General features: G+C 39.6%; 1 protein-coding gene across 2 annotated transcripts; it reads left to right on the top strand.

Annotated features, from left to right (window-relative positions):
* The first annotated feature begins 90,520 nt into the window (after nt 1-90,520).
* OLFM3 (olfactomedin 3) lies at nt 90,521-211,762 on the top strand. 2 transcript variants are annotated; one of them, XM_034779991.1, is made up of 6 exons: nt 90,521-90,848; nt 187,028-187,174; nt 194,166-194,321; nt 198,166-198,385; nt 209,020-209,126; nt 210,430-211,762. In XM_034779991.1, the coding sequence occupies exons 1-6, from the start codon at nt 90,780-90,782 to the stop codon at nt 211,105-211,107; spliced, it is 1,377 nt and encodes a 458-aa protein (XP_034635882.1). In that variant the 5' UTR covers nt 90,521-90,779; the 3' UTR covers nt 211,108-211,762. The 2 variants fall into 2 exon arrangements, with proteins under 2 accessions (XP_034635882.1, XP_034635881.1); XM_034779990.1 differs by lacking the exon at nt 90,521-90,848 and adding an exon at nt 180,853-181,009.
* Nucleotides 211,763-288,358: the final 76,596 nt, after the last annotated feature.

Raw genomic sequence — 288,358 nt, forward strand, 5'->3', positions numbered from 1 at the left:
CACCAGCTTCTTCTCACTGTTAGGCTATGTCTACACTACCAGCTGGGGTAGTGTTCTTCTGATCATGTACTGTGACAAAGTTCCTCCTCTACCTTGGTGGGTCCTGCGCTTATTGGCAGATTTGCTCACTTCGCAGATTCACCCTGTAGGTCAGGAAACAGCCCAGAGACCTTCCCCTCTGGTAGAAACTATAGTCCAGGTCAATTCCTCCTGTGTTTGATCAGGAGTTGGGAGGTATGGGGGGAACTCAGGCCCGCCCTCTACTCCAGGTTCCAGCCCAGGGCCCTGTGGACTGCAGCTGTTTAGAGTGCCTCCTGGTACAGTTGCACGACAACTACAACTCCCTGGGCTACTTCCCCATGGCCTCCTTCTCAGTCCTCCAGCAGTACACCTACTCACTCTCAGCTTCTTGCACTCCTCTTGCTCCCAGTTCCTCACACACACTTCCTCTCCTCTGGCTCCCTGGCTCGACTGGAGTGAGCCCTTTTATAGCATCAGAGGGGCCTTAATTAGAGTCAGGTGCTTAACTGCCTCACCTGACTCTTAGCAGGTTAATTGGAGTCAGGTGGTCTATTAGCCTGGAGCAGCCCCTGCTCTGGTCACTCAGGGAACAGAAAACTACTTATCCAGTGGCCAGGATATCTCCCTTCTGCTACTCTGCTGTTCCCAACTGGTCTGGGTCTATCACAGTACACATATTTGCACTAGCTCTCATTAGAAGGTAGCATGGATAGCAACAGTGAAGGTATGGCTGAATATACATTCATTGGTTTCATTTGCGTCTCCACTGTTGCTACTCCAGCTACAGTGCTATTTATACAGTGCTGTTTCCAGGTACACTAGCAGGAGAATCACATCCCTACCTCGTAGTGCAGATGTAGTCTTAGTATTCCTCACAATCGCCCTCAGTATAGTCCTTGACCCATTACACTACATCTCTCATTCCAGTACTAACCTGCTGGCCCAAACCCAGTGTTCCCATTCTCTTTTCCTTCCAATCCTTTTTTAAAATGTTCTTTACCACCCCTTGTAATTTAGCCAACAAAGGCATATCTTCCACTCCTCTATCATTGCTGATATTTGATTAAATGGATTGGAAAATATAAAGCTGCAGTACCTGCTGGTCTTCAGCCAGTAGCTTTCATCAAATCTTATCTCATCCAGGACTTTCCCAGGTGCAGTGTGCCAACTGTGTAACGAGCATTTCTGGGGAAGCTCAAATGAGATTATGAGCCTGTAGCTACGTCAGTTGAGACTGCCAGATCTGCTACAACCACCACTGGTTTTATCAGGAAAAAAGGGAGCTTTGATTGGCACAATGAATCTTGGGCAGTGGTAGTAGGATGCTTATGTAAATCTTCAGAAAGTCTCAAACTCCAGCCCCCAAACTGAACCAAAACTATCTTCTGAAGCAGTTTATCCATCCCTAATAAATATTAGCTTACTAATCAGGTATAAGGAGTGGAATTCTGCAGAAGAGGGGGAAAGGGAAAATAAGTGTTACTACTTCACTAAAAGATATAAAATATACACATCAAGTTTAGAAGAGGACCAAATCTTGTACCATAAGGAAAAGTTTGGGATGCCCTGCATTAGACCCGCAATGATGTCAAATCACTTTGTGAAGGCCGTACAATATTATTTCCTCTGTATACATTATCTAAATAGAATTAGGGCTTTAAAGCAATTTTAAAAAATGAATCATAATAATCACACAATTAAAAAATTAATCATGATTAATCGTTCTGTTAAATAATAGAATACCATTTAAATAAATATTTTGGATGTTTTCTAAATTTTCAAATATATTGATTTCAATTACAACACAGAATACAAAGTGTACAATGTTCCCTTTATAGTTATTTTTATTACAAATATTTGCACTGTAAAAAAAACATTTTCAATTCACCTCATACAAGTACCATAGAGCACTCTCTTTATCGTGAAAGCGTAACTTACAAATGTAGATTTTTTTTTGTTACATAAATGCACTCAAAAACAAAACAGTGTAAAACTTTAGATCCTACATGCCCACTCAGTCCTATTTCTCATTCAGCCAATCACTAAGACAAACAAGTTTGTTTACATTTACGGGAGATAATGCTGCCCTCTTCTTATTTACGGTGTCACCAGAAAGTGAGAACAGGCATTTGCATGGCACTTTTGTAGCCAGCATTGCAAGGTATTTATGTGCCAGACATGCAAAACATTCAAATGCCCATTCACGAATGCCCAACATTCATACTTTCTTTGGCCACCATTCCAGAGTACATGCTTCCATGCTGATGACACATTAAAAAAATAATGCATTAATTAAATTTGTGACTGAACTCCTTGGGGGAGAATTGTATGTCCCCTGCTCTGTTTTACCTGCCATATATTTCATGTTATAGCAGTCTCTGATGATGACCCAGCCCATGTTATTCATGTTAAGAACACTTTCACTGCAGATTTGACAAAACGCAAAGAAGGTACCAATGTGAGATTTCTAAAGATAGCTATAGTACTTGACCCAAGGTTTAAGAATCTGAAGTGCCTTCCAAAATCTGAGAGGGATGAGGTGTGGAGAAGATTTGCAGATGTCCTGAAAGAGCAACACTCTGATGCGGAAACTACAGAACCCAAACCACCAAAAAGGAAAATCAATCTTCTGCTGGTGGCATCTGACTCAGATGATGAAAATGAAAATGTGTCGGTCCACTCTGCTTTGGATCGTTATTGAGCAGAACATCATCAGCATGGACGCATGTCTTCTGGAATGGTGGTTGAAGCATGAATCTTTAGCACATCTGGCATGTAAATATCATCAGCATGGAAGAATGTCCATGTAAATATCTTTTGACACTGGCTACAACAATACCATACAAACACCTGTTTTCACTTCCAGATGACATTGTAAACAAAAAGCGGGCAGCATTATCTCCTGCAAATGTAAACAATCTTATTTGTCTGAGCAGTTATCTGAACAAGAAGTAAGACTGAGTGGTCTTGTAGGTTTTAACATTTTACATTGTTTTATTTTTGAATGCAGTTATTTTTTGTACATAATTCAACATTTGTAAGTTCAACTTTCACGATAAAGAGATTGCACTACAGTACTTGTATTAGGTGAATTGAAAAATACTATTTCTTTTGTTTGTCATTTTTACAGTGCAAATATTTGTAATCAACATAATAATATAAAGTGAGCACTGTAAACTTTGTATTCTGTGTTGTAATTGAAATCCATATATTTGAAAATATAGAAAAAACATCAAAATATTTAATAAATTTCAATTGGTATTCTATTATTTAACAGTGCAATTAAAACTGATTAATTATGAGTATTTTTTTAATAATGATTAAATTTGTGAGTTAATCATGTGAGTTAACTGCGATTAATCGACAGCCCTAATTAGAATAGATACACCCTTTAATGGCATCAGCACTAACACATCTATATACCATATAGGTAAATACATAACAAACAAAACAGAAAACATAAAATTACTCTGATAAAGAAAGAATCAAGAGGAACTATAATCTCTCAGAAGACTACAAGAGCACTACTCAATACCTATGGAGAGTTGCTAAAAAGAAAAGAGAAAGAAATCTCATGTAATTTCCCTAGTCTGACTAGAGTTCAAAAAGAAAAAAACTTTGAATGGACACAGAAGAATTGAATAAAAAAATTATGAGTACTTGTGTCTAAGCCACATAAGGTGCAGCAAAAAGAAGCCCCGTCTATTTGAACACATGGCATTTCTTCATCTTCATGTAGAGAATACTCACGGATATTGTACCAGTGAATTACATTCAAGACATTACTTTTCCATGTAAAGAAAATAGCAGCTATAAAGATTCACAGAAGACATTTTGCGATGCTTGTCCAACATAATGGGACAGCAAGGTTAAAATGTTCAAAATCACCAAAGTGATTAAGGAGCCTATATCCTATTTTTAAATTGACTTAGACTCTTATAAGCCTAAGTGTCACTGAAAGGCAATGGGTGTTTAATGTTAAGTGCTTTTAAAATGTTTACCCTTAATGATTTAGTGCCAAAACCACAAGTAGTGTAAACTGGCATGGCTCCATTGACTTCCATAGACTTATGCAGATTTACACCAGCTAAGGAAGTGTCCCCAGGGCCCTCCTTACCCATACGTAAACTACTCAGCTGCATAGGGCACCAGAAAATTTGGGGCACCAAATTGCCTCAAATTTCCTGGTGCCCTACGCAGCTGCGTGCTGCTCCAGCCTCCAGCAGCCAGCCCAATCTCCCGGCCAGCTGAGCCGGCAGGAAAGCTGCCCCAGCCCCTGCTCTGCCCCACCTCTTCCCCTCCCCACCCCACCCCTTCTCCTGAGCTACATCCCGGTGGACTGCAGCATAGGTCAGGCCGGGCGGCAGGAAGTGGATCAACCCAGCCCCAACCCACTCCGCTCCGCCGGCTCATGCTGGGGGGCGGTTTGCCCCTTGCCCCCCCAAGCCTGCTCTTGCCCCTCACAGACCTTGGGTGCAGCCTCCCCCTCTCCCTGCAGAGGACTGGGGACGACATGCCCCCCCCCATTGGGGGAGGGGGACTGCGTAGGGCACCACAATGTCTAGGGATGGCCCTGAGCGTCCCTGAAATTTTTAAGCAAAGTTGTTACTGTAAGACCAAACACCCATTGCCTTCAATAGGCTTAGGTTCCAAACTGACACCTGGTTATAGCTAAAGTTCTTTAAAACATTTGCAATTAAACCCAAAAATTTGTTATGAAGTCTAAGCACAGATCAGGTTCACTTAAAGATCTTGTAGAACCTTTAATATGAGTGGGAGCCAATTTCTGAGTCACTCTTGGGCCATTTCCAAGGAAACCTAGTATAATTTATGGTTTCAGCTGTAAATCATAAAAAAAGTCACATTTTTACATTGATTTGCCATCACACCAGGTAAAATTCAGTGGTTTGGAATGAACTAACCTTTCCTTTGAGGTTCCAAATTTCATTCTAAACAAAAATTCAAAGCAGAACTCTGCAGATGTGTGAATCCATATGAAGTAGAAAGGAAGGTAAAGTTCGCATGAACCCCAGTGGAGTCAAACCAAACCACTACGTATGACATGGTTGTAGCAGTAAACTGTTTTCCAGAAGGGCTTTACGTTGGGGTTTTGCACCAATAAAAGCAAAGTACCTCTGCTGCTGTGACATTTGCAGCCTATAACCGATGCAGAGAGACTCCTTTGTGCAGCTATGTTGGAATGTAACACATTTAAAGTATAATACATCAGTTTCACTATTCTCGTAAATAAATAGGACTATGGTGCCTGAGGAACTACTTAGATTTGGGTTTTTATATGAGTCTTTGCCATTAAATGGTATTCAATGCAACCCCATTCCAGTTCAATCAGATCCCTCAGCCTCTCAACCCTTTTCTCTATATTACTGTATTTTAATTATTGGATATGCCCCATGGTAGGAGGTTCTTAACAAAAAGAGAACTATTCATCATTATCACTATTCTTTGTTATAAATCAACTGTTTGATTGGGATGAGTTTCTGCTCTGAGAGGGAAGATCACAAGTTGTAGAGCATTTTTCAGACTTTTAACAGGAAAATACAGGATGTCTGTTTCCAATTTGATAATACTTCAGAGCAATCTGGAAGTGGGAATTTCTCATACCAGAGTTGTTGAAGCAAGCATGAGGAACTGCTAAGACTTTAATTAAGTTATAACACTGTGACATCTTATAGAAGGTGAGAAGTGGAAAAAACAACACCAATTCCACCAAATGGGCAAATTCAGAAAGCAAAGAAACAAAAACTTACTGGCACCTAATGAAGGATTGTTCTGACTCAAATCCCATTATCAGAGCTACCACTGACATACTTTATTAAGTAAATTAATGAACTCTGTGGAACTTAGTCAGCATGAGATCTCACTATAACAAATCACCTCTGAATAGTCTATAGGATGGAAGATCACCTATTATTCTTAGCCCACCTAGTAAAGAATCATATCTTAATTTAAACAGTGATTAGTTTTAGTCCTGACCCTAAATGTCCCATATTTAATAGATGTGCAGAAAGCTCTGGGTGCGGTAGGTATTACCGTGATCCAAACTAAAATCATGAATAAAGTGTGTGGGTTTAAAACATGCTTTTAGAATGATTTTAGATTAATTGTACATGTATCCATAATTTTAAAGGTGACTGTTTAAAAAAGAAAAAAGTGTCAGGACTGTAATAGATCATCTCCTTGAAGACTTTACAATGTGCATAATCAATAAAGCCACAAATCTAGCAGCTATTCAAAGAGCTGCTTTTTGACTTTTGGAGGCATTATCATTCATGATGTCAAAGAATATATAGGGGATAAGAGGCCAGTGCCTGTCCCAGCTGGAGTTAATGGCATTTTTGCAGATACTATGTTTTTGGGCTAAAAATTCTGAGAAATATTTTGTTTAAACTACTAGTCACCTGTGAAGTTTTGGGAAGTGCACATCAAAGAATCATAAGGCAAAAAATTACAGCAATGGCATTTACCAGTGGATGCTTTTTAAAGACTTGGTAACAGCTAATTTCAATGTTTAATTTTTTCTTCATATTTAATAAAATGCAACAAAATAGGGCTTGGGGTCTTTTCCCCCAAAGAAGTTGCTGCTTTGTTGATAGTCCATTTCTTAAATTATAGCACACCTTTTTTAGTGCATTCATTTTGATCCTGAAACTGGCATTTCCCCTACAAGCTCTCTAAAAGTGAAACTGTTCTCAGTTATTACTTCTTACAGGTCCTATTTATGATTTTCTTCCCAGTAAGAGAGCCTACAACTGTCCAATCTATTGTTACCTGTTTGAATGTTTTCTTAAATTAAATTTCTCTTCCTCCTCTACACTTCCTCTGCTTCTTCCACATTTTTCCTCCCTTCCCTACTTGTCATTTCAAAATTGGTTCCTTTTTCTACATCATGAGTATTATTTACTCCTCTTACCCATGTACATTTTCATTTGATGCATTTAATACTTTGCTTGAATTAACTATTCTCGATATTTGATGCTATTCCATTTTGCAGAGAACAATGATCTTCCAGGTATGGCATTTGCTGCTCCCATGGCCCTTTGTGAATAAAAAGATAATTTTTCAAGTCCGATGTGTATAAACAAAATAGAATTTGTGATAAAGATATAAAAATATTAAACTAAACCTCCAAATAAGAATCAACCTTTAATTTTTGCTTTTGTTTTTCTTTCTAATTATTTGAATTGCAATAAATTATCCATGTTGGAATAAAATTTCAGTCAATAGTCATGTTGACTATCCTGACCATATTGTTTAGGATGCTGTGAGCCAGTTTCATGGGCATGATATAGCCACTTTGCCCAAAGCAACCTTAAACCCAGTCATCCAGGATTTCCCAGCCTGAGAAAACCTTATGGTGCATCACTCTACATTTCAGCACCTGGTATAGGGGGATATGGCCACCCTCTAAGGAGTTTGGCTAGGTTACAGCTGTGCCAGCTCCTCCCCAGCTAGTGGAATAGCAGCTGGAAACTGTTGGTAGCTGGCCTGAGACAAACCAATATTTGTGGAGATCAATTTACAGTGTGTAATGTTCAGCCTCTCTTGCTTTTGTTTCCCAGTTAAACCACACACATATGCTTAAGATTATTCTGTTCTGTGATTAATATGTTTCTATTTTCTATATGGGTTTTCAGTAGTAATGAAAAAATACTTATATCTTGAAGTTGATTTTCATTCTATTTCATTTCAAACTATTTTCATCAAACTTTTTTTATAAATATCCTAGCATGAAATAATTTATATCAAATGTATTTTAAATTAAATATGAATATATTGCATTATTTATTTTCCCCTTTTCTTATTCCCCGTAGCCCTTATAAATATGTTGTTCATTATAAAAGTTGCTGCCATTTAAAAATCTTTACATGTGTCTTTGGAAGTAATTAGCATTCTGTGGTATGTATGCTATATATCCTGCCCTAAGTACAAAGTATATTATATTAGAGACTTTCAAAGGCAAAACTGTTTAAAAAAATGCTGGGATTATCAAATGCCCTAAGGGTAGTAGGCTCCCAGCTCCCACTGCCTTTCCAAGCCTTTAATGGCAGTCATGGTATATATGCAATGTACATAAGGGCAGTTTTATCAATCCTTACTCAGGAAGAACCAAATTAATGAAGCTAATGGATGTTTTCATTCTTTAAAAACTGAACACAGTTTGCAAAATTTGTCCCATACAGTATATTCTGTGTTACATGAATGTGATATTGTGGTATAGAATTCTAGAAATGTAGTACTTATGAATGTGAGCTAAGGATATACAATATACAATGGCTACAACTATCTTAAGCACAGGACATACAGGAACACACAATGCATGTGTATCTGCTAATGTACAGTAATCTTCACCTGCATGTCAACTGCTGTTGTAATTCTGGAACTTTGAAGGCAAAACACCAATCATATCAGACAAGTTGACAAAATTGAGACTTCCAAAGGAATTTTACTATAGATCTGAACTCAGCTCTTCTGAGGTTAAATTGCTAATGGTACTACGATATTTCTTTTTATGCAAGGTTTGGAAGTCTTATTTTTATTTTGCATTCACAGCTCACCTCTTTTTTTATTCCATTGTCCTATTGTAACAGGTATCTCTTCGTGTCAGTTTAGTTGGGAAAAATATACATTTTTATTTATCAATAAAATGTTAAACGTAAGAAGAGGGCATATACGATTCCTATTCGATTATTTTTTCCTCCAGCCTGATGCAGATGCTAAAAACATATTTGGTTTGGAGCATTCTTGAGTCAATCTAATCAGCTGGCACGGTTTAGAAACATATATCAAGCAGTTCATATATCTGTCATTTAACACATCCAGGTTAGAGAATGTACAAATATATAATGCATATAAAATTTTGTTTTTGTTTTAAATCTAGTCCTCCACATATGAAAGAAAATTAAAAATTCTCAATCATGAATGGTGCCAAGGGACTGGATTCTGGCTGTAACTGACCAGCTGAGAGTTGCACTCTGCAGGGGGAGCTCTCAGTAGGCATAAAGCCAGTAGAATTGGTTCCTGCCACAGCTGGAACAGGATGCATGCTGGGGCGGAGCCAAGCTCTGCTTTGTTCCACTGATCCTCAATTGGTATATGGTCTGTAAGGGACCATATACTACTTGCATCTTTGTACAGCTCCTAGACCAGTCTAACTTATGCAGAGGCCAAAGATGATGCAGTTCAATCAGGGCATCATAATCAGCTTCTTAATGTTGCCCTTCCCCACAATTCTCCTGTGCCAAGTGAAGCACAGAAGCAAGAGTGAATCAAGTCTGACTTCTTTTCTTCCAAAATATTTGAGGAAATATTTGTCCACAGCAATTTGTTGTGACATGTCCTGTTGCTATTATTTAAAATTCAATGTGCTGTATCACCAAATGATTCATCAGTACTGAAAAGTATGGTATCCTGAAAGAGTGTGCAGAAGAATATCGCTAAGTATGTGAACAATTTCTTAGATTTGTAATGTAATGTAATGTAATTGTGCAAATCAACATGGATTTATGGAAAATAGATCCTGTCAAACTAACAATATATTTTTTGTTGAGATTGCAAGTTTGGTTGACAAATATAATAGGGTTGATGTAATATACACTTGGACTTCTCTGTAAGGCATTTGACTTAGTACCACACATTTTGATTAAAAAACTAGAAAGATGTAAAATTAACATGGCACACATTAAATTGATTAAAAATTGGCTAACTGATGGGTCTCAAAATGTAACTAAATGGGGATCATCATTGAGCAGGGTCTGTTTCCAGTGGGGTCCCTATGCTATTTAAAATCTTCACCAATAAGCTGCAAGAAAACAATCAGAACTGATAAAGCTTGCAGATGACTCAAAAATTAGGGGAGTGGTAAATAATGCAGGGGGTAGTTTACTGATTCAGAGCAATCTGGATCACTTGGTAAATTGGGCACAAGCAAAAAAATATGCATTTTAATACATAACTAGGGCCAAAGAACCCAGGCCATACTTACAGGATAGGGGACTCCATTCTGGGAAGCAGTGATTTTGAAAAAGATTTCAGGGTCATGGTGGATAATCAACTAAACATGAGCTCCCAATGTGATGCTGTGGCCAAAAGAGCTAATGTGATCCTGTGGTGCATAAACAAGGGACTCTCAAGTAGGAGTAAAGTTATTTTACCTCTGTATTTGGCACTTGTGTGACTGCTGCTAGAATACCATGTCCAGTTTTGTTGTCCACAATCCAAGAAAGATATTGATAAATTGAATTGCATTCAGCGAAGATCCACAACAATGCTTAAAGGATTAGAAAACGTGCCTTATAGACTCCAGGAACTCAATCCAAATTTAGTTTAACAAAGAGAAAGTTAAGGGGTGATTTGATTAGTCTACAAGTCCCTATATAGAGAACAAATATTTAATAATGGGCTCCTCAGTCTAACAGAGAAAGTTATAACATGATCCAATTGCTGGAAGTTGAAGCTAGATAAACTCAGAAAGGAAATAACTATTGGAACAATTTACCAAGGGCCATGATGGTCTCCATCATTGACCAATTTAAATCAAGATTGGATGTTTTTCTATAAGAGAAGTTCTAAGAATTATTTTAGGGAAGATCTATGTCCTGTGCTATACAGAAGGTTAGACTAGATGATCACAATGGTCCCGTCTGGCTTAGAATCAATGACGTGATGCTGGTAGGCAGTAAGGCCCTGACCTAGCAAAGCACCTAAGCATGTGCTTAATTTTAAGCTTGTTAGTTGTTCCATTCAATTCATTGGGACTATTCATATGCTTAAAACTAATTACAAACTTAAGTGCTTTTTCCTAAAAAGCAAATATATTTGGGGGCATTTGCAGGGAGAAATAACACAGGTTTTCATTTATTCCTTTTTGGCTAAATGCCAAGTAATGGGTTTTTTTCACTAGGATAGCCTCTATGGGCTAAATTGTGCCCTCATTCATGTGTTTGCTACACCACTGACTTCATTGGAGAAAGAAGGTAAATGAGGGGAGAATTTTGTTCCTGTCTATCTACCTCTTTATAAATCTACATAAATAAGGGGTTTGCTACTTGAAATGATCATTACTACAAGTTTGGCTAAGGGCCAAAATAAATTACATTTTTAAAATGTCTTTTCTTCCTTAGGTACCATAGATATTTCCACCATATGTCCACTATAATAAAATTATCAGAATCAAGTACTGACTGTAATGTTCCATCAGAGCATTAGGAATGCTGTACTGTAGGAAGTGTCTTCCTTTAGAATAAGCTATAGAACCAGTGTCCTTTCTGTAGTTATTAAAGTGAGGCAGTATGGTCTAGTAGGTTATGCAATGCAGCTCTAGGTAATCCCAGTTCTAACTCCAACTCTGCAACAGTCTTTTTCTGAGGCATTGGACAAGTCACTTGACTTATGATGTATTAACCTTTACTAAGGATCACATGACTCCCACAAGAGTTGGGGTGACTTCATTTCCTAAAAATTTCCAACTCAGGGAGTTGCATTCAGCCTACTGGTACCTATATATCCTGTGTGGTTTCAGCTGATTACATTATTCTTTAGTTCTCCTGGAGAGGGATGGCAGAGGGGAAGATTCTTGTTATACTGGAAATTCAGAAAGATGGCCATGTTCCTACCACAGGCTCCCATTGGCCTGGAGCAGCGAACCGTGGCCACTGGGAGCCACGATCGGCTGAACCTGGGGATGCGACAGGTACCCAAACCAACCCGGCCCACCAAGGGCTTTCCCTGCAGAAGCGGCAGAACAAGTTTGGGAACAGCTGCTTTAGATGCAACATGACCATTGTAGAAATAATCTGGGATTCTGATAAGACTGAATATTTCTGGGAAGAGAAAATTGAAAGAATGCACTTAGTGTAAGAATGTAATCCTCCACATGATCCAGATCTATTTATTCTAGGGAATCGCTCTACAGTGAAATTATCTGAGCTGGGGGGATGAAAGATGGCTGCTGAGAGGGGTAACTATAGCCAAGATGTTAATTTTACAAAGATGGAATTCTTCTTGCATATGTAAGATACTGAGTGACTTGGCAGCTATGGAAATATCTGTTCAGCTAAATGATAAGCTGAAGACATAATACTATATGGTCTCCATTCATAGGCATCCCTCATTGCTAAGTTTAAGTGTATATTCATTCACCTTCATTCATATAAAAATACCTTTAAAAATCTTAAATCATATGATATAGTCCCAACGTAATTACGTTCATTCTAGCTTAATTTAACAGTATTTCTCATTTAGTGTATATTTTCATAGCATCAGAGAAATTAGAAATACAACAGAATTCTTAAGTCAAGGGGTCAAATTGGGAAAAAAGTAGTGGAATCCTTCCAAGCTCCACCCACAAAATAAGCTCCACCCACCAAGACACCACTTTCAGCAGATTGCATAGCTGTTCAAAGTCTGATCATGCCTACACTCTGGAGACTCTTACAGTCTGGTTTCCCCTCAGGGGAGACAAAACTGCCTCACTAGGCTCCTTGATCATTTAATTAGGTCATTTCTCCATCTCCTTGCCATTGCAATGTTGTGCCTGTAATGCATTCTCTACTACTCACAGTAAATAAGACACTACACACAGAGATTCGGTTAGAGTGAAGACTCCAACTCTTATTAGTTATGGCTTAACAGAACTAAGGATAGAACTCCCAGAGGGCTTCTCCCCATACAAGTTAAATCCAGTGCAGTTCACACACAAATGGCTGTAAAGGCAGAGCAATTCTTAAGGAGACTACTGCTATCTGCCTCCAGTGAAATCAACCCAGGGATCAGGACCACAAAGGCCCCATTTCCCGCTTTCCTTTTCCTGTGTGAGAGATGAGGGTTGACACAACAGGTGCCTCTTTCTATTCCAGATCCTGAAGCCTTCCACTCTCCACACAATGCAATGCAAGGGTCCAGCCAGACGCTACCCAGCTGATGCCTGAAAATGAAGTAGCAACTCTGGCTCCATGGCTACCTCAATTAACCCGCACTGGATACCTGCCACTCAGTTGTGTCCACAGTACAATGTTACCTCCCTCCACCCCAAAAAAGCCAAATCTCCACTGTGTTCTGAGACAGGTGAATATCCCACACCTGCCAATCTGTGATGTGAGAAAAGTTTTTCTTAACCCCTTAAAAGGCAAGTACAGTGGTAGTCTTGGCCCAGGAAGAGCAATATAAGCTGGCCCCAAATGTAGGGGTGCCCTTAGGAAAATAAGGTGCCCACATGACCCCCCAGATGTGACCAATCTGGCTGGGGGGGGTTAGAAACTACGACACTGCTCAAAAGCCCTCCTCATACACAAGATTGCCAAGGGGTCAGGAAAGCACATCACTGTTCCCTCCCATCCCAGCCACCCTGTCCATGGGTGTCTTTCTCTGGCCAATTCAGTTAAAAATCACCCCCACTAATGGAGGGGGCAGTACTGTCCACTGTAATTTTAACTTATCAGGCAACAAAACCACTCCTCTTGGCAGACTATTAAACAGTCTAATAGAATTTCACTTTTTCTCAGTACTTGGATCCCATTTTATTTTGCTTCATTTCATCACGAAACCATGGATTACCCTAAACAAGTGTTCTTTCCCTTTGGTGTTTACACCTTAAAATGTTGTTTAGCAATTCTATTACCCCATAGTAAGTCATAGTTTGGGCAAGACATATGTATTAAGTTCTCACAAACTTTCCTCAAGAACCAGCTTCTTTGCCATATTTTGTTGTTTCTCTGTGAATTCTCCCCAACATTTTCTTTCTGGTTCTAAGTTGCCCAAAAACAAAGTATTCTTTCAGGTAGAGTCTTACTAGTGTTGTACAGAGAGGGATTGTTACCTCGCTGATCCAGGAGTTTCCTGTCTTATTTATGTACATGAAAAAAAAAATCTAACATGATTTATTGGAACACACTTAAAAATTGCCAGTGGTGGCACTGCTCCACACATGATTGATTGATTAGGTGGCAAACCATCAGTCACTGACTCCCTCCTTTTCTGACACTGGAATGGTGAGAACATCACAAAAGGTTTATACTTGGTCTCATGCCAGTATCGTGCTCATTTACTAACTGCAGAGGAAGGCTTCTGTACTTGAGCTATATGTCAAAATCTGATTTATGAGCAAATTGCACTTTTGCAGGTGGGTCACTTTGTTGCCACAACAACAAAATTGTCAGAGTTGATATTCAGTCCATAATATCCCATGGAATAACAGCAGTTGTAGTAAAAGTGTACTGAGAGCCAAACAACAATATTTAGGTAAATGGGATCCCACCCCTCCTTCTAAATGGAAAAGCACCAGGTTAAAGATGGATTCCAGTCCAGGTGACATGACCACATGTCACTGTAAGACTTCATTACCAGCACACAGGTATACGGGAAGACCCATCAAGATTCCAAGCCACCATTAATGGCCCACACTTTGCATAATTACAATAGGACCTCAGAGTTATATTTCATATTTCTAGTTTCAGATACAAGAATGATACATTTATACAAATTGGATGACCACACTCAGTAGATTATAAGCTTTGTAATGATACCTTACAAGAGACCTTTTGCATAAAGCATATTCCAGTTACATTATATTCACACTCATCAGCATATTTTCATAAAATCATATAGAGTGCAACATCACACATCATACCAAATGAATGAAAGTTCATGGAATATTAGAAAAGTTCATAAGGAGTGTTGACCTTTTAAACAAGCTCCTAGCATCAGCATAAGTAGTAATGAAAGAAGCCATAAGTTCTGCTATCTCTCATAAATGAATTGTTCTTATGGCTAGTCATTTTTTCCCATACCAAGAGGAAATGTTATGATATATGAAAATAATATGAACTGAACTATCTCAAATAGTTCTAAATCCTCACTGTATATTCATGAATTAACACCTTAATTTTTTGACAACCACTCTAATTAGCATCTTTTTGTACAGGTTAACTCTAGTCCTCTACATCAAAAGCACAGTTACCAATACAACATGGGAATGTACTGTAATGTTACTACATGAGACAGTACATACAGCACATTTACACTGAGACCCCCAGGGCTTTCTTAACCACTTCATTCCTAAATTCTTAATTACCAAATGCAAAATGTATAACTGAAATAAGGATTATATTAGTCTCTTCGGGTTTCCATCTACACTATGTATACTATCGATTCTATTTCAGATTCTTCATACCCCTCCAGCTGCAGAAGTGTCCCTTCCCATGGAGCTGTTTCTATAAAGTTGTATCAACAATTATTGATGTTACCCTAATTTAAAAAAATTCTGTTGTTAATTTACCATGTTAGTGCTGGAAATAACTTGCTTGAAGTATATGTTGAGTCAGCTTTTGACTCAGGACTAAATATAAATTACATGTGAGATTCGCTGGAAAGAAAGATTAAATAAAAGACTAATTAAAAAATATTTATTTTCTCAGATATAAGGTACCCCTTTAATGAATACTAGAGACACACAAAGCATACTTCAAGTGGTTAAACAAGTACATGTATTCAACGCATTAACCAGGAGCCAAATTCATCCACGCTGCAGTTCTACTGACTTCACCAGTGATTACATTTGGCCCAGAATTTCTAAGTACTTGAAAATAAAGCAAATACTTTCTTCATGAATCAGGCATTTAATTATTAAGAGCCCTAGGTGACTTTTCTATGCACGGTTGGCAGTCTGCATTAGGTAATTCCTTGTGTCAGTATTACTACTCTGTTTCCTTAGAGAATAAAACTCCTGTACCAACTGTCAGCTCACTTTTAATGCAATGAGATTAATTATAGACTGACATTGATCTGTGGATCTTTGGCTGCAGCAAATCACTGACCAGTTTCATGGCCTTGGCTGCCTCCTGTACAAACAGACCACAATTCACAATATGTTTCTTCTCAATATTTTCCAGTGTTGCTTGCTGGTTGGAATGGCATGACTTATTTGAGTGGTAGTCACTGCCAGTTCTTTAAGGGACAATCCATTCCTATTGCCTAAGGTTTGTTTATTGTTAATTTATATAGTGCATGTCACTATAAAATAGCCTTCTCTATAGTATATTTAGTATGAAATGGTCATAAATCAAGACTTTTCAAAAGTTGTCTTTTCCCTCTTTCTGCTGCATGGAGAGCTGAGAATCACAACATTTTCTATTTATTATATGTTCACTACACTGAGTGTCACTGACTAAGGGCTGATTTGGAAGCTGTGCAGTGTCCACCACTCCCAGAGATTTATGAGTTGAAGGCATGAGGCAGTAGGACCTTGCAAGATAGGACCCTAAGAGCCTACAACGTAATTCATCCACCTCGCTGCCAAGCTAAAAATCATTCACTTCATGATCCATTATGGGAAATATCTATTGGCTGTTTCATCACATAATTTGCAATATCAGGCATTTCCAATGAATTCTTCTGTAGATATAAGTAGTACATTGCCTGATATTAAATAAGAAGATTCTTGTTTTAGATTAACACTTTTACCACATGAATACGGCTACCTATAAAGCTCTGCAACAAAATCCCTTTTGTTACCCCCAGTCTCAACACACAAGGTGTATGTCTAACACCGCAATTAAACACCCACAGCTGGCCATGGCAGCTGACTGAAGCTCCACGGGCTCAGGCTGTAAGGCTGTAAAATTGTGGTGTAGACGTTCAGGCTCAGGCTGGAGGCTGGGTTCTGGGATCCTGCCTGAGCTTGAACAGCTACACTGCAATTTTACAGCGCAGCAGCCTGAGCCCCCAGAGCTCGAGTCAACTGACACAGGCCAGCTGTGGATATTTAACTGCAGTGTAGAAAGACCCACAGAGACAATACATGGAGGAGTTGATATGTATCCATTAGGCTATATGGTTTTGATCTTATAGCTATGTAAATCAGTGGCTAAACTCTCGTCACTGCCAGTTCTTTAATCAAAGAAGTGGGATTGTGCTTTAAGAGTCTATATGCATCCCTTGGTAACTTGCTTTCCCTCTACATATCTATCTGAAAGAAAACCTCTTTTAGGAATTATGAAAATTCCTCCATTGTGTGTGCCTAACTGTGTATGCAAAATCTACTTCTGAATATATAAATTAGGTAAATTCACATCCAACTGCCAATATCTATTTGCATGTGAACAAGTAGAAAACCATTTGAAAATCTGGCCTTTAATGCTTTCAAGAGTTCCTCAAAGTTTTGTTAAAAGTTATAGAAAATCCTTCAATCAATGTTGAAGTTTTAAAATTGGATGTCGCTTCACATTTTATTTTCAGTTGACATATTTCACGCACTGTGGTGAACATGGTCTAGAAGCCCAGGGCTGGGATTTTAAAGGATCTTTGAGAGTTAGGGCTGGTCCACACTGGGGCGGGGGATCGATCTAGGAAACGCAACTTCAGCTATGAGAATCGCGTAGCTGAAGTCGACGTTTCCTAGATCGAACTAAGTTTACTTACTGCCGGTCCACGCGGCGCAGGCAAGCTCCCCCATCGACAGCGCTTCCTCCTCTCGGTGAGCAGGAGTTCCGCAGTTGACGGGGGAGCGTTTCTGGGATCGATTTACCGCGTCCAGATGAGACGCGATAAATCGATCCCAGAAGATCGATCTCTACCCGCCAAATTGGGCGGGTAGTGTGGATCTAGACTTAGACACTCAAATCACACTGAAATTCAATAGTAGTGGGGCACCTTTAGATCTGTTGTGATAACTGTGCCTACAAAGTTACCCTAATAGTGAGCTCAACTGTAAAAAGTCTGAACATTCATAAGATATCACAATAATCTAGAACAACAAATGTTGATGGGAAAAGGTAACAAAGGTAGACAGAAAGACTGAATTAGTCCAAACAAGAAGGCTTACTGGTATAACTGAACGACTGTGCTGAGAGCATGTTTGGTAAATAAGAAAAGTGTTGAACCAGAAATAATAAACCAAAGTTGGTGTATCAGAAACTAGGTCTAATTGGTGGCCAAAATAATAAAGAGAAAAGCTATTCCACCCACCACTCCCCTTGGGGTCTTTAAAGAAAGTGTAAGGACCCAGGAACTAGAACCCAGGTTCGCAGAGTCCGGGCTGGCTGATATTCCCACTGTGCCACCAGGAGGCCATGCAGGGGCACAGCCAGGGAGCACTGTGGAGACTGGGTGCTACTTCCTGTGGTGCCTAAGCAACCCAGAGTGACAGTATCCTGAAGACCTCTGATTAGCCAAGTGTCCCTACTTAATCCCAGGGGTTGCCTCAGGAACTTGTCTGGGCAACTATACAGACTTCATCCTACTGCAATGCCTCATCATCTGATCTCTGGTCTCTGATTCCAGCCTGACTCTGACCCCAATTCCTGACTCTGACTCTAGCCTGGTACTATCTCTGATCTCCGCTCTTCGATCCCGGCCTGACTCTGACTCTTGTTTATGGGACCTGGCCTTGCGATTTGTCCAACTTATGCCCGGTGACTCCTGTCCCTGGTGAGAAGACCTCAGCCCAGCTGAGGCCTCTAACCCAGACTGCCTACATCCCACTCCTTATTGGAGTGAGCTTCAGCATCTGCCTATCACCCCCACCATGTCCTGGGATCCCAGACCGTCTTTATCCTGATCCTAAGAGATATCCTGAGCAGACCAAGCCAAAGAAAGAGGGAGCCAGACATCGTCACCATATCTACCAGCTCCAGCTGAATCTCAAACACTAGGATGAAACATGATTGGAATTCAACAAAAACCATAGCTCCAGTCCATCTCAACTAATTTCTCCTTTCTCCAAAAGGACAGTTATTACCATCTTTGATACTATCTAAGAGACTGTCTACCCCCAAGCCCTTTCCTTCTTAAAATGCTCACGAGCACAAGGGAAAGGGAACAAGGAATGCTTTTAAAATGAAAGACTTACTTAATATTTTACATTTCAAATGCTTCACTGTTTCTCCTTCCTTTCTTTATCATTAATAAAAGATTAAAAGGATTTTAAGGGTGTGTTTTCCATGGCCCTAAGCAGGGTGAGGTCTCTATACCAAACCCTGAACCTTGTTTAACACTGCTTGATGTTGGACAGTGATTGGGTTATGTAAACACCTTTGGACCATATATTCCACCGTAATTAATATAGACCCCTGTCATAACTATAAAGGGAAGGGTAACAGCCCTCCTGTGTACAATACTATAAAATCCCTCCTGGCCAGAGACTCCAAAATCCTTTTACCTGTAAAGGGTTAAGAAGCTCAGGTAACCTGGCTGACACCTGACCCAAAGGACCAATAAGGGGACAAGATACTTTCAAATCTTGGTGGGGGGGAGGCTTTTGTTTGTGCTCTTTGTTTTGGTGGTTGTTCGCTCTTGGGACTAAGAGGGATCAGACATCAATTCAGGCTCTCCAAATCTTTCTGAACAAGTCTCTCATGTTTCAAACTTGTAAGTAAACAGCCAGGCAAGGCGTGTTAGTTTTTATCTTTGTTTTCTCAACTTGTAAATGTACCTTTTACTAGGGTGTTTACCTCTGTTTGCTGTAACTTTGAACCTAAGGCTAGAGGGGGATTCCTCTGGGCTCTTTAAGTTTGATTACCCTGTAAAGTTATTTTCCATCCTGATTTTACAGAGATGATTTTTACGTTTTTCTTTAATTAAAAGCCTTCTTTTTAAGAACCTGATTGATTTTTCCTTGTTTTAGATCCAAGGGGGTTGGCTCCTGATCCACCAGGAGTTGGTGGGAGAAAGGAGGGGGGATGGTTAATTTCTCCTTGTTTTAAGATCCAAGGGGTTTGGATCTGTATTCACCAGGGAATTGGTGAAGAGTCTTTCAAGGCTACCCAGGGAAGGGAATTAGCACTTTGGGAGTGGTGGCAGCAGACCAGATCTAAGCTGGTAGTTAAGTTTAGAAGTTTTCATGCAGGCCCCCACACCTGTACCCTAAAGTTCAGAGTGGGGAAGCAGCCTTGACAACCCCTTTCAAAATCTTAGAGAAAAAACTGGAGATTTACTATGAAATTTTCAAGCAGCAAAAATCTTGTTTCCCATAAAATATAATCTTTACTCATGTTGTTTATTCTAAGAAGGAAAAACATGACATATGTATGATACAATGGATCTGAATCACTGCAGTCAATTTGAATCAGTACTATCATTTTGACTCAAGAATTCTAATGGATTTTAAGTTGCATGGGGAACAACCATTTTTAAAAATGTTAATAGCTAAAATTATTTCAAACGGGTACCACTCTAAATAATGACTGATTGCCTGCCAAATTCCAGTAGCAGTATTTCAAATCTCAGTAGAATCTGTTTTTACAAGAGAATTAAATAAATAAGTCTACCCTTTAAAAAAATCCCCTAAACAAACTAGTCAAAATGGTTTCCTTCAATTTTTCAAAGAAAAATTAGCTTTAACACTGATAATCTGCTATGTAAACTCTTTGAATATACTTTAATAAATATGTTAGCATACAGCAGACCCTTAACTATAGCATCTCAGACACAATGATGTACTACCACAATCCACACTATTATTCTGATGCTCTGAACCACAAGTGAACTCTGTAACAAGTGATCTCAGATTCTGTCTCCCATGCCGAAAGCTCCATTTATTCACTGAGTGCTCCTCTCAAGCACATAACTCCAATGAAGGCTAATAATTTCTAGACATGCTCTAGAGTGAATGTTGAACATCCATTGGATCTGAATTTCTGCTGGAAGCAATTCCTGTTTAGCTGATAAGCTTTAAAAATACAGTCAAGACAAAAAACAACAACAAGCACAATGCAGAATTATTCCATCAAAAAAACCACTGTGGACTAGGGACTCCTAGGTTAATAAACATACGAGTTCAATTGAAGCCAAAAGATATTAAGCTTTCTGTAGACATAGTAGAAGGCACAATATATTCTGAAAATCAAAAATACATTGCAGTGAGATTTGATTGACACCTGTCTTTATTTTGATGATTACTGAAGCCCCTAGGAGCCCATGTTATGGAGCAGTATCCTATTATTAGGACACAAAGGTACTTACAAAGTATAAGACAAGAGACCACAGATGGCTTCAGGTAGATGGGGAAGTACAAGGAAACAATGAGACAATACTGGTCAGCATGAGGGGCAGTGGTCTCATCACACCAGCAGCCCGTTGACAGTTTTTTTGTAGCTATCACAGGGTCACTGGCCCCTTTAAGTGAAACAGGCCCAGAATCCCTGTGCTTTAGCCAATTAAGAGGACGGGGCAGCACGTGGGACCATGAAGAGCCAGGCTGCCAGAAAGGAAGGGGGAGCAAGAGCAGCAGGAAGTTCCCTGGGGAAGGCTGCCAGAGTCCCCTAGTAGAGGAGATAGTGGGAACCTTCTCAAGAAAAAGGGGGAAAGCCCTAGGGGCAGTGCTCAGTTAAAAGAGTACAGCCAAATCCTGCAAATAGGCCCTGAAGAAGAGGGACTGAGAAAGACAGAGGAGACAAATCTCCTGAGAGTTGTAACCCCAGGGCAAACCTAGTATCTATCTTTAAAAAGGGTGGAGGGAGAACCATAGGGAACGATAGATCAGCCAGTCTAAGTTCAATACCAGGAAAGATACAGGAACAAATTATTATACAATCCATTTGTAAACACTTAGAGAGTAATAGGGTTGTAAGGAATAGCTAGTATGAATTTGTGAAGAACCAAGCCTGCCAGACCAACCTAATTTCCTTCTTTGACAGGGTTATTGACCTAGTGGATAGACAGGAAATAACAGATGCGCTATAACTTGATTTTACTAAAACTTTTGTCACAGTCATAAGCAAACTAGAGAAAAGTACTATAAGATGGGTCACCAGAGGCTGAAAGCCAGTACTCAAAAGAGTACTTATCTATGATTATCTGGAAAACTCTGAAGGCATACCTAGTGGGGTTCCACAAAAGTCAGTCCTGGGTCTGGTACTATTCAATATTTTCATTAATGATTTGGATAATAGAGTGGCAAGTATGCTTATAAAATTTGCAGATGACACCACACTGGGAGGGATTGCAAGAACTTTGGAGAACAGGATTAGAATTCAAAACAACCTCGATAAATTGGAGAAGAAATGGTCTGAAGTCAACAAGACTAAATTCAACAAAGACAAGTGCAAAGTACTTCACTGAGGAAGAAAAAAAATCAAATGTAAAATTACAAAATGGGAAACATCTATCTAGGCAGCAGTACTGCAGGAAAGGCATGAAAGTCTCCCTAATTAGGGAAGGCTCTGTCATGCCATGTCTTCTTGTCAATCCTAGAAGGCCCATTTCTAAAAGGAAACACTTCCAGGGGTGACATCATAGCTTCAGATAATCACCTGCACCTGCCATTGGAATATCATTCAGCTGTTGTGAGAATACTGTCAATGGAGATAGTCAAAGATCCCAATTTTTAAGTATTTAAAACTAGGATTAAATCAACAAATTGATCACTAGAGCACTGATCATCCCTGTATACCAAGACAGAGACCCAGATCTGAAGCTGGTATAAATTGGCATAACACAACAGAAGTCAGTGGAGGTTTATTCAGTCCTGCTGAGGATCTAGCCTTATAGTGTATATGTTTTAGTGAGCCACTTTAGGTAATGTATAATTGTTATTGAAGTTGGCATTATTTTTGTTATTATTGAGTAGCCATAATAAAGAATTAACAGACTTCCTGTATGAATCATATATGTATCTGGTTTGCACATCTAATATCTCATTCTTATGCTTCCCTTTGAAAGCTGAGAAACTCTTCCTAAGAAATTTGGTGCTTTTGCAAGGTCATTAATGCAAAGTCAGAATTCCCAATCGGAGAATAATGATCACTGAGGAAATTCCTTTAAAAACTCAAGGCCTATTGATATGTCATTAATTTTATCAGTGTTACTACTGATGAAAAAAATGCTGGCTTTTTGGATTCAGACAAACGTGAAGTCACACACCAAATTTATATTGGGAGAGTTGAGAATTATAGCATGCAAAGTCAATTCTACAAAATGGTTTATGCATCAGTAACAACACTTTGCACTTCTACAGCACCTTTCATCCCAGGATTTCAAAGACAATTACAATCACTAATTAATTCAGCCGCACAAGAATCGTGGGAGCTAGGTAGATGACCCCTGTCAAACTCTCCTACAGAGTGGTGAAAGTGGGAGAGGAGCAGAACACTCAAAGAGGTTCCCTTGTGACATGTTCTATATATTGTCCCCTAAAGGGGGAAAGGAGTGACACAGTGCATAGGCTTTTAAAACACCTTTCAGGAGCCATGTCATAATTGACAAGGTCCCTATGTGCCTCCTTAGCAGCAGCCTCAGAATGGAACTAGGAATAACTAATTCAGTGTTAAACTGCATTCCCAAAACTCAATAAGGATGTGGAAGCACTTAAGGGTATTCCTCACCATTTTGGTACTAGCAGTGGGTAGGGGAAGAGTGAACTCTAGAAACCCTTCCCCCTGACCAGCAGCATCAAAAGTGGACAGAGGAATATGGACTCTCTGAACTACTGTAAAATGACTCCTATATGTGGAAGACACCATTCTGTATATGACACCTGCCAGCAGAGGACACAGCCATGCAAGCCTGTGGCATAAAGAACCCCTGCATATTATTATCCCCATTTTCTAGACAGATAGATTGGTGCAGAGGGAAGTTATGTGACTTTGCCAAGGCTACACAGCAAATCAATAGCAAAGACAGGAATAGGGTACTGCAGACTTCTCTTGAAATATCAGCTAACTCAGATTCACATTGATTTCTAATAAGCTTCTGATGCATTTGCATGTCTACTATACTCTGTGCAATTAAACTGAAAATTCAGATACCTCTTATTTTTGTGGAAACTGTAGCCAGCCTTTTAAAATGCTTCCTGAAATAAGGAATTTGGGTATTAATGCGTTAGCAAGGAGCAAAACTTTTGGAATTATGAAAAAGACATTCAAAATCTAGTACATTTTCAAAAATGTCTCACTCCCATTTCACTTCCATGTACCTATTCATTAAGTCCTGTTTGATCAGTGATCCATATCAAAATATTCCTTTCTGCATGTAACACAGGCCTCCCCTTTTACCAGGGCCACTCCATGGTTTTTGCCGCCCCAAGCAGCTGGGAGGAGTGGGGGGGAAAGCTGCGATCACGATCGGCGGCAGCTTCACCGCGCCACTTCATTCTTCGGCAGCAGGTCCTTCCCTCTGAGACGGACTGAGGGACTCGCTGCCGAATTGCCGCCGAAGAGCTGGACGTGCCGCCCCTCCCCGTTGGCTGCCCCAAGCACCTGTTTGCTGCACTGGTGCCTGGAGCCAGACCTGCCTTTTACCCCCCTTTATCAGTGTGCACCACATATCTGACAAATCCAGTGAAGTTACATCATGGGCTACAGCACTGTGACTGCAAAATATGGGAAAAGAGGAGAAAGCCGATTATAAAGAGTGATTACATTCACACAGTCATCTAGATCAGCAATGATGGACAAAGAAGTGCTCAAAAATAAGCAGTTGGGACATGACAGTTTAATGGGGTTTTGGTGAAATATGATATTCTAACTAGTTTACCTGATTTATATCAAGGTCTCCTTAAGTTCAGCCATTTCAATGAACCATACATTCTTACAGACTTCTCAGTTCACAACTCATCACCCCAACACATGAAAGTGGCCCCACTGGGGCTATTATAGACTAGTGGTGTTCATGTGTGAGAGCAATGAGTCTGAGTGCTAAAAATATCTATGAAATTTTCAATGAAAATAACATGCTGCTGAGACAGAGAAGCTCCTTTTTAAAAAAAAAATGAAATTGTAAAAAAGTTTCCTTTTTATTTCAAAATGTGAGTGTTTATAGTCAAGATAGATATAATCCCTGAAAATAGAGGATAATGATGAAAATGCTAACAGACCACATTAACTGCACTGGTATTAATTGCACTTCTGTTCCACTGCTGATTTTTTTGCAGTTACTCTCTGGTTTTCCCCCAGTTACCCTAAGTCCTCTACTTTTTAAATGTAGCTCACTTCTTTAGTTTGTTGATAGCATTAATTATGAATTATGGTGTAAATTTGGATTCTAAACACAGGTTTTGGCTTGGAGACCAAAACAATCAAATAGGCATAATTGTTTTTTTTCATTAACTTAATGGAGGCCTGCCAGATAGCGAAGGCATAGGATTAGAAATCTAGGCTCCTGGGACCAAATACATCCCTCACCCTTAGGCTGTGATCCTGCAATTGATTCTGCGTGGATAGACCACTATGCCTATATGGACCCCCACCCACCAGTCAATGAAGTGGTGGTGATTACATCAGTTCCTTCGAAGGAGCACTGTACGCTCAGGTTTGCAATCTGGGTTCATGTCAAATGCGCAACGGCTCCAGGATGTTCAAGTATTAGCCGTGACCAAAAGTGCTCTTCTCATTTGCATTTAGCAAGAGAAGGTTGCAAGCTCTTCTTTTTGAGCATGGACCTTGCTACACTTGACTGGGCCTTTGTCAACTCAAGTTTGTTTTACCACGATGAGCTGTACTGATACATGGGGCTCCCCTGAATGCCACTCACTCTCCAGCTAATGAAGAACTATGGATTCAGACTTACGAAAATGTATTTCACATAGGGAATGAATTACAAACAATATCCTTAGCCTGCACTGCCTTCCAATTGGCCTACATGTAAAGTTAGTGGTGGTTTTGATTTATAAAGTGCTAAATAGTATTGGTCTTTATTACTTCAGAGATTGCCTCTTATCTCATATGACACTGCAACATTACACTTGAGCTCACAGCTTTCCAGGAGTAAATGGGAAGGGACTGAGAGCAAGATTTGTAGGGGCAGAGAAGCTTTTTGTGGATCGTGAGGTAGCAGCACCTGGAGATTAGTAACTGAAGTAGATTAGAGAGATTTTATGGATATTGATTTATTGGAGCTTTGGTATGGGTTTTAATCAAAATATGTATAAACATTTAGAGATATGAGTTTTAGTGCATTGAAATAAAAAACAACAATATAAAATGCACTATAGATGAGCCTGCACCAAACATCTAGTCCAAAACAGCACAAAATTTGAGGGAGTTCAGATCCAGATTAAAACTTTTTGGTTCAGATTTATCTCTAAGCCTGTAAATACATTGTACAGTCATTGGATGCTTAAGGTTAAATACATTTGCTCCATAATTACTTCAGTTTGCAATGTTAAAAACAACACTTAAAAAAAAGCTGAATCTTTTTTATCTTTCCTTATCTACTTTCGTTTTGTAAAATATTCATATTATCACTACATACACGAGTGACAACCTGTGTAGGAACTAAATTTATTACAGCAAAACTAGACATTTATAAAAGTTTATACCTGTAGGTTAAAGCTCATTGCAATGAAATCCCTCATGAATACTATTTTTCATCTCTGGATATAATAATGTGTTGCATAATGGGGAATGAGGATACAGTACAGGATTCATTGAGGTCATGATAGCACAAGTGGAATTTAGTGAATAATAGCTGCAAGGTCTAGGGTGATATTTAATATATGCTCCATTATTTTTCTACTTTATGCAGCTTTTCTTGGTCTGAAAATGGGGGCCTTATTACTGCTCAATGACTTTTTGCCCTTTTTATCATGTGAAAGCTACATTGCTCAGGTCTGCATCCTATTGGACCATACTCAGTGGAGTTAGGTGTCCCATTACATAATGGAAGTCCTTTTAGGCAATAAAGGACGTTGGAGAGAAGAGATCACTCAGTACAGATTACATAGTACATGGTTTGAGTATCAGCTACCTTAAGACTGCCTTTCTCCAAATAAGAGGTGAGTTGGGGTGTTCAGGTTAACAGCCCTACTGAAATTGAGAATGGACTTGTGACAAGGTCTTTTTTGAAGAATGGGCTACAACTCTAGAACTTGCTTTGTCACTTAGTTCAACAAAGCGAGGCTCTTTGTTGTCTTCCAGGGCAACCGGCAAAGTTTATCTATTTTCCTAGGCTTCTGCAGAGGATTGGTTGAAATGGTGAGTTATTAATCCTACTGTGCTATGAGGAGCTCAATATTGATAATTCAATCTGAGGGCCAGATTATGATATCCCTGTACTGAACAGTAAACTCCTCAAGAAAGTATATACGGTTTAATGGGATTATTATGGAATTGGATACTAAATGTGAGAAAGCAAAAATTCAAGGCCAGATTGTGGTAGCCTATGGATTTTTATGAAATTGTTCATAAATGCACTTTGAGCACAGATGCATTATATTGAAAGAAAGAAAGAACCTCATACAGCATGGAAAAAGGCCCTTTATGACAGTTATAGTTCACTGATAACAAATGAGAAAAAAGTAGCTGTGACGTATCCTACTTCTTATACAACTAGGACCTGATTTTCAAAAGTACTAGGCATCTATAATTGTGAGTGCTCCCCACCTCTGGAATTCAGACCCCTTTAGATGTATGAGAAGGTGGTGGACTATCCTCTAGAAAATTAAATAAAAAACCTGTTGTTAGTAGTCTAAGCTCCTTTGTGCTGTGTCATATTATGTTTGGTGGGGGTGATAGGATCTTTTTCTGTAATTATTCGTAGTAAACACTTGCGTTGTTCATTGTACCTAGTGGTCCAAATCCCAAATAAGGTCACATTGTGTTCAGCGTAGTACAAAAACAGCTGAGAGGCAGTCACTAATATTCATTTTGATGGAAGATGTGTTGCTAAATCTTCTACACTGCTTTTGGAAAGCTTATCTCAAATCCCCACAGGGCTTTTTAGCAACAAAAGCCCAGACCTTTATGATGTGAGTTAAAAGGATAACTCTGTTAGCCTATAGCAGTAACAGACTCCTGCCCTCGTTGGCCTCATCTGTGTAGAAGAAAGGACACACTTAGCCAGTGATTTTCACTCACCCACAAGTTAGCAAGTTCCCTAATATTCAAAGATTCCAAAGTGATCAGATACAGCAAAAACATATTAAAGATTCACAAATCCCATTATTCCATGAAGCTTTATTTGTTTACTTTCAATTTAGACTGGATTATATCATGGATATTCTATTCAGTACCTTTGCTGCCATGCTATCAGTTTGTAGCTGGTAATGGTACCAATTTTTGTTTATATTAAACCAGAACCACAAGTTACACATACTCCTAGAAATAGAAATCTTAAGTGGCAAGAGCGTGCAATGGTTCTGTTGAAATGCCCAAGCTGCAGGGGACACATGGGCTTGCCCTTTGTAGTATGGCTAACACAGCTATTTTCTTCCATTCCAACCACAGTGGTTTGCAGGTGGCTAGGCTGCTTGATACATTTACTTGGGAAGTTAAATTGAGATGGAGCTTAAAAGCTCCAAATTCAGTTTCTTAACTAGAAGTCTGAAGAGGCTTAGCAGGGCACAAGAGAAAACATTACTCTTGGAACAGCAATGGGAGCTGAGGGTGTGGGGGAAGAGACACATGCACACACACACAAATAGAGGAGTCAGAGGAAAGACAGTCCATTTTTCTGTGTTGATTTAACCCCAAGAAAACCCACTGACTTCAAGGGGATTGCACAGTGTGAAAATCAGTATCCAATCTTTTTCTTCTAGGAAAAAGAAGAAAGCAATATGACAATGGTATTAAAGATATTACAAAAATAATGACAACTATAACAAACAGAAGGCTAAAGTCCTTCATTACCTTTTCCTATTTCTACTGCAAACAAAAATGTTGATTACTTTTTCCCCCATCACCATATATCCTCTTGCTCTTTCTATTTTCTATAGCAGCAAAAGTTGATTTTTTTTAAAAGAGTTAGCATTTAAATACAGAAGGACATATTTAAAAAAAAAAAACTGTAGATGCTCTGGGGCACTTTTAAGCAATCCATTAATACTCAGGCAAATGCCCAATCAGAGTTGTAAAGTGGAAAAAATGCCCATGAGTGTTTCAGTGTTATACTCAAACAGAAATACCTAAAGTATTAGGGAAATGATTATAGAAAATTACTAACTGTAAAGTCTGACCTTTAAAAAAATAAAAAAATAAAAAAAACATACAGGCCCAGTTATACCCTCCTTTATACTGGTGCAACCCACCTTACTTCAGTGGGCTTGCACCACTGGAAATAAAAGTAGAGCTTGGTCTTTGATATAGGTCCCTGTCTTGTGATATAAATTGCTAAGTTGTTTTCTTTAGCAGAAAAGCACCTCTCAGTTAACAACAAAAATAAACATTCCCTTGGTGTTGTATCTGGTATTCTAACATGCTTCAGTTGTTTGTGAGTACAATAATACTTACGTTTACCTATGGCCCTTCAGCCCTTGGGATCCCTTTAGTGCTTTAGAAAGTTCACAGATATATACATCAGAAGCACCAGATTTGTCAGAAATGGCCACATTGGAAACTTCCTAGAAGGTGGTTTGTTTATATTCTTTTTGTGTGTCACACTTGGACATTTATGTCCCCTAACAGTATTTCATACATTCCTTTTCTTTGATAGATATAAAAAGCGTGGTGTTTGAGTTTATCACCAATAAAACAATAGTTGGAATACAGCTCATACTTTCAGAGAGCCAGAAAGCTATTGTGTAACAATAGTTAGCTAGATTGTTTCTCTTTCATTGCTTCAGAATAGTGCATATTTTCCTCATCCCCAACATATTAAGTCATTAATGCTGTCAATCAAAGTCACAACCACTCAGGTGAATTGGGTGTCAATCAAAATCAACATGTCTCCCCCACACACATACACACACACTAATACAAAAGGAACCATTTTCCAGGTCTTGTGGCTCAAAATGATACTCATTCAAATATATTTTCAGTGAACCTTTGCCTTTGAGATGCTATGTGCTAGATACTAGGTTAGACAATGTAGTATCAATTGTCTACATTCTTTAGTTAGACACCAATTCAACTTGGTTAAGATGGTCTGCAATGGTTATTAATCTTTTCCAATAGATGGCTGTTTTCCATTACAAATATAACAAACACTTACCATAATAAAAGAAAGCCTTGTTTATATGAAGATGTTAGGCACCTGTGTAGCTATGTTGAGGTAACTGTAACGGGGAAAATCTGCACTGTTGATATGACACATAGGTACAAGCTGAAGCTGAAAATGGTTTGGTTTTACCGGTAAACCACACAGTTCTACCTATCCTTCACCACACGTGATCATGCCACTACTCCCAAGATATCCTGGTGCTTGATGATATCAGTTTATTTATGAAGCAGAGCTGGTTGAAGCTGCACCCAAGCAAGACAGAGGTGATGCTTGTAGTCAGAGGAAAGCATTCTGAAGAGTTTGCAGTCTTCTTTGATTGAAGGCATTCACCCACAATTGATCAATTCAGTCCACAGTTTAGGAACAATGCTGGATTCCTTGCTGAGACTAAGGTCTCATGCATCTGCAAGTAACACTTTCTACTATCTCCTGTTGGTTAGGAGACTCTGTCTGATGACCTGGCCTTGGTTACATACATCTTTGTCACCTCCTATCTGGACTACACCAATACAAAATACTTGGATATGAAGCCACACACACCTTAGGAATGTCCACCTAGTACAGAATGCTGCAGCACAATGATATGGCAAGTGTGAGCATATCTGAACTGTCTTCCACTCTCTATGCTGGCTTCCCCCAGACTTGCAAGTCAAGTTCAAGCTCTTGGTCCTTATGATCAGGGTGTTCAATAATCTGGGCCCAGGTATCTAAACAATCATCTAATACTCCTAGATAAAAGACAGTGGTAGACAGCACCACTCTGCAATGGCTCTCTCTACCCTAAGAGTAAAGCTTATCTGTGCAGGAGACAGTTTTCTCAGGAGCTGGTCTGAGATAGTGGAATGAACTCCTACAGGAGGTAAATGGCCATCCCAAACATCCACACCTTCCAGTCCAAGTGAAAGGAGTATTTCCACCTGCCTTCTCTAAAGGGCTTTCTATATTAAGAGGCAGTGCATGACAAGCTGGGATACAAGTTTATAGCACTCTGGCTCTGGCCTGCCATTCACTAAAAATTCCACAGACATTTCAGTGCATACTACAGCAGGATCCACATGGCTAAGTAGTGTGTGGAAGGCTAAAGCACTGTAGATTTACACTCCAGCTTGCTCCACACTAACTCTCTATATAGATATGGAGTGATATAAATACACAGCAGCATGCAGATTAAAAAACAAAATTTAAAAACCCCAAATTTAAAACCCAACCAAAACAAAACCACTTCACCCTCCACAGAAATAGCAGTCTTTAAATTGCCCAGAATACCTTTTCCAAGGATTTACTAAACTTTTTGCTTCATGGTTCCTTAATGGTGGAAATCTAAATGTCAAGATCTTTGGTAATCAAACATGATTATTATCCCAATAACTTTATAAAACAATAATAAAGAGTAGTGTGTAAGAAAACAAACCATAATATTGAATTTCCAGTGGGGTTTTAGCTCCCTAAATTTTCTCATAGGAGGAATGACTGGGACATTTAAACAGTTTTAAAATAATGTTTTTAAAGTATTTTATGACATTTTAAAGTATTGTAACGGACTTGGGAGATGAGGGTTTCTGGCTGCCCGGAGGACCTTAAGAGATTAAATAAAATGGAGAACAAAGTAAAAATAAAACTTTCAAAGTAATTTATTTGTTTTATTTTTGGCCTCTCTTCTAGGCTTGGACTGCTTTCCTGACCGAGCTGAATATTGTGTGTTAGAGAACATAACTCAGTACAGCAGTGATTGCATAGCACTATCTCTATTTTTTGTGCACTGGCCAGGAGCTTTGCATTTCATACATTATTCACAACTAGCTGCAGTCATTCAGCAAGGTCAGAAAAGGAAAAAATGATGCTTTACAGTGAATAAAGCAGTAGTACAGTTTGGGCTGCCCCATTTTGCATGAGTTCAGAGCCCTCTGGTGTTGCTTCAGAATGGATACCCACTCACGGGCCATAAGTGACATATGTCTGTAGACAATGGACATGACTGATGAGGATTTACTATTTGCATTTCCTGCTAGCATTGGGGAGTTAATACAGAAACGAGCGCTGCTTGAATATGATCTAGCTCTAAGTACAGATCTACTTACATATCAGGCTATAACTTTAGGCCATGTTGGATGTTTATTTAATAGCTCAATTCATCTTTATTTGATTCTCTTTCTGCCTTCCCCCTTCCTTCCCACGTGTTCATCTAAAGCTCAAGCACTACTTTCTCATTCTCTTCTTCCTTTTCCTATCAAATTATATTTAAGGATATTCTTATCTGAATTCATTATAACCTTTATGTTCCTATCATTTCCTGAGTTTAAGGAAGCTTGCCCTTACGTCAAACTCCTTCCGAAACCCCCTTTTTACATGGCCACATGTGCAGATAGACTTGTGTGAAATGGCTCATCACTGAAAACCTAAACAGTATTTAGCTCTTGATGGACTATCTTAGATACTGAAGCCCTCTTCCCACAGAACAGATACACCATGGCCAACAGCAGTGCAAGTTTCTTTAAATTCGTCTGTCATCATGTTTTAGTCCTGACTTGGAAGGGAAATCTTTAGGGTGAGAAGATGACTCCATCTCAGTGGTATATTCAGACTTTGCCCTCTGCCAAGGGAACTATTACGGGTCAGGCATAACTGCTGCCTGACATCCAGGATAAACATAAATAAACCATTGTAATCAGGTGACAAACAGCTAAGCAGCCTCTGCCCCAAACATAGGCCCATGCCTCTGGCTAAAACGAAAGCACATCTAAATCCACTCAGGAATTTGGGAAGGAGTGAGTCTGGGCATCATTTGAGTAAGGGTTGAGTGGGCTGGTGTGGAGGTGTGGGAGAAGCAGGAGAGAGAAAAAAGCCAAACAGACTAACAGAAGTGCTGGTAATATGGCCCTGAGAGAAAGCTTCTGTGCTAGCTGGAAAGGCAGTTCATTTGCTTCCTGTTCCAAAACTATCTTCTGATATTTGATTCCTACTCTGTTAGGAAAACGGGACTTATATGAATAATCTTTGTAAATAAACAAGATTGCATCAAAGGAAACACTTCCACCATCAATTTCCCCTCCTAACTGGAACAACCCACAATACCCCAAATTTGGCTAGCTGCTCAGGTCAAAAGGGGTAACAAGAACCAGTTTGTGTCATTTTTCTCCCAGACCCTCATTGTGATGTGAAGTCACATGAAGAAAGCTATAATAGATAACTGGTTACTTATAACATGGATGGAGCAAGAAATAAATCCACCTCCATAAACCCTAATTACAATTTCAGATATACAATATGAAATTATTGAACATTGAAGAGGATGAAACAATTTTATGAGTTAACTAAAGCCAGTAAAATGGGTAAATAATTGTTATGACATCCACCCCTTCAGCGTACTTCAGCTTTCAAAGTAGCACTGAGCTAGGACTTGCGTGGTAAATAGGCTTTGTGCTGACTCTCTGCACAAGGATGAATTTTACCAAAGGGTAACTGGTATAACCATATTAGCAATAGTTTTCAATTGGCAGACAGCCTTTTAGAATAAACCAGAGGATGAGTTTGCTAAACAGTTAACATGACAATAGAGAAATACAAGAAAAATAAAAAGAAGAACAGGAGTACTTGTGGCATCTTAGAGACAATTTGTTAGTCTCTAAGGTGCCACAAGTACTCCTGTTCTTCTTTTTGCGGATACAGACTAACACGGCTGTTACTCTGAAAGAAAAATAAAGCAGATCATCAGCACAAGCTGATGATGATGATGATGATGATTTTTCCCCCCAAGATGAACTTCTGATAAACATAATTTTACAGAACATTTTACTGTATGAATTCCTCCAGGATTACTTCAGTCGGTATATTAATGTTTCACAATTTGTAATAATTGTGCAAAAGAACCGAGACATTTTACACTTTGGGGAATTATTAAATAGTTTTCTTGTGTGACCTAACATTGCCTGGTATTTTTGAACTAACTTTTAGCGTGCTATATGCTAGTACTATTTATATATTATACAAAATTACCTTTTAATAATAATAATAATTAATAGAGATATCCCATCTCCTAGAACTGGAAGGGACCTTGAAAGGTCATTGAGTCCAGCCCCCTGTCTTCACTAGCAGGACCAAGTACTGATTTTGCCCCAGATTCCTAAGTGGCCCTCTCAAGGATTGAGCTCACAACCCTGGGTTTAGCAGGCCAATGCTCAAACCACTGAGCTATCCCTCCCCCCTCCCCCATGATTGCAAGATTACTATCATCTGAAAGTTTTTCTTTATCTTACTTTCTAATTTCTACACCACTGTTCAGGAATGTCTACACAGCAGAAGCCATGCGGGGGCTAGCCTACCTAAGCTAGTTTGAATCCAACTAGCATAGACAGTAACAACAGCAAAGACATCACAACACGGGCTTCATTGCGAGTGGTACAAGCCCAGCATGGACTCAGCTCAGCTCACTAATCTGCTCTGAAGACCACGCTGCACTTTTTCCACTGCTATTGTTACCTGCACTAGCTGGATTAAAGATAGCTCAGATAAGCTTGCCCATGCACAACTTTTGCTAGGTAGACTTACCCTCAATTTAATTCTCCATTGATTTTAGTTCTCATGTTTATTTCTATTATAGAAGACAGTTCCCATAACAACTTATATAATATAGTGCACGTCTTTAAAGACATTCCTTGCTTAAGTTTAATTTACTGTTCTCATATAAACTTTTGTATTTCCTTTACACAAGCTCTGTAGGACCAGTCCTGAAGGCATTCAATAAGTAAATTTCCCACAGGGCCACACAGAGCTCTCAAATACATTAGAATAACTTTATTGCTTGTAATGACCCACACTAGATTTACACTGGTGTAAATGGGAGCAGAATTTGACCCTCTGTTTCAGAGAAAGTTTTGCCTATAAAAACAATGCAGGATGGAGACCTATAAATCTTACCTCTGCTTAATGAAGCCTTTATTCTCTCTATATTCTGTACAATATTTACCCACCAATAGTCATTTTAAAAGGTCTGGTAGATATTCTAGTTAATTAATGTTTCCACTTTCATCTCTAGAAAGGAATAAAATACATACTAATCAGCTGTTTGCAAAATTATATTAAATGATTGTGTGAGAATAGTTGATACTACATACACCACAATATTTATTCTTCCTATTTTTTCCCCATCTCTTCTCAGCATATGAAATTCATCCTTGTGCAGAAAGCCCATGCATCGCCTATGCGTTATTTATGTCATATTCACAATTAGATCCACCGTCATAAAACATAACTGCAAAGGGAAAAAAATCCAGCCAGGTCCAAACAACTACGTTTTTTTAAAAACTTTAAAAAAAGTTTCTTCAGGTTGTAAAAATAAAAGCAGAGGAAACAATTGTCTGCATATGTTTAATTAGCAGCACAAGATTTAGCCAACAAAGGCCTGTTGACATCAGTGCAACCCTTTGAAAATATATTCTCAAAGATTTACATTGAGGGCAACTCATTATGGGATTATTTTTGCTCTCACTTTTTTTGGTGGTTGTTATTATGAAAGACTCAGATAGCCTTTGCTATCAGTGCAGCTAATGATAGTGGTAGGGAATTGACTAAACAACAAAAGGACTATTATTAATGCCACTTTCGTTATTATGGTGGTGTGGTTGCTCCAGGCTAGTTAAGATATAACTTACTGTTTAACAGCTGTTTTTCTAAGTGCTCTAAAGTCCTCATGCTTATTTGCATTGTCTTGAAAATTGGTGTGTACCTTATCTAATTTCAGAGCCTGAAATATAGGTGTATTTGAAAGGGTACCAGACACTGCTTAACTGTGCCTTAATGATGTTTTGGGGCTGTTAATAGTTTATGCTTTTTTTCCATTTTTAATTATGTCTGTATGTCCAACTTGTTTATTATATGGTAGGGAATACGCAAAGAATGACCCTTCATCCCAGTGTTGATGCTAGCATTGGCACAAGGTGAGAGTGCCCCTCCCTTATTCACAGACTGCTAGAACCAGTTCAGTCTCAGAATTCAGTCAGCCCCTGCTGCAATGGCCTGTCTCTAACTGCCCCAGCTCCGGGGCCTGCCGTAGTGAGGGGACAGAGAGGGTCCTGTTTTGGGGGTATACACAGGGGTCCCTACTCAATGCAAAGTGGCTACAGCATAGTGGTTAATTCCCCTGGTAGGGCTTGATTCAATTACATTAATACTCTAGAGGGGTGGGTTTTATTTTGGGGTGGTTGTTTTTTGGGCCAGCATACCTCCACTGAAATTAAATGAAAACAGAATTTGCACACTACTGAATTTCTGTTCAGATGTTAAAAGATGATGCAAAAAAGACACACAAAGGAAGCCATTTTTTAGGACAATATGCTTTATTGGTCCTTCAAAACCCAGGAACTGTTTGACATATTCTTGAGCACTATCTACTGATAGTTTCCTTATCTATTAACTATTTACATAGATGTAGACAGAGAACACTCTCAACACCCATTTATTAGCTAAATGCATAGCAGGTGCGTGGTAAATCACCCGATTCTAACTGCTTCTATTGATTCCACAAGATTACTAGGCTAAAGAAAAAGAAGAGGATATCAGCAGTAATGGATTATATTGCACCCAAATAAATTGTTGCTTAAAACATATAAAGGGTAAGCAAGCAAAGAATCACCAGTAATAGGTCAGAGATAGTCTGCTCTAAGAATGATAGAGCCCAGAATCTTAATAATGACCAGTTGATCACATACATGAAGACTCCATCATAATGCATGCATACATACAAGGGAAACTTTGGCATTCACTAACTTTTGACTCCTGAACATTGCAATCTTAGTACTATTTTTAATGTACTATCCCTGTTTTTTTTTTAATTTGTTTTTATAAAAAACAGAAATTCCATCATGTGGTATCATATTGACACCCATGAGAATCATCAGCAGGTTTGGAGCCTTTAGATTCTCCACACAGACCTCCGTCCCTTAAGCTAATGAAGAGAGCAATAACAGGTTGTTATTTTTTATGTGGACACGCATTGGAAGGAGATGTCCTGGATGACTGGAAAAGGCAAATATAGTGCCCATATTTTAAAAAGGGAAGAAAGAGAACTCGTGGAACTACAGACTGGTCAGCCTCACTTCAGTCCCCAGCAAAATCATGGAGCAAGTCCTCAAGGAATCCATTTTGAAGCACTTGGAGGAGAGGAAGGTGATCAGGAACAGTCAACATGGATTCACCAAGGGCAAGTCATGTCTGACCAACCTGATTGCCTTCTATGATGAGATAACTGGCTCTGTGGATATGGGGAAAGCGGTGGACGTGATATACCTTGACTTTAGCCAACCTTTTGATACGGTCTCCCACAGTATTCTTGCCAGCAAGTTAAAAAAAGTATGGATTGGATGAATAGACTATAAGGTGGATAGAAATATGACTAGATTGTTGGGTAGTGAGCAACAGCTTGATGTCTAGTTGGCAGTTGGTATCAAGCGGAGTGCCCCAGGGGTCAGTCCTGGGGCCGGTTTTGTTCAACATCTTTATCAATGATCTGGATGATGTGATTGATTGCACTCTCAGCAAGTTCGCAGATGATACTAAATGGGGGAGGGGGGGGAAGAGAGGTAGATATGCTGGAGGGTAGGGATAGGATCCAGAGTGACCTAGACAAATTGGAGAATTGGGCCAAAAGAAATCTGATGAGGTTCAACAAGGAAAAGTGCAGAGTCTTGCACTTAGGAAGGAAGAATCCCATGCACTGCTACAGGCTAGGGACCGACTGGCTAAGCAGCAGTTCTGCAGAAAAGGACCTGGGGATTACAGTGGACGAGAAGCTGGATATGAGTCAGCAGTGTGCCCCATTGCCAAGAAAGCCAATGGCATATTGGGCTGTATTAGTAGGAGCATTGCCAGCAGATCGAGGGAAGTGATTATTCCCCTCTATTCGGCACTGGTGAGGGCTCATCTGGAGTATTGTGTCCAGTTTTGGTCCCCCCACTACAGAAAGGATGTGGACAAATTAGAGAGAGTCCAGCAGAGGGCGATGAAAATGATTAGGGAGCTGGGGCACATGACTTACGCGGAGAGGCTGAGGGAACTGGAGTTATTTAGTCTGCAGAAGAGAAGAGTGAGGGGGGATTTGATAGAAGCCTTCAACTACCTGAAGGGGGGTTCCAAAGAGGATGGAGATTGTCTGTTCTCAGTGGTAGCAGATGGTACAGAACAAGGAGCAATGGTCTCAAGTTGCAGCGAGAAAGGTTTAGGTTGGATATTAGGCAACACTATTTCATTAGGAGAGTAGTGGAGCACTGGAATGAGTTACCTAGGGAGGTGGTGGTGGAATCTCAATCTAGAGGTTTTTAAGGCCTGGCTTGACAAAGCCTTGGCTGGGATGATTTAGTTGGTGTTGGTCCTGCTTTGAGCAGGGGATTGGACTAGATGACCTCCTGAGGTATCTGCCAACCCTAATATTCTATGAGATGGGACACTGTTATTGTGTTTCACAGATATTTCCTGATAGCATAGGAATAGAGAGACGCAGGAATCTTGGGTTCCATTCTAGGGTCTGGGGGGGAAGAGTACTCTAGTGGGTACAGATTCTTCTGCCTTTTCACCCCAAGTTTGACTCCTTCTGCCCCTTCCACTCTGGACTGTCTGTCTTAAATAAATAAATAAATGGAGATATCCCATCTCCTAGAACTGGAAGGGACCTTGAAAGGTCATTGAGTCCAGACCCCTGCCTTCACTAGCAGGACCAAGTACTGATTTTACCCCAGATTCCTAAGTGGTCCCCTCAAGGATTGAACTCACAACCCTGGGTTTAGCAGGCCAATGCTCAAACCACTGAGCTATCCCTCCCTGTCTTGTCTCTTCCTCACCCCTAGCTCTTCATTCCAGTCCCATTTTCTTTACCTAGCCAGTCCTAGTCTCCACTCTTAAGGTTTTTCTTCCACTCCCAGTCTCCTTGCCCAGCAAATCCCCATTTTACACTCTCCAGCGTCCTTGTCCCAGTCTCCCTCAGCTTCTAGTCCCAACCTCTATACTCATCAGTCCCACTCCTTGTTTTATCTGTGTCTGTCCCTACCACCTCCCATATTTCCTGTCCTCACTGACTCCCAGTCCCAGTATCCCTCCCCTGACTCCTTAGCCAATTCAAATGTCCTATCCCTCTTCCCCCAATCAATCCTAATTATCCTCCACACTCTGGCTCCTAGTGAAATCATTCTCCCCGCTACATCATCTCCTTGCTAGTCCCAGTCTTCCCCTGCTGGCTCCCATGCACCTTTCCCAGCCATTCCCAGTCTCCACCCATTGGCTTCTTGTCCACCCAGTCCTGGTGTCCTGCTTCACTCCAAGTCTCAGTTTTCCTTCACCCAGGCTTCTTGCCCCCAATATACTTCAGCTGACCCCCAAGATCTTGTCCCCTTTGCATTCAACTCAGGCAGCTTCCTCTTCCATATGACCTGGGCCCAGCAGAGGATTATTGAAGCACAGGGCAGACATGTTTCCTGCTCTCAGTTCCAGTGCTCAGCCCTGACCCAACCTACAAAAGCCCAGAGCTGCAATTTCAGGGAAAGTCCTGCTTGGTCCCACACTAGAGTATGCTCAATATGGATGAAAGTTGCAGGGAATTTAGCTGTGAAGCTCTAATAAGTCTCAACTGAACATGTGAACTGTTATTTGTCACAGCTTTAATATATGGCTAAATTGGGGCAGATTTATACAGGAAGGGCAAAAGGCTTATCCCTGACGTAGGCAACCTCCCTGCCAAATTTCAGAGCCGTACTCTAAAGTAACAGACCATTAGAACTTCTCAAATAAAAGGTCACAAGAATTTTTTAACAGAAGAAAAATGTATTTTTCTCTAGCCTCATTCTCAGAAATGATTCAGCTGAAATTTTATATATATATATATATATATATAAATAAAAAATCAGGCTGAGGAAGACCCCCACTGTGAAACATTTCAGCTCAAAACAGGTAACGTTTGGCAAAAAGTTATAAGCAGCTGAAAACTGGGTCTCATAATGGGAAGTGTCTGACAACCTGAATTACAGGGGGCACTTCCAGCCCCGCCTATAATTAACTACAATTTCCTGCAGTTATGGAGTGGAAATTATATTGTACTTTGTGTGGTGTGATTAAATTTTTTTTACAATGCTTATCTTACTGTGCGGTAACATAAAAACAAAAACAAGTTTTTAAATGGAGATTTACTATACTATTGTATGTTAAAGAAACAGATTGGGGGATATGTTTTCAGTGTTGTGTATGGCAAGCCACATATAGTATTTCTAAAAGAAGTTATCCCTATATCTTACCATAACAGAAATGGTAATTTGCTTTATGAAAAAAGTTCCTCGCTCATCTGCTTTGGCCTCCTGAAAAGAGCATTAGAAGAGTCACTTACAAAGAGAAACAGGGAGAGGGAAAAAAAATGAGTAAACAGATTTTGTTGTATTGGTTATTGTCCTGCAATAACTTTAAAATAGGAAAACCAGGGAGCTTTTAGCATTAAAAATAAAAATCAATATTTGTCTCTTGCCTTTCTTTTCTACCTGTTCCTTTTACCTTAGTTTATGCACTGTATGAAGACATTGAAATGTGCAACTATAATATTATTCGTAGTATAATAGTCAAAGTATCAGCACATACACTCCCAATGGATCAGGTGACTTTCACATCAGTTATTTTACAATGGCTTTCTGCAAAAGCTTTAAGGCTTCCTAAGGATGTGTTTCAGAAGTTTTTAAAACACTCAAGGTCACTATAATTGAACAGAATTTGTCCTATGAATATGCATAGTAATACAAGAGGACACGTATTTTATTCTACATAATTTAGTAACTAATGTCAAAAGAATAGTAAGTTGCCACAAGATAATGGTCTCCAGCTATAAATGAAGAGGCAGAGGAGAGAGGTTTATCTTCAAAGAGGGGGACATTGATCCTGTGACAACATTCTAGTCTAATGATTTTATTTCTATGATATAAAATGACAGATGTAGATCTTCTCATTGTTTTATCGAACAGATGTTAGGGCAGTAAAGTGACAGTTGCTCATTGTGCCATTTCTGTAAGCCATTCAGTGAACAAAGACACAGACCTGGTGTGTAATTCAGCCTTTTGTATGCCATCTTATCCAAAAATAGTTAGTTGCTAGAAGTGTATTGTGCTTTTTTGACTATACTTCTCTATCTGGCTGAAGTTTTATTACTTTAACTCTTTTCACAAAATATGAATCAGCTATCCAGCCGTTTGAGTGGCCTGGAAACTTTTTGGTATACTAGGGAACATTATTCCATCAATAGTCCCATGATATTTTATTGTATAATGAGAGGAGTGAGGAAATTAAAATGACATGGTGTTCAAAATGCTAGTGTTTGCAGGAGCCATCTCTACACTAGTCCTCTCACCACTGCTGCTAGCAATGATGGGATTCTGGAGGCGGGAGGAGAATTCTCCCATAGATAAGGCCCACAAGTGAAAGTGCAGGCCACTGTAGCTGCTCCAGGTTTTTGCCTTTTCAGGTGCCCATTCCATTTATTAAGAACATTCCAAATGGCTAAGTGTAACTCACAATTTATGACATCAGACTTTATTCACCAACTTGTTAGGATGGCAAGACATCACATGCACCAATGGGACAACTAACCTATAGACAATGGCTTGAAAGATCCCTGGGAGCTGTGTGCAGCCTGGTTGAGCAGGGTAAAAAGTGGGAGTGAATTAGAGAGAATGGGGCCACATGTAGTATGGCTGTGTGGAAGAAGATGGAGGGAGAGAAAGTAGGCAAGTGAGCCTGGGCTATAGCTGTAGCATGGCCAAGTGTCAGAAGGAGGAAGAGGACTTATGAATGCTGTATTGTCAGACAGATACTGAGGTGAAAGGAGTTGTGGAGAGCGGTTGTGCTTAAAGGGGTTTGCACAAAAAAATTCAGTGGAATCAATAGTATTCACCAGCCACTTCTGTCACCCAAAAGATGGGGTGGGATTGATCAAAGCAGCCATCTTAAGAAGGATGTGCCCTTGGCTTGCAAGTCCTGCAGAACCACACAGAGGAAGGGGCTACTCTTCAGGCCCTGCCCTGGCATTGATTTCCACGGCTGTTGCCACTTGGTGTGCTAATCATCATCATCATGGCACACAGTATCCATTTCCAGACACTAATGCCTTATTCTCCAAAATATCCATTAAACTCTTCAGAACATTTCTATTCCAATAATAAAATTAGCTTCTCTCTTCTGGGATCTCAGCTTCAATCCAACTTGTAGTCTAAACAAGCTCATCACTTACATAAAATAAAATGCCTCATAAAATGTAACACAATCCAGCATAGTTTACTATAACTGGCCCTCCTTGCTTCCTCGCAATTAAAGAGGCTCATTTACAAGAAGCATTTTAAAATGCATCACTGGTTACAGTAACACAACATACATACAACCAGCTATATTGTACAGCCAGATAACAAGAGATTAGTGAATATTCTTGTTAAAACATCACATTACGATGTCTCACATTAAGCATCATCTTAGTTGTTCACCAAAAGCCATTTGTTATTTAGACGCTTTTAATACCTCAGATGCACAGCTGACAAACATCCGACAAAACTTTTTTCTGTCAAGAAATGCCATTTTATTGAAACTGGAGTGTAACATGGAAGTGTATTGGTTTTGATAAAAAGCATCAAAAATGTTTCTCAGGGTAAGGGTGGAATTCCTGGTCAAAACCAGAAAAGATGGGGGAAGATTTACATTTTATAGGCTTGGCATTAGGGCACTTGCTAAACTGTGGGGGAGACAGGTTCAAGTCTCTGCTGTGAATCAGAGGTCATCTCCCATGTCAGCTGAGTGCCATAACCACCATGCTATTGTTTATTCTGGAATGGTTCTCCCTCTCATGGTTCCCCCCCCCCCATGGAAAATTTCAAGCGGTCCTTTTTGTTACAAACAAACATATTGAAATCTTGACCCCGTTTTTGCAAAATGGAATGGTTTTCTAACCAGCCTTAGGCACATGTAGAGCTGGGCAAAGAGCTGATGTTTTTTTTTTTTTTAAATTTGCTGGCAGTTCTGACACATCTGTGGAAAAATTTCACCAAGCAGAAGGGAAAATTGAAGATTCCCCACCGTCCAAGAAAGTGCCCTAACCACTTGGCCAAGTATTACAAAGCAGGCATGACCTCTTCTAGCTATTTTGTGAATAGTGTGTGTGAAGTCCACTTCTGAATTCAACCCAAATGTGTTTTTTTCTTTTTAAAAAAGGGGAGCTAAAACTATTTAGTGAATGCATATGAAATTCCTAATATTTTTGGATGAACTAAAATTACTTTTTTGGCAAATGAACTCTTGGTCTGAAAAATTTTGCTCTCTGCTCTACTCACATGCCTCTGACATTTGCCCCAGCCCCATCATTCTGATGTCATCCTCTATGGATTAAGGCCCACAATGCTGCAGTCTCTTCCATGTGAGCAGACAATTGTACTAGTAGGTTTAAAGTAGTGTTGTTGACAACACTAGAAAAACTTAAGTGCTTTGATGCATGTCGCTTTTGCATCTCTTATGATCTGTCCCCATAGCAATGGGTAGAAACCAGCAGAGCCAATGCTGCTCAGTGAGGATGTGGTGGGTTTTTGTTTGGTGGTTGTTTTTTTTTTGGGGGGGGGGGGGGGGGGGAGAGAGAAAAGGCGGGCAGAAGGAATCCTTAAGAGATTTTCTTAAAGTGAATAAATTCAGCTGCTTAGCATTCTACTCTGTGAAACTACTGCTGTAGTCTTCATCTTATTTATTTGGCTTTAGCAAATCTGATCCACTATTTTATATAATGAAGTTTGCAGAGCGGTTCTGTTGTTCAAGTGAAGACTACAGGAGTTGCATTGTATGTAAGAGAGCAGTATGACTGCTCAGAGCTCCGGTATGAAACTGCAGAAAAACCTGAGTCTCTCTGGATTAAGTTTAGAAGTGTGAACAACAAGGGTGATGTCATGGTGGGAGTCTGCTATAGACTACCAGACCAGGGGGATGAGGTGGACGAAGCTTTCTTCCGGCAACTAGCAGAAGTTAGTAGATCAGAGGCCCTGGTTCTCATGGGAGACTTTAAATCACCCTGATATCTGCTGGGAGAGCAATACAGCGGTGCACAGACAATCCAGTAAGTTTTTGGAAAGCGTAGGGGACACCTTCCTGGTGCAATTGCTGGAGGAACCAACTAGGGGCAGTGCTCTTCTAGACCTGCTGCTGCTCACAAACTGGGAAGAATTAGTAGGGGAAGCAAAAGTGGATGGGAACCTGGGAGGCAGTGACCATGAGATGGTCGAGTTTAGGATCCTGACACAAAGAAGAAAGGAGAGCAGCAGAATACAGACCCTGGACTTCAGAAAAGCAGACTGACTCCCTCAGGGAACTGATGGGCAGGATTCCCTGCGAGAATAACATTAAGGGCAAAGGGGTCCAGGAGAGCTGGCTGTATTTTAAAGAATCCTTATTGAGGTTGCAGGAACAAACCATCCCAATGTGTAGAAAGAATAGTAAATATGGCACGTGACCAGTTTGGCTTAACAGTAAAATCCTTTCTGATCTTAAATGCAAAAAAGAAGCTTACAAGAAGTGGAAGATTAGACAAATGACCAGGGAGGAGTATAAAAATATTGCTCAGGCATGCAGGAGTGAAATCAGGAAGGCCAAATCACACTTGGAGCTGCAGCTAGCAAGAGATGTTAAGAGTAACAAGAAGGATTTCTTCAGGTATGTTAGCAACAAGAAGAAAGTCAAGGAAAGAGTGGGCCCCTTACTGAATGAGGGAGGCAACCTAGTGACCGAGGATGTGGAAAAAGCTAATGTACTCAATGATTTTTTTGCCTCTGTCTTCACAAACAAGGTCAGCTCCCAGACTGCTGCACTGGGCAGCACAATATGGGGGAGAAGGTGACCAGCCCTCTGTGGAGAAAGAAGTGGTTCGGGACTATTTAGAAAAACTGGATGAGTACAACTCCATGGGGCCAGATGCGCTGCATCTGAGAGTACTAAAGGAGTTGGCAGATGTGACTGCAGAACCATTGGCCATTATCTTTGAAAACTCATGGCGATTGTGGGAGGTCCCGGATGACTGGAAAAAGGCTAATGTAGTGCCCATCTTTAAAAAAGGGAAGGAGGAAGATCCGGAGAACCACAGGCCAGTCAGCCTCACTTCAGTCCCTGGAAAAAATCATGGAGCAGGTCCTCAAGGAATCAATTCTGAAGCACTTAGAGGAGAGGAAAGTGGTCAGGAACAGTCAGCATGGATTCACCAAGGGCAAGTCATGCCTGACTAACCTAATTGCCTTCTATGAGGAGATAACTGAGTCAGTGGATGAGGGGAAAGCAGTGCATGCATTGTTCCTTGACTTTAGCAAAACTTTTGATAGTCTCCCACAGTATTCTTGCAAGCAAGTTAAAGAAGTATGAATGGACTATAATGTGGATAGAAAGCTGGCTAGAACATCGGGCTCAACGGGTAGTGATCAACGGTGCCATGTCTAGTTGGCAGCCGGTTTCAAGCAGAGTACCCCAAGGTTTGGTCCTGGGGCCAGTTTTGTTCAATATCTTCATTAATGATCTGGAGGATGGCATGGACTACACTCTCAGCAAGTTTGCAGATGACACTAAACTGGGAGGAATGGTAGATACGCTGGAGGGTAGGGATAGGATACAGAGGGACCTAGACAAATGAGAGGATTGGGCCAAAAAAAAAAAAAAAAAAAAAAAAAACACACACCTGATGAGGTTCAACAAGGACAAGTGCAGAGTCCTACACTTAGGATGGAAGAATTACATGCACTGTTACAGACTAGGGACCGAATGGCTAGGAAGCCGTTCTGCAGAAAAGGACCTAGGGGTTACAGTGGACAAGAAGCTATGAGTCAGTGTGCCCTTGTTGCCAAGAAGGCTAATGGCATTTTGGGCTGTATATGTAGGGTCATTGCCAGCAGATTAAGGGACGTGATCATTCCCTCCTATTCGACATTGGTGAGCCCTCATCTGGAGTACTGTGTCCAGTTTTGGGCCCCACACTACAAGAAGGACGTGAAAAAATTGGAAAGATTCCAGCGGAGGGCAACAAAAATGATTAGGAGGCTGGAGCACATGACTTGTGAGGAGAGGCTGAGGGAACTGGGATTGTTTAGTCTGCAGAAGAGAAGAATGAGGAGGGATTTGATAGCTGTTTTCAATTACCTGAAAGAGGGTTCCAAAGAGGATGAATCTAGACTGTTCTCAGTGATACCTGATGACAGAACAAGGAGTAATGGTCTCAAGTTGCAATGCGAGAGGTTTAGGTTGGATATTAGGGAAAATATCTTCATTAGGAGGGTGGTGAAGCACTGGAATGGGTTACCTAGGGAGGTGGTGGAATCTCCCTCCTTAGAGGTTTTTAAGGTCAGGCTTGACAAAGCCCTGGCTGGGATGATTTATTTGGGAATTGGTCCTGCTTTGAGCAAGGGATTGGACTAGATGACCTCCTGAGGTCCCTTCCAATCCTGATATTCTATGATAAACTCTTAGAACAACAGTATGATGACAAAATATACACATGTAGTAGGAAAGGAGGATTTTCCAGACCTCAGTGTCTGCTCAGAAGAGCTGTAGACTACAGCAGAAAACAATCTGCAGTTTCAGTAGTGTTGGATGTATGTAAAAACTGGATAACATTTAATTATTCAGTGCTAGCACTCCTTGCTTTAGTGTGAAGAACACAGAAGTTAGGGAAGACTGAGGAAGAGAACGACAAATCAGCAGATTAAAAAAAATGTCCAGAGTTCAAATTATAGTTGCTGATGTTAATGGTATCCAGCAGTTCTGAAGATCTGGGTCTAATCCTTGCCCTGGTACTCACCAGGGCAGCCTCTTTTCTCATAGCGGTTGGCTCCATCCTTCAGGAGCACAGCTTTTCTCCTCCCCACCTCAGTCAGGTGGGGTCCTGATGTCCCCAGAGTCTTTGAAGAGGTGTCAACTCACGGAGGGGATGAGCGAAGATGAGGTAGTATTTGACTACTTCTGAGGTACCCAGATGTTTATGCGAAACACAGATACTTTGGAAGATTCACTACTTTGTGAATCTACCCCAGTAGAAGAGTCCAGAGAATTTTTGCTCTGACAAGGTTTACTCTTTTTGATGCCGGCAAGTAGTTACAAATCTAGAATGCAGAGGGTAGAACAGATAAAATTAAGCAAGAGACTTCCATGGTTGCAGACTCAATTAAAGCAAGAAACTACTTGCATTTCTCAAAATTCAACATTTATTCTATTCAGAAAAGGGGGAGTGAAGTTTTGCACCAGTAACTTTTAAATAAACATGCCTGACATAGTTATTTGTGGGTCTCTTGTCTGCAAAGGTCTCATTCTTGTTTAAACAGAGGTTCCAGTAACTGTGAATGGAGGATTTGTATTAAGTTAGCTATGTAGGTCCATGGATTTTTTTTAAATGGGAAAAGAGTTATTATTGTCTAGATAATAGTGCTAATTAATCTTAAAAGGTTAAGCCTGTAGGGTGATCTCTACTATCCTACAATAATTTACTTGGCTATTGAATTGCTAATAAAATATTTATAATTGAAAAAGCGTATGTGTGACTCTGTCAGATATGGAAGTTTCCTTAGAGTATATTGAGGGGTAGATACCTGACTGCAGTGTGGCTACTCTGCACAAAACCACCATGATTGCAAAGCCTGTGGAATGATTGATGGGTGATCCTGCCATGGGGTACAGCCAATGTAGTGGTTTGTACACAATACACTCAACTTGTTGCCAGAGTAGCAGGAAAATGGGGCTAACTTGGTTCCCCTACATTAATCTGATCCTGGGCTACATTTCTGGCTGCTTGTGGCTAAAATAGGCTGGTATTCATGAGAGCAGCCCTCAGGCTGCTCCAACACTGTGCAGGGAGGAAGAAGGGCACAAAGTAGCATCATAATAAGGAGATTACAAATAAAAGGTCTAAGCCAGCTTTGCACAATAGCCCCTGATCTGCTCTCTGTACATTTTGGTTTTGATCCTGATGCTGTTAGTCATCCTAGATTGTGGTGGAGATAAAGATGGCAATATTAAGGGGAATAAGAAGCATTTACAAATAAAAGCCAGGTACAAGTAAAACATGCTATAGAAAAAGTAGAGGTGAAGTTAACTAAAAGAATATAAGCAAAAGTTCCCTTATTTATATGGAGATCTACTAGATCTTAGGACAGTCTTCCAAAGGCAGTGGTAGATGCCACATTACTTGATTCATTTAAAAATGGACTCCATAATGAAGATGACTAAAGTTATAGGAAACAATTCTGCATTGGAAGTAGAATGGACAAGCTGACCTTCACCTCTAGCTTCCTTTGCTCTGATATGTACATTTCTTAAATAATTTTGGGCAGTCTCCCTAACTGTAAAGGACCATGTAAAATGTCAATACAATGCTATGCTTTTTTTAGAAGGTCTGCCTACAAAGGGCAATAATAAAATGGATGTTTTAATATCTTGTGTAAACTTATATTTTCCCTAATTAGCAAATCTTCAAGGAATATAATTTGTTAGTCACAAGGATGCATTATTGTAGTCTTTGGGAGGTAAATTTATTAATGTTAAGCAAGAGCAATGAGAGAAACAAAAGTCAAACTTGGACAGTCATGTGGAAGTGTGGTTCCAGTTACAATTATACCAATATGGCAGACAAGAGTGAGATAGCACAGACAGCTCAAGAATATAGGATGTCAAATTATACATGATTAGTTAATTTTCCATGGCATGTCACTGAAATATGTTACTTTCTTAAATACATGCAAAGGACTGGCAGCCTTTTATGGTAGGTGTATTCAGTGGGAGATTGGTGCTTTTAACTGCCCTTTGTGCCTTTAGAAATCTCCTCAAATATAAAATGTGTTTCTCTGCCACAGCTTAACTAATGGCACTTGAATCATCAATTTGCATCGTCAATAACAATCACATAAGGGAGTAATCTTTTTATCAGAAGAAATTAAATCAGGTCCTTTTTGTATTTTAATATTAATCTACATAGGGCTGGATCCAAAGCCCAGTGAAGTCGGTGGGAGCTTTTCCATTTGATTTCAAAGACTTTAGGTTAGTTCAGTGATCTTGCTCTATGATTTGTTTAAGATGAGGCTTGAACACTGAATACGATAAACGTGAGTTGGAAAATATCTAGTGTTCTTTTTAAACTAGGTTGTGGCATAAAGAATTGTTTCCCGGGTGTACATGTAAATGTTCACATTACAGAAGTGTCTAAAGTGCCCTAAATAGGATTGGTACATTATTTTCTATATTGATTAAAGGTATGCAGTCACCTAAGCTTAAATTGCAGGCCAAACAATATGGGAAAATCCAGTAAATGTATCTCCTCCTTGGGCTACTGTAGTATGTTGTATGAAACATGATTTATACCTGTTTTGACCTGGGGACACCCAGTGTCTCTCTAGGGTATGGGGCAGAGACAGAGTACTCCAGGCAGGGCAAGGTGTACTTTAATTCCCTCCTTCCACTAACAAAATAATTTTAATTAATTTTTTTAAAGATGGCATAAAAAATTCTGAATAGGTATTTCAGTTTCCTGGTCTACAAAATGGGGATAATAATGCTGTAAAGGATTTTGGGTACTATGATGAAAAGTCCTATAACAATGCAAAGTATTGATAATTACATAACTTCCCATTAAGTACCTGCATTTAAATCCTATATTCATCTCTATCATTTATTGGGACTTCGAGGGATAGTTGTTGCCAGCACACAGTACCTTTTGAATTGTGTTTCAAAGTAATGTCAGTTTTTAAAAAGGCAATAGTGGATAGCTTTACATCTACATACCTGTGTGCTAATCTAAGTTATAGAGAGATAAACAAATGTACCAAACTGATGACTGCAGAGTCTACCAAAAAACTTTATTTTCTAGTCAAAAATGCAAGGAGGGGTTCCTATTTGACTACACTTTATATCTATGCATTCCATCTTTATGTCATTCATTCCATGGCCACACAGCAATGGACAGTGTACCATACTCTTTGGAAAGTTATATAAACAAAGACATTTCTGTTTTGCATAAATTGTTTGTCTTTAGGCACTGAGTATCTTGATAAGATCATGAGAATTCCGAGCTGGATAATGGATTTTTAAATGGTGGCATAGAATATAAGTGGGATTAGTTACATAGTTATGGTGTTTCATGAAGTGATACCCAGAGTTAAAGTTAATCTGCAGGTTTGGGGTTGGGAAGGAATTAGCCTGCAGAGTATTTTGGTAGGTGTAGTACCAAAGTGTGCAGGACAATTTCATACTAGCACACCAGGCTGTGTGACATCCTATGTAAATTATAATATAGCAGCACTTAGAGTACATTACTGTTTTGTGCCTTTCCATTATAAACACCATGTTTTAACTAGAGTGCTTAGAAACTGGGTACTTTTTAAAAAGTAAGTGTACAAGATATTTGTCATCAGCTGTTGGCTGTGTGTGTTTTTTCTGTGTGCTATACAGGCTCTGTGAAGATAGCTGGCCCAGCAAACCTCAATCGAGCTGCCCAAGAAAACTACAGACTCAGTTCAGTGGCAAAGGCACTCAGCCAGGTTTACTGCCAATGAAGCACAGTAATATCATCCCATATACTCTACTGGGATACTAAGACATGTAGCCTGTTACAATGGACCGGCTCAGTGACACCCTCTCTTTTATATACTTTAGTTCAGGCCTTACAACAAGCCCCTTATTCTAGGCCTCATGTCTCGGGCTCTCTTTTTCTACTACATTATTCAAACAGATTTTATTCCTGATCACGTTTCTTAGTTAACTATAACCAGCTCAGTGACAGGTCCATTGGAATCAAAGTTTTTGTCTTGAGCCACCATTGCTAAAAATAATTCACAATTAAATTAATTTCACAAAGTAAAGTTTTGCAGGCACTTTGTGGTAATGGGAATTATATTTCTCCCCACCATCAAGGACAAAAACAGCCTCTTTATTAACTTAGAATAAAACTGTGACTTTTGCCATGAATTTAAACACGTCAAGTCATTTACTTTTGGAAAGTGGTGCCTGCAGAGTATCTATATTATAGGATTATTTGTAATGTGCTGCAAAAGGTGTAAACGACATGCTTAACTGAAATGACACCCAGCTTCAGGTGGCTCTTGATATGCCCATAGTAATAAAAAGGAATCATTCACTACTAATCCATTAGGCACGCCACAAATGGTGTCTTACTGACTACACCTCATGCAGTCCACAACTATGGGGAACGAAGTCACTGCCAGGAAAAAAAATCATTAACTTAGTATAAAGAAATATGTAGTGCTGACTTTGCTAGTGGGTGTTGATGCTGACTTATATTAATGTTTTGCTACCTTTGACTTCTGATGAGCAAAAGTAACACTGAGTCACTTAATTTCATTATGGTGGAGACTTTAATTAGCTCCAACGAGGTGACATTTGGGCAGGTGGGGAAGGAGGTGGAGGAAGAAACAACCAAAATAAAAATAATGCAAGTAAATTCAAAGTAGCTTTAAGAGATATGCTGAATACTCATCAAGCAGTCTTTATTCATTCTAACAGTACACTTTTCAACAAGATTCTTTTCAGATAGCTGATGCGATCTTGTGTTATGGAGTGTGTAATGTTCCATGGGCTTTCGTTAAAATCTTTACCACTTTTGCCTTTGCAAGTAAATATTGCAGCATTGCCTAATATAAAGAATTCTGAGGCAAGTGTGAATTCTTTGCAGGGCTGCCCAGAGGATTCAGGGGGTCTGGGGCAAAGCAATTGCAGGGCCCCTTCCATAAAAAAAGTTCCAATACTATATTCTCGTGGGGGGCCCTGTAGGGCCCGGGACAAATTGCCCTATTTGCCCCGCTCCTGGGCGGCCCCGATTCTTTGCAAAGGCAATAGTATAAACAAAGTATAGATTTTAATGATCACACTGCATGTAAGTTATTAATGTCCTTATTAAGTGCAAGTTGTAGAATTTGAGGAGCTTTGCATTAATTTAACCAATTTATCCCCAAAGAATTAGCTGATCGCATATAACATACCCACGTGCAGAACCCTGGCAAATGAGAAAAGTTGTAGAAAGCTATCTTTGAATGGATTCTATGGCTCTGGATGCGTGTAAGCAAAATGGGGAATATTTGGGGAGAGCCCTCTGTTCATGTTGACTTCCTTACCCTCCACACTATTCTAAAACCATAGAAATGCTGTACCTAGCTTCCCCCGCCCCCCACCTGAAATAAGCCCTGCATATGAAATTCTAAGGGGGAGGTGGGAGGGATGATTAAATTACTCTTATAGAGCATGGTGGTCTATTACCACAATAAGTACTATTTCTTTCAAATAGTCTCTCTAGGACCTTGTCTGCACTATGTCCCCCATCAAAAAAAGTTTACCATAGCAGCTGTACTTTCTCCATTTCTGCCAGAAGAGAATCTGACAAATGGTGGGAAATGCCGGGGGGTGGGGGAGAAGAGGGCAGAGGAAGATGGCCTCTGCTAGACCTCTCCACTGTGCATACGACTATTGGACATTCCTTTTAGATGGAGCGTAATTCTTCTCTACAGGTAACAAATGTGACCAAAACAATTAGTTACTCATTTCCTCTCAATATTCTGGCAAAGTACAGAGCCCAGTCCAATATCATTAGTTTCCAGGAGTACTTTATATGGAGTAAGATGAGACAAGGCAAGTGGCTGAAACAATTGGTTTCAATACAACTTTAAACTTACTGTTCTTCCTCCCATGCTCAACCAATTGCTTTATTCCTTCAGTTTTTTTAAAGGCTCTGATGAAAGTCTTGGATGTAGCTCTATGTAGCGGGGCAGTTACCTGAAAGAAAAGAACTAGGCTGATTGGGGAAGCAGCCACAGCTGGGGCCATGCCTGGCCCTGTTATAAGGGCTCAGGGAGGAGATGGGTCAGTCTCTCTCTAGCTGTGGAGAGAGAGAAAGACCTAGCTGCTGGGGAGAAAAGGGTATCTGAAGCAGAGCAGGGGTGGGGAAAAGGCAGAGGAGCTGGGAGTTCCAGCCTGGCAACTCCCCAGGCTGAGGCCTTGGTAAAGGCCTATGCAGCTACTGGGGCTGGGAGGTGCAGCACAGAGACAGGCAGCTGGTCCAACCTCCTTGCCAATGATGTGTGGCCATGACAGACGACAGTTTGCCCCAGTGAGCGGGGCTAGATGACAACTGGCGGTAGCCACTGAGGCAAGGTGGGTGAGAGGGTTGAGGGTTCCCCTGGGAGGGGAGACCCAGAGCATAGGGGTACTGCGGGGGCAGAGCCCTCAGGTAAAGGGCACTGGGAAGTACATGGAGGCCAGAGGCAGGTGAGTCACCAGGAGGCGCTCTGAGTACTGGAGAGATAATTCCCAAGACAACCAGCAAGAGGTGCTGTGCCAGTGAGGCTTCACTTTGCTACATTCTAATATGCTGTTGATTCAGTGTTCAAGAGAGGAGACCTCTGGTCCTGAAACCACATTATTTGAGAAATGCTATTTTCTTTCCAATAAGAAGGTAATTTCCAAGATCTGAATAATCTGATTGACATCCTGTAAGTAGTTCCTCTTTGAGGAAAAGCCTGCAGTAATATCACATGTATAAATGAAACAGTTCCTTTCCTTCAGCTCAAACACATTCCCCAAACTATTCAAATATGTCAGTCACATTCTTAAGTGCAAAGTGTATCACCTTAAGTTAAGATTCCTCCAAAGTTGAACTAATAAAAAGCAGTTCTTCAGCTGCCTGTATCCCAGTTTTAGATTCCAAATACTAAAATAAAAATCACATATTCCGCTTAAAAAATATAAAAGTAAAAACCCCAGAGCAGTGGTGGCCCTAGACTAGCTACCAGCAACTGGCACCCTAGACGAACCAGGCAATTGGCACCCCCCCCCCCCCCGCCCCCACCTCAAGGGCAGATCTAGGCTGAGGTTTTTCTTAAACTGGGAAACATTTTGCCCCTTTTTCCCTTTTAATGTTTAAGCTTTTTTTTTTTTTTAAAAACAGAGGCTTAATTATGCAGTTTGTCCGTCCAGCCAACCAATGTTTGAGATCAGATAAAATAAAAACCATGAAATTCAGAATAGATTTGTACACAGCTAGAGGATATTTCAGTCCGATCTCAAATAAAAATGCATTAAAAATGTTATTACAAATCCAAAATCATCCATTATGCTATCCTGCTTTAACTACCATTACAACTATATCCAATATAGAAAGAAATCAGAAAACTCTTCAATGAACTTTAACTTGTATTTACAAAATGCTCCAAAAAAAAAAAAAAAAAAAAAAAAAAAAACCACACACCCCACACTGTGCTCTTAAAACATGACTTTTCTTGCTTTAAGTTTTGAAAATTCAGTCACTAGTTCTTTTAGATCCAGTTTTCCAGCTATTTCATGCTTTATTGACATTGTGGCAAGTCCAACAAGTCTCTCTTGCACCACTATTGATAAAAACATATGTATTCAACTTAATTTTGAGAAGCTACGTTCCCCATTAGCTACGGAAAGTGGCAAAGTTAAAAGAATGTGTAGAGCTGTAAAACTGAGTTTATTTTCCATAAACAAACTTCAGTACTTCTTCAGGAGTGGAATGTTTCTTAAGTCATCTTGAAAAAGCCTGAAGCTCACTACACAAATCTGTAGCATCAATGTCTCTTGAATTTTCATGAGTCAATGCCAACTCCAGTTTTATACAAAATTCTCTTATCTGTTTTGCTGTTTCTTTTGCAAGCTGTGGATATCCTATAGAAAGCCAAATACTGGACTCTAGCTGCTGCATCTGTTGATATCTTTCAACCAAGTGAATAGCAGTATCAAGGACTGCGAAATAGAAGTTCACTTTGAACCTTTGTTTTGGGTTCTGAATGGGTGTGTCTTGTCCTTCATACGAAAACTGCTGTTTCTTTTGCCAATATGAACTGGCTCTGGTTCAAGTTGTCAGAAAGTCAATTTCTTCAGCAAGCTCAAGAGAATCTACCAGTGTTCTTTCAAACCCTTCATCGCGTCTGAATTCCTCTAGAATATTTTTAGTTTGCTGCAGTTTTTGAATAGCAGAATGTATGTTCAAGTTCTTTTCCAGAAGCTGCTTACTAGTGAGGTTAATCTTGAAAAGGATAAATATACCACAAAATGAGTGAAGTCACAAATTTGAACTTGGAAAGGCCATCTGCAAGAGCTTCTGCATCTGAATGTGCTGTATTGCCAGGTGATCCAGTAAAGGTAGTATCATCAGAAATTTCATTTAGGGCATCATAAATGTTTCCAAGTTCATAGCAAAGAGGCTATAAAAGCATCAATGCAACTCTCCTCTGTGAAACCACTTAATCAGACACGACTGAATTCACATGGCGAGTCAGAATCTCCCAACGGTGTGTTGAGCCTGAGAAACACAAACAGGTCAAAGAAACTGCTTGCCTCCACACAGCATCACTGACAGCCAAATTCAGAGAATGCACGCTGCAAGGAACAAAAGGCCCTAGGATTGATTTCCATCATTCTCCTTTGCTCGCCATTGTCTTTACCCTTTATATTAGTCCCATTATCATAGCCTTGGCCACATAAGTTTTCAACAGATAAATGACATTGTTTCAAGCTCTTGTAGAATAGTTTGTCATAAATGCTCCAGTCTTTCAGTGGTACGAAACCAAAAATGTTCCTTTATGAGCACTTCAACATTATCTTCATCTGCAGACTTTTCCATATCCACAAAATGAATTATCGTCATTTATTCAACATGACTCACATCTGGTGTACAGTCCAGTATTATTGAAAAATATTTTGCAGAATGGGCAGCTTCTACAATTTTCTTTTTAATGGCATTTGGTAGTATTTGAATCAGTTATTTTACTTAGATGCTCCTCCATGACAGGATCAAACGAAGCTAGGTATTCAACACATTTTAAAAAAGGTTCCATTACCTGGAGTGTATAATTTTCATTTCTACCATGGCCACTGAATGCTAAATTGTACCCACTGAGAACTCACTAAACCAATCAGACACTCCAATATTTGTTGCCAATATTCTTCTTTCCTCATCAATAGTTTTTCCTTTTTTCAATTGTAATTCAAGTACTTTCCAATTTTGAAAACATTCCAAATGTTCTGTACTTCTTTCATGTGAAGAGAGAATTGAAGATCTGTTTTTCCTGTCATTCAAACATTTTCAGTAAGTGATGTATCAATTGTTTGATTTCTGAATAACTTGCAGCAAAAGCAAAACTTGGAGTCCTTCGACACTGACTACTGTAACCAGTTTCAATGAATTTCTTCCCCATTTTCCTTTATTTCCATCCTTAGGGAAGGGAAATTCATGAACTAGTTTGGGTCCATGTTCCACAAGAATTTGTTGCACACTCATCACATCTGGGCCATGAAGCTGGGTCCCCATAGAGTAATTTGTTTGTTTGTAACTTCCTCATCCTTTCTTCCTTCTACTTCAATTTTTGCATGTCTCTCTGAAGGTGAATAAATTTTCTCCACTTCCAGATTAGTCAGATGCTGTGAGCTGCCTTCATCTAGAAGTTTCCATCATTGAGTTTCCAAACTGCTTTTTTCTGGATGTGAGCTACTCTCATCTCAAAGTAATATAACTTCATCTTGATATTCCAAACTGCTTCCAGGCAGATGTAAGCTAACCTCCTCTCCAAGTAAAATTCCTTCATCTGGATGTTGTGAACTGCATCCATCTTTATTTGGATTAAAGAGAAGATATTTCAGGAAGGATCCCTGCTGCTTTGCTTGGTCCTTTTCCTTCTCAGCCTTTTGTTTATGATACTCAGTTCCTGAGAGTTTTCTTTTTCTTCTTTCTGCTATGGGGCATTTGAATATTATGTACTGTGCTCCGACTGCAAGCATTATAGCATTAAGGATGGCTGATGCACCACATGGTTAGTGATTTAAGTCACGTTGCAGCCATTCCAACATGTCTTTTCACTGCTTAAAGGTTCAATATTAGTAACATACACTCAATTACCTATTAAAACAGTTAATTACAGCATTTATATGGAAACAAAATGATGTTTTGACTTTATAACCCGACACCGGTTGTCGGGACAGTAATCCCCTTCCTCATAGTTACCTGCTTGGACTGTAACGTCATCTCTTTCGTAGTCTAAGCATTAATGCTGTTATTTTTCTTTTATAGACATTAATTACTTGTGAACCAGTTACAACAAAGAAAAGTTAATAATTATACAGCCCGATAATAATGTTAAGGTTTAATAACGCTTAAAGATACTCACATTTTGGATTTATAATGTTGAAAGACATTCTTTAGTCTTTGGCACCAAGAAACACAATTTTCCACAGTATTCGCTCAATTCTTAACCCTCTACCTGCGATGTATGTTAAAATGACTGTTTGACATGTATCAACTCGCAATATCTCCGCTCTACATGAATTTCCAGCTATGTGACCTTAATGTATATTCAAGTTAGGTGTCACTAGCATTGCAGCTCTTGCCGCTGGTGGATATGTTTCATTGTGGATGAGTTATTGCTTATCAAAATTGGGTCATCTTAACCCTATGTCACAAATTGAAAAAAAAATTGCTAAAATTTATTTTTGCAGCATAAAAGATTTGACATATTAATAAATTCTCAGAAATGTAGAGAAATGAACTATAATTCCTGCACATGGGAATTGAAATAATGACATCTTTATTCCCCCCCCCCTTTCATTTTTTTATTTCATTTTTTCCCCTCAAATTTGGTGCCTCATTTAACTTGGCACCCTAAGCAACCACCTAGTTCACCTATATGGATGGGCCGCCCCTCACTCAGAGTCACACCAGTTACATACATATATTATATAAAAAAAAAATAATAAACCAAACACACACTATGGGTGAAATATCCTGGCCCTATTGAAGCCAATGGAATTTGCCATCAACTTGAGTTGGGCCAGGATTTCATATTTAGATCATGAAAGCCTATACACAAATCAAGTGGCTACCTCCTTCTCTGACATGTGCTGCCAATGGGAAGATCAAATATAATGAAGAATTCACTGTTCAGAATAGTCTCAATATTTTTAAGTAGCTAAAACTATTTCAGTTAGTTCACCGTAAAAAGTTACTCCCCCTTATCAAATTTAGTACCTCAAGTGGGTAAATCTGATGAAGATGCTTGTTGAAGGTGTTACTTCACTCAAAATCTTATTAATATATTCTAGGATTGTCCCAGGCTACAGAAGTTTGGGGGTGAAATTTCAGATGCCTTAAATAAAATTATGGCTATGAGGGAAATATTCTGAGCCCTTCTATGATACTTCTAGAGCTCATCTCCAGAGCTATCAGATGACATTTGGACTTGATAAAGATTCCATTAGCATGTGCACACAAATGGAGACCACAAAAAAGGCTTCCTTTGAAGGAACTGAGATTTTCTGCTTTATTGAAATCTGGTTGTAGTAGCAAGTGGCTGAGGACCCATATCTCCCACTGAAGTGAATGGAATCTGCATGATATTTAGCAATCCTCAAATAAAATAATCAGACCAAAAGCTTATTTCAGTCAATTTTAGATGCTTATTATCATAAGAATTTGCAGGCCTGTTGGACTGGAAGCGTCTCAGTACCAAGAGAGAGTTTTGATTTCAAGTGTAGCATAGGACAGATACAGTAGTACATGTCTAAATGACATAATACATAGAAATGTAATTTGGGGAAAAACAAGGAATAAAGAGGTTTAACTGCACCATGAAATTATTTCCCCACACACACACACACACACTATCACATACTGTCTAGAGCAAACTTTGGTCTAATTGTGACTGTACATTAAAAAAGGCTGAGTAAGGAATTAACTTGCTCATCTATACCTACAGCATTTGAAGTGCTATGTTTACAAGGGGAAAAAGAAGCTAAATTTGGAAATAAACTAAGATTTAAATAATTGACTTCATTGGGACTACCCATGAATGATTCACAATCTAGTTAGCTGTTTTTAGACATCAATTAAGACCTATTAAGTGTGAGCATGTGCAGTCCCTGACACTAGAAAGAGAATAGATTTAAAAATTAAAGGCAGAGGATAGTCCTGTTATTAATTATAGAACAGGATGAATATTGCACACACAAAAATGAAGCCCCCCTGAGAGGTCACATGATGCAGCACAGCAATCTCTCTGGGCACCTGAATAAGTAATTTTTAAAATCTACATTTTGGATCCAAAATGTAGTTCCTCAATCAATTAAGCAAGAGAAAAACTGTCTAAACCCCTATGGAATTTAGTAACCTTGTCTGTCTAAGTGATCAGAATAGATGGGATATTAAAACTCTCAGCCCTGAGAGTGAAAGGTCAGGAAGATATTAATTTAAAAAAAATAAATAGTGGAACCATGCACTTTGAAAAACAGTTCTCTGGCCACCAAGATCACATGAAGTTAAACTTCACCACAGAAATAAATAGTAAGGGAAAGTTTTCAGAAGTGATGTCATTATGAAAGGGTAAACAGATGTTGAAAAATCACCCCAACAGCAGTAGATAAAGAATACTATATTTTCCAGGAGCTGCAGATTAAAGTATTCCTGAAAACTGAAATTTAAATATGCACACTCAAAGAGTCATGTGGAATTGTTTGCATTCTAATCCAAACAGGGTACTAAAAAACACATGCTATCGTGTGATCTGACCGCTTACAACTAAGCAACACGGCTCAAATTTTGAATATCAAGCAAAGGTATTTGAAAATATATTTAGAATTAAATTTTTCATTATAGAAAAATTCAAAGGATTTTAATCTTCCTATGGATATTCCATGAGCAGAATAGCCTAAATTTATCACCAAAGCCATTTATTGTGAATTTAGAGAGTGCTAATTAATTATCCAATCACAGATTCTATTGTATTGCAGAGGGCTTATGCACATTGCATTATAGGGACCTTACATTAGACCTTTTCTTAACCCATCCACCAGAATGGAACCTACCACAGGAGATAACTACAATCAGCTTCCATGTCCAATTCCACCCTGCCAGGTGGCTAGAAAAGAATCCACCCATCACTTGAGGTCCTCCAAGAAAATATCCAACACCCTATTTTATAGGTTAGACTATCCTCTCTAGACAGTTCTGGCAAGGTGTAAATAATTCTCCAATGGGAGATCACTGCACTCCTTTCAAGATAATATACTAACTAATTTCCTGTTTCACTTTCTTCTGTGCCCATTTGATATTCCTCACCAGACAGGTCATGAAAGCATCTCCAAACAGACCAACATAACACCAGGGAAGAGGCCTGAAAACTTTTCATTAAGACATATTGATGAGACTAACCCTATTCGGTATACATAAATCTTTCTCCCAGAGTGAACAATGATCAACAGTGGGGAATGGAAACAGTCTGCCACAGAGTAGATGGGGGAGGGGTCGGGCACCTAGTCCAGCTGAATTGGGAAAGCCTGCCAAGAGTCCCCCATGTTTGCTAGATGCCTTTTTTGAGTCCAATGAATAAATACTATGCCCACATATACAGAGCTGGAAGAGTAAGTTTTACTGTGCATGTCAGAGTGAGCTCCCCTCATCTCATCTCTCCTAAATGGATGAGGGGAATGAGTTGAAACTGACTCCCTGCAGGTTCTGCAGGCATTGCCCCATAGTCAATCTCATATTTCTAACACCTGAGGTCATAGGTGCACCCAGTTAAATTCCATACTGGAATAGTCCTATTGGATGGTTCAGGGAGTGGTTCCTCATTGGTTAATAATTTAATGAAGGTGTTACCATTCTCTAGAATGTGTTTCACTGCTTCTGTGACACCATCAGTGTAGAAATGATATCCTGTCCAGCATGTGAAGAGAAGATAGACATCTTTAATAGGGCCTGAGGCATTACCAGAATGTTGGAGGAAGAGGTGCATCTTTGATTTGGATACCAGTTACTGACTGCCTGAATCTCAAATTTCAGAGTAGTCTAATTTAGCATTCAGCTGAGATAATCAGAACAATTTGAAACATCTCATTTTCAACCCAAAGATCACTTAAATTTTTAGGTGCATTTATTTTTAGCTGCATCCAAACCATGCAAAGTAAAGTGCACTCTTATGTTGACAGTTAAATTAAACAAGAGCTATATTGCATATACAAACTAATTAAATGATCAACACAGAATCAAGTTTGCAATGAAATAATGAGAAACACTCAGGTAAGAAGAAAACAAGGGGCATATAACAGTAATCACAACATACTTTCCCTAAATCATTAGCATCTCTGTTAGCAAGCACAGAGACAAGTGCCCTGCTATCCATCCTCCAGTTCAGGATTTAGGCACAGTGGCAGTGTTGGAGCAAGAATAGGCAGGTGGCTGGAGAAGGGACTAGATAGAAGAAAGAGGCTTCTGGGGGAGAATTGGACTGCCTGGGCCAGAAGATTGGATCCAGTGGGAAAAAGAGAGACTGAGTAAAAGATGAGGAGTGATTGGACAGAGGGGTTTGAAAGGAAACTGGGACTGACTGAACAGAGAGCCTGAGAGGGATACTGGGTTGAGGAGCCTGGGGAAAGAGCTGGTAGCCAGGTTGGAGGAAAGCTGGGACTGCGATGAGGAGCCCAAAGTGGGAGACTGATTGGCTGGGCAATAAGACTGGAACAGGATCCTGGCGTAGGTGGAGACAGGACAAGGACACACGGCAGATGGGTTGTTGAATGCTGCTCTGGATAACTAGATTCTTACCCTATCTTCAACAGAATTCTTGTTTAGTGCTGGTCAAGTCAAACATTATCACAGGTGGTCACTATCTGTTTCTACTTTTCAGGGTGCCCATCTTACATAAAGAGCCTTACTGGGTCAGATCTTTGGACCATCTAGCCCAGTATCTGGCCTTCTGACAGTGGCCAATGCCAGATGCTTCAGAGGGAATGAACAGAACAGTCAATCAAGTGATCCATCTCCTGTCATCCACTACCAGCTTTTGGCAATCAGATTCTAGGGACACCCAGAGCATGGGGTTGCATCCCTGACCATCTTGGTTAATAGCCATTGATGGAGCTATCCTCCATGAACTTATCTAATTCAATCCTGGTACAGTTTTGCCTGGCAATGAGTTCTACAGGTTGACTGGACATTGTGTGATGTAGTATTTCCTTCTGTTTGTTTTAAACCTGATGCTTATTCATTTCATTGGGTGACCTCTGGTTCTTGTGTTGTATGAAGTGGTAAATAACACTTTTCACCCACCTTAATATTTAGAGTTCTATAATTTGTCATATACAAGCACTTATAGCATTTGTCACTGACTCTTTTGTTTGAGTGTTTCTCTTCATCTCCTACTCTGTCCTGCCACAAATGCAGGGGACTGGACTAGATGACCTCTCGAGGTCCCTTCCAGTTCTATTATTCTATCAACATCCAAACTCTTCTCCTTACTAGAGGAGGAGAAATAGAAAATAACCATTAATAGATCCTCCCCTAAGGGATGTCTGTCTGAACCATGTGCTCTTCCATACCTGTCAGCTTTTCCCCAGCCCTTAGTTTAAAAGCTTCCTCTACAACCTTTTTAATTTTACATCCCAGCAATCTGGTTCTCTTTTGGCTTAGGTGGAACCCATCCTTCCCATACAGACTCCTTTCCCAAGAGATTCCCCAACTCCTAATAATCCTAAACTCTTCCTCCCTAAACCATCCATACATTGAGATTCTGCAGTTCTGCCTAACTGGCCCTGCATATTATAGAACTAGAAGTATTTCAGAGAATGCTACCATGGAGGTTCTGGACTTCAGTCTCTTACCCAGCAGCCTAATTTGGCCTCCAGGTCCCTTTGGCATGATTGGCAGAAGTGCTGAGCACTACCAGCTGTAACTGAAGTACTGGGAGCCTGCTTTGAATAGATAAAGTGCTATACAATGCCAATACTCTGAAAAAACAGGTTCTAGACATCTCTATTTGGGCGTCCAGACTTAGTGGACCTTAATCTTTGTGCCTCAGTACCCCATCTGTAAAACAGGGATAATACCACCTCCTTCCCTCACAAAAAGGGTTACAAAAATTAAATTCATTATGGTTTGTGAAGCACTCAGACACTGTAGTGATGAGCAGCACAGGAAAACCAAAGAGGAAGTTAACAATTCTGTCCTCAGAGTAAGGTTTGAATAGTGTGCACTGAATAAGTCAGGGATCGGCAACCTTTGGCATGCGGCCTGTCAGGGAAATCTGCTGGCAGGCCAGGCCAGTTTGTTTACATGCAGCGTCCACAGTTTCGGCCAATCACAGCTCCCACTGGCCACGGTTTGCCATTCCAGGCCAATGGGGGCTGCGGGAAGCAGCGGCCAGAACATCCTTTGGCCTATGCCGCTTCCCATCGTTCCAGGCCAGTGGGGGCTATGGGAAGCAGCATAGGCCGAAGGATGTTCTGGCCGCTGCTTCCCGCAGCCCCCATTGGCCTGGAACGGCAAACCGTGGCCAGTAGGAACTGTGATCAGCCGAACCTGCAGACGTTGCAGGTAAACAAACCGGCTCGGTCCACCAGTGGATTTCTCTGACGGGCCGCATGCCAAAGGTTGCCAATCCCGGAAATAAGGCATGGGGCCACACACTGAATAGTGAGGATAAAACAAATATTTTGGCGAGGTCTACACTGTAAATTAAGATTGTTCTAACTACGATGTTCAAGGGTGTGAAAAAGCCACACCCCTGAGTGATGCAGTTATACCAATCTAACCCCGGTGCAGAAAGCGTTATGTGGATGGGAGGGTTTCTCCCATCAACATAGCTACCAGCTCTCACAGAGATGGATTAACTACACCGACAGAAGCAACTCTCCTGTCAACATACTAGAATCTTCACTGAAGCACTGCAGCTGCGCACTGCAGCATTTTAAATGTAGACCTGCCTTTAATAGCTGCTCAGTCAGCCCCATCCACTCTGTGTACTGCATAGGGCAGGAGTCCCATGGGGGAGAAGTATGTGATCATGCAGTTAAAGAATATCAAAATTCAAATGCACAAGACTAAATTAAATTTTCACAGGCCACTTTAATTCTAGCATTTCTATTGGCATACTAGATCTTAACCTTCTTTCGACAGAATGGCCTTTTGCTTTGTTTTTGCCAATGTATATATACACATATTGCTTATTATACAGTGCTAAGTTAAGAAGATAAACCATAGCAAGGGCACTGAGAAGTGCTATTCCCATCAGACTCTGACATAAAAACTACATCTCTCCCAAACACTTCTAACCCCCAGCATTCCCCATGGTGAATTGCTATTTTCTGAAGTAATGTACACAGAGGCACTGCCAACAGAAATGATGACTCAGAACAGCGAGTGACCAGCACCACAGATTGATGGAGCTTTCCAGAACAGTTGACCAAGGTGCACTGGTATTCACTATGTTAAATGCTGAAGGGTCTAGGAATCTTTTTTCCAATCCACTAAATTGTAGGGATAAAAGTTCTGATTCACAGCAAAAGCTCAAATTCAGTGTTCCTGTTTTCCATCCTCTTAATCATTGCAGGTTAGTGGGTCTGGGTAATGATCTTTCTAACTCAATATCCAACTGCTAACGAGGTCTATATACTTCACTACACAGCATGGCCTGGAAGGACGCAAGACCATGTTGATCACAGGGAAATAAGAATAAAGAGAAAAGGTATGCTGCAATTTCCCCTCCTTACCAAACCCTTACTGTCTGCCTTTACACACAAACTCAGTACAGATATCCCATATGGGGAAATTGGTATAGTCAGACCAAAGAAGGGGAGGGAGGAGTCAAAACTGTTCCCAATCCAACATGGATTCAGTTCTGGAAAGAAAAAAACAAAACAAAAACAAAACTTGAATTAATGCTGCTTGAAGTGACATTAACTACTCCTCTGCAACTCAACACAGCAGCCAGACAGCACAAGTGTCAGAGGAAGGGAAGCTAATGATGGCAGGGTACCTGAACGAGTTTTGCAATCAGGTTAAAGCTTTGAATGTGATTAACATTACCAAGATTTTGTCCTGTTTACATAGCAGTTAGTTTAGGGTGACCAGACAGCAAGTGTGAAAAATCGGGACAGAGGGTGGAGGGTAATAGGAGCCTATATAAGAAAAAGCCCCAAATATCGGGACTGTCCCTATAAAAAATCGGGACATCTGGTCACCCTAAGTTAGTTCCAATGTGAAATAAATTTGAGCCACACTGCAACTAGGTTACAGAACAATGGTGTTGCCTTCAGGTTCTGTAACATGGCTGTATTTGAAGTATGGATGGTTTCCTGCACTCCTTTATCTCTGAAAGCAGTGTGGGCACAAATGTCATGATCCTCTGAATTGATGGGTAACCTTTGTTTGACAGTTTTCTGGTGAACTGATATGCTTAACTGTAATCAGTATATTAACAAAAGCTTGAAAAGAAGCATCTAAAATTTTAGAATAGACTTGTATGTAATTAATTGTGGAGAAACACTTGAGGCAAATACACAGTACAGTGCTCTGTCTCCAAGAACAAAGATGATGAATAATTTTTTAAATAAAATTAACATAACTAGGTGAGGCAAAAACAAAGAACATGGATTGCTTCATTGTTCAAACATTTTATCTAATTGGATATAGTATAGCACCCTTGTAGTAGGAACAGTATTTCTCCTGAAATACAAACACAAAACTGAATATTTGACTGAAAAAGATTGAGAACCTTAATCGTAGTCTCCAGAGCAAGAAGGGATCTGAGGCTCATCCAGTCTGATCTCCTACTCACCACCCCCACACCAAGCCCAACAACCAGAATTGGATCAAATATTACAGCCCTCAAAAGACTTAACCATTGTGCATTACTGGAAGAAGAGGAGGGACCAAGGTGCACCAATGCCCCAGGCTCAAGAAGTGGCAGGGAATTAGCTTAGTGAGATATACGCAGATGAGCCTAGCACATAACTGCCCATGCTGCAAAGGAAGACACACACACAAATATCCTGCTAATCTGACCTGGGGGAAATTCCTTCCCAACCCTGAGTAAGTTAGATCCTAACCTAAACAAATGAATTATTTACATCATTGAGTGTTTACATTGCACATCAGAGGCACGGTCATGGGAATTCCATAGGAAAAAAAAATAATGACATGCAAGTCAAAGTGTACTTATCACTCACAGTAAAAGAGATATTCATTTGTATTAATATGTCAGTACACAATGGAATATTTGGTCAGTGGACACTCAGTGATGTAATTAACCCCAACTCTATAAATAACGGTCTGCACATACAACTCCACACCTGAGAGAAAACCAGTGAGAATGCAATTGGTATTTGCAACAAGCAAAATGAGGAAAGCTGGGGAAAGTACATCAACATTCAGACAAACAAAAATTTTGACCAAAAAAGGCAGCTAAACCATTGCATTGCTTCCCTCTCCAATACTCCCTTGACTTCACCTGGTAAAAAAAACATGTATTGTAGTCATTATTTACATTCACTACAGGATCATTTGTACCTGTTACACTTGCTCTCAATACAATGACATTTAAGAGAACCTGTTTCAGGGTCCACTAACTTATTTCTTCTCCTACACAAAGGTAATAACTTTCTCATATGCTTCTGAAGAAGTTTCACATTAGGTTTAGTGTTCTACACACTCAGGCCTCAAAATGGAGCCTGCTGGTAGATCAACGTTCTGAACATTCTTAGACTTCAATACCCCTATTTATTATAATGTAAGCTTTATAAAGATAATATTAACAAAGGTATAACAGTGAGTTCTCTGGTTAGCTGAAACCTTTCAGCTAGCCATTTTTACTGGACAGGAGCACTATGCCAATTTAACTGCCCCAGAGTGTTTCTTTTTCATTTCTACCTGAATCAGACCTTCAAAAAGCCTTTTTTTAATATATAAAGGGAAAGAGTGGGGGGGGGGAAAGAGTGCACAGAATGAGATTATATTGAAATAATTGCTTGTATAAAATATCTGGCAATGTTTTCATAAGTATCACAAGAGGGATTTTCCGAATAATGAAGTTACTCAATTAAAAATAAATTAATGTGCAGGATTAACACGGCTCTGGAAAAGACTGAAACAGTTACCTGGCAATAGATCAAGGACCTTGTCTTATAAAACAATACTAGCATAAAAATAGCACAAATCTGAGAGGTTGATTACTAAAGCTGTTGTGGGAGCTTATTTTATAAAAGAATATTGAATTAATGAGAAATAAGGCTAGGGAGGTGAATTTAATTATTCTGAATAGTAGAATTTTCATACCTGGCCTCTCAGGACAGGTATGATTATGTGGGTCACATATCCAAAATGCTATTTATGCATATTTCACTAAAAGCCCCATCTTCCCCTAAAGGACAGTCAGCAATAAACCTTCTTCAGAAAGTGTCATCTCAGTAGTGTCTTAAACTGAAAATATATTTCCTTTATGAGTATGCAACCATTAAAACGGACAATACAAAAAACAGACTATTTTAGGTAATGTATTTCCCATATTAATGGTGTTGTTTTGTTTCCTCCCACATAATCATTTTGGATTTATATTAATTATATTTTGGACAGGCTTCAAAAACTGTTTTTACCTTTGGCAGTTCACTGTCAATCTACTGAGCTGTTAGGTAAGCCTTTTTAGACACATCTAAGGAATGAGATTTATGTACTGTGCTTATGTATAACATTTTCAATAAGATTTCACAAGAGCAAATAAGCTTGTAAGAAAAACAACTATATTGGCATTGACTAGAGAGATCACTTTTCTTCCCACTTGCTGTTTCAGACAGTAAACATTTGTATACTTCCTTTTATAGTGTTTCTCTACTTCTTTAATTTTTAGTTGGGTTTCAGGTATATTTTTCTGTGGTAATTAAACATTCTTACATTAATATGTATGTTTAAGTTTTCCTCATAAAAATGAAGTCTTAGTAGTTTTTTTTTACTGTAAAAATTAGTTAAATATTACTATACATTTTCTAACAATTAACTAGAAATGTTTAGTCCATGAGGCAGGATCAAATGCTGGAGAATGATAGATTACTATAAATTTCAATGATATCTTATAATGCATACTCACCATCAGAGACCCCACCTCATTTCAGCATATGCCATTCCAGGGGTTCAAGCACATCTTCTCCTGGTTAAACACTTAAGTGTCCTAGCCCTGCAGCAAGGTCCCTCACAGTCTAGTCCCCTTCTCAGGTTAAGGAAAGAATTCTCCCCCCCCCCAAAGGAAAAATTCAGTCTATTGGCTTCTTTGCCAGGCCCTCAGCCTTCAGCTGGGTCTCATCATTCTAGGGCTCTTTTACCCCTGAAGCCTGTACTTCCCTTCTTGTTATCAGGCAGGGATAGCAGAAGCTAGCCCAGGGACCCTGTTTTAAACAGCTGAACACTCATCCTTCAATCACTTGCCACTTCCCTGTGCTGCACCTATCTTTCCCTGCTTGTCAGCACTCTCCACAGATCTATAAGCACTGCTTTTTCCTGCCATGGAGCTGCAGCTTCTCTTAGCTTTTTCCCAGCTAGCTATAGAGGAGCTGACTCAAAGCTGGGCTGTATTTCAGATAATCCCTCTGCCTCACTCCTTAAGGCAGGGGTTTCCCCCAGCCCTTCTCTAGGAACCAAGGCTGATTCAGGCAGTTAGTTTCTCTCTCTTTCAAAGAACTGTCTATCCAGTTCTCTTCTGTAGAGCTCAGGGTACAGTTGGGCAGCTAGCTCACTCCACAGGACAGGAGTTGTGGTGGAAGACTGCAGAGACTCACTCCTCAAGACAGGAGTTTCCAGAGCTTTTCTCCATCAGAGTGGAGATGTGATTTAGGCCAGCTGTAGGGCCTTAACCAGCTCCACCTTCAGCTGGCCCCTTTTGCCCAATTAGTCTTCCAGCTTAGAGACTCCCACAAACAGCCTTCTCCTGCTGATATCTACCTTGTGGTGAGGGAAGAAGCAGCATATATATGCTGTTCCCCTTACTAAATTCATACTAATTGGCGGGGAGATAGAGCCTTGCCCCATGCACTCTGCAAGGCTCTTGGTGCCAGGCCCTTAAAAACACAGTAACAGGATTCCTTAAAAACACTGCTTATTCTAGGGAACTCTCCCAATATCTCAGTGACCTTTGTATATCACATCTCTAAAAATCTTAAAAGGCCCATGAAATGTAACAGGGATGTGCTGACTTCTAGGTACTACTACTCTTAAGGGGAAAATATTTCCATCATATGATGATATTGTCCCTGGTCCTATGAAAACTTTACATGCATGCTTAATTTTACACACAATGAATAGTCCGATTGCAATGAAACCTGGGACCTCTGAAGCTTAATGACTGAACCTCTAGTGCATGAGCTAAAAGACACATGTCTCTTAGCCAAGGCTGTAGCAGGCTTATCAATCTCTAGTTGGCCTAACCACCACAAGAGAGGGACAGAGCAGTATGCCACTATGAACAAGCAGGGAGTTGCACATCTTGGCAGAATCAGAGTCTGTCTTGACCAAAGCCATACACAATGCAAGTAGGTGTTATAAAACTTGATTCTCAAACTTGATCTCTCTTAACCCTGTAATGGGATGTAACAAATTTCTACTAGGGGCTAGTTTAATAAGATTTACACACTAGTTTTGCTTGTGAACTAAGACCTCAGGTCTTCCAAGCTGAAAGCTTGTGATTAGATTGCTCTACTACCTTGTCCACCTATAGTACTGACAAGTTTGTTACAACACAATACATTAATGTCATACCTTCCCCAGGATTTCTGTATCCCTTGTGCTTTTTGTATAAATGTAGAACCGCAATATAAACTTAGATGTATTACTAATAATAAAGCAAAAGTCCTATATTCAGTGGAAAGAGACCTCAATACTGAAACAAAAGTGATATTAATAAAATTACTGTAACTTCTTTTAAATATTAGTTGTTACAAACTTGTTTGTGCCTTTATTGAATATTAAGATATAGCTACAGGTATGTTGCAACCAGGGTGCTTTGTGTATTTTAGTTAGTTATGTTATAAAATGTTCAGGCAGGAGACTTCTACCTTGTCTCCCAAGGACAAGCAAAATTCAGGTAGATAATTTTAATGTTCATTAAAGAAATTGCAGGAGACTTCTACCTTGTCTCCCAAGGACAAGCAAATTTCAGGTAGATAATTCCTCCTTAGCCATAAATCCATATTTATTTAACTTTACCTTACTTTAACCTTATACTGTTTTCTTTTGTGTTGTGTTAAAATATATATTGGTTATTGAAATTTGTGCTTTGTAAAAAAAATATTTAATAGAAGTTTAATTAGTATAATAAACAGATTGTAACTCTAAGGAGCTTGGGTCAAGAGATATACCCTAAGAGTGTCTTATCTAAACCAGGACACCTCCCTTTGGTGTAAATACCAGCTGGTACCAATGTAATCCTTATCACAAGAAAACCATGTAAAACATTCATGTTTTAGAAAAAGACCTGATTGCGAAAATGAATGTAGGGTTGTGTTATCAGAGTGATAAATCTAGAGGTAAAATGGGCTCCCTAGAAAAAATTCTAAATAAACCTATGCAAATAATTCTACAGCTATCGTTGTTGAAATAAATTTTATAATTACTCTAAAAACTGCACTGAAGTTAAGGATGTCCAGAAAAGTAGTAGGTTCTGTTCAGATGTTCAGTAATTTGTTTGTGGGTGTGTTTGTTTTTCTAAACTAATTAGTTCAAACCTATAACAGGCTTGGCAGAATTCAATTCTAATTTTTTTGTAATGTTGACAGATAATGTCAATATTTATTTTTAAGCATTTTTTTCAATTTTTACCATTTTGCAATTTCACAGTTGAGAGAAATTAGGGAGATCAGACAATAATTATTTAATGACAGTAAAAGTTGAGATTCAAAAAGTTAAAACTTTATAGCTTTTAGATTCAGAGACTAAGGCCAGAAAGAACCATCATGATCATCTAATCTGACCTTCTTCACATTGTGGGCCACAGAACCTCACTCACCCACTCTATAATAGACCCCTAACCTCTGACTGAGTTACTGAAGTCCTCAAATCATGGTTTAAAGATTTACATGATTTACAGAAATTGCAAACATCATATATCAAAATATACAGAGTATCTTTAAATCTAACTCTAAGTTCTCAAGCAGCACTTTTCTTTGTTTACCTATCCACACATTTTGATTATTGATGGATATATTTTCCATGAGTTTCTGTGTGTACAATGAAATTGACATTTACTGACTTTACCAATAAAAATCTAATCCTGTCAACCCTACCTATAAAATTGTAGCTTCAGGAATATTTGAATGAATGAAATGGGACCTCATTGTGTCAGTGTTGCCAACAATCATGATTTTATTCCAACTTTTGAAATATTTGCTGTTTTTCTTAAAGCTCTGTCTCTTGAAGTCCTGTTATTTGTGTGAGAATGTCAACTTTCTTTTCTTTTCTTTTCTTTTTTTTAAGTAAGTTTCTAGCCCTCAAGGTTGCAGAGAAAAGCTTGAAAACATGATCCCTAAGATAAAAGAAAATAGAACTCTAAATTCACTGCTTTAAAAAAGCTCATGATTTGGTGCGGGGGAGCTAACTCATTATTTTTGAAGGCTGTAGGTTGACCATACTGTTGTCTTAATATTCTGCAATACTGTTGTCTTCAAATTTAACAGTTCTTTAACGCAGCCAAAACCCTCATTCAGCAGTCCCATCTTCCCTTGAGATGCCAAGAGGCAGCACCACACCCCCAAACACTTCTCCTTTCAGTCTCCATTCCCCACACCCGCCTTTCTCAAACCGTATCCACCTGTGTCCTAGCTAGCCTGTGAGACCCATTAACATTTTCTTCTACACGAAGGATGCAACATGTAACTGTCTCAATAACCACATCACTTACCGTATTACTAAATGATTGCTGATCAGCCTCGTGTCCTTCATAAGTATGTCTTGGAATTCTGCCTAACTATGGATTTTCCTTCTGTCTTTTTCATATTACACGTATGTGTCTATCATAGCAATTTGGACAATCTTGACCATTTCTACACTGTATACAGAGCTTCCATCTTAATTGGCTTACACCCAAAACATTTGCTGCAATTACCCTAGCCAGTGTGAATGAATAATACATTTGATTTCATGTATCTCAGCATTAATGACAGCTTTAATAGGATCAAACTGAAGGTTTACAGTAGGTACGTAGCTGCGTTTTCTGACTGCTTAGTTATCAGCAAAAGCTACATGCACAAAGTAAGGATGTTGTTGTACATAGGCAATTGTTTTTCTTATATGATTTTTCAGGAAGCTAATGATACATTAACATTTTGAGCTGTTGTTTTACACATGGCCTTTATTTTGTAAGCAGCTAAACATGAGAAATAAGCATTTGCCTTGTCATTTTTGATGTACATAGAAATATTTGTTCTGACTCGGTAGAAGAAAAAAGGAAGTTCTTATGACAAGATTTTTTCTCTCTCCCCAAGTATAGTTTTCATTAATAAAGAAGCACACATGTATAAAAAGACAAGACCACGGATACTTGTACTCCCCCAATCCTGCTTAAAAACCAAGAATTCTAGTTAATTTGTTCTTAATTTTCTAAGAGGCTTCTGCAGAGCTCACATTCTGTATTAATTGTACAAATCATAACAAAATTCAATTAACTGAGATAATAGTTAAGGTTATAGCTGTTAAGCCCTCAGTGGGGTGAGTATAGAGGGGCTCTGTACCAGTTGCAGTCCCCAGAGTAGGTGCTGGCAGAGTGGAGGCAGCGTTACCCTTTAACAGAATACAGAGTGCATTCATTCCCGTGCTGGTTTCACGCTGCAGGCTGATACAAAAGGAAGATGGGGCTCTGGCCTCACACTTTGCCCCACTCATCTTTTCAGAACTCTAATGGTGATGTTAGACCCTGTTTGAACCTAGGGCAAAGACAAGAATTGTGGCTAGGCCTTAAAAAGAGATGCAAAGGAAGGGGACATGGCTTCCTATGCCCTCGAAGAGTTTTCTTTGCACAGGGTTACCTGTAATCTACGCCTAAAAGTTACCATTTTAGAATAATATGTCTCATTTAAAACAAATCTACTTAATGTAAAACTCTGTCACTCTTGATTTGTAACTCATCACACATTTCCTCTTCCATACGGGAGTAGAATGTGAACTTTTCATTTATATTTTCATAGCACTTTACAAACATTAAATAATCCTAGCACTCCATTTAACAGATTGGGAAAAATGAAGATCTCAGAGGTTCAGTGATTTGCCCGAGACTACATAGTAAGTCAGTGGCAAAGTCAGAGTTAGAACTCGGGAGTTCTAGGCTGTCTGATTTATAGAAATGTCTACAAAATATGGCTGAAGAGACACCTTCTATGTTGCTACTCAAACATAACCTGTATATTAGACTAGATCAGCTGAATGCAAATATCCAGGAAGGATGTGTTCAATAGACTATTACACTTGCCAGGAGAAGAGACTAGAACTAATTAGCATCTAGATGACAACCAGTAGCTCTATGAGACTATTTCAGAGGATAGAAATGGTTATAGGGTGCACAGACAATTGCTATGGGATAGTGGATACAACCAGAGACACAGATCACATGGTCCAGGCATGGGAAGCATTTGTGTCTACCACAGAAGAGAAAGAAACAGTGAACAGTTGTAACATCTCCCATGTGCCCATAGCTGTGCTTGCAAGATGAAATGTAGCAACTAATATCTAGGTAAAAGTTAATCTTTGGATTCCAAGCCAAGAAATACGGACACCCTGAGTTCCCACAAACCTATTATGAAGCCAAAAAACAGCAGATGTATTATTTACAGAGGGTCAGATTTTCAATGCAGCCTCTAAACTTGCACCCAAAATCAAATGCAGATGCACATGCTAGAATCAATAAGTTTTTCTGACAGGTCTGTGGTTACAAACATCATCTGCACACATAGATAAATGTGTTAGATGTCTGCACTCTGCCATATGCTCCTACAGTTGACTGCAAACACGATACAGGTGCTTTACAAGAATGTGTCTCTTAGTGAAGAGAAAACTTGTTTTTCTGGATACTGTTTTCATCAATAGTTAATGTCCCATTTATGTTTCAACATTACTGAGAGTTTAAAGAAGATGCATGTGGAAATTCCTGGGTAGCATTATTATTATTATTTAATATTTGAATTTCAGTAGCGCTGAGGAGGCCAGTCATGGACCAAGACTCCATTGTTCCAGGCGCTATGGGGTACTGTTGTATTATCCCACTTTAGAAGTCAGTGAGTTCACTGGAATGTTAATGAAGCCACCTAGTGGTTCCGTTCATTTCTTCGGTGAATCTCTGAATCTGTGTGTGTTACTTTTAGAGCTGGTCAAAACGTAGGAAAGAAAAATGAAAATTTCAGCAAATCATTTTAAAAGTGTTTTTCATTTCTTTCTTTTTTGTAACAGTGATTTTTCATTTTCCAAGTTTCCTGTGAACTCTTTTAAGATTAAAGTGTCATTTTCAAAATAAAGAAATTTTGGAATAAAATTGAGACAAGAATCCCCATCACGTGGCTGAAATAACAAATCAAAATTGGCAATACTCAACATATCAGACCAAAATAACAACAAATCATAAAAACATTTTGCTGAACCACAGGGTCATTTTAATCAGTTAACATTTTCATCCCAATTTTTTAAGTGGAAAACTTAAAACATTTTAAATCTTTTAATGAAAAAATTCTATTTCAGAAAAAAAGGCCAAATTTAGATGAAAATGTTTGCTTTCAACAAATTTCAATCAACTGTGAGCATTTTAATCAAACTTAAGTAATATATCTCCAATAAAACTTTAAAAAGCATGAAAGGCAGAATTTATAAATGCTTATTATTTGCTCTGTCAGTCTGGCATCAAATTAGTTAGACTAAATTACTGGAGTATTCCTTTCACTATATTTAAATGCTCTCCTTTGTGTCATCAAACTGGCCTCCAACCAAGAAGTATCATTAAAATGCCAGCCTCCACTGAGAAATGCAACAGTTCAATGCAGTGCATGGAGATATTAAAACAATGACAGGTATTTGTAATATGTGTTTTGAACATTTCTTTAGAAAGTGGCTGCCATTAAAATGTCAACATTCGCCATGTAATAATAGCAACAATACAATATCTTATGAAAGGCTAGATTTTCACAGCTCTTTGAGTCATAGTTCCTTTCCATGGCTGCTCCTCAGTCAGCTCAGTTCCATGTTACCTCTTACTAAGGACTGACTGAAAAGTTACAGTGTAGCCTTAATACCTTACAGAAATTACTGCGTCATTACATCTGACAAGGCATTGCTCTCCTACTGGATCTCGTGGCTGTATCTTTGAATACTGGTGGCAAACACTAAAAGTGGACACACGTTACAGTTTACAAGAGAGAACATGTCAACATTACACACACACACAGCCTACAAATTAGGTTTATATCCTGCTCGCATGACTTCAATATCATGTCCACACGTTGCTTCATACATTTTGTAAAGATTGATACCCCCACCTCCCCAAAAAACAACAACAAAACATCTTCGGTCAATTTTTCTGTGAAGCATGAATTTCTATTTTCACTCTTAAGAAAACTGAAACCTTCTCTATTATTTCTTTGAAGTGGAGGCTACTACAACGTAATGTAAGATTAATAATATAGCATAAGGTCAAAAGAAACAGAAGCTGTTTGGGAACCGCTGTTTGTTCCACCCTTCTCATTTATGAATGTTAAGCTGGAGAATGAGTTGTAAGTTTTTAATCACCCAGACAATGTAAGTTAATGCCATAGTTGTAAGCCTCTGTTTTTATTGATAAATTCAGCTCATAAGAAAGTTCAGACTGAATTTGAAGAGAGGTCATCTCATTAGCTTGTCTGTATTTTTCATCTGTGCAATTCAATCCTCAAATTGGTAAGTCTTCTGGGGAGAGCTGGTTGTCAATGCAAAGGCAAAGCAAGCTTATACGTATGAGTAAGAACATAGTATGAGAGAGGCTTGCCCTTATAGGTCTATGGAAGGAGGTTGGGACTGTAACACTGGCAGGCCAGGTGCCAGCCCTTGCCAAAGCATTAGGCCTCAGGTGAGCTCTGACAAATTCACTTCTGGAAACCTGTCTGTTTCACCTGTGTGTTAGTATGGTTAAGATGAGTATTGAACTTATACCAATGTGTTTATACTTTATGAAGTATCAGAGGGATAGCCGTGTTAGTCTGAATCTGTAAAAAGCAACAGAGGGTCCTGTGGCACCTTTGAGACTAACAGAAGTATTGGGAGCATAAGCTTTCGTGGGTAAGAACCTCACTTCTTCAGATGCAAGATCTTCTCTTGCATCTGAAGAAGTGAGGTTCTTACCCACGAAAGCTTATGCTCCCAATACTTCTGTTAGTCTCAAAGGTGCCACAGGACCCTCTGTTGCTTTATACTTTATGAAATACTTGTAGGTTGCTGCATGTATTAATCTCACTTATAATATCTTTAGCAAATGCTCTAAGGTAATATTTAAGTTTTTGCTTTATGACTGTAAAAAATGTTTGCTCTGAAACTATAAACCCAGTCAGGAGGAATTGTCTTCTAACCATCAAGAAGGCCTATCAAAACTAAATGGTCCATTGTGAGACATCACAATACAAAGATTTTGTTAATCATCCCTTCACACCCATGAAGAGGCTACATGCAAAAGGGCTCACCCTATTAGCATGAATTCCAGAAGTAGGAAATAAAAACAGCTAACAAGAACATTTTCTATCTCTCTTTTGCTGTTTTGACTCTCATGGGGCTAAAGCTACAAAACAGAGCAGAGATCCCCAGGGTCAACCTGGGTTAGCCCTAAAAAACATTCCGAGTTGACAGATTATTACAACTCTGTCACATTATAAAACCATAGACTGTAACTCAGATGTTTATATATGTTTGCTTGCACTAACCTTGTAAAAACCCTCTTGTTTCTTTTTCCTAGTTAATAAATCTCTAGTTAGTTTACTACAGGACTGGCTACAAGCATTGTCTTTGGTGAGAAACCTAAGGTACAAACTGACCTGAGGCAAATGACTGCGGCAACCTGATCTTTTGTGATCATTGGTGTATAGCAACCAACTATCAGTAAATCCAGTTTGCCTGGGTGGTAAGATAGGCTGGAATGCCCAAGAGAACTGTCTGTGACACCATGGTAAGACTGTTATAGTGCTTCAGGAGTTCACACTTGTTACTGGGTTGGGGAAATCTAATTATAGAACATACAGCTAGTTTGGGGTCTCAGCCCTGCTTCTCAACTGTCTGCCCAGAGGTTGGCACTCACGGTCATGAGTCACTCCAGATAGCATGACAGGAACTAATATAAATCTAGAAGTACATAAACACCTGTAGTGTTAGGGATTTGAAAGTTATTGAAAAGTAGCAAGAAAGGGATGAAAAATTGCTTATGTTTTAAAAGTATAAAGTGCCCAGCAAGGGCGGACCGGCTAAACAGGGCCGACGAGATGGGGGGGGAAGCTGGGGAAGCCAAGACCTGGGACCCCTTCTAGACCGCTGGGCCTGGTAATTTGTACCAGCTTTCCCCACCCCACCCCACCCCGCCCCTCACCCGCCGGCCCTGATCATCTACTAATTCAGAATTGTTAGATTATTTTTACAGATAAATTTGACCTATAGATTTCTTATGAGCTGTTCAAGTTGTGTATTCCTTAGTGTATTTGCACTTACAATTTAATAGTTAAACTGTGTGATTGGTCACCTCGGTCACATGGTAATGTTCCTCTTCCCTTATTAGATTACCTAACCTTAATAGACTCCTTTTCAAAATAAATTTCCTTCAATCAGGAAACCAATTTCATTTCATGTTTACACAGATCTTGACTATGGACCTAAAATTTGCCTTTTGCAAACATCCATACAAACAGAACTTCTCTTGCATGAGTATTCACAAAACTAATTAAAAGGGAGAGGGTGAAAGTTAAATTTTATTTAGAAGTTGCTGAAATGATTTTGAACTTTTGTATCACTATCTGCCAGCTCTAGATAAGACATGAAACCCAAATTCCTGATAATCTGCAATCACAAACAAGGGTGTGAAAGTGGAGTCCTGGCAAATATTTCACTGTGGAGTCCTGGCCAATATTCAGCATAGGTGAAATATTATTTTCTCAGATGGAATGCTAGGTGTTGTCTTTAGTATCATGCTGTCCCTGCATCTGCAGGTCTTTTGTGGATGTCAGTAAGAGGGTAGGGCAGTCAGCCATAAAACTTTGCCAAAGAAATCCCTGAAATGAGCCCTTCATATGCCCTATATGACTAGAGCATTCCTCAGAAACAAAGCATTAACACCCTCATCTGAGTGTTACTGCCAGGGCTACTTAATCATTTTGTTTGGATGTGGTCAAAGAAGAGAGTCCAGAACATAATATTGATATCTTGGAATACAGGTACAGTACAGATTGCCTGCAGTCAAGACACCAAATGGAAGGGACCAAAGTCAGGAGATATTGGGGAAGGCCATAAGCTACTATACTATGGCATGTTTAATAAGAGTAATGTAATTGATTTAATTTTAGATAAAAAGATGTGGGAATGTGTAGTGGTTATGGATAAGTGACGGGATTCTTTTGGTTAAGTTAGCACTTGAAAATGGCCCCCTAAACGTTATATGTGCAGATGGCATGTGACAAACAAGAAAAAGAGGATTTCTGGGGGAAATCGACATTGTTTTACAGAAAGTGATAAAGAATGAGAGATTCATCACTGGAGCTGACCTCAAAGGTCATGTATGGAAAGATGGTAAATTCTTCAAACGATACTATGGTAGCCATTATTATGGACATATAAACAAGGAATGGGGAACTATCTTACATTACTCCCAGACATATGATTTGGTAGTTAATTCATTTTTCACTAAGAAGGAAGAACATCTGATTACCTATAAAGGTGGTAGTAAGAGGACACAGATTCCTGATACACCAAGCTGAGCTGAAGAACATAAAAAATTGTAAGGCCTTCCTAGGAGAAAGCATTGCAACTTAGCCTAGAACACTGCTTCTTGACAATGGATACGTATCACATGTGAGAAGAAAACAGCCCAAAGCACTACAGAAAACCAAGTGGTGAAAGCTTAATGAAGTTGGCAAGGAGTTTAAAATGGAAATGCTGAAAAAGATCTCTTTAGAGAGATTAAGAGAAAATACAAATCAATGAGGGAATCATATTGCAGGCAAAAATAAAGAATGTGCAGAAAGTTTGCTTGATGAAACAAAAGCAAGAGCCTTTTTTCCAAGATGAGTTCTGGTGGCGGAATGAGAAAGTTCAATAGCCTGTGAAGGAAAAGAAAAAGTGCTTTAAATTTGGGCAAGAGATGCTCCAACAGCAGGATTTTCAGGAGTATAAAAATGCCGAAGAGGTACAAAGAAAGAGGTGGTAGCTGCTAAGGCTAAAGCCATTGAAGGCTTGTATGTCCATCTTGAAATGAAGGAGGGCGAGAAAGAAATATATAGACTAGAGTAAATAGATCTGTGATAAAAGAACTAAAGACCCTGCTGAGATCAAAGATATTAAAGATTAAAGTGGAAATATGTTAATCAATGAGAACAAGATCAAGGAACAGTGAAGAAATTACTGATGAGTGAAGAGAATCCAAGATAACCATGTGTAGGCTAAAACCAAACCAGGGTCTGGTGACACCAGAAATTGCAGAACCATTGAGCAACATGAAAAATAAGAATGATCTCAACCCCAATGGTATACCAGCAGAAGTATGGAAGTGTCGGGACCAAGTAGACTGAAAATAGTGACACGACTGTTTAATTTCATGAGGAGTGAGAAGATGCCTGATGTCTGGAGAAGGAGCACATTAGTACCAATATTTAAGAGAAAAGGAGATATATATAAGACTATGGTAACTACTGTAGTATTAAACTTATGAGCCACATGACTATACAGCATCATTCATGCAGTGCAAATGTGAATAAAGTTAATAGATTATGTACCTCACTCTCAAGCCTCAGTTCCCTGAGTTTTCAAATAAAACTGGATATTCAGTTGTGATACTGTATAAATGGAAGTTGCTGTTAGAACTTGTCAGGAAAAAAATTTATGGCATTTAAAATATATTTTTCCAGATATTTACTCAGAATTTAAAATTTTGAAATTTTAAAATTCAGCATAATTGGACCAACTGTACAGTTGAATTACAATGGAAGATAAAATGTATCTGATTTTTTCATTTATTTTTCAAATTTCAGAAATAAATCAAAATTTAGAAACATAATTTCTGACCCGCCCTAGCTGCTAACATTGTTTGTGCAAGTGTGAGATATTTGCCTGTATACATTTTGGGAAAAGACATGCCATTGCCGTACCTACATATTGAAGAAGCAAGAAACTGTTTCCACATTTGTGTTTCTTCTGGCTTTCAACATGGCACACTACTCATCTTTATCTTTACTTAGCAAGCATTAGATGTCTTGGTCCCAATTCACTTCTCATTTACACCAGTATAAATCAGGAGTCATTTCAAATGCGTTAATGGAATTACTTGGGTGTAAAATTCATGTGACAAAAGAACCAGATCTTCTATGCCAAAATACATCACTTTTTATCCATGTTGTCATTTTAAAGCCAGCTACTAGCTCTAAAGTTTATAAACATATGTTTATTACAGATGGCCAGGTATGCCATTAAAAATTCAAGGAAGGTGTGTTGTCTCAACTAACGGCTATTTCTATGATGCTTCTTTTTCCAAAGAAGTGTTATTTTTGGAAATAGTGTTCACTTACGTCAAGTTTCCAATCACAAAATGTGCTAATCAATTTCTTTTGGTTATCTGAACCCATATCTATTAAATATCTGGCAGATTTTTAGTCACACTGTCACTGAGAAATGAAACAAACAATACATGAATCAAACCATTTTGGTGTCATGATACAAAACACTACAGCAAAGTTTCTCCACTTGCTCTGTAGCAGCAGTTAATTCATAATCATTCTGGCCATAGCGGTGCCAGTCAGTCTAAACTAGTCAGTTATGCTGGCTTCTGATGTGCTAGAAAGGAGAAATCATTAGGGAAAAATATTTTGTCTTAAACATTTTTAAAAGGATATTACAACAAAGAGAGAATTAATTATATTACAAGTAGATGATTATATGACCAGATTCTCAGCTGGTGTAAATAAGCATAGCACCAGTAATGTCTATTTAGCTGTACCAATTTACATCACCTGAAGATCTGGCCTCTGTCTTTAATTATCTTTATTCAGAAGAGCAAAAAGGAATCATTTGTCTAAAAGCCATTGCAGGAGTTCTTGGAGTTGTTTTTTTAACCAGTGCAACAAATAGAACAGCAACAGTTCATTTTAGGATAAAACTGGGCAGAACTAGTTGCAAAGGAATTAAAAGGATTATTTGGTCATACACTATTTGATAATGGCAATTAGATACACCAGATTCACTCAGAAAAGACTTCCCCGTTAGAAAACAATAAACATTGTATGAAGTCAACTGAAAGTCCTGTTTAATGTGGCTTATCCTTTTGTTCCTAAAGTTCATCTTTAAAAATCTGCCTCCTGGCTTCAATTGATTTCATAGAGAATATCAGTGTATAGCTTGCATGGCCTTAATCTTTCATCAGTATTTAAAATTTAACAGACTTGAAGTGTCAGAGGGAATGCCAGTATGGATCAATTTAGCTAAATTTTTCAGATTAGCTATTTACTAGTAGCCAGGTGAAGATAAAGTTCCATAGCCTTTTCAATTAGCATTTTATTGTCATAACAATACCTTAGTTGTCATCTAAAGCAATATAAGTGTATCTCCTGGTTATATATTAAACTGTATTTATTATGGTTAATACAGACGGACCTTTAAAGCACACACACAAAAATCAAAAGAATAAACAATGTGTTATAAAATAAAAAATATGCACTCCTTAAATGAACTCATTTCTCATTATAGCAAAACCTACCGAAAGGCAGCCTGGAGAAAGAATGACAGTCATATTGCACTGGAGAGGGATGCTAGATACATTACTTGGTGCACTTCTGGAAGGTTCTCAGATATGATGATAATGGGCATAGTATAAGAAATAAAGTAGGCTAGAGTAGAGTAGACTAGACTAGACTAGAATACTGACCAGGCTGCTTGTACTACAACTTATGTTCATGATATAGTCTCCCTTTAGTAATCTCTGCCATTAAATGTTATTGGTGGAGATGGCTGATATATTTGAACATGACCATGTGTCCCCATTGATTGTTTTTGGCCCTGATCCTATGAGTTGCTGAACATCCTGAGCTCTCTTTTAAGTCAATGTCAGTTGTGGGTACTCAGTTCCACTCATGACCTGCAAAAGCAGACCCTGATACTTTGTAAAGACATCTCAAGCAAACTCTTATCATGGAACTAGTAGCATTAAATATAATTCACATGCAATCTGACTCACAGTTATAAGTTCTGCTTACATCCAATGATTTATGGACTTCTAGTGGTAACTTTTAATAGAAGCAGTGTAACTGTATCTTATGCTATGGCAAATCTCCTTGTCTTTTGTTATTTTTGAAGTGGGTATTTATATGTGAAATACTTCTATTCTAAGCAGTAAGAAAAATCGTTTATTAATACTACCTTGCAGGTTTCTAGGGTTTAGAACCAGCTCCACTGGTACTTATTTCAGTTTTGAGTGTTGTTTAACACATGGCATTTTTAGACATTTAATATTGCTTTTAAAAAGTGTGAGATGTATTCTTAATGTAAAAAAATGAAGTTGTTCCCGTTCACCTTTTATAGTATTACTTTATTGAGGTTTTGGTCATCACTTTCAAAATATATCACCCAGGCCTAAACTTTATTCATTAACCAATTCACTACATTTTACTATCTCTTACATAGTCTTGAAAAACACATTTCATTCATGTTCATCTCTCTAAACCCCATTTATCCTGTGTACTCATGCAATTTTCACAGTCTAAGAGGATTCAACAAGAGTATATCTACTTTTCCCTGTGATGTATATTTGGTCCTTATTTTAAAGGTTTGTTTCAGATTTCTTTTCTTGTTCTTTATCTTTGATATTGAAAACCAGAAGTTACATTTTACCAGTAATTGCAGGTATACTTCATCTTGAAGGAATATATTGAATTGTACTTGTCCTTATTGGAGGGAAGAAATCAGAAAATATATTTTAGCACAGTGCCATAATTTACTTATTACAAAGCACTTTGGTTTACAGCACCTTTGATTTTTTTTGGTATGTTTGCATTTGCATTAAGAAGTGCCCATTTCTATAAGACAGCCTGATTTTAATTACATGCTTTCATTTCTACTTAAACACACAATTTATATTTAAATAAAACTGACTTGTATATCTGAAACAACCAGAGCCATATGGTTCTCTAACATAAAGATGATGTTAACAGCTACAAAGACAGGAAGTGAAGGATTTTATTTGATTGATTTGTTTTTTAATGCATACATTAAACACTGGAGAAAAGACCACTATCTTAATTACAAAACAGCTGCGTGTAGTGTAGGTGATCTATAGTTTAAAAAAGTCAATCTTGTGAATGACAGAGTCATTAAAAATACTTTTATGTTTTATTTAAAAAAACTACACAGGAATTGTGGAAAGTCACTACTTTCCTCCTTAGGAGGATTACAGAATAAAAAGTAATAAATAACATCTGGAATAAAGAGTGATGTTAGGGTAGTATCCATGGAAAATGTCCAAAGAAACCCCAACACTGTGTCCAACTCTCCTGGCAAAGGTATTTGGTCCTCATCACTACAAAGGTGGAGAAGTTGAATGTAAAAGGAAGACAAACCAAATCAAGAACAATCCTTACAGCCAGGGGCTTGGAGGAAAACACAAAATTCTCACACAAGGTGTAATATTCAGGGCAAGTATAAATTTAGTTTATAAAACATTTTCTACATTATGCATCATTTTTTCTAAGGTACTCTCCCATAGCACCCTCAATTAGATTCCCAATCTTCAAATGTGAGCTGTAATAAATATTTTCAAGAGTCTTTTTCTACTGATACTGAAGTGTATTATGTTTTATCAAAATTCCCATCAGTACACACTGGAGGTGTCAAACTCAGTGTGTAGTGCATGGAACTATGTTTGTATACAATTAAATATCTATATCCAGTACATCAACAGTAGTCTCTAATGTACACAAGTGAATAAGAGTCTATCTTCCTCCAACTGCTAGCAATATGTCTTGCAATCTGGTATAAAAAATAAGTTACTCTAACTTCAGTGCCACACAGAAAATCCCTCATTACTTACACCAGTGGCATTCAATTTGTCACCATATTGCCAGCACTCTGTTGTTAAGGTCTGTTGGAAAGCTGCTGATGTATGTCTTTTCTTCCTTGTAAACATAATTCAACAGAGCATTTAAGAATGTTCTTATGGCTGTCCTTATTCAGCAAAGTATTGAAGCATGTGCTTAAGTCCCATTGAAGTGCCTGGGAATTAAGCATGTGCTTAAAGTTAAGGATTTGCTTAAGCGCTTTACTGAATAGGGATGGACTGCTGAATCAAGGCCTGTATGTTGCCTCCCATGTCCCTCTTGGTTACATGGCAGGAAGATGTTCGAGTTAGTCTGAATTTAGTTTATTTTTTCATCAATATTTTTGCAAATCCAAGAGGAAAAATGGTTCCTCAAATAAATTTGTGACTATTTTCATCAAATTATACACTTCAACCAATTGCTTATGACTGTCTGGTTGAGAGAAAAGTCCATTCTAAATTTTATCTTTCTCCCTTACAGGGAATGTTAACATAAGTGGGAAGAGGACTGAATCTCTTCTCTGTTATTCCAGATAATATTCATCATCATGATGCAGCCACCTTATGATGCCAGATCCTTGTAAAGTCCACTCAGCTCCCATTGCCTCCAACAAATGATTAGTTCCTGAGACCAATTAAAATATCTGGGGAGTTCTGAAAATCTGAAGGTTTGCCTTTTTTAGGGACAGAACAGTTGGTCCTTTTTATCTTAACTTGTTCTATTCAATATTTTATTAGTTTCAAAGATAGACATTCCAACAGCATGTTGAAATTGTCAGACAAATATACAACTTTGATAGAGCATCTTTTTTTAAAAAAAGTGTTACTGTATATGATTTACTTTGAAGTTCTTACACTTTGCCAATTTTGCACATGATGGATATGAAAAAGAGAGAAGAAGTTAGGATATACTACAAAGGAAAGTAAAAGAATTAGTTGGGGATGTACTCTAGAAAGGGATCCTAAATGCTCTCATACTTGTCTTTGTAGTTTTGTAATCTGTGTGCTTTTTTCCATAAGAGGCTATTTCTATTGAAGACATTGTCCATTCTCTTTCTGCTGGGGAATCTCAGATTTCCAGTGCTATAGTATTATTGCTTTGGTTATTATTAAACCTGTATTAATCTATATGACTGTCCCTTTTGATATTCTCTTATCTCTTTTCTATGCCTAATATACCTTTTCCATGGGAAACTTTTAGATTAGTTTCCTTTCACTTATACTTTGTAGAAGAAAATTCAACACAGACTCAATATTGGGCCAAATCCTGTTTCCATTCTAACCATTGGGATTTCAGTGGGAGACCCCTTATGTATGTTCCATTAGGTTGTATGACTTTTTTTATATGAAAGGCCATGCTTTTGACATATGCCTTATATGGAAATTATAGAGTTTATAGCCTAGTAAAAATAAATTGCTGACTGAAGTGTTTTTCTATAATGTAAGGCCTTATGTTTCAGATTAATCTAACAAAATATTCTTCATTCTAATTTTAACATTAAAAGAAATCAATGCTGCTTCACTCAAATATGAAAATCTGTCTGTCTGGTTTTATCCCAAGAGAATTTCATATTGGGAAAAATATCATGAAACATTACCCAAAAAATAGCATTCTTGAACAGGATGCAATTCTCTCAGTGACATGCAACTGTCTTCCCTATACCGATGATTTGTAAGATTTCTCATATGCTGCCTATGGTGTGTGGGGGGAGGGTCTGTTTTGTAATCCTTTCAATTCACCTTTCAGTGGCACTGAGCAAAGCTCCTGACTGGTCAGGCACCAGGGTTATGGACTGGTGGGAGATAGAGGTTAGTGAAGCCAGACTGCCTCTCACCCCATCTATTGCCAGCACCCAGCAATACCTTTTCCTTACTTACCCAAGAGGAGAAGTTGCCCAGTATGCCCAGATACACTTCCGAGTATCCATCACTGTGTCCTTCCTCAGGCATAAAATGAAAACAAAGTCTAACAGTTCTGCATACCTACTGCTTTATCATACAGCCTTTATAGCTATTTTGTTGTTATGCATATCTCCTCCCACAGAGTCTGTGTAACATGTGGTGTGGTTTGAGAGAGAGGTTGGGGAATGGAAAATGAAACAAAGTGTTCTTCAATGTGTGGTGCCAGATCTTGTGAAAACTCAGGTTCTGACTCAGTTAAAGTTTGTTAGACTTTTTGACGGTGTGGTCTTGCTTCATTCATATGGATACTCGTGATGCTACATTATTATTATTTATATATTGGAATACCATAGCAGCTAGAGGCCCTAATCAGGACTGTGTGCTAGTGCTGCAAAAGCACATGGTAAAATACATTCAACAGCCCCAGAGAGCTTAAAATATAGACAAGACAGACAAAATGTAACAACTACAAAACCATGCAATATATTTGCAATAGACAAGAACAAAAGAGCTTGTTTACATTTCACCACAATGCCACCATCCATGCTTATTAATTTCCCCAAATCAAGTCCCCCTTCCCTCCCCTCTGATCACAAGTCTCTGCCAACCAAAAGTGCCCTCCACTCACCTCATCCACACATGCTTACCTTCCCTCTCCCCACAGCAAACAAAACCACAGAGGGCCCAAAATTATATAAGAGACTCCTCCTGTACTGCTTCTCCTTCTCATCAATGGCTCAGTGCTTGTCCCTAGGAAAGGGGTCAGCCTACTTCTCTCTCTCCTGTTACAGGAGTAGAGAAGGCAGATCTTTACTGGTCTCTAAGTGGAGGGGGCAGGCAGTCTGCAGAGCCAATCCCTACCCATTTTAGTGTGCCAGCTGCTTGTGCCTTCTTTCTCCATCCCCTCCCTCCAACCCCTGAAGTAGAGAGGGGGGAAACTCCAACTGAGCTCATCTGCCCTTCTTGTCACTTTGACTTATGTGAGTGAAAATGTCACTCATAGTCAGGGCTTTAGGCATTGAGCAAGGCTTCCCCTTCAGCTGTGCCTTCCAGATACTACAAGGTACTCTCACAGCTTCCAAGCAGACAGCCAAGATTTCCTGCCCCTCTCCTTCTCACTGCTCCCTCACTGCCACTGTGGCACAGTGGAGCAGGAAGTGGGGAGCATTAGGTGGACAGCTTTGTTGCTTCTTGATTGACAGTACATTCCACTGCTAGGTGGCAAGGGAGACAGGGTTCCAAAGGAATGTGCAGAATTGCTGGGCCTCATCAGAGTAGACATATGTTAAAGTATTTCATTATGGTTAGCGTGGAACTCATAAAATTTTGCTCTTATTCAAAATAGCTACCATTTCTTGTTACACTTAATGACACTGAAGCCACAGGCTGCCACTATTAAAGCTGGCTGCCATTTCCTTACCACTTTTACATGTGAAATGAGGCTGCCTCTAGTAAAGTTGGTCACCGTCTTCCATTGTTTCCGCTGGGACTGAAGCCAAGCTGTCCTTAGGGAAGATGTGCTCTAATGGTTTCAGATTAGACAGACAACTGTGAGATAAAAGGGAGCAGAAGAGAGGCTAGTGTATGTGGGATCCAGTGGAGAGACTGAGCAGTGTACACAGGATTGTGGGATGTAGGAAGAATTCTGAAAAGGCATGGGTGGAGACTGAAGAGGGTGCAGAGGGAAAGAAGATGGCAGAAAGGGAGAATGTGAAGTATGAAATATTGTTATAAATGGGTAGCAAAAATATGGGGGAGGCAGGTAAAAATGGGAAACAAGTGCGGGAAAGGAGGTTTGATGGAACAAGAAGGGTGAGCATTATTGTCAGCTCAAAATGCTTAAAAATCATGATTCAATTCCCCTTCCCGCTCCATCATAAGATTTTAAAATTGTGGGTTGTCTTCTGACTTTGAGCCTTTAGGATACATTCTTAAGCCTTTCTTAAGCTTTTCTGTGTAACCATGATTGCTAGAACCTTTTTTTTTTTTTAAATTAAATCTGAGATTCTCCTGTAAACACTTGTCTTCAGGTGCTGGGGTTTTAAACAAAAACTAGACTCATGATTCAATTGTGAGAGTTGTCAACAATAGGAAAGAGACAAGAGAAGATGGAGGAGCTGGATAAAATGGAACTTCCCCATGCCAAGTGTTAGGATAAGGTAAGTAGAGTCCCCCATTGAGCACCCTGTAAAAAGGCTCTTTTTTATGACTACTTAGGCTTGAAATTTCAACTTGTATTGATCACATGCTAATTGCAGGCCAGCATCATCTTTCTACAGGCTCAAAAAACAGAAGGCAACTAACTACCTGCCCTTACCCCCACCACCATTGTATTTATTATCATTATTATTATTATCCCTCATTATTACATCAAGGGGATGATTTGTTTGTTTCAATTTGTTTTAAACAAATAGCTTCAAAACATAAGAGATCTTTAAGCATAAAAAGGGGAAGCTACTGTCTAAAATGTATCCCCATGAGTCAATATTAAAACCTGATCACAAACTGACTATAGATTTGGGTAGTCAGGCATTTTGTTATACACTTCACAGAATTCCAGCATTTGTAGATTCTCAAATGCACTTGTTCTCCTTTGACTTTTTTTAAAATTCTCATAGTGCTCAAGAGCACTGTCTTCTAGAGGTCAATGATTGTGATGTCTTGCACTGCTGGCATGTTCCTGAGCTGCTCATTCATACCCCTAGGGATTGCTCCAAATGCTCGAGTAATCACTCAGATTGTCTTTGATCATTCCACTTCACAGAGCTCTTCATACTTTGCTATCTTCTTTTCTTGTTTCTTTTTTTATGATTCTATCTGCTGGTATGGCAATATCAATTAAACATGGTCTTGTTTGTCTTCATTTCTACAACAGTTATGTCCAACCTGTTTTCCTGGACCATTCAGTCTGTGACAATTTTCAGATCCCACAAAATCTTAGCCTCTTCATTCTATAGATTGTTCTCAGTTTTAGTGGTCATGATACTGCATGGTATATTTAAATCCTGGGTTGTATGGACAGTTGAATAATATGGATTGTCTGCCTCCACAGAGCACAATTAATTGGGTTTAACATTAGTCTCACAATTTGGGGGAAGTGAGGAGAGGGAGACTGAACCACTGGAGGAAGAAAACCAATGGAGAAAGAGGAGAGAAAGGGCCAGGTGGTAGGCAAAGAGAGAGACCATAGTAAAGAGACAAAGAAATAGGAGACTGGGATTAAAAGAGGGGAAAGGAGGAAAGAAAACTGCAGGTACTTTATAACTAGGGGGAGAATGGTCTAGTGGTTAGTACACAAGCTTGGGAGACAGTCCTCCTGGGTTCAGTGCTCAGCTTTGCCTGATTCACTGTGTGACTTTGAGAAAGTCATGTCATCCCCCTGTGCCTGAATGTACTCATCTGTACAATAGGACATGATATTGACCTGTGACCTACCTGACAGGTAAGTGAAAGCACCCTGAGAGCCTCAGATGGAAGTATTAGAATTTATTTATTATGATTAGATAGAAGGGAACAGGATGACCCAGAAGAAGCTTGCTCACTTCATGCCCTCACATCCACAACAATGTCCGTCAAGTTGCTATTTAGAACTTGTCAGCTATGCAGCTAACTGCTGATCTCTGCCCTTCCTAAAGTCCCCATTGCTTGGCCCTCCAGGTGGCCCCTAGGGAAACAGTCTGACAGCTCACAAGGCCTGCACCTGACCCTCCTGGGTCTCAGCTCCTTAGCGCCCTGGCTGCTTCTCTCCCTCCAACTGGGAGTGGCTCCTGGCTAATCTGTAAGAGCAGGGGCAGGCAGCACACATGGCCAGTCCCTTCTCCTCCTAATGTCCTGGCTGTTCACCTTCTCCGCTGCTTTTGAACCGCCCTCATCATCAGTCTATGAGTCTGTCTCTGGCTATTTCAAGCTGTCTATGGTAAGATTCTTGTTTCTAGCTGCCTCTAGACCAGGGGTTCTCAAGCTGGGGGTTGGGACCCCTCAGGGGGTCGCGAGGTTATTACATGGGGGGTCCTGGGCTGTCAGCCTCTACCCCAAGCCCTGCTTCACCTCCAGCATTTATAATGGTGTTAAATATATAAAAAAGTGTTTTTAATGTATAAGGGGGGTCGCACTCAGAGGCTTGCTGTCTGAAAGGGGATCACCAGTTCAAAAGTCTGAGAACCCCTGCTCTAGACAAAGGGACAGAAATGGCTGGTTGCATATTGCTCTCCGACCATAGTAAAATGCTTCTGTCACCAGCACACTGGATGGGAGAAAATGCAAACTTTATCTTAGGGCTTTGGGGAGCTAGCCCGCCCCCTGCCGGTGATTTCGGAGTGTGTGGGCTCTGCCAGCGCCAGTGCCCTGTAGCGCTTTCCTGTGTGGCTATTGGAGTCCGCTCCGCAGCTCAGGCTGCCAGCAAATCCCGAAGTGAAGCTAGCGAGAGCGAGTGAGTTGGTCCTTGTTTGGTTAACAAATTCCCTGCAAAACAGCCCCCGAGCCCCCCAGAGCTGTGCTGATGTCACATCCGCTGCCCAGGTCTCAGCCCCTCTGCCAGCAGCGAGGGCTCCGCTCTTTGGGGGGGGGGTCAAAACTTTTGCGGTGGGTTGGTTGCGGGCGGAGGGAAGGTGGGCGAGAGGAGGGGGACCGGAGACGCTTCAGCACCACGGCCAGCGCCTTCCTCGCTTGCCTTCTCTGGGCTGGCGCTCCCCTCCCTCTCCGCTCTAAGGATGCCTGCGGAATGATTGTCCCTCGGGCGGCTGCTGTTGCTGCTGCTTCCATTCGGCTCTGGCGGGCTGGCAGAAAGTGCAACTGACTAGCCTGGGCTCTGCAGTGAGAGCGGAGTGAATGAATGAAGAGTGAAAAAAGAGGCGCACACCTTGGATCAGAATGCAGGCGCCCTCCAACATCCTCAACCTGCTGCTGCTGGCTTTGCTCGCTGGGCTCGATCCTTCCAAGGTAGGAGACGGTGTATTGTGGTTTGCATGAGACCATCTGAAAGCTGTCCTTCTATACCCAAGTCTCCTCCCCGCCCCCCTTCCTCCCGCTCCTGGCAGATGACAAGTTCACCTATCTCAGTAATGCCACCGCAAGGTAAATTAATAAATACAAATAAATGTTTTATGGAGCAGGCAATGCGGATCTCTCGTAGTTTGGCTTTCGGAGTGGAAAGGCTTTTGTGTGTCTTTTTGTTGTCCGATCAGCAGGACTGGGTAGTAATGGGAAGGATGTTTTGTTGTTAACATTCATTGAGATGTATGGTTCCATTGTTTAAGAAACATCTATGTCTCTCTCTCTCCTTTTCTCTCTGTGTGTGCTGGAAATTGGTCAATAATTCTAACAACGCAGACGTGCTGCAGTTTGTGTCCAAAACATTTGGGATGCTCCTACCATTGAAACCTCGAATAGAAAAGATTAACTGTTTCTGATCGCTGATACAGTATTCGGATTCCCGTCCCACCGCCCCCGAGTTTATTTTATCAGACAAAAATAAAAGAAGCTGGTGATAGAAGCTTTACAACGCTAAGACTAGGATGGAAACAACTGTTATCTGTTGAACTCTGGAAGCTGTCCAGTTCTGGCTGAAATTAACACTAGACTACCCAGCACAAGTCAAGGAGATATTTATAGTGATCAATGAATATATATAAACTATTATGAAACATTTAGCACTAGTATCAGCACTGGTATCAGTGTTGTAAGAAATGAAAGTAAATGTATTTAGACTGAAAAGCTGAAGTGTCACAGGGAAGAAAAGGCTGTTTTTTCCCCCCCTTGAGTATAATAGCCATGCTTTAGACTGCAGCAGAGTTTCCTTATTTTCAAGTGCATTCAGGTATCAAAAATATCAGCTCTGAAATTGAATTATGAGTACTTAAAAGTAAGCAATATTATATATTATACAACCTGTCCTGTGTAGGGAATTTAAAAATCCTTTAATAATTTATTGAAAATCAGCCTTGTCTAATACCATTTAACAGCACTGATGACTGAAAACTACTAGGCCTATATATGTGTATTTTGTGCAGTATAAACTTAAAACTTGTCTCATCTGTCTCAGTATTTATGTTACGCAATCTTTGGATTCCTTGTAGGCTATATACAAAGGTAATGAGACAAAGAACTTCTGTAGAGTATATCAGTCCATTACCACAAGTAATACACATTGTGTTGTCACCACTTATACAGTATGTATGTGAGTGTCATTTTAATGATGCCTTTTGAGTACTAAACTGTGTGAAACAGTTTCAGCACTAGTAAACAGCTTTTCTCCTCTAGGTAGATGTCAAAATTGCTCACATAAAAAACAATATATCTGTTTTCTACAAATACGGTAAACAATGTCCATCTTCAAAAATACACTGAGATAAAACTTTAAAATCATTTAAATGGAAATCTAATGTACATCTGTAGAAATAAGTTTTGGGGATTTTTAAAAATAGCAAATCTAAGTGAAATTTACCTTACAAAACCCATAAGTAATTGTTAACATGGTGTGATATAAGCTTAATAATATTAGCTGAAAAATAAGCTATATCAACAATTCTATTAAAGTGTTTAGTAGCTATTATTGTAACCTATAAAGAGAGATTCACCAACCAAATGCATGAGAGTTATACATATATGTGAGCAGCAGCATGTGCTTGTTTTATATTAGTGAAATTCCATACATACATTTTATATTAATGAAATTCCATACTTACATTTTGTTTTATCTGTTTTTCTGTACATGTGAGAGGCAATATTCTAGCCACAGTCACACCTAGTCAGCTCTATTAATGTCAAAGGGAGCAACTGCCTGAGAGCAACTGTGGGCAGAATTTATATCAATTTGTCTATCTACACAATAGTAAAACCCCTACTATAGCAACTGAAGTGAAACTCACATACTTCATTCTGTCCCCCATCAGGCGTCAGTGATGTCCCCCATATATATGATGACATAAACTCTCCCTCAAATATGTCTATACTCATTTAGAACTGAAAAACCGTAATGATCCACTTTAAAGATATGGCATAAATTAACTTTTCAAATTTCGCTTCTAGCCTTTTTGGTACTGCATTATACTATGCACAGGGCATAAAAATGGCCTTTTATTCTACAGTCTGTGTGACATTTTAGGGGATATTAAAATGTTCATTGCAGTCTATTTTAATTTTGTAAAGGGGTCATGGACTGAAAAGCAAAAAAGTCCTTAGGATAATATAAAAATAAAAGGCCCTAGTGAAACTTTGCTATTTAACAAAACTGAGCTGGGGTTTCATAGACCTAAACAACAATGGCATACACGTCTCTCAGTTAATTTTTTTTTGCCAGGTTAAACATATAAAGTATATTGAATATAGCAAATTATACTTCTAATTATTCACCTTTTAAGGCTTTAAATAATAGCTTTCAAATTTCTGTGATAAATTATGTATATGCAAAACTCCTCTAGTTGTCTTTACTAAAGTCTTTATTTTTATTGCCTTTTAATGTCTTTATTTTAGTTATTGACTGTCTTCAGTAAATAAGTACAAACAATGACTGAAAGGACTTAGGAAATAGCAATAGTACAAATGTATTTATTTATTTAAGAAGAAATGAAGCAATAATATTCTGCTTTTCAGATTGGATAGCATATTTGCCATTTGAAATTAGGTGGAGGGACTAAGGGGATGTTAATATGAATTTTTTCAAAAAGAATTGTTTGTGATAACTTCTCTCAACTTTTACGCTTATCCATTTTGGTGAGGGATAATTTTATATGATATATATACTTATGAATATTTACACACCTGCTGCACATACACGTTACCCTAATAAATCATATTAAAATTTTGGAATGGATGACACAATGTATTTTTAATAATGTGCTAGATATTTATTTACTGTGTAGACAGTAATAAATATATCCAATGCTATATTAAAAACAAATAAATAAATAGTAATAATAATACCTAGAGTTTACATAGCACTTTTTGTCACTAGATCTCAGAGCACTTTACAAAGGCGGTCAGGATCATTTTTCCCATTTTACAGATTTCACAGAACTCAAAAGGTTCCCCAGCAGAGAGGCCACTATTGACTCTAAGAGGATCATATGATATTTGCACTCCTATTGTGACAAGCTTTCTGTGTTAGAACTTACTAGGTTATCTCCCAATTGTAAAGTGTTTAAGTGACGCCATCTCATGGTAAGATATGTACCTAGAAAAAGTGTGTAGTTTTGTCTTTAATTTCTGAAATGCTAAAGTGTTTATATCAACTGAGTTCATTTATTTTCCACATTGACACATTTTCAGTGTTTTTGTTAATATTAACTGTGCAGGGGAACAATTCTTTAACTAAATGGAAAGCAGTTCACCACCAGTTGATTTTACAAGTTTTTAATGCTTCTGACAGACTATCAATTTTAGTTCAAGAAAATAATTAAAATGTTTTGTCTCTTAATTAGACTATAATTATAATATCTATTTATATGGAAAATACAAAAAAATCATTGTTCATCATAATGTACTTCAGTAAAGTTTTATTTCCATCAGAGTAGGTGGATATTCAGCAAGAAGTCCAGTTATAATCAAAAGGTTTCAATTAGAAATACAAAGCTTTCCTTGGTATTTCACTCAGATCCAATATCTTGAGAGAAGGAACTATTCAATATTTGGAAATTCCTAAGAATTGCTGCTAGATGGCATCTCTGTGCTGCTTTTCTAAAAGCATGGTGTATTGTAATGATCTTGATAGTATATAAAGTGTCCTCCTGTTACAAGGACCATTTTAGACAGGCCATCATTTAATCGTTATAGTATAACAGAAGTAAGCATTTCAAAGCTGTTCAGTACTCACCTCTGAAGAAAATAAGCAGAGAAGGTTTAAAGGACTGTCTTCATTCTAGCCAGAAATATTTAGTTTTAATTTTGAAATCCTGGAACTTAAATAGGCCTTAAAAATGTGTGTGCATCATTCAAACACATATTTTACATGTACATTATTTCTCTAAGTCCCGTAATTACTTTATGTTCCACATGTGATTGGTTTTGATTTCTTGAAATTTGCCCAAAAAAAGTTTCAGAAGAAGATGGACTAATGAAGTTAGAACAGGACCAAAAGTATAGTATAGACAGGAAAAAAGTGGTAAATTATACATATGGCTTTTATTAACATGATTTTGGAAAAGCTCAAGAAATAAAAACAGATCTAAAATTCATCATTGGTTACTGCAGAATGCATACTATATCTCTGTATTTTCACCTTAGAATTGTTTGTACTCGTAAATTTTCAAAATCCATAAACTTGTTCAGAAACTGTAATAGTCTTCATACTGTTTGCACAACTAGCAATTAAAAACTTTTTTCCCAAAGAGTTAAAGGAAAAAAAGGAATTATATCATGTTTACTTCACTGGTGTTACAAGTTAATTCATTCCGTTTATGAGCTTTCATAACAGTAATATCATACATTTGCCAAAATACATTATTTATTGAAAATAATGACGCATAGTTCTATGATCCATTGCAATGTACATGTAAAATCTCATTAGCCACTATGAAATTCATTTAGCCTCTTTCTTCTAATATCAGTGGTTAGATAATATGAAAATCTGGCATTAACCATCAAGCCTACATATGACATTGGGAGACATGAAAGTTCTAAAACATTCATTTCTGAGTCTTGTCAACTACCACCTGGTGTCTGATCCCCTATTTCTGAGCAAGATAATTTAGAATCCAGGGAAGAACTGTCTTCACTACATGTAACTTTGTCCCCATCCTTGATCCTCCTATACTGGGGTTCAGAGTAGGATATAGCATAGGGATGGTGTTAGCCACTAGCGGCTGTTCTATTCCCATCTATGAACAGGATCCAAACAGGCCTAGCCTTAGGTTTTTTGCTGCCCCAAGCAAAAAAAATGTTGGCTGCTCCCCCCCCCCTCCCCGGGCTCCTTGGCAGCATGTATGCAGCAGCGTGTCTGGCACTGCGCGAAGCCAGACACGCTGGTCTGAGTGGCACGGTAAGGGGGCTGGGAGGTTGGAGAAGGGGTAGGAGGTTCCGGGGGGGGGGGTCTCAGGAAGGGGCAGTTGGGGACAAGGAGAAGGGAAGCTTAGATAGGGGGTAGGGTCTCAGGAGGGGGCAATCAGGGGACAAGGAGCAGTGGGGCTTAGATAGGGGGTGGGGTCCTGGGGGGCAGTTGGGGCAGGGGTCCCGGGAGGGGGTGATCAGGGGACAGGGAGCAGGGGGGTTGGATGGGTTGGGGTTTCTGGGGGGGGGCAGTCGGAGGGAGTGGATGGTGGCAGGGTGGGGCTACCCTCCCTCCCCATGGAGTGTCCTATTTTTTGAATGTTAAAATATGGTATCCCTACCCTTCCCAATGCAGCTCTCCATTCAAAACAGGCTGTAGAATGAGGTCTCAGCTTCCTCACTCCCTCCCCCTCTTTCCTGTTGGTAGTGGCCAAGGGAATGCTGGGAAATGTAGTTCTTTCCCTGCTCCAGGGCTGGCTGTATAGGCAGGGAGCTAACCAAGGAACTACATCTCCCAGGGCCCCCTGTTGGTTCTCAGCTCCCATGCTGGATCCCTGCCGCCCCTGCAAATGGGCTGCCCCAAGCATGTGCTTGCTTTGCTGGTGCCTAGAGCTGCCCCTGGATCCAAATACCACTGGTTCTCTCAGCAATATACAATATAGTTAGTCATCAGACAGTGATTTTTTTGCCTTAGAGACCTGGAAAGAGTGAATGAAAATGAATAAAGATGCTTCATATATTTCCTCTCAATCCAACCCCAAAGGGCACCCCTTCCACATTGGGTGTAAGTCACACAAGGATCTCTCTTCTTTTCAATTTTATTCTAATACTATTGGGAGAGATTGTGAGAAAACAAGTGACACACAGAGTTGCCAATTCTTGTGATATTATCAAAAATGTCATAATTTTAGGTGTATGTATAGGAGGAGGGGTTAAGCTGCTGCTATCAGGAGAAAAACAAAAAGAAATGTATTTTAAAGCCCTAACTAAAAATGGCCACTGTTTCCCATTATTCTCAACAAGACTGGAGCCACAGATTGTTTGTAGCCAAGATGCAGGTGGAAGTTGGATGGTTATTGACTCCCAATATTTTCAGCATAAAGACAGTTTTACACTCTCTAGATGAATGCAGACTTAGCTACAACTACCATTATCAAAACATTGAAACCTCCCAGGTTGACAGTTATAATGAACTATATTAAGAAATGAACTTGGAGGCACTGAAGAACCTACAGCTGATTCAGAACACAGCAGCCTCACCATAACGTAGTGAGACACAAGTACATCAATACAGAGCTCTGGGTTCTAATAGGATCCCCTCAAAAATATTATTATTAATGAATGAATGCACAAGTGACACAATAAAGAAAAAGTTCTAATACAAAATATAAGGAAGGGAGATAAAACAGATGCATAAGTCAAAACAAAAACAAATGTCAAAAGTGTCAAAAAGGCTTAGGAAGGCATCACACATTTTAGCCATTCAGTAGCCTCGGGATCAGCAGTGTGGGGACTGGAAAGTCCTCCTGCTAGTCCAACATGAGATGAGCAGCCATTCACTAGATGTGCAGCATTCTCCTCTCCACCACAACTACATAGAGGGCAGTTCCTGAGTTCCCAATTGTAGTCATTTGTACACCTCACCACCCTGCATTTGAAAGGGTTGGGCTTGCATCAGAGATAGCATGGCAGTTCATTGCCAGGCACATCAGGCTGAGTAACAAGGAGAACGTTTCTTACAGATGGAGCAGCTCATTCCCATTCTGCTTGCAACGATGTGGCAGCATCTGCTGCACAGGTGGTCAGAAACATAGTCCAGACTGGTCTTCTGCTGATGAGTAGGTGGCAAGGCACTTCCCATATATCTTTGAAAAATGGCAGTAGTGGCATCCCCTGGATTTTGTCAAGAAGGTTCTTTGCTGCAATATAACACCTGATGTTAGGATGCAGGGTATTAGCATAATCTGACAGCCACTTGGTGTTTGTTGGTCTCACAGTCCGTGTTAAAACAATGAGGAGTCCTTATGGCACCTTAGAGACAAATTTATTTGGGCATAAGCTTTCGAGGGCTAAAACCCACTTCATCAGATGCATGGACTGAAAAATACAGTAAGCAGTATAAATATTACAGCACACGAAAAGATGGGAGTTCCCTTACCAAGTGGGAGGTCAGTGCTAATGAGGCCAATTCAATTAAGGTGGAAGTGGCCTATTCTCAACAGTTGACAAGAAGGGGTGAATATCAAGAGAGGAAAAAGTACTTTTGTTATGCTAACGAGGCCAATGCAATCAAGGTGGACGTCACCCATTTCCAACAGTTGTACATCAACTAGCTTTGTCTGGGAAGAGTTTAACCACACAGGAGTAGTAGAGAACTAGCACCAAGATGCACAATGTTGTGCATTAGGGTCCCAAGTTGATCCTGCAAGCTTGATTAGGAGGCCGTTTCTGGTCTTATTCTTCTGAACTACCTAGGTAAGTGTGTGAGCTAATGTAACTCCTAGATAGAGTTTTGAGTCATGTGCCATCTCTTCTCCATCCAAGAAAATGTTCAGCTCTTGTAGCTGAGATGGAAGCATGACAACATAGTCTTTGACTCACAGGACTTAATTCTCCATTTTTTGTAATAGCCACTAATGGTGGCTCCAGTTGTCCTCAATCTTTTTGAAGACTCTGTCTCTTGAAAAACTAGGCAGATGTTATCTGTCTATGTGAATTACCTTGAAATGGTCAGAGGCAGATAATTCATAAATATGTTCAACAATGTTGGAGCAAGAACCTATCCCTGCATATCATGTGGATGTGGATGGTCATGCCCATTGGTTGGAGCAGTAGTCTGGACTCTGGTCAGAGCAGGAGTCAGGCATAGTGGTTAGAGCAGGAATCATTAGCCAGGATTCAGAGTCCAGGGTCACAGTTGGAGTCAGATGCCATGTGTCAGAGCCAAGGCTCACACCTAGAGGAGCTGGAGCCTATGGTCAGAATAGGAGTCAGAGACCAGATGCCAGAGCCAAGGGTCAGAGCCAAAATTAGAGGTCAGGAATCAGAGCTGAGAGTCATAACCATGTTATCTGGAGTGAAGCAAGCCAGGGGCAGGGCTGGATCCAAGGCTGCAGCAGGGCTGGAACAAGGAGCAGGTCCAGTCATGGGCAAACACTTTGAGCAGCTAATGAACTGCTGCTACCATTGGTCTTAAGAGCTGATCTGATGACTTTTCCAACCAGACACTGTAGCCACTCAGATGGCCTCCTGCAGGTCAGTTGTGCTCATTAGGGTTGCCCAGAGACTGGCTGTGCTGCAGGTCCTTTTTTCAGACTGGCTCTGCTGCCAGACTCTGATTCCTGACCCTGAGATCCCATTGATACCAGATCAAATTCAAAGTCCTAGCCTTCATCTATGTAACCCCCAGTAGAACATAAGAACATAAGAATGACCATACTGAGTCAGACCAAAAGTCCATCCAGCCCTGTCTGCTGACAGTGGCCAATGCCAGGTACCGCAGAGGGAGTGACCCTAACAGTTAATGATCAAGTGATCTCTCTCCTGCCGTCCATCTCTACCCTCTGACAAACAGAGGCTAGGGACACCATTCCTTACCCATCCTGGCTAATAGCCATTAATAGACTTAACCTCCATAAATTTATCCAGTTCTCTTTTAAACCCTGTTATAGTCCTGGCCTTCTGTGCACTATGTGAAGAACTTCCTTTTATTTGTTTTAAACCTGGTGCCCATTAATTTCATTTGGTGGCCCAAATTCGTATATTATGGGGACAAGCAATTAACTTTTCCTTATTCACTTTCTCCACACCATGCATGATTTTATTTACCTCTACCATATCCCCCCTTAGTCTCCTCTTTTTCAAGGTGAAAAGTCCTAGCTTCTTTAATCTGTTCTCATATGGGACCCGTTCCAAACCCCTAATCATTTTAGTTGCCCTTCTCTGAACCTTTTCTAATGCCAGTATATCTTTTTTGAGATGAGGAGACCACATCTGTACGCGGTATTCAGGATGTGGGCGTATCATGGATTTATATAAGGGCAATAAGATATTCTCTGTCTTATTCTCTATCCCTTTTTTAATGATTCCTAACATCCTGTTTGCTTTTTTGACTGCCACTGCACACTGCGTAGATGTCTTCAGAGAACGATCCACAATGACTCCAAGATCTCTTTCCTGATTAGTTGTAGCTAAATTAGCCCCCATCATATTGTATGTATAGTTGGGGTTATTTTTTCCAATGTGCATTATTTTACATTTATCCACATTAAATTTCATTTGCCATTTTATTGCCCAATCACTTGGTTTTGTGAGATCTTTTTGAAGTTCTTCACAGTCTGCTTTGGTCTTAACTATCTTGAGCAGTTTAGTATCATCTGCAAACTTTGCCACCTCACTGTTTACCCCTTTCTCAAGATCATTTATGAATAGGTTGAATAGGATTGGTCCTAGGACTGATCCTTGGAGAACACCACTAGTTACCCCTCTCCATTCTGAAAATTTACCATTTTTTCCTACCCTTTGTTTCCTGTCTTTTAACCAGTTCTCAATCCATGAAAGGATCTTCCCTCTTATCCCATAACATCTTAATTTATGTAAGAGCCTTTGGTGAGGGATCTTGTCAAAGGCTTTCTGGAAATCTAAGTACACTATGACAGGTTTCAGAGTAGCAGCTGTGTTAGTCTGTATCCGCAAAAAGAACAGGAGTACTTGTGGCACACACTATGTTCACTTGGTCCCCCTTGTCCACATGGTTGTTGACCCCGTCAAAGAACTCTAATAGATTAGTAAGACATGATTTCCCTTTACAGAAACCATGTTGACTTTTGCTCAACAAGTTATGTTTTTCTATGTGTCTGACAATTTTATTCTTTACCATTGTTTCAACTAATTTGCCTGGTACTGACGTTAGACTAACCAGTCTGTAATTGCTGGGATCATCTCTAGAGCACTTTTTAAATATTGGAGTTACATTAGCTATCTTCCAGTCATTGGGTACAGAAGCTGATTTAAAGAACAGGTTACAAACCATAGTTAATAGTTCCACAATTTCACATTGGAGTTCTTTCAGAACTCTTGGGTGAATGCCATCTGGTCCCGGTGATTTGTTACTGTTAAGTTTATCAATTAATTCCAAAACCTCCTCTAATGACACTTCAATCTGTGACAATTCCTCAGATTTGTCACCTACAAAGGACTGAGTAGGCTTGGACTCTCAAAGACTTTCAGAAAGATGACATCTATAATCTACTATGATAGCTTTAATCTCAGAGGCTTTGGATATCTTAACAAGTGAGGATGAACCTCAAAGGAGTAGATTCATGGCTTTTTGGTGGCTGGACCTTGAGTGTGGCAGTCCCTACCATAAGGAATTGAAAGACAACATTCAAGAGCAAACATAAAACCCTCTCTTGCTCATAGCCTTCCCAAAATAATAACTGACTATAGTTATTGTAATTTATGGACATGGTGACATAGGTTTTGGAACTAGGCGTGCTGCTTGAAGTGGTTTCCATCATATATAGAGTTTACAGTTTGGTTCAATTGCTCTCAGCACCCCCACTATACAAATTCTTCCAACATCTCTCAGTTTCAACATAAAAAACCCCTCAGTACTCTCTCTAGAAGGGAGAAGAATACCAAAGGAAAGAACTGAAAATCTTATAGGCCTTGCTTAATTTTTGTAAGGCATTCACATATCATAACAATGACCATGGAATATGCACCTAGAGACAGAGAGAATCTTTTAATTGCATATGTCAGTCAAATGTGTTTCTAAAATCATGATTGGGGAGAAGGATGTATGTAAAAGTTCAACATGCTATCTAATTAGAGTGACGTTCTGAATTCCACAGCTAATGAAAAACTGAGATTATGTACAGTAAGAATGCATACTATAATGTAAAGAATAATATTGTTTTAAATGTGATTGAGGTAGAAACATATATATTAAGCCTACAAAATATTTTAACAGATTACAAGAACTTGGAAACTAGGACCAAAGAACTTTGAGGTCACCTACAGTGTAAAGGTGATATCTGTCCTATGTCTCACAAACAGTCTTGGCTGATATTCGTGCACCTCAGTGCACCTGCAAAGCAGAGCAGATGCTCCTCATTTTACCACGTAATATTCATGCTTTTCTTCATAGAAGAATAGCTTTCAGAATTGCAAAAATTCCAAATATGGTCATAGCCACAATCCAAGTACATCTATCACTATTATTACTCAATCTGGCTCATTCAAAGACTCAGTTTTTTTCCATAGGTAAATAAGCTGGTTATTAGTTGAAAGGGACTTCCCAGTAGTTCCTGTAGTGCACATCACTGATCTTCAGGGGCTTAGACTTGGCCATGTGGACTTTGATTAATATCTCTAAACAAAAAACAAACAAACATCGTGAATTTAGTACTCATGATATCCATGCTGGATGTGGGAATGAAGTTCTTTTACTATTGTTGCCTATAGAAGGCATGCCCCCATCAGCCACACACAGTCTAATTCTTACTGATACCCTCTCCAAAACCTAAGATACATTAAGGTCCTTTGTTAAAGGAGAAAGAGCTTTCTCTTCCTTCTTGTCTCCTTCCAGTGTAAAACCCATCCACTCACCCAGATGCTTGAATGGAGGGACAGGTGGTATAGCATTTTTTCTTCTGTATCAGAAAGTTGATATTGTGGTTGGTTAATTTATATTTATCTATGTTTTCAGGACAATTCTTGTAGGAGAATTTTGTACAACAATAAGCAATTAAACTGGGGCAAGGCAGTGTTTGTCATCCAATTTCATAACCGAGGGATCAGGGATTTTGCTATCCCAGGGTAGTGAAACCTTCTGGTAGAGACTGCTGGGGTTGGCCTGAAGTAGTTCTAGGCCAGAATGTTTTCTGGGCTTATGGTCTAGTCCTGTGCAATCATTTTGCAAGTATGTTTACTTTTGTTTGTTTTCCTCCATTGGTTCTTTTTGTTTTGTTTATGTTCAGTAACAGTTGCAGCATATGGGCTTTTATTTCCAATCAGATTGTGAGCAGACTTGAAGTCTTATATTTATTCACTGCACAGGTACAGCATAGGAGATGACATTACAAGCTGCTCCACACTGCCTTACTCATCTTGGGGATCACTTGCAGAAGTGAAAAAATAGTTCCGATTCCCTGTCCAATCTGTGTGCATCTTTGGCCTGGCTGCACAGCCAGTCAGCAAAGGTGCCAAATTCGTGTCAATGGAGGTGACAGTTTTTTGTGATATGGAAGCTTTTTCATTGGGAACTGGACTGAGACACCCAAACTCATTTTATATAAGTCATTAAACAGCCACAAGATGTTAACTTCCAATCACTATCAGAACTAGGCTGGATTTGAACTGCCAGCCTAGGAGTAAAAGATTTTATATCTCATTGCTCAGTTGCCTCTGTGTCTTTGTGCTTTTTAGTTAGAGGACAGATATTCTAGAACACAGCAATTCCATAAAAATAAAGTTATTTACAAAAATGTCTATTGACATTTTATAAAAGATTTTATTGAGAGTGAGTCTACAGGGTGAAAAAAATCTTTAATATTTTGGCCCTTTCTGAGACTTTCTCTCTCAGAGAGTATCCGTGCGATCATTCACAACAGCTTTAGATAGCCCAAAATGTAGTACTTTTTGTTTCTTCGTTCCCCTTGGAAATGTTTATAATCAAGAAGAAAGTCATCAAACTGATTCCCTGACATTTATTCAAATGAATCCCTGTAAATCTGATTATAGCTTTAATCTCCAATTTAGTATTACTTCACTTGAAAACATATTTCAATTGGGACAACCCGGATTTAGGTACATTCTACAAAGGGCCACACTTGTCCCTTTGATTTTAGGGAGTGATGCTATTATTTGCACCTTTCTGCAACTGTGGGGTAAGCTGTACTGGGGCAGTTGGGTGAAGGAGGATCTGCTGCAAAGGCATGTTGCAGAACTCCTTTATAAATTGCCAGTGGCAATTTTGGGACTGTGTTTGTTCTTATGTAGCTGATATGCTCTGGGACAGCTTTCTTATTAATCGATATATTTTGCCATATGTATGCATGGTTATTGGTTTTTATTTATTTATTTATTTATTTAGAAGCACCCAGATTAAGGTCCTGAATCAGGATGGCATTTATACATACTTTAATCTATCCCTGCCTAAAATGGTATGTAAGCACATCATTCATTTTTAAGCACGGACCTCAGTGGGACTTGAGCACATGTTTAAGTGCTGTAGTGAATAAGGATGCTTTCCAGAATTAGGGCCTAAGGGTCTGATGATTCAGCAATATTTTATCACATAAATAGTTGTTAATTATTTATGTGAGCAGTCCCATTGTACTTATTATAGGGTTTAGTTGTTTTCAATTGTGATTTGTATTTATTTATTTATTTATGTATTGCCTTTGGGAGTGGTGTTTTTTTTTAAATATTCCTTTATAGAAATAAGAAAAGTAACTTATTTAGTGTCCAAATAAATATTTATTCCTACATCATTTAAATAGGGGTTATTTCTGTTTCAGTTTCCAAATACTCTTCTGCAGGATATTCCTTATTTTTCTTCCCTTTGTTATAGTCACACCAGTGCTGTGGTGTGCAGGTGAACTAACATTCTTAGCAAACAATTTATTTCTGTATTTTTTCAAAATATTGGATTTTCTGTTAAAATCAGTGGAGAACAGAGCAGCTGTTACAATGCTTTTAACAATGTAATATATTGTACATAGAACACTCAGCGACTGAGATTTACTATGCAGAAGCAATTCAAAAGCATTTTATTTTTAACAATAATCCACACAGATCTTCATTAGATTTTAATACACCTCTACCCCGATATAATGCAACCCTGTATAACACGAATTTGGATATAACGCGGTAAAGCAGTGCTCCAGGAGGGCGGGTGTGGGGGGAAGGGCTGCGCACTCCGGTGGATCAAAGCAAGTTCAATATATCGCGGTTTCACCTATAATGCGGTAAGATTTTTTGGCTCCCGAGGACAGCATTATATCAAGGTAGAGGTGTAATAGTAATACAACATTTTCAAAGTAAAACTGCTCTCTTTTTAACAAGACGTGAACAGTTAGTGATTTGCTTTGGATTGCTGGTCACTCTGGACCCAACAGAACTGATCCTGTTCCTACTACATTCCCATAGGAGTTTTACTGCCGTCTTTGGTAGGAGCAGAAGCAAGCCCATTATTTGTAGTTTATAGCTCATTGGCTCTCCATTATTTTCCAATTAGCCAGTGCTAGCTGAACATGAGGCTGTTCACTGGGAACCGCAGTCCAGAACGTTTTGTGAAAGGATTGTGATGTATTCCTTATAAGGATTCTATTTCTGTACCACAGAAACCTTATAAGTCATTTTCTTTCTTAGCTATTTAAAACAGGCTTTTTCTAAAAGTTATTTTTAAACAGAGAGGTAGAGAGAGAAAAACTTGATAACTCCAAGTCCACATATGCCAATTATTATGCTTATAAGTTATATTCATGGTGAGAAATCACTCAAAATTAGTGCTGGCTGGGAAATTATTTTTGTTTCCATAAAGAAAATTTTAAAAGTATTTTGGCTTTCATTCAGATTTCCAGTTGAAATTTCTGTTTTGATGAAAAATGGCTTTTCTGTCAAAAAAAAAAAAAAAATCTGAGGAAACATTTCAGTCATTTCTACTCAAAGACTCACTTAACATGGGGTCTCTTATTTGCAGATTTTCAACTTTTTAAATAATTCTAAAGATACTAGCGGAAAGAAATACTTAAAATGCAAGGCATATATGCAGGTTCATTTGAGGATAACTAAGTCAGATCTTAAAACCCTTATGTATACATTGATGAATTATCTGAACTTGCGTGGGAGAGTCCAAATTTCAAAACTACCTTTGTTTTATTGTTCCTACACATGCATCAGATTCAGTTGTCCAGTTTGGGTCCCTCTTTAATATTTAGCACATTTTAAAGAGAGGTGAAATAAGCTTGCATATAGAACTGATATAATGATTCACATGAGTGGAACACATAGACTATGGCTGCTCTTGTAAGTTTATTAGTACTTTCTGTGAGGTATTGTGTGCCCTCATCTCCCATCAGCTTTCCAGGAATTTGGGGCTTGGGCCCATAATGAGATCACAAAACAATCATACATGCTATCAGTGTAAGTATTTCAGTGCATTTTCACAAAGTGTCCAAAGAGACTTGTATATGACAGCCTAACAAATGTTAGAGCATTCCAAATCATTAAGAAATGAACAGATTAAGCATCATAATCTACTGACAAGAAAGAGACCGATTCTGGTAACTTGTTATAAAGGCTGTTGAATTCAGAGAAGTGCATACAAGAGCCCCCAGAAATGCTACAATTGTATCAAAGGAGAAGAACCAAAGGCAGTAAATAACATTAGGCTTATTGCATCAGTAGGTCATTTGTATAAACTATAAATAAATAAATATAAAGAATCAGTGGACAGAAAATTTATTTTCTAACTGCCTTGCTAATTTCTGAACTTTTCACTGAGAATTTGTCCTCTTATATTATTTGTTACAGTATGCCCTGCATTAATTGTATTAATGTTCACAATACATCAGCAACATTTTTTATTTTTGTGATTTATGTGGAGAGGATTTCTGCCTAATAGATTTAATCTAGTATTAGAATGCTTATGTCATCACAAGTTGAGCCAAACAATTACTTAAATGTGTATTTCAAACTGTTAGCACTACATTCAAGATTGTTGTTGTTGTTGTTTTAAAATTGCATTTCCTACTGTCATTCAGTAGAGTATTTTCATTTTCTTTTGTGTTGTGCCCTGATACACTCGTTGATGTTTTTCCAATCATAAGCCATTCCTCCATTATATTTATATATAGATATAAAATCAAAAACTCTGGTCAAGGTACTTGTTACAATGTAATATTCATTCAGTGTGAGTAGAATTTCTGGTCCATTGGTTGTTATTTTGGTAACAAATAGTTTTCATCCATTATTTCATATACTTCTAATTGTATTTGAGATACAAAAACTGAAATGAATTGAGCAGTGTGACTATCTGACAAAGACTTTCAGAATGAAATCTGAAGGTGTATGGTCAATACATCCATGGGTGACAATGTGGAAAAATGACTGATCTTCCACTAACTTGCCTTACTTTTGTGATTATTTATAGATAAATAGATGAAAGAAGGAGATGACTCAGAGGAAGGATGGTTTTGTAGTTAAGTCACTGGACTGAGACTGGGATTGATTCCTGGCTCTGCCACAGACTTCCTATATGACCTTGGAAAAGTCACTTATATGTTTGTACCTCAGCTCCCCATCTGCAAAATAAGGATAATATTCCCTCCCTATTTGTCTATATTGTCTATTTGGACTGTAAACTCTTCAGGACTTGAGGACTGGATCTTGGCTGCATCTTCTCTAGGCGCATCCCTAATACTAATAATTTTATTATTTCTAATGTAATTAAAGGCAACTTTCAGCCAACTGTCTTTACCATACATTTAAAACAATGACTCATCAAAAAATTCACCAGTTCACACAAGGATAGCTTCTAGCTGTTGCTTAATCCAGCAGCTTCCAATTCTTGATCTATCATCTCCCATTTCCACAACCACCATTAAAGCCATGTAGCTATCCAAAGCTACTACTGCCCTAGGGCTAAAGTTATCCTCATTGTGAATGGTAACGTGAGGGGGAGGGAGAAGGAAGAGAGCAACTACTAGTGTGGTCTTTCTCCCTTAATTTAAAACAATTTCTATCAGGACAGGTTGATTTGAGGTGCTTTTTCTTCCTGATTCCATAAATTGTGAAATGGATCAAAATCAGAACCTTGAATACACTCCCTTCTACATCTAGGAGAGTGGAGGGACAGAGTAGAGCCAAACTAGAGCCAAACCTATGGTTTTAGTTCTGTATTGGATACCAAACTGGAAAGTGTCTATTGTTTTTTCTTTTTGTTTTAAATGATTTTACAGAAAAGAAATATAAAACAACTCAGTGAACACACATTTTAGGAGCTGATACTCACAAACCGTTCAAGATGCATGCACAGCAAGCCAAACTGTGTAAAGAAGGAAATTATATCAATGTTCCAATCATCTAATTCCAACAATAAAAATACCCTGTGACCATTCACACAACACAAATGCCTAGAGGCAAATAATTGTAGTCAACAGTTTACACACTACCTATGGTCTAGAAGTTGTTCATCCAATAATGACCTATAATTAATACATTTGCAGAAATCAGGAAAGGTGTGTATATTATTCATGAATCAGAATGAAGACCGAAATTCACTGAACTTTTGATTTGTTTAATGCTGTTTTACTAGCTCTACTCTATAGTTGATACACACAGAGGTAACGCAATATCCCACAAAAGGTAGCAATTACATATAGATAAGGCCATTTTTATTAAGCAGAAAAAAAATAGATATTTGTTATAATTTTTCCTTCATACTTATATTGTCTATTCATTACATCTCTTTCCAACGAAGGCAGGCACCTGCAAAGACAGATAAGTTTATGAACTTCATTAACTGATACAACGTCTGGAAAAAGAGATAAAATGACATTTTTGATAACATGTGGCTTTTATGATATCTGGGTTATTGAGTTTTCTAACCATTTAAAAGATAATGTGAATAATAATGAGTTGTCTGAAATATCCACTCACGGTATATGACTGCATCTTAGACCTAGAGCATCTGACTGAGGAACAGAAACAGAAGAAAAGTCCATCCCTGTAGCAGAAATTGATGCATTCAAATTATGCAAATTATTGATGAGGCCATGTGAAAACTATTTTTGCTATGGTTTGGGTATGCTCTCATCTGTTCTGAAAGTTTCTTTCAAATATGTATTTACATATTATAAAACCAAATGTCCAATTCAGTTCTACCAAATGAAATATTGGGCAATTTACAAAATGATGGTTTAAGTACTTTAAGTCCTTTTCTTGATTTTCTACATGTCTGCACCATGCAATGTTGTCATAAATACTAGCAGACAACTGAGACGGTGAAGTTGTAATCTTATTTTTTCATTATCTTTTTCTTGAAGAACAGTGATTGATTTTTCCACATTGGAAGCTCTTCTTCTAAAGACATTAAGAGATGAATGTATATTTCCTAAAATAATTTCCATCTCCTCAAGAGCCATAATCATAGACTCTAATTCTAGAAATTTGAGAATTGGTCAGTTGATTAGTATCATAGTTGAGAATATCATGTGTGTTAGATACTAAAACATTTCCTGAGGTGACAGGAATCTTTTTCATAGTAACATATAAAGTGCCATACCTGACCACAAAAAGGTCCATCTAGGCCAGTAACCTGTTATAGCTGTGGACATTATCCATATATATTGATCATTTTTTTAAAACTTACTAAATCTAAATGATATCTAGTGGTAGTGAGTTTCACAAGTTATATGTTGGGTAAGAAGTATTTACTGTAATCAATTTTAAATATTGGCCTGAGAATTTGCTATAACGGGGGTGGGTAAACTTTTTGGGCCGAGGGCCACATCTGGGTGGGGAAATTGTATGCGGGGCCGGGGCAGGGGTTGGGGTGCGTGAGGGAGTGTGAGGTGTGAGAGGGGGTGCAGTGTGCAGGAAGGGGCTCAGGGCAAGGGATTGGGGCAGAGGAGGGGTGCGGGGTGTATGAGAGGGCTCAGGGAAGGGGGTTGGGGTGCAGGAGAGGTGCGGAGTGCAGGAGGGGGCTCAGGGTGGGGGTTGGGGTGCAGGAGGGGTGTGAGATGCAGGCAGGGGGCTTAGGGCAGGGAGTTGGGGGGCGGGGTGCAGGAGGGGTTCGGGCTCCGTCCCGGCGCCGCTTACCTAAAGCGGCTCTGGGGTGGTAGCAGCGCACACCGTGGCCAGGGCAGGCTCCCTGCCTACCTGCCCTGTCCCCAGCCCCGCGCCACTCCCAGAAATGCTATGGCCCCTGGGGGTGTGGGGCAGAGGGGGTCTTTGTGCACTGCCCTTGCCGCACCTCCAGGTACCTCCCCTGAAGCTCCCATTGGCCATGGTTTCCCGTTCCCGGCCAATGGAAGCTGCGTGGGGTGGTGCCTGGAGGCAAGGGCAACACACAGAGCCCTCTGCCCCCTCCCCCCCCATCCGGCGGACGGAGGGACATGGAGCTGGCTGCTTCTGAGAGCAGTGCGGGGCCCATGGCACTCCAGGGGGCAATCCCGTGGGACGGATCCAAAGCCCTGATGGGCCGGATCTGGCTTGCGGGCCGTAGTTTGCCCATGCCTGTGCTATAATGTCCCCATGTTCTTGTGTTATATGGAAAGGTCATTAGAAGTACCAATTTACCTTTTCTTAATCATTTGTTATTTTTTATACTTCTCTCATTGCCTCCCTTATCTGCCTTCTCTCCATACTAAATGGTTCCAATCTTTTCAATCTCTCTGCATACAAAAGTTTTCCCAGGCCTCTAATCATTTTGTTGGCCATCTCTCAATAACTAGTTCTGCTCAATCCTTTGTGAGACTGAACATAACGATACAAGTGAGGGAGTACTGTTAATTTGTCAGGTTGATGTTTCTGGTTCTGAGGAGAAAGCAAACCCTTGGAATAATAAGCAGCAATGCCATTCAGGGAGCATGTGTATGTCAGCAGCCACAATGGCAGCTGGGGGTTGGTAATAGAACTACAGGGCCTGGTTCTTATCTGATTTCAGTTTTACACTGGTGTGGAACCCCATTGATTTCAATGGAGGTACTCCTGATTTACACTGGTGTACATGAGAGCAGAATTTGGCCTGGTGTTCTAATATTAATCAATATCAATCTATGGGTTAGATTGTCCCTCTGAAGCAGAGCTCTCTTTGGGGATGGTGCAAAGCCACACTGTATGGGTAAAGCACCAGGGGCACTCTGACCAGAGCAACATGGCGTATCAGAAGAGCACAAACAGCTTTTAAGGGGAGCGTAGTGAGCCCTATATATGGTTGACCAGACCTACTAGGCAGCAGGTAGGAGTAGGGAAGAACCCTGGATCTGTTTACTCCCTGCCCTCATTTGTGTATCAGACTCTGCCATAGGAAGCAGTTCCGAGGGCATTTACATGCCATTCACATACTCCTGCTTTACATCTACCCCCAACAGTGTACACCAGCATAAGAGCTGGCCAGGATATAGCCCTATGTAAATGTGTCGACACATAGTGTAAACCACTGGGTGATGAATATATCAACAATTTAATCTATCAATCAAGACTGGCCTCAGATACCAACAAAGAAACTGGTCTCTGAGGCTCTGCTCTTTGGAGGCCCCACATTCCATGCCAGCTTTTTAACCTCCAGGCTGACCCTATCTACATGTGGCACAAGAGGAAGGAGGTGGCTGATCTCCACCTATCATCTGGGGCCCCACAAATCTTGCCAGCCAGGCTTTTCATTTACTTTGCAATTAATATATTCATATCGCCCTGACATTAACACTACTTGACATGGTTTAACTAGCTGAGCAAGCAGTGATTTACATACCTGTGTCAGTGACATATGCTATTAAGCTGACGGTTGGCAAATGCATCGTGTGTGTGTGTGTGTGTAAAAGCTAGAAACTATTTGTCTGGGTACGCTGCAAGGTCAGGAGACACTTGTTATGGATTTTAATCAGGCCACAACTTTATTATTAGATGTCTGGAACTACCGGGCAGATAAGGTGTACAATGCAGGCAAATCCATGCTTATTCAAATAAATTCTCCGGGGCTTCCACCAGCTCCCCTTGGTTTCCATCCAGGTCCCCCAGCCAACCCATAACTTGGACCTTACCATCCACCACCCTCATAAGAGGGTTAAGGAGGGCTATAAGAATGGGGGAAGTGAGGGTTGGCTCCCTGCCATACCAATCAGAGGAGTCCCCAGCCCCCTCCCCCGTTCTGTTCCTTTATCCAGTACCTCCTTTTAAGTCCTTTACCAGGCCATTTATCTGGTCACTGGCTGCCCTCCCTATGGAGTACCTGCACTGATCATCCATCACAAAGAGGTGGTGGCAATTTGCTTGGCTGCCTCCCCTGCAACCCCAAGGGGTTCCCAGACATCTCCAAATGGCCTCTTGCCTAGCAGCCCTACTGGGGAGAAAGAACCCATTGTCCCACGTGTGATCATCAAGGGGCACCAGCAGCTGCATTGTCCTTGACCCAGTACTGCAACAACCACCTTCCATGGAGGGCCGTATAGGTGACCCATTCTCTGGATCCTTGAATTGACAAGACTTCTTAAAAGAAAACAAAATAAACAACTTGTAAGCTGGAGCCAAAAATCTCTATTCCACCGACCACATCATATTCCGAGGTTCCAGAGAGCCAGCAGCATCTGCTCGGGTTCACTGCTAGTCCCTGGTGCAAGCTCACAAAAACTGTGAAACTTGAAATGAGACAAGGCGTCTGCTATGCCATTATCCATGCCTGGCACATGCTTGGAAGAAAAACAGATGTTGAAGGGTAAACATTGTAGAACAAACGCCCTTACTAACTTCATAACCCTGTGCAATCTGGAAGTTTGGCGATTGATAACCTGTACCACTGCCATGTTGTCGCACCAGAAGCACACCCTTTTATTAGCCAGCTTCGATCCCCAAATCGCCACCACAACTAAAATGGGGAAAAATTCCAAGAAGGTCATGTCATGCACAGCCCCATGTTGTATAATTAGCAGGGCCAAAGTAAATTGTACACTTTTACTCCACCACATTTCAACATACGACCATCACAGTGGCACATTTAGGCCCTGTGGTTTTATACTGCCTGTCTCCATATTCTGCGATAGCAACTGCTAATTCATGATCCCCCTGAGCGTGAACCAGTTGTGACTTTCAGTGGGTTAAATAGCTGGTTTGCATTCTAATCCTTTCTAATAGGAGGGTTATAAAGACAATCCTTACAGACCTTTTGCTGTTCCAGTACTGCTAGATGCTGCTAAAATAAATACAGCTTTATCAGCTGATGGTTACAGAAATACCTCTCTACCCTGCTTTCCTCCAATGCTTCCTGCTGTGTTCTGTGATCTATATAGTACTATCCAAGGAACTCAAACTTCTATGCCTTAGTCTTCATTTTGTGTTGATCTCTTTGCCCTCAAGAGTTATTTTCTCATTAGACCATGTATTTATTCTATTACATGTTCAGTCAGTGAATTTGAAGATCTTTATTTCAGCAATAGTTGAAAATCACTGAATCTGAAGTACTGGAGAAATTCCAATTACTGGGCTTACATTTTCCTCAGTGGCCCTTAAACTATTGCTATCCTCTTCCTCTGCAGTGGCTATTGCCACAACTCTCGAAGCTATTTAGAGCTGTTCACAATTTAAACACCCTTTAAACATTCATCAGCCTCACAGCTGGAACACTAATTCAAGTCACTCTTACCAACTACATTTCTATTTAAGACATTTCTGTTTGCACTGTTCTGTTTGTCACAACATAAAGAAGAAATATATAGAGCATAAAGATGGAGCTTACCTCATTCTGCTTTTTTCATCTTTCTCCCACCCAGTTACGTATATTTCCTCGTGCGTTTCTCTCCTCTCTGTGTTTAATATGAATAATTTCTCTCTCACACAGATATGCTCTTTGTTTTATGGACTATTTTATTATTTATCTTAACACTGAATGGAAAGAGAGTGTGTGTAATCTGCTAGATAGACACTGCAATGAAGAACAAAGTCCTCTTTTGCAGAATAGGCACAGTAATTGGCAGTGAATTTTTCCACAATTCCCCATTAAGGGCTGGTCAATATTTTCCATTTGAAATCTTTCTTCAAAGAAAAAGGGCCCTCTTTTGAAAATGAAAATGTTCATGGAAACACTTTTTTTTTTTTTTCAAAACTTCTGATTCTTTCATGGAAAAAGCAAAAACTGACCAATTGAAAATTGGTCAGTTTTTCGTTGTTTTGGTTTATTGCTCTCTCTCTTCTGTTTGTCCTCTCCACCTTTTCTTTCCTACCTTAATTTCATTTTCTACTCTGCAACTGTAAAAGGAAGGAGGGAGTAAACAAAAGGGAAAATGGGGTCGGAGAAATAGTGGTGGAGGACAAAAAAGATGAAAATGGGATTTAAGATTTTTAATTAAAACTTTGAAAAAATTGAAATGTTGATTATTTTTTTAATGATTTTTTTAAAAGGTCCAGAGAACAGGCTTACCATTTGTCAACCATGAGCTCAAGTGTGGAGGAATTAAATCTAGGGATGAAAAAGCAGTTAATTTTCCCCAAAATTCAGTTAATTTTTACTCTCTATTGAGACTGGTAGCTAAAGTGTCAATTGTAATGGGGTTTTTTGGTGATGCAGGCACCTGTTTACTGACCATCACTTAGGATGCTTAGTAAACAGATTATCAGCTCATTTTAGCAAAGCCATTGATCAACCATTGGATAGTAATGACTTTTACTAAGTGTCTGATCCTGCTACCATACAATTCAATGACAAAACTACCATTGACTTCTGTAGTGCAGGGAAGAGCCCAAAATGTTAACATGATGATTTAAAGAAATAAGTTCTGTATCTGATTACAAATCTGCTGAGCCACACATTTCTCCAGTCTAACTTCTCAGTAATCATTCCTGAAGCATAGTTAAACAAACTTCTTATTTTAATGTTTAATGTTTTTCTGTGCAAATATGAAGCATGTTTCAATTGAGTGTATCCATCATCTTTCAGAAATCTAACTTCCACTTCAGCTCATCTCATCTCACAGGCTTTATGCCTGTTTTTTTAGGGAGTGAGGGATTGCTAGTGTTTTTTATCCTGCTCTGTAAATCAAATCCTTCTGTCTTGGCATTATAACAGTTGTTTTACCCAACAGTGCATTATGGGAATTTTCTTGTACAGAAATTCAGTCCCCGTCACTGTCTCCTCTGTATTGGGTATAGTGTAAAACACTTTGAGATAATAAATCATATCACTAATAAAGATAACATTATTGCCGTCTGCTGTTATATGGCAGCATCTAACAATAAAACCTAGCATTAGCATGAGAGCTTTGTGATATCTGTGCTCTCTCTCTCTCAAGCCAGGGGAGAAAGTATTTGAAGAAAATTCTGAATGTGTTTATTTAAGGAACCAGTGCTCTCAGAATGTTCCATTTGTTATGAACATGGCTTTTTAAAATATTAAGCACTACATCCTCTATGGTGCTGTTACTCACTTCAGAGACTGAGAAGTGAGAAGCTGCTTTGAGAGTGAAACATGTGGTCATGATTAAAAAGTAAACATTTGCTGACAGCTAACATGTCACTGAATTGAAGACACCACCTATAATAAGGGCTACCAGCTCTTAGCAGCAAGCACTGGCGAACCACATAGACTCAGGAGACACCATCCTCCTTCCCCGAGCTCTCCACTTTTCAGATCGCTATCTATTGGAATTGTGCAGCCTGTTCCCCCTGAGAGCCCAGTGTGGATGGGATTCAGGACTATGGCTCTACCTATTCATCAAACGCTATATGTGGGGGGGGGGGGAGTGAGGACAAGAGGAGCAGTCTCTAGAGCATAGGGACTATGATTATCTCTCACAAATGGGGTGCAAAAGGAGGGAGGAATGCTCTTGTGGCCTCCCATCCCTGAGCATTTGCACAAGAGCAATGGATAATCTGGTCCTTAGAATAGCCTCTGCATTTGGATAAATTTTGCATATTATTTTTAAGATAAAAGTCATTGACACCTGGATCGGTATGGCTGCTTCTGTCATCTGAGACCAATGGCTCAAGTCAAGAGGACAAACACACAATCTGCTCTGATCTCGTTTTAGCCAGTGTCACTTACAAGCTTTTGGAACTATTTGAGTTCTTCGGGCTTATATTTGTAGGTGGGATCATACTTTTCCTAGCTTGAAAGAGCAAGCGGGGGACACATTGGGTCTCTGTTTGGTGGAGATTATCAAGACCTCCCTTTGTGAGGGTAGGCTAACAGAGGTTCTCAAGGAAGCTCTAGTATGGCCCCTTCGCCAGAAACTGTCATTTGACAATCTTGCCAATTATGGGTCAGTTTCAAAGCTTGCATTTTGGGGAAGAGTGATAGAAAGGTGGTGATGATGATGCACATATTTTTGCAGCACTTGCAGTCCTCAAGTCTGTCAGGTTTTAGACTTTGGCTGGTGGCCTTGGCTTATGATCTCTAGCCATGGACAAGGAAAAATTATCCATCTCGATACCTTTAGTCTGCCACATGCCTTTGTACCATTGACTATGTTTCAGTACCTAGCAGGAGTAGGATGGATTCACCTTGAAGTGGCTATGATCCTTTTAGGAATTATATTATTTATGTATTTAGATGTAGGCAAGTAAAAGAGCTCCTCTCCCTTTGTTCTAGACGCCTCTGACAATACTCAAAATTCACATATAAAAAGTTCCTTTCACTCTGACTCACCCCAACTTCACCCCAACCAGTGAATGAAACAAATTAATTATTCAAACCATAGAGATGTGATTCTTCCTGGAGTCACTGGTTGCTTTTCGGTGAAGTAATTTTGACATGCTCTAGCCCACATGGCAACCTAGGTCTTTTCTGCTTAGTTTCTCCCTGGGGTTAGGATCTTGATCACAGCCCCTGTGGTCTCCTTAGTGTGCATAGGTGTGATCTGAGTCCCTCCTACACCCTTGTTTTGTTCGAGACAAAATCTGGTCCTTGATTAAACAGTTGTTGTTTTTCTGAAGTTGGCTGTCCTAGAAAGTAAAGATGGATAAGAATTATTAAGTCATCTAATTCATCTTCCTGCCAAGGAACATAATACGTTAGTGTTTCCTCATATGATCCCGCATGGTTTATAAATGTGGCTTTGTTGAACAGTTTCCTGATTAACACTAAATGACCAGTTTTTCTGTTAAATAGAAGCATGTTACACTTTTTTTCTCCTCTAGGATCCTTTCTGAACCAAGCATACTCAGGAAGATATTGGCTAACGCTTCCTTTAGCATTCTTTGGTATATGCAATTTAGATCTGGTGATTTGTATGTTTTAATAGAAGCTAACATTTTAAGAACCAAAGATGTTATCCTTTCACTGCCTAATTACCCAGACTCTTTCCCCAGAGGGTATTGGCTTTTTTCAAAATTTATTCTTTTTATCTTTAAAGACAGAAGTGAAAAAATGTTGCTGTTTTCTTATTTGCAGTCTTTAATTCTAACTAAAATTCCGGGAAGGAAGAGTTTCTACTATATTATTGTTTACCGAGTATTTACCATTTTAAAATAAGTAGACTATTATATGTTGAGAACAATGAAAATGATAAGAGGTTTAGAAAACATGACCTTTAAGGAAAGATTGATTTGGGGCAAGAGAAGAGAAGGTTGAGGTGGAACATGATAAAGTCTTCAAATACGTAAAAGGTTATTCTGAAGAGGATGGGGCTCAATTGTTGTCCATGTCCACTGAGGTTAGGACAAGAAATAATCAGCTTAGCCTGTAGCAAGAAAGATTTAGGTTAGATATTAGGAAAAACTTTCTAACCATGAGGGTAGTTAGGCACTGGACCAGGTTACCTAGGGAGTTTGTAGAATCCTTGTTACTGGAAGTTTTTAAGAATAGGTTAACCAAACGTATGTCTGGGATGGCATAGGTATACTTAATTCTGACTTGGGGGGGAGGGGAATTGGATTATATACTTCTATGGATCTATATTGTTAGATTTTTATGTGTATGTGTTCTTTTTCTTTCCTAATACTTTGTCATTCTACATTGAATCTGCCCCATTCAGAGTTTTGCTACTAAAGACCACTAGGCGTTTCTTTCTTGCTTTTTTTTCCCATTTAGATGTTAATTTTCTATTCATACCAATGTACCCATGGCTTTCCTACCTAGGGAAATGCTTTCTGTCTATCCTTTACCTGGTTCCTTACTACTTTCCTTAACTAGGTTAGCTAGTGTTTGCCATTATCACTTACCTTAAGAGGGTGATATCCTTACTCAGGAGTCTTTTCAATCTTGTCTTCCCCATCCTGGACCCCTTTACAGCCTCATGCCTTTGAGCTACCAACTGTTGCACATCAGGCCAAATTCACTAATAGCATAAGCTAGAGCAACTCCTTTGAGGTCAATGAGAGTTGCTTCTGCCAGTGGTAAATTTCTGCTGTGATGTCCAAAATATTTTAAATCTGCTATTAACGTCCCAAGACCTTATGTATTCTGTTTTAGGCCCCAGAGCTCTCTGATTTTCCTAGGAGTAAGTCCAAAACAGACTGATCTGATAAGCTGCTCCTCAGACTGGAAAGACTTTGGCAATCTCTTCAAGGGCACACATCCATATTCTGGAGTTGTTACTCCAGTCAGGGTCAGTACTAAAATAACCCATGACAGGCACAACAGAAAAATAAGAGAAACATTGCCCCAAACTACCCATTTCTTTATGCATAGGTTGCTGTGGGGAGGTTGTCTTTTTACAATCTATGTCTACTACTATAATATACAGAATGTTAACCATAGTTGGAGGACTTAATCATCAGCATATCTATCACTGCCAATTTAAACATGAGAATAATAGATCCCTAGACTGGATTATTTTCAAGTCAAAAAAGTTCATGACTTCAGCTCAGACAAAGTTTATATTTTCAGATCAGGCAATATTACTTTAGAATAGATGTCCTCTCTGGCCCCTTGATCTTTGAATATAATGTCCTGTTAAAAATCAATGTGTAAAATTCTACTAGAGAAGTCTTTAGAATGGTGCAAGGGCTTTGAAATTCTGTTTTCATTAGAATCAGTTTGCATGGGTCTACTGGCTCTGACATTCAAAACTTCTGAGTTTGGATTAACTAAGTCATTCACGTATCGCAGTGTGAACCTATGGACAAATCTCACAGTTCTGCATTGCTTCTCAATTCATTTAGGTTTGCAAATGCAAACATATATTAGACTACTATGAGCAATAAACACAGACAAACACTCACACACACACAGAGAGAGTTGGACTCACTTATGAATTGTTTGGATGGGACCCCTTAACACACCACAGCTCAGGGAATTCTTGCCTCAAGAACAGCTTCATATCTCCATGTCATCTGATTCCGAATTATAAAATTAACTTGAGTTAAGACAGGAGCCTGGATGCGGGCTAGCTGGCTGCAGTTTAACCCAAGGTAATATTCAAATCAGTGAGAGCTCCAGGATGTATTGCATTTGTAGTTACGTGCTTAAATATGGATCAAGGTATCTAACTTTAGGCACCTACATTTGAAGATGTTGGCTGCAGGTTCTGGGGGAAGGAGTAGGCTGAAGCAGAAGATGAGGAGGACAGTATCTGTTGCATAGCTGTTTAATACTTGTTTTTGTTGAAGATTACTATATAAAGCAAGTCAGAAAGTCATTTTTATCAGGAACCCTCCTCCTTAATTTGCATAATTGTCAATTTTATATGCAGTTATTTGGAGACATTAGAGGTAGGTGACTATATAAATATAATATGTAATTACATGTATGGATGGCGTTCCATTGGAACATGTTTGGCAAAGACTTTCCACTGACTCGGCACATCTGCAGGTACCCTTGCCCTGGCTAGTTGTAGGGCTGCAACACTGGCACTAAACCAGGAGCTGAAAGTGGTTGGCACTGTTCTCTGTTGTACCTTTCCCTCAGGAAACCTGTTTTCTACTTAGGGAAGTGTCTCAGGATAACAATGTTTGGGAGATAAGTGCCTCCAAGTACATTTTGCTACTAAATTCCACATGCAAAATTAGCATTTGTTTCGATGTTTGGCATGTGGTACAATTTCTGTTATTTTAAAAGTTAAATGTTTCATAATTATATCTTTGCTTTAGAGGGAGATGTAAAACAGACTGCAAATGAATACATCCTGATTTAGCTGGGGCTTGGGGTGGGAGGAGGGAGGACAGCTATTAGGAGCTATCAGAATGATGTGATATATCATGACAGCACACTTTAAAATGTATTAACTGTAATAAGCAGCAATAGACTGAATAGGCCAGATAAGGAAAAACATTAGGAAGACCAAATGCTAAACAATTGCAGAAAGGAAAAAATTACTGGGCACACAAGAGAAACAGGAGTATTGGGAAAGGCATTATAAAAATTTGTGGACTAGGTATGGCACTTAAGAAATATATTGAGCTATTATTAATAAAGCATGCTAGAAATGCTACTTAGACTGTCAAGGTGGATTAGGGTTGAATTTCATTTCACTGAACTACAAGCTACCCCTTGTCTGGAGAAACCTCTGTCTCAGTCTCCCAAGTATCAGAGGGGTAGCCGTGTTAGTCTGAATTTGTAAAAAGCAACAGAGGGTCCTGTGGCACCTTTAGGACTAACAGAAGTATTGGGAGCATAAGCTTTCGTGGGTAAGAACCTCACTTACCCATGAAAGCTTATGCTCCCAATACTTCTGTTAGTCTTAAAGGTGCCACAGGACTCTCAGTCTCCCAACAAAATGAAAAAGGGAAAGTCTCTCAAGAAAAAGTTAATGGTCACAGCAATTACAACAGTTTCTTTCTCACTGGTTCTGCAGCATCAATCAAATGCCAGTTAGGGTATGTTACCACCTCTGCTGCTAAAATACAATAAGAATCACCAGAACACCATCCATCAAAAATGATCTCCTAAAGGACAAGCACATCAGTACTGACTGCCTGTGGGAGAAAAGTGATGATGGAAAAGACCTACTAGATGATTCAGTGCATTTGCCTTTCAAAGACACTATTCTTAGTAGACATGAGCAAATATTGAAAAAAAAGTCTTCCACAAATATTCATTTGTATGTTTAAACAAACTCACTTTATTTGCATGTCCTTTTTCTGTTTTCATTGCTGAAGCAAGCAAGATTGCTGGCAGGCATGTTTTCTGAAATAGTGAATTGTGAGTGAGTATTCATGGAAAGTGATTTGTAATTTGTAATTGTATTGGCACAGTACCTGATTCTTTTAAAGTTTTGCTCATTTACGTAGGAAATAAAAATATTTCATGTGACTTATTCATCAGCTCAAAATAGCTCAGATTGTAACTTTCCAATGTGTGTAACAAAATGCCCAGGAATGAGTTACAGACCAGGAATTATTTGATGTATGTTCCTCTGAATAGTTTGGAAAAACTGTGAGAAAAATTGGACCACTGACCAATAGAATAGTAGACCAATTTTGTTAAATAGATTACATAGAGCACAAATTATTCGCCCAATGACCCAAGTGATGGAGCATTAACCATGTCCCTGTGTCAGGCTATTCCACAACCAAACACATTTCACTATTAGAGATTTTTTTTATATATATATTGAATCTAATCCAACTCTCACTGAAGTACATGAAATAGTCTCCAAAGGGCTGGGCCTGTGCAGCCTCGCCCAAATTGTCCTTATCTTCATTTTACAACTTCTTGTTATTATAACCCCTAATGTCATCCTAAGTCATTCCTGTCCCTCTCTCGTGTCTGTACTCTTCAAAAATTGTAAATGATCATATCACCCTGGCTCACTTTTTGAAATAAGACAAGGAGCCTTGCATTCACTGTATAGTCAGGAGATGGAAAGTGAAATAACATAATCAGTCAATGAGGCTTTGCAGAAAATTATCACACTATATTTCACTGGCAGTGAATATAAGGAAGAGGAAGACAGGCTGAGAAGATCAATTTTTTTCAGAATGGATGTCTGAGGTGTATGTCAGGAAGCAAACAAAACAAGGAATAAGCTACTGTATGCTTCAAGCATCACACTACAAAATGTGAATCACAGCTATTTCCAAGCTGTATCACTCTTCTTAATCAGCCATTCATTTCAAATGGTTTGCAATGAAGAAGGAAACAAAGTATCCTCTTTAAGAAACAAACCTGCATATGAAAGGAGACATTTTAAAGCCTATTCCTAATATTATATTTTTCATGCATAATATTTATTTATGCACAATAAAACAAATACAAACGTTACCAAAAATAGACCAGAACAAAAAATGGCTGGGGTGGGGGGGAGGGGGGGGAAGGGAGAGTGTTTTATCTGTTTTTTATAAACATGTATGAATTAAAAAACTTCGCCTTGTTTATTATCTGTATTACACTAGTATTGGTAGTCATTGGTATCAATACCGAGAGGAGGGGTGGAGGGGGCCACATCTGAAGACAATAGAATTTCTGGCTCCTAGATCACTTCTGCTTTCTTTCCATTGTACCTATTAGAAATTGTCCATTAATATTTTATCAAAATTTTAAATTAATTAATTTCATTCATACTTACACTGCTGTTTTGCTTGTTTTCCATGGATATTTGTGCAATAGTGTTTTATTAGCACAAATCATAGAATCATAGAAAAGTAGGGCTGGAAGGGATCTCACGAGGTCATATAGTCCAGCCCCTTGTATTGAAGTAGGACCACATACCTAGACCATCCCTGACAGGTATTTGTCTAACGTTTTCTTAATAACCTCCAATGATGTGGATTCTAAAAACTCCCTTTGAAGCCTATTCTAGTGCTTAACTCTCCTTATAGTTAGAAAGTTTTACCTATCTATCCAAAATCTCCCTTTCTGAAGATTATCACATTTCCCTAGCTTGCCTGTGAGAAGGTCATGTAGCATTGTGTCAAAAGCTGGACTAAAATCAAGAAATAATACTTCTCCCGTTACCACTGCCCCCATCTACTAGGCCAGTAACTCTGCCAAATAAAGAAATTAGGTTTGGCATGATTTGCTCTTGACAAATCCATGTTGGCTATTACTTATCACCCAATTATCCTCTAATAATAATTTGTCCCAGTATCTTTCAGGTTAGGCTGACTGGTCTATAATTCCCTGGGTCATCTTTGTTTCCCTTTTTAAAGATGGGCACTATGTTTGTCCTTCTATAGCTCTCTAGGACCTCCAATCCTCCATGAGTTCTTGAAGATAATCACTAACAGTTCCGAGATTGCTTCGGCTAATTCCTTAAGTATCCTAGGATTAATTCCATCAGGCTGTGCTGACTTGAATACATCTAACTTATCTAAATATCCTTTAACCTGTTCTTTCCCTATTCTGACTTGTGTTTCTTCTCCCTTGTGAATATTAATTATGTTACATATCTGGTCAGAATTAAACTTTTTAGTGAAGACTAATGCAAAATAAGCATTAAACACCTCAGCTGTCTTAATGTCACCCATTATTAACTTTTCTTCCCTGCTAAATTGAGTGCCTACATTTTCCTTCATGTTTGCCTGCTCCTGGCCTATTTATAGACTCTCTTCTTATTGATTATGTCTCTTGCTAGGTGTGACTCATTTTGTACCTTAGCCTTTCTGAGTTTGTCCCTACATGTTTGTGCTATTCTTTTGTACTCATCCTTAGCAATTTGTCCACGTTTCCACAAATTCCTTTTTCATTTTCAGGTGATTAACAAGTTCCTGATGGAGCAATATTTGCCTCTTACTGTTCTGCCAATCTTTTCTTTGCATCAGGATAGTTGGCTGTTGCAACTTTAATATTGTCTCTTTAAGAAACTGCCAGCTATCCCAAACTCCCTTTTCCCTTAGATTTCCTTTCTATGGGACCATACTTACCAGTTCTCTAAGTTTGTTCAAGTCCATTGTCCTAATTCTGCAGCACTCACTGCTTCCTTTCCTTGGAATCATGCGTTCTGTCATTTCATGATCACTGTCACCCAAATTGCCTTCAGCCTTCAGAATCACAGCCAACTCATTCCTATTAGTCAGAATCAAGTCTAAAATTGCTGTCACCTGGCTATTTCTTCTGGAACAAAAAGTTGTCCCCAGTCCATTCCAAGAACGTATTGGACACTTTCTGTTTGTCCATATTACTTTTCCAATACATGTCTAGGTAGTTAAAGTCCCCCATTACTACCCACTCACAGTTTTGGATATTTCTGTTGTTTGTTCTAGAAATGCCTCATTCACCTCTTCCTGATTTGGTGGTCAATAGCAGTCTCCTACCATGTTACCCCTGTTTTCCACCCCGTTTTATCTTCACCCATAGGTTTTCAACTGGTCTGCTTCTTACCTTTCTCTGGACCTCAGAACAAGTATATATAATCTTGATGTACTATACAACACCTCCTCCCCTTTTTCCCTGCCTGTCCTTCCTGAACAAGCTATACCCTTCCATACCAATGTTTCAGTCATGAGATTTATCCTACCAAGTCTCAGTGATGCCAATTAAATCATAATTTAGCATATGGACTAATATTTCCCATTCTTCCTATTTTTTCCTCATACTCCTTGAATTTGTGTGTAGACATCTAAGATGTTGAGCAGATTCCCCCACTCATTTCACTCATGTTGCTCCTATGACTTAATGCTTATGGAAAGTTAGTTTCAAAGTCAGAAGCTCACATATTTGCAGAAATATAATTTTAAATTCACAAGGATGAGTATTTATACTGGAAGTGCTCATTCATTCATAGAACAGAATGAACACATGTGACTTATCTGACCAATCAAAATGAATCTATGCAGCATGAATATTGATAACTTGCATCAAACTGTTCATGACTCTGTGGGGGTTTCACCTTCCTCTGCAGCCTGTCACATGGATCACTTGCAGGTTTAAACTAGTATAAATGGTGGATTCTCTGTAACTTGAAGTCTTTAAATCATGATTTGAGGACTTCAGTAACTCAGCCAGATGTTAGGGGTCAATTATAGGAGTGGTGGGCGAGGTTCTGTGGCCTGCAATGTGCAGGAGGTCAAACTAGATGATCATGATGGTTCCTTCTGACCTGAAAGTCTATAACAAAGCCATAGAGATTTAAAAAAAATGCAATAAAGAGTCAGATACCAAAATTTACATATGACAAATGAATTCGAAGAAATCAATCTAGTCACAGATACTCTGTGATTGGAAAATTAGATTACATATATCAGATAAATTATGCTTTGAAAAAATTTCACCCAGCTCCAGACATCATAAGAACACAAGAACATCACCTTTCTTGCAAGTGACATGATTAGCATAACAGTTCAGGAGCCTGTTTCTATAAACATCAACTGAACCTAGCTTCATAGGCTATAAATACAAATATTACTAAGCTGCTCAAGACAGTGTCCAGACATTCTCAACTTTCTAGGAACCACTTAGCAAATTGTAGGCCCTACCACAAATAAATAAAAAATAATGAGCTAACAGAGTATATAGATTTGCTTTGCAGTATGGTGTAAAATAAATTTTTCATCGTGTTTATGGAAATAGCTGAGCTGTTCCTGCCAGTCATTTTTTCTCTAGAGAAAACCATACAATAGACAGAAGAGGACACTGATAGCTTCACTGTAGCAGAGAGAGTATACAAGATACATAATGTGATCATTTTTATTGACCCACAAAGAATTTATATAACAGTTTTGAGGCCAAAAGTTCTCATCTTGTTCACATGGAAAAAGGACTTTTGGGGGCTTAGTTAGTTTGAGGTTCAATTAAAAGGCATTACATTACCTAACTTTTCATTTCTACTCAAAGATCAATATGGTTCCAAATAATTTCTACACTGCAGCAGAAAAAAACAGAGGCAGAGTCTTGTGAATGATTCATGGCCAAAGATCATCAGGGATGGACCTGTCCTAAAAGTCCCATCCACAGAAGAGATGCAGGAGTCTGAGCTGTTTTACAGTCTTTATTATTATTGCCACAAAGCTACAAAGTCAGCTTTTCAGAAAAAGAAAAATATAATTGTATTGCATTCCACAGAAATTCCCAGGAGAAACAAATGATTTTTTAAAAATATAAAACCATTTTTACTTCCCTAAAAAATGAGAACTTCTTGTAAGTTTTTTAATTATTTTTTAAATTATTCTTCACCCCTTTGAAAAGTTCATGAACGCACAGGGAACTTTGACACTGAGCATTATAAACTCAAGATGACAGGAGCAGTGAAGTGTTATTTTTTCTTATAACAACACAGAAAGTCTTTGTCTCTTAAAGGGAGTAGCCAGCCAAAGCAGATCAGGGCATCTACTCTATTTCTTGGCTGATTCCATGACTCTGGGAAGCCTGGGGGTCTGACTGAGGAGCAGGAGGGTAGAATTAAGTCAAGGCTGCCAGAAACTGTGACTTTCCTGATTAGATATTTATTTTGTGATTCCTTTTTGACATTCAGGGTGTGTATGCATGCAAATGGCACAGTATTCCCATATGTTCCTACTTCATGTTAGAAATAGATGGGCCAGATCCTCATCTAGTGTAATTTACAGAAGCTGAGGATCTGGCTGTGACACTTTGGCATTCAACCCAGACCACCGCCTGCCCTGCAACACTAATCGCCTCAGGTGCTATGCTGCTGTGGCTTACATCCCTACCATGAACAGCCAACCAATCGGCTAAGATTCCCAGAACTGTGAGTTACTGTGTTACCACTCTCAGCCTCAGCAAATGAGAGTTTTGTGGCTGCTAAGATGTGTGACAACTCTCTGACACACCAGCTTGTCTGCCTTGCTAGCAAACTCTTCGGGACTCTGCCAGTAACAAGCAGTGCACCCCAATTCCTGAGTTCCCCAGAAACATCTCTCAAGTGCCCAATCCTCTCCTTGAACACTCACGGAAGTTAAGTTTGCTGTTCCTTTAAAGAGACAGTAACAGCAGTTTATTAATTTAAAACTGGAGTTAACAATCACTCCAATTTCAATCACAGCTCTGAATTGGTTTATAGTAAAAGTAAAACAAGTTTATTTATCAAAAAGACAAAGGATTAAGTGATACCCAGTATAAGGAATAAAGATAGAAAGTGTTACAAGTAAACAAAAGCAAAAACGCACTTCTACAATTAAAATTTTGTTTCAGGAAGTTACACCTAAACTCAGTTCCCAAGGACTCCAACCCCAATGGTTGAAGGATCCAAAGCTCTGGACCCTTTAATCCCCCAAATTCTGGATGCCTATGAGATTCTCTCCCCTTTCTTTTCATAGTCCAGTAAACCTTTGTAATGTATTCTTTGAAAAGTAATCCCAGACCAAGCTTCTCTCTCTTGCTCAGGTGTGTAAATGCCAGGCTGTCTTCCCAAAGTTCGTTGACCCTGTTCCAAGAGGAAGAAATGCTTCCTGCTGTTTTTCCCTTTCTGTTGACTTCCCAGTCCCCCTGCTGATTGAGATGTAAATAGGGTTTCCACTGTTCTGATTCCACACTGGTTAGTTTACACTGGAGATAGGTAGATAGTTACCTTCCCTCCTGCTTGGGAGAAAATCCACAGGCTTTAAAACATAATAGCAGTGAGTATCTGTAATTCCCCAATAGAGTGTTAATATACACATTTCACAATAGAGGGTCCTGTGGCACCTTCAAGACTAACAGAAGTATTGGGAGCACAAGCTTTCGTGGGTAAGAACCTCACTTCTTCAGATGCTTCGTGGGTAAGAACCTCACTTCTTCAGATGCAAGCCTTGCATCTGAAGAAGTGAGGTTCTTACCCACGAAAGCTTATGCTCCCAGTACTTCTGTTAGTCTCAAAGGTGCCACAGGACCCTCTGTTGCTTTTTACAGATTCAGACTAACACGGCTACCCCTCTGATACTTGACATTTCACAATGCTATTAATCACCAGTGTGTCACTAGCTTTCATAAAAGACCTTACTAGATGCACTTTTATAATACAATAATATTGTATATAATCAGCTGATTCAATTGCTTGTTATCTGAGGTTCAGACCATTCCCTAATTTCATGGCTGTGTTTACCTTTTATGTACATGTACCTTCATTGACTCTGCCTGAGTTGCTGAGTTGCTGACACACAGTAGTGAACCACCAATGGCCCTCTGTGTCACATTAGCCCAGCTGTTTTTGAAATATGCTGCATATGATCAACACCTTATGCTGTTCACTGTAAACTCACGACCTCTGAACTCCATGGACTAGTTGTTTTCTGTCCCCAATTTCTACTGAGTGAACAGAAAGGAGGGGAAGTCATGCGGCTATCTCACTCTGGGGCTGGTTCTACAGCATCTGGCTGTGGCTCCCAAAGAGCCATCCACCAGCCTGTGATGACTGGTGCATATGGCCATCCCACTCCCTGCCCTGGCATGCCATGCACACTGGGTGCTATGGTTAGGGTGATATAATATTTGGCCATGAGTTCTTAGCCTGCTAGGGTTCCACCAAACACTGGAGGAATCCCAATCTGAGAATATCCACCAAGTTGTTGGCCCCTTTCTGTCACCAGAGCAGCACAAAGGGACCAGGCAGGGTCAGAAAATCTGATCCCATTTACATACTGAAGAGACCTCTGAGTTCTCTACATGCAGTGAAAACCAGGACTGCCATTTCTTTTCTACTTGAGAGGTTTTTAACTAAGGATGTCATGTTGCTATTTATTCTCAATTCATCATTAGCTAAATAAAACTGCCACATAAATATTGCCTTGATATTTGAATAAATCAAGACACTCTGACACACACTTGTCTATTATTATGGGTTGCTCTGAGCTGACCAGGCATGTATAAAGATTTTTTTCCCTAGACTATAAACAGCACTGTTACAGTTTGGCAAGGATAAATTGCCCCTAGTGTTTTCATTCTTTTTATCTGGTGACCACTGAGTTACAGATATAGCGAGAGACTAAAACTGTGCTGTCAGTTACATTGGTGTAAATACAGAGCAACTCCACTGGCATCCGTCAAGATACTCCAGGTTTTCACCAGAGTAACTGAGGACAGAATTTGGCCCTTTGTATACAGAAGAGAAACACGAACTCACAGAACTTCAGTGGTTGCCAATAAATATTAAGAGATGTCACCGATGATCATCCTAAAGACAAGCCAAGAGCTATAATTAGAACATAGTGAAGTAATGGAGCTGTGCTGATTAACCCCAATAGAGGATCTAGCTCAACATTTTGCTATTAGCTATCTGTAGATTCTTACTAATGATGGTTCAGTATCTACTACTAACATCAATAACTAAGAATCTGCAAAATATAAATATGTTAATGTTGAACTTTCACACGTCTTCTGAGCTATAGTCTTCAATGTATACTCTAGACATTCAATGTATATTCTAGACATTCTACATGTGGAATACTCCATCACCTGAAAACTAGGGGGATATGTCTTATTCTTTTTTTTTTCATTCACAGTTCATTCATTCACATTCTCTCATCATGAATGTTTACAACCAGATACATTTGTTGCTGTATAGACCCTGAGAACCCAAGTCTGCAGTTCTCATTCACTCCAAAACCCTCATGGACAGTTTTGTCTGAATAAGAACATCAGGATTTGGCCCTTTGAGGTAGCAGTTTACTGAACAAAAATTATGATGTGTGTGTGTATATACATACATACAACTATACACATACATATATATGTGGTGTGTGTGAATATTATTTATATACATAGCTCTTTAATTATACATTTCCAATAAATCAAATAGCTAATATAACTTCCCTATGTAATATATATAAGTTTATCAGATATTTGATTTACTGGAAACTTATAGTTAAGGAGCCAAATTCACTACTAGTGTACATAGGCACAAATCCATTGAAGTTGCATCCACTTCTTCCAGTAGTGGATCTGGCCAATGTTTTAGTGACCATTGTGACCATCTAGTCTGACCTTCTATATAACACTGGACATGCAACATGATATAGCGGTTGTTTAAAGCGTTTGAGATCCTTAGATGACAGGCACTATATAAATTTGAATCATTATTATTAAAGAGAAATTATGGATTAATTTAAGAGTGTAAGTATCTGACGTGATTTAGCAGACTAAAGGAAAGCAGTGCCAACACACTGTCAAAGCTGCTAAGGATTTAGACCTAAAGGCCCAACCATTTAAGCAAGGAAATCAGGATTGGAGTAATATCTTGCTAATGAATATGGAGATGTCCTATGCAGCCCAGAAAGTGGTTGTCTGGGGATAGGACATGGTCAGAGCATACAGGAGATAGTGTACTCAGTATACCTCCTGTGTACCCTCCAGTAGTGGGGATTCTATGGAACGTTTTCTGTAAAATAAATTTGGCCTCTCCTAGAAGAATCTCAAGCGGGCGGTGGGGGAGGGTGGAGTTCCTCCGACTGCCTTCCTTCCTTCTAGGGTAAAGCCACCTTCTGGCACAGATGTCCCAATGGATGAATTGGGAGGTGATTCAAAACACTGACTTTAACAAAAATGGTGTGGCAAAATTCTATCAACTCTTCGAAGGTTTCGGGTCCAATCCATCACCAATTGATATCAAATATCGTCTCCTTGAGTGTAAATGGATCATGCCCTTTGAGGTTATATAAATAGTCTATGCCTACATTGTTTCCCTAGGATATACCCCTCAATAACAGGTATTGCATTGCTGTGCTGTCTCACAGGTGGCACAAAGAGGAAATTGTGTTCCCCATTGCTCCCAGGGGTATTAATTTACTGCTAGTCTATGTGTTGCTATCCCTGGCAAGCTGGTTCATTAGCACTGACAGATGTGTTGGGGGAATAGAACCTAGGATCCACCCATTCCCTCCCCCCCCCCCCCATAACATTTGGGTATCCCTTGAAGGGGAGAAAAGGGGTGATTCTTATGCTTCCTTAATCCCCTGGGAAGGCACAAAAGTCATTTCACAGTCTAACCCTTAGTTCTGAATATGTCTATAATTTAGAAGCAGAAATTCCGCTAAGATGTTGAGACAGAGGTGGTCAGGCTTTTCCACAATATATACACTGATAAGTGTGTGTGTTGGGAAGAGAGGGGAGGCTGGTTGTTCATTTTTCATAGGGATATTATACAAAAATAGAGTTTATAAGTAAAAACAATCGTTTCTTGTTCCTACTGACATTTCCTTGGCATTTATTTTACTTCAGTTCGGTAAAATATGCCCCAACAGTTTCGAAGTTTGATTTCGTCTGAATGAACTCTGCATGAAGCATTTTAGATTTGATTTTTTGAACCCGCTGTACAAATTGTTTTTAATTCATATGAGTTACCTGAATCTCAGAGCTCCATTAACTTTCATTATGCTGTCTTTGCAGTTTACTGTGTGGCAAGATGCCAAATTTCTGAAACTTCTTGGGAGAGAATAAAGAACTAGAATAAAACAAAAAATTAGTCCTTCATAGAAAATGAAACATGTTTATGATTCTGCATTTTAAAGGGACAGACTGCAGTTTAATTAGCATATTTGGATGATGCAATCCTTTGTAGTGAGGGCATAGGAAGACATAGCTTAACAAAAGGGTTAAAGTTCAAAGATACCTATGCATTAAGTTTGCAGGTGTGTGTGTGTGTGTGTGTTTGCGCGCATGCCCGCACGTGTAGGCCAGTATCCCGAAATCTTTCTGAACTATCCATACAGAAATAGCAGAAAAGACCAGGATATGACACCATGAGCATTATAAATAATTTTTAGACCAGAAATTTTACTAATGTTTTCTTGGTTAGGGTTTTTTTTTTTTTTTTGGTTACAAAGGGAGTAAGTTCTGTATCATTAAGGACACGATGTAAGTGAGGACACATACAATATGATAATAGGAAAGAGCAGGCCATAACTTCATTAGCTCTTGTATGAACAGGATGTTCTCAAACCAATGACTACTAGAACTTCTTCCAAAAACAAAAGGCCTTATGATGATCCCTAGCCATTTTTCGACAGGCTCAAAGACCACATGGCAAGAAGGATGCCACTCGTGCTTTTTACCAAGCCCATTCTGGAGGTTTCTAACTGGGTTGTAAGTAGGGTGACCAGATGTCCCGATTTTATAGGGACAGTCCCGATTTGAGGTTTTTTACCTTATATAGGGTCCTATTACTCCCCATCGCCTGTCCCGATTTTTCACACTTGTTGTCTGCTCACCCTAGTTGTCAGTTTAAATGTTCTGCCTTGTAAACACTACTTGATCCTGCCATCTTCACCTTGTTCCACAGTTTCAAAAGCTAGAGCCCATTCCCTTAACACACACCTATATATTCGGGTTCTCAACTAGATATCCATACTAATCCCAGCAAGGTCTGCTAGCCCCCACTAGCAGATTACTCAAATAGGGCCCATTCTGAAGCCCACTAGGGTCAATTGGAGTCTTTCCACTGACTTCAGTAGCCTTTGATCTGACTTTTGATCCTATTCTTCACAAATATTCTCTAGATTTGCAGACTAATTTATATAGAACTAGGGTTCATTTAATCACTATTGTAAAGGCCTTCAAGAGTGAAGGAAAGAAACGTAGTAGTCATCATAAGAAATAATTAAGAAAATACAATTTTAGGCTCAGAATAGAAAAAGACAATCCAAGTGGTGTAAAGCTCACTTTTGCACTCCCCTAATCTTCATGCAGCTTTTGGGTATGACTGGTCTCTCTGTACTGAGCTGCAGATTTTCTAGATTCAAAGTTTTACCAGTTTAACAAATTGTGTGATTTTAAAGAGATTTAGTTACACTGGTACAAAAGCAATGTGGTGTTCCTAACCCTAGTGTAAGGTAAAACTTTTGCATGTAAACAAGATCTCAGATTATCATGGGGGCTATCCTTATGTAAACTGCAAGCAGCCACAGTGGACTGAAACCAGAACCAAAGATCTGTGTGGTAGCAGCGGTATCCCAGCCATGTCCACTTTCCTCTGGCCACACCCACTTTCCCTGCTGTGTCAATAGAGGAGATGGCATAAAAGCCCCTACACCAGGCTCTACACCAGAAGAAAATTGTTGAGGTGGGTAATCCTCTCTCAGCCAGTTACGTTTGCCATTTAAATATAGCCATAAAGCTATGTGGGTGCAAAAATGCTGCACCACTCTGGAGGTTCTAGCCCTACATTTTTGTACCTGAATGACATTTCTTTCTGTGTTTTTTTCTAACATATTTGTATTCAATATTAGTTCATATGATGGTAACAGATTCAGGCACAAATATAATAACTGAGCTCACAGAGATAAAGAGGGATACAGGAGTCAGAGGATAATCCAAAGATAAAATTTTATCAAAGGAACTCCAGTGTGTGAGAAATTAAGAAGCACAGTTCATGTATATACAGTTTATATACAGGGTTCAGAGTAGCAGCCATGTTAGTCTGTATCTGCAAAAAGAACAGGAGAACTTGTGGCACTTTAGAGACTAACAAATTTATTTGAGCATAAGCTTTTGTGGGCTACAGCCCACTTCATTGGATGCATAGAATGGAACATACAGTAAGGAAATATGTATACACATACAGAGAACATGAAAAGGTGGGAGTTGCTCTACCAACTCTAAGAGGCTAATTAATTAAGATGAGCAATTATCAGCAGGGGAGAAAAAACTTTTGTAGTGATAATAAAGGTGACCCATTTCAGACACTTTGACAAAAAGATGTGAGGATACTTAACATGAGGAAATAGATTCAATGTGTGTAATGGCTCAGCCATTCCCAATCTCTATTCAAGCCTAAATTAATGGTATCTAGTTTACATATTAATTCAAGTTCACCAGTTTCTCGTTGGAATCTGTTTTTGAAGCTTTTGAGTTGCAAGATTGCCACCTTTAAGTCTGTTACTGAGTGACCAGAGGGGTTGAAGTGTTATCCTACTGGTTTTTGAATGTTACCCTTAATAGAAGGCCGCCGTGGATCTAATGAACCAATGTCTGGTCCTTGAATAGTAACTTTCTAACTTTCATGGTTCTGCATCTGCCAGCTTCATCAGAGGAATTCAATTTCTGTCACTCCTGTGACTTTTAAGCTCAGCCTGGACAAAACTTGTTTACAGTATCTTTGGGTTTTTTATACCTCATGCTAGAAGAAGCTGAGAGACTTTAAAGCAGATGAAAGACCATTTCCTTCCCAATTCCTGCCCTGCTCAGCACAATTCCTGCAACTTCCACCTTCACTATATCAATGGCCAGAAGAGCGAAAAGGAGAGCCTTCCAGGAAGCAGGGTAGAGACCATTCACTAGAGCTGGTAAGAAAATAGGTTTATTTTTCACCAGAAAATTTTGATTTCCTGAAAAACCAAAAAGTGAAAAATGTTAGGTGACAAACAATGGAAATCTGGGGGTGTGGAGGGAAGAAATCAGCTTTCTGGTTTCCATTTTCCAACAAAAAATTGAAAGTTTTCTAAGAAAGCAGATACTTTCTATAAAGATATTTGTTTTGTCAACAACAAAAAACAATTTTCAGTCAAAAAAAACTTTGATGGAAAAATTTTAACCAGCCCTACTGCTGAGTCTTGGGATCTGGAGAAACTGCAGCATCAAGCCCATAGAACCTCCATATTTCAGTAAAACAGTTTTCATTAACAAAGGGATAAAATAGATATCATTTGAGAAAAAGTAAATGGATTTGAAAATCCATTTCAAATGCCTAAATTCTAAGGAGCACATTTTATAATAACCCATTAACCCTGCACTGTGCTTGAAATACAGTTGAAATGAATTATGTGAAAGCCCCTTCTGGTTATCACTGAGTCCACGGGACCCTTTCTTTTAGATGAAAATGAACAAAAACTGCCTCAAGCTAATAGAGATTTCAGCCCATGCAGCTCTTGCCTAACTCTGGCTCCAGAGTCTCAGAAATCACCTTCCTGAATTTATCATCTAAGAATTACAAAGTTCTCATACACTTGTCACCATGGCAAGCGGCCCTTCATGCAGTAGGCATCTGTGATTTGTGCAGATTTACAATACTGTGCCATGGAAATGGAATAAAGGCAGTTAAGTCACCTCTCTGAGAACAACAGTAAATCTTATTAGGTCTCAAGTTCAATAACGATATGTTGACCACCTATAACTGATATATCTTATGTTCACTTTAAACTGTAAGTCACTTTTGCTTTATTAGTTTCTTTGTTAGTGCAGCCTCAGTTGCTACAAAAAAAAAAAAAAAAAACTTGTGATGTGCTTTAGAAAAAAGAGCACATTAAGTAGCAGTGAATTATTCTCAGCTTCCCACAATAGCTTTTAGCTCTCATGTATTGGTGCTGATGGAATGCTATTTATTTTAAAATGTTTGATCATGGCCTCTTCTTACTGAGAGATCCTCCATCCTTCTCTCTCTATCTGAAGGACCTGGGGGAGGGAGGAAAGAGAAATTGCTGCTCCATATAGATGTCTGACCCTTTCCATGTCAAAAGAGGCAAATTTGCATACTGAGGGTACCCTCCAAGAACCAATTTCAAAGAGACAATCAGGCACAGACATTTGAGTTTATAGTTCATGAAGTTTGCACATACGATATTCCAAATGCTGATACACTAGTTAATGGAAATAATGTATCATACTTCTAAGTATTCAAATTCTGTTGTTTAATTGATTGCCCTCCATAAAAGATTAAAGTTATAAATATATAGAAATGGAAAATATTGTTAGGCTCGGAAACCTCAGGTGGTTACACACCTTACACACTGTTTTACGAGGTATTTTTGTTAGCATGGTAGCACTGTTCAGTGTTTGCAGAATTGCTGAATAATTATGAAATTTTGTGATGTAGATTATTTTCAGGGAAGCTGTTGCAGACAGCAAGAGAGTTTGCTCTCTGTCTTAATTTCTCTAGTTAGAATAAGTTCTTGAGCTAGAACTGCTCCCAGGGAAATGGCATTGATGATGAGCAGGGCTGATTTTTTTTAAGTAAGAATTTACATAAGAAATTTGTCATTCCAGGCTGAACAGATGCATTGCCTTGCAGACAGGTGTGGTGTAGCAGGTGAGCCCTAAGTTGATTTTTTCCTCACCCAGTGTATCAACAAGTCCAAACAGTCCAGTAGGTGCTAAAGAATGCCTCCCCGGGGAGGGTCTCATTTATTAACAGAAAAACCAGCACAGAACATAAACAAAACTTTCACCCCAATATCTCAGCTGGTTGACTGGGTCATTTTTGGTCCATTTGCCCCCACTTGAGTCCAGTACAGTCCAGGGTTTCCTCTGTTCCAGTCTCTGGAGTCTGAAGTAAGATTATTTTCTGGAGTCAGGGCTCCAGGGTCATCCATCCACTGTGACTCTTCTCCAGGGACAGCAAGTGAGACTTGCTGGGACAGGCTTCTAGCCAGTATCTGGGAGACCCCTGGCTAAGTCCAGGACTTATCAGATGTCTGCTGACTGTAGCCTTCCATCTAGGAGACTGCCCTCTCTAGGCACCTTTTGCAGATTCCCTAATCTGGTGGGTTCCCCTCTAGGCTCCTTGCTCAGTCCTCTGGGTCAGGCCTCTCCAGGCAGCTCCTCTCCACAGGAACATCCTGTCTCCCCTCTTCTTCTTCTTGGATTTTATAGTGTAGCAGATTCACTTTCTGGGTCTAAGACCATCATGCATTGTAACTTTGTATCTTGTTCATGACTTAGGGCTTGTCTACATTACCCACTGGATCGACAGGCAGCGATCGAACCAGCAGGGGTCGATTGATCCCATCTAGTCTAGATGGGATCAATCGACCGCCGAGTGCTCTCCCATCAACTCCGGTACTCCACCAGGGTGAGAGGCACAGGCGGAGTCGATGGGAGAGTGTCAGCTGTTGACTTACCGCAGTGAAGACACCGCAATAAGTTTATTCATGTAGCTGAAGTTCCGTAACTTAGATCAATCCCCCTCCCCCTTGTGTAAACCAGGCCTTAGAGTCTCACACCCTTTCGGTATTCTTAAAGCTTTGCAGAAGATGTTTTTTATTGGGCCCCATTTTCCTTGTATTCTTGAGAGATGCTGCAAGGAAAATGTAGTTACTTTAAGGCCTCTGAGTTTTCTATATAAACCCCTCTTTTCATAGGTACAGTCTTCACAATCCCAAAGGGCATGACCTATCATTTCCTGGACCTTACTTGTTCCACATAATCCATCTTTATGCTTCTTAATTAGAAATTCCCCTCTAACTGAGAATGGGTAACCTTTATTAGGTTCAGGTGCTCATTTGCTAATCAGCCATGAAGGGCAATCAGTTACTCCCCTGGCAGGGCCTTCATAACGCAGACAGTCAGACGAACCCTAACTCCCCATACTGGGCAGTTGCCCCATGATAGTGCCGTTTGTGATTACCTCTGTTCAAGTACTGACACACACAGTGTAGATAAAGCAAGCCACACTATGAAAATTACCACACTTTGTCTCATGGATGTCTCCTCTAATGGGAAACCAACCTGCAAGGCTACAAAATTTGCTCCTCTTTGGCAGAGGTTCAACAGTGTTATCTGAGAAATGCACAAAAGTACACAAAGCTCTAGCGAGTTCTCAGCTGATTGGGAACGTGCATATGGACATAAAGAGATCTTTGTTTTGTTTTTTCTGGATCCTGACATTTTATTTTGTATGAGCTACTTACTCAAATAACAGCCAACAGATCTTCAGATTAAAATATAACTTTTTGCGCTGTCACACTGTCTGGAGAGGCTCATGATCAGGAGTGCCAACCTCAGGGTGGATTGTCAAAAGGCCGGGCAGACATCCCAATCTGATTGTATGTTCTATACTTAAACTTCACCAACCTTCCCAACAAGTGGGAACTCCTAAAGCTCTATAACAATCTTACCAGGGAGTCACAGACAGTCCCCTTGGGCATGCCAGTATATCTTCCACCCAGGCAAAATGGACTATGTGATAGATGGTTGCTTTACACCAAAAAAAAAAAACACACACCAATATTCAGGTTCGTCCCAGTCCCAGGTCAATTGTATTAAAATCTCAAACCAAGGACAATGCCTATAGCCAATCCTGTTGTAGCGGGGCGGCCTGGCTTCCAGGCGCCCCAGGAAGTGATGAGCCAGAAAAGCCGCCAGAGTGGGCGGAGCCACTGCGGCCTGTCCCCGCCCCCCGGAAGTCAAGGGGCGGGACAGGAAGTATAAAGGCCAGGCCCCAGCGCTCAGTAGCTGGCCGGCAGCGGGAGAGGACAGACGCTGGTGCCCGAGCTCCCGCGGACCTGAGCCTGCCGAGGGCCCAGTATCCCGAGGAGGACTGGCCGAGCCTGCCGAGAGCCCGGTATCCCGAGGAGGACTGGCCGAGCCTGCCGAGAGCCCGGTACCCTGAAGAGGACTGGCCGAGCCTGCCGAGAGCCCGGTACCCTGAGGAGGACTGGCCGAGCCTGCCGAGAGCCCGGTACCCTGAGGAGCGGTTTGAGCTTCCCCCCGCCGAGGGCCCAGAGGGAGTGACACACCTACCTGGTGCTCGGGGCCCGGAGGAGCCCATGATCTGTGACCCAGCAGACGGACCCCAGGAGGAGCAGGTACCCATGGAGGAGGAGATGGGAAGTGGCCCGGGGATAGCAGACCCCGAACCCATGTCAGTGTGTTGCGGTCAGGATCCCCACTGACTGCGCGGCAGATGGACTGCTGCGGATAGGGCCCCGGGCTGGAACACAGTGGAGTGGGTGGGCCTGTGTTCCCCCCTGCCACCCCGCGCCGGGTGGCAGTCTCTCCTCCTCCTTGTCCAAGGGGGCCTGGGCCCCTGACTGACTATTGGTGTGCAGCCCCGCCCTGACCCAGGGCCGGAGCTGTTAATTGTCTGCTCAGCCCCTGCATAAGGGCCTGAGCTCAGAACTGCTAATTGTCTGCTCAGCCCCTGCATAAGGGCCTGAGCTCAGAACTGCTAATTGTCTGCTCAGCCCCTGCACAAAGGGCCTGCGCCCAGAACTGGTAATTGTCTGCTCAGCCCCTGCACAAAGGGCCTGAGCTCAGAACTGTTAACTGTGTGCTCAGCCCCTGCACAAAGGGCCTGAGCTCAGAACTGTTATTCGCTTTGTAGCGGGGCGGCCTGGCTTTCAGGCGCCCCAGGAAGGGACGAGCCCCACCCCGGAACTACTACACCTGTAATAAACTTACTAAAGATTTATTAACTAAGAGAATTAATGAACGTTATTTACAAGATTAAAGCAGGTAAGAATACACACACAAACAGAGTAAAATCTTAAGTGCAAAAGGTAATATAAGCTTCTATGATAAGCAAGCTTTTATATCCTTTGGGGATCATCCAAGACAAGCAACTGGGGAATTTCTTGCTTATATCTAGGCATCTTTACCCCTCAGAGTTCAAACAACATGAAGAGGCCCATTTGGTCCTTGTCAGGGATTTTTATACCCCTCATCCCAGAATTCAAGCTGATCAGGTGAACACTTCTTCATGTAACCTCTCTGTGGATGGGTTGGTGAAGCAAAGGACAAAGTTTTTATTCCACAATGGCCAATCTGGATTCAACAGTCCTTCCTGATAACAGGAAATAACACCTCTTGGGGTAAACTAATATTTCACACTTGGTAATGCTTCTCCCCTGACTGTGGGAAATGTACAGTCTTCTAACATTTTTATAGTTACAGTGCAAACATTTAAACATTATCTTACAACATGGAATACAGATGTTATAAGTAGGATTAATACATGCAGCATCCTACAAGTGTTCAATAAAGTCTAAAGACATTGTTATAACTCTAATATCTATTTTGATAATGCTAACAAACAGGTAAGCCAGACTGGTTTCCAGCTATGCATTTGTTAGTGTTCAGTGAGCCCTTGGACCTTGGCATGAGCTGGTACCTGGTTTGCTAGTGTTAGCCAAATGGGCTCGTTTCCCCCTGGAGCTGCCCAATTACCCCAAGGAGGCACGGGAGCTAGAAGACGGCTTCAAGTTCTTTACTGATCAGTCAGCTGAGTGGGTGTCCCCCTCGACTCATGCCAGAGGGAGGAGCACACCTTACAAGCGTAGAGCAAGCCTTTTTATACCCATTAACAAATGACTTAACGTGCATACTTTCTGCTGACCAAAGGAATTTTTAAATTCCTTTTTAGGGGTAAATAGAATACATCTGTTGGGGCTGTAAATAGGATACATTTGTTGAGCCTCTTTGATTGATTGTCGTGCTATATGTTCATATATGGGAAAGGGAGTTTATAGCCATGGGGAACAGCTGGGATAATAGGCGAGTATATGGCCTTTGTTCTAACACTAGTGTCGCATGTGCACCTTTAGGTCCTGACCCGGTATGGAGTACTATGCATGCACAGTGACTTTCCCACGAGACACACCCAGAAGGATGAGGGCCAGAGTGTGTCTCCTTTTTTTAAATGCAGGACATATCTGAGCAGAAAAGAAACACAATAAATAGGTTTTCAGTTGAACATTAAGTGTATTTCCACACCAATAGCCTGATTTTCAGAGGTATTGAATATCTGCAGCTCCCACTGCCTTCAGTGGGACAAATGCTTAGCACCTCTTACAATTCCGCTACCGAATCCAATTTCAATTTGTAAGAGAAATGATCTCAAACATTTGGGTAAAGGCTAGATTCAGACTTTGCTGGGGTAGCTTCCACTTAGACTAGAGATGAATTTGTATCTTAGACTTTCTTCAAGTTCTTCTCATGCCACCTGTGTGAATTCAATCACAAGACAAACAAGTCACCCTTCCCAGTCCCTTCTCTCATCTGCCTCTGAGAATTTCAAGTTGGTATTTTCTGCCCTTTTCCTCAGCAGCAACCTATTCATTATCTTACTGAAAATATGATTTTGTACATTTTCTTTGAGACCGGTTATGATCTTTTGATTAGAGCAAGTGTCTGGGCGTCAGGATTCCCATGTTGTCTTCCTGACTCTTCCACTGACTTGCTGTGTGAATCTGGGTAAGTCATTTATTAATCTCATCTGCAAAGTGGATATAACTAAAGTCGTCCATCTTACAGGGTTGTTGTAGGACTTAATGTAATATGTTAAAAAGATCTTATAAATTCTCAAATCAAAGATCTGAACTGATACAATGTATTCGTATAGTAAATAACCCAAAGTTAAGGTAAAAACAATAAGGCTTTCTCAACTCCTTCATCAGTACAATTCAGTGCAACAGCTTTTAATTCTTCTCATTTGCAGGCATTGCTTGGAGGAGATCTGGGGGGAGGGGCGGAATCATAGTCATCTTACCTTCAAAGAAATGTTCTTTCTTATTTCTTGCCTCTGATAAAACCTTTTCTCATTTTCTAATATTTATGAAAGAGACAATGAATGTTCAACCTGAATTATTCCTTTTTTTTTCCTGATCATCTCACTGGGATATGCATAGTGATTTTTCCCCACATAAAGCAGATCCTTTTTTATATTTAAGCTAAGTAATTAGAAAGATTCTCTTTCCATAAATAGGCCAATACTTGAGGATACTTTCCAGCAGAAACATTCAATAGCACTCTGATATAATCTGAATGTATCTAGTTTTCCAAGAGCTCAGCAGTCATTCCCATGAGGACTATATTTTGTTTCCAGACATTTTACTTTTCAATGTAGTTTCTGATATATGAAGGTGTAAAGTTCTGTATTACCGTTCTGGTTAGTTGAGGGTTCTGTTCTCTACCACCAATATTCTCCTCCTTACTGCTCAGTCTTTTGAAGATGCTTCTATTGAGTGGAGCACACCCTGTCTAATTCAGATATGCCCCTATTTGACTGATCTTCCTCTTTCTGGCAGATAATTTAACACTGGCATTGCAGGACACAGAATTTGTGGTTCCATTTTTTTATCTCCCTATAGCCACTTTTTCAATCCCCTTTAGTGAATCTGCACAAAGATTTTGTCTGACAAACTCCTGATTTTTGTGCTTGTTAAATTTATAGGCTTAGTTATAGGTGGAGCATAAAGTCAGCCTTCCATTCTTCCACTCTGCCACTCACACCTATATTCACATTTCTAAGCTTTCTGTAGCATGTTTCTATTGTTATTGTTTGTTGTTGCCATTATAGTTTTGACACAGTGCTTTAGTCCTTACTTGATTTACAGCGTATGGCACAAGAAATCAAGTCCCTTTAACTGTTGAAAGAAGTTCTGGCTCTGAGTAGGTCATATTTGCCATTCTAGTGCACTATTGGGCATCTTTGCCTCTCTTAAAAAATCCTCCATGAAACCCATGAAAGATAGAAACATTTGTCTTAAGTTCCTGCACTTATGGATTCATAATGGCAATTACCATTAGAATACCTGCGGGGTTGGCATCCTTAAGGAATTAGTATTTGATGAATCTTCAGTGGCCCTGCAAATGACTTCTTATAGCTCTGCTGAAGAACTGGTACAACAGAAAGGACAAAGAGATATTCAAGGTGAAGAGATGGGGAGTTGTTTGGGGTGTCATATAAAGGCAAAATACTGTGACAATTTTGAGTCGTGAATGGAGGAGAAGCAGATTATCTTCCATACTTTCTTTAAATTCTTTCTTTATGCTAAATGCAAAAAAGTAGGAAAAAAACTCTTGTAAGTGCATAACAAAATTAATGTACCACCTTAAACACTAAAATCATTTTCACCAAGGCATTTTCTAGGGGGTATTTTTGCATCCATCTTATCTTCAAGTAAAAACATCTTCTGTCTATTCAATATACTAAAAATCCATCAACAGATTTATTAAAAACAGAGTTAGCTACAGTGGCAGAATTAGTAATATGCACTCTTAGATGTTTTTAACCAAATTACCATAGGATTCTTTAGAGCCTATTGATCTTCTGTCTGTCTTTCCAGAAAATATGAAGCACTTTTATTCCGTACCTTCTCTTCTAAGCCCAAGCTATTTCTCGCTTACCATAAAAAGGGTAGATGGAAAGCAAATCCTGCTCTGGATTTGTAGATTTCCATTCCCATAATTACAGTAGGTCAGATCGTGCCCTACCATGGAATAACATGGAAGGGTGTGGAAACATAGTGATTTTATCCTCTCAGAATCCCTATGGCATCATTCCCTTGGAACTCCTTGTACATAGGGCATGCAAGGATTGCCCACCCCTACTCCCAGATCAGCTGATTTCAAGATCTGCAGATGCCTGAGCTATTTGCCTGGGGGTCTAGTGCCCTTTCATTGAATCCAAGATCATCCAGCCCTTTCTGGAGTCTTGCTACTTCCAGATCTATGCTACCTCCAGACCCAGCTAGGGGATTCCTTCACCAGGGAATCCCCCAGATACCACTGTGGCTGGAATCTCCCTCAAGTGGAGCTCCACATCACCTGTGTTAAAGCTTCAGACAACTATAACTTAGGGGAGAAATCCCAATGGGGATGGGACAATACCACAGGGAATGGCTGCCTTCTTCTGCACTTCCCCCTCCTACTTCCAAGTCTGTGCTAATACTCCCCATGTGCCACAGAATCTGACTCCCTCCAGGAGTGGGTGAAGGAAAAGTGGAATGATGATGTAGTGGGGAGCAGGAAAGGGGCTGTAGAGTTAATATCTTCATAAGCAATGCTTTTCCTGCACTATTGTCAATCTGTCTTAATTTCCCTTCTCATCAGTCTCGACATTTGGTACAGTAGAGCGCCTAAAATCCTCTATTCCTTCCAAACAAGAAATGGAGTGGTGCATCTAATCCCCTACATTCAATATAGTTTCAGGCCAGGATACAGAACTATTCAGATAAGTTTTATAATGAATGTATTTTATATAGTAACTTAAAAAAAATGAGGAGTCCTTGTGGCACCTTAGAGACTAACAAATTTATGATGCTGTCCCTTGAATAGATATGTGGACAGAGTTCGCACCAGGGTTTGTAGCAGGATTTGGTTCCTGAGTTGGAATATGAATAGGTTGGAATATGAACAAGAGGCTGCTAGACAACTCTCTGACACCACATTCTACAGGCCATTATCTTCTGACCCCACTGAGGATTACCAAAAGAAACTACATCATCTGCTCAAGAAACTCCCTAAAGAAGAACAGGAACAAATCTACACTGACACACCCCTAGAGCCCAGACCAGGGGTATTCTACCTGATACTCAAAATCCATAAACCTAGGAATCCTGGATGTCCCATCATCTCAGGCAATGGCACCCTGACAGCAGGATTTTCTGGCTATGTAGACTCTCTCCTCAGGCCCTACACTCCCAGCACTCTCAGCTATCTTCATGACACCACTGACTTCCTGTGGAAACTACAATCTTTTTGGTGATCTTCCAGAAAACACCATCCTGGCCACTATGGATGTAGAAGCCCTCTACACCAACATTCCACACAAAGATGGACTACAAGCCATCAGGAATAGCATCCCCAATACCATCACGGCAAACCTGGTGGCTGAACTTTGACTTTGTCCTCACCCACAACAATTTCAGATTTGGGGACAATTTATACCTTCAAGTCAGGGGAACTGCTATGGGTATCCGCATGGCACCTCAGTATGCCAACATTTTTATTGCTGACTTAGAACAACGCTTCCTCAGCTCTCATCCCCTTATGCCCTTATTCTACTTGCACTACACTGATGACATCTTCATCATCTGGACCCATGGGAAAGAGGCCCTTAAGGAATTCCACCAAGATTTCAATGATTTCCACCCTACCATAAACCTCAGCCTGGACCAGTCCACACAAGAGGTCCACTTCCTAAACACTACAGTGCTAATAAGCGATGGTCACATACAAACCACCCTATACCAGAAACCTACTGACCACTATACTTACCTACATGCCTCCAGCTTTCATCCAGACCACATCACACGATCCATTGTCTACAGCCAAGCTCTAAGATGCAACCATGTTTGCTCCAATCCCTCAGACAGAGACAAACACCTACAGAATCTCTATCAAGTGTTCTTAAAACTGCAATATCCACCAGGTGAAGTGAAGAAACAGATTTACAGAGCCAGAAGGATGCCAAGAAGTCACCTACTACAAGACAGGCCCAACAAAGAAAGTAACAGAACGGTACAAGCTGTCACCTACAGCCCCCAACTAAAACCTCTCCAGAGCAACATCAAGGATCTACAACCTATCCTGAAGGATGATCCCTCACTCTCACAGACCTTGGGAGACAGGCCAGTCCTCGCCTACAGACAGCCCCGCAACCTGAAGCAAATGCTCACCAGCAACTACACACCACACAACAAAAACACCAACCCAGGATCCAAACCCTGCTACAAACCCCAGTGCCAACTCTGTCCACATATCTATTCAAGGGACACCATCATAGGACCTAAACACATCAGCCACATCATCTGGGGCTCATTCACCTGCACATCTACCAATGTGATATATGCCATCATGTGCCAGCAATGCCCCTCTGCCCTGTACATTGGCCACACCGGACAGTCTCTACGCAAAAGAATAAATGGACACAAATCTGACATCAGGAATCATAACATTAAAAAACCAGTAGGAGAACACTTCAATCTCTCTGGTCACTCAATAACAGACTAAAAGTGGCAATTCTTCAACAAAAAATCTTCAAAAACAGACTCCAATGTGAAGCTGCAGAACTGGAATTAATTTGCAAACTGGACACCATCAGATTAGGCCTGAATAAAGACTGGGAGTGATTGGGTCATTACAAAACCTAAACTTAATTTCCCCAATACTAATTTCTCCCAACTGTTACTCTCACCTTCTTGTCAATTGTCTGTAATGGGCCACTCTCTTACCACTTCAAAAGTTATTTTTCCTTCCTTGGTATCCTGCTGTTAATTGATTTATCTCATTAGACTGACCTCACACTTGGTAAAGTAACCCCCATCCTTTCATGTATTTATACCTGCTCCTGTATTTTTCACTTCATGCGTCTGATGAAGTGGGTTCTAGCCCACAAAAGCTTATGCCCAAATAAATTTGTTAGTTTCTAAGGTGCGACAAGGACTCCTTGTCGTTTTTCTTGATACAGACTAACACGGCTACCACTATTAAAAAAAAAAAAAAAAAAAGACTATGCCAGACAACAAAGTGTTAGTTTATTAAAATCCAGAGATACACATTTTCAGCTTTAAACAGCATCCAAAACATTTTGAACAGTTTGAATAAAAAGATACCTTTCCATTACCTGTAAGTAACTGATGATTTTTATACTCTTTTGTGGGCAGACGCAGAACAGGTATTACACATTCTTGAAAGCATTCCATTAATTCTAAGGTATTCATGAGTTTGTATCACAGGCAGACAAAAGCAATATTAAAAGACAGTAATATTATGTTGAATAAATAATAGGTGGCTCCGCATGGTGAGAAAAATGTTTTTCTACAATAATTCATTTAATGAAATACAGTCAACTCACAGGAGGAAATTCTGTCCTATTGTTGATTGAAATGAAATAGTTTTCACTGGGGACCAGTTGTAGGAACTTTCATTCATATTTAAATTCTATCGTGCTTCAATAAAAACTAAAGCTCTATCAAAAAAGTATTTAATTTAATTCACTTGTAGAATACAAAGCATCAGTTTATGCAAGGCCTTTTACTGACATTTGCAATACTTCCTTAATACTGATAAGAAAAGAAACACAGAAGAAACAGTAACATGCAATCTTCTTATTAGTGCCTCAATACTAAAAAGTGGTAGTTGTATTGTGAACTCAAAAGACTTTGGGCTCAAGCCTCAGCAAATGTGATCTGTGATCAGTACAGGACTGGAGAGGTGGGGCTAAAGTGATCATAAATCACCTTTGTGCTGCCTCAACCCTGGTGCTGCTGGGGGCTTGGTCACCACAACATAAATTAGGGCATCCTTGATGCCTTTATGTCACGCAGGGGTTGCCAGAGAGCTCCGGGAACTAGAACAATGCGGGAGGAGTTCCTCCATATTCCAGACATATTTTTCTGGATTGTTGTCTCAGTGATAGGGCTCACTTTTCAGCTACACGACTGCTCTCTTTCTCTTTCATCTACTCCCACCCTACACGGGAACATCATACAGTGTTTCTTACTGAGTTTCATATTACCCTTCCATTGCATGCAATTCCATCTGCATTCATCTCCTCAGTTATTTTTATTTTTATAGCTGTAATTTCCCCATCTTTCATTGAACTTTATGGTAATTCCTGTAAGTCTTATCTGCTGTATTTGTGTTTCTATTATTTGGTTTGTTTGTTTCATTTTTATATGAAATCAATGTAATCTATTGTGGCTTAATCCTTGGGGATTCCAATTACGGTATGAATTTAGTTGGTGATTTTTCTGATGTGCTTCACAATAGCTGAAAACTGATTAGCATTGTGTATTCACATAGCTGTGCCCTCATTTAACTTTGGAAGAATCTTATCAGATCTGTCAGAGGTATAAATGTATCTTGTATTTGATTCCTCATGTCTTATGTGTCTTTGGCATTAGTAATGGGCTTCAGCCAGGTTGTCTGGAATGTGTCACCTGCTCATCAGCACTTGATAAGTGACATTCTCCCATAGGGATGTTTTTATTTTCCAAGATAGTGGTCATCTCACTCCCATCCTAGCTGTCAGCCTCTTTACCTCTCATTTCCTCTTAAAGAGTCTGCAATGTCTTTGCAGCCAAACTATTTTCTTTGATGCTTCTAACTGATCAGTCATGTGTCTAAATTTCTACTCATATTACAAAAAGCTGAACTTCCTTACTTATAAACTATGGTCTATTCTCTGCCTGTCTCTCTTTATGTGTCCCCTGCATTGCTGGAGATTGCTTTTGTATAACGAGGCAGGGTCACTTTTGGTGCACTGGAGTTGTGTTATTTCAAAACAGTTTTATAAACACTAACAAGATCTCTTATATAATAAAATCTCAAACTCAACAATCTTCTCTGGGCCAGACTGGACTGGACTTTTTGCTCAGGGGAGATGAGTGTGGGAGTGAACCCTCCTCCTCCCCTCCTCAATCCAAAGTTCCCTCCAGTTCAGCTAGCTCCATCTCTGGCAGGTAGAAAACAGATTGCCCCGCAGCAGTTTCTAGCTTCCCTCCCCCCTCCCCACAGTGTGTTTGCTAGCCTGTCAGCCTTTCAGCAGCACCCTGAGCAGTCTCTGCTAGTTCACCCAATCCTCTTGCCTTTTCTAGGGTGTTAGAGGTTTAGAGTCCCCTTTGATCCAGGCTTTAGCCTTGGGATGTGTAATCCATTCTACCCTCCATGGAGCCAGATAGGAAGTTTCTCCCCCATTGATGACCCAGTCTTTGTTATCTGTGGAAAAATTAGAAAGAGTCCAGCGGAGGGCAACAAAAATGATTAGGAGTCTGGAACACATGACTTATGAGGAGAGGCTGAGGGAACTGGGATTGTTTAGTCTCCAGAAGAGAAGAATGAGGGGGGATTTGATAGCAGCCTTCAACTACCTGAAGGGGGGGTTCCAAAGAGGATGGAGCTCGGCTGTTCTCAGTGGTGGCAGATGACAGAACAAGGAGCAATGGTCTCAAGTTGCAGTGGGGGAGGTCCAGGTTGGATATTAGGAAACACTATTTCACTAGGAGGGTGGTGAAGCACTGGAATGCGTTACCTAGGGAGGTGGTGGAGTCTCCTTCCTTGGAAATTTTTAAGGCCCGGCTTGACAAAGCCCTGGCTGGGATGATTTAGTTGGGAATTGGTCCTGCTTTGAGCAGGGGGTTGGACTAGATGACCTTCCAATCCTGATATTCTATGATTCTATGATCTTAATTCCTTTGAAGCTGTTTACCACAGGTGTCTTATCTCTGCCATCATTTTCTTTCCTGTAAGTTCTCCCCTTACAGCTTCCTTTGAATTAACTCTATGAATTCAAGCAGGATAATATTACCTAGATAAACTGATGTGCAGATGATATTTATAACAAAATATAGATATTGCCCCATTTTCCACACAGCCCTTCTGCCCAGGGATGCACAGAGACTGTTTAGTCCTTGTGTCTGTGGAGTTGCACATCACCTCAAAGGGGAAGGAGAGGATATGGGGCTATGGCCCTGTCAGGACTGAGATCCCCACTTTGAACTTTAGGGTACAAATGTAGGGGCCTGCGTGAAAAACTTCTAAGCTTAATTACCAGCTTAGCTCTGGTTCGGCTGCCACCATTTTCAATGGATTCCCTCCCTGGGAAACCTTGAAAAACCTTCACCAAATCCCTGGTGAAAACAAATCCAACCCCTTGGATTTAAAACAAGGGGAAATTAACCATTCCCCTCCTTCCTCCCACCAACTCCTGGTGAATCAGTTCCAACCCCCCTTGGGATCTACAACAGGGAGAAATTAACCATTCCCCCTCCTTCCTCCCACCAACTCCTGGTGAGTCAGGATCCACCCCTTGGATCTTGAACAAGGAAAAATCAATCAGGTTCTTAAAAAGAAGGCTTTTAATTAAAGAAAAAGGTAAAAATCATCTCTGTAAAATCAGTATGGAAATTAACCTTACAGGGTAATCAAACTTAAAGAGCTCAGAGGACTCCCCTCTAGTCTCAGGTTCAAAGTACAGCAAACAAAGATAAACACTCTAGTAAAAGGTACATTTACAAGTTGAGAAAACAAAGGAAAACTAACACGCCTTGCCTGGCTATTTACTTACAAGTTTGAAATAGGAGAGACTTGTTTAGAAAGATGTGGAGAACCTGGATTGATGTCTGGTCCCTCTCAGTCCCGAGAACAAACACACTCCCAAACAAAGAGCACAAACAAAAGCCTTCCCCCCCCAAGATTTGAAAGTATCTTGTCCCCTTATTGGTCCTTTAGGTCAGATGCCAGCCAGGTTACCTGAGCTTCTTAACCCTTTACAGGGAAAAGGATTTTGGAGTCTCTGGCCAGGAGGGATTTATAGTACTGTACACAGGACAGCTATTACCCTTCCCTTTATAGTTATGACAGGCCCCCTTTGCACATGTGGGATCTCAGGAAAGGCCTGTCCGTTGGTGAGTTACAATCCTTCCCCAAAGATTAATTTTGGGCTGTGAGAATCTGCACCATGATTTTACTTGAGGCTGTGGAAGGCTTCCACAACCTAACCTTTTATTTGCAAACAAGTAACTACACTTGGCCAGACTTTCTAATTGACTATCCAACTTTAAAGAGATGGGGCTGGACAACAATGTGATCTTTACTCCTGTGTTTCTTAGGACAGATACGCCAAGTCACAAAGGTTGGCAGATACCCATATATGGATTTTGGACCAGCCTATAACAAGGATATGGACCAGTCAGCAAAGTTCAATTCTATTCAAAGAACTATTCTGAAGCCAAATCTGAATTTCTTCAGAGTTCAGCTGAAAGCAAAGTCAGGTCAAGGGATTTGATTCATCAACTATTTTAAACACCGAAATTAATTATAACACTCTAAATACATGTTAGGAAAGATATAGCTGAATATCTATATGTATGAAGATAGTAGATAAGGTGCCAGTCGATGGCACGCAAGAAAACGTGCCATTCTTCATGAATTTTGTAGGTCCAATAAAACTGCTTGTTATGCACTGAAAATAGCTTCCATCATGCAGCTCTTTACCCAGAGCTCTCAGCAATATGCAAACACAAGAAACTGGTAGCATGAAAATCTGTGATTAGATTTCAGGATAAAACAAAACGACCTTCCTGTCTCCCATTTGACTATATCTTTTACAAACTACTTTCTGAGGCCCTGAATCAGTTCACTATTAATTCACATTTTAATTCAAAGTATGGCAATATTCAAGGACTCAGCCCATTGGTTAACAATTAACTAAGCTTTTTTCAGGTTATTACAATTTCTCCAAAAACAATTAAGATGTCTGAGATGATATTTATTCTAAACCTCTTAAATCAAGAATCTGTTTTTGCAGCCTGAAATATCTACTCTGATTACCAGTAAATGTTTGAATATATAAACACTGCCCTGATTTGAAAGCCTTCTGATGATCAAAAACTCATTTGCAACCTTAGGGCTTGTTATATATATATATTAACAATCAAAGGGTATCTTTTCAAAATGTCTCCTTTTCTATGAAACCTGCATAGCAATGTTTTCAGTAATAGTCTACTGTGAGTAAATACTCATCCCCATTCTATGGGATCAAGTCTGTTCTCAGAATTTGCCATGGGCAATCTGGTTTCACCTTTGTCAGTTTCTGACTTAATCTCAGCTAATTTTTGTTCCCACACTGGCAGATTTTTTTTTAATTAGCATGTGTAATTCTTCATCCATTTTCACACCAATATCTATGACATTTTCATTAATGCTCATCACAAGTTCCACACTTCCACAATACTTTATTTTGAGGTTTTGAATTTACTTGTGCTGTATAAAATCCATACATAACTGTGTTGCTTTTGTGTCACCGTGGTAACAGAAATTATCCTTTCCTTGGTTCTTTGAAATCCTTAATAGGTAAGAAGGATTTTGTTTTGTTTTAAATTATCTGTATATTCTTGTATGTTACATTAAATATCCTCCAAAAACTACGTTTTTCATATTAATTTTGAATGTAATCTTAATTTAAATAGTATCTAGAGTCCATAATAGAAATCATACAGACACTGTCCCAGTAAAATGTTCTTCTTTTTCAATTTGTCTCTAATTGTGGCTGTGTTTTGTGCTTTGATGTTCCTACATAGTCTACAAAGTGGTTCCGAAAATTGTTTAAAATGGTGTTTCTTAATCTCTTTTTAACAGTGTGTATTGTTTGAACATATTGCATTTTTTAGAAAAGTCATAATTTTCATTTATTGTGGTGTGGTATTTGCTGCCTTGAACAGTGTATTTTTTTTATATGGAGGTAGAGCTAAGTTATGATCATGCAATAATCATCTAGTTTCATCAATTTGCTGTAATAAGTGATGTGAGTGATTTAGGAAGTAGCATTTTGTCCTCTGTTTTTAGAATAATCCAGCATGAGTGAAAAGGCACTGTGCTTGTATTTTTGTTACATTTTCTCGATTAGAAAAAAACAAGTTCCTGACTGCCTGTGATCACTAGTATACACTACAAGCTATTGTACTTTTCAGAAGAGTAGGGCAGTTCAGCTCATGTTCAGCTAAATTTCCTTTTAGGTAATTACCATGGGTGAAAGTGAGCCGGTACAGGCCAGTACTCCGTAAAGGTAAGAACCTGCACTGGCCCATACCCAGCCCACATTAAAGCACTGCCGCGGCAGCGCTTTAATGTCCCTGCCCCTTTTGCCTCTCCTGTCGGGGGCCCTGCTGTTTGGACCCTGCAGTGCTTTAACATCCCTGCCCCTTTTGCTCCCCTGGCTGCTGACGGGCGGGGGGGGGGCAAAGGGAGCAGCTGCCCTGGGGCCGGCGATTTAAAAGAGCCCGGGGCTTCGGACACCGCTGACACTACCACAGCAGCGGCGTCTGGAGCTCTGGGACCTTTAAATCAACACGGGAGCCCCGGGCGGCGTGGGCTAAGGGCTGGCTGGGAGATGCTGACCCCCAGCCCCACCTCTTCTGCCTGAGGCCCCGCCCATTCCAGGGGCCAGAGCCACCCCCCCTTTACCGTTAAGTGTCCTCAGTTACTTTCACCCTGGTAATTACATTCTTTTTACCCCTATTCCTTGTGCAATTTAAATGAACATGATAATCTTCTTTATTTCCTGTCCAAAATGTGCTGTGTAGTTAGTTATGTTTCACTCTACCAGGGGGCCTGGGTGGTTGGTAAGTGAGATCCATAGAACACCACTCACTAGTATCTAGCAGCTAATGCAAGGGCCAATACAATCTGCTTTCCAATGGTTGCTGTTGAAAAGTTTGGTCATATATTTAGATGTGCAATAAGTGTCAAATATTTTGATTTTCTACTTCTGATTTAAAGTGAATTTTGAGTATTTGTGAAAATTGGTAGATCTACAAAAATGTAAACAAAAGCCCACTATGGCCACAATCCAGATAATGCAGTCTTTCTGTGTTCCTCACCACTGTTCTTGAGGAACCAACTCCAGGGGCAGAAGGGTGACTCAGTAGAACTACCAATCATGTTTTTCTAGGGAATTTTGGGAAATGATCTGGGGTTTTGTTGTTTTATTTTTTCATTTTAATTGAAGTTTCATATGAATTTTTTTAAAGAAAATCTGAAAACTTCCCCCTGCCCCACAAGTTTTTGAAAACCAATGATGGTTTTACAAAATTATTAAAAATGAAACATTTCCATGAAAATCTTTATTGTTGATGAATCACCATTTTTTGAGAAAACAGCTTTCTGATTAAAGTCTTTTGATCAGCTCTATAATTCAGTCTTATTCAGTCCCAGCTTCTTTCTGGAAGAGTCCAGAAAGTTGAGAGTCCAACAAGTAAGGATGAGTGATCTGCATCACATTATGAAATTGGAAATAGCAAACAGAGGCTGCTTTTGTTATGTCTCTGGTGTAGCTAGAACCAGAAGTAACTTGAAATATCTCCTGTCATATCTGGAGGCTTATCCATGCTAAATCTATCATCCTTTAGAGTTTTGATTATTACTAACAACAGTGATGACTGTTGTGATGACAACTGCCCATCACCAATAGGTACCAGATAAAAGCTACTATTAAACAGCCTTCTGAAGATAACAGCTTTTGGTCAGTACTAGCCTAGAACACATTTGACCCATTGTCCTAGAAGATGAAAGGATCCATATCTCACTACCTGATTTATCCAATCTCCTTTCATTAGCATGACTCCCCGAGACACCACCATTTGTAAGCATGACTCATTTTTTTCCTCCTTTGTATACATTGATATAAATGAGAATTGAATCAGGATGCGCATGGTCCTTAGACAGATCTTTGCTCGATAAACAAAAAAGATCCAGCCAAGCTAGTGGGAGTTTTGCTAAACTTTTCACAGGAACAGCAAAGAGTTTTGCTTGTAAATAAAATTTGATTATTTAAATATAATGGACCAAATCTATTCGCATACTGACTGTGATTTCAATGGAGCTACACCAGAAATAAAACTTGCCCCAGGGTTTTTAGATTTAATTTACATTCTTCCAGAAAGAAGCTGCACAGATCTCACTATGAACTTTGTTTACGCTTCCTGCAGTAAAAGGTTTACCATCTGCAAAACTTGTGTGTCAGAATACAAGGAAAAGAACTCCTGTAGGGGGAAATTTAGAAAAAAAACAATCAACTGCCCTCACTGAAATTGGAATAAACATCTTCTGAAACCCATAGTATCATATATATAAAGTTCCAACTTGCTTGTTAAAATGTAGTTTTACTCATCTAAGATTACAGTTAATTATACAATCACTGAGCCAAGTTTAATTTTTTTTCAAGGCTTTTCACAACTCCACACACATTTTAAGAATTTGTCACAAACATTTTATCCAATTTAACCTCCTTTCCTGCTTATCTGTGAGCAGACATCAATGTCCTTGGAATTATCCATTTGCAAGTATTTGATTAATTATTTTTGAGATTCTTTTTTTTAATCCATGCATGGATTACCTACATTACTGTGTGATGACGCACTATTTGCTATTCAAGCTTTGCTGGTAGTAGTGATTGGGCAGATAAAGTCACATGGTATTGTTTTTGTCCCCCGACTGTATAAATTCAAGTAAGGCTTGATTGCATGAATGCTTGTAGCAATAATGGGGCAGGAGAACAGTTAAAGCCAACCTATTTAAAAGATGGGGTGAATGTTTTCACATTTTCTTTGCTCTGTATGTCTAAAACAAAAAGCTTTCTTGTTGCATCTGGTACTGCGGCATCCCATCTGGATGGAGGGCATTGGACTACAATCCCCAAGTATATGGCTGGGACTGGTTCCATCCATAATTACTCTTCCTTTCTCCTGTGAGAATCAAACTGCATATATGTTTACAAAAGGAAACAATGAAGTGCAGTGTAATTTGCAAGTCCATGAATGGCTAACATGAAAGGTAACAGCAAGAAAATAAATATCAGTGAAATATGGTCTCTTAGTCTTTTTAGTTTTAAACTCTGAATTATTTTCTTGAGCTTCTTGGTATTTCAAAACCTCTGTCAAATCATTGCAGGTTTTAAATCATTTTATTCTGAGTATAAATCTAAAACTGACCTCCAGGGCTAATGATGATGGGAGTTATTTCTTTATATTGCTGTTTAATGGCCTTAACAACATCAGCACTTTGACAAGCTGGCTAAGGTGTATTGATTTTTCCAGTTCACACTGATAGTCTTTGCTCTTAAGTCTTAAGCTCTTGGTGCCAGCAGACAGACACACTATAGTTATTGCTAACAATGTGTTCAATGCCAGGAAATCTTAACTCTTGGATGTGAAAGGGTTAATGAAAAATTGTAACTTAGAGTGCAATTCTTTGTATGGTCAGAACAGATTGCTGCAAAAAGATTAAAAAAACATACTGTGTCTGATTAGCGTTACTCCTATTTTACACTAGTGTAATTCCATTGATTTTTCCATCACACCAATTTAAAAATGGAGCCGTGAATCAGGCCCAATAATTGCAGGAACACCTCATTTACTAGCTGTAGTCTGTACGATTTTGAGTAGCTTTAAAAAATTTATTCTCTTGGATGGGAACCCTTTTTCCCCATTGTCATAAAACAACTAAACCAGCTTCCATTTCACAGCCCTCCTTCTTTTCCTGCTGTGTCCAATAGTTTGAATGCTGATAACTTTGTTTCATGCAGGATTAGTAATCACAAAAGGGACACCTGGCATTTACTTACCCCTCTCATGATGTTGTGCTAGAGCTGACTGACCTCAGGATGTCACATGAATTCAAAAATTAGCAAAACTAGTCAACTTTTGAAAACGTGTATTCATTATATCAAACAGCAGTGGCTAGAAGATGTCACTGATAGGTAAGAATAAAGATATATATAAAATAAACTATGCATCCGAAGAAGTGGGCTGTAGTCCACGAAAGCTTATGCTCTAATAAATTTGTTAGTCTCTAAGGTGCCACAAGTACTCCTGTTCTTCTTTTTGCGGATACAGACTAACACGGCTGCTACTCTGAAACCATACAGTAATTAGGAATCTTCTCAACTCCAGCCACAAAGAAAAATTTTCACAACTCAGTACTGATCATGAGTTATAATTTGTGTCTCCAAAGGACAAATTCAAGAAGATCTTTGCTGAAAAAATTATGTAGGGCTTGACCATGCAGAGTGCTAAGCGCCCTGCTCCTGGTCCAGGAAAATATTTAACTTCATGCCCTGAAGTCATTACTCTAGTATTAACAGAAGTATTGGGAGCATGCTCCCAATACTTCTGTTAGTCTTAAAGGTACCACAGGACCCTCTGTTGCTTTTTACAGATTCCGACTAACACGGCTACCCCTCTGATACTCTAGTATTAACACTCAAAAACATGCTTCAGTGTTTTGCTGGTTTGGAGCTGGGGTATTATGCACGCTGCAAGATCAATCCATGTTGAGGACTTCTTGAAACAGCCAATATATGATTCTGTGTTTTTCAGCTAGATTTTTTTCCCTCTTCTCCAATGCTTAGTCCCATATCCAGCAAAATATATTTTTTTAAATCAAAACTTCCTTTGTCTTCACAAAAAGTGCTGCAAGAGAAACAATTGGCAGCCCTGATAGTTCCCTGCATCTTAACAGGAGGCAAGATTTATATTGCATATTCTTCAATCATTCTTTGAGTGGAGTTTCTATTGCTGCCTATGAAAATTCCAGGTGCATAAAAAGTAGCAGATATGAAATAGGGATCTAATATAGAAATTTGTAGTGCAGGCTGGCAAAAATAATTTTCCTATTTATCCAAACCCCTCCAATTGTTTAAAGAATATTTTTCTCCAGACCCTGAGTGGTTTAAATATTTTAAAAATAAATACAAAAATGTATAAATAATTCAAAATAAATATGTAAATAATTCAAAAATAAACAAATGTGTTTGTAAATGAATATATGTAAATGAATACATTTTGGGAATGGGGACTAAAGTGATTGATGATTACCTGTTCTGTTCATTCTCTCTGAAGCACCTGGCATTGGGCGCTGTCAGAAGACACGATACTGGGCTAGATAGACCATTGGTGTAACCCAGTATGTTCTTGTACTATGTACATTTTTTCTAGCTTATGGGAGTTCCATACACTATTTTATATTCATTTTATCAAGTTTCAGCTACTATATATTTTAAACCATGAAGATTTTTAAAACTTCCTATGTTCTCTAAATCTACAGATGTCAAAAATGGTGAATGTTTCTTTAAAAAATAAATCCTGCCCTGGAGCAGTTTGGAAATGTTGGATGATAAATAAAATATGTGTTTGGCCCCTGTGATTCAGTTCTAAGACAGAAAATGTAGGAAAAATTACAGCTATGAAGCTGATCATTTATTTGTAAAAATGAAAATACCTCAAAAGACAACTGTAATACATTCAGTGTTCAAAATAAAATTTCCAATGAGATAGAGATTTTTAGATGAAGAGAAACCTCTCAGAAATTTTCTCAGTACAGGTCTATTCCGAAATATTAAATTCTTTAAAATCCTCTTTTCCACTGAGTCTAAATTTGAAACATTTTATACCTCTGTCCTGTAAGTAACCCCAAGAATGCCAGAAAAATACAGTTGCACCCCATAAAGCAGCGTGTCCCAAACAGCATACATTATTCCTCTGCTATGTTTATGCACTGGCTTCCAGTGGGTTTCCAGGTGAAAATTAAAATGTTTGTTTTTACTATAAAGACCAAAATTATTATAACTTGTCTACTTTAGGGATGATCTCTCTCCCTGGTTAGTTGAGGCACTCAGGGTACGTCTATACTTACCTCCGGGTCTGGCGGTAAGCAATCGATCTTCTGGGATCGATCCCGGAAGTGCTCGCCGTCGACGCCGGTACTCCTGCTCGGTGAGAGGAGTACGCGGTGTTGACGGGGGAGCCTGCCTGCTGCGTGTGGACCCGTGGTAAGTTCGAACTAAGAAAGTTCGACTTCAGCTATGTGAATAACGTAGCTGAAGTTGCGTATCTTAGTTCGAAGTGGGGGGTTAGTGTGGACCAGCCCTCAGTCTAGCATCATCTGGTTTATATACAGGGTTGGGTTTGGTGGCATGGTGTTCTCACTGTAAGGATTCAGCTCTGAAATTTATTCCCCAACTTTGTCAGACAGAGTGTAGAGATATAAAAGAAGGTACTAACAGTGATTCCCCCAAATGACAGTGACCCCCTCATAATTTGTCCCCCACACTTTAAAATCCAACAGTTTCACCAAGTACAAAAATCCCTTGGGTCTTCTGTTAAAACTTGTAAGCTACTGTCTGTAGAAACCATTGATTATATCTATCCTGTGAAAGATACTTTATTACTATGTAAAACTTACAAACAAGTTAATTGACTTTGTTCTTGAAGTAATTGATACAATGTAAACAAACATTATAAGCTGTTAAGTGACTTTCACTTCATTCAGCGGCTCCTAGGACAGACCCCCACCCTCTGTGATTAAAGGGTCGGGAGTCCCAAATGAATTAGCACACACCCCAAAAGTGGTGGAGACAGTAAATTAAAATATGGTTAAGATATGGAATGTATGTTGATGAATTCTTGATGTACATAAATGGTTAGGGAGGTGCCAGCCTAGAAAGGGAGTATCCATCGTCCGAAGAATGTGTCAAGTAGAACCACCAGACAACCCCCTGAGGGTAAACTGGGATCCACCCCATCACCTGGAAGGATGAGAAACACAAACTTTGGACAGTGTGGAGCCACCAGGAATGTGCCACTTTGGACAGGAATATGCCATCTGCTGATTGAGTCAGCAACAGCAGGATGAAATAGTTCCCATAAACTAACATAGGAATTAATTTCTATAAGAATGGACTCTAAAGACTGATGACTTTGAGTCTCTGGTTCTGCTGCCAACCTCCAGGAGCATCAGGTGCACCTGACACAGACTCGGCTCCATCCTCATGACCAAGATACCTGGCCAGTAACTTGGCATGAGCAACTTCTAGGCTGGTAACTATAACACCTATACAGAACTTGAATGAATGATTGTGTAAATGAACCTCTCTCTCTCTCTCTCTCTCTCTCTCTGTATATATATATATGTGTGTGTGTGTGTATAAGAAATAAGTAGTCAAACAACATTGTTTACTTTTATCTTTTGCTTTATCAGTATATTTACAATAAATGTGGCATCTTTGCCTTATCCCTCTTAATAAGATCCTGCTGGTTTTTATTCTATTGGTATAACAAGACTTCAGGTTTCTTGACTTACAGAGTTTTCTATTTGTAATACACTGGCCTGTGTGTGATTATGACTCAGACTAATAACATTTAGTGATAGGTCTCAGTGTGTTATTTTCTCATAATTAAAAGAGTTTTCCCTTAGTTCAAGTGGTACTGCCTGTGCTATTGGTGATGAAGTGCCCTAGGTTCAGTCCCTGCTGATAACCATGGTGTCTGTATGTGCATCCATCCAATAGCATAAGGACTATTTATTTTCTCAAATATTTTTGATGAGATGAACTGATTGTGAGATGAGTGGATTATGAAGGTGAGATTTTATTTATCTGATGCATTGTGATCAATTATTGGTCTACTAGAATTTTGTATGACTGTTTTTCTTTTTAAATTAAAAGAAAGTATAACCCAGACAGCTGAACTGGTTAAAAAAAAATACATTCTGTTCTCACATTAATTTGTGTAAAAAAAAAATGCTGTAGTTGAATCATTTATCCAAAGTTTCAAAGTGTTCAAGGCATAGTGGCTCCATGGAACTGAACTAGATTTTCTTTCCTTCTTCATACAAACAGCTTTGCACTGAGCTGAAGTAAACAAGTTACTTTCCCCTCTTCTTTCAAACTGCTGTATATTGTTCGATACTGGGAGATCTCACTTCATGTCCTTTATATACAGAATTTAGCTGAAAAGACTTTCAGGAGCTGCTGCACAAACATTTTGGATCTAAAATGACAACTGCTCTCGTAGCTCAAATTTTTGTACATTTCTACACGACTATGTTAGTTAAGTTGCAGAAATGAACTACAGAATTGTAAAGCAGGTAAATTTCTCTCTCATTTTCCAATGGTGTAGTGGTAAATCCCTATTGTAAAACCTGAACTGAAGTTAGCAAGCTCCGTAAGGATCCTACTATAGAAAGGACTTGGTGCTGAAAATATAACAACAACAATTCCTTTAACTTAAATCTAAAAGCACACATTAACATTTACTAGAGTTGGCTGTGAATTCCATTCCTTGCAAACATATTAGGTTGCAGTCATTTAAAGATCCACTGAATCTGTCATGGACACTTTGAAAAACAAATATTCTACTAAGAAACAATTTTACCTCTACCAAGTTCTTTTTTTAGATGAACTCCCTCCCTCCCTCCTTTTTTTTTTTTTTTTTTTAATATACAGGAACATTTTCCTGAAAGCAAAATCTTGTTCCTTACAGATTTATCTAGTGGCATATTCCTCACCTGAGGTCATATTCCTCTCCTTAAAGGATTAGAACTTCACATGAGGAATAAACAGTAGGAGCAGTTAAAAATAGCCTCCATATTAAAACCAGAGAGAAAAAAATATGATTATAGGTCATGCATTGTATGTAGAATGGTCTGTACATTGAATATTTCTCATAACAACCCAGTTGATATCACTCAGCACTTCAACATTCATAATCTACAGTCTTTCAGTGTAAGTTTATAGAAGCTCTCAAACTTCTATAAAATTCCAACCATTCCGTAAGGGGGAATGACCTTTTTTTCTTCACTTGGTTATAAAAAGTTATTGTAAATGAATGCCTTTAATATGACATGACATGTACCCAGTTTTCTAGATTGTTTTGCATTTGAAAGCTGTGAGCCTTTTGTATGGAAAGAGTCATCCATCAGCTTCATGTCAGAACTGTTTACTGTGACATAAAAGGTTTTCTCTCCTCCACAACAATAGTCTGTGGTATCACAGATTCAGCCACTGGACTGCAAAAGAAGACAAAGCCTAATCACATCATTTCCCAGGGCCTCTACAACTTGTGTAGCAGCCTAGATTTGTAATAATTGAAGAGTTATTTATTATCAGTCAAAGGGCCCAGGTCTCTAGCTCAGAAGATATTGTCTCATTTTTGTCTGGGACACACATAAAAGAATGATAATGCATTACGTGGTGAGTAATCACAAGCATTCGGAAGATTAACTTCTCCCAAGGGCATTAGTTATTCATAATGAAGAGCCTTCCTGATAGCTACTATGTTCTGCTTTCAATAGTATAAGTCTCAGGAGTCATGGCCACTTCTGAACTTTAGGATGGAAATTGTGTGAGAGACTGAATGAGAGGTGCAAAATTACTGCATTTCATTGATAACTTAGTAAGCAATGTGCTTGTCAGCCCTAAACTTTAAATGTTTGCAGCCAGTAATTAATGCAGACAATTGTGCATATGAGTATTTGAAATTTGGCATCACTTACATATCTCATATTCACTATAGTAGTTGGATATAATCTCTTTCAACTCAGGGATATTCAAGATAGTTCATCTACTGTGTATAAATAAAAGGGAATATCATTTGTTATAATATAGAAATACATAACATAAAGCACTTGTAGCTGATCCCATTATATAATATCCCTTATGAAAAAGTAAATTCTTAATGTAATATTTTTAATAAGTGTTGCCATGTAAACCAATTAGTTCGTATTAAAACTAGGGCTGTCAAGCGATTAAAAGAATGAATCACGATTAATCGTATGACAAAAATATTAATTGTGATTAATCTCACTGTTAAACAGTAATAGAATACCATTTATTTAAATATTTTGGCTGTTTTCTACATTTTCAAATATATTGATTTTAATTACAACACAGAATACAAAGTGTACAGTGCTCACTTTATAGTATTTTTATTAAAAATATTTGCACTGTAAAAAACAAAAGAAAAGTATATTTCAATTCACCTAATACAAGTACTGTAGTGCAATTTCTTTATAATGAAAGTTGAACTTACAAATGTAGAATTATGTACAAAAAATAACTGCATTCAAAAATAAAATAATGTAAAACTTTAGAACCTACAAGTCCACTCAGACCTACTTCAGCCAATCACTCAGACAAACAAATCTGGTTACAATTTGCAGGAGATAATGCTGCCCACGTCTTGTTTACAATGTCACCTGAAAGTGAGAACAGGCATTCACATGGCACTGTTGTAGCTGGCATTGCAAGATATTCACATGCCAGATGCGCTAAAGATTAATATGTCCCTTCATGCTTCAACCACCATTCCAGAAGACATGCGTCCATGCTGATGATGGGTTCTACTTGATACCAATCCAAAGCAGAGTGGACTGACGCATGTTCATTTTCATCATCTGAGTCAAATGCCACCAGCAGAAGGTTGATTTTCTTTTATGGTGGTTCATGTTCTGTAGTTTCTGCATCGGAGTGTTGCTCTTTTAAGACATCTGAAAAAATGTTCCACACCCCATCCCGATCAGATTTTGGAAAGCACTTCATATTCTTAAACCTTGGGTCGAGTGCTGTATCTATCCTTAGAAATCTCACATTGGTACCTTCTTTGCATTTTGTCAAATCTGCTGTGAAAGTGTTCTTAAAACGAACATGTGCTGGGTCATCATCCGAGACTGCTATAACATGAAATATATGGCAGAATGTGGGTAAAATAGAACAGAAGACATACAGTTCTCCCCCAAGGAGTTCATTCACAAATTTAATTAACAAATTGCTTTGGATCGTTATCAAGCAGAACTCATCATCAGTATGGAAGCATGTCCTCTGGCTGAAGCATGAAGGGACATATGAACCTTTAGCGCATCTGGCATGTGAATATCTTGCAACACAGGCTACAACAGTGCCATGCCTGTTCTCACTTTCAGGTGACGTAAATAAGAAGCAGTCAGTAGTATCTCCTGTAAATGTTAACAAACGTGTTTGTCTTAGCAACTGGCTGAACAAGAAGTAGGACTGAGTGGACTTGTAGGCTCTAAAGTTTTACATTGTTTTGTTTTTGAGTGCAGTTATGTAACCAAAAATAATCTACATTTGTAAGTTACACTTTCACAATAGAGAGATTGCACTACAGCACTTGTATGAGGTGAATTGAAAAATACTATTTTTTATCATTTTGACAGTACAAATATTTGTAATCAAAAATACTAATATAAAGTGAGCACTTTCTAGTCTGTGTTGTATCAGAAATCAATATATTTGAAATTGTAGAAAAACATCCAAAAATATTTAAAACATTTCAATTGGTATTCTATTGTTTAACAGTGCGATAAATCACGATTAATTTTTTTAACTGCAGTTAATTTTTTTGAGTTAATCATGTGAGTTAACTGCAATTAATCGACAGCCCTAATTAAAAGACAGAAAATATTCCTTGAAAACAGTAGTTTAGAAAATGTCACCAAATTTTTACATTAATGTTCCTATATACTGAAAATCTACAAATTTCTTAGAATTTATTGCAGTGTGTTCCCAGCCTCTTATGTTTTCTGTGTTGTTCAAATGTCATTCTCTTTCCTTTGTAGTGAATTTATGCTTCTCTTCTCTAATAAGAAAAATTGCTTTCCTTTGTACATACAGCACTGATTTTACTGAGTATTGCATTATAAGTTGAAACTAATAAAACAATTCAAAGTGATGGTGTTTTAAAATGTTTCCATGTTTCTTAACATTGCCAATATAGAAATACCTAAGCAAACTATTACTGTTTGAGGAGGAGGGTAAGGGGAGTTAGATATCTGAGTGAGGCTGTGGAAGAACAGATAGGATTTTTGATAATAAAATGTGGATATCTTTAGCTGTCTTGACACCCTTTGAGTGTCGGTTGCAATGGTCTTGTAACAATTAAAAACGTGCCCAGCAATAGAGGCAGTTTTGAATACGCAGGGTTTTAACTAGCTCACTGAGTTGCTGACCTCTTTGTTTATACTTGTTTATACTTGGTGCAAATTACCCAGGCACAATGCACCAATAAAAACCATCAATTACAAATCAACGGAATGCAACAGAGATTTCTATTGCGGGACTCAGAGGGGGAAATACTGCAGAATATTCCCCCCAAATATTCACTCAAATATTTACATGAATTTGCTTTGGCCATGTTCTGTGTTCCCTTCCTGCAAATTTACTGGCATGAATATTCATGGAATGAGAATTTTAAAGTGCAATGAGAGAGTAGCCATGGAACCAAATTTTAAATTTCCACATGCAAGTCCTTGAGCTTGAAGAGCTTGAACATTCATCTAGGCCTGATTCAAAGCTTATTGAAATCAATAGAAATACATCCCCTGACTTCGATGAGCTTTGTATGAGGCCAACAGTCAAGAACAGACTAATCACTCCCAACTACACAACGGTGCTTGAACAGTGACCATCCAATCCTTCCAGATCACTGTTTGCTATGATTAGGTGTCTCCTGATTTCCTTTGAAGAGGCTCTGTCAAATCTCTTGCAAGTCTCATTGATACATTCTTTGAGACAAACCCAGAATTTAGCAGATTTTATATGGGCAGGCCCACAATTGTGGTGGTGAGTATTGGTACAGTGGTTATGGAGGGAGTGCTGTTTTGCTGAGTGTATTTATTAAGTCTATGAACAACGCATTGAATTTTCTTTTTCTCAGCACTCTTGCTCTTGTCACATTCATAGGATATGTTAGGAGCAGAGAGAAAGCAATTCTTAAAGAGGAGCCCATCAGTGGATATGTGTCAATATTTATAGCTCCATTTTTTCTCATTTCTCCTTCCCTCTGTGTTGTCTCCCCTTCCTCATACACTATTTACAAATGTCACTAAGATTCCTAGTCATAGTCAAACTGGTTCTTTCAATCTAACACTTCCTGTTTGCAGAAATCATGGTAGTTCATATAAAACAATTTTGGCCCTTTGTTTGACTCTTGTGAATATTGCTGGGCCCTCCACAATCAAACCATTTATTCATTTACTTTATTTGAACAATATGATGCAATGACGCATCAGGCGAAAGTAGTTGGTCTTGACAGAATGGGCCACAGATTGGCTCATGTATAGATTTTGTTCACTCTTGTGGATTGTTGAAGTTCACTTGTAAGAAACTAATTTCATAGATCACACACATATCCATCATCAGCTGGGGGCTGTGACTAGAATTTTGGTCCTTCAAGCTCCATTATCAAATTCTTCTTCCATTTGATCTTAAAAGAAAGCTCTTTCACTGGCTAATAATATTAAATCATTTAGCTTCTCTGCAGGCCACAAGAGGTCAATACCAATTATCCATTTGTACCCATAAAGCCAGTACAGCATATCATGACTAGTAGATGCTTTTGCTTTACAGACCATACTAAGACCAATAACAGGGTGTACAGCAGACTCAACAAAAACAACCAGCAATTAAATGACTTAAAATATACTATTTTAAAATGGCATTTTATTTCTGATCAGAAAAAGAGAAATAGGAAATAAAAAAGAATTCGGCAGTCTGGCTACTGTAAGTGATAACTGGAATGAGTCTAGCAAGATACTTGGGTGAGATTATTTATTTTTCTGCTATTAAGAAACATTTTGTTTTTATTCTCAAATAAACTTGCCTGGTCCTGTTTGGTGTTGATCTTATTAAACCAGAATCCTAAAAAAATAAATAGGAGCCTTAAAACAATCAGAGGTGTGTTTTGTATGCACTTAATAAATAAACATTATTTTAAATTTTTAGTGTTTTTCATCACAGTATATGGTCCATAGGGATTGCCTTACCCACCACTGAACTGCAGCCATCTAAGAGGTGAAACAAACAGCACTATGCAACAGTGTAGGATAGACTCCAGTATCCAATTGAAATGGCAGGGATCATTTTGCTAGGTAGAATATAATTAACTATATTGTAATTTGGGTCACAGCACTAGGATTAATACCCTCTACTGCAACAAATAATGCCTTTGGGATCTCCTAAATAGCCACATATATTTGTATCTTGTACTCTTTCATCATTGTTTACAAGTAAAACAATTGTATCAGAATGGTACTGCAGAAACATAGCATGCATTTAAAAATAAATTGTCACCTACAAGTAGACGCCTCCTCAAAATGTGATTTTGCAGATTTTGCAGAAAGCACATATTGTATTTTCTGAAAAGCCCCAACATTTGCCAATTTCTGCCCTTATACCTGTTGAGAGATAACTCACAGTCCCAGAGGGGAAATGCTGTTAATGCTACTAGGACTGGAGATTCATAACGGTAGATGCGCTCCAGCCTTTAATGCTGGAATTGCTGACATACTAGTTCAAGCTATACAACAACTTTTGCTAGTCTCTAACACTAGTAGACCTGGGAATATCAGGCAAAGGGAACTGAGTGCTGATCAAAGCTACTAGACCATCTCTCTTACCTCACCAGCCCACATATAGACAAGCAGAGAGGATGATACCTAGGAAGAGACAACAGAAAGTGCAGGTTGAAAAGACAGAGGGTTGCAAAGAAAAATCACTAGGCATGGTGGGTGGAGAGAGTCATTAGGATAATCACCCCTTTTCCACATAATATTAGTTAGGATGGGGGCAATCCCTATAAATGTTAAGGGCTAGAATGATTATCACATTTAGAGCAAAGAGTGCTCCAGGAGGAACAAAATCCCTGTCCCCAGCTATCTAGCAAACAAGAAAACCTTGCAAGTTGTACTATTCTTTGGGACAGGTCCATGACCCTATCACATTCCAGTCTCATGTCCTTTGGGGCAATTTGCAACAATGGGAGCCGTACCTGCATTTTCCTGAGGGCAGAGGCTACAATTGTCCTTGAAGCCCACTCTAGAGGGCTCCCTGCACTCTCTCCCAGTCTGTTCACGAGGGCCAGGAACAATCTTGCACAAATGCTTTTGGCCACACATTAATTGGATTCTCACATATAATTCAGTACACACAATTTTCTAATAGATGTGAGCTATTTGTAAATGTTGATCATCTACAGGAGTAAAGACATTGGGTTGAAAAAGGATGATTCTACTAAACTAATTCTCCAGTGAAATTAGTCAGTCATTTTGTGCATTTGATTTATCAGACCTGCTGGCATCAGAAATAAAATGAGAGGTTTAATTGAGAATCTGATGTAACCTTTAATAAAAATAGGAAACTGCAGGGATTAATTGAAAGCAAAGGCGTGGTTTCACTTCAACCAGTCACTTCTCTGGCTCCTTTTCTTTTTCTTTTTTTTTTTTTAAGTTATGTTTCCATGAGGTGCAAGCTGTTCTAAAGTACTCTGTCCTGCTTTCTTCGTGTTCCTGACAGCTCATTTAATAAACTAATCCTATTATAGATGCAGCACTCAATAGCAGCTCTGTACGTGCAGGAATCATCACTGGACAGGCAGGAGAGGATAGACAAAAAAAAGATGCAGATATTCTCAATGGGGACTGACTTGCCCAGTGTGGATGGCCTGCACAAGTCCCTATGATCCATTTAAGCCCGTACAGTGAAGATGAAGCAGTGCACAAGGCCTTGTGCAAGCTCTCTCCATTGGGAAGAATTTCACCCTACCTGCACTGTTAAGAACAGACTAGGAGTCTAATAAAAAAAATTGAAAATGGTCCCTGCATAATACCACTGCAGTTGTGCTCAGTGGAGGTGCTTGAGCTAACAGCCCCCTGGTTGAAATGGGAGGGGGCTGGTAATGGAGTATTCTCCAAGCCAGCTCCTTGATTCTGGAATTCACTTCTCCCCATTTCCTGGCCCAACACTGTCTGGCTTTTATTAATTTCATGTCACACCGCAAGGCTTAGGCTAGGTCTACACTACCCGCCTGAATCGGCGGGTAGAAATCGATCTCTCGGGGATCAAATTATCGCGTCAATCGATCCCCGAATCGACGCTCTTACTCCACCAGCAGAGGTGGGAATAAGCGCCATCGACGGGGAGCCGCGGAGGTCGATTTTGCCGCCGTCCTCACAGGGGGGTAAGTCGGCTCCAATAGGTCGAAAAAAAGCTATTCACGTAGCTGAATTTGCGTATCTTAAATCGACACACACACACACACACACACACACACACACCCTGTAAAGCAGGGTGGACAGGGTGTTGTTTAGCGGATGCTCAGCTGTGGGAAGTTAGTGGTTTCTTTGGTGTTCTATATTTTTCAGTTTTGGGGTTGAACTGACTGGGCAAAGGTCTACTTGCTTAGAAGTATATCCTTAGTTGTGAATATTATAATTGTGAAAATTCTTTGAATAGGTGCTCATTAAACCTGTTTGGAGAAATAAATAATGGAAAGCTAAGAAATGCTGATTTAATATACTAACTTGTAAATTATTTGAAACCCATTCCTTCTATTACTTCTGGGATATATTCTATTAGGGAAAAACACTAGAGATGGTGCAAATCTTGCCATTATGCTACAGATTTGGTTTCAGAACCCGCCCCTATCAAAGTTCAAGGGTGCTAGCATTTGAGGTTTGGACCCTTGTCTAAAAGAAATTAAGCAAATAAAGCCACTTTTGTCACATGATTATGATCAATTTCATTTCCAATCATTTATACAAATGGTTTATAAGCCAGTTGATAAATGTTTTTTTTCAAACCAAACAAACTTATTTTGCTATTCTAATAAAATCAGTTTTGCAGCACTTAGCTAAATTTTGGCCATAAAGCTTTCATTTTGGTCAGATTAGTCTTATTTTGAATGCTGGGAAAAGTATGGGACTTGTCTCCCAGTCCTTTTATATACATTCTGTATGCTAGTAGCTTGGTTACAAGACATCACTTCAAGTCTCTGGTTACTGTTGTTTTGTCCTGGTTCCTCTTGGTGACTATTACTGTTCCTCTTTTTCCAGTCAGGAGGGAAATATGTATTTTAGTGTATTTATATATGTACTTTACTATATCTTTATGACTCCTCAATATATTTTCTTTGTTGATACTCTTAATATTGGATTTAATTATTTTATAGTATGGTTTATTGTGGCTATATACATTCATGATGGTCTATTTATTGGACCTGATTCTTATTTACATTACAGCACCTGGCAGTGGCCTTAAAATAAATTACAAAGATTTTAAAAAAATCAATCACATCAATTTTTATTTGATTTCAGTATATCACAGCATCTAACACATTAACAATGATGATTTGGGTTATATAGCCTTGAAAACTCTTAGATCAATATTCTGACATCAGACTTTCAGTTTGGGACATTCCTAGAAGATACAAAAGAGGGATAATGTGAAAGAACAGGTGACACCATCTGAGTGACAATCACCCTCTCCTCTTTCAAAGCCCTCTCCAAGATTCAATTCTGCCATGATGCCAGCTAATAAATGGCAGGTTGAGATGCAGTTAGGTATAGACAATACATAGTTATTCTTATGGTATTCCTTTCCCTATCCTATTGTATCTTACTTAGATTTGTAAGCTCTGTCTTCTTCTGTGTGTGGACAGTATCTAGCACATTGTAGACACTACCAGAATACAAATAATAAACAGGAATAAAAGAGGAAGCCTCATGCATTAACAAAGCTTCCAGCCAAGCTCTGATTGATTAGGACAAAATTGTCCTCTCATGTCATACAGGAAATCTTGATTCCTATATTTTACTTCCCGTGGTGCTCAGAAACTCAATTTAATGTCTGTTTTCTGTGTACCTCACTTTTGCATTTCTTAAGAACTCTGCCTCTTCTCAGACACGGTGGTCATTTGTTCTTAGAGTTGCTGCACCCTGTCACAGATGAAACACACTGTGCCCTCTCAGCAGAGCCAAACATTAACTTCAGTGGGCTTTGAATCGGGATCACTTTGTTCTTTCTTGTTGTTTTCCTTAACCTAAAAATAAGCTATTTTTGATGGAAAATGCGTGTTTTGCTCTTTATATGTGAAATCATGACAGAAGCAATGACTGGTGATATGCAATATACAAAGCAGAGAGAACTGTTTGATATTCAGATACCAGATTGAGCCTGTAGTCTGGACTGCTGGAAAATATTTTTAATTTTAAAATTGATCAAATTTAACATGGATGTCATTTAGGGAAAACATGGAGCACCAAGATTTCATTTTATAGCCATACTTCATAATAGAATTAGATTTAACCAGAAGCTGAAAGAAGAATTTGGAGGGTTTTTTGGGGGGGAGAGGGGCCACTTGAAAAGTAAAAAGAGAAAATAAAATTGGAATGTTAGCTTCTTAAATTTCATTTGAAAGTATACAAAGTTGTGCTAATAAATCTCAGTTGCTTTGAAAAAAACACATGCTTGGTGTGGCACAGAAAAGGGCAGTAATAGGAGCCAATATTACCACATGGAATAGCAACAAGTTTTACTCTGTAACTTGCTTCATGTAATAGCCTTGCGTATCTCCATGCAGGATTGGGTGTTTATTTTTACATTAAGATAGAGCCAAGAAAGCTCTAACAGTTAACAGAACACTTCAACATGAGTAATAGTTAGTGCACATTAAGTATGATATTTTACATGTGCTTTAACTCATGAAGTTTCCTGTTAATTCTCTCGTGGGAGGTGGGGTTTCTCCCTACCAGCAGGAGAAGCTGAGGGGACCCTGACAGCTGACTTGAGAATCCAGAGGATCCTCTGTGTAGAAGGTTCTTCTTCATTTAATGGAACTCTTTCCTTCCATACAAGGGGACTGATTCTCCAGACTGTTACTCCAGTTTTATACTCCAACGACTTCAGAAGAGTTATATCAACATAAATCTGATGTACTGTATTGAGGAACTAGAGCCAAGATATTTATATAATCAGAATTTTTAATATGAATGAAATCATAACTGTTATTTACATTCTTTTAAGTTTAATTAAATGTACTGTAATTCAATTTCTAGTCATTTTGCTTTCATTTTCCATGTCCTATACTTAATGTAAACCAAATTTTAAAAAGTAAATTACATTTTTAATCCCATACATAGTTAATAAACCATATATGGCTTTATGAAGCAAGTCATTTCCTAAAGACACTCCTGACTTAGAGCTAAGAAAAGTGACATTACACATTTTTCCAAATAATAAGAGATGTATTAATTCTGTGCTTAAATATGGATATTTGTGCAATAATATATTTCAGATAAATATATTTCAGTTCATTTGGTCGCATTTTCAGTAGACAGATGGAACTATGTGAGTTCTGTAAAAACTGATAGATGTTGATAATAGACAAAATATTATTTAAGGTTCTCCTTTGGAATGTTAACTGAAATAACAAATAGCCTTGTTTACTAGACTAGGAAACTTCAAGTGGGATATGATTCTGTATGAGGCAAAACACCCACTGATTGCAACAAGAGTTTTGCCTAAGCAGGATGGGGTTAATCTTTCAGAATATTAGTATTTCTAACATAAAACTTAATAGTATCACTAAAACCAAAAGTCTGAAATCTTTAGACTAATCAGTGAAAAAAAATTTCTTTCTGCAATGTCAAGTCCATTTGAGCCTATGTTCTTGGTGGCAAAATATACAAAGCTATAAATGTCTTTTTAGGTTGGTCAAATGCTGCAGCAAAGCTGAAGCATCTGGTAAGCATAGAAACTGTTTATTGTGAGTTTACGCCAGTTAATAAGAGGGGCAAAAAGAAGAAAATATAATTTCTTTGCCTCATGAGGATTTTCAAAATACTGGGTTGCTCCTCTCACAGAATTTTCAATTACATTATTTCAGGATACTGTGGTTGCAAGCAAATAATTGTTGGGGGCAAGGTTTAAAATACACATTTTGTGGGATTTTTAGAACAGGAAATTCTGTTTATTTGAGAGGAATAAAGATCCCTACTTTTTATATCTTTGGGTATTGACTGTCTTTTCAGATGGTATTAGATGAGGGTCTAGTCAGCCTCTCATTTAAAATCACCCCTTTCTTATATTTAGGTCTTGCCTTCTCTTATTGAGTGATATGGACCTGGTAGAGGGACAGAAAACTTAGGATGCAGCACAATGGTCCAAATTTTCAATGAAACTTCGACCTGGCCTCCATTTGCATGCATGGAGACATTTGTCTATTAGCAAAATAAATGATAAACACATTTTGAAACACAAAGCTTGATTATGCTCAACTTGCACTACTCTTTCACTGCTTTTCTGTGCATTCAAGGTGCTCTGCTTGCGTAAATTCTACCCATTGAACCTACAAGTGATAGATAGCAAAAGGAGTTCATACACAGCTGCATGCACATAAACAGTGGCCACGTTTTTGGAAGTTTGGCTCAACCAGTTTCAGTAGCCCCAGCAGGGGTGAAAATAGCCAGACATAAGTTTAAGAATAAGTAGAGATCTAGTGGTCCAAAAAGAGGAAACTTATTATTGTTCATTAAAAATATACTAAGGAGAAACTTCTCTCTGTAGGCACAGGTAACAGCATATGTTCCAGGAATCTGGGAAACCTGGGGAGAACATTAAAGCCAAAGGTCCAGACGGAAATCCAGACACTAAAAACCCAAAGACAAGTATTAAGAGGTGTATGTGTTACAGTAAGGACAAGGGACAACAGTAGAACGTAAAGTCTTTACCCAGAGCTGTGTTCTTTCAGGCTGCCTTTTTTTTAAAGAGAAGAAAAAAAATCTTACTTGCTTTTAGGTGTCGCGTTAAAAAGATCCAATCACTGAGGTAACAAAAGCAACACCTGTTAGTAGGGAAAGAGCTATGTAAACTTTACAGCACTGTGATCTGAGAATAGTCTACCCGCTACTTTTCAGATACCAGCACTTTCGAAGTTCAACTCAAAAAAGGATCCTTTCCCCACTATAAATAAGGATTGCCATGGTCAATTTTATTCACCAGCTCCTGCCAACAAATCATGCATGGATCTACCATCACCATAAAAGGGCACTTAAATACAGAAAGTTAGAAAAATAACATGGCCTTATTCCTCGATGTATAAAAGTGAAATTTCATTCAAGGAAACTCATGAAATGTAAATTGACCTTGGAATGACCTTGTGGAAGGTGTTGATTTGAATGGTTATATTGGCCAGTTACTCGTCTGTAAATCTGGAGGCCCTTCACTGACATCTGAAATTGAGCTGTGTTAGATTTGATTGGAAACATAGATCACATGGTCTTGTTTCTGCTCTCGAACTGGATGAGAATAACTATTTGAATCAGATTTCTCCTGCAAATGCAAGTGCAAATGCTCATATTTATTATTTCAAACATTTGTGTCCCGCTAATATTTGCTTAAAATTCTCATTTCCGTGATCATTCCCGTTCTGTAAATAAGAGAGGTGCTAAAAAAGGCAAAGTGATTTAAATGATTTATTCCTCCAAGTATTTATGAAAATATTTTGTCTAGTTCTAAGGAAAACACAAACAAATCACATTTCCTGTGTACAGCTCCATTGATGGAGCCAAATTCTGTTTTCAGATGCACACATTTTCCTCATTGAAGTGCTCTGTGGCAGCGTGATTTTGAATTACATACTTCACAAATGAATGCATAAAAATGAAGGATATTAGATACATACAGTATGGTGTAAGTAAAAAATATTTCATAAGAACTTTTTATTAGAATGGAAGGAAAAAGTTGTAATTTGTTCATTTAATTATTTAAATAAAATATGCCTGAAATTTATGTAACCCAGATAATTTTCTAGCACAGTTACAATGAAGAGAAAATTGAATATAATGTTTGCAGAATGAAATATGTTCTTTATTTAAATGCCTGAATAAGTAGTTTTCCTAGTTATACTAGAAATATATAACCAATGATATATCCGTTTCCCCATTACTGATACACTGAAATTCTTGAAATTCCGGAAACACTTTTCCTGGGGGTGATATTTCAAGAAGGACTTTCAACCCAAGACTTTGAAATGCAATTGCCTAAATTACATAAAGACGCAGTTTAGTCACCCACTAAGATTTTACAAAGACAGTGAGAAAAGCAGTTTGAAATGGGATTTCGTTCAAAGCCAATTCAGTAAAGGCAATGTCTGAAATTTTCAGCTATTGTAAGTCAAAGAATATGATTTTTTCAAATGTATCTAATCCAACCAGTAAACTTAATATGGATTGAAAATCAGAAGTTTGTCATGGTTTGAAATAATGGAGAGAAAGCAGACTTTCAGAATTACAGACACATACAGCATTACATAAAGGCTGCACAAATTCTTTGGATCACACCCCACAAGGGATGACTGGTATATACTTACCCCACAGTATTGTTTCCAAGCCACTGTCAGAGACTAAAGCCCAGATCAGATAATGGGCTCTGCATGGGCAGATTTTGGCACCAAGTCAAACATCATAGAAGTCAATAGAGCTCTGTGTGGGTGCACCCACATGGAGCTCAGAATCATTACATCCTCATCCGGAATACTGGATGGCACCCTGAGTTGTACCTAGCTTTAAAAATAGGTCTTGGGGCTAATTACAGATCAGTGAGTTTTGCTTCAGTACCAGCTAAATTAATTGAAAAAATAATTAAATATAAAGTTATAAAACACCTAGATGAGTATGCTGTGATAAAGATAAACCAGCATGGCCGCTGTAAAGGATAATCATGCCTCTCCATTAATTACTATTCTTTGAAAATGTTAATATATAATGGATTAAGGACAACCAGTATTGTAATTCATTTGTGCTTTTTGAAAAGCCTTTGATGAGTCCATCACAAGAGACAATTAAGGAACTAAGAAGTCAGAAGGGGGCATGTAATGTTCTGCTGTGGATCAGAAACTGATTATGAGGAGAAAAACAAAGGAATAAGTAACTGATTTTCAGCATGGAAGAAGCTTAGCAGTGGTTTCTCCCAAAGGAATTGTACTAGGACTGGTGGTATTTAATGCATGTATTTAACTTCTGGAAGAGGTGGTGAACAGTGAAGTGACAAAATTGGGGGATGACAGAAAATTGTTTGAGTTAGTCAGGTCTAAAAAGGATGCTGAGGAACTTCAGAAGAACCTAATAAAACTAGAAAATTAGGCCATCCAGTTCAAATGAAAGATAATGCATATTGGAAGCAACAATCAGAATTACTCGTGCATATTGATAGATTGTAAACTAAGTGTAACTCTTCAGCAAAAAGATTTATGGCTGGCATCATTCTGGATTTAACACATCAGTAATCAGGAGTGGTCAAGAACAGACAGGATGCAAGGCTGCATTAAGAAAGGAATAGAAAATAATAACAATTCCATTGAGTGGTATTAATCAATGGTATACCCTCATCTTGAATAGCATGTGGAACATTAGTCACCACACCTCATTAAAGATCCGCACAAATAAAAAAGTTCCAGAAAAGGGCAACAAAAATGATGGGATGATTGGCAAGAGGAAAGATTTTAAAAGATTAGGACTATATGTTTTAGAAAGGAGAGAAATATGATGTATCACATTAATGATATGTAGAGAGTAGAGATACTAAATCAGGTGCTTATATTTACTCCTTCTCATAACACAGAAACAGAGGGAAACCCATTAAAATGAAAAGTTAACATTTAAAAATTGATAAATGTAAATGCTTCTTTCCAGAACTCATAATTGATCTGTAGAATTCACTACCACATTACAGTACATTACTAAAGCGCTTACGGGGATGCCAAAAATGATTAGATTCCTTTTCAGGGGGGAAAGGGGAAAAAACATGCATGTTTAGTAGACAGAAAATGAGGTTTTTCTTTTTAAAAAAAGCTCAGTTTTCTTTCCAGTCTAGTCTAGAAATAATGGTAGTACTACTGCAGATGTTCTCTAAGTTTTAATGATTTTCAGTTTTCATTGGATAGCAATAACACAAAGAACATTACTGTGCGTGTGTGTGTGTGTGTCTCTCTCTATTTCCACACACACCATAGGGGCCTAATTCTGGCCTGACTTACGCTCTGCATATCTTGGATAATTATCTAATTTGAATGTGTATCTCATGGTATGTCTGACATTCAGTGTTGGATGGTTTGAGCAACGTGGAATACCCTGATTTATTTGCTGATGGGACAGATATTTTGGAAGCAGATTTTTTCCCGGAAATCTTAAGGGTTTATTGGAGGTTTTCTTGTTGAATAATATGTTGCTCCTGTTATTGTAAAATTATAAATTTTTCCCTCTAAAAAGCCTGGCTTGGATTTAAGTTTACGACTGAAACAGACTCAGATCTATAACTGTATTGGAAGTTGATTTGATTACATTTCCCTTTTACCCTTCCTGCTGATGTTACACAACTGCTTTGATGGATCCAAAACATGACACCTTGGCACTGTTGTGCAATTTGGCCTAATCCTGAAGACCATGCTCAGCCCAGTTACCTGGGATATGTGATAGGAAGACAAAAAGCAGAAGACAATTCTTCTCCCAAACATGCAGTGTCACTCCCAGAAGCTCCAGCACCCCAACGTTTGAAGCAGCAATGCCATTTATACACTCCTAGTAACAATGGATCTCTGCCCAGGCCCCACTTCCACCTGCCCGCTAGAGCATTGAGTTCTGCACTATATGCTAGGTGTGCGTGGTTATGTGATGACCTTGGCTGATACACGGGGCATAATTCAGCAACCTCCAGAGCAAAAAGTACAAGTTCCTACAGCTTGAGCTAAAGAAACCTGTATCACACACTCTCCAGTAAGTTACATGCACATTTCATTTGGCTCTGAATCTCTGTCTTATTTTACCAAATGGAGATCTTAAAGATCTTTGAGCTCAGAACTTCTAGTTGCACTCTAAACATTTTTGTAAGCTGATGATACAGCCTTTTCACACTATTGTCTTGGCATCTGGAGCAGCCAAATTATCTCAAGAAATCTGCTGTCAGGTTTCTCTCTCTTTAGTACATCATGTTCTATGTCTATTCTATGTGAGCTATGTGTGGGCCTCAGTAAAGGAAATGACTTTATATTGAAAGTGTACTTCTTAACTTAGTAAAGGACCAATTCACATTCTTCTGTTCTTTTTATGGATGTAATGTATTTTTTATTGTAAGGCTCCCCAAGATGTCCTTGGCATAATGTCCCAAATAGCTTGGGATTTTATTGTTTTATCCAACAGTATAACATGGCTCTTTTGTTTTAAGTCTGAATATCTGCATGATCATGAGTAGGCCTTTTGCATTGCAATGTGAGGTTCTGTTTGTGGGAAATTTCCACCTGCACCTCTGAGCAAAGTAGCAGACGCATTGACAGGTAAAAAATGGTGGATGAGGGTCAGTGCTCTTGCAGTTATTAAAACTCCCTTTGTATACTGCAGCAATAGCTTTCAGATATTTATTTTGATTCAGCTACAAGCAAGATATATAAATGTTCTATATTTTTACACTTTGATATTTTTTCTCATTTTACTGCTGCCAGTTTTCTGCCTTCTCTCAAAGTGGAATTTTGGTTAAGAATAAATCCTATGTCAGATGAGTAAGGAGTGAGTCGGTCCTTTCCAAATAACTTACTGTGACTTTTTAGAATAGTTCAGCTCAAGCAAATTTTCACAACTGAAATACATTTTCCTAATTCGGTTTCACACCACTCAGATATCCCCAGGAGATTCTCTTCAGAAATTGGATTAATTTGCCTAATGTAATTTAGTGTGTGCCACCTCTCAGTCTTTGGAAACCTGCCAAACAAGGAGCTTATATATTTTCAAAGGGGAATATTAAAACTAGGAAGGGGAAGGAGATGGCCATAGTAATAATAATAAGCACTGAAATATAGTTCTTCTCCCCTTCAACAGACTTTACAAACATTAACTGATGGGTTCTCATGGCATCCATGATACAATATTAGCCCATTTTACAGTCAGGGAAAGAGAGGTTACATGACAAAAAGAGAGTCAGTGGCAGAGCTGGGATCAGAGTTTACTGGCTCCCAATCCTAGCAAAAATATTTGCACACCCAGAGATGCAAGGAGCATGCATTTGGGTTCTGAATTCAAAGTCAGTCTTCTCAGTCAGAGCAACTGGGGCCGGAAACATTGGTGCTTGCATGCTCAGCCCTGAGGAAAGGAGTGTCTTGGACCTATGTCCAGAGAGCTCCTGTGGTGGAGGGTGGGATGAATACTTACAGAAGAGGGAGGACATACTCAGCCCAAATCTGTTGAAAGGAAGAGCACTGTAATAGGGGATCTATGAAAGAGGAAGGAAGAGTAAAGAGAATGGTGTCTTTGTGATCTTACAAGCCCTCTGGATAAATAAGTGTGCAGACGTCAGGCACCTACATTCCTATGCCAAGTACAGGTAATTTTAAATACTTTATGAGCTCTATATGTCTTGGAGAAATATAGTAGTAGAAGAAGTGGTTCTGTGTAGTTTATTTGTTTGAGGTTGGGTTGGAAATGGAGGAAAAGTCCACATCAAGAAACGGCTCCAGGTAGAAAATTGTAGCGTTTACTGCTCTTTCCAGTTGTGGAGGGAGAAATTGTAGTTGGCTGATCATCTCTTTTTGTGTGAAGATAGGAGTATGCATCTCATCCCACATTAGTGTGCAGTAGCATCAGCATGAGCAAAAGAAACAGCATCTCTTTGGACATCAGCAGTGCAATATAAGGAATGGCAATAGGGCTAATATGTTAAGGCAGCACAACCATCCAGTTTGTGGGAAGCCAATCAAAGCTTGTATTACAGATGGTGAAAACTTCCTCTTCTTAGCAGAATGTGGCGAAAACAGTATAATAAACCTTGAGTCCACTTGTTGACCATTCCTTTAGATATGGTAGTCGTATAAAAAGGACCACAAGTTCTTGAAAGATCCATTCCTTTACACATTCTTCTATAAATATAACTATAATAGACACATCAGTGTCAGGCCTTTGGCCTTGGTTATGACTCTCTGGCCTGGTCCCCACCAACCCCCCACTTCGGACTAAGGTACGCAAATTCAGCTACGTTAATAACGTAGCTGAATTCGAAGTACCTTAGTCTGAACTTACCGTGGGTCCAGACGCGGCAGGGAGGCTCCCCTGTCGATGCCGCGTACTCCTCTCGCCAAGCTGGAGTACCGGCGTCGACAGCGAGCACTTCCGGGATCGATCCGGGATCAATTTATTGTGTCTAAACCAGACGCAATAAATCGATCCCAGAACATCGATTGCCTGCCGCCGGACCCTCCGGTAAGTGTAGACATACCCTTTGGAACCAATCCACTGAAACCAATGGGACTTAAAGCTGCCTTAATTAGGGAGCTGAGGATCCCCACTCTCCCCACTGCAGGCCTGGTATAAAGGTGGCATAGTCATAGGCACTGGAACTAAAGGTGCTGGGGGTGCTACTGAACCCATTGGCTTGAAGTGGTTTCCATAATATACAGCGTTTAACAGTTTGGTTCAATGGCTCTGAGCACCCCCACTGTAAACATTTTTCCATCACCCCTGGGTACAGCACACCCTTGCCCCCAGCTTTGATGCCAAAGGAGGCCTTCCAGAGGTATGTTAGAACCAGAGGGGTAATCCTGAGCCCTAGGGAAGCTTAAGTTAGAACAGCCTTGTGGTTACTCTGTGTGTATCCGGTGGCTGGCTCAATCTCCAGCTGCCCTCAAGATGCGGGAAGAAGTAGAGGTAACCTAGAGCCACCTTTGCCTCCTCCTTTACTTGACACATTTGAGCATCCAACCCATTAACATTAGTTTTAGTCTAAGGCAAAGCATTTGTTGAACAGAAACCATGTAGAACAAATCAATATACAATACAACTGACCCATTGGGGCTGATTCTGCACTCAAATTCTGGGGAAAATTAGGTGAAGCCATTAGAGTTACACTAGTGTGGAACCAGTGGAACTAAGATCAAAATCAGGCTCATTTCATTTGAATAGTCAGAATAGGTATCTAAAAAATCGTGAGAGCCAACAAAATTTTGTTAAGGGCAGACTAGTTCATATGGCAAAAGTCAAACACAACAGAGCAGAGAGGGTTATTTGTTAGGTAGCGCAAAAGACAGTTGTCCTTGGTTGTGCCCCCATCTCTGCCACTGATTTACTGTGTGACCCTGGGCAAATCACTTACCCTCTTTATATCAGTTTCCCCCATTTGTAAAATATTTACCTACCTCAGAGAGCATTGTGAATTATAATTAATGTTTGTACAGCAGTTTAAGATCCTTAGATAACAGACAGGTGAAATCCTGCCTCATGGAAGTTAATGGGAGTTTTGCCATTGACTTAAATGAGGCCAGGATTTTACCCACTCTATCTAATGTGTGTAAAATACTATGATCTTCCACCTAAAACCCATATATAAAGCCATAAGTGGTGTCATGTTTTTTGTAGTTATAATACTTGAAAAAGGGGGGCCCCAAAAACTCTCCATACTTAGACCTTTTATTATCATGCCTAATAAACAATACAGGGTAAAATTGTCAACATTCAATATTTTATCATTTGTGTTGAAGTGACTCATAAATAAGTAAACCTACAATCTGCCTCACATTTTAAACTATCTGTTAATTGTTGTTGATTTGCTAGACATGCATCTTTCAAAAGGATTTTTGCTTTAGGTGTTTCTTGCTTTACTAAAACCTCACAGATCTCTAAATGCACTCTTCAGTGAGTAACATGTTTTTCAATATTTTGAAATTTAACATTTTAGCTTAGTGTGCAATTCCATGAAAGTCGTTAATATTTAGATGCATGTATTTCTTGTATTTGCTGCTGAGCCTTTGTGCCACAAGGTCCCTCATAAGATTATATAGTAGCTCTCAATGTGTTTTTTCCTATATATCTTGATTTTAAAAAGACAATGATTGATTTTCTGTACTTCTTGGTTAAGTAACAGGTTGATTGAAATCATTTTAAGAGCATTTGGGAGAGACAAGTCTAGCATGAATTTGGAACACAAGCTCTGAGAATTTCAAAAGCTTTTCTGGAGGTTTAGAAAGCTTAATTCCAGTGAATGCATTCATGAGCTCCCACTCTTCTATATAAATATGTATCTTTTCAATTGCTTTGAGGATTTTTTCATATCACCTGCCAAAATTGTTTAAGAAAAATATATTTCTGAGGAAGTAAATTTTGAAACAAACTCCAGCATTCACCTTAGGAACAAATACAATATTCCGTCTCCTATAAACTTTTCACCAAGTACTCTTTCAAGTAAATACTGTTAAGAAAACTTCCTCTACCTACCATCTTTAGAGATATCTTCAAAATGCACATACTATACACATAACAATTACCCATATTGCACAATTTGTGGTACAAGCTTTTGTTCTATTTCTATTTTATGACTTCCCTACAAATCAGTACAAGCTGCCACTGAATTTAGAAATCATTGTATCACGTTAGACAACAGAAGACCCTGAAGCAGATTTAAGGAATCGGTAACTCCCTTACCCCTTCTTGAACCATACATCATTTATTTTCTGTTCCTCTTCCCAAAAGTAGCATAGCTATCTGTTCTTCAGTCACTCTACTTCTGTACTGCTTGTGAACATGTAATAACAAGCTTTGCAAACTGTGGAGTTATTGATATTGATAATTTAAGTCACTACTTCAAAATCAGTAAATAGCAATTTTAGGAAACAATTTCTGAGAACGACAGCCTTTGTGTTTTCCTGGCCTTTCTAATAATCCTTCCCACCATTAACCGAGATGAATGTAGATACAAAGTACTATATGGCTTAGTGGTCAGTATAAGACAGTCTGTTGAAGTATCTGTTGGTAAGAGTAGAAGAACAGAAGCTGGGGGAGGCTGTGTGTGTTTTTAATGGATGATTAAATCTAGGGAGGTTGATCTCCTTTCATGCTGTGGATGTTGAGTGCTGCAGTCACGCCTCTCACTGCCAGCCGGCACTAGGATGATAATCAGTCACTATGAAAACTCATTAGCTCCACAGCAATGAGTCCTCCACTGCTCAAGCTTGGTGCTGTTCTTAGTACCATGGCAATGATCTCTAACTGGATGTCCCAAACTCTTCCATCTCTGGTAGGACTAAATACCACCAGACTATCCACTTCAGATACTCTAGTAAGTAGCTCTGATGTGTTGTAAGCCATCTTCATGCTGAACTGATATTTTAAGGGACCACAAGGCTATGGGTTAAGTTGCCTCTTTGTAAATCTCTTTTAAAGCTATTAATCTTTATGCTGTAACTTACTGCATGCTTCTGTCTGGACATGTCAAACTGCACAGCATTTGTGTGGATGCTACAGACTTACTATACAAGGGAAACTTTTTGAAAAATAGCCTCATTAAGTATTTAAGAACAAATGGCTTCATTTTTTGAGTATGAAATGTTTAAAATATGCTAATGTTTCTTTAGCATAGATTTGTTTCCATATTTATTGTTCCAGAAAATGTATACTGTTGTATTAGAATAACTGAAAAGAAACCTACAGTCTATCTTACTCTAGCATTGCCACAGAGTTTCTTTTCTTAATTTGCAGAGCAGTCAAGCAAAGGAATGTCTTTTAACAAGAAACGAAAATAGGTACTTTTCAGTTTGGCCACAGGACTTTTATGCAGGCTGATTAGGAAATAATGGAGATGATGAATTATTAGTTAGATTAGTTAAAATCTTCCAGTACTTGTATCTGATGTTCAGATGTCAGTAAATTTTAACACAACATACCGCAGTCTCTGTTTATGTAGAACTAAAGAAAAAAAGTGTTATTAACTCTTTCTCTGAACTTCTATGTGTAATCTAAAAATTAGATTCATATTTCAATCGGACAGGTGAACTCAAGGACCTTTACAGTAGCATTTGTAGAAGAGCAAATGGAGTTGGAACAAAATGTATTCTACCAAATATTTGAGAAAGCCTATCTGTGTAATTTCAGTGTAAATGAAATCAGAGGAGAACAGCTTACTATTCTCAGGACTGAATTTCAGTTGCAGCTAAAAGTGATTAATTAACTGATTGATATTTAATTATCTGATTGTATGTGGATAGGAAAAAAATATTGCATACAAAGTTTTTAATATTGTTACTTTTTAATTCATTGTATTGTTATCCTAAAGAAATGAGTTTTTATTTTAGTATAACACCATGTTAAGGGGGAATGGGGAAATCCTGAATTTTTCTTAAAATATAACTAATTTTCACACTGAACTATATGGGGCATGTCTCTAAATCCTACTGACACCCACAAGTCAGATGGGTCCCTTAATCCAAATACACATTTGTGCTTGACTAGCTGGGATGGACACACACACACATATATATATATATATAATTATATATATAATTTGCAGATAGATCCTGAACTAGTGTAAATTGACATCTTCCTTGACTTCAAGTAAAGATCTGCTCATTTAAACCCACTGAGGCTCTGGATCATAGCATTTGTTGTTGAGGCTTTGTTATTACGCTGTTTGCTCTCATTAAGATGGAGCAACCATACTTGTTTCATGCCTTAGTGAACTGTGAGGTAATAGAAGTGTCAGTGAAGCTGGCACACAGGGATAAAAGCCTTATATCCAAAGCAGAACAGCCTTGTAACATTCGTATGGTGGGAAATGATCATATTCTGTAGAGTATCATAGTCAAGAGAATTTCTTCTGCTTTATCCATCTTGTTATAGAGTCTTCTTATTTCTATGGCATGCAATTTCTAAAATGCAGCATTCTGAGATAAGGCCCTATATGCAGTGAATTGAGTACTAATCCTTGACACCTGGGCATATATTGCCAACATATCCTCAGAAATCCACCAACATACATTCATGAGCAATCTGCAGTTCAAATTGAATCTTGCTATGTATAAAACTTTCTAAATATGTTTCCCCAGGCCACACAAAATTTGAAAAATTGTACATTTTGTACCAGAGAGAAAGGAAAAAAACTCCTCATCTCCTTTATATTTAACTACTTCTTTTCACATAAACTGAAAAAGGGGGAAAGATAGGACCAAATTTTCTGCTAGAATAACTGTTGAAGTCAGTGGAGTTATACCAGAAGAAAATTTGGCTGATAGTGTTTATACACAACTAGTCATAGGAATTATATGTATTGTTATGAAATGCATTTGCCCAGACAGTGATGACAATGAACACAACTATAATATTCTTATTGAAATATCTGGTAGTGTAAGAAAAAGAAACCTTTTGGAGCTGAGTACTAGAATTCTATAGCACAGCTGCCTTTATTCTAAGATAACATGAAATATTAGCTTTTGCAGGGGCTCCTTTCTCTTTCTATAAGATTGTTAAGAACTAACATGAATATTTTTGTTTCTCCTCTTTTGGAACTTGGTTATTTCTTTTCTTGTCCACTTACTAAGACCTGTCAGCAGTAAGCCTACATTTGGGGTTTGGATTCAGCAGCTTTCATAAGATTTTGATGCCTTCTAGCTCCTTCCCTGGGAAGCAGAGAAACTTCTGCTTGAGGGTGGGATTAAATGGGAAAGACCAAAAAAATAATAAAATAAAAGTGCAGGTGTGTGTAAAAATCACACTCACAGTCACACACATAGATAGATAGATAATCTCCATCCATACCCTCTCATGACAGCAACTTCTTTCCTACTGAATGAAAACAGAATACAGTAAAGCAATGGAACCTAAATTTAGAGTAATATATCATCATTCATTTAAGCATAGATAATCAATCACAATGCACTTCTAGTATGTGCCTGAGGGTTTCTCATTGTGATAAGTTGTGACGATGCGGGGTTCGGGCGGGATCCAACTGAGAGCGCCAGTTCAGGACAAATTGCTAAAAATAGGGCAGTCACAGCCCAAGGCTGGGGTTTTTCCACCTCTAAGGCAAACCAAACCAGCCAGACTAAGAGGACTGGCTAACCACAAGTCTCACAAGCAATTCCCTTAGACACTCCAGTTTCCCAGTATCACCACCAGTGCCACTAGTTATGGGGACGAATAGTTATGAAAACCAATACCTCAGTAAAAGAAAAAAGGTTCTCCTGATCCCATAGGACCAAGCCCCAGATTCAGGTCAATATACAAATCAGATCTTACCCACAAATCACGCTGTTGCCAATCCTTTAGAATCTAAAATCTAAAGGTTTATTCATAAAAGGAAAAAGATATAGATGAGAGTTAGAATTGGTTAAATGGAATCAATTACATACAGTAATGACAAAGTTCTTGGTTCAGGCTTGTAGCAGTGATAGAATGAACTGCAGGTTCAAATCAAATCTCTGGAACATCCCCAGCTGGGATGGGTCATCAGTCCTTTGTTCAGAGCTTCAGTTGTAGCAAAGTCCCTCCAGAGGTAAGAAGCAGGATTGAAGACAAAATGGAGATGAGGCATCAGCCTTATATAGTCTTTTCCAGGTATAAGAACACCTCTTTGTTCTTACTGTGGAAAATTACAGCAAAATGGAGTCTGGAGTCACATGGGCCAGTTCCTGCATACTTTGCTGAGTCTCAAGGCATATTTGCCTTCTCTCAATGGGTCCATTGTATAGCTGATGGTCCTTAATGGGCCATCAAGCAGGCTAGGCAGAGCTAACACCAGCTTGTCTGGGATGTCACCCAGAAGCATAGCATAAATTTGCAATACAGACAGTATAGAGCCAATAGTCATAACTTCAACTACAAAACTGATACACACATATAGACAGCATAATCATAACCAGTAAACCATAACCTTGTCTTAGACACCCCATTTGACCCCTTTATACAAGATTTGGGTGCCACTACAGGACCTTGGTTGCAACAATGATCTATATGGTCCCAGATTATATCAATAACGTCACATAAGTATACATCACAAGCGTAGAACAGCTCATTTAAAAAAAAATCGAATGGCAAATGATTTTATGATTGTACAAGTGTCTCTTCATCTAACACCACATTGTAAGAAAATTTGTGCTTGGGTAAACATGGTTTTTGTCAGGAAATGAGATTGAAATGTGTGGTTTCAACACAACATATAAAGGACTGTTTGGACAATACAACCTGGATTACATCCTTTTTACTATAGACTGGGCCTGATTCTGGTGTCTCATCCATTTTACAACGGTGAAACTTTATTAACATGAATGGAGTAACTCCTGAGTTATACCAGTATCAGCTCACAATAAAGCCCAAAGATTGCAGTGTATCTGTACATTAGGAGTAAGTATTCCTGTGCCTCAGAAGGGATAGGAGCTAACATTGGATTCTGCAGATATTCCTAAACTTTGACATAAACTTATGGTTTCAGTACTGTTTATATGACATCAGTATCTGGGTATGAAGACTATGGAAAATCATAGAAGCCACCAACCTAAAATTAGCTAACATTGTAAGGGTTAACTGCTTTGACAAGCCTGAATTGTTCAAGCTTACAATATTACTTGCTATTCAAAACCAATTTAAATTGTCCCTGCAGCTGTAATTTTGTTTAGATTTTATTGTTCACCATCTCTGTTAAACTAGATTCCTTGTGCCCTAAAAAAATAAAGGTTAGAAGAACATCATAAAACTGACATGATTTAGCAATGAACCTTAGATAAGTCTTTCTAGCAAACCCTAAAGCAAGTTCAACTGTCCTCCATTTACAATCTCTTTAAATTACAGGCTTTTATTTTCCTAGCAAAACAGGGGAATATTACAGTTTTGATCTTTCAATTAACTCTACAGAAGGAGAGGTCACTGCTTTCTTCAGTGACCCCAGCAGAAATCCCTTGGAAGAAAAGAGGTGGTTCTCTTTTCTTGCATTAAGATGAAATGCAGAGAAGAATCACCAAGGGAATACTCTTTCACCTTTTATTCTAAACTCATTCTAGAGAGATACTGTATCTGCCCTATAGTGATGAACTATGCAATAGCTGACTTTACTTAGTCCAGTAAGCATCAATATTAATGCTTGCCAGTTTTAATAATTACTGTTTGCACTGATGTTAACTACGTTTTTATAATATAACTGGTGACTCACATACACTGTGCCAAAATGAAATTATTCTGGTGGCAGCCATTAGCATCTGAGCTTTGAAATCAAGTAGCCAATACTGTATTTGTTAGATATAAAAAGAAGAAAGCATAATTTTATCTTGACTAGTGATCTCTAAATCCAATACTCAAGAACATTACTTCTATTAACAGATTTAATTATATCATCTGAAATTCCTCCATCGTCAAGTTTTTTTAATTCCTTCCTTCATCTTGACTTCTGTAATTTCTATACATCTTATTAAATGCATGTCAACCAACTCTTTCAATCTATCATATAATATTTAGGGAAATAAGCAGATAGAGCTTTGGGATGTTGATCCCCACTGCAAAAAAAAAAAAAAAACATAAAAGACTAGAAGAATTTTTCAGTGTTACCATGACTGCTGAAAGCAGAATGTGCTAGGAATTTCCAGCATACATTACAGTGTTAATGACTAACTTTGTTCCCTCTCATCTAAACTAAACAGATTCTTTGCTGTACTTCCCCGAGGCTTCTCTATTGCTGTTGGTGTTCATAGCTATGTAACTGCAAGGCTGTTTTTGGTGTACTACACCTTTAAAAGTAAAGTGGGCCCCCTCTAACTTGTTTTTAGGCCTGAGAGTTGGTCAGCATGAATACTGTTACTGTGCTTTCTCATGGGGACTTTAGATTAAGGGAAACAACAAGATAGAAAGGAACAAATATAAAGTAAAAGTCATCCAGTAAGAAAGGACAAAATGTTTGTTTGTTCGTGGAAACTATAACACCTACCCACAAGGAATGAAATCAATGCACTTTTGTTGAATCATAAGTACAAAACTGTTCTCATCCAGACTGAATATGATGACTGCAATTAAGCAGGGCTGTGAAACATTTCTAAATAACTATTAACAAGGAGTCAGGTATAATGGAAAACTTTGGAAAAATGCAAAATTACCAATCATCCATTAAGGGGATAATAAAAGATAACTAAAAGGAACATCATTGTGAACACATATGGTATGTAACTGAGCAAGCATATTTTCTTAGGTTTCATTCCTTTGTGTGTGTATATCTATATAGAGATAGATATTTTGTTTTAAAGAATTTGAAAAACCCAAAAGTCATTCATGAATATCAGTTATTTCACTCTCTTTGCCTTTGCTTATTGTTTTATTACTATAGACTCAAATTAGCCCCAAAGAAGGATGGCAAGTGTATAGTTCAGCCCAAGACCCAGATGGCCGATGCATTTGTACTGTAGTTGCACCAGAACAAAATTTATGTTCCAGAGATGCCAAAAGTAGGCAACTTAGACAACTGCTAGAGAAGGTAAGTCTCCCAAATGTATTCCTTCTTTTTGTCTACTAAGACTTCCTTAGTAATCTGCTCCTTTCCCTCTTTAAAATAATAAATAATACAGCATTCAATGACTATCTATCAATGTTATTTCTCTATTTCCCCTTCCCAGTTTTCCACCACTAATCACACTTCATCTGGTTTCTTTACAACACAGCTCTGCTGATCCATCATTGATCTAGCAGCTTAATGCTGCATTTTCTCTCTTGTTTCTTCCTCCCAGATTTATTCCTTTAAGAGAACTGAGTCCCATAGTTTATATGTCTGTATCAAAACAGACTGGCCATCATAAAAGTAGCTACAAATTCCAGTTCAAGCTAGCTAGAAGCACCAGAATTCAATTTGGTGCCCACATCGCCATCATAGGAGGATTTTGAAGCTCATTCCCTTGAATCACACCAACAGCTTGTTCAGTGGTTTTTCTGCCAAACAACTAAAGAGTCTTACACCTCAGATTTATTCACAGCTGCATGTAAATTTAATTTGTAAAAGCTGATTTCTATTGCATAAGAAAATGAGGAAAAACTGCAGCTATGACATCCTTGAGCCATTGTAACCAAGTTCTGTTTACTGTAGAACAAATGGTGATGCATAGCCTCTGAGACCACAAAGAGCATTAAAGGCAGATAGCAACACCAAATATTGAGCTAAAAACATATTTTCCAGCACAAATTGTTCAGTACTTTACTATCTCATAGACGTTTTTGCAGTATTAGCTCACTTTAGTGCCAATATGGAGCCAGATCCTGCAGGCCTGACTCAGGCAAAACTCCCATGGACTTCAGTGGGAGCTTGGCTTCTGTATGTAACTCAGGGCCCATGCCATATCATGTGACCAAATTCTGTAAAATTATAGCATGATCTTGTGTTCAGGATGGGCTTAGAAGTTGACATGAAAGATATAGACGGAACCTTATGCCATCATTTTTTAATCCACTTCAGCCCCCCATGCTGCTTAATAGTCACCAATAAGCCATTGTCTGGCCATGTCAGAAGAAAGATAGAAGGCAATGGACGTGGTTTAATTAGATCATAATTGTATTCATTTAAAATATCTTGGACTAGCCAGCAATAAATAGTGCAGTGCATGTCATCCTCATTTCCTTAATCATTTCTACATAAACCCCAACCTGCTGTCTCACTGCTGGGACTCAGCCACCTTCCACTCCTTTGAGATGAATTGGGACTATAAAAGGAGAGGGGTCAGTTCCTCTCTGTACCAGCTGTAGAGGTCCCAACCCCCCATCCTCAGCTTTCTTAAAGGGGGACTAGAAAAAAGAGGAGGGTCAGCATGCCACTGTACAGGATAGAGGACCTTCAAACCCTGCTTTCCTTAGCTCCCTTAAGAGATGCTTTTCTTCAAATCATTTTCTAATGGCCCTTAAAGAAGAATGGCTGAGGTGGAGTGGTTTTTTTTCACTTTCCATACAGCAGGTCTGGGACCAGTGGGGCAGAGCAGGTGGGGTTAGTATGTAAAACTCATGGCAGACGTCCAGGGCAGGTACTTGGTAGGGAGGAGATATGGTTACAGGGCAGGTACTTGGTAGGGAGGAGATATGGTTAATGGATAAATTAGATTTTCTAATTTATCCATTAACCATATCTCCTCCCTACCAAGTACCTGCCCTGTAACCATATCTCCTCCCTACCAAGTACCTGCCNTGGCCCTTAAAGAAGAATGGCTGAGGTGGAGTGGTTTTTTTTCACTTTCCATACAGCAGGTCTGGGACCAGTGGGGCAGAGCAGGTGGGGTTAGTATGTAAAACTCATGGCAGACGTCCAGGGCAGGTACTTGGTAGGGAGGAGATATGGTTACAGGGCAGGTACTTGGTAGGGAGGAGATATGGTTAATGGATAAATTAGAAAATCTAATTTATCCATTAACCATATCTCCTCCCTACCAAGTACCTGCCCTGGACGTCTGCCATGAGTTTTACATACTAACCCCACCTGCTCTGCCCCACTGGTCCCAGACCTGCTGTATGGAAAGTGAAAAAAAACCACTCCAAATCGGCCATTCTGGCAGTGAGGGAAAAATTCCTTCCCAGCCTCCAAGGAAGAGGGTGCCTAGTGTAATACCCACAACAGGTCATGAGGAAACCCCATCCTTTTGCACTTTTCATGGGTGGCTGGATGGGTGCTGCCATTCCAACCCAGGAAAAGATGGCTTCTCCAGGGCTGCATGGGGTATAAATACCCTCCCACTCTTCTGATCAGTAGGAAGGGCAGTGACCTGCCCCAACCTTGCCCCAACTACTTGCTGCCCTTCCTGTTCATCATTGTACATTTCCCCCTCTTTCCTACTACCCACATTGTAGGGGAGCCCTTAAAGAAGAAATACCCCTTTTCTTCCAGACAGACAGACAAGACCCTCCCTTGCCACATTCCACCAGCCAGGGATCAGTGGAGAGCAGCAATGCTCCAACCACCTTTGTTTTCCCCAGCTAAGCACATGGTGTGACCCCTATGCCAGCTCTGATGGCTTATGTTACTCTGGGATTCTTCTAAATCTGAGGAAATCCCACCGAGCTAGATTAAGGTGGCTTTTCACTTACTTTGTGGTGCAGGAGCTGTAGCTGAGGCCTGGCCTGGGCCTCATTTCTTGGAAGATAGAATTTGAGAGGTAACCAGATCATTAGGCTAAAAAGCAGAATGTCTGGACCATCTAAGATAAGAGGGAGAACCATTTACTAGGAACAAGATTACAATGAACGAGATGTAGAGATGAATGTAGAGATGAGGTAAATAGGAGGTTGAGCGTGGACAATGCATGGACAGTGTCTGCTGCACAGGAATTGGTTCCTGCAAAGGAACCAAGCCAATCCAAAAAGCTCTGATGCACTGTATAGTAAATGCAATGAGATGTGTAGTGTATATAAAGGAAGAGAGTTTCTGTGTAACTTTGGAGCTGCGATGTACCCTGCATCCACACACACCCCTCCCCACGTTTGAGCTTGAACAGCTCAGCTTTAGAGATGCTGTATGACAAACAAAGATACCTGAGTGACAAAGTCTGGAGTCTAACTGAATTCTTGGGAAGCCAAGTGGAAGGAGGTCTCAGAGGGAATCCCAACAGGAGCTACACAAGCAGCTGGAACAAAAGATTAGGATCAAACCCAAGAAAAGTTTAGAGAACGTAGATCAAACCAGACTAACGCTATGTCTACACTCTGGACCTTACAGCAGCACAGCAGTACCACTTCAGCGGTGCTGCTGTAAGGTCTCACATGTAGCCATTCTTTGCCAGCATGAGAGAGCTCTCCTGTAGGCATAATTAAACTACCCACAACAAGTGGTGTTAGCTATGTTGGCAGAAGAGCCTCTCCTGCCAACATAGCACTGTTCACTCCAGCATTTTTGTCAGTGAAACTTATGTCAGTCAGGGATGTGTTTTTTTCACATCCTTGACTGACAAAAGTGGTAGTGTACTCTTAACATTTCTATATGGACTCACCTGTGTCTCAGGTCCCCAAACTGAAGTATGTTAATAATTAGACTCTTAAGTGTCATTTACACCAGTATAAATCACAAGTAACTCCACCGCTGGAGTCCATACGAGGCACCAATCTAAAACCAGTGTAAATGAGATCAAAATCTAGCTGGTTGTCATTAAGCAGTGTTCATATTAACAACATATAGCTGCAAGCACACTCCACAGCTGGGTTGTCTCATGCCTCAAAGTTTCACAGCATTCACTGGCTGTAGTTTCGGAACAGACATAAAAAATTAAAGCTCCCTCTCAAAAGAAAGGCCAAGGCCTGGAGTCTCTCTTTGTTAGAGGAGGTCCTTTCAGGTCAAGGTTAAGGCACAGAGATGAAGCAATGTAGACAGCATGTGCTGGCACGACCCATGCTATACTTATGTTGTTGATAAACAGAGGACTTCATTCTCCAGAGCTTTTACTCTGGCATGTTTCCCAAGCATTAAAATACTCCTAAATAAGGTTTTTATTCTTTTTTTTTTTTTAAGTCCACAGCACGAACGCTCTCACAACTAGCCCTTTGATAATTTGGGGTCTTCTATGTGGAGGCTTAAGCTCTACAACTTATTTTCTTTCACTGAGATGATGGCAAATGTGGGTAGATAGCATCATTTTACTACATCAATAAAGCCACACATTGCTGTTTATTACACTTTCTGAGGGAAAGTGGCATCTGGCAAAGTGAAACATTTCAAGTTTTATCATAGCTCTGAAAGGATTTATTTTGTTGGCTTCAATAATTAGAAGGAGCATAAAAGACGACAAAAATGTGGATTTATTCCATTAACAGTACTTTCTAGCAAAAATGTGTATGGCTGATTATTGCTAGTTAATCTACACTGCTATCAACAGTATTTTTAAGGTATTTTTAACTAGGTGGTAGGTTAAGTAAAATCAAACTATATCAGATCCACAATATGTTACAGGATCCTAATAACCAGATGCAGTATGATACAGTCGTCATCACAACGGGGTGCCAATTGAAACTATGGATAACAGCTCAAAGATTATATATATTAGTGAATGGAAGGAATATCACCCTTTTCTCCCACCTCCATTAGACTGGATGCACAAAAGGGGTTTTGCCTGAGCAAGTTCTGAGTAAGATCTTTAAGATTGGGCCTAATGTTTTCTAGTGGTACTTCCCTCCTTCCCCCTCCCCCATTTAGTGTGCATGTGTTAAAGTGAATTTTGGCATAAAATTATTGCACATGCAAAACTTTGTGAAAAAGTTGAACAAAATGTTCTGCTTCAGCTTCATGTCTGTATCACCCACATATTTTGTCTGATTATTATAAAGTGAACACTTATGAAAGATACATAAAGTACATACAAATTAAAGTTGTCTTTGTCTTAAAGATGGAAATGGGCTATCTTTTGTTCTACATATGCTTAATCAGTTATTTGAAACTCATTTCTTTTCATCTTTCAGTGATTTTTTTTCTATTAATGATTTACAGTTGAATAGATTTATTTTATTTCTACTTATAAAACTATAAACAATCAAATATCTTACAGTCTGGCCACCTGTTATATTACTGAATTGTATAATAAAATCTCAAATGTAATGCATTGCTTTCCACCCTACTAAACACATACTAGCAATTAAAATAATGATTTCCACAGCAAACAACAAAAACTTCTCCCAACTCTCAACCCATCCCCTCCTTGGATAGCTGGAGGAAAAGTTGTGCCTTGCAGCATATCCTGAAGGATAACACATCTGGGATCTGGAAGTGATTTCCAAAGCTCATGATCATGAAGGATAGATACCCTGCCAACAGCCTCTCTTTTATACTAAGAAGGCTCAGCACGGTGATCTTTGCTGATCCCATCTTCAGCAATATGGCATTGAAAGAGGCAAGTAGGATAGTCCAAGTCATTTAGGGCTTAACAGCCTTTAACCTGATAGGTGAGCACTCTGGCCATGATCCAACAAAGCATTTGAGCATATGCCCAACTCTAAGCACGATTCCAATGGGACTTCTCACATACTTAAAACTGAGCCCATGCTTAAGTGCTTTGCTGGATTGAAATCTATTGTAGAGGCATCTAGGAATGCCTCTACAATAGATAGAGAATCCATGGACCAGGACCCCATTGTACTAGATGTAGTACAAACAATAGAACAAAAAAGACAGTTCCGGCTCCAAAGAAGTTACAGTCTAAAGAATGTACTACCGTAGTAGTAATAATGTTGGTGTCAATTTAATAAATCTTATTATCTGTATCCGAGTTAGGAAATATTTCTGAAGCATGCATAAATAACTTTGAGTAAAGATATTTATAGTTAAAGTAGTGCTAGTGCACAGTGTATAAAGAAAACAGTTCAAAGCTTTTTTAACACACACTAGCATTTTACAGGCTCAATCCTGCTTCCATTGAAGTCAGCTGGTATTTTGCCATTAACTTCAATGGGAGCAGGATCAAGCCCTAAAATAGGGTATTTTGCTGACTCAACAAAAACAATGGTGTAGCCCTCCTTAAAATTTAAAAATCTAGTTTGAGTAAATGTCACTCTCAAGCCCAAGACCATGTTTTTCCAAAGCACTGACATTTAAACTACTGCATCACTAGAGTGTAAAATATTGGGTTCTGCAAAACTTGTATTCATATTTATCAAAAGCCCAAGTTGTACATATCTCTTAAAGGAGACCCACTGGCCCTGACCCTGGTCTCTCTTGCACTGATTTCACACTCATGTAACTCCACTGACTTCAGTAGAATTATTCCTGATTTTCATTTACGTAAAGGATCAGAATCATGCCCATTCTCTTTAATAGAGTAGTACAATGTTCAGGGCTAAATGATTGCTTCTAAGATCCACATGCTGTATACACAGCACTTGAAAAAAAATCAGCAAGTGCTGCATAATATAGTACAAACTCTATCTGGGTGGCAGCATGCATTTCATTTGTCAAGTATAAGTTCAGATCCTTGATGAAGCTTAAACAGATTTAAATTCAAGATCAAAACTTTACCCCATTCTTCCTGCACACCCCCAAATCCTCAATAAATTGGTTTAAGTAGTGAAGTGGCATGGAGTTATAAGTTAACTCAAATCAATATCCGATTTTCCTGATTTATTGAATACTGTACTAATATTCTTTTGGGAATGTTGACTCCCAAACCTCCTTTATGATTCCTTGCCCTGGAACAGTTCTTCTCCTTGCTGAATTGTCAAAATACTTAGTGCACAGTTTTCTTTTTAGGTATTATATGATGGGTAAAGACATTGGGCCAAATTCCTCTAATTTATAGTGGAACAATCCCATTGATTTCAGTGGGATTACACGTGTGACCAAGGCCAAAATGTGGCCCACTTTCTGTATTGTTCTACAGTTACGAATTCAAAGCTCCACTGAGGTAAAAAATGGCTAACAGTTCAAGCATTGACAGAGGCATGACATTTTATCACTTGACATTTAACTACACATACAAGAAAAAGAAAAACAGAGTGCAGCCTGTGTTCTTCTTTAACAGGTTCAGAATATGTCCCAATCTATTGAAGTTTTAAACCTACGGACTCAGAGGGATTTCCAGTATGTTTTAAAAATGGAAACACAAATGAAAGGGCTGAAGGCTAAGTTTCGGCAAATTGAAGATGATCGGAAGACATTAATGACAAAGCATTTTCAAGTAGGTTTTATTTTAATAATTTTGAAAGCTTGCTGCAAGCTATGCACTAAAAAGCAATGCATGAACTGCTAAGATCTCGGCTTGAAAAGCTTATACAAAAGCAACGTTGAAAAGGAACCATAATATAACCTCTTTTATTATGATAATCACTTTTCCTATTCAGTTTAACTGCAATAAGGAGTGACCATTAATTATTAAGACGTTAGAGAAATGTCAGTATAAACAGAATCCTATTTTACTGTATCAATGTGCAGTTCATACTGAGAGATTTATATGCAGTCAAGCACTAGTGATAAATGAGGAAGCCAGGGAATTAATAGCAAATGACCAGAGGGTTTTGCACTTTTACAGTTGTCTGACATTTTGTAGAACTGAAGAGAAAAAAGTTTATAATGAGGGAAGTTATTGTAATTGGTACTTAATAGCAATAAGATCTAAAAGTTTCTGATTAGAGGTTGGGGGAGTTAGTTATTCTGGTTTTGGGGTGTATCCCCCTCCCCTCTAATCCACATGTGCTGTAAGAAAAAATGTCCATGTTAAATTTCCTAGTGATTTTTCACTGAACAAAAACTTTAGCCCTCCTATCTGCCATGAAGTCTAGTGCTAGAGGTTAGAAACTGCTATTGTCTATTCTTAGGAAGCCATCTGGACTATACTAAGGAGACAATGTTACAGACACATATCATAGTATTGCAAGTACTGGGCCCTAATGACGGAGAGTTTTGAGTGGGCAAGGAATGCAAGATAGGGTCCATTAAATATATTCCAAAGACTAAAAAATTATTAACATTATGTCCTTTGAGGTGCTCATGATAACTGAAACATAAAAGCTTAGGCTTACATTTTCAAAAGGAGTGGCACCTAACTGAGTGGGTTCTGATTTTTCAGAGGTACTGATCACTGAACAGTAATTGGTTTCAGTAATTAATTATACTAATAAGAGCTCATGTGGAGAGTATGGTTATTTATTATTCTCAGTTTAGCTGAAAGTCTGAGTATAATTCCGCTCAGCCAGTTTCAACTTCACGAAAGTTTTCACCTTTACCCCTTGTAATGTTATTATAAATATATAATGGCACATTGTGTTGTGCCATTATATATTTTGTATTCTTGCTACATTTTTTTCCAGAGGAACAAAATACCAGAATTTGAATGTCCAACTTGGCTGTCAAAGGCAGCAACCTGTTGTACTACTCCAACCTTTTAAATATTCAATATTTGTATTGACTGGACATTCAGCTTCAGTTTGACAGTTTTCCAGGAGGCTAAAACAGATTGCCAGCTAATTAAAGTAAAGAGTAATTGAAATGTCAAAATAATACCTTCTTTCAGAATTTTGATCGACTAAAATTTTGGTACAGTATGTCATTCATGAGTCACAAAAATCTGTCAGTTTGCCTGTCCTTGATACCCCCACATTGCTCCTATTAATACTAGTGGGAGTTATGTGGCGATTCAAAGGGGAAATAAGCTCAAAAATGGTGCAATTTCCTTCTTTTATTGCAATGTGAATTCATTCTTGTAACAATAGATTTAAGAGGTGTAGGTAGTACCAATAAAATCAAAAGAATCGTTATAGTTACAGTGATCGCAAAATCGTCACTTCCTTTAGTGAAGATGCTAGATGAGAAGATGCTCTAACTAAGAAGTTAATTTTAAAATGAAATACCCACCATAGTACAGTCTTGTAATTCTACCCATTGAAATTTCTTAGGGCTTTATTCTGTTCTCACTGAGATCAGTGACAGTGCTCCTATTTACTTCAATGGGGGCAAAACTGGGCTCACGCATTAAAATCTTTAGGGCAGAGAAAGCTTGTAATATGTGTTTTAAATTGCTGTAAGTTTATGGTGCTGTATGCATTGTTTTTAATAATAATAAAATCATAAACTCTCCACTCACCTCTCTCCATCCCACTTTAATTCAAAAATGTCTGGACTTATACAGTAAATGGAAGTTCCCTCATGAGTAAAAGTTATAAATCAGAACAAGAGAAGGAACTCCTGCTACTCTAAATGGATTTATAGTAATAACATTTTGATATGTAATTTTAAAATGCAGTTTTCTAGCTATGTAAAATAGCTATGTATAAAATACACTGCCAACACCTAAGGAGTTTCTCTGGAGTTAATAATTCCCAGGTGAAAAAAAATTCATCAAGGTAGTGTTAAAATGGGGGGGTGCATATTAATTTATAAGCAAATATTATTCAAATACTATAATTATTACAAAACATGCTTAAAAGGCAGGAAATTCAGAGGTAAATTTCCTTAAACAAATTTAACTCTGGCCTTGCGTCTGTGATCCATCTCCATCTCATGATCAGAGACAGGATCACCATTACAGCAACTTTAAAACTTTTCACATTGTTTGTTGCATCTTCTAATATGAATGAAAATGTAATAAATTGCATACACACACCCCTCAGGATATTTCAGTGCTTGTGATAAATCTGGCACCTCTGACCCTCAATGTCTCTGTTGCCTTTGATAGTGTCACCGATCCACTTTCTCTTGCTTGGCCTTCCATTGCACTCTTCCCTGATTTCCTTTCTACCATTAACAGAAGATGATGCTGAAGTAATCAGCCTTCTCTTCTATCTTGTGATGTTCCCCAGGGTTCTAACCTTGGTCTCCTCATTTTGCCCCTTTATGCTTTCCCTTGGGTGATCTCATCTGCTCCCAAGACCTCTGTTATCTCTGTGCTGGCAACTGTCAAACCTATATCTCCATCACTTTTTCTCCCTTCTGTCCAAGCTTGCATCTCGTTCTCTCTCTCTCTCATGGAAGTCCTGCTGTTTCCTTAAATTATCAATGGAATTATAACACATCTACATGAACATCATCTGAAAAGGATAAACCCACATGCCTTCCATAAAAGAAAAATCTTTAATCTGTTAGGATTCTTTCAGGGTAGCTACATGTTAGTGGCTGAACAAGAGCCAGTTGCCATAATGTATTAAGACTTATTTTAACAAACTCCCTGGCAAAAGATATTAAGTGTATTATAGTTATGGTATGAGAGATAAATAGCCATTATGGATTAGAAACGGCTAAGAGACAAACATTCAATAAATGGGGATAAATGTTCAATTTTCAACATGGCAAACATTTAAGTATGGGAGGTCTGGGAAAGAGAAAGAATGATGTGGTTGCAAAATTTGCAGATGACATACAATTATTTAAGTTAGTTAAAGCTAGAGAAGAATTTGAGGAAGTTCAGAGGTATCTAACAAAACTAATTGATTGGGCAGTGAAAAATCACTAAAGACAAATGCACGTTGGCCAATATAATTTGAATCTCTCATATCATTGTTGGAGTCTAAATTTAACTCTAACCACTTAGGAGAAAAAAGACCTAAACATTACTGTGGACAGCTCAATGAAAATGTCTGCTCAGAGTGCAGTGGCAGTCAAAAAAAGTAAATTAAATATTAATATTTATAAAAATTAAATAGAAAATCAGTGAAAATATGTCACTATTTCAGAACCATATCCTCACCTCGAACTGTGTTGTCAGTCCTGGTCACCTTTTCTCAAGAAAAATATAGTCAACAGGAGTTTTGTATCATGTGCAGGGAAAGACGCGTCTCAGATTTGTTTCCAATCTTTTAAAAATGAATTTTGTATTTTCAGTAGAAATTGAATATTCTCTTTTACATTTTATCCAACTCATACTGTTGAATTCACTAGACTTTCACAATACACTAGTAATGGATCTGAAACTAATATCAATAAGAATTTTAAAGTCATTTTATTAATCAGTTCAAAATATCGCATTAAAGAGTGTTAGGGGACTGAACTCCTTTAAGCTGCTCTAATGTCCAGGTGACTGCTTTTTGCAGGAGTTGAAGGAAAAGATGGATGAGCTGTTGCCATTGATCCCAGTTCTGGAACAGTACAAAACTGATGCCAAGTTAATCACCCAGTTCAAGGAGGAAATTAGGAATCTGTCAGCAGTTCTCACTGGGATTCAGGAAGAAATTGGTGCCTATGACTATGAGGAGCTACACCAGAGGGTGCTCAGTTTAGAAACCAGACTTCGAGACTGCATGAAAAAACTCAGTAAGTTAACCATTTCATGCTGGATTTTGTCCCTAGGTTATATATTTTAGAGCTTTGATGTAGAAACATAAGATCCTCTATTTTTCAGCTCTTTGACACACTGGGACAGATTCTGATCACTATTACACTAATGTGTATCAAGAGTGACTTCACTGAAGTCAACTGTTTCTCTAGATTTCCACCAGTATAATTTAAATTAGAATCTGACCCATTATTAATAGAAAGTTAAGATGCAGAATTATAAGGGATGGCAACTTGGAAATCCTAAGGACGGGGGTCTTAGGACTGAATTGCTCATGAACTTGTTAATGGGATACAAAGATTGTTTCCTCTCTCACACTAGTTGTAATATAACTCAGGCCAGGATTGCATCCAGGTGCATTTTAGTGGCCAATGTGATATATATTGGTGGTCTCTGTCCAGTGTCCAGTGGAGAGATATCCACATGACAAAAACCATCATCAAAATTTAAATCTTGGTTTGAAGTTTACAAATAGCCAGTTCAGAAAATGACCTCTCAGACTGTATTACTTTGGGCCTCTAGTAATAATAGGTTAGGTGTGATCCACTGAAATTAGAACTGTTCCTACCTACTTTAGCAGAAATAATGTATTGGTGAAAGCACAGCTTTGGGTTTGTTTCCAGCAATGCCATAACCTTCCTGTGTGACTCTCAGTTTTGGATGTCCAATCATTGGCTTCAGTAGATGCTTAGAGAAATTAGAGACTAGTTGTCTAATATTGGGCACCCAAAATTAGAGGCCTTTTTGGAAAATGTCATCCTGAACAGGGGATAATTAATACTTCTCTACCTCAGAGGCACGTTCTGAGGACTTAAAGGCCCTAGCCTGCTCCAATTAAAGTAACTGACAAGACACTTTGAGATACTTGGCTGGAAGGTACTGTTTAGGAGCCAAGAATTATTATTTATTGAAAGTCTTTGCCTTCCACTTCTCTCAGTCTGACCCTTTTTATGAGAACTAAAAAATCACTATGAACAAAAATTAAACACTAAAAAAATAGAACTCAGGCTTATGATAGGTTTCTCAATGATCAAATCTTGGGTGTGTACTTTCATAGGTGGTGGGTGCATCTGAAATATGAAAGAGGTGCTGCCTATTACAGAAGATGTACATTTTTGAAGTAATGGACAAAGACCAAAAAAAAAGTAATCTAGACTGGGTTAACATCCTAAATCATTTATTTTCAGCTCTTTTTACATGGGATTAGCATATCTGTGGTGGGCAAAAATACATGAAAGATTTCCTCAGACAGAAATCTCTTATGAGTCAATTCTCCACTACAATACATACACATAATAGCATGTTATTACATTGACAGAACATATATATGTGCAGTCAAGGGGAAATAAATGTTTTACTATGCAGCAAGCAAGAAATTTGGTCTAAATAGTGACTTTTCTCGATAGTTACTATTCTGAAGCAATATTAAGGAGAAAAAAATGGCATTACATATTTTTCAGTCATCTTGTTTTCATTTTTGTGGTGAATATCTGTAATATAAATCAATGAATTGACTGCATAATGGGAGGTATTCTGAATCTCAGAATCATCCTTGTTATAGTTACCGTATATGCTCAATCATAAGCTGGTTTGTTTATAAACAGACACCACCACCCCCCCAAGATGGATAAGTAAAAATGGAAAATTTTTATGACCCGTTCATAAGCCGACCCTATAATTCAGGGGTCAGCAAACTTTGGCTCCTGGCCTGAGATGGTGTGTTTACCTCGAGCATCTGCAGGCATGGAGATAAACCTAAGTAAACAAAGTGTCCCGGCGCGCCAGCTGCTTACCCTGACGGGCCAGGACAGCAACTGGTGGGGAAATTTTTGCGGGGAGAGAAGCTGGGAGTCAGCGGAGTAACCTCTGTGACACCCCCCACATGACCCAACCCCTAGCCCGGGACCCCCACACTCTCCCCATCCCATCCCTTCCCACCTTATCTGGGGAGGGCCAGGGGAGGATGTCTCTGGCCTGGCTGGAGCTGCTCCAGCAGGCTGGGCAGCGCGGCTGCAGCATGCTCTGGGGGGATGGGGCCGAGCGGCGTGGCTGCAGCCTGCCAGCCCCAGAGCTGCAGCTACTTCGAAGCCTGGGGGGAGAGCAGCGTGGCCAGAAGCGGAAAGACTCTGGCCCCGCCTCTTCACTTCTGACTGTGCTGGCTGTGCTGTCTCTCCTTGCTCCCTCTGTTGTGGGGAGGGGCTGTGTCCCACCTCTCCCTCTCTATACCCATTCATAAGCCGACCACCTTCTCTGGTGCTTCCCTTTTTCACTAAAAAAATTCGGCTTATGAACAAGTATATACGGTATGTAGTCTTTCCTACGGGTTCTTTCCACACCTTTTACTTCCCTTTTAATTATTTTCCTAGGTCAAATCCTTCTCTTAACTCTCTTCCCAGGAGTTCTTCCCTAACATACAATTCTTCCTTTCTTTCTTGGCCAATAAAAAAAGTCTCTGGGGCCTATTTTTTTTTTATATTGGTAATTTAAGGGGGAGAAGTTCTATAAAATAAAAGTAGCAAATACACCATCGCCACATTGAAATAAACATCATACCCTGCTCCTAGTATATGTATACAAGTTGGATGAAACTTCACTACAGGATTAGAAAGCCCCTCATATCCATGCACACGTATTCTCTCTCTCTGTGTCTGTCTCTCAGAAATTCATCTCCAGATTGATTCTGAATCCAAACACTGCAACTCAGTTATCTCCCTATATAGATACAATTATATGATTTCCCCAAGGCTCCTTTTCTCTCTCTGCTCACTGCCAGGATCTCATCTCTTTCTCTGTTTTTAGAGTTCTTTCTCATTTCCCTCCCCACCTCCCTAGACTTGTCTCTGTACCCCTCTGCTTTCTATAGCCATGTAGCAATCACATATTCTCCTAGTCCACAGGCAACTACATGTTGAGCCTCAAGAGTAGGAGGATGCCAGACAATAACACTAGTAAGACTTTACCATTCTAAAATTTTCATATTAGGGCCTATGGTTTGCCTACATGCTTAAGGAGTTTAAAGCGGGTTTCTGGCTAACTACTGAAAGGACTTCAGCCTTCTTAAATCCTAATGCAGAATTGTCTTTGCTCTTATTCTCAGAGATCCAGGTGCTCAGTAATGGCTGAGAAAAGCATAGCACAGGTCAGGTGGCTTTTGTGCTCCCCTAATCCTGGACTGACTGTGTTCCTGGCAAGTCCCCACCTGCAAGTTAGAGCAGCCTGAAATCAGTTTAAAGTTAATCTTGCTGTATATAGCCCCAAGAGGCCAATACAGTATCTGGGGATCAGGGGGCATAAGGAAACTCCAGCTACCACCCCAGTTGTGCCTATTGCACTGAAGGGCTATGCCTGCTCTACACCACTGGAGGATCCCTCTGCACTGGGGTGACCCAACTGTGGCTGTCCATGCCATGTTTAGGACCAGAATCCTATGGCAGTGTAGGACAGAACAGCAACACTGCACCCAGGATCTGGGCTTGAATCATTACAGAGTTATTGTTGAGTCTTGCAATATAGCTATCTAACCAGCATGTGTAATGACTTGTTTTCCCTCTTCTTTTCCCTAGCAGGTGTTTTCCAGTAATATAACTGTTATATTATGCATTATTTATACAGTTTTAGCCACTTAAAAGTAATCTTCCATCTGCATTGGCAACCCTTGCAACATTCATTAACATACAGTGAGCAGTCATTTTACTTTCACTGAAATTTAATGATTTCCAAAGCCATTGTGGTGAGTGAAACTTGTTCCTTCTCCTTATAATAGGAAAATGTCACTTTGCAGCAGTTGATAAATGTGGCCTATATTTTCAGAAGTGTGCGTGCAGTTTAGCATATGCATGACTTGTGCGTGTAAATTTGGTTGTCTGCATATAAAAGGGTGTGTGTGCTTGCATGCACTGGTGTGTGCAAATCCTCAGCTGGCACTCATGCAAGTCAGATACACACAAGAAAATGTAGGCCTTATTGTACTGCATATAATGTGCTGTACATATGGACAATTTTTACTCTAGTAATACACTGCTTTCCTATGATTTATCATCTTCATTTAATCAGCTACTGTGCATTAATGCTATTTAGTAGTGACAGATTTTTAGGAATAATATGGTCAGTCTAGTAAATCAATATTCTCTCAGACAACAGTTACCTATGAAACATGAAAGAAGCTATTAGACTAGATATATGCTAGATTCATTTTTAGCTTTCTTATACAGCAAGGTCAAGGCAAAATTTGATATTGATATTTTTGCTTGGGGCCTGGAAAGTGTAATAGCATATTCAACAAAGAAATACCATCATATTGATCGCAAAAGAGATGGTAGCATTAGCAAGGGATTCTTGTATTGATAATAGTGATTCTTTGTATGGCACCATTCCTGTAGATTCTAAGGAGCTTTACAAACACTAAGCTGTACAGCGTTCTGTGAGGGAGGTAAGAATTATTATCCCCATTTTATAGATGAGGAAACCATAACACAAAGAAGGTAAGTGACTACACCAAAGATTACACAAGGAGTCAGTGACAGAGCTCAAAATAGAACCCAGGAGTTTCAACTCCCAGTAGCAGGCGTTAGCCACTAGACCACCATATTTCCTGGTTTGCGGCTAAGTAGGATAATAGATACATAAACTCTAAGTAAAGGGTGAGCTCAGTCTCTAGCTCTTCATTTTACAATGTATTCCCATAACAAATTTTATCCTAAGGAAGGATGCAAAAGAAGTAAAGCATCTGAAAACTGCTCGTGTACACACTGAGGAGTGGACTCACTTCCCTCTTCCCTGTTTCTTACCCATAATAATTCAGGTCAGTGTTTAGTATCCAACTAAATGAAACAATCTGCATATAAAAGCCAGATTGACTGTATTTGAGACAGAAAAAGGAGAAAACCTCATAACTAGGTACTAGCACAGCTCAATAAGCAAATATTTATTAATTAACCAGGAAAACTTCCATTCTGTCCTTGTACTAAATTTATTCGGCTCATTTTCTTTCAGCGATGCATCTAAAAATTAACCTTACATTAAAAAAAAACTACTTATATGATCATTATAGTGGGGTTGTTTTGGTTTGTGGTATATGGTAAAACTTGTAATCTTCAGAGTAAACTCTAGTCATCACAGAGACTGTGGGGCTATATTAGCATTGATTACCCATTCTTATGTGTACCTCAAAATAGCCATATGCTCACTGGGTCTTCCCAGCCTCTCCCACAAGTTCTAGTGACTTATAGAGCTGGCAATGTCTCACCACCCCACAGAGAGTTCCGGAATGCATTCTGCTTTCCAGGATTCCCTAGCATGCAGGGATAGTGCATCTGCTTCTACACGCCTTCATGGGTAGTATATGCTCCTCATCCTGTACCCTGATCAGCTTCTTAAACCAGTGTAAATCATGAGCAGCTGTATTGAAGTCCATGGAGTAACACTAGTGCAAGAAGGGAATCAGGCCACAAACACTCATGAGATGGTGCACTGTACTTCTTATATAATCACATTTAGTGGACAAACATTAAAAGGTTTGGCTGTTCAGTTAGGATAACCATTGGGATTTTCAAATGCGCTCAGCATGGGCCTTGCTGCTTCCACTAAAATCAATTAAAGTTTTTCCAGTGGAAGCAGATTTAGACCAATACTCAGTGTTTTAGAAAAATCTCATCCTGAAAATCTGCGGTTATCTAAACCTATCTGGATATCTTTGTTCTGGAAAAAAGACCGCAAATCTATCAAACAGGCTCTCACAAGAATGTTCCAAAATTTTCTCTTCTTTGCTAGGCTGGAAGTACACAAGATCTTCCTTCCTCACTATCATCTGGTATTTCTGCTTCTGAGGTGTACTATAGTCAAAAGGTTATATGCCATGACAAGAGATATTTCTACATTGTCACACTTTTCTTCTGTCAAAAAAAAAGGAGCTTTTGGCCCTGAAAAATAATCTGTGGGCTGTTTACATTTCTTAGCCACCACTACTGTTGTAGAAAATTCATGTGGCAGATTGTTTCTTTGCTTCACTGATCTTTCCCAGCTATATTTCTGAATTCACAACTATATCACAAATAGACACAGGCACTAAATAAATCTCTAATGCAAACAATCCTGTATTATGGTATTACTATTAGTCACTTAAAAGATAGTAACAAGGTGTTTCCAGCTAACACCAAGATTCAGTAAAACAATTAACATGAATGTCTAATATAATTGTACTTGCTAATGTCCGCCATTCATTTCAGAGTTGATGAAAGGACATAGCAGGGGATAATTCCATCATCTCCTCTTTTGCCACTCTGCTGCCAGCATGTCTGCCTTCCAGGTCTGTTTTTAGAGAATTCACTTTCTATCTTGTTTCCAAAGGAAACAAGAAACCGACTATCCGGAAAGCATCTAATGAGTTGAACCAAGAGCTTTTCTTTTTTAATTTATTTTCACTTCAAGGGAAGGAGAGCCATGACATTTTCCCCATTTTATGTTGTTTTTTTACCAGCTCTTTATTTCCTTTTTTAATCTGGTCACCTTCTAATTTAAAACGTGCATCCGATGAAGTGGGCATTCACTCACGAAAGCTTATGCTCCAATACATCTGTTAGTCTTAAAGGTGCCACAGGACTCTCTGTTGCTTTTTACAGATCCAGACTAACACGGCTACCCCTCTGATACTTAACTTAAAACAGGATCTGAAACCCCTGTTTTGGCTTCATGGGGTCCAATTAGATTTCTAATCAGAGAAGACCAGTGGGATCCACACACTGATCTACGCCATCTCGAGACGGGGAATTTAAGTCATCTCTGCAGCACCTTTCCCATGTTTTAGCACAGAGTGCTTGGCACTTTACAATGTACACAAATACAGATTGCCTCAAGGTCCAATCCTGCAAAATCTTTACAGCTCCCTTGTTACATGTATGCAAATGTGTTTGCAGGATCAGATTCCACAAAACAGACATGGAGAAAATGATGATATCTAGGTACAATATTTCCCAGAGAAGAGGGGCAGCTTACTTTTTCATTGTTTTACATTCTGTTAATCAGATTCTCTTTTCTTCTGATGTGCCATTGGTCGAAAAGGCATTGCACATGATTTAGTGTTTGTGTGATTCATGGAAGTGAAATGAGGAGGTGGGACCTATATTTCCTCAATTAGTTTCCTCCTCTGGTCTCACAATTTGTCTCTGCCCAATCAGTCAGCCAGAGCCTCACTCTGTTCCCATGGTCAGTACTTAGCAGGCCAGCTGATTTGTGGCACTCTCAGAGTAATTTCCAACCATGAAGGTTATACGCAGTGGCCCTAAGTAGTTCTAAATAGTTGAGATGTGCTTTGGGGCCTCTGTTGTCATTCTGAACAATTCCTTCTGAATTCAGATTACTCAGTGGTGTACATTGGATACTGATGTGCTTGAACAAAATTCTGACAGCCCTTTGCCTGCATCAGCCTTATGCAAAAATGGGAGTTTTATTTTCTCTTTTCCCCTGCCCACTATCACTCTGTACCACCACCTCCCACACACAAAGTAATCTTGTTGATAAAAGTGATCAGACTTTTCAAATGAAAACTGAAGGATGCATGCATACATGCAACTGTGGGGGAATCTGTTGAGATTTGAAAGGAGGGCAGGACTGAAGGCACATATCACCGCACTCCATGAGTGAAAGTCTCAGCTGGGAAGAGGTTGTGCTGAGAGAGCTTGTTCTAAGGGATGTAGGAGGATTGGGGACATTAGTCATTGGAGGTGGGCGTTGATTGCTCCTCCTATCTCCCTCCAAATCACAGAGGGGAATAGTCCAGTCTACACTGTGCACTAGTATGAGAGCAGTTACGTTAGGAAGCCAACAGACCCACAATGCACCACTGGGGGCCATACCAGAAACTACGGAACTAGATCAAAAGTTAACTTTAAAGTGGAGATGGCCTGTGGTGGGTATAAGATGTGATAGCCTTAGTTAGTTCTAAATAGCACAAAATGATTCATCAAGCTCCCCAGGCACAGAGAGATAAGCTTTGGGGCTTCTGTTACCAATAAAAAGGAAAGGGAAAGCTGGGAACTGCAACAGAGAGAGAGGAGAAAGTGGAGGCAACATGTTCTTTTTTGAGGGGCTGTCCCCATTGGATTTTATGAAACCAGAGTTTTGTCTCTTTTTAAATTCATCCCTCTTCTTCTTCTTTGATTAGCCCACCATGGGTTTTGAAAGATAATTGTCCAACTGTTATTTTGTAAATTCTAGAGCTAAATTTCAGGGATAATTTTTTATACTTCTGTATCTTCCTGAATTAAATTTTCCATTTTCTTCTAAAAATATCCTTTGTTTTAGGACTCTAAATTTTTCTAAAATGGAAAGTGTGTATTTTAATTCTAATTTTAACACAATACTTGAATGATACTAATTATGTATCCAGCAAATTCTTACATTATTCAGTTTGTATTTTTCCATTAGTTAAAAAAAGGGCAAGTAAATGTAAATTAGCTGTGGTGATTAATTTCATTCTAATTTCTTTCAGTGCACTGTATGTTTTCCGCTAATTTGAGTCTCAAATCATAATTGTTTTAGTACTTTCCAAATGGTTTCTGACTTCTCCACATATATATTCTTCACAAATTGAGTTTGCTGACATGCCATTTTAAATGAGGGTAAAACTTGGCCTGACTGGGATATATTAGTCAACTCCCCACAATGGAGATTTGCAAAGCATACCAGAATGGTAGCATTCAGGCTATGTGTGACACTGGTAGCAGTTTTGTAAAAAAAATCCCTGAAGAGATAGTTAATTAAATACTATAAGCAACTGGAGGGGAGGGGAGAGAACAGAATTTTAAAAAGTGGTGTCTCCTACATGTTTAATCCCAGTATGTCTTCACAAGATCCTGCAACTTGAGTTTGAGATACACAGATGCTTGCTTGTGTGGATCAACATTAACAGCTAACTAATAAATTAGCTCTCTTTTAAGAAGAGGGCCTTAACAGTAAAAACACAACCTGTGCTGTTCATGAAATCCTCAGTACGTACTTAGATTATGTTAATTTTTGTTATACCCATTTCACTAGCCTGGGATTGAATTCCTTTTGGTGATAACTCAGATATTACCTGAGCAATAGCCACATTATAACTGGCTGAAATTAGGAACATACAATACAGTGCATTCTTTGTCTGTTACATAAATTACAAAATGAAATCATGATGTGACCTGCTCCTTTGAATGATATACCTTAGATTTTAAAGTGATATATTCTATTTGTCTCTTACCTTTCCTGGTTAGATTGAGTCATGTGCAATAGCAGTTATATCAGAATGAATTATATATATCTAAAATACTTTTTAAAAAAAATCATGAAATGTTTCAATATTTACATTCAGCTGGAATATCATTTTTTCTCAAACCTGCAGGGTCACTTATTCATCTACACCATTCTATGATAGTAAGTCTTTTGGCCATATAAATTTAGAATAAATTCCCTGTGAGCTTTGTTGGTAATAGGCATGTTATTAATGTCCCCTAAAATATAGATTTTTGGATTATTAGGAAGGTCAGCACTCAAGATCAAATTGACTCTCATTATTTCCTCCCAGACAGTCTAACAAGGGACAGCATGGTGGATTAGATGTCCATTGATGTGGTGACAGTTCCAGAATAATTCTCATATTTACTTTCTTCATTTATGGTGTTTTTTGCTCGTAAACCTATGGTGGTTTTACACATTCGAGTCTATCTCTGTAACTGTTATCTATGGTATATTGGAGTTAATTATATTATAACTTGGATTATTATTCCAGATGCTGCTATGGAGTTGAGTGGATTGTGTGGGGAGAAATGAGAAAATAACGAACTGTGAATTGTCGCATAAACTGACAGCAGGGATGAATCAGGGATGTTGGGGCATATGGATGGGATTTTAGATCTGCCATTTTCAGTTCTCTAAGAATGAAATCCGCTCCACTTGCCTGAATCTTGAGATGCACAAGGTATTGGGGAGACTGATAACAATTGGATTAACTCACATTAGCAGGCATTAATGCCAGTAACATTTGCAGGATAGAGCTGTTAGTGCTTAGACAATTCATTCCATGACAGCAGGAGCTTAAACATAGCTTCTTTTGTAATCCTCACTGAGATGTAAATTGAATATAATTTTGAAGAAAGTCAATTCAAAATCTTTAAATTTATTAATATTTGGATTATGCAATACTGGAATCTGCATTAGAATTTTTTTTATTTCCCTTTTCTCCTCTGACGTGTCAAGTTGTTAAGGAAGGGATAGATTTGTCATATCCATTTGGAGGCAAGACTAGCTTCTGGCTTTTTTGAGTCTGGTGGGGGAGATATTTTAATATATTTTATCTTATTTTGTTTGAACCCAAAAGATAATAAAGATTCTGAAACATTTTTATAACTTTTCTAAAAAATCCCTGTCTCCCTTTTCAATGGAGAAAATGTAAACTACCGATGTTCATACACTGAGGATGAAGAGCTATTTTCAACCGGCCTCCGTACATCCTGAAATCATTCTGTGGTTTATAGCAATTAGTCTTGTTCTCTAGACAACTCTTTGACATCAGTCAGAATATGGTCAGGTTATGTTTAAATTGTTTGCGGCTTTCATAAGACTGCATTTGTTTTTCTAATTTCAGCATGTGGCAAATTGATGAAAATTACAGGCCCCATTACAGTCAAGACCTCTGGAACCCGATTTGGAGCCTGGATGACAGATCCTTTAGCATCAGAAAAGAATAACCGAGTATGTTGCGGCATTGAATATCTTTCTGTTCTTCTGATATTTTATTTGCATTTTTAATTTTTACAAGGAGATAATTTCTCTACATGAGATTTTACCACGTAACATTTATTTCTTGTATGCCCTGCATTTTCATATTCTATATTTTGAAGTACTTTAGGGAAAAAAAGGTTAAACCATCCTCCTTAAAAAAATAATTCAACCATATTGCATATTTTCATTAGTTTTAAACTGCTTGTTTTGGAGAGGATGCATACTAGTCTGTATTCTGTAAACAAATACACATTATTTTCTTTCTTTTCATTATAGTTTCTTCAGTGGACATCTTCTAAGGACCCAATCCTGTAAACAGTTATTCATGAGTAACTTTACTCATGTGGGTAATCTCACTGATGTCAATGAGCTTCCTACATGCGTAAACTAACACATGCTTGCAGAGTTAGGCCCTCAATTTGGTTTATCCAGGTCTTTACCTAATAAGGCCAATACTAAAAAATCAATGCACTTGGGTATGCTTGATTTCAGTCAGAGCTAGTTGAAATAAGGTAAGTATGTGTCACAAAAATTATCAACAAAATTTCATTTTGGGGGGAGTTTTCCAAATTTTCAGCAAAAAGAAAATTTTTATTTGTTTTTATTTTTTTTATTTCTTTTACTTTCTCTTCCCTCCCCCCTTATCAGGGGCAAAAGGGGGAAAAGGTGGGGAGTGAAATAAAGTAATAAATGTGGACGATAAAATGGGAGAGAAAGGTGATGGGGAACCAAAAAGTGGAAAAATCAGTAAGATACAAAAAATACCCCAGAAAACACATTTTCATGGAAAATTCTCATTCCTGAAAATATGCCATTTTTCAACAAGTAAAGTTTCAACTGAAAAATTCCAACCAGTTCTAATTCTGGGTGTGACTCAAAGGTTCGAGTCACACTCAACTTTCCTTCCATCTTTGGGATTTTCACAAATTTGGGCACATCATTAACAATACTAATGACCCCTTGAACCAGAGGGCCAAGCTATGAGAACACTCTCAAAGCAAACTTCTCTGACCCTGGCAGACATTGTTGTGAAAGCAGCCTCGGAGAGGCTATTAAGTAGGTTCTGATCCAAAATGCTAGTGTTACTAATGTCTTTGTAACAGAATAAATATACAGACACATCCTTCACTTCTGTAGGTTTTATGAGCAAGTCTAGTAACTTATAATGCCACAGGATTTCTGGAACATATTTTAAAATGTACTCAGAATACAGCATGATCAGCCAAGGATTCTATTTCAGTAGTTCACAGCCTATTCTTTATTTTTCTTTCAGGTCTGGTACATGGACAGTTATACTAACAATAAAATTGTCCGTGAATACAAATCAATCACAGACTTTGTCAGTGGGGCTGAATCAAGAACATACAATCTTCCATTCAAATGGGCAGGAACCAATCATGTTGTCTACAATGGCTCCCTCTATTTCAACAAGTATCAGAGTAACATAATCATCAAATACAGCTTTGACACAGGACGGGTGCTTGCACAGCGTAGCCTGGAATATGCTGGCTTTCACAATGTGTACCCCTACACTTGGGGCGGCTTCTCAGATATTGACCTGATGGCAGATGAAATTGGGCTGTGGGCCGTATATGCTACCAATCAGAATGCAGGCAACATTGTTATCAGCCAGCTAAACCAGGATACGTTAGAAGTGATGAAGAGCTGGAGTACAGGCTATCCAAAGAGAAGTGCTGGGGAATCCTTCATGATCTGTGGAACTTTGTATGTTACCAACTCACATTTAACAGGAGCGAAGGTCTACTATTCTTATTCCACGAAAACCTCCACTTATGAGTATACAGACATTCCGTTCCATAATCAGTACTTTCATATATCCATGCTTGACTACAATGCAAGAGATAGAGCTCTCTATGCCTGGAATAATGGACATCAGGTCCTGTTCAATGTCACCCTTTTCCACATTATTAAGACTGAAGATGACACATAAACTTGTCTCTCCCTCTTCTTCCCCCCCCCCCCCCACACACTTCAAAAGTGTCATTTGTGATAAACTCTAAAACATCCTTCTGGATTTCTTTTTATTTAAGTTCTTTTTCATTAAAAAATGAAAGCATTTTCTACTGTGCAATGTGTTCCAAATATGGCTGAGCCTGTCAAAAATGACCTGTTGGAAATACAAGCATCCTAACTCTTGAAAAAACAAGGCCTGCCATGACCTTGTCATGAAAAGCACTAAAGAGAGTTTAAATGGCTAAAGACAGTTTTAAAAAGATTATGATCTGCCTTATATTAGAGTCAGAGACTAATGGTGGCTTAAATGCATGAATGTCTTTTTTTACCTTATGTCTTTTTTTAATCTGTCTATTGCTCAAAATCAGGAAATATTTTGGTAGCAATCTGAAGCATAATGCACATAATTCTTATTTATTCCAAGAGAAAGATTTTAGGGATTTGATTTACTTTGAAAAAATGTATATGATTCATTTTGCCATCACACAATTTCTGATGCGGTGCTGTACAGTATGTTTTAAACTCACTTGCAGTTTATCGACAATATGTATTTCTACCATTGTAACCACCATTGTGCAATTGTATCTCTTCACTTCCGTGAAAGTAAACTAAGTACTATTTTTTATAAAATATATTGAAGTTTAATCACAGTTCTAAACATGGGTCAATTTAAAATTTTATCAAACACATGACAGCGGGTTCCCGACTTTTGGCTGGTAGATGCACACACACACACACACACACACACACACACACACACACACACACACACACACACACACACACACACACTTGGGGCATGCAAGCAAATCAGCACTATCAGCCTATATCCTCTTGTGCCAGTCTCTGTTGCCACCATCAATTGTCTTCCCCATTTTCTCTCTCCTGCCATTTTCTACCTTTTCTTCCTCCCAATCATTTTCTTTTTGATGTATTTTTTCACTCTCTAATTTTGGGTGTTATTTTCCTCTCATGTTTTGTAGCTCTCCCTATCTGTAGCAGAAAGCTACATGCTGCTTTCTGTGACCTGTCTATGGGTTCCTCCTTTGGGGGCAGGCTCTCAAGGCTTATGTGAATACTGCAGGATCAGAGGAGAGATACTTAGGACTGTATGTGGGCTGCTGCCTCAGCCTGCACTCCTATATGTGTGAGCTGCTCCTCTGGCTGGCTGTAATAGAGGCCACTGTAGAAGCAAGGATGGAAGGGAGGTGGCTTTCCTGGATCTGCCAACTTCATTACCTACAATAACAGGAGCACATTACCACAGAAGGAAGGCTTGTCTGGGCATATAGCAGTTCAAAAAAAGCAGCAGCAAAGTGGTCCAGCATGACATCTCGTATCCAGCATGATAGTTTCCCTGAGAATGCCAACTACAACATTAAGCATGAACTCTCCTGTTACTGAGAGGTACATACATTATTAGATGCTCTCCTGGTCTATTACTTTAAATGGGAAATATATTGCATGGCTAAAAAAACTGCAAGATACTTTGCAAAAAATTTAGATATTGACTGAAATAGTATTGCTGCCTCTGGTCAAAAACTGATTCACTTGAAAGCAAGTTTTTCATGAAATCTGTGATTTTTACTAATATTACCAGTTTCAAAATTGTGAGGGTGGGATGGGGGTTGTTTGTGGAGGATTTATTTACTTATTTTTGCAACTGACATGGTATAAAAGAAAAAAATGCTATATAACATGAAGAATGATACAGAATTATTTTACGTTACCATGATGCATATCACAGATTATGAAAGCCACAAGTCTGCAGTACAAAACTCAAAGGCTCTGTTCCCCCAAAATGTGTTTAGAATAAACACCTTTTTTCAAATCCTTTTAACCAGAAAATGGAAAATGGGGAGGGGGAGGGACTCACAAATCTTTTTTATGAACAATTTGTTCTTTTGTCAAAAAATTACAAAATTTGCTTTTTTTACCAGATCTATTTTGAAGCTATTTCACTTGTTAATTCTACCTCCAACAAACCAATTGAGATCAGTTTTTTCCAAATGTGTTAACTTCTTAAAGTATATTTGGTCTCGAAGCGTGTCTGTTGTGCAATATGTAAGCACGCAAAGAATGAAATAATAGTGTGCCTTTTTTCTAACTAATTGGAAAAAAAATAAAATTCTCATGGGGTGTAAAGAGTTGAGAAAAAAAACATGTTTGCCAATAGATGAAAGAGGAAGATTGCTGCCCAGCCACCATTTTTTCTCCCTCCTTCTGCTGGAAAAGCAATGGGAACTCTTCAATACCAGTTACTCTGAGTGTTGGGGTCACTGGATCCATGTAAATACAGACTGCATAGCCCCTGCCCTAACCCACCTCCATCACAATCTTCCACACCAGCCTGTGTGAGGCTGTCATGGAGATCATCTCCGGTACACATAAAGGGTGGGCTGTACAGATTGTCAAAAATGTATTTCATTTCTATTAAAATGTTTTTGGCTGAGTTTTTCAGGTTTTTTCCAAAAAACTAAAGCCAAAATAATTTTGGTTTCTGTTAAACGGAAAATTTAAACATTTTTGGTTCTCAACTGTTGAAAACTGGAAAAACAAAAAACAAAACAGCTTTTGTTTCCCCACAAAACCTACCCAAATGTAAACACAAATGAAAATTTGCTCATGAAAATTGCTCTTCAATCAAAAAAACCCTTTTGGTCAAAAAGTTTTCAACCAGCTCTATTGTTCAGACTCCCCAGTCCAGCTAGTCCATGCACACTCAACCTGCACAGCAGCTAGGGCTTAAGTCATGTAGAGGACCCTCTGAATCATGGGGGAATTTCACCCCAATTCTTGTGAAAAATTCTTGTTCTGCAGATTCTCTAATGGAAATTCTGTAAGTTCCATTAGGATTCTTTAACTGCTGTACATTTGCTACAACTGGTCTTTATTGGTTTCTACTGGTCTCTGTTCATTTCCACTTAATGACTAGGAGTCCCAAGTACCAGAGAAATGGGCTACTGTTTCAAAATCTAATTGCCAAATGGAACCTGTAGGAACCACTAGAATCTCCACTGTGGTTGTTCATGAGGACATGTGGTTGTTCATTGCAAATATTTGATATTCCAAATTAAAAACTTAAACTTTATTCATGTTGACTGAACACACAGATTACCTGGTATCTTTTTGCTTCATGACTGCGTGACACAACTCTTAGAATCCAGATTTGGTACAAATTCTCACATTTACAAATGCAAAGTTCTCTTTCTGCAAATATTCACCAATGTTCACATGCAGTTGCTGTTCCCACAAACATTCCCTCAATCAACCTCATTTGCTAGAATGTCTGGGGAACACAAACACAAAAAAAGACATGAACACAATCAAAGCAAGTTGTAAAGCAATGTTTGTGAATCTTTTTTTCCAAACATTCACCTAGTCGTACTGATGGATATTTGTATTAAACTGTTACAGGTAAACCCAGCCTTTCTTTAGGAATTATAGCACCATGTTAGTGTCTAAGGCAAACTGCAAATTGCTCTAGGAGCAATACCTCTCACAAATGTCATATTTAAAAAACAAAAGTTAGTATAGTGAGAAGTGAAGCTTCTGTTCATCGAATTACCACAAAACACAATTAATTCTTGTGCCAATGACATGTGAGGAGCAGCTCTTTTGAGAACAATGGTTACTGCATGGTAAATCAAGGTAACATTGCCATATTTCTACATGAGAACAAAGTAACTTCATATGGTGTCAGAAACACAAATTTTCTTTGTAGTGTTGTTGTAGCCATGTTGTTCCCAGAATATTAGAGAGACAAAGTGGGTGAGGTAATAATATCTTTTATTGGACCCACTTCTGTTGGTGAACAAGACAGGCTTTCCAGCAACACAGAGCTCTTCTTCAAGTCAAGAAGGTGAAGAAGGGCTCTGTGTAAACATGAAAGCTTGTCTCTTTCACCAGCAGAAGTTGGTCCAATAAAAGATATTGCTTCCCCGACCTTGTCTCAGAAATACAAATAGATAACAGCAACAGCTATTAGTAACTATGCGCCAGATTTTGGTACCCTAACTCATTTTAAGTAGTACTTTGTTTCATGAGGGGCCCACTATAGTCAATGGGACCATTTGGGGAATAAGGCACTATTCACTGAGAGTAAAGGTGTCAGAGTCTGGTTCTAACTGGGAAATAACCATGCAAGAAAGATGCCGCTTCCTTCTGGTTGTACCATCAGTGCTCATTTTTATGTGAATCACTATTGATTGCCTGAATTTCTCTCTCATATTACTGTATCAAAAGGAATATTTTTTAAAAACTAAAGAACAGGGTCATTTAATACATCAGAATTGGAATTTAAATTGTTCTCCAAATTCAGCAGCACAAATGGAAAGTGTCCGTAATATGGCAGAAACCCTTAGCAGAAGTCCTAAATATTATCAAATAGAGTTTTATTCTCATAGTAAAGATCTAGATTTACTGACATATAGAGGTATTGGTACTGTAGAAAAAATCTCTACTGTTAAATGTGAACAAAATAATGTTAGAACATACTTTAATATCTTTGGGACTGATCATGGCCATTGATCCATGAGGGAAGAACATGCACTGATCACAACATTCCTGCACAGAAAGAGGTTTAATAATTCCTCTCAAAAGCCATGATTCTAGAGAGGAGCAAGGGACTAGGAACACAAACCTGGTACTGCGATATCTCCAAACAGATATCCCAGCCACTCCACATAGACTGTGGGGTATGTGCAGGATGTGGGCGGTGGGATCCACAGCCTTTACACGGAATGGGCAAACCTTGCCCCCTGACAGAAAGATCAGGGACAAACCTCCACAGCAAAAACCTCCTGGAGATTAATCTTTCTGTTAACCTCCTGTGGCAAATTATTCCATTGGTAGGAGCATCACGTCCATTGTCATTCAAAAAAACTGTTCATCCAATCCTATCTATCACAGTATATTAAGCAGACGATGGGCAGAGAGACTATATGGGAGTCTATTTGGCACTGTAAGTACTATAAGCAGACGATGATAATCAATTAACAAAAACATTGAGTGAGTCAGGATGAAACGATACTTCAATCACTGACTACTTATATCAGAGAATATTCATTTCCAGACAAGCTCAGAGGCACTAAATGTCACTCAGCTCAGTAGGCTGCATCCACAGCAAAATCAAGTTCATGGCATGATGTCTATTTCAAATAGACAACCACAGCTTGAATAAATCTGTTAGCTAATAATTTGTCATGATAATTGACTGCTCAGAAGGGGCTAGTACTAGTGCTCAGCAAACAGTTAATAAGAAATTATGTATCCATTGAACTTTATCTTTACACTATTCAAAAATTGTCTGTGAACAGACTGTGATTTGTACTAATTTGTTGATGAACATTTTAGGCAAAAAAAAAAAATTACCTATGAGTTGCTGCTGAATTCTTTGCTGCAAGTATTGCTACGAGTCCATGGTATCTGCAATGTGATATTGAGAGTTTGGTAATCTAAATCACAGTATGCTTACCAGTGTTACCTTTGAAGCACCAGTTGTGGAACATAGAGTCTAATTCAAGGTCTCTCTGCTGATGTTCAAAACTTTCACTGGTTTGACTCTAATTGCCTAAGAAATCCTCTCTCCCTTTATGTCCATGCTCTCCCATGACAACTACATTCCACCAAACAATGAAACTCTAGATCAACAGAAGAGGAATAGTGTGTGCAGAAGACAGAACTTCCATGGATGCCCATAAGAAGTGACACTCCAAGAGGTGTGATAAATACCATTACAGTACAAATATTGATGTACATGACTTTTGTCAATACGAAGAACAGAGGGTCATGCATGTTATTTGTTTCCAAGCTGACAGTCTGGGAATTCCCACAGTCTTTCAGTGGATTCTCAAGTAGTAGGTTCACTAAGACTCTCATGCTGAGTTGGAGCTTTAACCCAGCTCCCTCTTTTCTTGCAAACATATCTATCATTATTGGCACATCTGATGTCAAATGAGCTGAAAAAGCAAGGGCACATTCTCCTTGGTTATACATGCTCAGCTCCCATTGAAGTCAATGGGGGTTGCATGCTTGTGGATAAGGGCAGAGATTTAATTGTTAAGCCTTTCTCTAGTACCACTATGTGCAAGAAGCCTCTTTTTTAAAATAATAATTATGTTTATTGAGGGAATTGAAGTAGCTTAGCGTTTCCCCATGAGGTGCTCAGCATTTTATAGGATCAATGCTTTGTTTCTCTCTCTTAAGCAGAGAGAGAGAGCTAGTAAAGTTCATATTTTTCTTAAAATCAGAAATATCTGCTGGGCTAATAAGCAGCTTGCCAGCTGAGCATCAGCCACAGATGCTGTGGAGCATTGTCTATATTTATTGCTAAAGACGAGTCAATTAAAATAATTACATTGCAGGAACATTTAAGCAGCCCAAGTGAAACCAAACATGTTCAGGTTAAAAAGCATAGAGTTTGGAGTGCTGCACAGTATGAATGTAGAATATGATTAGATCAAATGAATTCTGCCCGCTGCCCCTGGTTTAGCTCTGTAGAAATTCAGGCTTCCCTGCATATCGTGCAACCGATATGCCACAGTCTCACAGAAAAGTAAAGGATACAAGTAAGAATGATGATTAAAAGGTCAAAACTGTATCTAAAATCACAATCCATTTTACTGGACTTTTCACATAAAATGGTGAATTCATATTGACATGGTACATTTTTCTTTTCTACAGTATGAACAGTCAGAGTCATGGGAGCTATAAATACCCATTTCACTTTCAGCCTGAAGGGCACAGGAGTGTTCCTGTTGCTGTATACTGTAGGCTCTGTCTGGACCCGGAAAGGACATGCCTGACCTCTGGTCTTCTGCAGAGAGCACTGCCATCTGGCTGGCTGTATCTTCTTAAAAAAATGTTCATCAAACATAATAGCCTCACAGTGGTTACCTTTCTTCTACATTAATGAAATATTTCTTATTAAAAAACAGTTCTCACTGTACAGTACTCACTTTATATTATTTTTATTACAAATATTTTCACTGTTAAAATGATAAACCAAAGAAATAGTATTTTTCAATTCACGTCATACAAGTACTGCAGTGCAATCTCTTTATCATGAAAGCGCAACTTACAAATGTAGATTTTTTTTTGTTACACTCAAAAAACAAAACAATGTAAACCTTTACAGCCTACAAGTCCACTCAGTCCTACTTCTTGTTCAGCCAATTGCTTAAACAAACAAGTTTGTTTACATTTACGGGAGATAATGCTGCCTGCTTCTTGTTTACAATGTCACCTGAAAATGAGAACAGATGTTCACCTGGCACTTTTGTAGCCTTCATTTCACGATATTTAGGTGTCAGATATGCTAAACTTTTGTATGCCCCTTCATACTTCAGCCACCATTCCAAAGTACGTGCTTCAATGCTGATGACGCTTGCTAAAAAAATGTGTTAATTAAATTTGTGACTGAACTCCTTGGGAGAGAATTGTATGTCCCCTGCTCTGTGTTTTAGCCACATTCTGCCATATATTTCATGTTATAGCAGTCTTGGGTGATGACCCAACATGTTGTTCATTTTAAGACCGCTTTCACTGCAGATTTGACAAAACACAAAGAAGGTACCAATGTGAGATTTCTAAAGATAGCTACAGCACTCGACCTAAGGTTTAGGAATCTGAAGTGCCATCCAACATCTGATCGGGACGGTGTGTGGAGCATGCTTGCAGAAGTCTTAAAAGAGCAACACTCAGATGCAGAAACTACAGAAACTGAACCACCAAAAAAGAAAATCAGCCTTCTGCTGGTGGCATCTGACTCAAATGATGAAAATGAACATGCATTGGTCTGCACTGCTTCGGATCGTTATCGAGCAGAACTCATTATCAGCATGGATGCATGTCCTCTGGAATGGTGGTTGAAGCATGAAGGGACATATTAATCTTTAGCATATCTGGCACATAAATATCTTGCAACGCCAGCTACAACAGTGCCATGCAAATGCATGTTCTCTCTTTCAGGTGACATTGTAAACAAGAAGGAGGCAGCATTATCTCCTGCAAATGTAAACAAACTTGTTTGTCTGAGTGATTGGCTGAACAAGAAATAGGACTGAGTGGACTATTTTTGAATGCAGTTATTTTTGGTACATAATTCTACATTTGTAAGTTCAACTTTCATGATAAAGAGATGGCACTTGTATTAAGCAAATTGAAAAATATTATCTTTTTTTACAGTGCAAATATTTGTAATAAAAAATAAATATAAAGTGAGCACTGTACACCTTGTATTCTCTGTTGTAATTGAAATCAATATATTTTAAAATGTGGAAAACATCCAAAAATATTTATATTTATATATGTATATATTAAATATTTATATAAATAGTAATCTATTGTTTAATCGTGCAATTAATTGAGATTAATTTTTTTAATCGCATGATAGCCCTAATTCATTCCTTTAGGATTTTAATAAAGGGGACTCTGCCCCAGAAGAGGCAGAACTCCATAATCTGACAGGATTATTATTATTATTAACTGTAATTATTAATTATATTATATAAAGCTAATTATTATATTCTGTAGCTATGCCATGAATGACTGTCTCCCCTCACACCTATACACAAGATTTTCTTGGTTCCAAGCACTATGCTACGTTGTCTACATATTGTGTATAAACTCTTACTAACTTCCTCATGAACCATGTGGGCAGTTTGTCTATTTGCACATATTCTGTCATATCACCTACGTGCTCCTTCCAAAACTTTTGGAAACCCTTCCCTAATGGTGTTGGATCTTCAAAGGGAGAACTTAAGTAACTAAAGCAGAATATGGCACTTGAACTATAACAGGAGATTTTACTTTGTCCAGCCATGCTCCCTTGATTGGGTATCCCAATAGATCTCACAAGCTGAATCTCTAGGCCTGATCGCTGCAAGGCATAGCCTAGGTACCTTAGAAAATGGATGTGACTATATAGAGATGGTGCACTTCCCTTTACTAACAGTACCATTCTACGTGGTGCTAGAGTTCTATTGTGACCAGAGGTTCTGAGGTCTTGTCCACATGTGGCAATTAAAGAACCCAAGGAACTTTTTGCAAGAATTAGAAATGTTAGCCCTCAAGGCCTGGTCAAGCTCCAACTCACTTTGGAATTTCACTTCACTCCCTGAATAATGTGCAGTGCTGCTATGCTCCATCAATTAGCTGCTGCGTTCAACTCCAGAGGTGGCTTCCTTTTGATGACAGATGAAGTGATCCCAGTATATACCCTAAGTCCTTTCACTTGCAAAACTTCCATTGTTTGCACTGAGCATATTTGTTTATAAAGTGCTTTGAAATCCTTCGGGATGAAAGGCTCTACTGTTTGACAATACACCTCTACCTCGATATAATGCTGTCCTCGGGAGTCAAAAAATCTTACCACGTTATAGGTGAAACCGCGTTATATTGAACTTGCTTTGATCCACCGGAGTGTGCAGCCCTACTCCCCCTCCCCCCCGGAGCACTGCTTTACCGCGTTATATCCGAATTTGTGTTATATCGGGTCGCGTTATATCGAGGTAGTGGTGTACAAGACACTGTCTCAGTCCTGTGCAAGCAGCAGCACAGCGGAAACTTTCTCCTGGGGTGGAAGTAACTTACTTTGGACCTTTATTAGGTCAACTGCACTGGCCAAGGCAGAGAGAGAGGGAGCAGAATCAGGGCCGGCTCTAGGATTTTTGCCCCCCCCCCCACCATTTTTAATTACCCTACCCCCGGCCCCGCCTCAACTCTGCCCCTTCCCCAAATCTCCAGCCCTGCCTCCTCCCCCAGGCTCTCAAGCCTAGGAGGGAGGGAGGGAAGGAGGGGGAGACTCCGAGTGGCCGCGGCGCGGGTGCCGCTTCTCCCCCTCCCTCCCAGGCTCTCAAGCCTGGGAGGGAGGGGGAGCAGTGGCGCGCAAATCAGCTGTTTCGCGCGCCGCGGCCACTCAGGATCTCCCCCTCCCTTCCAGATTTGAGAGCCTGGGAGGGAGGGGGAGATCCCGAGCGGCTGCGGTGCACGAAACAGCTGATTTGCGCACCGCTGTTCCCCCTCCCTCCCAGGCTTGAGAGCTTGGGAGGGAGGGGGAGACTCCGAGCAGCCACGGCGCGCAAGCGGCAGCAGCAGTGGAGGTGAGCTAGGGTGGCCGGGGCACATTTTTAGGGGCGGCAGGGGAGGCATTCTGGCGCCGGCCATGCCGCCCCTAAAAATGTGCCGCCCCAAGCACCAGCTTGTTTTGCTGGTGCCTAGAGCCGGCCCTGAGCAGAATCCAGGCTCCAGAGGGAATATGAGGCACTCCCCCTTGACCTCACATGCATGGAATTGCAAAAAGGGGAGAACTAATGCAGCTGCACAGGGGTTGGGGGATTTTACGCCCCTCTTTGCGGCATAGGGCTGGGTCAGAGTGCAACCCTATGGAATATTGTTACTCAGGTAACCAGGGAGAGCCTACTAGCCACAGTCCTACAATAGGTTGTTCACACTCCTAGGTATCCACAAGAGTTGGACTGAAGGAGATAGAGTCTCAACTGAAAACTTCTGCTGAAGGAGCTTTCCGAGGTAAAAGTCATGCTTGATAAAATCCTAATGGCCTGATTTTCGTTTACTCTGAAGCCACTTTACCCTGCCAGAATGGTGCAAAGAGCCCTTTGTATAAGTAAGGATCAGACCCTACATATTTATTTTTATGGAGGGTCAAGTGTTACCCTACAAGATGAGAGTTTGAAAATAGTTTGGGGGTGGAAAATTACTTTTTGATGAAGCAGTCTAATAAATGAATTGAGAGCAAACTTCACTCTATTGTATTAGCAGCAGGTTTGGTACTCCATCCAACTTACTAAACTCTGAATAAATTATTCTTTTTGTTTACCAGCATCACATCTCCCACACCCAAACCTCTCCAGATTCCTTTTAGTTTCAGTGTTTTGGGTTTAGTTTTTTTTTTTTTTAATTAAACTTCTTGATCACCAGTTACACCTGCTATGGCCTGGCTCATATGTGGGATGAATTTTAATGCAGTCTTATTTACATGGAATTTGAAACTGCAAAGGAGATTTATAGTACAGTGAGTATCATCTGGAAAAAGCTTTAATTTATCTTCCCATTTATGTAAAGTTTAGTACTAGTGTGCCTGTAAAAACTGCTGGGAAGCAGCACTGATTGTATTTCATGGGTTGCTACAGGAATGATTTAAACCAGATCTGAGAGGTTCTCTTTCCTTTTATTTATTTGGTTTTTAAGGAAATATTAAGGTCCTTCTCAGCAGTGGTGAGAAATTAGATTAGAATCATCTTTCACAATAGCACATTAGGTGTTCCTTTCCCCCTTCTGGATCCTACCCTCTAGGTGGTCGATAACATTTTTGTATTCAGGAATTCAGGCATCATGGTAATTGTGTATGCATCCTGTCAAAGGTGTTTATGCCTCTCTAGTTAAGTCTCAGTTCTGTGTTACACAATGCAAACAAGCCATTTATTCAGATTTCCTTCATCTGGGCAAATTGGGATATTGTCACCTTGGAGGACATTCTTGATTAATGATTACTTGGAGCAATCACTGTAGCACTCCAGGACACAAGTGCCTTTTCAGAGGAAAGCACATGGGATAAAAGCTTTAACACTTCACCTGTTATTGAGAAAAGAACAAACTATTTGACACTTGTATAGCACCTGCCATTTGAGGGTCTCACAGTAATTTTCAAAGGCTAATTAATCAAGTCTCACAACACATCTACCCAAAAGGGAATTACGATCATCCCCATTTTACAGATGGAGAAACTGAGGCAGGGAACAGTTCAGCCAAAGTCACACAGGGAATCTGTCTCTCACTCAGCACAGAAAACAGATATCCAAACTCCTAGGCCTCTGCATTACCCATAAAACCTCTGAAAGGAGGAGACTATGTCCTATGCAGTCCCCATACTTATTCTATGTTTCTCTTTCATTCTTCTTAGAGACATAGGCTGCCACATACATCAGCTTTTCGCAGTGAGAAGTTATTTTTTTATTTGACAAATGCATTAAGGGAGTGGTCAGTAAATTTATCAGGGTACGTGTCTCATGGGGTAACTGCTTCTAAATGGTCTTGAAGGTTCAGAGGTGCTTGATGACCCCTGTTCAGAGTAGCTTGATGACAGTTACTCTATTCCTGCCAGGGGGAGTCCTAGGTGACTTAAACTACTTTTGTGCAGCCCATATTCTGTGGCTAGGCAAGAGCCTATCCAGTAAGAGACAGCGGCCTCCGTCTGACTGTAATTTATATGCTTCCTCAGGCCCTGGGAAGCAGAGACTACATCGAAATGCACTTGAGCTGAGCCCCTGAAATGTCCCCAATCCATCCCCTAAATCAGGGATGGGAGCAAGTCCACCACAGAGCCCTTACACAAGCTCTGTACTGCAGAGGGTATTTGTAGGGAGGCACCTTTTTTCCACTTTAAGGTCCATTTAAACTGCTCTGTCAAGGGGTCTTAGTGTAACTGAGAATCAAGCTCAAGACCTATGTTCCAGTTTAAGCCCTCAAACCAGGACTTGGCTTCCTTAAGTTATATAAAATTTCTTATTACCCAGGATTCAGAAAGCACACACAGTTATATCTTTAGATACAAATAAACCAGTCATACCTTTTACTCTGATCCACATAACATAACAGTAACACCACCATTAAAGTAATAACAAAAATAGGTGAGTAAGCACAGATAGCAGATCCTTATTTACAAGGGACATCTAGTCCACTCCTAGATTATGTCTTCAACCAGCTCCAAGAATGGCTGACTTCCCACTGGCAAATAGTTTCAACCTATACAATATATAGGTCCAATTACAAGGCAAACTGCACCTTGGATGCCATTTTAGTCTCTTTTGCCCTCTTCCCATAGGTGGCAGACCTGACTGTCTGTACCTCACTTTGGGTGGAATCAAGTAATCCAATCACCCTTAGACTGGAACGCTGGGTTGCAGCATCCCTGTTTCCCACCCATATTGACACCATAGGTCTGTTTGGCACCTGTTAGCCCTTTCACTGTGGAGATGTGCTTCTTCAAATTAAGCATTATTTATTCACCAAAGATACCTAAAAAATCAGAGCAAAGGGGTAAAACAAAGGTCTACACACATTTCCCTTTACTTTACCCTTAATCTTTCCATGCAAGTTTATGTACATTTCAGCCAGGCCAGTTACCTCTATCTCTAGGTTGTAAGAAGGTGATTACCCCTTCATCTCTCTCTGTGTCTCCTTGCCAGCACGTCAGCTCTTGCTGGCACTCCCAGGGTAGCCTCCCCTCCTTCCCAAGGCCAGGATATTTAAGGTTTAGGATCCACTTTGATTCTAGGCTTAGCCTTGAGAAAAGTAAGCCATTCCAGCCTGGATAGAGCCAGAATAGGAGGTATTCCCCCCAATAAAGAGCTTCCCTATTGTTTCTTCAAGAACTCTTGTCCGAGTCATTGTTCTTTCGGCTTGGTTCCTTTAACAATTCCTTTCACAAAAAGAAGAACAGGAGTATTAATGAGGGAGTTATGAGAAGTATTTTTTAAATAAATATCCAAGATCCCTTAGGTCACAGTGTGATATTATTCTTCCTGAATGCACAGAATTAAGTGAAAGGAATTTCAGAGTAGCAGCCGTGTTAGTCTGTATCCGCAAAAAGAAGAACAGGAGTACTTGTGGCACCTTAGAGACTATATGCATCCGAAGAAGTGGGCTGTAGTCCACGAAAGCTTATGCTCTAATAAATTTGTTAGTCTCTAAGGTGCCACAAGTACTCCTGTTCTTCTTTTTGCGGATACAGACTAACACGGCTGCTACTCTGAAATTCCTTTCACTTAATTCTGTGCATTCAGGAAGAATAATATCACACTGTGACCTAAGGGATCTTGGATATTTATTTAAAAAATACTTCTCATAACTCCCTCATTCTCCACAACATATAAAAAGGTACTTTATTTTGTGCTCAGAAAATAGCGATATCCACCTTCTATAAATCTGGGTGAGAGTAGAAAAGGAAAATACATTACTGTATATTCCTTTTAGGTTGTAATGCATTGTATTTTAGGGATAAGGCTCTTGTCTTTAAATATTGTAAACTACAAGATATCAAGTCCAATTATAGCATGACCGAGAACATTTTGTCCAAAGCCACCTGGTGATTACATGGACCAATTCCCATTACCATACAGCAGAAATCTCAGCACTGACACTCACACAAAAGCTACTATGGCCACTACATTAAAGGAGGCCAAAAATGAGACAATTTTTAAATGGTCACACTGTGTTTTGAGACCTGAAGTTGAACTTGGAAGGTGCATAGGCCTCATTCTGGTCCCCTGCCTAGAAATGAATTTCACCCTTAAATAGTAAATTGTATTTTTATTTCAATATTAATCAGATATTATTTTAGCAGTATAAAAATAACTATACATAGAACGGAATACCTAAAGCATTCACTATATCCATCCAATCAGAAAGATAAATAATACTGTAAAACTGTAATATATCCAAATTAATAAAATGAGCTCTGTTTGCTGTTTATTTTCTATTATATCCAGGTTCTGTAATAAGTCTGTTGCTCTTGGTGAAAATATTGTCTAACTTATTGAATACCCCGAACTGGATTTTATTAAAACATAAGTAAATAGTGACAAATCATTTTAGTGGTAATTACTGAATTTCAGTATTTATGATGTGTCTATATCATCGTGAAATTGGATTTTATTTTCGTATGAATATTTACAAATTGTAATTAGAATGAGTCACAAAAAATTAGAAAATTAATCATAGCCAGGGAGTGCATTTATTCAAAGAAGTTTTAAAAATACATATCACCCCAAAGATACATTACTATGTAACATGAACCCTTTATTACAGACACAGGCACAGTTTGTCCAGCACTTTGAATAACTGTGTAGGAAAGGTACAATATTAGATTTTAGGCACAGATGTTTTCCTGCTCTGCACAGTGCAAAGGGACTAAAGCACAAAATTCACATGCATAGTCAGCCTGTGACAGAGACTGACCTCACTGGTGCTGCAGCGTGGCAGTTAGTTCACGGGGTCCCAGCTGAGGCAGTCCACCTTTCAGTAGGTGGCCTCAGCCCTCCAGATAGCTCACCAATTTAATTCACCCCTTTCCAGGGTAACAGAGTACAACAAAATATATACAGTCAACAGAGATAGCTCAGTGGTTTAAGCATTGGCCTGCTGAACCCAGGGTTGTGAGGTCAATCCTTGAGTGGGCCACCCAGGAATCTGGGGCAAAATCAGTACTTGGCCCTGCTAGTGAAGGCAGGGGGCTGGACTCGATGGCCTTTCAAGGTCCCTTCCAGTTTTAGGAGATTAGAATATCTCCATTAATTTATCCCCACAAAAGAAAGAGGTCATCAGCCAACTTCCAGATTACTGTGGGTGGCACACCCTCAACTCAGGGCTTACAATGTCTATCTCCTCCGCCTCCTCCTCCTCTCCTTGGGGAGAAGAAAATCAGATCAGGGCTGCTCCAGGTGCCAGACAGGGCTCGGGGCTGCACCAGTGGGCCGTCCAGCTACAGCAGGGGTGGGAGAGGGGGGCAGAAGAGGCAGGACCTCTGGCGGAAGGAGCAGAGTGGGGAGGGGCCTCCCCAAATGGAGAGTGCACACACCGTCAATGTCTCTTCTCTGTCCCCTTTTCTAAGGGCCTGGTATAGCTGTTGCTTGTAGGCCCCTCTATTGCACTAAGGGCTCCTGCTGTATCCTTATTCAGGCACTCCTAAAATACATCTCTCTTCCTTTACTGTCTTCTCCCTTTCTGAGTTGTCCGGCTCTCTCTTAAGCTCTTCTTGCAAGTGTGGTGAGCCATAGTCAGCTGGTCCCAGACCTGCTCCTTAACCTCTTTGTCCTAGTGTGGGATTTATGCCCCGGTTCAGCAAAGTAGTTATGCACACACCTTGGAGAGGAATAGGGAAGTCATTGGTACTCACTTATGCCTTGAAAGGAACAACAGTGCTCCTCCATAATGCATATTCCCCTTGTTAACCAGAACAACTGACATCTAAAAGATTAGTGTACATTTCCACTGCCTAAAGCAGCAGTATTTCACACCACAAATGCCATCACATGGATCACTGTGCTTGTGGTACAGGAGCAGCCATTGCCATGCAGTCATTATTCCACAGAAGCTGCCATTGCTGGATTAGCAGAGGTGCTGCTAATGCTGTAGGTGGGGATGTCTGAGGGATAGTACAGAGTCAAATGACTAAACATTGTATAATCTAAGAGCTATGGGATAGTCACTGTCCTTTCCTGTGGATCTCCAGCCTACCCAAGAAACTATGACTGCCATCCCCCTCGCTCTCTCACACAGTCACTGGCCTTCCTGTGTAAAGTGGATAACAGGTATTGCAAGTGTTCTGAGAAACTTCAACTGAATCCTATTCCATAAGAATATGCAGTTCCAGCAAAATGGAAATGCTTTGCAAAATCGGGTTGATTTTGCCAGAATTCGGTTTCAGAAGAAAACCAGACGGAAAAATGTTCAAACATCTGATTTCAACATTTTCGAAACTAAAAATTCCAATTTTTCATTTTAAAATGACTTTTCAGTTTGAATGAATGATTTTTTATTCCTTTTTTAAAATGTCAAAATCAAAACAAAACATGTTGATCAACCCAAAACGAGCAAACAAACAAAATTCAGAGTTTAATTTGCAGAGGATTTTGAAATGTTCTGTTTTCACTCCAGTTTGGAATGAAGTCAAATTTCAAAATCTCTAAATCCTTTGGGAAATAGAACTTCCAGCGTCCATACAGTTCTAATGGTTACCCCGTAAACCCCACAATTATGAAAATCAGTGCTCATCTTTTATATAGTTTCTCATGGGAACTGGTGCACAAGACTCTCACTCATCATCATTGTCTCCTTATCCCTTTGATATGATGGAATTCCTTTTCCTAGTAATAGTGAATGGTAACGTTAACAAAAACATGCTACACTGAAAGACCCTGAGGACTGAAGTTTTTTCTTTATTCACCAAACATGGAAGAGTGTTTACATATGTGCTGTCCATACAGAGAGCAGATACATAGGTTGTTGTTATTATTGTTGTTATTGCTATTTCATACTTATTATAAGATCTTACAATGGTTGCAGTACTGACAACCACTATGTGTTTGCAAAATCAGTATTCAAAGTCATGGATCTTTTGTGAAATGTTGTTACTAGGCATGGATAAACCAGATTGGTAAATAAAGGAAGCATTGAATCTGCATCCATTCCTAAATCAAATTTGAACCCAGCCTCAGATGAGATTCTGAAATATTTGGATAATTTTTTTTCAACAGAGCCCAGAGGTGCCAGAGACCTAATGAGAAAACCTAGTCTCTCAACTTTTCCAGACTAGTTTTGTAGGCTCCAAGAGTTTGCCTGCTGGATAAAGTCAGAAGTATCCAAATAGTGGATACTTACCCTAAGTGAAGCCAGTTTCTGAAACTTCTGAAACTGTTATCTCTATTACTAAAACTCCTAAGACATGTATGAAACTGACCTGCGTCACTACCATATGTGAGCCTCTACCACTACATCTGTCATGACAATTCTTTTACTTAGATTGGTTTGGCAGCGGGAGCCATGAGAAGTGAGAAATCCCCAGCATACTGTAACTAGGAACAGTTTATGAATCAGTCAGCAGTCCTAACATAGTGAGTTCAGCTAAGGATGATTGAACTGACTATGGTCTGCATAGTGATAACCCTGGCTCATTAACAACTTACCTCACATTAACTGAAGTACCAGCAACATAGAAAGGGTGGCACCACATGCAGTCATCACATTTGCTGCAGACATGGATCACTGGGAGAATGTTTTCATAAACAAAGAGCTGCAGGCTATGTCATTGTCCTCATCCTCCTGCTCTCCAATTCAGTTAAGAAACAACATGTTTTCTCTTCTCAGTGCTTTTCATTTTCCTCTAATTCCTCTGGTTTAGGGTTTTTTGTTTTTCTTTCCCCCCTCCCCTCCTTCATACCATGTCAGTAGTGCTGCATACTAATGAGACAAGATCATGTGACTCCCCAACCTGTCATTTGTTTAATAATTTGTTTATGAAACATCTGAATTGCCTTTTTCTGGATGCTAGATAGTTGAGAGGGGAAGGTGTTGTTCAATTAGTAATGGTGCCCAGCTATGTCTAGTATTTCAGCCTTGATAGATCTGTAAAGTCATATTTATTAAAACTCAATTAAGCAATGATGTTCAGTAAGAAGACTAGGATCCTCTGCTTAGTACATTGATGTAGCTCAGATCTGTAACAAAACAAGACGGAGGTAAAGTATCCCAGATAAAGGCTCTGAGATTTTTTCACCTCCCCAAAAGGCTGAGAGAGCCACACAACAGCAGCTAATGTCTGCTGCTTCCTTTACATCTCCATTTGTGTTGGATTTGGTTCTTCTTCCTCTTTGTAAGGAACTGAGAGAAAAGCAAACTGCAAACATATTTACTTAGGCCAGGTCTATACTACCGCTGCCGGTTGATCTAAGCTACGCAATTTGAGTTACGTTAGTAGCGTAACTCAAGTCGACGTAGCTTCGATCTACTTATCACAAGATTCACACTATGCTATGTTGATGGGAGACGCTCTCCCACCAACATTGCTTCCACCTCTGGTTGAGGTGGACCCACTAAATCTATGCCATTGCATCGATTGCAGCAGTGCTGATTTAGCTCCATAGTGAAGACAAGCCCTCAGATGGTAAAGTTAACTCTTTGGAGTAAAGGCCATTTTTTGTTATGAATTTGTACAGCACCTAGCACAATGGGGTCCTGGTCCCTGACTAAGCCTCCTACTATAATGCAAATAAAAATTAATAATAAAGTTAAAATTTCAAAGGAAAAATAATGAAACCCCTTGGAGGAAAGCAAAAGTAAAATGAAACACTATTTTTATATTCATAACCATTTCCCCCCCATTACTCAGGAAACATTAGCGTGGACAGGTTATATTCAGACAAAACTCTGCTTTGTATATCCTGCACGAATCCTGCCCTGTGAAGCTATTAGTCTAGGACAATGGTTCTCAAACTTGGGCCGCTGCTTGTTCAGGAAAAGCCCCTGGCGGACCGGGCCGGTTTGTTTACCTGTCGCGTCCACAGGTTCGGCCAATCGCGGCTCCCACTGGCCGCAGTTCGCTGCTCCAGGCCAAGGGGGGCTGCAGGAAATGGCACGGGCCGAGGGACGTGCTGGCCGCCCTTCCTGCAGCCCCCATTGGCCTGGAGTGGCGAACCGCTGAACCTACGGACCGACAGGTAAACAAACCGGCCCGGCCCGCCAGGGGCTTTCCTTGAACAAGCGGTGGCCCAAGCTTGAGAACCACTGGTCTAGGAGATAATCAGGAAGACTGACCACTTACCTCAATAGTATTTAATGGATCTAATCAGGTGAGTAAGGAAACAGGACTTACTCAGATGTTCATTTATTTATCTGTAAGCTTCTCTCTGGCACTAATCACCATAGGATCTAATCATAAACACACAAAAAGAAGCTGGTGACTAGAAGATTGAGCCCTTGGTGAGCAGTGCAGAATTCTGTGGGGGGGGGAGGGTGTTCATTTTTAGTAAGAACAGCACTTCCAAAGGATGGTGCGGTTACATCAGTAGACTTTCCAGAGCCTATATTTAATACCTGCAATTCCTGTATTGAAATCCCAAACCTGTACATTAACATCATACTAAGGCTAAAATTTGAAGCTGCAGAAGCCAGGAAATTCTCAGTAAAAGTTCATCCAGAAATCATAATTCTCCACCTTTACTCATGTGAATTATGATAGAATCCTGTCCGATGTTGCACTGGACAGTAAGCTATACGGCAAAGTAAATCACACTCAAACTAAGACCAGGCAAGGACGGTTTCTACCTGACAGGAGTAATCAGCATTTGCCAAAGTCTCATGTCACTACACACCTAGAGCAGGTGGTGGAACAGGTTTTGTGAATGGGGTGAGAGTTTCAATGTTTGCCACCTGGTCTCCTAGCCTATTAGGTGGAATGGAGGGGAGTGAGTCAGTGTGGAGATTTTGATTAATGAGCTGACAACTACATCAGGTATCAGGTCGACAAAAAATTAATCAGGATTTTGTACAATTTTATTATAATTTGTATTCTTTTGGGATAACTTGCTCATCTGCTGCTAAATTGGGATTTCTTTGGCCAGCCAAATAACCCTTTTAAATTTCCATATATTTACATACATTGACATACAAATTGGATACACTGTCATGTTTGAATATGGTCTTGTCCAGATTTAACTATCAGTAGAGTTATTGTTCATGGTCAACAGTGAGTTGAAGGGATCCAGCACCTCATATAGTGATGCTCAGTTTTAGTTAGGGCTCTCTTCCTATAGCCACTTTTAGTTACTTAAAGCAAGAGATACTCTAAACAGGAGTATCTTGTGTATTTGTTTGATGCTTTAGAATGGTTTCTTCCATGCAGATTTTTAAAAAGACTAATCTAGATACTTCAGAATTTTATCTAGAACAATAAAAGACTTTAGCATTAAAAATTGTGTCCCCTAGATTCCTGCTACTACACCTAATATCTGCACATATAGGTGAACTGGATAGTTAGCTCATGAAGTAGGTCACTATTTGGGGAACCTTTTATTAAGAGTCAGTCATGACTCTGTATGATTCAAAAGCAGATGTTACTGATTATCAGCAAAGTGTTATTTTATAGACTGTCTTTTGATGATGAATGCAAGACTTCAAAAGTTAATTACTTTTTAATCATTTGTCCTTTATACATAAATCATTAGTAAATAGGCTTTGGGAGTATGTTAGCCAATCAACTTATCTGGAATAATTATAGGTTGACTTCTGGCTTGTCAGTGACTCTTATGGCATGTCATCAAAGAGGATTATATTAGTACAAATTTGGGACCTTTAAGTTCGTGCCGCAGCACGTATGGAGGGAGGGGTTTCATCTTAGCATTTTGATGCACGCTGTTTTTCATAACCCTTAGTTCAAACTGCAGGGTAGTGTGGACATATTCTTAGTTTCAAGCACAGCATGGATCAGGATTACAATCCCAATCATTTGGGAAACAGTTAGCAAGCAAAATTAAAGGATAATTAGGTGGGAAAATGTCAAGGTCACAGATTTGAACGTAAAGCTCAGTTAGTTACACATAAAGACTAAGTGTCCTCTCCGGGTGTATATAAAGCAGCAGCAACACACATAAAGACTTACAGGTCTCCATCTAGGCCTTAACCAATGCTAGCATCTCTGCCAGAACAAAAAGGGTGGAGCAAGGCAATAAGAGTCAAGAGTAAATAAGTAGGAAGAAGCATGGATGTAATGGGCCTTGAAGGTGAGGACAAAAAACTTGAATTTGACCTAGTTTAAAACAGAGCAGTAGTGGAGGGATTCAGAGAGGGAAACATAGACACATGAGCATTTGTTTTATCAAAGCTGAGTTGAATACGTGAGGTTCTCTCTTTGTTCAGAGGTGTGGAGATTCATGGAATTGAAATTAGAGGGGGTGTTTTAATGTACGGGGGGGTTGGAAAACGACTAAATTGGAAATACTGCAATGTAACTAATTGACCACTGGTGGGGAAGGAGGAGTTCAGGGGGGAGGGGAGAGTGGGGAGGCAGAGTAGGGAAATCTGGTCATATTGAGGTGTTCTGGGAGTGAGTTCCACAATTGTAGGCCAGCTGTCAGAAAAGTTCTGGCCCCTACTGTCATAAGTCTCCAATGTGTGGTACATAGTGGTCAGATCAGTCTTATAGTATGAGGTGGTCCCATGTGGCCAGCTGTAGATGGGACAAGGTGCTTTCAGCAGCCTTAGGCTCTTTTAGTATGTAGCAATAACAAAGAGTCCAGAAGGACCGCAGAGATAGAACTGTTTGACAAATTAAAGCTAGACCATCTTGACAGATGATGTTCCATGCTGGCTAACATGTGCCTTGCTCCTGCATAATTATGAGCCATGATTCAGCCCTTTATTTATTTCAAAAGATCTTCACTGTGTGAGGATTTACATAGATGGCCCATGAATAACACTAAAAATAAAACCATCTTTATTTAAAGCAACCTTTTTCTTTGGGTGGTGTTTGCCTTATAGTTATAATGTGCTGAGGCAGAGGGTCCCATCATTTTTATGCTTCTGTTGTGACAACTGAAGAAGGGCAGACATTGTCATCATACTCTTTGACCCTCATCCTGCAAAGACATTGCTGTTTGTTGTTTCCATTTGAGAACACCTCCCCTGGACATCCCATCTTGTACTTTTCCTAGACTTTCACTTTTGCATATGAAAATGTCCTGTTAAAAATATCTTCAATAGAATGGAGTGACCCCAGCTGCTCCTCCCTAAATATTAAGCTTCACCCTGATAACAGGTGTTGATTCTTTAGATAATACTTTCACCTTATCTGATTCACTTAACAAGACCAAGCCTTTTAACCCCAGTACCAAGATTGAAGCAAATTCCCTTCAGATTGTTTACAATTACTTTGGTGTAATTTACCAAATGATAGTAAATTTCCAAGAAATGTATTGTAAAATCTATGCAAGAGGTCACTCTTATTAGGCAACTTCCTGGCTTAATAAACCCTCCCAAAGAATCTCCAGACTTCCATTAAGTAATTGATTTGTGTTGGTTATTTGACTCAATTGCCACAGATGGGTTTCACTGCATTTAAATTCTACAACATTCCTCCATGTTTCCAATTTTACAAAATTCCATATGTTCCAGCCACTTGTAATAATTACTGAGTGAGATTTTTAATCTACCATTCTCCCAAGCACTCTCAGAGTGATTAGGAAGCTGGTCTTAGCCTAGGAATGCATTATATACCAAAAGGAGTGGCCAGACTAATAACAACCATGTTGCTCACTTTTAGTGTGAAAAGACAAAGGACTAAGTTAACTAGTATGTTTTGGTGATGCAACTCTTAGGTAACCAATCAATTTACAGCCAGGTTTACAGCTGCTTTATGTCACCAGTGTGAAACAGCCAGAGCGTACCCATGACTTTGTAAGGGGAAGACATTCTCTGCAATATTACCAACATTAAGAGAACAATTTACAGAAGGAACAGGCTGTATGAGGCTGATGACTTACAAATGCCTGATGGTTGACATGACCTAAGTAGTGGTTAATTATACTCTGGTTTGCTTGGTCCATCAACGGTAAATTCAAAGAATGTATTAAGCAAAGTCAATAAACAAGAGAAAAGAGAGAGACTTTAAATTCTTAAGAAGACTAAGCATACACTCTGTCTTTGCGAGTTGGCATTCTACTTCCTATAAAAGCTGACACTACAATTAAATTGAGAAAGACTTATTTTATCTACTTGGGAGTTGGACCTCTATTTTCTACACTTTTTAAATTTTAAGTGCTAGTTAAAAATATCTTTGGGCAAAAATTCCCATTGGAATTCTTGTATTAAGTTCAAGCTTTTTACTGAGAATGTCACTAAATCCCACTTAATCCTATTTTCACTCAGTCATCAGTAGCTCTGTGCATACATAGATAGAAATAATGCTATAAGGGATTATGCTTGCGAAAGAACCATAAACTATGCTTTTTGGCTCATTCCTTAACAAAATAACTTGCTGATTCTAAAAAGTTAGTTTTAAGCTGCCCAAGTCAAGAGGATATTGAAGAAGCTAGCTTCAATCTTTTTATAAAACTTAAAGTAAATACCATGTAGAAGAACTTCAGCAAGATCAAACCATGTGAAAAACTCACAGTAATGAGTGCTTGTTTTAGCATAGTAGTACATTACTTCAGTAGTACAAAGGTAAGGAATATGAGATGAAGGATTATAAGCAATACTCTTCAAATACTCTAAGCAGTGATAAGAAATAAAGGCATCAATAAATGTTTACAAAGAAGTACAAAAAGGATGCTATTTATATTTGTGTTAGTAAATTTGATACAGGTTTCATAGATATCGATGGACATTTTTCATCCAGAAATTATCCTTTTGAAAGCACAAGAAAGCAGATATTAGGAAGCCTGATTAGTGAAAATGTTCCAATAGTTTAAGAACAAATCCTCTGTTCAGATTTTTAAAATCCTAGTAAAATTGAAAGAAAGTCAATGGACTAGAATGTCTCCTTTGATTGAATATCTTCGCTTTGATATTCAAAGCAGGAAGAATCTGATTTTGCAACAATATTCCAATACAAAGACTGATATAACAAATGAATGATGTGGATTTAATTATTCCAGATCATGGATGTTGATGCATGAAAGTAATTTACTCATTGCACCTTTATGAATTAATTGCCACAATCTGATTAACAGACCCAGTGTGTGCCCCAGCCAATCAGATACTTTTTCAACCTTATAAGTGGAGGGGCAGAACTTCAGTTGATGTAAAATGCACTGGTCCTTTTAAGTCAATGGGGCTACACTGATTTACATCAGGTGAGGATCTAGCCCAGATTTTTTTTCTTCAAAGTATATTGGACATTTAAGAATAAACTGATTCCTGACTACCAGAAGTTGGGTTTTTTTAACTTTTATCGGTCAAATAAAGTCATTCATCCAACAATCTAATTGGTTGGCAGACATTATATGTGGCATAATCATAAATATCCCTAGTGCCACATTGAAGGAACTGTAAGCTGTCTAATGACAATGAGGAAGATCTCCCCTCTCATATGACACAAGCCAAAGGTTGGGCTCAGTGAGAGGAAATCTCCATGAGAATTGTTCCATCTATGGAAAGCTTCAAGATCTGCCTTTCCAACATGGAGGATCTCCTGGAATCTACAACATGATGCAAGCATCCATTCTTAGTGCAGAGGCCCAGGACCTATCTCTAACCACCAGTTGATCCTCTCCTGTCCTTGGTAATGTGGGGTCCGCTATTAGGGACCCCAGTGGGAAGAGCTGTTCTTGATAATACTGCCTTAGATTGTATTTTTTTTTTATGTAACCTCCACAGGGACAGATGGGGGAACAACATATATTGTATCTGGCACACCACCTCCTTCCCCAGCCCACTGCCTTCCTCAGTGCAGACCCTTCTCCAGCAGTGCACCCTCCATAAAGTACAGCAAAGAGGGAAAGAGCACCATGAAGACTTCTCGTCCCACCTTTTTTACATTAGAAAGGGGAGATGCAATCCAATATTGAAAAGTCAGTCAATTTATGCAAACTACAGGGTGTCAGGTTCTTTCCAGAAGATGAAGAGATCTAAAGTGGGATTTTTCAAAGGCAACAGAGTTAGGAGCACAAATCTCATTAGCCTAAAATGGGACTAGTTCTCCTAAATCTCTCAGCCATTTTGCAAATCCCTCCTCCTACCCATCTACTCTATATTTTATAAATGACTCTATGGAACAGTATGTTGTTTTAGAATATATTTAAACTGCTGTTATGGTCAGAAAAGTGACTTCAAAATAGCACTTTCTTACTCAAGTTTCTTGTCTGCTTATTTTTACTCTTGTTAGACCAGTAGAGCCTACACAGCTGTGGGAAAGCAAACAGGAGTCTATTCTGGCTCAAATATCATCACCAGAATTGTTAATGACGTTACCATTTCAGCATCTTCATTAGAATAAGTAGTTCTTCAATGGTGGACCCCTATCTGCTAGTCTCACTGAATTAATCGAAGATGGCAACAGTTACAGAATGAGTCCCCAGTGGAGACTTTGTACTTGCTCTTTCTTTGTTGTTTCCTTTAACTAAACTAAAAGTAATCCAGACTGTGAAATATGTTTGTTCTTTTGCAATGGGAGATTATAACTCTGATGATTATGCAAAGTAGGAAAGAACCTAGGCTGATGTCCAAATATGAGGGTGAATTTTTATGGCTGGAGGTTAGAAAAATCATCTTTTACTTTTAAACTGGGAAATGTAGCCAAGTACCTTTCTTGCCCACAGAGAGACAGGTGCTGAATCACTGTTGATGCAACCATAACATCTCTGGTGTAACTCTTCAGCCTCTTCAGAAATTCCTTGAGACATTTCTGGCATGTTACAGTTCTCTTAGACCTTTGTCATTGCACATTTCGTTGGTCTCTATTGTCTCCTTGAAATAGCTGGTTTTCAAAAGCTTCCTCCAACATATTACAGCAACTCCAGAAGCTCCATCTTATTGCATGGTTACATTTAGGCTTGGATAGGTTTCCTAAATTGTTTCACACTATTGCTACCGAGAAGTAATTTCACTGTATGTCTGATTTCTGGTTTTAAAGCAATATCAATAGGATGGAAAGTGTTCTTCACTTTTCATGGAATTTGTGTTTAGGAATACAAAAGTTCCCTTCCATTGGTCTTTTCACATCACATACAGTACCAGTAACAAATCAAATTATTCAACCAATATAAATGCATCAGGCCTGAATTTACACCTACATTATTCGTTTAGCCTTGAAAATGTAATTCAATAATATGTCCTGTGCTGCCTGAGCTAAAACCCTGAAGGACATACAGCTCTAGTCTATAAAATACTAAATCAGAAATTAATCTGAAATGTACCAGAATATGTGAATTCAAAAATAAATTCCTCCTGCTTGTCCTTGCAGTAGCCAGACTTTACCCTATACCTGTTTTTAATCTCAGAATCCATAGCTGGTCTTCAAATGCATAAAACTGGTACACAACTTTTAACTTTTGGAATGAGACAGGGCCCTTATGTTCCACCAGAGACAGATTTACAGTGAAACACAGGGTGCCCTGGCACAGGGCCCCCCAATGACAGGGGGCCCCAGGGCTGGGCAGCTGCAGGGGCAGAAGCTTGGTCCTGCTGGCTCCTGGCTGCAGGGAGGGATAGGAACACGGCACGCTTGGGAGGAGGAGGAGGTGGGGAACAGGCGGGGGAGGGATGAGCTTGGAGCCCCAGGAGCTGACAGGACCAAGCTTCTGCCCCCATAGCTGCCCAACCCCCTGGGGCCCCCTGTTGTTGGAGGGGCCCGTGCCAGGGCACCCTGTGTTTCACTGTAAATCCATCTCTGGGCCAAGAGTAGTTTTTAACTTAGAAACCTGAATGGGACAGATCCTGACCCTGGGTAAGTCCTCTTTGCACCATTCCAGCAGCTCAAAGAGGATCTTTAGCTGCTTTAATCAGGCATCTAAGGATTATATCAGAGTAGAGAATCCTTAGCTGAATAAAGCCAGTATAGCTCTCCCTTCTTCATTGTGGGTTGTCTCTGGAGTAGAACCAAAATATGAGGCACTCCATCTTTCCTGGGCTGGTAGAATGGTCTCTATGGGACTGTTCTAGTTCATGTGAGTTAGAGCACTGTTTCTCAACCTTTCTGATACCAGGGACCAGCTTTCTGCCTTCCTAAGCTATGGCAGGGAGATCGCAGGGACTGACGCCAGTTCAGGAACCAGTCATTGAGAAACACTAAGTTAGAGCAACCATGTGCCTCCTCTTAACTTGTGCCAGGAATCAGTTCAGTCCGCAGCTACCCCCACGATTGATGAGGAATATATATTTCTTAGAGCCATGTCAACCAGCCACTTAGCTGCACCAGCGCCAAGAGTTTTAAAAAAATGGTTCCTGTGTTCATATAAATCATAAGATTAAAGCTTCAAGTGGCTTGGTCTTGACCATCTTCAGGCCTAGTGCAACCTGGTCCTTAATGGATCCCCACCACTGGAGGACTTTGGTGGAGTTCTGCACTGTCATGCTCCCTCCTCCAGCATGCCACCCTATACCTGGCGAGATGGAGGGAACAGAGGCTGGATTGTGCCGATGAGCCAGCAAGCACTTCCTCTTTGATAGGGGAATTTTTTGCTGGGCACCTACAGCTGGATTACAGCCCTTTGCAACACCTGAGAGGTGTTTAGATGTCAGCTCTAAGGGCCTATGGATAGAATCACAGACTCCAACTATGGAGCAGGGGTGAGAACCCCATTAGTAAAAAGTCTGAGAGCTCTTTAAGAGCTGTCAGGCCAAAGTTTAGAGTTTATTCAGGTCTGTAATGGAATCTGGCTGAGATCTGCACCATAGAAGAAGCAGAACTAGGATTTGCTCCTAAATTACTAACTATGGATAAATTCCACCCTTGGGGCCAGATTTCTAAAGAGTTACCATGCATTTTCCCTGGGCCCCTCCCTGCTACCAAGGCTGTAGCTCCTTCACAGTACAGCGTACTGGGATTGCAGACCCATGGCATGGACTTTCTACAAATGCACTGATTGTATAACCATTTAGCACTCAGTAGAGATTTGGCTTTCAGGCCAAATAGCAAATGTGAGTACTCTTCAGGACATTACTACATTAAAACATGTGAAAATCTTTTGCAAGAATTTATGCATGAGGAGACGATATTTCCTGTAACTTTATATTGTGGGGCAGATTTTTAGAGACTAGATGCCTGGGTTTATGTACAAAAGAATATAGGCAATTATATATTTAATCTCCAGTATCAGCCACTACAATTGCATATATGAATGTTATAGCCCACCTTTACATAGAGGGTGGCCCCTTGTGCCTGGACACAGTGTAGCGGTCCTCAACACAAGCACCTCCTGGTTACCACTTCCTTATCCCACACTGTCCTGTTTATCTGGGTCTTCCATGGCCTGGCCCTCTGGCCAGGTCACTTAAATATTCAGTCCACTTCTGGGGTGACAAAGGTCCAACTGTAAGTCCAAATAAATATTTACCCTAATAATTATTCTGCTCCCATTAGTCTACATTGAAGTTTTCTGCTCTTTGCCTCTGCAGTTTGTTCTATGGTGATTCTTCCCAGCAGGTTTCCCCCTAGTGTCTCCCTTCCTCAGGAACTCCAACTGTTTCCCTCAGGGATCTCTTTGCTCCTTACAAGCTCTACCTCAGAGCCCTCCCCCAAGCCTGGCCTGCTTCCTGAAGTCTCTTCTAGCCTAACTACCTTAGGCCCTTTCCAGAGAGCAAACACTCCTCCCTTCTGGGTCTCATTTCCCTAAAGAGGGGGCATAGCTCTGTTTAAGTAGTCCTTTCACTGATTCCCTTGCAGCTGAGGTCAGTCATTATAATTAAGTCTCTATCACACTCATCTGGGGAATAATTGTTTAGACACAGGCAAGTCTGAGCCTGGCTTGCCTTCAAGAGACTGCCAGCCTGTGACAGTGAACTAGTTATGGGTCTATTGGTAGGCACAAAAACCTGATTTTCATGCAGTCATCGTAAGTGAAACTGTAAATTAGGCACAAAATTGAGTGCCTATTTTTCTGCATGGGCCTCCACTTCTGGCTCTTTGAAAATCTGGCCTCATATATTTTGAGGTCATGACATCATGTACTGTTAAAAATATTTTATTAAAAATAGTGAAGACATAAAACCAATTAATTTTACTGGAATAATAAAATTCAAGTTGGCAATCCACAGAAGCAGTTAAAAATCATTATACATTTCTGCATGTATCCCTGCTCAACAGTTTAAAACAATTGTTACATTCAAAATTGTATGTGGAATTAGCAATAGCCATTTGAGGTTTTGAGTTAAGAGGGGTTATTGCATTTGAATTGGTTTCTTGTTGTGTTGTTAAGCAGATGGGCAAAGGGAAACAATCCATTTAACCAGAACCCTGAATGCAAAGAATGCTAGCCTTTAGAATGACAAGAAGTCAATGTGGTGGTGAAGGCTTGGCTTCTGGCTGGGGGAAGAGGGTTTTATGGCAATGTAAGGACAATTTACAGGAGAAAGAAGTTGCAAAGAGAGTGTGTTTTGATTGATGCGGGGCTTCATGTATGTAAACTTTGCTAATGGCCTTGCAGGTTTATCCATTTTTCAGCAAGCTAATAAAATCATATTGAAAATAAAAATATACTAAGAAGATTGTCTTGAGTCAATGCCCACACATTTTCTAAGGAAATGCCCCTTTCCATAAACTCAACCCTTTCTTGACTGCTTAAGAGCCAGGGCAATATGTCTAATAGCTGCATATTCTAATCTAAAACATAAGGCTCTAAGGCTCAAATGTTTAAAGGTCTGGTCAGCATTGCAACACCTGACTGACTCAAAAGCCTATGTCACCTTTTGAGACTTAGGTACCTAAGTCAGTAAGCCATTGCAATGCCAAATGAAGCAATATCTAAATATCAATAAAATCTGGGCCTGTAATTATAAGGCTATACTACATGGGACAGATAGACAGACAGACAGACTAGACTGTGCACTGCAATGCCAGTTAAATAAATGAAAGAAGAAAGTCCATTGAAGATAAGTAATACCAAAAATGCTAATTTTGAAGACTACTCATGATTTCAGTTAATTGTAAAAGCATCATCTGTGATTACTTTAAGTATTCTATTACCACAGCTAGTTTGGTTTGTTTGGTACCTGGTTATTTGAGAAGATATAGTAAAACTATAATTGACAATGAAAAATATTTTGACTGTACTACAGCAAACCTAGATTTCTTCTAAGCAGTATTCATGGTTTAGTGAATAAATGGTTACAATTTTCCCATAAAAATGTGACATTTTTCTATTGTATATTTTTATAAAGCATTTATGACAATACAAACTGGGACAGCAGAACTGCACATTATTGTAAGATGAGTCACACTGCATGAAGAAAAAAATAATTTACTAAGAATATCCAAAATAAAACCACTTACTGTATATCTCAATTTTTTTCTTCTTTGAACTTAAAAAAAAGCTAGTAGCTGCATGCAGTTAAAATATTAAGCTTTCTTTAGAAGATTTCATGCAAATTATTTTGAAAAGTCAGAGACCATTAACTGTCATATTTCATCTGGGAAAAGAATAAAAGATATATTCACAATATCTATATAAGAGAGAAATGCTGCACTTTTTCCCCCCAACAGCATGTTTAATAATATTGAAACATAAAAGTTTTCCAGTTTTGCAGTATCAGGCCATAAAATGGAAAGCTTCAGGATTATAAAAAGGAAGAAAATATTTGCAATATTTTGATTCATTGGAATCTAAACCTCAGTTATAGTGCTGCATGTCAAAGAAAAACAGAGTAAATTCAGTTTTAGGCGCTGTTTTATCTAATAAAATCAATTTCTAATTAAATAGATTTTCCTGTGGTCTAGACTGCCACTGCTTGTTTGTTTTCTTGCAATGGAAATGTGTCTGTTATTTTTGTGAGGGAAGAGTAGTCCATTATTAGTCTCTATTAATTATTATCTAAGTTATGAGAAATTGAAAGAAGTGAATACAAATTAAATATCTGAGCATCTGAGCCTCTAACTCCATGACTGCAAAATGAGAGGCAAGACCTCAATCCTTTTGATAATTTACCTTTATATGTCATCAGACTGTATTTCAAGTTCACATAGTGAGTGACTCGTCCAGATCTAAGTTGCTTGTTACATAGATCTATTTGTTCAGACATAGATTGTAAATTAATTTCCAGGTTTTCCAAACAGTAAATAATGAATTTGATCATTACCATAAGCTCAATACTCATATGGTTCATACTTGAAAGATAATAGAAAAGCAGTCAATGTGAAATTAATAATTTAAAGCTTCAGTACTTTTCCCCCCATTTAGAAGAAAAGGAGTTGACTGAAGTATTACCAGGGATATATAATTCCGGATGCTATTTGATGAGTCTTTTGCAAGCACCATGTCACGTTAGAATGCTAGTTCCAGTGAATTCCCACAATTCAGAGACATACACCCTGTGGAAGGGTTCAAAGGTAGGAAACCTAGTCAGGTTCCCTGGGCAAGGCATCCCAGCCACAGTAAGGCACTGCAGGGATCTCTGCTCTCCCTTGTGTGCTGTGGACCAGTGCTCTTTGGCAGCTCTCTCTGCCCCACAACACAGAGGAGTTCTTCAGGAAGGTAAGGGGTTGCTCATGAGAGTGGCCAGTGGGTCCATTACCATACAAATTCACTAGCCAAAACCCAAGAGGAAGGGAAATGCAGGGCTTTGCCTTGGGAAGAGGATTACATTCCTCATGTGAAAAGTCCGCACACTTTGTCTTTGCATGGGAATCAGGATTGTCTGTTCAATAGCCTTTATGTCCTTGCGCACAAGAGGCACTTTTTTGATAGAGAAAAATCAGTATTTTTATAACTTAGTAAAACAATTGTCAGACAAATACAGCAAAAATGTTGGGCTAGATCCTTAGTATATATTGGCACAGTTCCATTGAAAGGGGATCAGGCCCATAATATATAGGTATATGAACAACAGTGCGTTGATGTTTCTCGTAGGTTAAAAGAACTGTTGATGCACTTGTCCTTAGGAACATGCTCATTTTTCTTAGTCATTATTGCAATCTAAAACTACATAAAGCAACCCAATATTTATTCAACAGACACTATTGCACTATAGAGAACATTTTAGGAGGAAAAACAATGGTCATGTACTCAAATACATTCCTGATCTGTCAAATGATGTTGAAGAGAAATATGAGATTATAAAGCATTGGGGGCTGGATTCAGCCCTGAGTCATGATATTTTTACTGCCATAAATAGAACTATGGGGTGGGGGGGGGCAAGAAAATCTGCTCAAATGGGGTTGCAAACAAAAAAAATAATGTAATCTTCAACAGCACTGAGGCACCTAACTCCCATCAATTTCAATGAGTTTTGTTTTTTTAAATAATCCCACTAAAAGTGCCTGCAGCCTTCATCCACTGAGATACCTGCAGGGCACCAAAACAGGCCTAATGTGGCAGTGCTGGCTGAGGAGGAATTTTGCCCATGGCAAGCAGAGGATTAGCTTGTTTGAGCACATTAGCCGGGAAGAAGTTTCCATCAAACAGGCACTTGTGGAGCAATCCCAACAATTTAAAGCTGCCCCCCCACCCCGCTGCACCCAAGAGGAAAGGCAGAAGCCTTAGGGCAAATCCAGTGCTCTCATGCACAATGAATTTCTCTTGGACAATGTATAGTGGCTCTCACATACTGATGGGGGAATAATTTGGATCTCCCTCTGCCATCATGAACTAATCCATCTTCTCAATTGCCATGTTCAGATATAACTTCTCCTAAAGTAATCCCATCCAATGGAACATATGGGGATGTTGTGGGAGGAACATCCAGTTTGCAACAGGTTCTCAGCTGGTGGAAATCAACATAGCTCTACAGATGTCACTTGAGCGGTGTCAATTTACATAAATACACAAAAAGACTTTGAAACTTCTTAACAATAAACTTCCTCATGGATAGACTTCTTAACAATGTTACACACTTGTCTCCAAAGTGCAAATTCTGGTCAAAGTTACACCCCATTGAATGCATTGGGACTCCATGAGTGTAAATAAGAGCAGAAACTGGCCTAACATCCCTTTCATAATTAGTATATTATGATTCTTTCAATTTAATGCCGAAACATTCACCTTTCCATAGCAATCCTTTCTATCCCACCCCTCACCTCCCTCAGTGGCTCATACTTTACATTTATCTAGCTCACCTATTGTACAACAGTTCATTCTAGACAGAATAACTGTCAAGCTTTCAAATTCTCTTAATTTAGCCATGTCAAATTAACTCAAATGTCTTAAAGAATATCGAACAAACAATACTTCAACAATGTGAATATGATGGTGTCTCCAATCCTGGGATGAGTGCCAAGGTATTCTTACAAAGACAACATTGAAATTTGGAAACTCAAAATTGCCTGATAATTTCATTAATTTAAATCTTTATGTTCTGTAGAAAAAAATCTATTAGCCGTAAAAAATGTAAAAAACGCTTTTTTAAAAGGTTTAGAAGTGTCAGTAAGCATTGCTATTGACAGAAATCTCAAGTTAGTAACTCTAATATATATATACGTAGATGCTAACAATAATTATTTTAGCAACATTTTGTGTTTCCTGCTTGCCTGGTATGATAATACAAAATATCCATCTCATTCTTAGTCAATGTTTATTCATTCCCTCTGTTTGCATAGATGAATGAAATGTTATATCCCCATAAAATAAGAATTGTTCCAAACCTCAGGATAAATGTCTTGCCTTATGAAAAGAGTGAAACAGAATATCTAATAGGGTGTTACAAAGATTTCTTTTCTCTCAGGTGTCCTGTAGGTAAAACTATTCTGCTTCTAAAACCTGCTTATTTTCCATATCCAAAGGCATCGTCTATTTCATTGTTCATTACAGGAATTCACTTGAAAATGAATGAAATGAATGAAAATCTGATTCTGAGCTTGTGGCTTGTAATAGCGGTGTTGCTGGTTAGATCACAATTATACAAAGCATAGTCTCTATCAATATGCAGGAATGTGGGTAATTTTGTGCTGTGCTTTAGTGCTGCTCAATATTCTGAGTCTGAAAAGGCATAGCAGGGCGGGGGGTAGGGAAATGAGTTAGGAAAGAACAATAGAAGTAAATCCCAAGGCAAATCAAAAGATAGAAACATAATCAATGTTGCAATATGTGCTATTCCTAGGTTTAGCGAAATAAATAAAACATTTCTTCTAGGCCAGACAGAACTCCCAAATTTGTCACATGTTCCTCTGAAGGATATTACTGATCATGTACAGACTTCCATTAAAATCCCTTCTGCTGCAGCTAACACAATAGAAGAATTTGATACAGAATGGTTCACAGGTAACATTTTGTTATGTCTAATATATTCAAGTATCTACTGAAGTCATCCTCTTGTTGACACAGTTGACAGTCGTGCAGGCAAATTTTAAACGGACTACAGTAATAATACCTGCAACTCAAGTAATATTATAGGAGACATCTCAGTAATGTGTGAAGTGAATTAGATGTGCAGCTCCCATTTTTGTTAGTGTTAGTGCACGGTGTTGAAAATTAACCCTGGTGTTTCATTTTTCATTTGTATCAAATTCAGTTACAAAAAGGTCATTTCTAAGGCAGATTCCTCCATCAGTTACTTTGCTACTAGTTATAGAAAACGCTTCATGACTCCATAAGGCATATGTCTAATCCTGTACATCTAGGCCACAAAAAGAAGTGTTTTAATAATAAAGGACACATAATTACTCATCCCCCACCACCACAGTGCACAGGAAGGTCTAGAATATTAGATGGTCTAGGTATACTTTATCCTGCTTCTGCACTGGTGGATGGATTAGATGACCTCTTGAGGTCACTTCCAGCCCTGCATTTCAATGATTCAATGAATGTATTCCAAAAAAAGGAATGTTGCTAAATACCTCCAAGGTAGGGTGACCAGACAGCAAGTGTGAAAAATCAGGATGGGGTGGGGGGTAATAAGAGCTTATATAAGAAAAAGACCCAAAAATCGGGACTGTCCCTATAAAATCGGGACATCTGGTCACCCTACTCCAAGGTATTCTTTGACAGGATAACAAGCCTTGTGGATAGGGGGGAGGTGGTAGATGTGGTATATCTTGACTTGAATAAGCCTTTTGATACTGTCTCGCATGACCTTCTCATAAACAAACTAGGGAAATTCAACCTAGATCAGGAGTTCCCAGACTTGATTCATGGCTTGTTCAGAGTAAGCCCTTGGTGGGCTACAAGATGGTTTGTTTACCTGAGCGTCTGCAGGTATGGCCGCTCGCAGCTCCCAGTGGCAGTGTTTCCCCGTTCCTGGCCAATGGGAGCTGCGGGAAGCGGTGGCCCGGCCTGTGCCATTTGCCACAGCTCCCATTGGCTGGCAATGATGAACCATGGCCACTGGGAGCTGCGAGAGGCCGTACCTGCAGATGCTCAGGTAAACAAAGCGTCTCGTGGCCCGCCAGGAGCTTACCCCGAACAAGCCGCGAACCAAGTTTGGGAACCCCTGACCTAGATGGAGCTACTATAAGGTGGGTGCATAACTGGTTGGAAAACCATTCCCAGAGAGTAGTTGTAAGTGGTTCACAGTCAAGCTGGAGGGGCCTATCGAGTGGGCTCCCACAGGGATCAGTTCTGGGTCTGGTTCTGTTCAATATCTTCATCTGTGATTTAGATAATGGCAGAGAAAATATACTTATAAAGTTTGCAAACATTACCAAGCTGGGGGGGTTGCATATGCTTTGGAGGATAGGATTAAAATTCAAAATGATCTGGACAAACCAGAGAAATTGTCTGAAGTAAATAGGAAGAAATTCAATAAGGACAAATGCAAAGTATTCCACTTAGGAAGGATCAATCAGCTGCACACATACAAAATGAGAAATGACGGCCTAAGGAAGGAGTACTGCAGAAAGGTATCTGGGGGTCCTCGTGGGTCACAAGCTAAATATGAGTCAACAGTATAACACTGTTGCAAAGAAAGCAAACATCAGCCGGGATGTATTAGCAGGCATGTTGTTAGAAAGACACAAGAAGTAATTCTTCCACTCTACTCCATACCTGTTAGGCATCAGCTGGAGTATTTTGTCCAGTTCTGGGTGCCACATTTCAGGAAAGATGTTGTCAAATTGGAGAAAGTCCAGAGAAGAGCAACAAAAATGACTAAAGGTCTAGAAATCATGACTTATGAGGAAAGATTGAAAAAATTCGGTTTGTTTAATCTGGAGAAGAGAACACTGAGAGGGGACATGATAACGGTTTTCAAGTACATAAAAGATTGTTACAAGGAGGAAGGAAAAAAATTGTTCTCCTTAATCTCTGAGGATAGGACAAGAAGCAATGGGCTTAAATTGCAGCAAGGGCAGTTTAAATTGGACATTAGGAAAAACTTCCTGTCTTCTCCAAATCCACTTCTAATTCCAGTTTACAAGTGAACCAGACCCCCTATTGCACGATTAGGCACCTGCCACCAGGAGCCTCTAGCAATTTGCTTGGCTGCCTTTTTGCCACCCATGCTGGATTCCTAGATTGTTAACCATTCCTTCCCTAACAGAGGCCAGAATCAGATCCATTCCCCAGTCAGAGAGGTGTACCACCACCTCTTCCTTGAGTAATACAAATATTGAATATAAAGTTTCATAGTGGGCAATCATCGACCTTTCCTACTTGAATAATTTACCCATCAGCTGACTTACCAGACTCCTGGCCTTCTCCCTCCATAAAGGCACAGCCAGCCCCCATCCAGGGGAATTGTTAGTACATAAGGCTGCACTTAAAGAGGGCTTTTCCCCTATTTTGAAGGCCTCTATGTCTAAGAGATATGCCCTAGTGTTAAAAAGTAGAATACACCTCTACCCCGATATAACATGATCCGATATAACACGAATTCGGATATAACGCGGTAAAGCAGTGCTCCAGGGAGGCGGGGCTGCACACTCCAGCGGATCAAAGCAAGTTCGATATAAAGTGGTTTCACCTATAAAGCGGTAAGATTTTTTGGCTCCCGTGGACAGCGTTATATCGGGGTAGAGGTGTACTTCTGGAATCAGTAGTATCTCTCAAAACCAAATAACATTTTATTCTACACAGTGTGACTTACTAAATTATTATCATTATTCCTATTATTTATATTACTGTAAATCCCAGAGACCCCAATCAAGATCAGGGCCTCATTGTGCTAGGTATGGGACTCCTCAGTTGGCAAAGAGCCATCATAGTAGCTCCTGTGCCATTCTGTTTGCCCCCCCATGAGCATAGCAAAGAAAAGTGGGCATAGCATGCATTTCCCTATACACCAGAGATCTTCAGTTGTATGCACAGCCTTCTGTGGCATTGGGCACTGGGTGTAATTTAGAGCAGTCTGGGAACTGAACTGGTAGGGTATAGCAAAGATGCCACCTCTGCCCAAAGCCTTCCTGACCTGCATTGGATAAACAAAGGCACTACCCAAAGATCTGATCCTCTGTTGCTATTTCAAATACCTTAGATCTGGTCAATGGGAAACTTCTGCCCAACAAACATTCCACTTGCACTATTTTAAGGGACCAAGAGGTCTAGGCTAACAGATTAACCAATGGTATATTGCAACCAAGGCTTTTTTTTTTTTTTTTTTTTTTTGGCTCTGTCATCTCTAATTCTGTCAATGCTATTTTATTTCAGTGTCGACTCCAAATTACCTGAGGAGAGCAATCTTTGTTGAGTAGTATACTGTATTCAGATACCAAACAATTTTAGATTTCAGAGATGATTAGTAGATTGATAATCAGCCAGAAATAGGCAATCCAAGCTGGCATGCTTTCAATGCTGAACAAATTATCCTCCATAGATATTAAAATCTCCATAAAGTATCTCTGATGGATGCCATGACAACATACTCAGGTACTTATGGAGCCTAATGGGTATCAAAATTAAGTAGTGTAATTTTATAAATTGGTTAATATTGAATTCACTGAATTTTGCAAATTAAAAAGAGCGATCCAAAATAACTGTCCATTATTGTGGAGGCACAAGCACAAAATCACATGGGTCTGACATGCTTAAAATATACAGTGTGGGTATGTGTATGTGTGTGTATGTGTATTTATATATATATCTGCCAGTATTTTTATATTTAGACATTTCAGTTTATTTACCATTATACCAGCCTCCTGCCTCCTTTAGATTCTGTGGACATTTCAAGGGAGTAAAAACAGAAAAAATACCATGAGTGAAAACCTGGCCCCATAGAAGTCAGTCTCAAAACTCCTATTGACTTCTATGGGGTCAGGATTTCATCTCATATGAGAATGTATTGCTGACATCTTATTTGCATGTTCTTTCCTGGATGGGCATCTTTGAAAAAAAAGAGCCAGCATGTGAAGTATACAGTCTCTACAGTGGAAATTAATATTAATAAGGTGGGGCAGAGTTGTTTGTTTTTTACCCAATGGTACATGCAGGGGGGTTTTGTGGTGCTTGGGAAAAAATGGGATTAATTTGTCCTTAAAATTAGAACCACAGCTGTGTTTTGAAATACATAAAAGGCCATTCTGTGTTTCTGAATAGATTTAATGTTTTCAGACTCCTGTTTGTTGGTATTCTAAAAAAATACATATCAGGACATTCAGGAAACGTAAAATATTAAATTGACAGTTTATGGTTTTGAAAGCCAATAACCATGGGTTTTTTTTCTTTTTGGTTCACCTTGCATACAATCCATTTGTATTCAGTTTTCTTTAGTGGCTAAAAAAAGCAATATCCTGGAAAGAACATTGCTGAGAACCATAATTGAATGAAACAGCTATGAATCCCAGTCCTGTGCTGGTCTAGGAAATACATGGCATTAAAGAAAAATTGTCTCCATTTTGTAGCAATATCAACAGCAGTACTTTATAGACAAATGCAAAAATATAGGGTGAGCAAACCCCAATACTTTGCAGCACCACTTTGTGACACCACTATAACAATGGCTCTGTTAGCTTTTAACAATTTCCAATTAAAATTAAATTGTTAAAAGCTAACAGAGCCATAGCTATAGATTTTGTAGGTTTACTACCTTGGCTATTTCAAATCAAATCAGGCTAAAAGTTGGAATGTTAGTCTTCAGTTAAAAACTGATGGTGTTTTCAGTTGCAAAAATAATGTTTTCAGTTGTTTGTAAATTTAGAAATCAGAAACTCATACAATTTGGGAGGAGACTCAGATAAATAGAATCAATCCCAAAACCAACAAGAATTGAATTAATTTTGTTTAAAGTTCTGGGAACAATCAGTCAATACATTGACAAATTCCTTAGGAAAAAAATGGAAAACCATCCAAAAAAGTATATTTACACATGAAATCAGCATATTATATGAAATAGCTAAACAATAGAACAAACACTTTTAAAACAAGTTAGCATCACCTGTGACTTCATAAAGAACCTTGATAAGTGGAGTGCTGTCTCCCTTTTTTAATAATCTCACATTTACAGTTTCAAACTGCAGTAAGATGACTTGATTTTCTTTAATTACTTTTTTGTTTTGTTTTGTTTTGTTTTGTTTCATGTCTTGGCAGTCCACAAGATGGAAGTGCCAGTTAGCTCAAGATGGGCCACTTTGGTTCTGACTCACTTTTCCATCTCCTTCATGTGGCAATGGTATTGTGATAGTTACAAGGGACTGTGTTCTGGAGGGTGAGTAGCCGGGAGATAGTTGAGATTACTGGCTCTATCTTCCCTTGTTAGTATATGTTATACATCAACACAGGCAACGTAACAGCTGTCACGCATCTACAACCAATTATCTTCTTTATTTTTCAGGTTAACAGGGTTACCTGACTTTTCCTTCTTCACACTCTCAGGCTATGTCTACACTGGAGCACATACTCAGTTACTTGCCCATGTACAAGCTCACGCATGTTCCCTATACACGCACTGAGAAACTACATATGCTGCACTGGCCACAGGCATAATGCTGTGTATATGCATATACCCAGGCCCACACTGCCACTGTTGTTAAGCAACATTAGTACTACCATTTCAGGGTGGTATCCCAGATTTCTGTGCATCACAGGGAGACACTCTAGGAACCACTTTGCAGTGTGTTGTTGGTCCGGTGCCCTGCCTTCATGTATTTGCTGATGGCAGTTCCTACACACATCTCCCTTCTGCCAAATTGGGTGGGGGACCTGAAACAATTTTGGGGTGATCTGGTTCTGCTCACACTCCGTATTGAGGGACAAATGTTCATGCAGTGGAGCAGGCAATCAGCAAAATGCTGGGTGGAATTTGGTAAGAATTTTCTGACACATCAAAGATGGCTGACCTTGAACGTCAATGACAGTTCATTCAGATCCCATGCTACAGATGCGATGGACTGTTGCTTCTGATGCAGGACAACTAGTATAGTGTGGTGGGATCACATAGTTTTGGAAACTTGGGATGACCAGCAGTGGCTTCAGACTTCCGAATCAGAAAATAGACCTTCATGGACCTGTGTGAGGAACTTGCACCAAACCTTCAGTGGCAGAACACTTGATTCAGGGGAGCCATACCGGTGTAAAAGTGGGTGGTTATTGTCCTGTGGAAGCTGATAAACTACACAGCTACAGGTCTGTTGCAAACCACTGCTGGGTTGGAAAGTCTACCGTAACTGGTGCAGGGGCCATCAATGGCACTTACATCAAAACACTTTGTCTACCAGAAGGGGTGAGTGAGTACGTGAACCGAAAAGGTTATTATTCACTCATTCTGCAAGGCTTAGTGGACCACAGAGGCAGATTCATGAACATCAACATGGGAAACACTGGAAAGGTTCATGACACCGGCATGCTGAGGAGATCAGGATTGTACTTGAAGGGGAAAGAAGGTACTTTATTCCCCAGAAAGGATGTGGTTCTCTATAGTGTGTCTGTGCTAAATGTTATTTTGGGGGACCCCACATACCTGCACCTAACTTGCTCATGAAACCATATCCTGACATCAATGATGCTGGAAAAAAGGAATTCAATTACAAATGCAGTAGCTGCACAATGGTTGTGGAGTGGCTGTTTGGTAGGCTGAAATCTCATTGGTGTGGCTTACGCACCTGTCTGGATGTCAGTGCGGCCAACACAGCTCACATAATCTCATCTGCTGTGGACGCCATAACATTGTGAAGGTAAAGCCCAAACCTGAACGTTTACACTGCCACTTTACAGCCCCACAGTCCAAGCCCTGCGAGCCTGAGTCAGCTGACATGGGCCAGCCACAAGTGTTTAATTGCAGTGGTGACATTCCCTGTGTTGTGAGTTCTGCTGTGTTTAGAACTAGCAGTGCTTTCTCATAATAATAACTGAACTTTCTCCATCTCTCTGGGACTTTGCATATTTCTGAACCTGGTGGGGGAAGGAGGGTTGTGGTGTGGGACAGACTGTGGGTTTGTGGTCTGATGCTACCAGACAGTTACACTATTCTGATTCATCGGTGTGAATCGTGGGACCCAATTCCAAACCTGAAAACATCTTATGTTCATCATACTTAGGAAGGAGGGTCCACACACAAGTCAAGGAAATGATAGCACTTATTAAAAGTACTACATAGAACATGAAATTGAAGTATTTATTAAAAAGAAATGTAAACCAACAAAACATAACAGCACTGCATCTGTGAACAATGGAGAAAAGTTAATGTCTCTGGAACTGTCTCCTTGCCCTTCCCCTGACAAGGGAGGAACAACACACGCATCTTGACAAACTTGGATATCACCTGTGTGATGTTTGGGGTGCAAGCACCAAGAGGGGTTCAGAGAATCCTACAGGCTCATCATTCCCCTCCTGGATCCCCAGGGAGTCCCCCTGCAAGGGGTTTCAGGTGCCAGTGGAAGGTGTGGTCCTGGGAGTATTGCAGGCTCCTTCCAGTCATTTGTGGAGAGGTTGAGCCCTCTGTCTCAGCAGCACCCAGGCAGCAGCCCTAAGAGGAGGTGGAGGTGGTGGTTCACAGAGAGATTCAGTGGCCTTGGCAGCAGGTGGTCCCTGAACTTGTTCAGTAACCAGTTCTATCAGACATTCCATAGAGAGTACCCCCATTCCCAATGGTGTGCCTCCTGATCCATGAATGATCCATCAGTCTCTTCCTGCTGAAGAGCCCAATCCTCCCATGCCCTGAGGAGCTGAAACTGCTCATGTGTCCTCCTGTCCAAGCCAATGAGCAGGTCCTCTAGGGTGCTTCTCCCTCCGCCTCTGCTGTCTCTGAGATGCTGTTCCTGTCCTCTCCGCGGAATGGTTTCCCTCGTGGGAGCTGAAGACAAGTTCAAAAACAAGAGTAGCACTATTTTTTCCCTTGGAAAAAATCAAGAAATCCTCCCATAAAACGTAACTTTGAGTTGAAGGCCACAATTTTGATACTTTTCAGAATTCCGGAAATACAATTGTTACACTATCCTTGGTTCTCTGACATATTTTCTAGCCCATGAAGAAGGAACAAAGGCTACTAGAGGAAAGAAAGAATTACCAATATGTTAAAAAAATTAAAATTCTCATAGTCTTAACTTTAAGATCTTTGGAACCAAACATATGTTTGATTCCCTATAGTTATGTATCAAATGTATTGTCATACGCACTCTAAATTCTATCTATCCCTGTAAAGTGGTAGCTGCACTTCATTGCTGTATGATTGCAACCTCAAATTATTTCTGTGTTATTGCATCCTGTTTCAGAACACTAATAAATTTGAGGCTAAAGGATTTCTTTTTCATTGCTTTCACACATATAGTATTAAAAGAACTGACAGCTTTAGTTTGGATTGAATTCAAGTATCAAAGCCAGAGGCTACCATAAAGTACAATAGTCATATCATTTTGAGAAATTACTTTGACAGATATAGCAATTTCAGACAATATCCTTGAAAAACTTTATTGTATTAAGTTTATATATTTTTGTGGGCTGGAATTATATGTAATCTCTCTCTGGGGAGATGTGACTGATGTATGAACTGAGAATTCAAGAGACTATATTGAAAATGCGCCAGACAAGTATGGACTTTGGGGACAATACGTCTTAAAGTGGATATCGAGAGGATTCCATAAGGAGAGGTTAATGCAAATTGCCCTACTCCAGTTATGCAAAAACCCAGACTTTTGAAGCTACCCCCTGAATAGAGGGGTTATTGTCTGCTGATCACCTGTTATCAAAGGCCAAGATCAAAGGCCCGAGCTAAATAAAGGAATGACTGATTAGTCCAGACTTCATTCTGGTTCTGAATCTAAACTGAACAAGGAAAAGCCAGTTATATGTTTTGAAGGACTGACACCTACCAGAGCCATAGGCTGGAGGTAGGGTGATCTCTGGTCAGCTTTTTAGCATGTGTTTAGGTTCTTTTATTGTTTTAATTAGTTTTCTGTATAATGCTTTTACCTTGAGAATAAATACTCTTGCTTAGAATAAACTGTGTAGTACATTATGACTAAGGCTGCAAGTCTGTCATGGAGGTCACAGAAGTCACAGATTCCGTGAGTTTCTGGGACCTCCGGGACTTCTGCAGCTGGCAGGTGCGACTAACCCCTGGGCCGCTGGAGCAGCCAGCCATCTAGACTGACTGCATTTTGCCTAGTGGGCGTTCCCCAGGTGTAAACACATTTGTAATAGATGCATAGACAACATTCTTAATTTCAGATACCAAAATGACCACATGCATACAAATAGGATAATCATATTCAGTACATCATAACCTTTTCAATATCTCACATGACCTATCTTGTATAAAATATCTCATCGCTATGCCATAATCCTATCATAATAATATCTCTATGAAGATATGGGGCATAGTGTCACAATAATATAGGTGGTTGAACCCTAGGTAAAACAATAGAACTCAAGCTCATGATGAAAGTTTTTATCCTAGTGCAGTTATTGAGCAATTAAGTTTTAGACTATACCATGAGAGCCCAAAGTTCTGGCACTGGCCATAGGGCTTATAAACATCAAAATAACACATAAACCAGAACATATTACAAATAAATTGAGCTACCTGTCAGAAGCGTCTTGCACATCCTGACAATTTTTAACAAGGCAGAACAAGGAACAAATAATTCCAACTGAAAAAACATATGAAGTTACAGGTAAACAGCTACTGTGAGAACTTCATAGATGAATTTTAGAAAGATTCCAAGGTCTTGCTATTCTATTTGTTCCCTCTGAAAAATATTTTGTCATTTATTCTTCTGCTGAAACTGTGTTCAGCATGTTTATCTTCAAGAACCCAGTGTTCTTCATAGCAGAAGAAAGATACAATTTTTAAAGAAATTATGCTTTTGATTTGCTTTTATGTGATCTTCCAAGCCTCGTGACAGAGCAGAAAGTTCTGTAAAACTTGAGTAGAGATCAAACAGTAAGTGCCAGTAGATATTGGCTGGATCTATATGGGGATCCCTTGTTGTTGTCAGCTGTGCCACTCTTTCACACTCCCTAGCATACATGCTCAAATTGGCAGATAAGCAGTGATAGTGTGGAATACTATCTTTTTTCCACACCTTTTCTTTTTTTTTTCAATCCAGAAGCAGAGGAAGTAGGAGATAAACACCATTGCCCCCACAATCAAAGAAAAGTTTATTAGTTAATTTTGATTGAGCATTGTTTTTGGCTCCTGAAGAAGTTCACCTTCCCTCCCAAATGCTGTTAGGTGTTTTGAAGGCAGCTAGCATACAAAAGGAAAAAGTAGGTAATAACAATAATACATGTTGGATTACATCTTAAAGCATTATATACCCATTAACTAACCCTCACAACTTCCCTGTGAGATAGGTAAATAAAAATCATTATCCCCTTTTACAGATGGTGAAATTGAAGGCCAAGGAAATTGGCTTTCCTGGAGCCATGTGATGAGGCTGTGGCGAAGCACAGTTTAGAATATAGAATTAGGAGTTTCTAGCTCCTAGTTCAATGCTCAGTCAACTACACCAGGCCAATCCTGGGTTTGGAATATTATTTATTGTTGTTTTATTGTTGTGGACAATGTCAATTCAACTACAGCAGAAGCCAGGGCCGGCTCCAGGGTTTTGGCCGCCCCAAGCAGCCAAAAAAAAAAAAAGCCGCGATCGTGATCTGCGGCGGCAATTCGGCAGAAGGTCCTTCGCTCCGAGCGGGAGTGAGGGACCATCCGCCGAACTGCCACCGAATAGCTGGACCTGCCACCCCTCTCCGGAGTGGCCTCCCCAAGCACCTGCTTGCCAAGCTGGTGCCTGGAGCCAGCCCTGGCAGAAGCCAAAGTCTTTTGCAAATGCAAAGGGCTTCCTGCCAGGTCTGAAAGGAACTGCTTCTATAGGTGCTAGTGTTAGGCGGTCCCAATGCCCATTCAGTCCTTGGTCTCTGGTGAGACTTTGCCTAAAGGTGCTAATAGGCATCATAAGTTTTGAATCAAGGACAGGGCCTGTTTTAGTCCATCAACAGTTGGGAATCCAAAGGGCTGATCCTGCAAAGTGCCATGCATATCCTGTGAGGTGCTGAATGCTCTCAACTCCAACTGACTTCAGTAAAAGTTGAGGGTGCTCTGCCTGTCTCAAGAGGCACTTGACACCATACAAGAGGCAGCCCTAAGTGATGTGTTGGCCTCTAACCCTATGCATGTTACCAGAAAACTTCTTTACCTATAAAAATTTGGGGTCATTTCTTATTTAGTCTAGTGCTGCTCATGAGAAAGTGCTAACGTTCAAATATTGTGAAATAACTGTAAATAAAATGACCATGCAGCACTTTGCCATAAAAAAAAATAGATGGGTGTGTATTTGAAGGAATTAAGTTGCCATGTTTTATAGTTCCTTCCTGCAGTCAAGTTAGAGATAGTTGAGAGAGTTCAGCATCAGCCTCTTCATTTCCTAACTGTCGGTGACATGTTAAATTTATCAGTCCAGATTGTGATTCCTTTATTAATACTGAATACACCCTTACTCTGAAAGTAATCCCATTTAATTCAGTAGGAGCATTCATGGTGTAAAGTAGTATTCAACATGAATAAGAGGACCGTAACCTGGGCTCTTAATAACTAAAGGCCTGGGGGAAATCCTGACATCAATTAAGTCAATGGCAAAACTCCCATTGATTTTAGTAGGGCCACGATTACGCCCCATATTGCAATTTCACACCTAGTAGTAATTTTCTTCTTGCGTATTCCTATTGCTCAAGGAGTGAGGTACAATTCTATGTAAATCAGTGTATCACAATCCACCCCTAATCATTGGTCTTCAAGGAAAATACAAAGGTCAACAAAACATATTCATTCTATTTTTAGAGAAATGTGCACAAAGAATTGCGATATGCACTATGACCTTCACTACCCTTGGGAGTAAGAAGTATACAGCTCTTAATATTTAATTGTGCTAAGCACAAACAGTCTGATGCTAACAAAAATGGAAGAGTTCAGTTGCAGAAATCCTTCAGGATGTCTGCAGCTGTAATATTTTAAAGGGAATTAAATTTGAATTGCAAATCGGATCATATCTCCTGGCCTCTGACTTTTTCTATTCTCATCCCCTTTTGTTGGACCAGCTCTCTGGGGATGATCCTGAGAGCCTTACTCATGCAAGTAGTCCTTTCTCATGCATGCAGTCCCATTTTAAATTAATAGGACCCCCCATGTGATTAAGTCTTGTGGGATTGAGCTCTCTCTCTCATTTCAGAAAACCTTTACTCACTTCAAAAGGGATCTGGCAAATCTCAGCTGCATTTATCCTCATTTTCATGGTGATACAACAGCATCCAGTTGTCATTCTTCATATTTTACACACAGCTCAAATAAACACACAGACAGACATAACTGGAGTTGTGCTTTCCAATAAAGATAATATGTCTGAGTGAAAAGGACATTTTATTCCACGTGATTAGAAAGTGCCTTCATTTACAAACAGTCCTGTTATTGTGACAAAGAAACAGTGCCAGGTTTTCAAGCATTACTAGCGATCTCATGAGTTTCCATGTCTGAGTGCCCAACCTCAGACTCCTAAAAGAGCTGTATTTTCAGAATAGGCCCTTTCTAAGTCCTTTTGAATGGTCTCAAGTTGGGCACCCAAAAATCCAGGCACCCAAAATTATTAATCACTCTTAAAAAATCTTGAACATGTGATATTGACATAAACAGAAAAATTAGAAAAGGGTTAGTTATTTAAATGGCCCAGTTAAACCAATCATATTTGGGGAGTATTTGGTCCCCTTTCTTACGCTAAAAATGCACACACAGAGGGCTTTGATTGGAAAGCAGCAACAAGTGAGCCCTAGTTGTCTCTTGTTTAACCTGACCCTTTGAATGTGTTCATTTCCTCTCCTCCCCATGCACCCTTAATAATCCATTAACACTGCTGCATTTTTGACTTAAGGTTTGAGGGTGAAACAAAAGATTTCATGTTTTAGCACTGGAAGTTCATTACATATTCATTTTTTAAACTGGCATTAAAGCAGGATGGGGATTTTATGGTTTCTGAGTCAGATTAATCAAAGAAAGCCCATAGAAATGCACACTACTGTGCCCTTATGATGAGGTGTACTAACTGCACACTGGGCCTGAAGAGATTAATGAGAGCCTGTGGGTTCAATCAGCTTCACTCTGCTACACCAGCAGTAGGTGTCAGGCTTGAAGGGAGGAGGTAAAAGGGGTGAACCTGACTCAGGCCCTGATTGGGGAGGCGAGCAGATCTCTGGTTCTTGCTCAGTAAGAGAAACCTGGCTAGAGACAGGGAGTTGAGTGACACTGCTGACAGACAGAGCCTCCCTAAAGGAAAGTATGTCTGCAATGGGGAGCCTGAGAGACAGTAGGGAAGGAGCAGCAAACAGTGGATCTGCTCAGGACGCTGTGCTCTAGTGTAAGGGCTGCCAGGGAGCAGGAAGACTCCTGCCCTGTGGGGAAAATGGTTTTCCAGCAAAACCAGAAAGTGCTAAGAAGCTCTGCAGTGAGGCGGTGGAAGAGATTTTATGATAGTGCAGTGGGAGCCCAGGAAAAGGCTGCAGCAAAAGCCAAAGACAGGACAACGTAGGAAGTGGTTGAGGAAGGCAGCAACCCCTGCCTGTTCAAGAGCCTCTGGACTGGAACCCAGTGGAGAGGGTCTGGGTTCCCCTACCAGCCCACTGAAGAAAGTGAAGTGGAAGCCTGCCTCCCAACAAGGGGTAAGGATTACCAAACCCAACCCTCCCCTCCCTCTCTGATACAAGTGTAAAAACTAGTAAGTCTGGACTTGGACTGAGGGTCCAATGTAAAGTTGAAGAATAATTTGTTGCCCGGCTGTTGGTTTACCCCAGAGTGGCCTATATGTGACTTGGCCAGAGGGCTGAGTCTCAAAAAGAAGCAGTAGACCACCACAAGGCCAGACTGTCAGCAAGGAGCATCATAGGAGCATAGCCTGCTCTGACACACCCAGCCACCAGGAGTTAAGCCAGCTGGTGATTCACATACTTACAGCCCTTAGAAGTTTTGCCCTAAGGGAAAGCAGGCAGTAGGATTGCTGCCCCACCAGCAGAAGTTGCTGTGGAGACATGCTGAAGAGGCCCATCCCTAGGTTTAAATTACAGCCACATCAGTGCTACTATAAATTTTGATGGCTTGTAACAACTAGGGGCCACTTTGTTGGCCAGGGACAACCCTGGGGGCAGAGAGGATTGGGGGAGGGGCATGTGGAGAGCTTATTACACTGGCTTTTCCCCAGCTGGTGATTTCCCAATGTGGGAACAACTTTTGAGTTTCTTGTTCGTAATGCAGTGAACAAATGTTATTTAACAGTGAACAACTTGCACATAGGAATCTCTTTATTAATGATGATGTGATGAAAATTTGTGTGGCAAGTGTCACTTAGTTTCTGGTTACATTTATAAAGCAGCTTTTATCTGAAAGACTGTGATCATCCTGCATGGGAATCATTTCACTTACTCTTAGATGCAAGCGTTCTTTATGTAAACCCTGCCTCTGCACATGGCTAATGTGATATGGTCCAGTGAAATATCAGGCATCTCCATCCCAGACTCCTTAAAGAGAGGCTTCAACAGGATCAGATGGAATGTTTCAAAAGTGCCACTTGCTGATCTATGGGAAAAGCACCTTCTAAAAAAAAAAAAATCTCTAGGATAATTACCTCAAACTCTGTAGTACAAATAAGCTATAATGGTTTGGACAACTTCTGCAGCATTCTTCATAAGAAAAGGGTGGGAAGAGCAACCATACTTCTTGACAATCCTGTATTGGTTTGTGGAGACTGTAGTTCTACTACTTCCTGGCTCCTCAAAACCAGAATATGTCTTCTGGGGACAACTGGCTGCCCACTCCCCCAAAAGGGGAGGGGAAAGTAAGTAACCACTCCCCCCCCCCCCGATTCTGTGATGGCAACAAATGTAATGGGGAGAACACAGGGCCTGCAGGGGTGAAATCCAAGATTTAGGGCTCTAGAACAGAAAGCTGTGAAAGAAAATAGGGATCTTCACACCCCTACATACCTTCTGGCAGGGAGCACTGTAATACAGTAGATCTGACTGGGATGGGCCTCTGAAATGAATGAATTTGTGAAACTCAAAATATTGTGGACAGGATCCTGATCCCTTTATTCATGTTGGTCAATATCTTACTCTTTTGACTTCAATAAGGCTATTCATGGCATTGGATACTATACAGTGTGAGTAAAAGTATCAGAATCTAGCCCTAGAAAAATATTTTGAGATGCTCACAAAACCTTGAACCACATTGAGCTCAATTATGTCTAAATGTAAGTGGGGATCTTTACAAAATGCATCCTTTGAAATGGCAAGAACCCTGGTTTGTGTAAAAGGCACATGGATGGTATTTGCCCTGTCTGAGCTGTGTAATCCCAAATGAAAATACAAGATCCCCAGAACATAGTAGGACTCAGTCCGCCCCTACATGAGTCCTAGAACTAATGAGACAAGGTGGGTGAGCTAATATCTCTTATTGTCTCTCTCTCCAACAGAAGTTGGTCCAATCTTTCAAGTTTGCACTGAACTTTTCTTCAGTTCTGGGAAATATACTCTGTCACAGGCCTAGTCTACACTACAGTTTACGTCAACCTAACTCTGTAAGCATCTACACTAAAATGTAACTTCCACTGATGTAACTTGCCCACTAGACTGACTTAACTGCCCTCCGTGAGAAGTGTAGTGCTTAGATCGATGTAGTTAGGTCAACAGTGAATACTTAAATCAGTGAAGCACTCTTGGTGAGGACTCACACCACCAACACCGGGAGCACACCACCAACACAAGGAGCATAATGTGGGACGTGCATAAGCAATTTTAATTACTGCAGTGGCTGTATGTTGACATGGTTGACTTAATTTTGTAGTGTAGACTTTCCCACAGCTAAATACAAGGTGGAACAGATCATTTAGCATAAGTAGTTAGTACATATTTCAAGGGACCATTCAAGGTGAAGTAGCCTCTTAACACCTCTCTAGTCATAGAGAGGAAAGGAGAGAAGGGGGGAAAGCTAGGGGGAAGGGGATGAGTAGGTTATAGTTTGTTGTAATAAGCTGTAAATCCAGTGTTTTTATTCAGTTCATGACTTATTGTCTGTAGCAAAGTTATGAATTTAAGCCCAGGGTTATCTTTTGAAGGTGTGGTGAAGGTTTCCTTTGAAGATGAGGACTCAGAGGTCAGATATAGAGTGATTGCCTTGTGAAAAGTGTTCACCCGCAGGTGATATGGTGTTTTTTGTCTTATTTTCTGTGTGAGTTCATTTGAGAGCATTGTGATTGTCTTGTTTCACCCATATAGTTGTTGTTGGGGCATTTAGTAAATTGGATAAGGTACACCACATATTGTAATAGGGATGTGGAGGACTCATGGGCCTTTAATATGTGTGTTGTAGAGTGTATTAGTCATGGTAGCAGTGGAGATATATCTACAGGTTTCAAATCTGTTCTGGCAGGGTCTGGTGCCATTTTGGGTTGGTATGTCCTGGTCTGTGGGGAGCTTGCTTCTGAGGATAAGCTTGGTGAGGCTGGGGGGTTGTTGGAAGGCCAGAACTAATGTATTTCAGCAGATTAACAAAAATCTGTAGATTAATTTCTTGATCATTCAAGTAGGGCTAGATTCTGGTACATTTACTTAGTTTGGGTAGTACCTTATGCAAATAATCCCATTTAAATCAATGGGACTCTTAAGAACAGACTTAAAAATTTTATTAAGATGATGTTAAAAAAATAGTGAACAGAGTTTCAGCATAGAAGTTTCTGGTTATCAGGGAATAACATACAGATTATCGAGGGTGCAAAGTCTGGTTTAAGATAAAGTGGCGTGAGGAATACATAATCTGCAATATCCCCGATTGGGGGTAAAAGGTTGATGGGTCAAAGTACAGACATTGAGATATGAGGGTATGAAGTTCATAAAGTGGCTATGTTCGGGTGTGGATAATAATGAGTGGATATGATGATGAGGATGGATTGACCCTCATTTGGTGATATTTAATGTTCAGGGAGTTTATGGTTCCAATTCATATGATCCAACGGAGAAGGTCATTTGGTCCCTTTCTCGTAGTGGGAGAACGATGTCACTCTGGCTCACGCCTCCTGGTACTGTTGGTGGCCAGTGATGTGCTCGATGTAGATGTCCCTGGACCATCAGATGGCGTCTGAGACCATGAGGTGCCGCATGAGACGTGCGTAGCGTCGACCGATCCCGCAGGTCCGCAGCACACGCTCGTTGCAGGGGTCCCAGGCGCCCAGGGCTCTGACAATCAGGGCGTCCATCTGCATCTCAGAGCCCTTCGCTCTCAGGGTGTCAGCCATTGGGGCGTACTTTTCCAGCTTACGAGCTCGGGCTTCATGAAATGCCGGGGTCCTGTTCTCAAAGGAGACCGTGACGTCGACGAGAATGATCTTTTTCTGGACCTCGTCAGTGACAACCACGTCAGGACATAGCTGGTTGTCGGTACCGGCGATGGTGCAGTTCACAGAGATCTCCCCTAGGCGTGGCGCGATGGCTTTCACCAGGCGGTTCTGGATGGCGCTGTGGCGCAGCTGCCAGGCTCTGGAGCGGGGTTTGATAAGATACCACTCAACGCGTGTCTGTTGTTTTTGTACACCGTTCACCACAACCAGCCTTATACCTGTTAATCTGTTTCCAAAAGCAGTGCATGACATAAAGAGTTGTTTTCAGTCAAACATTGTTACCATTAAAATAAATGTGACTTATGATACCATCAGGTCTTGAGAAGGTCATAGCTTGTCAAAAATTCAGACTTTGGTGATAAAAAACTATGTTGCAGCTGCTTCTCCTGGATATAACTTATAAAATGTTTTGTGTGTACTTCCTGCTGGCAAATTAAATCCTTGAGATGTGTCAACAGATGAGAATTACTGCCATCATTTTGACAGTTTGCTAACTTATTAGCACTGAAAGTTCCATACCCTTTGGTTATTTTGAAACCACATAGTGATGAAACATGTTCTTTTGCTCATACTTACCAAAGAAAGGGGTAACCTTTGCACTAAGATACAGGTAAAACAATGATTGCCATTGTTTTCCTATGGAACAAATGGCAAGTTCCAGCCACAATGGACTGCTACCACATGGTGTGAAACAACATGTTGTGCCAGCTGGAAAAGTCATTGTCATTACTTTTTTTCCCTGGTTTCTCCTGGGGTTATGTCTTATTCTACATGCTGTTTGACTTCTTTTTCTCATTCTCTTGTTCTGCTGATCATCTCTTTTCCTATTTTTAGATTTCTTATGCAATAACAATGAAGAACTAATGCAGTAGCCTTGGGGAAGATAATGCCTTGTGGCAATCAGAGAAAACAAGATGCTTAACCACTATGTAACTCATTCATTCTTATGTACATTGTTCTATTACTCTGCCACGTGTAGCTTCCCACACTACAAAATAGTGGAGAAAGATCATCCCCATAATTATTTTTAATGATTTATATTTATGATTCCTCTTTGCAATTATAAATTAGAAATGTTTTTGTGAAGGTCACCTTGTTAACACAATAACATAGAACAGCACCAGCAGCCACCCTTTATTAATTTTGAGTAGAGCTGTAGTTAATGCAATCCTCTCTAGGATAGGGATGGCACTAATCTGTTTCAAGTGTCTAGACACAAGAAAAGTAAACCGATTCAGTCCACGAAGGATCAGTTTTCAAAAGAGCACAGCACCCATTATCTGGGCTAGATCAGTGGTTCCCAAACTGGGGTTCGTGAACCCCTGGGGGTTCACAAAGTGTTACGGGGGTTCTTGGGAAAAAATCCCTAATGGTGGACAGAGCAGTCCCATAAGGACACTGGGCAGCACGGGGCCAGCAGCCTGGAGCCTCTGGACTTCCAAGAGCTAAGCAGATCAAAGCAAGCATATCTAGCACACTGAGGAGATTTAAACTTCAAAACTCCTTATAAGCAATAGAAAGGGAGGTGGATATTTTTTGCTGTTTTTAAAATAAATAGGCAGCTAGTATTGTTTTTAAAATTATTATGAAGAACAAGTTTAAGCTTTGTTGTAACATGCATTGGTTGCCTGGACTGCTCAAGACCTGAATGCTTGAGTAGGAAGAACTCTGAGCTGGCTTCTTAAATACCTTTATGCTGTTTCACATCTGATACTCCTTGATGAAACATAGGAGCCTTGTCTTATAACAGGCTTATTCAAAATGATACAAGCTACGAAACTGAGATCTTGGAACAGTGTTGCCATTTTCATCATGTAATAAAAATACTGTAATGATAAATAATAATTATTAATAAATAGTGTGTAATAAAATGTGTTTTTATGACATGCTTATATTTCCAAGATCACTACTTTTTATAGTTTATACTGAGGTAAAGAAGAAAATCCCTGGAAATATTCATTTTTAGGAGGGGGTTCGTGAGACTTGACATTTTACTGAAAAGGGTTCACAGGTTGTTAAAGTTTGGGACCCACTGGGCTAGATGTTTCCAAAAAATTGATCTTTTGAAACACCTGGCCATAAGTATCAGAACTGAAGCTTCTGGGTACTGTTTATTTAAGTGTCTAAATGGAAGCTGAGCTATTTGGAAAATCTGGCCCCAATTGTAGGTACCAAGCTCTTGAAAATCTGAGCTGTTTTCTCCCAACAAGAGTATTGTTGAAAATCATCTCCTTGCTTTAGATGCCTAAATGGGATCCAAGCACTTGAAAATCTGCCACTGATCTTTTGGGAAATCTGTCCCCAAGTAAATAAGAATTATTTTGTGAAAAGCATCACATTTTGTTTTAATAACTTTTCCTTAAATTCTGTTTGTTTATTTGTTTGTTTGTTTTGAGCTGCCACCTTCTAAAAAGCTTAAGTCAAGTAACTGACACCTATCCAGGACTTTGCAGGAAATTAATGGCTTTTGGGAAGAAATATGTGACTTTTTCATACCAGGTCACATTAAGGTCACTTGTTGTTTAATGTCACCAGATTTCCTTGAGTTTCAAAGCCCATGAAACTGCATTTGGGCTGGTAGCCCAGCTCAGTATACAAATGCTCAGCAGAATTTCTACTTTTGGATAGCTCTACCGGCACTGTACAGATATGTTATATCAGAGGTGATGTTATATTGAACGAATCATGTGTCAGCCTTACCATCAATGGAATCTCTAGGGGGTTAATGTGGGCACATATTATTATGCAAAATATTAAATTAATGCAGGGCTGAGACTGAAATTTCAATTGCACAGCAGTCAAGATATTGCCTGACAGGAGACAGGTTCCTATAGCAACCTCAATTACACCACCCTATCTATATGCCTTATTGTTTTTTCTTACATAACACAGCACATATAGAGTAATATCCTGGTAGGGTGTTACAGATAAATCAGAGATGCAAACATAGTTTAGCTATTTGCTACTATGCTTCTCTAAAACTAGGAGCTATTGTCTTAAAATCCACGGAGCCTAATCCTGATATCACGTACACCATTAGCTCCAATGATATCACTGGAGTTTAAATTTGTGAAAGTGGTGTAACTGAAATCAAAACTGGATCTCATGTGACTTCTGTAAGCATCAGAAACTGGTTTGAGGGTGAATAAAAGCTTTTTCTCTCTGATCATCTATAGCCTATTGAAACAAGATAGCATGCAAAGGGTGTTTTTCTGGGGTTATTTAATCCATGGAAAGCAAACAAGGCAAGCATACAGACATTCTTCTTTGCATTCAGGAGTTCATTAGAGAGAAAATGAACTATCACTGGAGCTGAATGAAAAATGGGGATGTGGGGGAATTGTGAATATTATCTCAAGGAAACTGTACCTGTTTTTCATTTAAAAAACTCACTGACAATATTTTGGAACACAGGAAATCTGAACCATACAAATTAGACAAAATATCAATCCTCACTTTAAGTTTTTCCATTACAAGGACAGCCCATATTTTACCATGCCACAATTCCAGAGGAGGAGGGATTATGCATTGCCAATAACATTCAATACTACATCATACATTATGTATTCAGAATCATGTTAATATTCAAAGAACCTAGCTAAAGAAACTGATAGTTTGTCATAAGATGATTCTCTTTAATAGTTTCCTCCCAAAACAGTCTAACTCCTGGACCAACCACCCGATGTGCAAGTAAGTTCCCTTTCCCTGCAACCCCCTCCTCCGGAGTGCCTCCTTTATAGAAAAAATATGGTGGCTCTTAACTGAAGTCAGGTACCATCCTTACAGTAACTTATAAACTTCCTGTGAGCTACACAAATTGAAGATGCATCTCCCCTTTCTCATATCCATATAGAGATTCATTCAGCTAGATCATTTTTTGTTCTAATCCCTCTCCCTTCTTTTCATCTGGGTTGTTGTCTTAACATCTTTCTCATGCGCATGATTTTTACTTAACACATCCTGAAATGGATTTAGTGACCATCAGAGAGGATGATCATAGGTGCTTTGGAGAAAAGGAAACTGAACTTGGACCTCACAAGAAGCTAAATCAGGAGCAGAGAGGAAGTTCTCAGCATCAGAACTGAATTAATACGTTAAAAAAATTGCAGATATTCACACATAAGAACAGATTCATTTTGCTCGTGTTCACACCGTTCTGGTGTTCTGAGAATATTCTAGAGAATAACTGTAGTAGCAGGAATGTTCATCAGGCATTATTTGCAGCACACAAATTTTGAGTCCTGAGTATTTACACCAGATAATTGATTCTACAAGTTTTGCTCATTCAGTCAGGCAGCACAAATGAACCAATTCAGAACAAAGTTTGAATTTCACATATGGAATACTGACAATCAATTGTTTGTGGACTATCTACAGACCAAGAACTATTCTGTGACCAAGAATTATATCGTGAATAACTTCAAATAATAATACATTAGAGAAAATCATAATGGCTCACTGACAATCTGCAAATATAAAAGGTGGCAAAACATGTCAATTAATATTTAATATGCAATACTGTCTCATCTTTAATGAATAGTTGCAATTCCCTCCTCCAAAATGTGCTGTGGGAGGTGTGGGTACAGAACACTTATGAAGTACTAGGACTGGTAGCTCTAGGTTATAGAAAAAAATGCCACATTGAACATAAAGAGCACTGAGTTGAACATCTTCAAAAAGTTTTACTGTAGGTGCAGTATTAAAAATCATCCATAGATATAGCTGGTCACATTTTCAGGTTTTTGAAATGTCAAGGAAACTTGTGTGTGTAGATACAGTGGGTGAGGTAATATCTTTTACTAGACCAACTTCTACTAGTGACAGAGACACACTTTCAAGCTACACAGAGTGCTTGGGAGGGGAGGGAGAAACAAACTGCTTGTTTTTTGACAAATTTATAGTGATCAAAATGTACTGAAAATTCAAAAAATTGCCTGCATCTTTCAACCTGTTCTGTGTACTAATAGTCAAAATGTTGATTCTGTCTCCCTACACATGCCCAAGAGCTACAGAATCCTTGCACTGGGGGGCAATGGACAGCCTGTTATAGGTCACGTCGGACAGGGGTTCCCAAACTGTGGTCTGTGGTCTGGTCTAAAGGTAGGCCATGATACAGTCCTGGGTGGTCTGCCAGCATAACCAGGGGTGCTGGAACTAGGGGTCCTGGGAGTGTGGCAGCACCCCCGTCTTGAAGTGGTTTCCATCATATACATGGTTTACAGTGTTGTTCAATGGCTTTCAGCACCCCCACTATAAAAATTGTTCTAGCGCAACTGCATTCTCCAATCAAGCCGGGGCAAAGATTGAGGGGACATGTAGGAGCATTGACAGAGCCAGTGCAGGGAAAGTAGACTGGGCCACATTCAAGGGCTGGAGTCAGTAGAGGGCTGAAAATTGAAGATGAGATCAGGTTGAGCCTTACTAACATGTGTCCCCAGCTCGAAAAACTATGTGAGGAGAAGCATCACGTCCATCCCATTCAGAAGACTCCTGGTCTGCGAGTTATTTTATATTTTTATTTACAATATTTTATTCTTTTCTAATTAGTAGAGAGTAGGGTTGGGTCTTTACTTACATAGAAGAGAAATTTAGATTTTACACTAAAACTTGAAAGCCCTGTATCATGCTTAAAGTTGGACAACTATTTTGTTTTAAAATCAGCAAATAATACATTTTTAACAACTTTGTTAACATTGTGTTGCAATTTTATACAAAACTGTGTTTTCCCTGTCTGAACAGCACATTCTGCTCTCAACATTTTTTTTAAGTATAGTTTACTAAAACCCTTTGGTTTCAAAGATCTTGAAACATTTCTTTGAGTGCATATTGCTAGGGATTTCTATCATTACAATTCTTTAAACTGAAAAGGATACGTACATTGTTTATTTACAGAGACATCTATATATAATTAAAATTAATAATTTTCCTCAAGAAGTGTTAACAGTCAGACCAGTGCCTTTTGCAGCTACACAGATTGGCCTCAAGGAAAAAAGGTTAGGAACCCCTGACACAGGACACCACATTCTCCATAGCAGCAGAGAAGGAGTTTGGGGTGGAAGGAGCGGGCGGAAGGGCAGGCAGGATCCCAGGCTCTCGTTAGAGGGGTTTGAAGGGACTCCAGTCACTACTGGAGTCCATGGACTGCCCATGTAAGTGTTCTGCGCTTTGCCTGCGGGATGATTCCTTTTCCCCAACCCAAAAGGATATCTAGATTACATGTTTCTGGGGCAGGAGCCATGTTTCTCCATCTCTTCAGTGAAGCCCCTAGCATGGTACTGGGCAGTATAAAATAAAAGTTAATAATACCATGGAGGAAAAAACACAGATTTTGATCTGTAATATCAGTCTAAACATGCAAAGTATCGGTTAAAGATTAACTGCAAAATCTTCTTGCTTATAGGATAGTCCTCATTGCAATGCCAGGGAAACCATAGATTTTCTAACAGCCATGTTCTAGGGCCACTGCACAGACATAACAAAGAGATGGTCCCTACCCTGGAGAGCTTATTTTCAAACCAAGGTGGAGGTTCACTAAGAAAAAAAAACCCAAACAAATCCTGGGCTCTAATAAACCTTTCACACAATCGTTAACTGACTTTGTACATTTAACCATCAAATATAGACTGTGTCTGAGTTTTTTAAAAACAATCACTCTCGGGCTACCCCTAAATCACATGAACCTCAGCTGTCTTGTTTCCAAGGTGTGCGCCCATCACAAAAAAAGTCCTCCCTCCTTTCCTCAGTTCCTCTTTTTGTGCATATGCCAAGTACTAGCGTTAAGGCAACCCTAGGGGAATAGCATTTCAACTCCAGAAAGTTAACATAAGGATGATCATGTACCGTGCCCTTATTATGACAGCTTGTTGAAAAATAGAAAAGACAAGGGATGGGGAACATTAGTTTTAGTTCCAAAAACTAAACTACTGAGATGCAGAATGCTGGTAACCTAAAAAATGCAACAAAACATTTCAGCCTGCTAAATAAAAAACTATAGTAAATGTATAGTTTCTTCATCTGCAACAATAATCAAAAAATTAATCTTAATGAATAAGGTCCCTAAGGGACCTTCTGATTGCTATCCTCCCCTGCTATGGAGCTATGTTCTCTCACTCTCTCTCTCTCACACATGGACCCTCTCCATCCACAACACCCATCTCTCTCCCCTTGAACTATGGGTTGGGATAGAGACTAGTGCAGGAGCTGTTTCCACTAGCTTTATGCCAATGGAGAGTTTCTGCACAAGGGGATTCCATTGATAAGCTACATCGCTAGTCTGTTCATTCTGCGCTGCTGTGACTGGAGAATCTGGCCCAATATATTTAACAAACTCTGCGATATTTTTCAACTAAATTATTTATCCTGAATTATTTGCTCATCTCATAGAGCTGGTGAACAATTTGGAAATATTAGAAAGAAACTCCTGATTTTTTTACAAACATTTTCAAATAAAAGATTAATAAACAATTGTTTTAATCATATGCTTAACTCTACTCCTAAATTGTCCATTTCTTCCTTGTTCTGTTCATTCCTTCTGAAGCACCTGGCATTGGTCACTGTCGGAAGATAGGATACTAGGCTAGATGGATTTTTGGTCTGACCCAGCATGGTCATTCTTACATTTGTATGCATTGGGTACATAGAAGCTAGTGTCCGTGGAGAGCCTGAGATGCCACCACTAATGCATGAGGAGGACTCACCAGATTTCTCACAAGTGGTAAGTCATGGCAGGCAGATCATGGACATGTAGGTGAGCAACTGATTAATTGGCACACCTAAAGAAGTCTGTGCCCTTTCAGACTCCCTCAGAGAACCAGCTATCCTAGTCATGGCCTCTGCTCTGACTCCCTGCACAATCACCTTCACCAGGTCTGGGGATAATACCTATTCTCCCAGCCCAATGGGAACAGAACCACCCAGCACCTGATATGGTAGGGGAGTTCATACTGCATTAGAATGGGTGGAATGGTTGCACACAGAAGCTTGGACTTCTCACCTGGGGGATGGTTCCATCAAATGTCTTTGCAGGTGGCCCCAGATTGTACTTAACCACTCTGGCTTCCTGATAAATGACACTTTGTTTTACCATTGAACCATATGGGTCAAACCTGCAGCTTGCAAGGAACTTTCGCAATTGTATTTGTAATAATACAATAAAACTGCTTTTAATTGCTAAATATGACTCAGAGAACATTTTCCCTCTCCCCTACAATACCAGGTTTCTTCTGCAAATCTGTAATACTGATGCTGAGTTCATGATGGTATTGATCAATCTGACTGTCAAATTACACAACATTTTAAATATATATCTAGCTTTCATCTCTGGAGGCAAAAGTAACTTTTTGTCCTCCCAAATATAGAAGTGATTGCACTGAAAATCCAAATGGAGCAATGTAATGGCTCATTCACAGCCACGTACTGTGACAGACCCAGACCAGTGAGGTACAGGAGTCTGGTAAAGGGCAAATATACTGGTCACTGGATGAGTAGTTTTATGTTCCCTGAGTGACCAGAGCAGGGGCTAGAGTAATCAGGAACCTGCTAGAACCAGTTAAGGCAGGCTAATTAGGACACCTGGAGCCAATTAAGAAGAAGCTGCTAGAATCAATTAAGGCAGGCTAATCAGGGCACCTGGGTTTTAAAAAGGAGCTCAGTTCAGTTTGTGGTGTGAGTGTGAGGAGCTGGGAGCAAGAGGTGCAAAGAGCTGAGGGTGTGCTGCTGGAGGACTGTGGAGCACAAGCGTTATCAGACACCAGGAGGAAGGTCCTGTGGTGAGAATAAGGAAGGTGTTTGGAGGAGGAAGTAGCCCAGGGAGTTGTAGCTGTCATACAGCTGTTATAGGAGGCACTATAGACAGCTGCAGTCCACAGGGCCTTGGGCTGAACCCAGAGTAGAGGGTGGGCCCGGGTTCCCCCCCAAACCTCCCAATTGACCTGGACTTCCAGAGGGGAAGGTCTCTGGGCTGTTCCCCAACCCACAAGGTGAATCTCTGAGGCAAGAAAATCCACCAATAAGCGCAGGACCCACCAAGATAGAGGAGGAACTTTGTCACAGTACATACAGTCATTGTCATAAGCCAGCTGCTAACAGCTAGTACCGGGAATGGAATTCACAACCTTTGGCTCAAAAAAAAAAATTTAGTTGTACACCTGCTGAGCTAAATTAATAGCTCAGCTAATTCAACAACTGTTGGTCTATGCAGTGGCAACTGGTAGTAAACACACCCACAGCCTAGTATGTCATATGCCTAGAACAGTGCTTTCCAAACAGTTGGGAAGTCACTTATTTAGGGAAAGCCCCTGGTGGGTCCGGCCGGTTTGTTAACCTGCCGCGTCCGCAGCTCAGGCCGATCGCGGCTCCCACTGGCCTGGAGCAGCGAACCGCGGCCAGTGGGAGCTGTGATTGGCCGGACCTGCGGACGCGGCAGATAAACAAACCGGCCCAGCCTGCCAAGGGCTTTCCCTAAACAAGTGGCGTCCCAAGTTTGGGAAACACTGTCCTAGAAGATTAAGTAATTTGCTTTCTTATTAGCCCAGTATATATGTTAATATAAGGCAGTGGTTCCCAAACTTGTTCTGCTGCTTGTGCAGTGCTGAAAAGAGCTTAAGTGCTCCTGTCTCCAGCACCCAGACATTCAATTCCCAATGGGATCCAAACCCTAAATAAATCCCTTTTACTCTGTATAAAGCTTATACAGGGTAAACTCATAAATTGTCCGCCCTCTATAACACTGATAGAGAGATATGCACAGCTGTTTGCTCCCCCAGGAATTAATTGCTTGTTCTGGGTTAATTAATAAGCAAAAAGTGATTTTATTAAATATAAAAAGTAGGATTTAAGTGGTTCCAAGTAATAACAGACAGAACAAAGTAAATTACCAAGTAAAATAAAACAAAAATATGCAAGTCTAAGCTTAATACAGTAAGAAACTGATTACAAATTAAACCTCACCCTCAGAGATGTTCCAATAAGCTTCTTTCACAGACTAGACTCCTTTCTAGTCTGGACCCAATCATTTCCCCTGGTACAGTCATTCTTCCAGCTCAGGTGGTAATTAGGGGATTTCTCATGACTGCAGCCCCCTTTGTTCTGTTCCACCCACTTATATATCTTTTGCACAAAGTGAGAATCCTTTGTCCCTCTCTGGGTTCCCACCCTTCCTTCTAAATGAAAAAGCACCAGGTTAAAGATGGATTCCAGTTCAGGTGATGTGATCACATGTCACTGTAAGACTTCATTACCCACTTGCCAGCACACAGGTATACAGGAAGACTTACAAGTAAACAGAACCATCTACAACCATTTGTCCTGGTTAATGGGACCCATCAAGATTCCAAGCCATCATTAATGGGACCCATCAACATTCCAAGCCACTCTTTGCATAATTACAATAGGACCTCAGAGTTATATTTCATATTTTTAGTTTCAGATACAAGAATGATACGTTTATACAAATTAGATGACCACACTCAGTAGATTATAAGCTTTGTAATGATACCTACAAGAGACCTTTTGCATGAAGCATATTCCAGTTACATTATATTCACACTCATTAACATATTTTCATAAAATTATATGGAGTGCAACGTCACATAAGGCCAGGCTTTCTCATACACTTTCAAACACAAAAAGAACGTTGCTAAAATGAGAGACAGTTTTTTGCCTCCAAAAATATTTAGTTTCAAAGTATCCGATTTTTTATGCATCAGGCAAACCTGATTTCTTTAGAGCCAGGCAATTTTAAAAAAAATTTGAATTTATTCAAAAATATCATGAAATTCTCTACATGATTTGATAGATTTGCAAGTTACCCACCCCATCAGGGGTGATGGTCTTAAGGAGACCTTATAGTATGAATAAACTACTTTTATTAAACATGGTAGAATCCAGTAAGCAGAACACTTTCATTACCCTGATCTCCCTGCAGTCTGACCGACCTTCCAAGATGGAGGATGACCTTATAGCTTCTTGCTCCTGCTGCCACTAGACATCACAAAACACATTTGGAGATCCATTTTCCCCAAGCAATGATCACAAGTACACACACTCAGAGCAGCCCCAATGTTAAATCCTCCTTTCTCCATTTCATTTCCATGTACCCTGCACACATTCAGCAGAGGAGCTGAAATTCCCGAGTCATGGCTTCCTTAAATTAAAAAAATAAACACTGAAAAGTACCACAAAATAAGCATATACAGTAAAGTAGCATGCAGTATTCCTTCCTTTCCTAAAAAATATTCTCTTTATTTAATACCTTAGGAAGGAAAGGTCCTGGCTGTTCTGTCAGCTTGCATCGCACTTCCAGATTCTGCCTGGGATTTTCAAACCCACATCAAGGATTCGAATATCCCCTTTCCATTAATTCTAATTACCCACCCCCTGCCCTTATATGCCTTTTCAGCAGGAATGTGATTTAAAACATCCAAAGTGTAAACCCTTGCAGTAAGGGGTTTATTATGGAAGTGCCAGCAGAACCATAACTCTGATAGCATTGTGATGCATGCATATTATCTATGATCAGACATCACCAATGGAACAAGAAATGTTATTTGAGCTAGTGCTCAATGTCCTTTTTTTTTTTTTTTTTCTTTTTGCAGAATGAATAAAGGAAGGAATGTGTTGAGTAGAATGTGTTCTGGCAGAGTTTTGTATGTTGCTTAACTGACTGAGCCAGTTGTAAATAAGCTACTGTACATGCCAGAAATGATACCTTTTGCTCACCCTTGTTTTGACTTTTTTTTAATTATCTTTCTTTTCAGAAGACAATTTGCAGAATTCACTGCAACAAAACCACATTTGAAATGCAGCACAGGGGACCATTATGCCACCTAAAAATGGGTAGGGTGTGCCTTTAAAATTCACTTTGTGCAAAAAAAACAAGGTTTTGCACTAAACTTCTTAAGAGCTATCTTTTGAAGAAGATAGTATTAAAAAAAAATTAGGCAAATTATGCATACATTTGTTTCTTCTGCCCTTGGAGATTATAAACAACCCGAGGCAGCTCATTTTTGCAGAGTGTTTGCTGTCAAGAAGCAATGAAGTGCAAACAGAAGCCAATTGAACTTAGCAATTTGTTTACGCAGGAAGACAACAGCTGGAGAAAAAGAGTATTTTAATAATTAGCCAGTCACATTAGCTAAGGGACATATTGGTATATGATCTAGCATTATAATAAGGAGGCTGCTGCTTTGGGATTATAAATAGTTAGTAATTAACCTCCTTCAAGATCAAGAAATTTGCCTCAGTGGATCTGGGGATTGCTGGGAAACTATACATAATCCAGAATATCATTCTTTGCTTCTTTTCCCAAAGCCTCAGGCAGTTCTCTTCTTCCTGTAGAGATATTACAGTTCTCAATACTGATATCTGGAAACCTTTCTGACACATTCACTGATCCTTTCTTTCTTGAAAACAAAAGCTTCATAAACCAGAAATAAACTTTATATTGATTACATATCAGGTATCTGGAGAAATTATAACTCAGGTAATCATGCATGCATGTATCTGGTTTGTGCTTCTGAATTATCTAAGGGGGAATTCTTAATTGTGGGTAAATCTTTGAGTCAGTTATATGCAATTCCTGCCAAATGTAAACAGTGGTGAATTTTTAATGGGTGTGGTACAGCCTAACTATCTGCTCCCTGCTGGTACATACAGGGAGCAAGAAAAAGCTCATTCTTCATTAAAATTTCTATACACAAAGCATCTAATTCAATGGATTAGATCAGGGGTCTCAAACTCAAATGACCACAAGGGCCACATGAGGACTAGTCCATTGGCCCAAGGGCCGCATTTACTGACACTTCCCCCCCACTGCTCTTGGCCCCGCCCCCACTACACCCCTTCCATGAGGCCCCGCCCCTGCTCTGCCTCTTTCCACCCCTTCCCTGCCCCCATTCCAACCCCTTCCCTGAAATCCCCACCCCAACTCCGCCCCCTCCCTGCCCCCAGGAGGTGCAGGAGGGGTGTGGGGTGTGGCGGGGGCTCAGGGCAGGGAGTTCGGGTGTGGGGTGCAGGAGGGGTGAGGGTTGCGGCAGGGGGTTAGGGTGCAGGGTGCGGCAGAGGCTCAGGGCAGGGGATTGGAGTGCAGGAGGGGTGCGGGTTGCAGCAGGGGTTCAGGGCAGGGGGTCGGGTGCAGGGTGCAACAGGGAGCTCAGGGCAGGGGGTCAGGGTGCAGCAGGGGGCTCAGGGCAGGGGGTCAGGGTGAAGGAGGGGTGCAGCAGGGGGCTCAGGGCACTGGGTTGGGGTGCAGGGTGCAGCAGGGGGCTCAGAGCAGGGGGTTGGGGTGCAGAAGGGGTGTGGGATGCAGCAGGGGGCTCAGGGAAGGGAGTTGGGGTGCAGGAGGAATGTGGGGTGCGGCAGGGGGCTCAGGGCCAGGGGTTCGGCTGCAGGATGGGCTCCGGAGGCAGGCTCCAGCCCGATGCGCACTGGGGGCAGGGCAGGCTCCCTGCCTGCCCTGCCCTTGCGCCGCTCCGGGAAGCCAATGGAACCTGGGGGAGGAGGGGCGCAGGGGTGTGTGTGGCTGTTGCTTCAGGCACCGCCCCCAGCAGCTCCCATTGGCCAGGAACGGGAAACCGCAACCAATGGGAGCTGCTGGGGGCGGTGCCTGAAGCAACAGCCACACACACCCCTGCGCCCCTCCTCTCCCAGGTTCCGTCGGCTTCCCAGAGCGGCGCGGGGGCAGGGCAAGCAGGTAGGCAGGGAGCCTGCCCTGCCCCCAGTGCACATCGGGCCAGTGCCGCTCTAGGTAAATGCTGGGGGAAAGCGGGGGGGCTGCGAAGAGCTCACAGGCCGCAGAAAATAACCCCATGGGCCGCATGTTTGAGACCCCTGGATTAGATCCTTGATGTCACTGGGTTTTTCATCAAACCTTACCTTACCCAAAATTTATGTGCAGAATACAAGACTAGAATCTTTTTCTTTTCTGACAACTAGAATGTCTATTTAGTGTCAAAGTGCTATTATGCTTGGATCTGTAGAATAGTGGTTTAATACACATCCTTTTAGCTGAGTGAATTTGCTTGATATGAAAAATTAGAATTCCATATGGGTCAAGATTTTGGAAGATATAACATAAGGCAAGGAGCTATAATATGAAAAACAGTACTAAAGCAAGTTTTTTCTTTATCCTACAGTACATATGCAATGTATTGGTTTAGTTTGTCTGAGTGATGTTGATCTCTAATGGCTGGCAATAGAAAAGGACTTATTGCTGCTTGAAGCTTTCTTTTAGTTCAAGAGCTACATGCCTGTGTTTCTGGAGATGAAGGAGCAGAGTTCTAGGCTCAGTTCCTCATTTGTTCATGTGAGAGAGAGATTTACCTAATGGTATCTGGTTCCAACACAACTCACTAAAATGATGCCAAAGTCACTACTACAGTAGTTTGGGTCTTGCTTAGTTCAGTATTGACATAATAGTACTGGATTATATATGTCGGATAGCTATTCAACTTTCCTGGAATCCTGAGTGTTTCCCAGTCTGAAAAGTGTGGCAGGTGCACTCAATAGCACAAAGGCGGCAATAGGATAATTTCAATGCCTGGGATTTTTCCCAACAAAAATCCTCACCTTTTTTTTACTTATAGAACACTTGTCCATTTTTGTTTTCTTCCAATTTATGTTTAAAATATTATTTCAGTTAAAATACTTTCTGCTGCTGATACTGCATCTTTAAAATGGAAGTTTTACAACACTTCTGTGTTTTATTCCAAGGTAATTGAAACCTCAAAACCAGTAGCCAGAAGCTCTGATACAAAAGCAAGAGAAATGTAATTTATCTCAGAGCAGCATTCATTTCTCTCTTGCCAACATTGCAGCTGTTGATTTTGGCAAAAAAGGTCTGTTTATAGAAGAGAAGCCAAAAAAGTACAATTTTGTCAGTTGAGGGCAATTTTGTATAATCCACAATGTCAGGACAATATCATTACACTATTTCCCTTCTTGATTGTGCTATGCAATGTTTGAATCAAGCAAACAAAAAGTGATGAACAGCAAAACAAAAGTCTTAAAATGACTAATAATTTCCCTGCAAGCATACCCTCTTGGATTGTGACTTTTCTCAAGTGTCATGAGCTACAAAAGGTTGTTTGTACTGGATTAATACTTACTTGGGAGACTACCCAGGAAAACTTGGGCTGCTTCAGGAAGTAATGTTGGTGATCATAGAATCATAGAATATCAGGGTTGGAAGGGACTTCAGGAGGTCATCTAGTCCAACCCCCTGCTCAAATCCCCAACTAAATCATCCCAGCCAGGGCTTTGTCAAGCCTGACCTTAAAAACCTCTAAGGAAGGAGATTCCGCCATCTCCCTAGGTAACCCATTCCAGTGCTTCACCATCCTCCTAGTGAAAAAGTTTTTCCTAATATCCAACCTAAACCTCCCCCACTGCAACTTGAGACCATTACTTCTTGTTCAGTCATCTGGTACCACTGAGAACAGTCTAGATCCATCCTCTTTGGAACCCCCTTTCAGGTAGTTGAAAGCAGCTATCAAATCCTCCCTCATTCTTCTCTTCTGCAGACTAAACAATCCCAGTTCCCTCAGCCTCTCTTCATAAGTCATGTGCTCCAGCCCCCTAATCATTTTTTTTGCCCTCCGCTGGACTCTTTCTAGTTTTTCCACATCCTTCTTGTAGTGTGGGGCCCAAAACTGGACACAGTACTCCAGATGCTGACAATGCCCCTACTTATACAGCCCAAAATGCCGTTAGCCTTCTTGGCATATGCACACTGTCGACTCATATCCAGCTTCTCATCCACTGTAACCCCTAAGTCGTTTTTCTGCAGAACTGCTGCCTAAACATTTTGGTCCCTAGTCTGTAGCAGTGCATGGGATTCTTCTGTCCTAATGCAGGACTCTTGTCCTTGTTGAACCTCATGAGATTTCTTTTGGACCAATCCTCTAATCTGTCTAGGTCCCTCTGTATCCTATTCCTACCCTCCAGCATATCTACCACTCCTCCCAGTTTAGTGTCATCTGCAAACTTGCTGAGGGTGCAGTCCACGCCATCCTCCAGATCAGTAATGAAGATATTGAATAAAAGCGGCCCCAGGACCGACCCTTGGGGCACTCCACTTGAAACCGGCTGCCAACTAGACATGGAGCCATTGATCACTACCCGTTGAGCCCGACGATCTAGCCAGATTTCTATCCACCTTATAGTCCATTCATACAGCCCATACTTCTTTAACTTGCTGGCAAGAATATTGTGGGAGACTGTATCAAAAGCTTTGCTAAAGTCAAGGAATAACATGTCCACTGCTTTCCTCTCATTCACAGACCCAGTTCTCTCCCCATAGAAGGCAATTAGCTTAAGCAGGCATGACTTGCCCTTGGTGAATCCATGCTGACTGTTCCTGACCACTTTCCTCTCCTCCTGGGGATCTTGAGGATCTGCTCCATGATTTTTCCAGGGACTGAGGTGAGGCTGCCTGGCCTGTAGTTCCCCAGATCCTCCTTCTTCCCTTTTTTAGAGATGGGCACTACATTAGCCTTTTTCCAGTTATCCGGGACCTCCCCCGATCGCCATGAGTTTTCAAAGATAATGGCCAATGGCTCTGTAATCACATCCGCCAACTCGTTTAGCACCCTTGGATGCAGCGCATCCAGCCCCATGGACTTGTGCTCATCCAGCTTTTCTAAGTAGTCCTGAACCACATCTTTCTCCACAGAGGGCTGGTCACCTCCTCCCCATCCTGTGCTGCCCAGTGCAGCAGTCTGGGAGCTGACCTTGTTCATGAAGACAGAGGCAAAAAAGCATTGAGTACATTAGCTTTTTCCACATCCTCTGTCACTAGGTTGCCTCCCTCATTCAGTAAGGGGCCCACACTTTCCTTGATTTTCTTCTTGTTGCTAACATACCTGAAGAAATCCTTCTTGTTACTCTTAACATCTCTTGCTAGCTGCAACTCCAAGTGTGATTTGGCCTTCCTGATTTCACTCCTGCATGCCTGAGCAATATTTTTATACTCCTCCCAGGTCATTTGTCTGATCTTCCATTTCTTGTAAGCTTCTTTTTTGTGTTTAAGATCAGCAACGATTTCACTGTTAAGCCAAGCTGGTTGCCTGCCATATTTACAATTCTTTCTACACATCGGGATGGTTTGTTCCTGCAACATCAATAAGGTTTCTTTAAAATACAGCCAGCTCTCCTGGACTCCTTTCCCCCTCATGTTATTCTCCCAGGGGATCCTGCCCATCAGTTCCCTGAGGGAGTCAAAGTCTGCTTTTCTGAAGTCCAGGGTCCATATTCTGCTGCTCTCCTTTCTTCCTTGTGTCAGGATCCTGAACTCTATCATCTCATGGTCACTGCCTCCCAGGTTCCCATCCACTTTTGCTTCCCGTACTAATTCTTCCTTGTTTGTGAACCGCAGGTCAAGAAGAGCTCTGCCCCTAGTTGGTTCTTCCAGCATTTGTACCAGGAAATTGTCCCCTACACTTTCCAAAAACTTCCTGGATTGTCTGTGCACTGCTATATTGCTCTCCTAGCAGATATCAGGGTGATTGAAGTCTCCCATGAGAACCAGGGCCTGTGATCTAGTAACTTCTGTTAGTTGCCAGAAGAAAGCCTCATCCACCTCATCTCCCTGGTCTGGTGGTCTATAGCAGACTTCCACCACAACATCACCCTTGTTGCTCACACTTCTACAATTAATCCAGAGACTCTCAGGTTTTTCTGCAGTTTCATACCAGAGCTCTGAGCAGTCATACTGCTCTCTTACATACAATGCAACTCCGCCACCTTTTCTGCCCTGCCTGTCCTTCCTGAACAGTTTATATCCATCCATGACAGTACTCCAGTCATGTGAGTTATCCCACCAAGTCTCTGTTATTCCAATCACATCATAATTCCTTGACTGTGCCAAGACTTTCAGTTCTCCATGCTTGTTTCCCAGGCTTCTTGCATTTGTGTATAAGCACTTAAGATAACTCGCTGATCGTCCTGCTTTCTCAGTATGAGGCAGGTGTCCTCCCCTCTTGTGTTCTCTTCCTCGTCCTTCCTCTCGGTATCCCACTTCCCCACTTACCTCAGGGCTTTGGTCTCCTTCCCCTGGTGAACCTAGTTTAAAACCCTCCTCACTAGATTAGCCAGCCTGCTTGTGAAAATGCTCTTCCCTCTCTTCGTTAGTTGGAGCCTAGAGCTCCTCCTTCTTGGAACACCATCCCATGATCAAAGAATCCAAAGCCTTCTCTCCAACACCACCTGCGTAGCTATTCATTGACTTCCATGATTCAATGGTCTCTATCCGGGCCTTTTCCTTCCACAGGGAGGATGGATGAGAACATCACTTGCACCTGAAACTCCTTTATCCTTCTTCCCAGAGCCACGTAATCTGCAGTGATCCACTCAAGGTCATTCTTGGCAGTATCATTGGTGCCCACGTGGAGAAGCTGGAAGGGGTAGCGATCTGAGGGCTTGATGAGTCTTGGAAGTCTCTCTGTCACATCATGAATCCTAGCTCCTGGCAAGCAGCACACTTCTTAGTTTTCCCGGTTGGGACGGCAGATAGATGACTCAGTCTCCCTGAGGAGGGAGTCCCCGACTACCACCACCCGCCTCCCTCTCTTGAGAGCGGTGGTCATGGAACCCCCATCCCTAGAACAATGCATCTCATGCCTTCCAATCGGTGGAGTCTCCTTTTGCTCCCTTCCCTCAGATGTATCATCTAGTCCACTCTCCACATTAGTACCTGTGGAGAGAACATGAAAACGGTTGCTCACCTGTATCTGCATTGCCGGTACATGGACACTCCTCTTTCTTCTTCTGGAGGTAACATGCTGCCAAATTTCTTCACCATCCTTCTGTCCCCACTGTGCAGCCTGCTCTGATTCTTCAGGATGTTGTGCCCATAGAAGCATATCCTGATGTCTGTCCAGGAAATCTTCATTTTCTCTTATGCAATGCAGGGTTGATACATGTTTCTCCAGACCTTGAACCTCCTGTGAAAGAAAGACAAACATGGTACATCCTGTGCAGGTCACAACAGCTGATCGCTCACCATCCATATTAACTTCCTTCTAAGAGCTTCCTCAGCTGTTGCAGTAACTACTCAGAGAAGCCAGCAAGATGAAAGCCTCAGTGAGCTCTCCCCAGGCGAACTCCCAATCAAACTCCCTCTGTTAGCCTGTCCACTGTTTGTAGCTGACTCCCTTTTTATAACAGTCAGGCCCACTCAAGGCCCACCTGGAACTAAGCACTCCCAATTCACATTTTTCAAACATCAAGCACATGGTCAAACTGACAAACTCAGATACAACAGACACTCAGATACTCATCAACACAGCCCCCCTAATGCAGCACTTAGTGTACCTCCTCTCAGACAGACAGTCAAACTCCCTCTGTTAGCCTCTCCGCTGTTTGCCACTCAGCTGGTTTGCTGAGTGATGCAGTAGATGGTACTGTTTCCTCTGTCAATACTGGATCAGTGTGCTGGGGATGCTGCAGTGTTGGCAGCAACACTTGATACGCATCTGATCACTTGTCCTAAAAGATCCCATGGAAATTTTTCATTAAAATAGAAGAGTTAGAATTTGCGTGGCACACAGGTGCTGTTTGGGTATTACTGGCATCTGTTTTGTCTTCACCCCAAATTTAATTTAAATTTAAAAAACTAACACACACACACTCCCCCAACGTTTCCCACTGCTCATATCCAGTGTACCTATAGGTAATTGCTAAGTCACTTTGTGTTGTCCCTTGTAGAGGTTTTATGAGACATTTGTGATTTGTTTAAACCAAGTACAGTAAAAGTTTAAGTTACCTCTGCCTTATTCTTCATGAAGCACTGAGGCTAAATGTTTATCTATTACATACACTTTCTTTTACCCAGTGTGGTTTAAAATCTTCATTGGTGAGACTTGCAAAAGGCAGGCTGGGAGATCAACTGTCTCTTGTTGATACCAAACCAATACCATTTAACCATAAACCTTGAGGGTTATTGTTGGGAGGGGTGTGTTGGGTTGGGTTGGGTTGGGTTTTTTTGTTTTGTTTTGTTTTGTCTGAGGGCCAGATTATTGTTCACAGCTAGTAAGTTTTGCAGGTACAATTAATCAAGCTGGTGGTACAGCTCGGGGAACACTTCTAAACAATTTCTGCAAATATTCACTCCAAGTCTGGAATTTGCATCCACTTTTTTTGTGTTCATTTTCAGCAAATATCTTATTTTAACATGAGTTGACTTGGCGGAGGATTCTGACAATGAATTGTTAGCAAATATTAGAAAATATCTGTGGGAAATGAATTTTGAATTTGTAAATGAGAGAATCTGCACTGAAACTCTAGTGCTAAGAGGCAACCAACCAATCTGAGAACAGAAGCAACACCAGGTATACTGTGGGTTCAATCAAAACTAGCTAGACCAGCTCAAATTTTGTAAATTGGATGCTCTCTGGGAACTCCCTGTGAAATTCTAAATTTTAAACTGCTTGTGGACAATTCACAAACTGAAGGCAGCTAAACTTGTAAAATAGATTATTCCCTACAAATTATTCAGAGTCCTAGTTAGTATCCGATATTTCATTACCTATGCAAATCCTATAAATCCTTCACTAATCATGTGAATTTCAGCAGAATTACAACTGCCTAATATCCTTTGAGAACTTTCCATCAGAACTGAAATTTCAAATTATTTTTACAGGAAATTTCAAAAGTTGGAAAAAACTCCACTAAATGACACTTGTCAAGACACCTAAACTTTCCATATGGTCTCCAGGATTTCTTGTCCTGTGAAATCAACTGTTCAAATTATGGTCAGTTTGACAAGAGGCCATTTTGAAGCAATGGTTCAGTCTTTGTGTGTGAAAAGAGCTAGTGTTCATTACTAGAGATTTCTTCGGTGAGAGGTGGGGGCCATGCATTAACAGTCAAACTTCTAAGAAGAGATGTTGCACTCTAACAGCTTCATTCTGCAGACAATTGTGTGAGGGTTCAAGTTAGTAGAGTTAAGATGAGTGAAGATAGGTTACTGACATGCATTTGCAGAATCAGTATCTAAAGCAAAGAGGAAAAACAACCTCTTTGTAGTTGAACACTTTTTCTTTATTTAGCATGTCTTAGGATAGTGCCGGAGGTCCTACCTTCGTGGGGCCTTATTGTGCTAGGGGCTATACAAACACCACGTAGTAGATGGCCTCTGCCCCAAAGAGCTTACAGTCTAAGACAGACACAGAGGTGGGGGAAGGGCTAGAACACACAAGCAGAGTGAATCATGTGATGGAGTTCACATGATGTTTGCCACCACCATTTTTTATTTATTTTACTATGGGTTTAGTTAGGAGGGAATAAGCTAAATGAGAAGGGGAGAAGGTACGAGAGGCAGATGTGGAATGAATCCGAGGTGAGGAGACTGAGGGAGGGGTAGGAAAGTGGGAGCCGGGGCCGGCTCTGGCTTTTTGGCCGCCCCAAGCAAAAAAAAAAAAAAAAACGGGGTGGCCAGAATGGCAAAGCAAAAAAAAAAAAACAACCTGCGGAGCAGCGGGAGCGTGGGTGCAGGGGGACTGGCTGTGGGGGAGGAGGGGAAGGGAGCGGGCGGGAGAGAGAGAGAAGGGGGCGGCCAGAGCTACAGCAGGGGTGCTGCCACGCGGCCTCTCCCGCTGCGCCGCCTCCTGCCGCCTGCCGTGAGGGCTCCGCTCCGGTCGGCGAGGAGGGAAGGAAGAGGACTGCCCTGCAGGGCGCTCTGGTTCTCCGCACCACCGCCCCCTACAGGGCAGCCGGAGCGGAACAAGAACAAACAAAAAAACGTCCGTGCCGCCCTAGGATTGGACAGAATGCCGCCTCCAACAATCTGCAGCCCCAAGCACCAGCTTGCTCAGCTGGTGCCTGGAGCCAGTCCTGGTGGGAGCAGGAGACTTGCAGTCAACAGCCCATCAGCAGAGGCAGCAAAAGACCTTTCAGAATTGTAGAAAGTACTCTCAATGTCCAGAGGTCCCTGCTTTGGCTGCTTTTGCCCCTACCAGCTGAAGTCTCTGGCTGGCTCCTCTCTGCAGTTGTCTCCCAGGCCTACACAGTGGGGAGGGGGAGGCACCACTTGGTCACAGTGCCCTCAGGGGAGTGTGGTATCCCCTGTACAGTTCTGGGTCCACAGTGGAAAGGGGTGGCCCTGGCTGGGTCCCTGTTTTATCTCCTCCCCCCAATGCAGTAGTACCTTCTTTGGCTGCTTCTGCACCTACTAGATACCTTTTTATGTCTGAATATCAATTCTAATATGTAGAGTTGAATAGGATGCATGAAAACGGATGGATTATTGATAGATGGATGGTTGAGGATGAAATTTTTTGTTAAATGTGTGCTAAACTGACTTTTCTAAAGAGCAGTATTTTGCCAACTAGAGCTAGTTAAATTATTCATTGTGAATAATAATCTTTGTGAATTTAGTCCTTTTTATCCTCATCATATTTTGTCTGCAAAATGACTACAATTTTCTGCTAACTTGCTCACTATCAGCATGTACTTGCCAAATATTTTGTCAACAAATTTTGACTCTTGGGATGTCTGTGAAATACTTCAGTACTGGGTTCATTTGTTTCTGGTATGATTCATCCCTTAAGTTACATAACATTTCATTGGCACTCTGGTTGGATGACAGACATTTTAAGCAAGGAACATCAAATTATGAACACGGAGTAGCAAATAATGCACTTCCAGTAAAAAAAAAAAAAAAAAAAAAAACGGAAAAAACCATTCATGAATGTAGCATGGAAGAAGCATCCTAATGTGTTTGCATTTCATCATTGTCCTGCTTTAGGCACAGTTTGGATCCATATTCCCCTGTTTGCCTGCATCCTCACTTCCACTGACTCGTGGGTGGACTTGGGGCCGAATTTGAAAGGTATTTAGGTGCCTAAAGATGTAGATGGGCACCTAATGGGATTTTCAAAAAAGCCTATGTGCCCAACTCCCTTTGATTAGGCATCTAGTGGGGATTTTCAAAAGTATTTATCTGCCCCTTTAGGAACCTAAATACCTTTGGAAAATCTGGCCTTTGGTGCCTACTCTTCACTCTAGTGCTCTTTTTCTTTCTTTAAAATTATTTATTGCTGAATTAAGAGGGGAGTGTACATTAGAACTGTAAACTAAACTCTATAAAGCCTTATTCTTGTCTTAATATTTGACCCAGTGCAAAACAAAATATCTCCTTTTGGAGCAAGAAATATTGCCAAACTAGGTAAATAGTTATGTGTCAGACATAGGGATTGAACCTGCTACTAACTGACTACTAATATGGCTAAACAGTTTTTCATCCTCAACTGATTTGCTACTAAGACTGCCATTGTCTTCAATGCAGCCAGGATTTAAACCTGAATCTGCAGAGAAGGAAGATATATTTTCTCCTATAATGTAAAAATCACTCAAGTGCAAACAAAAAGCTAACCTATAAGTTCTTTAGCCACATAGTACATCTTTGAATATTCTGCAAACTACATACTTGGCTGGAAAATCAATTTGAATCAATGTTTGATTAAAATAAATTTCACTAAAACTATTGTACATGTTCTCTAATAAGATAATAGTATTCTTTTTCATCCAGATATCTGATATGCATATTTTGCCAATGATGTGAGGAGTGGAGTAAGAGGTATATTTTAAACACTTGTTTGATAGCAAGCAAGATGCATCTAATTAAAAAACCAAACAAGGTACATGTAAAATTTGAAAGCAACACATATAGGCCAAAATTTTCAAATATGGGTGCCTAAAGCTTAGTGACCGAAGTAGTGGGGCGGGGGCGGTTCTGAAATGCTGAGTACTTGCAGATCCCACCAAAGTCACAGTTGTGAGCCTTCAGCACCTCTAAAAATCTGTTTACTTTTCTGTTGGTCCTTAAATAGGAATTTACTTTCTAGTTTTAGGTCCCAGATTTGAAAGTAGGTCTACTACTTTCTTTGGAAACTGCCATCCCCCAAAGCCAAGCACAATGCCCAATTAACAGCACCAGGCTAAAACAATAGGCTTTGCACCACACCATGAAGGTCAATAGTAGAGCTGGTTGGGAAATGGAATTTCTATTACAACCTTTCAAAACTTGTATTTATTCCAAATTGGAACAAAAAGTTGACATTTCACTATTTCCCTCAACAAAAATTCAGAAGAATGTCAATTTGAAACCATTGAATTGTTTCATTTCTGTAAGGTCTGATATTCAGTTTGAATAATGCTGATTCAATATATTAATATAATGTGTAACAATATAATATATCAACTACAAATAATATATTAAATTAGAAAAATGAATCAATGATAAAGTTGAAAGAAAACATTTCTAGCTTATCAAAATTGTTTCAATACTATTAAAATGAAACAAAGTCTAAACAATTTTACTTTATCATCTAAAATGTTACCAGATTCACCTTGTTCTCATTAAACATCTTGATTTCAACAGAAAACATTTTTCAGCCAGCTCTAGTCAACAGAGTCTGGATCTGTTGAACCAGCAAGGAAAGCAAAATTCTAAGTGAAGATTCTACTCTGAGAATACCTTGAACCAACCTTTAGGCACTAAATTAGGGAATTTTAATTTCCGTACCCTACCGGCCCTCAACTAATGAGACTGCATATGGGAAAAGATAAATAAGGAAAAAAGTCTCTGTTGAATGCCATAGATGCAGGAGTATCTATGATCAAATATGGTAACTGATGCTTAGGTTGCTGCAGCAACGGGCACTTTACAAATATTTGAGAGCACAGATGAGACATATACTAGTACAAGGATAAGAGACTAGCAAGGTGTTTCATGAAATACAAATGTTGCTAGAAGCATGATTGAGTTTAGCTTTTCATTTATGCAGGTGTTCTTAATACAATTTATATTAACCCCAAAATCTCATAGGAGTCCCATAGCATCACCAAAATTAATACAAGAAGATATTACAACAAGGTCCATAGAGGATCACAATAGTTGAAGATAAATATTTATCAGGAACTAGGCAAGCACCACCACACCTAGCAATGATTTTTATTGATTATAAATGCCTAAGAAATACAGCTACAATAGATTGATAACATAACTTGATATGGTTGTGATGCTATAAAAGACATCCATGGAATTCAATGACGCTAGTCAAAAATTGTGTTTTTCAATCTGAGGTAAGAAATTTGCATAATACAAAGATAAATTCTATCTAAACAAGAGTCATGCATAGTTCAAGGAAAGAAATGAAATTGAACTGTCGGAAAAAGTAGCAGAGTGAAATATGGAAATTATAAACTCCAGGGTGGGGGTAAAAAAAAGTACAAAGAGATAAGAAAATTCACTGACAATTGTAGGAAGAGGCACTGAAAATGACAAAGTCATCAACATACCCAGTTGGAGGAAATATGGAGCCTCTTTCTCCTTTCATTT

This window comes from Trachemys scripta, chromosome 8 (genome assembly GCF_013100865.1).
Source record: "Trachemys scripta elegans isolate TJP31775 chromosome 8, CAS_Tse_1.0, whole genome shotgun sequence".
In the NCBI taxonomy this organism is placed as follows: domain Eukaryota; kingdom Metazoa; phylum Chordata; order Testudines; family Emydidae; genus Trachemys; species Trachemys scripta.

What these genes read in the sequence shown, in the direction of transcription:
- OLFM3 (XM_034779990.1), top strand. Translation starts at nt 180,881, where the DNA reads ATGAGTCCTCCACTGCTCAAGCTTGGTGCTGTTCTTAGTACCATGGCA. An exon ending in TAATGACAAAGCATTTTCAA is followed by an intron (nt 194,322 to 198,165) that starts GTAGGTTTTATT and finishes TGCTTTTTGCAG; the next exon opens with GAGTTGAAGGAAAAGATGGA. An exon ending in AGACTGCATGAAAAAACTCA is followed by an intron (nt 198,386 to 209,019) that starts GTAAGTTAACCA and finishes TTCTAATTTCAG; the next exon opens with CATGTGGCAAATTGATGAAA.